The sequence below is a fragment of the Sinohyriopsis cumingii genome, chromosome 1, assembly GCF_028554795.1.
Source record: "Sinohyriopsis cumingii isolate HCF-2022 chromosome 1, ASM2855479v2, whole genome shotgun sequence".
Taxonomy (NCBI): Eukaryota; Metazoa; Mollusca; class Bivalvia; order Unionida; family Unionidae; genus Sinohyriopsis; species Sinohyriopsis cumingii.
In genome coordinates this window covers 101392523-101680880 of record NC_142961.1, presented here as the reverse complement: position 1 = coordinate 101680880, position 288358 = coordinate 101392523, and the positions used below count along the sequence as shown (strand labels likewise).

Below are 288358 nucleotides of genomic sequence, written 5' to 3'. Positions count from 1 at the left end.
TAAAAAATTGTTTTCAATAGAGCTCTGACATAATGGATCAGGAAGAGATATAAACAAATATTGAACACACAAGTGTTTTAGTGGCATCAACTGAAAGTATTTGCAAATTGAGCTGATGCATCTCTGGGCTGATTCCATCTGCAATAAAATCTATGCTAGGCTGATGCCAGCATGATTGTGTATCCTGGGCTGATCCCAGCTCTAGTAAAATCTGTGCTAGGCTGATCCCAGCATTCAAGTGTACTCTGGGCTGATCCCAGCTTAGGTAAACTATGTGCTAGGTTGATCCCAGCATGGTAGTGTATTATGGGCTGATCCCATCTTAACTAAATATATGTTAGGCTGATAGTTTATGAGTGTCCAATTGGGGGAAAAATGCTAGGCTGATCCCAGCTCAATATGAAAGACTGATTCCCAATCGGTGTTAGGCTGATCCCAGCATGACAGTGTATTCTAGGTTGAGGGCTGAAGCCAGCTCAACTTGAATTGGTGCTAGGCTGATTCCAGCTCAGTGTGAAAGACAAATTTCCAATCAGTGCTAGGCTTATAACAGCATGACAGTATATTATGGGCTGAGGGCTGAAGCCAGCTCAACTAGAATTGGTGCCAGGCTGATCCCAGCTGAGTGTGAAAAACTGATTCCCAATTGGTACTAGCTGATCCCAGCATTACAGTGTATTCTGGGTTGAGTGCTGAAGCCAGCTCAACTAGAATTGGTGTTAGGCTGATCCTAGCTCAATTTGAAAGACTAATTCCTAATGGGTGCTAGGCTAATCCCAGCATTACAGTGTATTCTGGGTTGAGGGCTGAAGCCAGCTCAACTAAAATTGGTGCCATGCTGATCCCAACTCAGTGTGAAAGACTTATTTTCGATCGGTGCTAGGCTGATCCCAGCATTACTGTATTATGGGCTGATCCCAGCTCAAGTAAAATTTGTGCTAGGCTGATCCCAGTTTTCAAGTATAGTCTGGGCTGATCCCATCTTTAAGCAAAGCAATGGTAGGCTGATCATTTACATTATTAGTATAGCATATGAATGTCCAATTGGGGAACAATATTCCAACCCATGGCAGGCCCATGTGCATGAATAGCATAAAGACACAACCCAACGATGTATCCATTGCTCGGTCATGATGGGGGTGGTGGCGGGCCAGCAAAAATCCCTAAGAAAAGTTTGATGCAGAGACTCAAAATCCATTGTATGAACCTTGAAAAGCCAGTGATATGAACCCTACGTTCATTGTCTGTACATTTTCAAAACCAGAGAACTGACTGATCATCTGGTGTTATATGTGATGCAATGTTACGTAAGATTATGTAATGTAGTTGGCTCTTTGAATTCAGCTGGCAAAAGCCCCATGAAGACAGTTAGTAAGAGGCTAATAACAAACTCTTGCATAATTCACTGTCTGCCTCTCAATTTCAAGGTACATGTACAACACCTGTATCCTAGTGTTAGCCACTGACTATGCCTTATCATCTGACATACATCACCTTACCACACCACCAATTCCTCCCTTAATGTCATTATCTGAGAAACCCCATTATTAAACCAGCAACATGTACCTAAAATAACTTGAGATCATCAAGTTGTGCATAAACTAAAATCTAATAAATTATCATTTTTAAAAAATGTACTTATCTGTGCTTGTCAGAAAAATCAAATTCTGTAATGGTCCCGCAGATTTCTGATTCTCGATGTAACACTGAATACATGGAGAATGAAAATTGTTGTAATTATCCAGCTTGAATATTTTCTTTCAATAGTAATTTATACAATATTTACTTGAATTATAAAATATACTCTTACTATGCACTTATTCATGCTTGTCAGAAAAATCTACAAGTAATGAAACTTCTCTTGTGAACAATTGCTTACGAATACAATGCACTTAATTTTATCTCATAGCTTTGAAAAGAACTGCCAAATGTTATCTGTCTAAGATTGTTTCAGAAACATTTAGATATTTTGAGCCACATGAGATCATTTATAATGAAATAAAGTTTCACCCTTCGTACATGATTATAAATTTCTCAGTTAACTACAAATTGTATAAGTCCAAAACAGAGTGACCAAGGTAGTTTACATATTTTAATTGTTTAAAATACCAGCTATGCAATGTCTTTCCAATACAAGAAACTTGGTGGCAAAATAATGTTCCCCATGAAAACTTAAATATAAAAATGAGGATGGGATACAAGCAGTGATGAAACAAAATAGAATCATGGCCCTCTATGTACTTGTCATAAAATCAGTTTAATATTATCAGCAATTTTTGTGAATGTAATTTGTACTTGAAAATTGATTTAACACAAAACAGAATATTAAAGTAAATTTTAGTACAATGTTGTACAAGGAACATGAGAAGTTCATACTGTTTCATTGGATTCTTCAATGTTTATCAATCCTCGATAGCTTTCAGTTTATCAATACAGAGATATAATGATGTAATTATAGTTGACTTACAAATTTTGAGAAGGATTTAAAGCTGTATAAGTTAATAATTTGTTCCACTGTATCCTAAAACAAGTCAGTCTACACCACAAAGCTTGATTTATGCCTTCAAGTTTTGGATTGTATTCTGGGTAATTTCATTTATGTCATCAAGATACAGTTCTTTTTACAGTTTTTGAACAGTCTGTAAGCGATAGTTTTGTTTGCATTGTTCCAATTTTCACTGCATTCTACTTTTCTTATGAGTAAAATAAAAAGAGTGGCCACTAAGACCATAATTCAGTATTTAACATTTGCCACATTGTCTAGCAGGTTGGTATAAATGTGGTCAGTTAGAGTGCTAATATTTATGTTACCATTTTAGGTTCATTTGCAAGCTAGTCAATGTCTAATGATTCAATTAGTTCCACCTACTATCTGTTCCTTAACTGAGTATTACTACACCTAGTATATATGTATGTGTCCTTCTCCTGTGCAAGAACATTCATGATTTAGTTGTTGAATGATTGATGTCAATACTTTTCCCTGCCATTATTAGATTGAACAATTTCCAGACAGAATTAGTCTTACTACTGTTTTTTACTTGGCCGTTCTGATTTTCTGGGTTTTGTAATGTTCTATGTCTTCATATTTTATGTGATACGCATTTATACACAACTACCATGAAAAGGTGAGTTTATATATCAAGATCATCATCAGCATCATCAGGCATTTATGCAACAATTCCATGGAGAATTACCAAGATCCTTTAAGACTTTTGATCTAATCAGAAGGTCAAAATAATTAATGCTTAAAGGATTTAAGAGTAACTTATTTCTCAGCTTTCAAACCAAGCTTGATTCTAATGAGGACAAGGAAATCATGACTTAAGCCTACCCAAAGAATATGCATGCTTGACACACTTTTGTACAGATGCAATTTGTTAGAGTTTTAGCTTGATCAGTGTCTAGTCTTGGTTTTTGTACTGGTTGAATGCCAGCAAATTGCATGAAGTTCAGCCAGTTCTGATTTTCTTGATGAATGCTCAACTTAGATGGCACTGATCGAAGTGGAGCATTTACCACCAATGATAAAATGTACAATTCAAATGCAGTTACTCACTTTCAATACTTAAAAAAGCTTCTTTGGTAAGAGTAAGCAAATTATCATATATTTCTAAAAGTATAACATTTTAATAGTAAACATCATCTTAAATTATGGTATAATAATTAAATATTTAAAACAAAGAAAAAAAGACCAATTTTTTCAAATTCATCACCCCGGTTGTTGAATGATACTTATAATCCTTAAATAGTCTGGAAATGCACATCGTTTTGCATGCACCTAAGGATAATATGAGAAGTTTAAAAATCCTAGAGTTGTGTCTGGACATAGATGATACTTGCAGATATTAATTGCTGTAATATTGATATAGAGACTTTGCACACAACGTGCTGTAGACACACTGATACACAAACTTGTGAGTAAAAACGAGTGTAATAGACTCAATAATACACACACTTTGGAAGCAAAACAAGTATTATAAACTCCGTGATATATTAATCTATAATTATCAAAAGATATTGAAACTGCCTTGATATAAATAAATATTAGTATATTCCATGCTGACTATGCCAGTAGTCTAAGTATAGACCATGCTACAGTTCTATGTAATGCCTTGAAGGTAGCAAACTCTTTTATTAGTAAATGGTAGATAAATGTCTGATTTAATAATTCATGTCATGACTGACTGAGCATTACATCAATTATGGTGAAAGAGTCTGACAAAAATCACAATTGGCAAGTCAAGCTAGAAGAAATTAACATTCATAGTATAGTCAACAGTGATACTGATTCACTAATCTATGTTACTTTGGATTATAACATTTAGTATTGCACTTAGCTTTGCACACATACTAGCTCATGGAAAGCATGATGAACTAAACTAAATATATTTGAAATACCAAATCCCTGTTTGCATGACACTATACTCTCTGTATACCCTTCTCGATGAGTATTATGGTGGTATGTACAGGTATTTAAACTAATATGTGTAATATAATTGCATAGATTAGCCAAAAATATGCTTAAGAGAGCGTGAAAAATGTAACTGTAAAGATGATTAATATACTGGATGAAGATTTACCACCCAAACTATTATTGATAACTTAACCAATTCCTAAGGTTGTACCTATAACAAGTAATACCTGTAATTGATTACCCGAAGTTGTACCTACAAAAAGTAATACTTGTAACTGATTACCTAAGGTTGTACCTATAACCAGTAATTCTTGTAACTGATTACCTAAGGTTGTACCTATGGAAAGTAATACTTGTAACTGATTCAAATGTGAATAATCTAACAACCAAATTATCAAAGAGATAGAAATGTGAAATACCGGTAGTGGTAACAACAATAGTAGTTAAAATACTAGTTATAAACCCATTAACTTGGTTAATATTCCTATCTTTAATCATGATTATGTTGAGATGATTGTAGTACTAACTATGGTAGCCTGAATAAACCAATATGTCATGTTATCATCATAGTACTATGATAGCCTGAACAAGACACTATATCATCATGTTATCATGATACTAAGTATGGTATGCTATTATCATGATAGTAACTATGGTAGCCTGAATGAACCACTGTGTCATGTTATTATCATGGTACTAACAAAGGTAGCCTGAATGAATGACTATATCATGTTATCATCTTGGTACTAAATATGGTAGCCTGAATGTACCATTTCAACATATTAGGTATGGTAGGCTGATTGAACCATTTTGTGATGTCATCATCATGATCCTATTTTAGCCTAAATGAACCACTGTGTCATATTGGTATGATCCTGATAATCATCGGTATGTATCAACCAAATCAGGATTAGAGATAGGATTGCTAGTAAGGATATGGATTTAGAATTACCACTTTTACCACTATCACTTTTATCTCTATAATGGCATATACTCTTTTGTCTGCTCGTATAGTGTGCCATAGTTTCTTTCTCAAAACATATACATTTTATGTTTTGGTAACTGATACTTTGGCAGATAAAGTAGATCTTTTGGTAGATAAAGTAGATACTTTGTTTGTTACTTGTGTGCGCACGTTCATATTTGTGTGCAACATTACTATTTTTATTTTTAGTCATGACTCAGAATAACCCCTCAGTATGTGAATTTAATAAAGAATAATAGAGATGACACATTTGGGTATTACATTATTTTTGTTTGTTTTTCTGGTATTCATTGGTATTATTAAGTCTTTCTTGGAACCAATGAATGTTGACCTCTGTTGTGAAAACTCTATCACCAACACCTAAGTTTTGCACACAGCTAAACTGTTTGGAAAGTTATGGAAAATCATTTTGCCATTGTTTTTCCAAGATGGTTACTTTCTATAATTTTCCTACATGTGTATATGCCTTGGACAACATCGATAGTTACATATATGTATGTAATAAGCATGTTTAAGAACGTCCTTGATACATAGGGTTTTAGAAGTCAGGTTAGGGTCCTTGATCAGTATTTTGGATCATATGTTTGTTTTGCACATACCGATTGACAGGGGATATCTCAATCTTGTAATTAACGGCTATAAAGGAAAATCTGTCGGAAAATCCTTTCCAGTCTACCTCGTGTAATTGTTCGTCACTATAAATATGTTATAGCTGCTTCTTGATTAAATATTTATAAGAACAGATGGTGGGTTTATTTGAATCATGCAACTTTAATATAATCTGCCTACTGTTGCCTATTATTTTATTTGACATGGGATCTCAAATTAAAAAGAAAACATGAGTTTCAGCAGATCTTTACAGCCTTTAGCAGTATTGTTCATAAGATTTATGCATTTTGTTGTGTCATGTATTATATTTAATGATGTCGCTCATGATTATACATGACCTTTTAGGTGCCAAGGCACAGAAGAAGACATTAAGTGATGACCAAGATGAATCCAAGCAACTTCTGTCAAAAAAGCGAAGTAAGAACATGTTCCGTACATTTCTTTCCACTTGAGCTTTTGTATTAATATTCTTTCACAACCAAATGCATGCCATTTTCTGAGATGAGTAGTGTCAGACTCACTCGGCCTTCTTGTTAAACTTTCTTATATGTTGAGGGTCCTAGTTATCCCTGAGTTCATCTGTATGTCTGTCTCATATCTGCAGCAAAGCTTGCACCTTGTTCAAGGTAGTTCATCCAGTTTTCTAGTCTGTCTTGGGTGCATTATAAATCATACCTCAACTCCTGTCTTTAAAATTATGCACATATACTTGATACAGTTACAGTTTAGTTGAGGATTGTTGAGTCCCATCACACGTACAAGTTTAAAACCAGACCGTATCCTATCAGTGGAAGGTTTTATAAATTTGGAAAAATAAATTGTTAGCAATTATTGTTTTATTCATAATGGACCAAAGGCAGACCAGGGTACATTTCTCCTTTTAAATAATTAGAATTTATTTCCAGTCTGTATTTATTATCAAATATTGAAACAAATTGTAGCATCCAGATGTATATATGTTGAGATTCGTCATCATCAATCCCTTAACCCAAGTTGTCATTTGAGCACCACAGATGACTTCACAACCAATTCTCCCCATCTCTCCCTGTTCTCTAGTGCCCTTTGGGAACCTCCAAATCCCATGCCTTTCCACTCCTTAATGTTGTCTTCCCACCTCTTTTTTTGTCTGCCTCTACTTCTGTACGTTTTCACTGTGCCTTGCAAGATTGTTTTAGCCAGTCCAGATGATCTTGAGAACTCCGCCCAAGCCCGGGTGTAAAAGGAGGAGGGTTAGGCATAGGGCTAGCAACCCGACCCTGTAAAACCCAACTTGGTACAAAAATGCCAAGAGAAAAAAAAACAGAATCTGAAAGCCTGAGGGAGTAAGGGTCTTCTTCTGGAAGATGTATGATGCTATGTGCTGAAGACCGTGAGCTTGCGGAAGCCATAAAGCAGACCACCCTTCTATCAAACATGACAAAAATCACAAATGGTCAGTCAAGCTAGAAGAAATTAACATCCATGTTATAGTAAACATGATACTGATTCACTAATCTATGTTACTTTGGATTATAACATTTAGTATTGCACTTAGCATTGCACTCATACTAGCTCATGGAAAGCATGATGAACTAAACTAAATATACTTGAAATATCAAATCCCTGTTTACATGACACCATACTCTCTGTATACCCTTCTCTATGAGTATTATGGAGGTATGTACAGGTATTAAATGTAATATGTGTAATATAATTGCATAGATTAGCCAAAAATATGCTTAAGAGAGCATGAAAAATGTAACTGTAAAGATGATTAATATACTGGATGAAGATTTACCACCCAAAACTATTAGTGATAACTTAATCAATACCTAAGGTTGTACCTATAACAAGTAATACCTGTAACTGATTACCTGAAGTTGTACCTACAAAAAGTAATACTTGTAACTGATTACTTAGGGTTGTACCAATAGAAAGTAATATTGTAACTGATTACCTAAGGTTGTACCTATAACCAGTAATACTTGTAACTGATTACCTAAGGTTGTACCTATATAAAGTAATACTTGTAACTGATTCAAATGTGAATAATCTAACAACTAAATTATCAAAGAGTATAGAAATCTTCATTGCCGGTAGTGGTAACAACAATAATGGTAACAATACTAGTTATAAGCCCATTATCATGTTTAAGAACGTCCTTGATACATAGGGTTTTAGAAGTCAGGTTAGGGTCCTTGATCAGCATTTTGGATCATATGTTTGTTTTGCACATACCGATTGACAGAGTATATCTCAAACTTGTAATTAACGGCTATAATGGAAAATCTATCGGAAAATCCTTTCAAGTCTACCTCATGTAATTATTAGTCACAATAAATATGTTATAGCTCTTCTTGGTTAAATATTTATAAGAACAGATGGTGGGTTTATTTGAATCATGCAACTTTGGTATCATCTGCCTACTTTTGCCTATTATTTTATTTGACATAGGATCTCGAAATAAAAAGAAAAGATGAGTTTCAGGAGATCTTTACTTCCTTTAGCATTATTGTTCATAAGGTTTATGCTTTTTCTTGTGTCCTGTATTATATTTTATCATGTTGCTCATGATTATATATGACCTTTCAGGTACCAAGGCACAGAAGAAGAGATTAAGTGATGACCAAGATGAATCCAAGCAATTCCTGTCAAAAAAGCAAGGTAAGAACATGTTCCATACTATTCTTTCCACTTGAGCTTTTGAGCTTTTGTATTAATTGTCTTTCACAACCAAATGCATGCCATTTTCTGAGATGAGTAGTGTCAGACCCACTTCGCATTCTTGTCAAACTTTCTTATATGTTTAGGGAGCTAGTTATCCTTGAGTTCATATGTATGTCTGTCTCATATCTGCAGCAAAGCTCACAACTTGTTCAAGGTATTTCATCCAGTTTTCTAGTTTGCCTTGGGTCCATTATAAATCATACCTCAACTCCTGTCTTTAAACTTATGCACATATGCTTGGCACAGTTACAGTTGAGTTGAGGATTGTTGAGTCCTGTCACACCTACAAATTTAAAACCAGACCGTATCCTATCAGTGGAAGGTTTTATAAATTTGGAAAAATAAATTGTTAGCAATTATTGTGTTATTCCTAATGGACCAAAGGCAGACTAGAGTACATTTCTGCTTCAAATAATTAGAATTTATTTTCAGTCTGTATTTATTATTACATATTGAAGCAAATTGTATCATCCAGATGTATATATGTTGAGAGTCATCATCATCAATCCCTTAACCAAGAGGTCGTTGGGGCACCACAGTTGACCTTATAACCAATTCTTCCCATCTTTCCCTGTTCTCTAGTGCCCTTTGGGAATCTCCAAATCCCATGCCTGTCCACTTTTTAATGTTGTCTTCCCACCTCTTTTTTTTGTCTGCCTCTACTTCCGCACCTTCGCACTGTGCCTTGCAAGATTGTTTTGCCATTACAGATGATGTTGAGACATGACCATACCACTTCACTTTGTGCTTTTATACAGTGGTCAAGTGTATTTCATAGGCTCCTATGGTTCCTTGGATCCTGATGAGGACTTCGTCGTTGGTTACATGGTCAATGTATGAGATGCCCAAGATCTTGCGGTAGCGTCTCATTTCGAAGGTTTGAATCCTTCTTTGTAGATCTGATGTGAGCGTCCATGTTTCACAAGCATACAGAAAGATTAATATGACAATCGAGCACATCAGCCTTATCTTGGAACCAAAAGCAATGTTGGTATCTTTCCATATTAGTCTCACCCATGTTATTGCTGCTGTTGTCTGGGCAATCTTGCAAAGTAGTTCTGGAGCCCTCATCTGTGATTATTGATCCGAAGTACTTGAAGCTCGTGACTCTTTCCAGCTTCTTTCCACGGACCCTTATTTCTGCACTGATGCCATTGGTTTTGTTTGTCATCAGTTGTTTTTCTTTCGGTGCTAATCTCCATACTGTATGCATGGAAGTTGTGTCAAGGCGCTCAACCAAGTCAGCCAGTTCTTTTTCATCCCCTGCTAAACCATTAATATCATCTGCAAAGTGAAGGATGGTCATTGTTCTTCCTCTGATGCTGACAGTGCCCTTGTGGTAATGGAAGGAAGTATTTAATGTGAGTATTGCACCATAACATACTAGTGTAAGTTATATGCAAATTGAGAATATGGAGAATTGTAGGAGTCTTTACATAAGCAATGGACCAAGCGAATATCCCATCTCTAGATTTCTGTTGTAAGGATAAGTGTCTTTATTTTTCATAATTGTATTAGAATCATGAAACTCAAGATTCTTTTTTGTCATTTTGCTCACAGCAGTTTGGGCCTAATGTTTAGAAATACCTTTTCCTTCATAACTTGTAAACATACCTATATACTTTTCTGATACATAATATTGTTTATAATAGTAATGGATATTGTTATAGGTAAACATTATCAACATTAATATTGTTTGTGATAGTAATGGGTATTGCTATAGGTAAACATTATCAACATTAATGTTGTTTATAATAGTAATGGATATTGTTATAGGTAAACATTATCAACATTAATATTGTTTGTAATAGTAATGGATATTGTTATAGGTAAACATTATCAACATTAATATTGTTTATAATAGTAATGGATATTGCTATAGCTAAACATCATCAACATTAATGTTGTTTATAATAGTAATGGATATTGCTATAGGTAAACATCATCAACATTAATATTGTTTATAATAGTAATGGATATTGCTATAGACAAACATTATCAACATTAATATTGTTTTTGATAGTAATGGATATTGCTATAGGTATACATCATCAACATATAAACATTTGACTTAATTTTAATTTCTCTTGATGTATTTGATTAATCAATGCAGATCTAGTTCCTTGCCAAATTGCCTGTTAAATTGCCATTTTCCATATTATTTTCTGAAATAGATATGACTATCTATTTGTTTAACAATTTGTAATATTTATATAATGTAACACATTTTAAAACATGTCTGCATGTTGTATACACACGTCTTTAACTGTTTCCTGTAATATATATTTCAGGAACAGCAAGCACTAGTAGTGTCACGGCAGAACCATCTGTAAGTAAATTACAAAATATGATCTAAATGTTATTTTTAATGAAATCCCTTGTTATGACAAGTGAGCTTAGATCCCAGTTATTAGTTTATCGAAATGGTATTTGTGGAGCTGTTGTTCTCTGAATGAACATAGTAGTTATATTTTATACCCATGAGAGTCAGTATGCATTAGATACAGACTCTGAACTTAGCAGTCCTACTTTGTACTCAATCAGTATTCATTAGATACACACTCTGAACTTAGCAGTCCTACTTTGTACCCAAGAATCAGTATTCCTTAAAGACACACTCTGAAAATAGAATTTCCATTCTGTATCTATGAATCTGTGTGTTCTTTAGAGTGGACCTCAGAATTTTAAATATGAAAACTTAATTATACACGGATGACATGAAAATAATAAATTGCAGAATTTGAATAATTTTCAGTATGTAAAGAGGTTTTAAATGGACTTTGTGTCACATCTTAATTTAAGATGAATGACGCAGGACACATAAATACCTGACAGCCTATTATGCTGAAATGAAAATATTTTGCTTTCTCTGAATTTAATGTTGTTCCACTTCAAAGCTGGTGGCAGAGCCTTAACTGTGTTCATTCAAGATGATTTCCTCTGTCAATCATCCATTGAAAACAGTTTTGTTTGAACAGTATTTATTCACCAGAACATATTCATATAGAGTTTATAACATTATAATATTATGGAATTCAGTGCAGTTGCAAGAAGCATACATACAGGGTGGTTAAATTAATATTTTGTTTGTAAGATCATTGAAAAAAGTCCTAGAAGTTTGTGTAGCATTTTTGCACCATTCATATATTTATAAAATATTTTATGAGTTTGTAAAATATAAATATATGATATAACTGGTCAGTTTATAAAACAATATAATAATGAAATCAGAAAACTGAAAATCAGAAAGGAGGATAATGATAATAATAATTACAATGTATATATAAAAAATTTTAAGGTAGCTGAAAAGTCTTAAAGGATAGAGAATTATATCATAAAAATATTTATTTCATAACTACTTTAGTGTTTAAGTGAATAGATATTGTTCCACATTACAAATCTTTCATAACACCTCTTGAGTACAGAAATGACATTGTCATGTCATCAAAGACATAGAAGTTTATGAGTCTAGGGCATCAACATATGCTTTAAAGTCATTCTGAGTCCAAGACATCCACATTTACTTGATAGTTATTTAATGTCAGAGTCATCTAAACATACTTCAAAGTCATTTAGAATTTAATGAATCCAAGCGTACTTAAAGGTCATTTAGAGTCAAAGGAATCAAAATGTACTTCAAAGTCATTTAGAGGCCAAGGAATCCAAACGTACTTAAAAGACATGGCATAGGAATATACTTCAATGTCAGTTGAATCCACAGTTTATCAGTATATGTATCTATATGTACTTGAAAGTATTGTAGAATCCAAGGGATCTAAATGTCATTTAGAGTCTAAGGCATACAGATGTACTTCAGAATCATTTAGACTCCATTAGACATTCAAATGTACCTCAAAGTAATTTAGAGTCCATAACATCCAAATGTACTTAAAAGCCATTTAGAGTCCAAGGCATCCAAATGTACCTCAAAGTCATTAAGAGTCCATAACATCTAAATGTACGTCAAAGCCATTTAGAGTCCAATGCATCCAAATGTACTTAAAGTCATTTAGAGTCCATTAAGCATTCAAATGTACCTCAAAGTAATTTAGAGTCGATAACATCCAAATGTAATTCAAAGCCATTTAAAGTCCATGGCATCTAAATATACTTCAGTCATTTAAAGTCCAAAGCATCAAAATGTATTTCAAAGTCATTTAGAGTCTATAACATCAAAGGTCCTTCAAAGTCATTTAATGTCAGGTCCATGATATTCAGATTTACCACTAAGTCATTTCAATCATTTGGCTATTTTGAGATTTGATTAACTCGGTCAGTTTTTAATCGTGTGGCATATATAATCGCACATTTTTGCATATTTAATTCAGCTAAACTAGATAAACCTTGTATGACTTCAATCATCTGCTTAACAATACTTGATATTATTCAAACAATTTAATGATTTCATTTAAAATAACATTTAGCTAAGATTTGCTTAATATGGTATTTTATGAATTCACTACAGATGTATTATAAAGATTGTCTTTAAAAGTATATGAAAGACATTATGACATCTCAGAGTTCTCCTAAGCAGTTAGGTTGTATATATTTCGGGGGCCCCGAGTGGTCAAGTGGTCTAAAGCGCTCTCCGTTACGGATCACTGCCATCTCACCTCTGTCTGCGTGAGTTCGAGTCTAGGATTCGGCCAATGTGGGTATGTAAGAAAGCCTGCCAGTAGCTTCTCATGGGTTGGTGGTTCTTTCCAGGGTTTTTCCCGGGTTCTTCCTCCACCATTAATACTGACCACCATGTATAGCCTATCATGTACTGAAAAATGGTGTTAAACCCCACAACAACAAAAAAATGTATATATTTCACAGTAAACACCTGCAGTAATACTTGTTAAAATTTAATGTAACTAGTATATAGACTGACTGGAAACGTAGTAACTGTTCCAATGCATGCTTTGTCCAAGTGTTTTCCTCATTTAGTGATTGACATTACCACCCATGTCACTTCATAGAACAACAAAGTATCCTGAGTATCCTTCAAATTAAGCTGAGATAACCAGTTACATGTGTTAGCTGAAACAGGTGAAATATGTATTGCCATGATATTGTTCTGATATGCTGTTATAAGTTGTCTGTAGCGTGTGGAATAGGTGTTGTCACGAGTGGATACTGACATGTTATTATAAGATGTCCACAGCATGTGAAATAGGTATTGTCACAAGAGTATACTGACATGTTATTAGTTGTTCACAGCATGTGGAATAGGCGTTGTCACAAGAGTATACTGATATGCTATTATAAGTTGTCCACAGCATGTGGAATAGGTGTTGTCAAGAGAGCATACTGACATATTACTATAATTTGTCCACAGCATGTGAAATAGGTGTTGTCACACGAGTATACTGACATGGTATTATATGTTTTTCACAGCATGTGGAATAGGCGTTGTCACAATAGTATACTGACATGTTATTATAAGTTCTTCACAGCAGATAAAGTATGTTTTAACTTCATACTATTACATTTATCTATATTGTATGAATAACAGTTGGTCCATGACGGTAGATTAAAAACAAGATATTAAGATATGCATAGGTTGTTTACTTGGATCTGAGTTACAGAAAATGAACATGTGTACAGTTGGAAGTACTTTTCTGATCCGATGGTTGAAGTGTTACAAGCTATGTCAGGTAGGGGATGTAATGTGGCATGAGAAGATGCATTATGTCACATCTTGTGGGGATGAATTACAAAATAGAATCATAATATAATCTAGTAAACATCTTGTTTGCAACTTGCAATGACAAAAGTCAGGTACACAATATAAATTCAGTACACATGTCATTGTACTGGCATGGGATTTTAAGTTGTTCACAGCAAGGGAAATGGGTGTTCTGATGATGATATATTGGCACAAAATTATGAATTGCATTGTTTTGTGTAGATTTAATATATGCAAGAAACAAACTGAAAAATTACAAACGTCAACCCATGTGTTTAAAAGTTATTAAGTAATAAATGTAACTATTCATAATATTGTTCAAGTCATATGCATGGCATTTTGATCTGTAAAATGCTGAAATCTCTTAAATTGGCACCCCTTACATTTAAATACGCTAGCATTTGCTTGATACATGTGGTCCTTAATTTCAAACAGGTTGAGAAATGTGCTTAAGTTTGAACAAAGATGGTAGTTATACTTGTAGAAAAGGGACTAATGCTTGTTAATAATATTAAATAGCTCGTTTTGTCACAGTACTCTTTTAATGAATCTTTGAATGTTAAGTCATGTTGTTTAATATAACCATTTAAGAGTGTAAAGGAGAAATGAAGGTGTTGTTTTAACATCAAGTAAGATAAAGTGATAGAAAGAATTTGCATGGGTGGGTGTGAAGCAGACACAAATTATAGGGAACATCTACATCCTGTTGGCCAAACTTAAACGAACATATCCAGAAACATGTTTAATGTATCTTTGAAGTTTCTGAGATGGCTTTCATTTTATATTTAATTCATTTTATAAAGTAAGTTATTATAATAGTGGTTATTGCATACTTATAGCCTGGAAAGCATGTTATAGTGGACGTAGGATACTTACAGACTGAAAAGCATGTTATAGTGGATGTAGGATACATACAGACTGGAAAGAATGTTATAGTGGATGTAGGATACTTACAGGCTGAAAAGCATGTTATAAAGGATGTAGGATACATACAGTCTGGAAAGCATGTTATAGTGGATCTAGGATACATACAGACTGAAAAGCATGTTATAGTGGATGTAGGATACTTACAGACTGAAAAGCATGTTAGAGTGGATGTAGGATACTTACAGACTGAAAAGATTGTTATACTGGATGTAGGATACTTACAGACTGAAAAGCTTGTTATACTGGATGTAGGATACTTACAGACTGGAAAGCTTGTTATAGTGGATGTAGGATACATACAGACTGAAAGCATGTTATAGCGGATGTAGGATACATACAGACTGAAATCTTGTCATAGTTGATGTAGGATACTTACAGACTGGAAAGCTTGTTATAGTGGATGTAGGATACATACAGACTGGAAGCAAGTTATAGCTGATGTAGGATACATACAGACTGAAAGCATGTTATAGTTGATGCAGGATGCCTACAGTTTGGAAAGCTTGTTATAGTGGATGTAGGATACATGCAGACTGAAAGCATGTTATAGTGGATGTAGGATAATTACAGACTGGAAAGCTTGTTATAGTAGATGCAAGATACATACAGAGTGAAAGCATGTTATAGTTGATGTAGGATGCTTACAGTTTGGAAACCTTGTTATAGTGGATGTTGGATACTAACAGACTGGAAAGCTTGTTATAGTGGATGTAGGATACTTACAGACTGGAAAGCATGTTATAGTTGATGTAGGATCCTTACAGTTTGGAAAGCATGTTATAGTGGATGTAGGATACTTACAGATTGGAAAGCATGTTATAGTGGATGTAGGATAATTACAGACTGGAAAGCTTGTTATAGTAGATGTAGAATAATTACAGACTGGAAAGCTTGTTATAGTGGATGTACGATACATAGAGACTGAAAGCATGTTATAGTGGATGTAGGATACTAACGGAATGGAAAGCATGTTATAGTTGATGTAGGATCCTTACAGTTTGGAAAGCATGTTATAGTGGATGTAGGATACTTACAGATTGGAAAGCATGTTATAGTGGATGTAGGATACTAACAGAATGGAAAGCATGTTACAGTGGATGTAGGATAATTACAGACTGGAAAGCTTGTTATAGTAGATGTAGAATACTTACAGACTGGAAAGCTTGTTATAGTGGATGTAGGATAATTACAGACTGGAAAGCTTGTTATAGTGGATGTAGGATAATTACAGACTGGAAAGCTTGTTATAGTGGAAGAAGGATATTTACAGACTGGAAAGCATGTTATAGTGGATGTAGGCTATATACAGACTGAAAGCATGTTATAGTTGATGTAGGATGCTTACAGTTTGGAAAGCTTGTTATAGTGGATGTTGGATACTTACAGACTGGAAAGCTTGTTATAGTGGATGTATGTTACTCAGACTGGAAAGCATGTTATAGTGGATGTAGGATACATACAGACTGAAAAGTGTGTTATAGTGGATGTACGATACTTACTGAGTGGAAAGCTTGTTACAGTGGATGCAGAATACTTACAGATCGTAAAGCTTGTCATAGTGGATATAGGATAATTACAGACTGTAAAGCTTGTTACAGTGGATGAAGGATACTCACAAATTGGAAAGCTTGTTATAGTGGATGTAGGATACTTACAGATTGGAAAATTTGTTATACTGGATGTAGGATACTTACAAACTGGAAAGCATGTTATAGTGGATGTAGGATACATACAAACTGGAAAGCATGTTATAGTGGATGTTGGATACTTACAGATTGGAAAGCTTGTTACAGTAGATGTAGGATACTTACAGTTTGGAAAGCATGTTATAGTGGAAGTAGGATACTGACAGTTTGAAAAGCATTTTATAGTAAACGTAGGATACTTACAGAATGGAAAGCTTGTTATAGTGGATGTAGGATACTTACAGATTAGAAAGCTTGTTATAGAGGATGTAGGATACTTACAGATTGGAAAGCTTGTTGTAGAGGATGTAGGATACTTACAGACTGGAAAGCTTGTTATAGTGGATGTAGGATACTTACAGACTGGAATACTTGTTATAGTGGATGTAGGATACTTACAGATTGGAAAGATTGTTATAGTGGATGTAGGATACAGACTGGAAAGCTTGTTATATTGGATGTATGATACTTACAGACTAGAAAGCTTGTTATATTGGATGTAGGATATTTACGGATTGGAAAACTTGTTGTAGAGGATGTAGGATACTTACAGACTGGAAAGCTTGTTATAGTGGATGCAGGACATTTACAGACAGGAAAGATTGTTATGGTGGATGTATGATACTCAGACTGGAAAGCTTGTTATAGTAGATGCAAAATATTCACAGATTGGAAAGCTTGTTATAGTGGATGTATGATATTTACAGACTGGAAAGCTTGTGATAGTGGATGTAGGATATTTACAGACCGGAAAGCTTGTGATAGTGTATGTAGGATAGTTCCAGATTGGAAAGCATATTATAGTGGATGTAGGATATTTACAGGCTGGAAAGCACATAATAGTGAATGTAGGATACTCAGACTGGAAAGCTTGTCATAGTGGATGTAGGATATTTACAGATTGGAAAGCATGTTATAGTGGATGTAGGATATTTACAGACTGGAAAGCTTGTTATAGGGATGTAGGATACTTACAGACTGGAAAGCTTCTTATAATGGATGTAGGATATTTAGAGACTGGAAAGGTTGTTATAGTGGATGTATGATACTCAGACTGGAAAGCTTGCTATAGTGGATGTAGGATACTTACAGTTTGAAAAGCACGTTGTAGTGAATGTATGATACTTACAGTTTGGAAAGCTTGTTATAGTGGATGTAGGATACTTACAGTTTGGAAAGCTTGTTATAGAGGATGTAGAATAATTAGAGTTTGGAAAGCATGTTATATAGTGGATGTAGGATACATACAGACTGGAAAGCATGTTATAGTGGATGTAGGATACTTACAGTTTGGAAACCATGTTATAGTTGATGTAGGATACATACAGACTGGAAAGCAGTTTATAGTGGATGTAGGATACTTACAGACTGGAAAGCTTGTGATAGTAATGTAGAATACCTACAGTTCGGAATGCATGTTACAGTCAATGTAGGATATTTACAGGTTGGAAAGCATCTTATAGTGGAAATATGATACTTACAGTTTGGAGAGCTTGTTATAGTGGATGTAGGATACTTACAGTTTGGAAAGCATGTTACAGTGGAAGTAGGAAAGTTACAGCTTGGAAAGCATTTTATAGTACATGTAGTATACTTACAGATTTGAAAGCTTGTTATTGTGGATGTAGGATACTTACAGACTGGAATGTTTGTATAGTGGTTGTAAGATACATACAGACTGGAAAGTATGTTATAGTGGATGTAGAATACTTACAAACTGGAAAGCATGTTATAGTGGATGTAGGATACATAGAAACTGGAAAGCATGTTATAGTGGATACAGGATACTTACAGATTGGAAAGTATGTTATAGTGAATGTCGGATATTTACAGTTTGGAAAGCTTGTTATAGTGGATGTAGGATACTTACAGTTTGGAAAACCTGTTATAGTAGATGTAGAATTCATACAGATTGGAAAGCTTGTTAGATTTAATGTAGGATACTTATAGTTTGGAAAGCGTGTTATGGTGGAAGTAGGATACTTACAGTTTGGAAAATATTTTATAATGCATGTAGGATACTTACGGACTGGAAAGCTTGTTATAGTGGATGTAGAATACTTAAAGACTGGAAAGCTTGTCATAGTGAGCGTAGGATAATTACAGACGGGAAAGCTTGTTATAGTGGATGTAGGACACTTACACTTTGGAAAGCTTGTTATTGTGGATATAGAATAGTTAGAGTTTGGAAAGCATGTTATAGTGGACGTAAGATACATACAGACTGGAAAGTATGTTATAGTTAATGTAGTATGCTTACAGTTTGGAACTGATGTTATAGTGGATGTAGGATACATACAGACTGGAAAGAATGTTATAGTGGATTTAGGATATTTACAGACTGGAAAGGCTGTTATTGTGGATGTAGAATACTAATAGATTGGAAAGCTTATTATTGTGGATCTAGGATAATTACAGACTGGAAAGCTTGTTATAGTGGATGTAGGATACTTACAGACAGGAAGGCTTGTTATAATGGATGTTAGATACTTACAGTTTGGAAAGCATGTTATAGTGGATGTAGGATACTTACAGAATGGAAAGCGTGTTATAGTGGATGTCGGATACTTGCAGACTGGAAAGCTTGTGATAGTGGATGTAGGATACTCAGACTGGAAAGCTTGTTATAGTGGATGTAGTATACTTACAGTTTGGAAAGCTTGTTATAGTGGATGTAGGATACTTACATTTTGGAAAGCTTGTTATAGCGAATGTAGGATACTTACAGGTTTGAACGTTTTTTATAGTGAATGTAGGATACTTACAGTTTGGAAAGCTTTTTATAGTGGATGTAGGATACTTACAGTTTGGAAAGCTTGTTATAGTGGATGTGGGACATTTACGGTTTGGAAAGCATGTTATAGTGGAATTAGGTTACTTACAGTTTGGAAAGCATTTTAGTGTACATGTAGGATACTTACAGACTGGAATGCTTGTATACTGGATGTAAGATGCATACATGCTGGAAAGCATTTTATAGAGGATGTAGAATACTTACAAAGTGGAAAGCATGTTATAGTGGATCTAGGATACACATAAACTTGAAAGCATGTTATAGTGGATGTAGGATACTTACAGATTGGAAAGTATGTTAAAGTGAATGTAGGATACTTACATTCTGGAAAGCTTGTTATAGTGGATGTAGGATACTTACAGACTGGAAACTTGTTATAGTGGATGTATGACTCTGACTGGAAAGGTTGTTATAGTGAATGTATGATACTTACACTTTGGAAACCTTGTTATAGTGGATGTAGAATACTTAGAGTTTGGAAAGCATGTTATGGTGGATGTAGGATACATACAGACTGGAAAGCATGTTAAAGTGGATTTAGAATAATTACAGTTTGGAAAGAATGTTATAGTGGATGTAGGATACATACAGATTGGAAAGCATGTTATAATGGATCTCGGATACATAGAAACTGGAAAGCATGTTATAGTGGATACAGGATACTTACAGATTGGGAAGCATGTTCTAGTGAATGTCGGATACTTACAGTTTGGAAAGCTTGTTATAGTGGATGTAGGATACATACAGATTGGAAAGCATGTTATAGTTGATTTAGGATAATTACAGTTTCTAAAGCATGTTGAGGTGGATGTAGAATACATACAGACTGGAAAGCATGTTATAATGGATGTACAATACTTACAGATTGGAAATCTTGTTATAGTGGATGTAGGATACTTACAGTTAGGAAAGCTTGTTATAGTGGATGTAGGATTCTTACATATTGGAAAGCTGGTTATAGTGGATGCTGGATACTAACAGTGTGGAAAGTATGTCATGATGGAAGTAGGATACTCATAGTTTGGAGAGCATTTTATTGTACATGTAGGATACTTACTGACTGGAAAGCTTGTTATAGTGGATGTTGGATACTTACAGATTGCAAAGCTTGTCATAGTGGATGTATGATACTCAGACTGGAAAGGTTTTCATAGTGAATACAATTTTCAAAGCTTGTTACAGTGGATGTAGAAAACTTAGAATTTGGAAAGCATGTTATAGTGGATGTAGGAAACATACAGACTGGAAAGCATGTTATATTGGATTTAGGATAATTACAGTTTGGAAAGCATGTTATAATGGATGTAGGATACTTGCACACTAGCAAGCTTGTTATTATGGATGTAGAATACTTACAGATTGGAAAGCTAGTTATAGTGGATGGACGATAATTACAGACTGGAAAGCTTGTTATAGTGGATATAGGACACTTACAGACAGGAAAGCTTGTTATAGTGGATGTAGGATACTTACAGACTGGAAAGCATGTTATAGTGGATGTAGGATACTTACAGTTTGGAAAGCATGTTATATTAGATGTAGAATACATACAGACTGGAAAGCTGGTCATATTGGATGTAGGATACTTTCAGTTTGGAAAGCATGTTATAGTTGATGTAAGATACTCAGACTGGAAAGCTTGTTATAGTCTATGTAGGATACTTACAGACTGGAAAGTTTGTATAGTGGATGATTGATACATACAGACTGGAAAGTATGTTATAGTGGATGTAGAATACTTGCAAAGTGTAAAGCATGTTATAGTGGATGTAAGATACATACAAACTGTAGGATACTTACAGTCTGGAAAGCCTGTTATAGTGGATGTAGGATACTTAGAGATTGGAAAGCATGATTTAGTAGATGTAGGATACTTACAGACTGGAAGGCATGATATAGTACATGTAGGATACTTACAGACTGGAAAGCATGATATAGTACGTGTAGGATACTTACAGACTGGAAAGCATGATATAGTAGATGTGGGATACTTACAGAGTAGAAAGCATGTTATAGTGGATGTAGGATATTTACAGATTGGACAGCATGTCATATTGGATGTAGGATACTTACAGTTTGGAAAGCTTGTTATAGTGGATCTAGGATACTTGCAGACTGGAAAGCTTGTTATAATGGATGTCGGATACTTATAAACTGCACAGCATGTTATAGTGGATGTATGAGACTCAGACTGGAAAGCTTGTTAAGTGGATGTAGGATACTTACAGTTTGGAAAGCATGTTATAGTGAATGTAGGATACTTACAGTTTGGAAAGCTAGTTATAGTCGATGTAGGATACTTACAGACTGGAAAGCTTGTTATAGTCGATGTAGGATACTTTCAGACTGGAAAGCTTGTTATAGTGGATGTAGGGTACTCAGATTGGGAAACTTCTTATAGTGCATATAGGACACTCACAGTTTTGAAAGCATGTTATAGTGAAAGTAGGATACTTACACTTTGGAAAGCTTTTTGTAGTGGATGTAGAATAATTACAGTTTGGAAAGCATGTTATAGTGGATGTAGGATACATGCAGACTGGAAAGCTTGTTATTGTGGATGTAGGATACTTACAGACTGGAAAGCATGTTATAGTGGATGTAGGATACATACAGTTGGAATGGATGTTATAGTGAATGTAGGATACTTACAGTCTGGAAAGCATGTTATAGTGGATGTAGGATACTTATAGTTTATAAAGCTTGTTATAGTTGATGTAGGATACTAACGGTTTGGAAAGCAAGCTATAGTGAATGTAGGATACTTAAAGTTTGGAAAGCTTGTTATAGTGGATGTAGGATACATACAGAATGGAAAGCATGATATAGTGAATGTAGGATGCTTACAGTTTGGAAAGCTTTTTATAGTGGATGTAGGATATTTCGAGATTGGAAAGCTTGTTACAGTGGAAGTAGGATACTTACAGTTTGGAAAGCTTGTCATAGTGGATGTAGGACTTTTACAGATTGGAAAGCTTGTTTTAGTGGATGTAGGATACTTACAGACTGGAAAGCTTGTTATAGATGATGTAGGATACTTACTGACTCGAAAGCTTGTTATAGTGGATGTAGGATCCGCAGACTGGAAACATGTTATAGTGGATGTAGGATACTTACAGACCGGAAAGTATGTTATAGTCGATGTAGGATACATACAGACTGGAAAGTATGTTATAGTGGATGTAGAATACTTACAAACTGGAAAGCATGTTATAGTGGATGTAGGATATTTACATATTGGAAAGCATGTGATAGTGAATGTAGGATACTTACAGTTTTGAATGCTTGTTATTGTGGTTGTAGGATTCTTACAGTTTGGAAATCTTGTTATAGTGGATGTAGGATACTTACAGACTGGAAAGCTTGTTATAGTGGGTGTAGAATACTTACAGATTGGAAAGATTGTTATAGTAGATATAGGATACTTACAGACTGGAAAGCTTGTTGTAGTGGATGTGTGATACTCAGACTGTAAAGCTTGTTATAGTGGATGTAGAATACTCTGACTGGAAACCTTGTTATAATGGATGTTGGATACTTTCAGTTTGGAAAGCATGTTATAGTGAATGTTGGATACTTACAGTTTGGAAAGCTTGTTATAGTGGAAATAGAATCCTTACAGTTTGGAAAGCATGTTATAGTGGATGTAAGATACATACAGACTGTAAAGCATGTTATAGTGGATGTAGGATAGTTACAAACTGGAAAGCATGTTATAGTGGATGTAGGATACTTACAGATTGGAAAGAATGTTATAGTGAATGTAGGATACTTACAATTTGGAAAGCTTGTTATAGTGGACGTAGGATACTTACAGTTTTGAAAGGTTGTTATAGTGGATGCAGGATACTTACAAATTTTAAAGCTTGTTATAGTGGATGGAGGATACTACCAGTTTGGAAAGCATGCTATGGTGAATGTAAGATACTTTAAATTTGGAAAGCTTGTTATAGTGGATGTAGGATATGTACAGATTGGAAAGCATGTTATAGTGAATGTAGGATACTTTAAATTTGGAAACCTTGTTATAGTGGATGTAGAACACTTAGAGTTTGGAAAGCATGTTATGGTGGATGTAGGATACATACAGACTGGAAAGCATGTTAAAGTGGATTTAGAATAATTACAGTTTGGAAAGAATGTTATAGTGGATGTAGGATACATACAGATTGGAAAGCATGTTATAATGGATCTCGGATACATAGAAACTGGAAAGCATGTTATAGTGGATACAGGATACTTACAGATTGGGAAGCATGTTCTAGTGAATGTCGGATACTTACAGTTTGGAAAGCTTGTTATAGTGGATGTAGGATACATACAGATTGGAAAGCATGTTATAGTTGATTTAGGATAATTACAGTTTCTAAAGCATGTTGAGGTGGATGTAGGATACATACAAACTGGAAAGCATGTTATAATGGATGTACAATACTTACAGATTGGAAATCTTGTTATAGTGGATGTAGGATACTTACTGACTGGAAAGCTTGTTATAGTGGATGTAGGATACTTACAGATTGCAAAGCTTGTCATAGTGGATGTATGATACTCAGACTGGAAAGGTTTTCATAGTGAATACAATTTTCAAAGCTTGTTACAGTGGATGTAGAAAACTTAGAGTTTGGAAAGCATGTTATAGTGGATGTAGGAAACATACAGACTGGAAAGCATGTTATATTGGATTTAGGATAATTACAGTTTGGAAAGCATGTTATAATGGATGTAGGATACTTGAGCACTAGCAAGCTTGTTATTATGGATGTAGAATACTTACAGATTGGAAAGCTAGTTATAGTGGATGGAAGATAATTACAGACTGGAAAGCTTGTTATAGTGGATATAGGACACTTACAGACAGGAAAGCTTGTTATAGTGGATGTAGGATACTTACAGACTGGAAAGCATGTTATAGTGGATGTAGGATACTTACAGTTTGGAAAGCATGTTATATTAGATGTAGAATACATACAGACTGGAAAGCTGGTCATATTGGATGTAGGATACTTTCAGTTTGGAAAGCATGTTATAGTGGATGTAAGATACTCAGACTGGAAAGCTTGTTATAATGGATGTCGGATACTTATAAACTGCACAGCATGTTATAGTGGATGTATGAGACTCAGACTGGAAAGCTTGTTAAGTGGATGTAGGATACTTACAGTTTGGAAAGCATGTTATAGTGAATGTAGGATACTTACAGTTTGGAAAGCTAGTTATAGTCGATGTAGGATACTTACAGACTGGAAAGCTTGTTATAGTCGATGTAGGATAGTTTCAGACTGGAAAGCTTGTTATAGTGGATGTAGGATACTCAGATTGGGAAACTTCTTATAGTGCATGTAGGACACTCACAGTTTTGAAAGCATGTTATAGTGAAAGTAGGATACTTACAGTTTGGAAAGCTTTTTATAGTGGATGTAGAATAATTCCAGTTTGGAAAGCATGTTATAGTGGATGTAGGATACATGCAGACTGGAAAGCTTGTTATTGTGGATGTAGGATACTTACAGACTGGAAAGCATGTTATAGTGGATGTAGGATACATACAGTTGGAATGGATGTTATAGTGAATGTAGGATACTTACAGTCTGGAAAGCATGTTATAGTGGATGTAGGATACTTATAGTTTATAAAGCTTGTTATAGTTCATGTAGGATACTAACGGTTTGGAAAGCAAGCTATAGTGAATGTAGGATACTTAAAGTTTGGAAAGCTTGTTATAGTGGATGTAGGATACATACAGAATGGAAAGCATGATATAGTGAATGTAGGATGCTTACAGTTTGGAAAGCTTTTTATAGTGGATGTAGGATATTTCGAGATTGGAAAGCTTGTTACAGTGGAAGTAGGATACTTACAGTTTGGAAAGCTTGTCATAGTGGATGTAGGACTTTTACAGATTGGAAAGCTTGTTTTAGTGGATGTAGGATACTTACAGACTGGAAAGCTTGTTATAGATGATGTAGGATACTTACTGACTCGAAAGCTTGTTATAGTGGATGTAGGATCCGCAGACTGGAAACATGTTATAGTGGATGTAGGATACTTACAGACCGGAAAGTATGTTATAGTCGATGTAGGATACATACAGACTGGAAAGTATGTTATAGTGGATGTAGAATACTTACAAACTGGAAAGCATGTTATAGTGGATGTAGGATATTTACATATTGGAAAGCATGTGATAGTGAATGTAGGATACTTACAGTTTTGAATGCTTGTTATTGTGGTTGTAGGATTCTTACAGTTTGGAAATCTTGTTATAGTGGATGTAGGATACTTACAGACTGGAAAGCTTGTTATAGTGGATGTAGAATACTTACAGATTGGAAAGATTGTTATAGTAGATATAGGATACTTACAGACTGGAAAGCTTGTTGTAGTGGATGTGTGATACTCAGACTGTAAAGCTTGTTATAGTGGATGTAGAATACTCTGACTGGAAACCTTGTTATAATGGATGTTGGATACTTTCAGTTTGGAAAGCATGTTATAGTGAATGTTGGATACTTACAGTTTGGAAAGCTTGTTATAGTGGAAATAGAATCCTTACAGTTTGGAAAGCATGTTATAGTGGATGTAAGATACATACAGACTGTAAAGCATGTTATAGTGGATGTAGGATAGTTACAAACTGGAAAGCATGTTATAGTGGATGTAGGATACTTACAGATTGGAAAGAATGTTATAGTGAATGTAGGATACTTACAATTTGGAAAGCTTGTTATAGTGGACGTAGGATACTTACAGTTTTGAAAGGTTGTTATAGTGGATGCAGGATACTTACAAATTTTAAAGCTTGTTATAGTGGATGGAGGATACTACCAGTTTGGAAAGCATGCTATGGTGAATGTAAGATACTTTAAATTTGGAAAGCTTGTTATAGTGGATGTAGGATATGTACAGATTGGAAAGCATGTTATAGTGAATGTAGGATACTTTAAATTTGGAAACCTTGTTATAGTGGATGTAGAATACTTAGAGTTTGGAAAGCATGTTATGGTGGATGTAGGATACATACAGACTGGAAAGCATGTTAAAGTGGATTTAGAATAATTACAGTTTGGAAAGAATGTTATAGTGGATGTAGGATACATACAGATTGGAAAGCATGTTATAATGGATCTCGGATACATAGAAACTGGAAAGCATGTTATAGTGGATACAGGATACTTACAGATTGGGAAGCATGTTCTAGTGAATGTCGGATACTTACAGTTTGGAAAGCTTGTTATAGTGGATGTAGGATACATACAGATTGGAAAGCATGTTATAGTTGATTTAGGATAATTACAGTTTCTAAAGCATGTTGAGGTGGATGTAGGATACATACAAACTGGAAAGCATGTTATAATGGATGTACAATACTTACAGATTGGAAATCTTGTTATAGTGGATGTAGGATAATTACTGACTGGAAAGCTTGTTATAGTGGATGTAGGATACTTACAGATTGCAAAGCTTGTCATAGTGGATGTATGATACTCAGACTGGAAAGGTTTTCATAGTGAATACAATTTTCAAAGCTTGTTACAGTGGATGTAGAAAACTTAGAGTTTGGAAAGCATGTTATAGTGGATGTAGGAAACATACAGACTGGAAAGCATGTTATATTGGATTTAGGATAATTACAGTTTGGAAAGCATGTTATAATGGATGTAGGATACTTGAGCACTAGCAAGCTTGTTATTATGGATGTAGAATACTTACAGATTGGAAAGCTAGTTATAGTGGATGGAAGATAATTACAGACAGGAAAGCTTGTTATAGTGGATGTAGGATACTTACAGACTGGAAAGCATGTTATAGTGGATGTAGGATACTTACAGTTTGGAAAGCATGTTATATTAGATGTAGAATACATACAGACTGGAAAGCTGGTCATATTGGATGTAGGATACTTTCAGTTTGGAAAGCATGTTATAGTGGATGTAAGATACTCAGACTGGAAAGCTTGTTATAATGGATGTCGGATACTTATAAACTGCACAGCATGTTATAGTGGATGTATGAGACTCAGACTGGAAAGCTTGTTAAGTGGATGTAGGATACTTACAGTTTGGAAAGCATGTTATAGTGAATGTAGGATACTTACAGTTTGGAAAGCTAGTTATAGTCGATGTAGGATACTTACAGACTGGAAAGCTTGTTATAGTCGATGTAGGATACTTTCAGACTGGAAAGCTTGTTATAGTGGATGTAGGATACTCAGATTGGGAAACTTCTTATAGTGCATGTAGGACACTCACAGTTTTGAAAGCATGTTATAGTGAAAGTAGGATACTTACAGTTTGGAAAGCTTTTTATAGTGGATGTAGAATAATTCCAGTTTGGAAAGCATGTTATAGTGGATGTAGGATACATGCAGACTGGAAAGCTTGTTATTGTGGATGTAGGATACTTACAGACTGGAAAGCATGTTATAGTGGATGTAGGATACATACAGTTGGAATGGATGTTATAGTGAATGTAGGATACTTACAGTCTGGAAAGCATGTTATAGTGGATGTAGGATACTTATAGTTTATAAAGCTTGTTATAGTTGATGTAGGATACTATCAGTTTGGAAAGCAAGCTATAGTGAATGTAGGATACTTAAAGTTTGGAAAGCTTGTTATAGTGGTTGTAGGATACATACAGAATGGAAAGCATGATATAGTGAATGTAGGATGCTTACAGTTTGGAAAGCTTTTTGTAGTGGATGAAGGATATTTCGAGATTGGAAAGCTTGTTATAGTGGAGGTAGGATACTTACAGTTTGGAAAGCTTGTCATAGTGGATGTAGGACTTTTACAGATTGGAAAGCTTGTTTTAGTGGATGTAGAATACTTACAGACTGGAAAGCTTGTTATAGATGATGTAGGATACTTACTGACTCGAAAGCTTGTTATAGTGGATGTAGGATCCGCAGACTGGAAACATGTTATAGTGGATGTAGAATACTTACGGACCGGAAAGCATGTTATAGTCGATGTAGGATACATACAGACTGGAAAGTATGTTATAGTGGATGTAGAATACTTACAAACTGGAAAGCATGTTATAGTGGATGTAGGATATTTACATATTGGAAAGCATGTTATAGTGAATGTAGGATACTTACAGTTTTGAATGCTTGTTATTGTGGATGTAGGATTCTTACAGTTTGGAAATCTTGTTATAGTGGATGTAGGATACTTACAGACTGGAAAGCTTGTTATAGTGGATGTAGAATACTTACAGATTGGAAAGATTGTTATAGTAGATATAGGATACTTACAGACTGGAAAGCTTGTTGTAGTGGATGTGTGATACTCAGACTGTAAAGCTTGTTATAGTGGATGTAGAATACTCTGACTGGAAACCTTGTTATAATGGATGTTGGATACTTTCAGTTTGGAAAGCATGTTATAGTGAATGTTGGATACTTACAGTTTGGAAAGCTTGTTATAGTGGAAATAGAATCCTTACAGTTTGGAAAGCATGTTATAGTGGATGTAAGATACATACAGACTGTAAAGCATGTTATAGTGGATGTAGGATAGTTACAAACTGGAAAGCATGTTATAGTGGATGTAGGATACATACAGATTGGAAAGAATGTTATAGTGAATGTAGGATACTTACAATTTGCAAAGCTTATTATAGTGGATGTAGGATACTTACAGTTTTGAAAGGTTGTTATAGTGGATGCAGGATACTTACAAATTTTAAAGCTTGTTATAGTGGATGTAGGATACTACCAGTTTGGAAAGCATGCTATGGTGAATGTAAGATACTTTAAATTTGGAAAGCTTGTTATAGTGGATGTAGGATATGTACAGATTGGAAAGCATGTTATAGTGAATGTAGGATACTTTAAATTTGGAAAGCTTGTTATAGTGGATGCAGGATACGTACAGTTTGGAAAGCTTTTTATAGTGGATGTAGGATAGTTACAGATTGGAAGGCTTGTTATAGTGGAAGTAGGATACTTACAGTTTGGAAAGCATTTTATAGTACATGTAGGAAACTCACAGACTGAAAAGCTTGTTATAGTGGATGTAGGATACTTACAGATTGGAAAGCTTGTTACAGTGGATGTATGATACTTACAGACTGGAAAGCTTGTTATTGTGGATGTAGGATACTTACAGACTGGAAAGCTTTTTATAGTGAATGTAGGATACTTACAGTTTGGAAAGCATTTTATAGTACATGTAGGAAACTTACAGACTGGAAAGTTTGTTATAGTGGATGTAGGATACTTTCAGACTGGAAAGCTTGTTATAGTGGATGTAGAATACTTACAGACTGGAAAGCTTTTTATTGTGGATGTAGAATACTTACAGACTGGAAAGCTAATGTTATAGTGGATGTAGCATACTTACAGACTGGAAAGCTTGTTATAGTGGATGTAGGATACTTACAGACTGGAAAGCATGATATAGTACATGTAGGATACATGCTGACCGGAAAGCATGTTATAGTGGATGTAGGATACATACAGACTAGAAAGCATGTTGTATTGGATGTAGGATGCATACATACTGGAAATCAATTTATAGTTGATGTAGCATAATTACAGACTGGAAAGTATGTATAGTGGATATAAGATACATGCAGACTGGAAAGCATGTTATAGTGGATATAGGATACATACAGACTGGAAAGTATATTATAGTGGATGTAGAATACTTACAAACTGGAAAGCATGTTATAGTGGATGTAGGATACATACAAAGTGGAAAGCTTGTTATAGTGGATGTAGGATAATTACGGATTTGAAATAATTTATTTTGTTCATGTAGGATGCTGACAAATGTAATAGATGTTGAAGTATGTCTTATAGTGGATGTAGGATACATACAAATTGGAAAGTATGTTACATTGGATGTAGGATACATACAAAGTGGAAAGTTTGTTATAGTGGATGTAGGATACTTACGGATTTGAAATAAATTTTGTTCATGTAGGATGCTGACAAATGTAATAGATGTTGAAGTATGTCTTATAGTGGATGTAGGATACATACAGATTGGAAAGTATGTTACATTGGATGTAGGATACATACAGACTGGAAAGTATGTTACAGTGGATGTAGGATACATAGAGACTGGAAATTATGTTGCATTGGATGTAGGATATTTACAGACTGGAAAGTATGTTACAGTGGATGTAGGATACATAGAGACTGGAAAGTATGTTGCATTGGATGTAGGATACTTACAGTCTGGAAAGTATGTTACAGTGGATGTAGGATACATACAGACTGGAAAGTATGTTATAGTGAATGTAGGACAAATACAGACTGGAAAGAATGTTATCATGGATGTAATATATCAACAAACATGAAAGCATTTTATTGATGTAGGATACTTACAGACTGGAAAGCATGTAATAAGGTATATTAGGTTATTGACAGAATGGAAACTTAAGTATGTTATAGTGAATTTTGGATACTTGTAGAATGGAAAGTATGTTGTAGTGAACGAAGGATACTTACAAGCTGGAAAAGGCTTGCATCAGTTTCATACATAAATGTTTGTTGATAAAAAGATTTTGCATCACACAACATGCAATAAAATTGTTATAGAAAGTGCCTCCTGTTTATAATAAAATGATCATTTGATTAGGTGGGAAATATTGAAAGTTTCATTTTTTTATATAAGGCAATACATATTTTTCTGCACATAAAGACAACCTTGCCATAATGTCAGCATACTGTATGAACCCCCTTTTACACAGCCTTATGGGAATCATTCTATACTGTACACTGAAGAAGTAGAACACATTTGCAAGGTAAGTTATGATAATAATTGAAAAACCTTTCACACATGTTTTCTTTACAAGTTCATGTTTGACTGGAAATAAATATTCCACCTTTAAAAATTATTTAATGATCGAACTTTCAGTTCCCCAAAGTAAAAAGGGTATGTTTATGCAATATGAAAATAACATTTAAATTTGGAGTTAACATTACAAACATTCGATACAACCCAAGAAAAATTTAAAATATGTATATAATTATGTTTAGTTAAAAGTATTTCCAATTTTGTTTTCTTCACTCACTGTCTTTATATTTTTTCAGATTGATGCAAAAGCAAAACACAATGAGCTTTGTGTTAAATTAGATGGACTTATAACAAAAGACTCATTGAAGAGCATAAAAAGAATGGCAAGAACATACCTTGACCCAAATCCTCTGGAAAAAGTAGACAGTATGGATGACTTGTTGTCTGTTCTTGAAGAAAAAGGGCTAATTGGTGTGGAAAACTATGACGTATTAATAAAGATAATGACAGGGGCTAATGTAAGAATAGGCATTGATGAAATCTACAAGACGGCCAGAGATATCAAAGACATTATGGAAAGCAGCAATCAAAAATAGAGTGAAATGCCAAATTGGAATGCTCATACTTGAAACCAGGACAGCATACATCCTAGTCCATTATATTCCAGGTAGTGTATTTTGTTGTATAATGTGCACAGGATGGGGTGTATAATTTGGTCATTTTGCATTAATGTAACTTTTCTTACAATAGTGAAGACTGACCCCATACATATATATTATCCAACTGTAAAGAGGGACCCAACGCATATGTGTTATACAACAATAAAAATTGACTCCATGCATACATGTTGTACAATAGTAAAGACTGACTGATTGCATACATGTTATACAACAGTAAAGACTGACCCAATGCATACATATTATACAAAAGTAAAGACTGACCCAATGCTTACATATTATACAACAGTAAAGAGAGACCCAACGCATATGTGTTATACAACAATAAAAATTGACTCCATGCATACTTTTGTACAACAGTAAAGAAAGACCCAATGCATACATATTATACAACAGTAAAGACTGACCCAATGCATACATATTATACAACAGTAAAGACTAGCCCAATGCATACATGTTATACAACAGTAAAGACTGACCCAATTCATACATGTTATAGAACAGTAAAGACTGACCCAATGCATACATATTATACAACAGTAAAGACTGACCCAATGCATACATATTATACAACAGTAAAGACTGACCCAATGCATGCATGTTATACAACAGTAAAGACTGACCCAATGCACACATATTATACAACAGTAAAGACTAGCCCAATGCATACATGTTATACAACAGTAAAGATTGACCCAATTCATACATGTTATAGAACAGTAAAGACTGACTCAATGCATACATATTATACAACAGTAAAGACTGACCCAATTCATACATGTTATACAACAGTAAAGACTGACCCAATGCATACATATTATACAACAGTAAAGACTGACCTAATGCATACATATTATACAACAGTAAAGACTGACCCAATGCATGCATGTTATACAACAGTAAAGACTGACCTAATGTATACATATTATACAACAGTAAAGACTGACCCAATTCATACATATTATACAACAGTAAAGACTGACCCAATGCATACATATTATACAACAGTAAAGACTGACCCAATGCATACATGTTATACAACAGTAAAGACTGACCCAATGCATACATGTTATACAACACTAAAAATTGACTCCATGCATACATGCTACATGTTATACACCATAGTAAAGATTGATCCAATGCATACATGCTATACAACAGTTAAGACTTTTTCCATGCGTACATAGTATACAACAGTAAAGAGTGACTCTAAACATACATATTATACAACAGTAAAGACTAGCTCCATTCATACATGTTATACAGCATATTTGCTTTTATAAATTAAAAGATCAGTGTTAATAACATTACCAAATTAGAGCAGGTGGGATTAATATTAAATATATACAACAAATATTTGGTTTATATACGTGGGTCTTTCGCACGGTTCATTTGATTTCAGTAAAATTGCTAAGTGACAGTTTACCAAGCTAATGTACAGTAGGGCTTTCGTAAAGTCGATCGATTTATTGTACCATTGACCAATGGCAATAGATTAACTAATTTAGCCACAAATTCCTTGCCATGGAACAAATAGCTTTAAAACCAATGTTTAATATCAGTAATACCATACCTGTTGCTATTACTTGGTGGAAGCTATCCCAACTGTATGATGAGAATTCATTCTTCTGTTAGCTTGAACCAGAAGATTGCTGAATCCTGGATCACCCTTGGGGCACCACACACATGTATGTTTTATGGTTCCTACAACATGTTAATGACAAGTCAGTAAATTTATCAAGATAACAATAAAACAATAACACTTAAGCAGCAGGGAAGTTCTACAGACCAGACGGTTCCAGCAAAATAAAGCCTCCTATGAGAACTTTCTCCGTAGAAGCCTCAGAATGCAGAAATAAACCTTCCTACGAAAAATAATTTGCGTAAATTCGACCCAGAGTGCAATTTTTGTGTGCAAAATCAATGATTCTGGACAAGGAAAAAATACGATTTTTAGGGGGGGGGGGGGGGAAAGATCGGGTGTCGAGTGTGCACGCAAGGAAAAGGCTGCAGATCCTAATCTTACCTCGCATTAAAACAATATAATTGAAAATAAGATGAGTCGGAAAATTAGTAGAGTTGGAGAACCGCATTCTGCTAGATTAGCGCGAGAAGAGTTAGCGGCAGTAAGAAAGCTCATCCCGACAAAACAATTATTTAAGAAAAAAGTTCGTGAGTTCGATGATTCTCAACACCATATTGGTGAGGTATCGTCGAAATGGCTGAGTCCAGTCACTGGAGCAATCGAAGAGTTCGCATATGGTAAACAAAAGAAAGATAAAGAACTTAGAGATCTTGGGTTTATTCCTATGGTGAGAGACATCGAGCAACATACTCGAGTTGTTCCAGGTCGACTTGAGCAAATTCATCAAGAACAAACACAAACGCGTCAAGAACAAGCACAAGCGCGAGTGCGAGCACAAACACAAAAGCTACAAGGACAAATACAACAAGCACGAACAAAAGCACAAATACAAGCACAAACACGAGCGTTGCGAGAACAATTGCAGCAAGAACAAGCACAATTGCCTCAAGAACAACCAGAGCAAGAAGAAGAAGAAGAAGAAGAGGAAAGCAGTAGAGAACCTCGGGAAGTAATAAAAGATAAATTTACTGATGATGGTTGGACAACAATGGAAAAGCAATTTAAATTATCTGGCAATGATCTTATTGAACTTGGCGCATTTGCTGAAGATTCATTTAATGTTAGGCACAAGTTTTTAACGAAGGATGGATTAGATAAAATTAAAACGCGAGATTCTTGGATCAGAAATCTATACCGAGCTAGATTTAATTTACCCAGGATACCTAAGGGCGACGCGTTTTTTAATGAATTTCGTAAATCGGCGCGGGATAGATTCACGTATAATATGAGTCAACCTCGGAGGGTGGAAGAAAAACCTGAATCTTCGAAACCAAAGAAAATACCCCAAATAAAATCCTCTGATACATCTCAGGTACTTTCTCCAACAAATAAAGGAACCAATATCTCAGGAACTTTTCCTCGCATACATTTCGACGAAAGTTCCTCCGATTTTTTCAACAAGGGCGAGGATATTTTAATCGATATTGCCAGATTTGGCTTCGATGATAGAGGCAAATACCTGAAATCGGGACGCGTTGATAAATTTACTAAAGAAAATTGGGCTCCCGCGGTATATTTTGCTTCAAAGAAAAAATCCGTCAATCTTGATGACCCGGGTTACCAAGATTTTATCAAAAAAATAATACAAAAAGGGGAAGAAGAAAAAGAAAAAGAAAAAGAAGAACCAGAAGAAGAAGGTGATCTGTTAGATTGGGATAGTAGTCCAACACCAAAGACAGGAAGCGGATATACCATTTGCCCTGACAGCGTTGTCAACGACGTATCTCGCCTTGAGGTATTAATCGGAGGAAAACGAGCCGGAAATAACTCCCGTGAAATAATCAACGAAGCCTCAGATATTTGTCAGCAATTATTCCGCGGTGGCCTCATCAATTCTCACATTTATAAGGAGTTCGTCGATGAACTCATCGATTAAAACAATACAATTGAAATAACATGATTGTTCACAAACATCAACGCAGACCTAAGCAGGTCCGCATAGTAAACTCTCGATTGCCCGTATATAAATATATCCACGGCAATGGATTCGGCGATATCATTGGAAGTCTCGTTACGCGAATAATACCTAAAATCGGACCCGCGATCAAGCAATTCGGGTTAAAAGCAATAGGAAAGATCGGCGAGACTGCCATTTCTGGTATCGGTAATTTGGCTAGCAAAGGCTTCAACGTTGTCAAAAATAAAATATTAAATTTGACACGTAAAAAACAACCCGTCAAATTACCTAGCACCAGAGAAATGCCACCCGAGATCAGCAAAGCCATAAACGACGCGGCAAATAAAAAAATAAATGATCTAGCGCAGGAAGTTGCTAAGACAAATATAGCGCAGGAAGTTGCTAAGACAAATCTAGCAAATGAAATTGCTAACACAAATCTTGTAAATACAAGTTTTATTTCAGGCAGTGGTCTTCGTTTTAGATGATATTCTTAATAATAAATGTTCGCACAAGTGTCAAATGAAGTGTTCGACATGGACGAGCCTGTAGGTAGAGACACATCAGTGCGAGATTTCCAGTATTTCTCGTACGATGTAGTTGAGCCAAATTCGAGAAATCGCAAGGAAATTCAAGTCCACGATACAACAAGATATTTTCTTCCATCTGAGGCGTATATCGAATTTGTTGGAAAAGTTATTAGGACAAATGATACCAATTATGGTGCAGATTTTAAAGTTGGATTTGTCAATAACGGCATTATGGCATTATTCAAGAGCGCCACTTACATGATCGATGGAAGAGAGATTGAATCAGTCACGAACAACGTTGATATAGCAACGACGATCATAGGCCTAGCCAGATACTCGGATGATTTTACCAGATCGGCCGGCCCTAGTATGATGTTCGCCAAAGATAACTCCAACAACGCTGATCATGTCCGGTATAATATCGCTGTACCAAATGATCCAGCTGGTAATCCAGCCACCCAGATGGCGTTAATAACTGGCGTCAATGACGATTACAATCTCGGATTTGCCACGCGGAAAGTTATGCTGGTTGGTCCAAGTTTAAGATTCTCCTGTGCAATTCCGTTATCTCACATTTTTGGATTTTGCAGACATTTTAGAAAAGTTATTTACGGAGCAAAACACACGATAACTTTTGTTCGAGACGCCAATGATGACAGAGCCATCTGGCGAGAAGCTGGTGCAGCCGCTGATGTCGGTAAAGTTGTCCTTGAAAAAATTACCTTGTGGATGCCAGCAATAATTCCATCGATGATCGTGGAAGAAAAATTATTATCATTCATGAATCAAGGTGGAAAATCCGTCATGTCTTGGTTGACAACGATGACAGACTCCACCGATGATGTTAATATTAACGGAATATTTACCTGGTGAATTGCGTCACAACAGGGCGCTTCGGCACCTAGGCACATCTTTGTTGCCCTTCAATCTACGGATAGATACGATCAAACTCACAGTCATATGATATTCGATCGACTCGAGGCAACAAACGTTTCACTGAGAATAAACGGCCAACAAGAACCATCCGAGGAAATAGCCATCGATTTTGGAACTTACTCTACGGCACGCGCATATCATCGATTGCTAAGTTTCATGGGTCGCGATCAAAATATCGATACCGGATTGCAAATATCACAGCTGGATTTTAATACTCTCTATCCCATCTATTATTTTTCCTTGGAACATCTCGATTTGGTAAAACAATCAGTTGTCGATATTCATTTCAAGGCCAGAATTAACACTGGCGGAAATAATGCAAGAGCAGTTGCGGTTATTCTCAGCGATAGAACAATGATCTTGGAGGGAATCAGCGGCAGAATGAGAGTCATCGATGCTCCTGTAGAGAACATGTGACAAATTCCAAATTTAGATTAAGCGATTATTAATATGCCATACGAGCACGTCAGTGTAACTCTGACCCCGGGTCAGATGAAAAAGCTCCAATCAGCGATATCAAAGCGATGCGGTATGAAATTAACCCTGAAAAACGATCAAATTCACGGTGGGCCTAACAAACTATCGCTGAGCAAAAGTCAACGTGAACGTTTCTCCAAGGCCAAATTAGCGAATACTGGTGTTCATGTGAGCCTTTCCATAGGCGCCATCAGAGACATGGTCAAAACAGGTGGATTTCTTCCTTTCTTATTGCCTCTAGCGAAACTAGCTCTTCCGGCGATTGGAAAGGCACTAGGATTAGGCGCGCTCGGAGGTGTTGGTTCTGAATTAGGCTCCACAATAATGCGAAAAATTACCGGAGGAAGATATCGTAAAAAAAAGGGATCCGGCCTTTATCTAAGACGACCCCCGTACGGATCCGGCCTAAGTCGAGCCTACCAGCCTCAAATTTAGATCTAATCAGCGAAGTAAAGAAAAAAAAAATAAAGTTTTTCAGAGGCGTATTTATGCGAGATCAACTACCAGAAAAACCAAACCCTACCGAGACAGGAATAATAAATCTTGATTCAAATACCGGTCCTGGCACACACTGGGTCGCCTACGCGATTAATCCTCGCGAAGTCGTTTATTTTGACTCGTATGGATTAGCGCCACCGAAAGAATTTATCAGTTACGTGTCAAAACTGAAACTTCCGGTTTGGTATTCGACGCTTCCTACGCAGACATTAGCGGATCCACCGATATGCGGCCCTGAATCAATTAACGTCCTCGATGCAATTTCAAAATCATCCGGTCCGTATCATAAAATTGTATTTGAATATGCCATAGATAAATATCATGGTTGATATTTACGGTAGATTTATCTACAGGAAGGAAAAAGCAGAAGTGACTGACGTCGATCTATCAAAGTTCGCAACCAAGAGCGATATTAACAATCTTCTATCGCTGTCAGAGGTGGACCCTGGCGAAGTTGCTGTTTTTCAAAATACCGAAGGAAGATTACAAACCAGCAACGTCAAAATAACTGATATAATCAAGCGAGACGAATACCGCGATCACATTAGTCAGTTTACTCGCCAATCGGAGATGGTATTAAAATCTATTGCTGATATCGCCGATATTATAGCGAAGTTACCCCTGAAGGCCAATATCGCGGATGTGGAAAAATCCGACAAAGAGTTATCAGCAACGTTGCTTCTAAAGGCCGATAAAGCATTACACGACGATCTTCAGGACAGAATGACAAAAAGACTTAACAGGCTAAATAACGACCTTAAAAAACTCGACGATGCCTTAGCTAAATTTAGCAAAAAATTTGACGAGGACATAAAAACATCCAGCGATACTTCCTCCGCCGCAAACGAACTAGCAAAGAAAAAAGCCGATCAATCATCGCATGACGATCTCAGCGAGAGAATAAGAAAAATCAACGAGGATATCACTGAAATTCTCGCCGATATTACCAAAATAAATACCGCGATGGGTCAGAAAAGCGATAAAACATCAATCGACGATCTCAGCGAGAAAATAAAAAAAATCAACGAGGAAATTACTAATATTCTTGCCGAAATTAACAAAGTAAATATCTCGATGGGTCAGAAAACATCAATCGACGATCTCAACAAAAAAATCAGCGAGGAAATTAATAAACTCAGCGATCTTGTTATTCCCGAATTTACCAAGGGGTTTAACGCGATGCGTGAATCGACAGATGAGAAAATAAAAAAAATCAACGATGAAATTAACATGGTACGTGAATTAGCGCGTCAAAAGGTCGATACATCAGTGTACGACAGAGCTATTGACCAAAAGATCGATAGATTCGTTTACGCCACTGATATACCAAAATTGAGCTCGGATCTTCTCGACGCAACTACAAAAATTAGCGATATTAACACAAAAATATCGTCAATGAATCTTGAAAGATTTGCGCGTATTTATACACCAATGGAATTAATGACAGAAGATACTAGTTATTTTATGCCACTTGTGGTACAAACAAAGGGAGCCACATGGACGCCCTTTGGAAATCTTGATACTTTTGTCGCGCCGTTTGATGGCGTATATCGAGTACAATATATTTCCAAGATAAAATTTAAGGTAACAACCAGATTTCATGAAATTCATGAATATTATCCTGGATTTTTTATTATTTCCATGGAGAAAAATGCCAGGGAAATATTTACAATAGAACCACCAGATAGAACCACGACAGAACCAACACCTTATCATGCAATTTTCGAATATTTATCACATTGAATCCAATTAGTCAGGTAAATTAACTAATAAATGACTGCATCGGATTACCGTTACAATCAGGCGCGTTCATGGCAGGATTCGCTAAAAAAACTCCTCGACGAGTATCAGGTAAAAATAAAGAAATATCAACGCAGATTAATTGCCATCGATGTTGCCGTGTACGCGGTATTTGCGATAGTTGCCGGTGCAGGAATAATTTTATCCGCGGTAACAACAATCGCGCCGATCGCAGCAACGATAATAATCTCATCGACAACGACAATCGCTGGTGTTCTCAATATCATCGCGAAAAAGATATCATCATGCACGAGTGAGAAATTATCATTGTACAAGAACAAACTATCCAAGGTCAACAGCGCGTATTCGAAATTATCATCGTTGCTTTCGGAGAGTCTCAACGATGGCGTTATCTCCGATCTAGAATTTTCTTCGATGATCAGTATTTACTCGGAGATTGAACAAATGAATATTAATAATGTCCGAGCTAGCCCAGATCGTGACAAACACGACACCGCCGACAACAACACTAATATCGTTAAGCTCAACCAAGCCAGAATTTAGCATTAACTTTCCAACGCCAATCAGCGTCAAGGAGATTGCGTTAACACAACTGCGTGTCTACAATAGCTGGCCTAATATCAGATCGAAATCATTCGGCAGATTATTATCAAACAATTCACTTGTTTTTGCCAACAAAAACAAACCCGATGGAACACCTGATTGGATCGTCGTTGGCATACCAACAGGCAGTTACGAAATTGATCAGCTAGATAAGGAATTTACCAGTAGAATATCAAATATAACCGGTGATGCTACTCCGGGAATAAAGATATCTGCACACGAACCAACGCTGTCATCGATGATAGAAGTGAAATCGCCGTACATGGTAGATATTTACCAATCATCGATTAGGACAATACTAGGTTGGCCCGAAATTCCACCTCTGGCAAAACCAAAAAAATCAGATTTTATTATTCCAGGTTGGTACGAGGAAGCTCCTCCAGAACTACCGGAACCAAAAAAAGAAGATTTTACCACCGACGAAGGATGGTATGGAGATATCAAACACAAGCCTCTGATCGATAGCGCCATCAACCTCATGAATAACCACAAATTTAACCTGGTAATATTCGCTTTTACTTTTATTAACGAAAGAATTCTCTCGTGGTTGCCTCTTCCTAAAATTCCCCCCGGTGTGAAAATCTTCGACGCTACCTACATTAACAGGATAATAGCCCCCATAGACGGTATCTTGGTAAGAAGAACCATCGACGAATTTATTCAAGAACATACAATACAATTAAATTTATTGCGGGAATCCTTTCATGAATGCATCCTAAATAAATCAGGCTCATGTAGCGAAATTATCAAACGCGTGAAGATTTTAAATCAACTTGCGAATGATATTGAATATTATCATGGTATGTTTATTCAGGCGATAGTCGACGATATATCAATTGCCGATTATGTTCTTCCTATTAGCAAATTCGAGTTGATCAAAAATTCAGGAGAAAAACAAAAATTCATGAGAGTATTTGGATTAACCGAGGAAACGCTACTAAATTTCAAATTTCCCAATTCTGATGCTGATGAAATGAGAAAAATCGTCACTGATACCATCGATGAGTTATTTCCGAAATTACATGCCGCGTGGACTAAAAAAATACGATCAGAATCGATTCTCAAACACAATAATGATCCTACCGGGCAAGGGCGGCATATCTCGCCAGGTATCGTTAATATAACGGAAGTTATCGCGATTTATCTTCACGCGGATGTTGTCGAGGGCAGCTACAACGTGGATTCGTCTGTGTCAAATCAAGCACAGCAGGGATTTATCTTGTATTCGTTTTCCCCTAGCGCATCTCCGGGTTTTTTGATAATAAAAGAGCCAGTAAATCCGTTTTATCTGCGATGTCATAATCGGTTGTTGTCGAGGATAAATTTCAAACTAACGGATCAAAATGGACATTTGCTTGATATACGCGGAGAAACACTGAGTATCACTCTCCTGGTAAAATCGTGAGAGTCTCTGACTCTTGAATCTGTACACGGGGAAAAATAAGCCAAAAAAATAAATAAAATCCAGGGAAATTTTCAAAATTAATATATTTCTTAATTTTGATGGGGTAAATACCCGTCAAATTGAGTAATTTATATAATTTCGTAAATCCGTTGGGGTAAATACCCGTCAAATTGAGTAATTTATATAATTTTATGTTTTTGATGGGGTAAATACCCGTCAAAATTAAGAAAATTGCACAATTTCAATAAATAAATTATTTCGGTAAATAATAAAAAAAATTAATAAAAATCAGAAAAATTAAGAAATTTGCGTAATTTTATGTTTTTTATGGGGTAAATACCCGTCAAATCGAGTAATTTATATAATTTCGTGAATCTGCTGGGGTAAATACCCGTCAAATTGTGCAATTTATATAATTTCGTGAATCTGCTGGGGTAAATACCCGTCAAAATTAAGAAAATTGCATAATTTCAGTAAAATAATAAAAATTAGAATCGGAGATTCTTGAAATTTTTTTTTTTTTTTGTGGCAAGAATCTTAAGAATCTTTGACTTTTTCATCGACCAGCTTTTTTAGCTGCCTGACACGCGAGCTGGTAATTTTTCTCGACTCATACTCGTCTGATAAAATCAACCTAGCTTTTTCTACCAGCGTCAATAATTTAACAAAATCCTCGATTTGATCATCGCTGACAGTCGCAAGTGATTGATACATGGCAATTTGGATCTTTTTTATTAATTTGTACTCTGACGGCAGCGTGTATTTATATTCGAGTTTTCCCTGAACAATCGTCTCGAATTCGGATCGAATTTTATTCGCGTCCAACTCTGATGGAAGATTTATTTTTTTTCTCAGTTCATCGATGGCTTCGATGATGTTATTTATATTCTGTTCGTCCATATAATAAATCCTGTAATATTCAATTATTCTTCAAAATCTTCACTTTCCGAATCAAATATTATTGGGATATAGGAAAATTCGATCCACGCATCAAAATTATATGAAAACGTCGCGTTGATTATTCTTTCTGCCGCACGATGCACCGATGCTGGATTAATATTATAATATTTCGTAGCGGCTGTTATCGACTCAAATATAAGCTCGTCGCCTGTTTTTCGATTTACCGATTTGACTGCCTTAGCTGGTCGCCGTATGCCACCGGTATTACCAAATCTTGAATTTTCACTCGGAGTCACTGCTCGGAGATTGAAAGGTTCGTTGTTAAGTTTATTTCCGTCAATGTGGTCGATAACAAGCCCATCTCTAATAGGTCCATGAAAACATTCGAACACAAATCTGTGACAGAAATAACCTTCATGTCTTTGTTTTTTATTTTCTCTGATGGTAAATAATAAATAACCTGAATTACAAACATGACCAACACGATTCTTCGTTTTGATATGCCTAACGATACCATCCGATGATGACTCGTACTTGGTAATTGTTGGATGAGATCTGAACTCGTGTGTGATTGTTGCTGGAGGAATCATTGATTTCAAGTTCATTATATAATAATTATATGTCTAAATCATAATTTGCCTTGAATCGATTAATATAATCCTCTTCGCATGTTATCACCGACGAGGATCTCTTTTCGTAATATCTCCGTAATTCTCGATAATTTTTCCCTCCACAGGATAAACATAATCGGGTCTTTCCTCGAGTGCCAACTTGGCAAACTAAACACCGCTGTGGTCCCTTACTGCCACGTCGAATTGCATATATGTGAGCACCACAATAATCACCTCTGCAGGATTTGTCGCATGATTTTGTTGATCCGATTGTTATCCACGAACATTTATTCATTATAATTTAAACATTTGTCTAAAATATAATCATGGATGCATTTGATCTTGATGAGGCAGAATATATCATTCCTGAGGTTGATCGTGCCAAAAAAGAATTTTTCGATGATGGGGGGGTTCATGTTTGGTCGACATGGAAAACTAACTCTGTTGATGCTACGATGAATCCGGAACGGGCCAAGAAGATAATCGAGCATATAAAATCCGAACATAAAGAAGAACGATTTATCTTTGGAATAAAATTTATCGCACAAATGCCGGACGATACTTGGATTATTCGCGATAAACGAGATCCCGTGCGTGGCGGTAAGAAAAACGTCGTTCTTGATAAAAACTCTAAGCATGGATTGTTATTGGGAATCGACGGTCCTTATTATGCTAGGGCGTATCCATCTAGTGCAGTTGTTTATGGAATTTATCGGCTGAATAATAATCCTGATGCGAAAAATCTACCTGCGATGAAAAAATCCGTCGGAGACTCTACGATGATAAATTGCGTGGCCGAGCGTGTTATCGAACACATGAAAAACGCACGACGTGGATCTGGTCTGACCCAGTTGAGGTTGAATAAAATTAACGCATGGGCAAAGACTGTCGCTGATGGTGCATCGATTGACGATGTGGCTGTATTGAGTAAGAAACTTAAATTTCCTATCACGGTAAAAACACTATCGGGAGAGATATTATACTCGTCGCCGTACAGATCTCGAGGAGTACCAATCGAGATTGTTGATCATAATTCACATGCGTGGTCGCAGTCGGTAATGATATTTCCGCGAGATCGTGCCGTTAAATTTTATCCTGTTGACGGTGCAAAGGACAATTCTGATGCTATGTTCAGATATATCAAAATATTAGCCGCGTCTGATCCAATATCAGTTTGGTTATTCTCGAGCGAAGAAAAATATGATCAGTTTATCCTGCCACGCGGAGATATTTACCGTGATGAAAAATTACACGAATCGATGAGAAATATCGCGGTGAAATATTCGTCAAATCCTGATCAGTTATTAACGAACTGTTTTACGGTTCCGTCTGTTGCCGCTCACGCTGCCAGAGAAAGAAATTCGTGGAAACCTACAAGGAATGAATTTCTCACTGATATTCAACTTAGCTGTATCGAATACGGCCATGGCGGATTGTGGAATACCAAGTATTATTTCGAAGATATGATCTCCGTTGATATGAGCGCGTGCTATCCTGGAAGTTTCCTTGGATATGGCGATTGTGCAGATTATTTTGCTAAATTTGGCCATCCTACCAGCGAGATGACGAGAGTTGCGATTAACGGACCATTGCCTGATTTTGTCATGACAGGATTTGCTCACGTAACTTCGTTCGAACTTGCTGAAAATTTACATAAGATTTGCTATATTTGGTTTGGTCGTCATTTATCTCAGCAAAGATGGGTCCCTACGGTATTGTTGAGATATATGCTGGATTCGTCGATGTTAGTGTCGTTGACAGTGAGCGAGGCGATTATATCATACAGGAAACAAACCGAGGTGTGGTTACCGACGGATTGTGAAAATGCGAAAGATATCGGAAGAAAAATAATTGGCAAATTTACTCAAGGAGGATCAGTTGATCATAAACACCGACACGCTAGGTTATTTATCAATGATGCCGAGATGGACTTTATTATCGCCGATACGGTATCGCGTGGAATATTCTGCAATAGAGAAAATATTATCATTGATGGAGAAAAGTTAGGTACCGTGATTAGCTATCTCGATGGAGAATCAGCGCAATATACGCATTTGAGGTCGTCGATGCTTGCTTATGTTAGTATAAATTTGCTATCGATGATAAATAAATTTTCTGATATCGCGGTAAGGGTAGCGACGGATTCGTTTTATATCGATAAAAAATACCAATATAGATTGGAAAATTTAATCACTGATGGTTCTTGGGGAACTTGGAGAATAAAAAACGAAGATATCCTAGATTATTGTGAGGACGCTGATGTCGAAGATTGCGATAAATTTCATCGAGATAAATGCGAGGAAATATCGACGGCTGCATCTGCGTTTGATCCGATTTCACGAAGTAAATTCGTCTACATGAACGGTCCCGGCGGTAGCGGTAAAACAACGAGAGCGATAAAATTATTTTCAAATTCCGATATGGTCGTGTTGACTCCAACTCACAGATTAGCGCGAGAAATAAGACAACGCGGCGTTGATTCTTGCACATATCATAGTTATTTCAAATACAGCGGTGGATTATGGGATTCGGCTCGCATGGGAAACAAATATATCAACAAGATAATTATATTTGATGAAATTTGCACGGTAAATTTAATCACGCTAAAATCATTCCTGGCCTGGCTGGAAGGAAAAAATACCGCCGTGATAATGTGCGGCGATCATGGCCAGCCTGATCCTATTGATGGCGAATCTCCTCATGAGTGGCTCAGGGATTTCGTTGATTATTATGAAGAAATCGACGCTGATTATAGATCTGATGATAGTTTACTAACCGAATTTAAGAAAATAATTCGATTACAACCGAATAAGTTTCAATGTGACGTGATGAGAAGAATAATCGACGAAACTCCGATAGATATTTTTCTAAATTTGTGGCGTCCAGATCATTTGATTGTTGCTAGTAGGAAAATTGTTCGTGATGCTATTCAGGAAATGTTATTCAAACTTCATTGTGAGAAATTTCCAACATTGCAGGTACCGTTGTGTTACAGGCCCGCTGATACCAGGAAACAAAATATTAATGTTACTTTGCCATGCGGAGAGGAAAAGATATTAGTTTTGAATGATATTATTCTTGTTGATATTAATCTTGTCAATGACGCGATAAACGCAGAAAGATCGCCATGGAAACTTGGATACGCAACAACGATACATTCATCGCAGGGATTGACCGTGCATGGCCAAGTTTGGATCGTCGATGATAGAATATCCTGGTCAAATTTAGTTTATCTAGCCGTGTCTCGAGTAAGAAAATTATCTCAGTTAGGTAGAATTCGAGTAAATCACATTAATGACGCTGGCGGTAGTTGAGTATCTTTCGGTATTATTTGTAATTCTTCTTTGGTAAATCCGCGTTGTGGTGCTAGCGAATCTAGAAAATAAATTGCTGGTCTTCCTGATGATCTTGTTACGGCTGATATTTTATGTGTCGTAACGCTCCAAGTTGGATCGGTTGCTCTTTTTCTTCCCCCCTCGGCTTCTCCTTCCTTATATAAATATCTAACCATGACGCTACCTAACACAGGTGGAATAGTAGAATTTCGCTTTAGTGGTATATTTGTTTTTGTGATTGCAATTGCGGGTTTCATTGATATTGTTCGTGTTACTTCGTTATTTAGTGCGTTAATCACGTGAGGCAATCTTGTTGCCCAATCGTGAGATCGTTTATCTTGGATAAATTCGCGCGCGTATTGATATCCAAATAATCGTTCCGCTAGTGTTTTATTGAATCTTTCAACGATAGCCTGATTACGATGAACACCAACTATGCCACGTCGGATTTTAACATTATTCTTCTTCATCAATGAAGTAACCGCACCAAGGAATTCTCGTCCTGGATCAATCTGGAGAAGCTTCGGCCATGTCAATGGAGATCGTGAGTAAATTTTCTCAAATGCCTTTGAAATTTCTGTTGCTGTTTTATTCGATAGTGGTTCCGCTTCTTTGTATCTGCTAGCAATATCAACAACCGTTAATACGTACTTGTATGTAACTCCGTCAACGGTATCGTGAGGAAGAAACATTAAATCAGCCTGATGAACTTCGTTGGGTACGCTGACAGAGAAACTCGCGTACGGTATTTTTTTAGGAGGAGGAAGATACAATTGCCAGACTGCCTGTTTCGATAACCACGATTCAGCAACGGATCGTTTTACTTTTGCGGCTTTGGCGAGTTTGGCAATTGCTGATTTTCCTCGCCAAAATCCTCGCGGAGAATAATATATCTGCTCCATTATAATCTACCAGCGCCGAATACTAATTTACCTTTCATTCCTAATTTCACCGCTAAAGCCGCCGCATGCTCCGCGAGACTTTTATTGGGAATCTCGTTTATTGCGTGAATTAGCTTCACATCAGCGAGATGCCGTTGTTGTAAATCAGCGTTACGATACGCAAGATCGTGATAGTAGCATGCTTTATCGATAGCATTTACTGGTTCCTCGCCGGGATTTGGTTGGCTATACTCATTTAGTCTGATATCGAGTCTTGTTCCGGGTCCGCAGTAATTGTATTTTGGCAGATGTTTCTCTCCGGGATATTTTGCCCAGGGAGTTCCGGGTAATTTTGATAAGAGGGATGCAATGTCTCCTCCGATTCTTCTACTTTTTTTTTTACAAATCTAAACTTGCGAGTCTTGCAAACTACGCATTCGCCTTTGATTGCGTTCCTGTTGTTGCGTGTGACGATTTCGATTGGATTTAGCGTAGCAGTACGAGTGCGACACTTAACACAATATAGATCCATGTATTCTAGTAACATGAATGTAATTGATTTTTCGGCCACGAAGAAACGTGAGCAAATAAAACACACCGCGGCGTTACCAAATTCGATAAGAATGATAATCATTGGCCCGTCGGGATCTGGAAAGACGCAATTGTTGTTAAATTTGATTATGCGATGGCTGAAATGGGATAAATTGTATTTGGTTGCACCATCTGTTGATGATCAACGATGTTATCAGGTATTAAAAGAATTTAGCGATAATACCGACGAAGGCACGATAGAATTTATCACAGACATTAATGAAGCTCCATCAGTGGAAAATTTAGACGGCGATGTTAATAATCTCGTCGTTTTCGATGATGTGATGCTGGATAAGCAAACTAATCCGGCTAGGATATTCTCGCGTGGCAGACACAAGAACACCGATGTTATTTACGTAACACAGAGATATACACAGATTCCGAAAGTTATTAGAGACAATTGTAATATTTTATCGGTATTTAATGGCGTTGACACTCACACGCTGAGAAATATTCATCAGACCTGGTGCAACGGCGATATGGACATAAACAAATTCAAAAATTTCTTCAGCCACGCCCAGGCAACACCGCATGGTTTCATCACGATTAATCTTCATGATCCGCGTAGTAGATATCGAATCGGTCTTGATCAAATTTATTCATAAAATTGCAGCCTTTTCCTTGCGTGCACACTCGACACCCGATCTTTTTCCCACCCCCCACCCCCTAAAAATCGTATTTTTTCCTTGTCCAGAATCATTGATTTTGCACACAAAAATTGCACTCTGGGTCGAATTTACGCAAATTATTTTTCGTAGGAAGGTTTATTTCTGCATTCTGAGGCTTCTACGGAGAAAGTTCTCGTAGGAGGCTTTATTTTGCTGGAACCGTCTGGTCTGTAGAACTTCCCTGCTGCTCACTTATAATTTGAAGTGGATGATATTTACTTAATGGCATGATGAGAGAATGTGATAATTTGTAATATGTATTGATGGCTTAAAAACATGTTGACCCAAATATTTGTTCATGTTGAATGAAGCATGGTTTGTTGATATCCCAAACCATTCTTTATGAAAGATGTCTTATAAATTCACTGTCCATTTATATTATAAATGCACAAGACTCAAGACTGCAAGCATTTTTGTTCATGTCCAGCAGAAAGAACAAGTTAGGCATGGCAAGGTCTGACTGAAACATACTCCTGTCATATCAAACTAGTTCTTTTCATGTTTTAGAAAATAACATGAATGAGGATTTATATTGATTACATATCCTCTTTGTTACACTTTCTGAATGGCTTTAGCTTTACTGTATGAATAAAATTCGAAACAAACTCAGACTTGTACTGCATCTAAAAATATATATGCACGGGTGTCAATGAAGGCACCTGGGTAGATTGAATCAGTGTTCATGATATGGAAATCTTGAATGTTCCAGTGAATGCAGGAATCTTACAGACTAGAAATTATGTTATACTCGCTGTAGCCTTTAAGGTAGTACCACAACTTGGGGAATCCGTTATTATAGTGGATGTAGGATAGTACCGAAACTTGGAAAGTCCATTATAGTGGATGTAGGATGCTTAAAGACTGGAAATTATGTTATAGTTGATGTAAGATACTTACTGACAGGAAAGTGTGTTGTAGTGGATGTAGGAATAGGGATACTTACAGACTGTAAATCATGTTATAGTGGATGAAAGATAATTACAGACTATTAAAAATAAGTAATGAACTCTGATATAGTGGATGTAGGGTCCTGACAGACTGGAAAGAATGATATAGTGAATGTAGAATACATGCACACTGGGATATGTGTTATAGTGGATGTAGGATACTTACAGACTGGAAATCATGTTATAGTGGATGTAGGATACTTACAGACTGGAAACATCTTATAGTGCAAGTAGAATATGTACAGACTGGAAAGCATATTATAGTGAATGTAGAACATGTACAGACTTAAAAGCATGATATGGTGAATGTAGAATACATAGAGACTGGAAAGTATATTATAGTGGATGTAGGATTGGTACAGACTGGAAAGTGTTTTATGCTTGATATAGGATACTTACAGACATTTAAATATATGCAACAAACTATGTATGATAGGGTACATGTACTAAGAGACTGAAACTATGTTATAGTGGATGTTGGATACTTACAAACTGGAAAGCATGATATAGTAGATGTTGGATACAAACAGACTAGAAAGTATACTATAGTGGATATATGATACTTACAGACTCGAAATCATCATATAGTGGATGTAGGGAACCTACAGACTGGAAAGTATGTTATATTGGATTTTGGATACATAGAGACTGGAAATTGTTTTATAGAGAATGTATGATACCTTAAGACCAAGAAGCATGTCATAGTCGATGTATGATTATAATTAGACTGTAAAAGATGAGTAATAAACTCTTTGTGATAGTATTTACAAAACCAGCGTTAGAAAACTGGTCATGGCGGAACTATATAATTTGATGGATATTGAAAGAAAATTGGTAATTTGGAAATCAATATTCCATTGAAAATAAAAGTTTGCATTGATGATTATTGGAGAAGGTTTTGTTTATAAAAATCACATTAATCTCACACATGAAAAGAGGTTTCATAACAAGGTTTTTGAATCACAGCAAAATCCAAACAAATTTGCTATAGCAAGTGTCACCTTGATGTAATTATATAATGATCTGATTATACATTTTCCTGCCGATAAAGACAACTTGACAATAAAGTGTACCTTGATGTAATTATATAATAACCTGATTATACATTTTCCTGCGGGACCCCGAGTGGTCTAAAGCGCTCACCATTCCGGATCACTGCCATCTCACCTCTATCTGCGTGGGTTCGAGTCCAAGGCACAGCCTGCGTGGGTACGTGGGAAAGCCTGCCAGTAGCTTCTCGTGGGTCGGGGTTCTTCCCTGGGTTTTCCAGGGTTCATCCTCCACCAGTTATACTGGCCGCCATGTATAGCCTATCTTGTGCTGAAAAATGTCGTTAAACCCTAGAAAAACAACAAAACAACAAAAAACATTTTCCTGCAGATAAGGTCTTTCATGCTCCATATGCAGGTGTAATGTATTTAAAAGGTACAAAATGAGAATCATAGCAAATAACTTGTGCATGCATATATCTCCTTTATGTTTTCATATTTGACTGAAAATATATTTTCACACCTTTTAAAAATTGTTTTAAAACCACGCATTTGCTTTCCTTATGCAAAATGAACATATTTGCACACCATAAAACTGAAAAGTAAGCGTGGAGGCAAGATTTTGTAAAAGTAAAGAAGAATTGTAAAATAATATAATTTTGTTTAATGATGTTCCTTTGAATTTATTTCCAGTATTGCTTGTTTCACTCAAACACATTCTTTAAAGATTATGAATTCAATTGTGCTTTCTGATCAAGGCAAAAACAGAACACAATGAACTGTGTGTTAAATACGATGGATGTGTAACAAAAGACTCATTGAGGAGCATACAGTGAATGGCAAACTCATACCTTGACTCAAATCCTCTTGACAGTCTTGAGGGCATGGATGATTTGTTGTATGCTCAAGAAAAAATAGGACTAATTAGTGTGGGACACTGTGATATCTTAATAAAGATAATGACAGGTGCAAATGTATGAATAGGATAGATGAAATACACAAAACTACCAAATATATCAAAGACATCTTGGAAAGCAGAATTTCAAGACCAGGACAGCATCCATTCTAGGCAGGAGAAGAGTGAAATATCCAATCTGAATACTTACACTTGAAACCAGGACAGCATCCATTCTAGTCAGGAGAAGAGTGAAATGAACTATTGAATACTCACACTTGAAACCAGGACAGCATCCATTATAGTCAGGAGAAGAGGGAAATATCCAATCTGAATACTCACACTTGAAACCAGGACAGCATCCATTCTAATCAGGAGAAGAGTGAAATTTCCAATCTGAATACTCACACTTGAAACCAGGACAGCATCCATTCTAGTCAGGAGAAGAGTGAAATTTCCAATCTGAATACTTACACTTGAAACTAGGACAGCATCCATTATAATCAGGAGAAGGGTGAAATTTCCAATCTGAATACTGACACTTGAAACCAGGACAGCATCCATTCTAGTCAGGAGAAGAGTGAAATTTCCAATCTGAATACTTACATTTGAAACCCAGACAGCATTCATTCTAATCAGGAGAAAAATGAAATTTCCAATCCCAATACTCACACTTGAAACCTGCACAGCATTCATTCTAGTCAGGAGAAGAGTGAAATGTCCAATCTGAATACTTACACTTGAAACCAAGACAGCATCCATTCTAGTCAGGAGAAGAGTGAAATGTCCTATTGAATACTCACACTTGAAACCAGGACAGCATCCATTATAGTCAGGAGAAGAGTGGAATTTCCAGTCTGAATACTCACACTTGAAACCAGGACAGCATCCATTCTAATCAGGACAAGAGTGATATTTCCAATCTGAATACTTACACTTGAAACCAGGACAGCATCCATTCTAATCAGGAGAAGAGTGAAATGTCTAATTGGAATACTCACACTTGAAACCAGGACAGCATCCATTCCAATCAGGAGAAGAGTGAAATTTCCAATCTGAATACTCATACTTGAAACCAGGCATGCATTCATTTTAGTCAGGAGAAAAATGAAATTTCCAATCTGAATATTCACACTTAAAACCAGGACAGCATCCATTCTACTCAGCAGAAAAATGAAATTTCCAATCTGAATACTTACACTTGAAACTAGGACAGCATCCACTCTGGTCAGGAGAAGAGTGAAGTTTCCAATCTGAATATTTACACTTGAAACCACGACAGCATCCATTCTGGTCAGTAGAAGAGTGAACTGTCCTATCTGAATATTCACACTTGAAACCAGAACAGCATTCATTCTACTCAGGAGAAGAGTGAAATTTCCAATCTGAATTCTGACACTTGAAACCAGGACAGCATCAATTCTAGTCAGGGGAAGAGTGAAATGTCCAATCTGAATACTTACACTTGAAACCAGTACAGCATCCATTCTAATCAGGAGAAGAGTGAAATTTCCAATCTGAATACTGACACTTGAAACCAGGACAGCATTCATTCTAGTCAGGAGAAGAGTGAAATTTCCAATCTGAATACTCACACTTGAAACCAGGACAGCATGCATTCTAGTCAGTAGAAGAGTGAACTGTCCTATCTGAATACTGACACTTGAAACCAGAACAGCATTCATTCTACTCAGGAGAAGAGTGAAATTTCCAATCTGAATTCTGACACTTGAAACCAGGACAGCATCAATTCTAGTCAGGGGAAGAGTGAAATGTCCAATCTGAATACTTACACTTGAAACCAGTACAGCATCCATTCTAATCAGGAGAAGAGTGAAATTTCCAATCTGAATACTGACACTTGAAACCAGGACAGCATTCATTCTAGTCAGGAGAAGAGTGAAATTTCCAATCTGAATACTTACACTTGAAACCAGGGCAGCATTCATTCTAATCAGGAGAAGAGTGAAATGTCCTATTGAATATTTACACTTGAAACCAGGACAGCATCCATTCTAGTCAGGAGAAGAGTGAAATTTCCAATCTGAATATTCACACTTGAAACCAGAACAGCATCCATTCTAGTCAGGAGAAGAGTGCAATTTCCAATCTGAATACTCACACTTGAAACCAGAACAGCATCCATTATAGTCAGGAGAAGAGTGAAATGTCCAATCTGAATACTTACACTTGAAACCAGGACAGCGTTCATTCTAGAGAGGAGAAAAATGAAATTTCCAGTCTGAATATTCACACTTAAAACCAGGACAGCATCCATTCTAGTCAGGAGAAAAATGAAATTTCCAATCTGAATATTCACACTTAAAACCAGGACAGCATCCATTCTAGTCAGGAGAAAAATGAAATTTCCAATCTGAATACTCACACTTGAAACCAGCACAGCATCCATTCTAGTCAGGAGAAGAGTGAAATTTCCAATCTGAATACTTACACTTGAAACCAGACAGCATCCACTCTAGTCAGGAGAAACATGAAATTTCCAAACTGAATACTTACACTTGATACTAGGACAGCATCCATTCTGGTCAGGAGAAGAGTGAAATTTCCAATCTGAATATTCACACTTGAAACCAGGACAGCATCCAATCTGGTCAGGAGAAGAGTGAAATGTCCTATCTGAATATTCACACTTGAAACCAGAACAGCATTCATTCTACTCAGGAGAAGAGTGAAATTTCCAATCTGAATTCTAACACTTGAAACCAGGACAGCATCAATTCTAGTCAGGAGAAGAGTGAAATTTCCAATCTGAATACTTACACTTGAGTCCAGTACAGCATCCATTCTGATCAGGAGAAGAGTGAAATTTCCAATCTGAATATTCACACTTGAAACCAGGACAGCATCCATTCTAGTCAGGAGAAGAGTGAAATGTCCAGTCTGAATACATACACTTGAAACCAGGACAGCATTTATTGTAGTCAGGAGAAGGGTGAAATTTCCAATCTGAATACTTACACTTGAAATCCAGACAGCATTCATTTTAGTCAGGAGAAAAATGAAATTTCCAATCTGAATACTCACACTTGAAACCTTGACAGCATTCATTCTAGTCAGGAGAAGAGTGAAATGTCCTATTGAATAATTACACTTGAAACCAGAACAGCATTCATTCTAATCAAGAGAAGAGTGAAATGTCCAATCTGAATACTCACACTTGAAACCAGGACAGCATCCATTTTAGTTCATCCTAATCCAGGTAGTGCATGTTCTTGTATAAAGTGTACTCATGCAGCTCAAGACGCTGATCAAGGCCTGTGTTGTTCTCTTGCTGTAGTATATATTTATATGTGCTGTCACATGCGATAGTGACAACTCAAGGTATGTATATTCCCTTACTGTAATATTTGCTATTATGCATTGCAACTCAAGGTCTGTGAGTTTTAGTTAACTGCAATAGAGACCTAGATTTGCTTGCATTTGTTGCTCTTTCATTTCGAGTTCTATGCTGTTCCAGACCTGCCAACTCTTACGATTTTGCGTAAGTCTTACGAAAATTACCTTTAAAATACGGACTTAGGTCATAAAATCAAAAACTACGGAAAAATGATTATAAAATCCAGAAAATTTGTTCATCCATGTTTGATTTGGATCCTGAGTTCATATTAGAAATAGTGAAATTGCTTGGGGAACCATACTAACTTTACTTCAGATGTTGTCTGTATGATCCAACTGTTGATTCTAGAATTTAAAAAAAAAATGGTGTCCAGCAAGCGATGCATGTTTAAAACGAAAGGGAAAATAAGCCTCTTGAAAAGCATTAATAATCAACACGGGAAAAATAAAAATGGATATTCAGATTCTTGTGAATAAAAGCTGGAAGGGACACCACTATGTTTGTTGGACATCACTTGCCAACTTGAGTATGACTGGTGGCGGGAAATATGATTGCCATTGTCATGTGAAATGGAAAATGTATTTCCAGGATGTACTTCAAGTTGAGAGACAGCAACAAGCCATTGAGCTGCATAGGGTTGGGAACTAACATTTGTGCACTATACTAGTGGTAAATAAAGTTTACCCGTATTTTACAAACTTTTCAGTTGAACATAATGTTTATCTTCACTGCTCATTCCGAATACCGAACTTTTTATTTTTTTATTATGTTTTCCAGCTTTACAGTTAACACTTTATGATATTTTGTTACACCTTACTGAAAACTGGTCGAACTTACAGAAAAAAAATAACTGCTTTACTGAGACAGACTCGTCAGGTGTGGCAGGTCTGACTGTTCAATTACTGTTGTGTACACATAGGTCTCCAGTCACATATTGTACTGGCTACTGGCAGATCATGGTCTATGCAGTTCATGTACTGCAGTGTAGACCTTGATCTATAGTGACTTCACATTTTGTTCTGGCAGATCAAGGAATATATATATGATGTTCATGTATTGCAGTCCACATGGAGATAATTAGTCACAATTTGTACTGGTTGAACATGATCTATGTGGTTTGTGTACTGCAGCATAGACTTTGATCTATAGTCACATTCTGTTATGGCAGATCAAGTTATACGTCTATGATGTTCATGTATTGCAATGTACACCTAGATCTGTAAACACATATTGTAATGGTAGATCAAGGTCTATGAGGCTCATGTACTGTAGCATAGACTTTGATCTGTCGTCACATTTTATTATGTCAGATCAAGGTATACATGTTTGATGTTCATGTAGTGCTGTGTAGACTTTCATCTGTAATCATATTTTTACTGGCTGATCAATGTATACATGTATGATGTTTATATAATTTAGTGTAGACCATGATCTGTACTGGCAGGTCTAGGTCTGTGCTTTTCATGTATTGCAGTGCAGACCGTGATCTGTGTTCACATTTGGTATTAGCAAATCAAGCTCTATGCTATTCAATTACTGCTTTATAGACTTTCTTATTGGTTTTTACACCATTCACTTGATTTCAAGATTATTGACAAATGACTCAATACTTTACTAGGCAGGACTTCAACAGAATTCACTTGATTTTAATACTAATGACTTTTACTACTTTACCAAGCTTCTCTACAATATGGATTTTGACAAATCTGACTAGATTTCAATAATTTTAATTAGTGACAATAGATCAGTTTTTCAGGTTCACAGCCACACATATACACACACAACACCATCTAGTGGCCTAAAGAGCCGTAAAATCTATGTCTGATTTTGGATCCCCAAACACCACGTAATGGCCTAAATAGCTGTAAAAGTTCTGATTAGACCCCCAACACCATGTAATGTTCTAAATGGCTATGGATTGTTTTCAGGGACTTCAAGATTGTGTACGCAAGTACCAACCATGCAATGCGCATGCAATTGTGCCACCATTTTGAGTCCTAACAAACTTTTGTCAACATTAGACATCACGTATAGTCAAGATAAATATCTGGTTTAATTGTAGATGAGGATATTTACTTCATCGAAATGATACACAGATTATACTTGAAATAAGTGCCCCCCCATAGTACAAAAGACAGAATAAAACTGGAAGTTCCCTGGCTTATTATTTGTCTAAATATGTGTTTTAATCATGGTAACGGATTTGCCATACCTCTGTGCATGTGTATGCAATATGCACAATGATGTAACATATAATTGTAATTAATATGCATGTAAATGGCCATCACAAAGATTGGTTAGTACAGAACACTATTTGGAGCAACAAATTAGTATTCTCATAAATATTAATACTTTACAATGTATTATTCCCATGAATATTAATACTTTACAATGTATTATTCCCATGAATATTAATACTTTACAATGTATTATTCCCATAAATATTAATACTTTACAATGTATTATTCCCATAAATATTAATACTTTACAATGTATTATTCCCATAAATATTAATACTTTACAATGTATTATTCCCATAAATATTAATACTTTACAATTTATTATTCCCATAAATATTAATACTTTACAATGTATTATTCCCATAAATATTAATACTTTACAATGTATTATTCCCATGAATATTAATACTTTACAATATATTATTCCCATAAATATTAATACTTTACAATTTATTATTCCCATAAATATAACTACTTTAAAACATAAATAGTTTGTAGTTACTGTTTTTCTTAGGGTGGGTGGTACTGACGGTGATACTTGCACAGGGCAGCATTTGATCATATGCAAATTTGCAACAGCCTTGTGCATATCTATATAACATGTAACTGTATGTTCTATATACATGTATTTAATATGCAATTGTGTCCAATATGTATTTATTATGCATATCTTTGCATCATGTACATGTATGAAGTATACAGATGAGGGTAACTTATGTATTTTCTAAAGACCATACTCACTTTAAAATGGTATTCATTAACTATTTCAGTTTGCAAAGGCTTTTTGAGGAGGAGTGATCAGAAATAAAGAACATTTACCATCTGATAAAACTGAGGTATTTATTATAGTCCAAGAGGTGATACACACTCATTTAATAATTATTGTACATTATGAATTCATATACCTTCTAATAACAGTGTTCCCCATCAGCTGTCGCTATGCATTATTTACATAATCCACGCTTAACATTTGGGGTAGGGTATGGGAGACCGCCCCTCAGTAGAAATTGTCTGGCATCATCTCTGATTGACAGCAGGCAGACTTCCCGATTCAGCTTTTGAAATTTGGCTATAAAACTTGAGAATAATTGGATTTTACTCAAAGCTAATCAAGTGTTGTTATTTGTATTATTATGTTTAAAACTTTAGCATTAAAGGTTTATATGATAGTTTTGTACATTACATCAGCACTACAGTGGCTATGTGGTGCCAAGTAAAAGTAAAATTTGATAAATATCTGCCTGATTATTGTCTCAGTGATATCTATATCAATGGTTAATTACCGTTATTTGCCTGATGGTTGTCTCAGTCTTATCAGTATCAGTTGTTAATTACCAGTTATTTGCCTTATCCTTATCTCAGTGGTATCAGTATCTATTGTTGATTACCAGTTAATTTCCTTATGCTTATCTCAGTGGTATCAGTATCTATTGTTAATTACCAGTCATTTTCCAGAAGGTTGTCTCAGTGGTATCAATCAGTGTGATTCTTAATACAGATATAGCATACATAGAACATTTGTGTTAAGTTTTTGTTAGAAGTACCTGATTGTCTGCTGTACTCTTGAGCATATATAGATCCTAATTTCAAAGAATAACTCTACAATTTTGCCATAAAGCACAAAAGAGTGTGACAGCTAAATCCTGTACAATAACTGCAGATGTATATATAAATTCAAAAGCTAATTACGGCGTGTAAATATTAATCTTGTTCATCTCCAAGATGTTCAAGAGGAACCTAGCACATTATTAGAAGACTAATGCTTTTCCCAATATAACAATGACATAAATCTGTAAAATAAGTACATACTAATTCATATAGTGTTGTCTCCCTTCATCCTTACTACATACCTGTCCTTGACAATAGTTTTGGCATTTAGTCTACATTACCCACAACCTCATGATGGCATTAGTCACATGTCAGCTTTCAGGACCATATGTTGTCATTCCCCATATTAGGTGTACTAAGATAAATTGACATTGTATATAACATATGTCAGCTTTCAAGACCATATGTTGACATACCTTATATTAGGTGTACTAAGATAAATTGACATTGTATATAACATATGTCAGCTTTCAAGATCATAGGTTGCCATATCCCATATTAGGTATATTAAGATAAATTGACATTGTATATAATGTATGTTAGATTCAAGACCATACATTGACATACCCCATATTAGGTCTACTAAGATAAATTGACATTGCATGTAACAGATGTTAGATTTCAAGACCACAAGTTTACATATCCCACATGGTGTAGTAAAATGAATATACATTGTCAAATGGAGCCTAATATGCTAACAGTGTAGTAAGTGCTAATGGAATTACGCTATAATTTCAAAGTTTTTGTACTTACATTCAAGCAACAAGTCTGGGAAAAACCTAAATTGTTCAAAACTGTTAACTTACGAATCATTTCCTTTTGTAATGCATCAGTGTTGGCAGGATAGCAAACATTGTGAGATGAGTAGAATTTGTGAAAATATGGCTGTTATCTACAGGTTTGAACAAAGTATAAAGAAAATTTCTCCTACGTCATTTAAGGTGTGGATTTTAGATGTACACATACATTTATTTTAACCCTGATCAGTTTTCTTGGCATTGATTTTATTATAGGTCAAGTAGAGAAGTGGAAGTGTTGTGGTCTAATATGTACGTGTTATGTGCATGTGTATATACCTTGGATTACTGCATTAATTGTCAAGCTGGAGTGATGTGAATCAATAGATATGTGTCCATATGTATATACCTTGGATAACTGTATTGATTGACAAGCTAGAGTGATGTGATTTAATAGCTCTGTGTCCATGTGTATGTACATTGGATTACTGTGTTGATGGACAATCTAGAGTGATGTGATTCAATAGATCTGTGTCCATAGGTATATCCCTTTGATTACTGTGTTGATGGACAAGCTAGAGTGATGTGATTCAAAGGCTCTGTGTCCATATTTATGTACATTGGATTACTGTGTTGATGGACAGTCTAGAGTGATGTGATTCAATAGATCTGTGTCCATAGGTATATACCTTGGATTACTGTGTTGATGGACAAGCTAGAGTGATGTGATCCAGTATGTCAATGTCCATGATTGTATTGATGGATAATCTGAAGTTATGTTATCTACCATGTCTGTGTTATATGTATGTGTATGTACTTTTGATACCTTGTATTAATGACAAAGAATGTGGTGCAGTGATTCGGTCTGTCCATTACTTGTCCTGTTTCTCATGATGACCTCAGTTCTCCATTACAATTACTTTCACCAGACTCTACATGTAATTTGTTCTTAATGGAAGAAACAAGGCAGTTGATCTTGAGGTCAAAAGGTCCCAAATCAAGTCACTCGGACAAAATTAAGGATATCTCACTTCTTGACTTTCTGCTTCACAAAAGTTTATGGATGACTTGCGTGATGTTTATTTGAGAAAACCTACTGAATCTGATGGGTAGAAGGTCATACATTTAATTTAGAGGGGTCATTGGTCTTGTTCAATGACTCACAGCCAGATGATGCAGATCAAAATCCTACAAGTCATTTTGGTATTTTTCATCAGCAAAGGGCTTTATTTCCATTGCCCCAGCAATTCCTACACATAAAAAGGGCTAAGAGCAGTTTGAGTGTGTTTGTTGCAATGTTCCATTCACTGTAAAGCACCTTATGGTAGACTCCTTTTGTCTCCAACCTACATGTGATCATTATTACAATGTTCAACACATGACGAAACTTCTTGATAAAGTAAGTGTGACATGTGTTTAAATTTCTTGAAGGAAGTGATCAGGTATTCTAAGATATAGTGTGTGTGCAATCCTATTTATTTTAAGCATTTAGAACCAACATTTGTACTGTTAATTACTCTTACATATATATATATATATATTGTATTATCCAGTTACTGTTAATATACATCATTTATATCCCCTGTTGATCTGGAACCTTCAACTATTATCACCATACCATTGTTTTGTTGTGTTTTTTTTACCTCAATTGCTTGTTGGTAAGATATCTTTCTGATGCATACTGTTTTATCATTAAATCTTCTTGTGGTGCTATTTGGCCTTACAGTCCTGCTGTGCCATAAAATCCACAATCAACCAACCAGATACAACATATCAGATGACATTCCTTTGTGATACATCACCTTGATAATGTACAGATAAACCCATGGTGTCCACCTAGGTAATATATTAACCAGAATGACCATAAATGCAGTGGCTCAGTGGTTGGCATGCTGGACTTACAATTGAATGGATGAGGGTGCAGCCCTACTATTGGATCAGGCCGTAATCAAATGGATAAGGGTCCAGGCCTACTATTGAAACAGGCCTGGTCAGTTACTTTGGTGTGTCATTGTGAAAAATGCTTTCTTACAATTGCCTCAGTGCAAAAAAACCTACTGGGGCTCATCTAAAAAATACAAACAATACTTATTGACTTGTGTTTGTCTACGTGGAGGTGTGGGTGTGAAGACTTTACAATTTTCTGATGTATGGAACTGCAGTAAACATGTTTTTTGCATGGATTGGTGGAGTAGGTGTGTGGATTGTACAGTTTGCGCATGAATGGAACTGCAGTATAGAAATGTGTTTGCATGGATTAGATGGACTAATTGACTCTAACATTAAATAGGTGATTAGGTGGATAGATAAGTAGGTGGGTGGGTATACAGGCACATGATGTAAAATGTACTGTCCTCTCATCTTTCTTGTTTTGTTTAGGTGGGAAGCAAACACGACCTGGACAGTTCCAGATAATGATGTGGTTGACAATATTCCTCAACATTGGTTAGATGGACGTAATCGGCTGCCTATCAGTTTGGATACGCGTACAATTCAACCACAGATTATATAGACTGCATACAGTAAATATACATATACCGGTGGAAACGGCTGTGTACTTTTCATTTAATAGACTGCATACAGTATATATATATATATATATATATATATATATATATATATATATACAAGCACCTGGTGGAAACGGCTGTGTACTTTTCATTTAATACACTGCAAACAAAACATATGCATACACCCGGTGGAAACGACTATGTACTTTTCATTTATTGGACTGCATACAGTATATATACAAACACCTGGTGGAAACGGCTGTGTAATTTTACATTTACTAACTGCAAACAAAACATATGCATACACCCGGTGGAAACAGATGGTTACCTTTCATTTATTAGACTGCATACAGTAAATATACATACACCCGGTGGAAACAGCTGTGTACTTTTCATTTATTAGACTGCATGCAGTAAATATACATACTCCCAGTGGAAACAGCTGTTTACTTTTCATTTATTAGACTGCATACATTATATATACATACACCCGGTGGAAACAGCTGTTTACTTTTCATTTATTAGACTGCATGCAGTATATATACATAACACTCGGTGGAAACAGCTGTGTAATTTTCATTTAATATACTGCATACAGTATATATACATATACCTGGTGGAAACAGCTGTTTACTTTTCATTTAATAGACTGTATACTGTATATATACATATGCCTGGTGGAAATGGCTGTGTACTTTTCATTTAATAGACTGCATACAGTATATATACATATATCTGGTGGAAACGGTTATGTAGTTTTTATCTAATAGACTACACACAGTACTGGTAGATATACATACACCTGGTGGAAACGGTTGTGTATTTAGTGACATTTGTTTTGCAATTAGTATTTCGCATTACTATTTATCAGTATAATGTATGATACATATTCAAGACAGTATGCACCAGTATTTCTCATTAATTTTCAACATTATAATGTATGTTATATATTTCAAGGCATTACGAAGCCAGTATTTCTCATTACTATTCAATTTTATAATGTATATTATATATTTCAAGGAAGTATGTAACAATTACTTACAAAATGACGTGAATCAATATTTTAATTATTGTTTGTGCTTTATATTGATAGCATGTAAGAAATGTTTGAACAGTTTTGTTTTACCATATCATGATGTATTCATATCAAGTAATTTCTAGATTTCAAACAAATTCTCCACAATATTACATATTAGGATCATGCAAGTTCTATTTACACATCATTACTTTAAAAAGAAGAAAAGATCAACATGTGCTGCATAACCCATTTCTGCAGCTGTCTTAGTTGCCTTTATAGGCAATTATATTAATGGGAAAATGTAATTATATCGATGGGAAAATGGCAAATACATTACTGGTAGTGGGAAAATGGCAATCAGTGTAAAATCGCAATTATTTTTTAGTCAAGTAAGGGGACTTCTGTTAATTGAAGAAATTATATTAGTAGAGAAATGGTTCAGATAAATATATGAAAAAATTAATTTTCTGGAAACAATGATTTGATATATGGTGGCAAGATAAGTAAATAAATACATTATGAATGGAATTCTGGTAAGAATTGATATATGAGACTACTTTTTACTTACTGCCATGTTTACTAGCATCTTAGTAATTTAAAACTGGATAACAGGTAGCAAGTTAAACATATCTGCAGGTATAGAGTGTAAATGGATAACAGCTAGCAAATTAAACATGTCAGCAGCTATAGGGTTTAAATGATACCAGCTGGTAAATTAAAAATGTCAGCAGGTATAAATAGATAACATTCCAGCATGTATTGAGTTACAGCTGGCAAGTTACAAATGTCAGTAAACCACTCCTAGTGGCCTAGTGGTTAGAGCCCTGGCCGAGTCATACCAAATACATACAAATGTGGTACTAACAGTTGCCTCGCTTGGCGCTCATCATTAAGAGGTTAGTGTTAGGACTGGTTGGCCTGGTGTCAGGTTAATATGACTGGGTGGTACATCATGCTACATGTCTGCGGCATGATGCCCCATTGCTAGACATCACTATAAACTGCCACACTGCAGACATCATAGCGATGACTTAAACATTGTTAAAGCTACATTAAAAATCCAAATCACACACACACACACACACATAAATGTCAGTAAGTATAGAGTTTGGTGGATGATACTGTTAGGGATGGAATGATACATATAGTTATTGTTAAAGTAAGCATCTGTTCATCAACATGAGTATAGTATGTTCTCTTTAGCATTGTGGATAGTTGTTTCCTGTCAGTCACATATAAGCAATAATCGAGGTTTGAAAGTCAAGTTAATAATGCAGTGTCGACACTGGCAAATTGGGACTTTTCATTTTTAGCTTGACATTTTACCTTCTATTATTGGTTAATATGGTATTAATGCTATTATTCCTTGTTGATTTTTTAATCTGAACATGTGTGCAGAGTTCGAACCATGATTAGCAGAATGTTGTCTTTTGACAGCTCATTGATTTATACTTTAATTTATGTTTAAGCAAGGGCTAAAGTTGTACTCACCTGCCTTTAAGCATATAATGCTACGATAATGTACATCTCTTAACCTTTTTTCCACATGATACATTCAGTTCTACAGCACATAACGCTACCAAACGTTGCGGATACCTTACACTTTGGAATAAGGACAACAACATTTCATGACCAAACATGAGAGTAATCAGGATTGAAGAAAAACCAAATGACATCTGGATTTTGTATTGGGGTCAGGAACGAGATACTGACTTTGAGGTCGAAGGTTATAGTTAATGAAACTATAAAAAAGATTGGTTTCTGCACAGCGGCATTTACAGACTAAATGTATCACTGATCCAGACCAAACTTTGTGAATAAAATGCAGTTATAATAAGAAAGAAGTGTGTTGATTTTATGGTCATGAGGTCATTCATCACGGTCATTTTGGACAAAGAAAAAAGGGTTATGCACAATCATTTAAGTTCTCCATCATGTACCTTCACCACAGTTTGTGGAAGACTTCCATGTTGTGTAAGAAAAGAATTTATTGAGTTTTGGATCAAATTATTGGTGGTCAAGATTACTGTGGCGGATGGAAAAATATTTGTGCATAACAACTTCAGTTCTAGGGCAAATCCCTTAACCAAAAGTGTGTGGCTGGCTTTGATTTAGGGCACAGGAGAGACTATTAACCTGGTAGTCAAATGATGAAAGTACAAGGTCATTTTCTTATCTCAGAGGAAATTGGATTTTACAGAATAATTTTTTGAAGGTGTGAATAGCTTGCACATTGGTTAATAACAAGGCAGCTTAGTGATCAGGGATCATAGTCATTTCAGGCATAATAAAAAGGTAATGTTTCTGCACAGTACCTTTAGTTTGATACTGCATACATTGACTGAGAATCTAGGTCACTGAGATCCAGTTGTCAATAACCTCCAAAGTCTACCAAGTCTGATCAGCATAAAAGACGATTAAACACGAGGCTGGCATATAAAATGCCATTCACGATACTGTACTTTTCTCCCAATATATTCTTCAGAAAAGGGTAGGTTTATATTGTGTGCTCCATGCCTTGTGTATATAGATATTGCCAAATGTTAACCATACTTGCTGAAAGTGTGACAGTCATAATATTTGGTTTACAATAACTTATATGATTAATAACAGTGAATATATATATATATATATATATATATATATATATATATATATATTATTCTGTAACAAATCCCTTTAGGAGAACATAGTTATATGTGCATTTGAATTGAATAAGTAAAAGTGATTATATCAGTGTGAATTAACAACATGGAAATAGCAAATTTGAAAATGCTGGGATGTATAATATACCTTAGTTAGACTTGCTGATTTTGAAAAATTTATATAGGAATTCATGTATCAACATATTTCATTTTGTATGTAATATGATAAACTCTTTTCATATGCCACTATACCTTGTGTATTCTATGAACACTTGTCATGTATCACCATACCTTGTGTATTCTATGAACAATTGTCATATATCACCATACCTTGTGTATTCTATGAACACATGTCTTATATCACCATACCTTGTGTATTCTATGAACACTTGTCATATATCACCATACCTTGTGTATTCTATGAACACATGTCTTATATCACCATACCTTGTGTATTCTATGAACACTTGTCATATATCACCATACCTTGTGTATTATATGAACACAGGTCTTATATCACCATACCTTGTATATTATATGGACACTTGTCGTATATCACCATACCTTGTGTATTCTATGAACACTTGTCATATATCACAATGATATCTGTGGATTATTATATAATTTTGAATTAAATTGAATATGTCCATGTCACCATGATTTATATCGATTACTACATCATTCTGAATTACATTGAATACATCCATATCATTAAAATCAGAAGTGACGAAAGGTAAATGTGAAATTTAGCTCGTTGGTTTTCTTCTTGGATAGACAGCTGTGGATGGACAGTTATTAGTGTTTCCTTGGATAGGGAGCTGTGGATGGACATTTATTGGTGTCTCTCTGGATAGACAGCTGTGAATAACTGTTATCAGTGTCTCCTTGGATAAATAGCTGTGAATGAACTGTTATTAGTGTCTACTTGGGTAGACATATGTGAATAAACTGTTATTAGTGTCTTCTTTGGATAGACAGCCATGGATGGACAGTTATTAGTGTCCCCATGGATATACAGCTGTGAATGAACTGTTATTAGTTCCTCCTTGGATAGACATCCGTGGATGGACAGTTATTCCTGTCTCCTTTGATAGACAGCTGTGAATGAACTGTTATTATTGTCTCCTTGGATAGACAGCTGTGAATGAACTATGTCTCCTTTGGATAGACAGCCATGGATGGACAGTTATTAGTGTCCCCTTGGATAGACAGCTGCAGATGGACTATTATTAGTGTCTCCTTGGACGGACAGCTGTGGATGGACTCTTTTAAGTGTTTTTCATTGATGGATATACACCCAATGATCATTTGCTTATTGTTTGTTTCCGCAATAACAATTTTGCTCCGTGACAAATTATCTAATTTAAGTTTTATCAAACTATATTTTTATGCCTCCAAATATCCCAAGAGAGGAATATAATATGTTGCCAAGGTCCATGCACATATCCATGCATTGTTTACATCATAAATCACAAATCCCATAAAATGGGCATGTAGTTTTACCCATGTTCATATACACATCCATACATTGTGTATAACAAAATGCCACAAAAAAGAAAGATGCATATAGTTTTGCTGGTGTTGTAAACATGCACACACACACACACACACACACACACATATATATATATATATACATCGCATACTCCATGAAGTGGGCATATAATTGGGTCCATGTTCATGCATACATCTGTACATTTGAAAATCGTAAATTACATACACAATGCAATTACCATAAATTAAATGATGCAAGATGCATATAGTTTTATCCATGTTCATACGCACATACATACATTGTATATAACATAAATTACATATCCTGTGGAAGGTGCATATAGTTTCCCCTTTTTCATAGGCAGATACATTCATTTGGTACATATTAAAATGCATATCCAGCGCAAGGTGCATGTAATTGTGCCCATGTTCATACACACACCCATATGCAGAGTACATCATGAATCTTTGATTACATATCCCATGGAAGATGCATATATTTTCCTCATTTTCACAAGCAGATAGATATATTTGGTACATCATAAATTGCATATCCAATGCAAGGTGCATGTAATTGTGCCCATGTTCATACTCATATCCATATGCAGTGTTCATCATGAATATTTGATCACATATCCCATGCAAGGGTCATATAGTTTTTCCCATGCTCATGCATACATACATGCATCTTGTACATCAGAAATGACATATCCAATGCAAGATCTATATACTTTGGCCCATACACATTCATACATAATATACGATATGAATTCGTTTTGATTCAGTAATTGTTTTCAAGACACATTTGGTCTGTACCATATATGTTATGAAGTTTAACATGGGAATTAGTTACTACATGTTCAAAGCTTAACACAGGCATTATCTAGTTAAAGCTAACTTTTAAAGTTCAATGGGTCATTATCAAGGCAATGTTCAACGTCAAGTGGAGAACTGTACCCTGTCCACATTAGAAGTTCATCAGTGCAGTTTGAGCCAATGATTTTTGAATGAAGCCATATAGTCCGGGGCATTTGTCATACTGTTGAGGATTGAACTAGCATTAGCTGCCGTTGTTAAACATGAAACAATTAAAAAAATTCCTTTACGCATTTAAAGTTACAGTGGTGAAAATTATATATATATATATATATATATATATATATATATATATATATATATATATATATATAGCGATGAAGACACTGGACTTGTTGCAATGATTTAAAACATTCCTCTATCAGATATTACTGTAATGAAGATAATGAATTCATGCTGTGAGTTGAAACATTCCTCTAAAATCATTAAAACTTACAGCGATGTAGATAATGTAGTCATATAAAAAGATACACCTAGGATACTCAGACACTAATGTAGTCATATAAAAAGATATACATAGGATACTCAGACGCTAATATAGTCATATAAAATGATACACCTAGGATGCTCAGACACTAATGTAGTCATATAAAAAGATACACATAGGATACTCAGACACTAATGCAGTCATATAAAAAGACAAACATAGGCTACTCAGACACTAATTAAGTCATATAAAAAGATACACATAGGATATTTAGACACTAATGTAGTCATATAAAAAGATACACATAGGATACTCAGACACTAATGTAGTCATATCAAAAGATACACATAGGATACTCAGACACTAATGTAGTCATGTAAAAAGATACACAGGATACTCAGACATTCGACAGTGGAGTATCAGTAGTTCAGATGGTAAAGAGTCGGATTCTTAATCTGAAGGTTTCAGGTCGGATATATGCCCTTACCAATCTTGGTTGGTTGCCTCTGTATGTTTTTAAAAATGGCACTTGGCTCTCATTCGTTGGGCATGAAACAGTCAATGCCATGCTTATTCATGATACACTAAATAGTATGCTAAAGCATGATACAATCATTTGCATGCTTAGGAATGGTACAATCAATGTTACACTCTGGCATGATGCAATCAATGATGTGGTTATGCATGCTGCATTAAATTTTATTATTAGGTATGATACAGTCAATGCTATAGTCCAGCATGATGAAATAATTTCTACATTTCAGCATGTTGCAATAAGTACAATGCTAGGCATTATATAATGAATGCTATGCTCAGGCATGATACAGTCAACGATATGGATAGTCAATGCTATGCTTAGGCATGATATAGTTAATGCTATGCTTAGGCATGATACAGTCAATCCTATGTTTCAGCATGATAGTCAATGCTATGCTCAGGCAAGACAGAGTCAATGCTGTTCAGGCATATTACAGTCAATGCTATGCTTAGGCACGATGCAGTCAGTGCTATGCTAAAGCATGATACAGTTTATGCTATGCTAAGGCATGATACAGTTAATGTTATGATTCAGTATGATATATTGATTGTTAAGTTTAGGCTTGATAAAATCAGTGAACTGCTTAGGCGTGATGCAGTCAGTGCTCTGCTAAAGCATAATACAGTGTATGCTACGCTAAGGCATGGTAAGTTGATGTTATGATGCAGTATACTATAATCAGTGTTAAGCCTGGGCTTGATAAAACCAGTGATATGCTAAGGCATGATACAATCAATGATATGCCTATGCATGATACAATTAATGATATGATTAGGCATGATACAGTCATTGTTATCCTTGGACATGATGCAATCAAGGGCATGTTTAGGCATGATACAATCAATGATATGCTTAGGCATTATACAGCAAATGCTATGCTCAGGCATGAGAGTCAGTGCTATGCCCCGGCGTGATGCAATCAATGCTGTGCTTAGACATGATACAATTAATGATTTGCTTAGGCATGAATTAGTCAATGCTATACTCAGGCATGATACAATCAATGACATGATTACACATGATACTGTCAATGATATGATTCAGCATGATACAATTAATGCTATACTTGGGCATGATACAATCAACGTTATGCTTGGGCATGATACATTAAATGCTATGCTTTAGTATGATACAATCTATTAGGTATAACCTCAGTCTTTAATGGCATGATACAGACAAAAAGTTAAACCAATCGGTTATATTGAACCTCAGTCTATAATTCAGAAGTACTGAAGTAGAGTTTGAAGTACAGTCTAAAATTCGTTCCTAAATCCAACACATAAATTATCTTGCACATGTTACTTTAGAACGCTTTTGACATCAAATGCCTGTGAGACCACTGTACATTCATGCCAATCATGGATTTAACCACACCACAATGAACATATCCAGTGAGTTGTACCAGTGACCATAAAATCATTACAAATTTATCACGGTATTTCACAGATTGGGAAAGGAATTTGTATGTATTTACTATGACATATCACAGTTACAGTTTACTGGTATTACTGATGCAAGCAGTAGTTGAAGTTTAAGTAATAGCTATATTTGTAGTCGTAGTGTTGTTAGTTTAAGACGAATTTAGTATCAATAGTTATTCCAATTTGTAGTGGTAGTTAAGACGAAGTTAGTATTAGTAGTTGTGGTAGAAGTCGTAGTGGTAGTTTAAGACGAAGTTTGTATCAGTAGTTATATTATCTTAGTGATAGTTTAAGACGAAGTTTGTATCAGTAGTTATATTATCGTAGTGGTAATTTAAGACGAAGTTTGTATCAGTAGTTATATTATCGTAGTGGTAGTTTAAGACGAAGTTTGTATCAGTAGTTATATTATCGTAGTGGTAGTTTAAGACGATGTTAGAGCCAGTAGTTACGGTACTAGTACTTTAAAACGAAGTTAGTATCAGTAGTTGTATGAGTCGTAGTGATAGTTTAAGACGACGATAGTATCAGTAGTTATAGTAGAAGTGCTGTTAGATTTATAACAGCAGGTATAATAGTGATAGTCTTAATAGAAGATGAAGAATTCACATGGTATCAACATACAGTAGTGGTATTAGTAGTTGTAGTTTATTTAGAACTACTAGCAATGGTGTAGGTACAAAAACAGTCTTAGAGCTTTCAGGTAGAGAATGGTCGACAAATGTAATTTTTATATGACATTTTTTGAAGCGTTAAATTATTTCTGTTTGTCACAACCATCATCTTATCTACCTTATCGTGTGCTAAACATAATCATTTGAACAAGATGCGTGTCTTCCAGGTTAACAGTTTCAGCTTACACTAAACTTCCTCCATCAATGAAGTCTGGTTGAAATAGATCAGCTTTGCAAATGTTAGGCCTTTGCTAACTGCTGGGGGTTCGCAGTTTGTAACTTTTTATTTATGTTTTTTATTATATTTACGCCAACAATATTTCCTCTGTGGAAGCGAGACAAATATTCATTGATGAGAGTACACAGTGTTCAAGAAAATGAACTTTTAAGAAGCTTGTAGAAATCATAAAAATAGCTGTTATCTGTACATGATTTTAATTCTAAAGACAGGTTTTGGTATTTTTTCTCATCTTTATACATTTTGTTGTTGTTTTATTTTATTTTTTGTTTAAGAAGTACATTCATATAGCACAGCTCTGTTAACTAATATGTTGTATATGTAATCCATTCTAATTGAACGCTGTGCATCTCTGTTTAACAGACCTAAAGTTAACTGCCAAATATTTCCGCAGCACATATTACTATACTATACTGTTAAACACCAAGGAATTTACTCAATTTGTCAGAAATCATAAATGCTGCCGTACATTATTTATTCAAGGGTAAAGATGTTATCAAACCATTAAGTAAGATATATGTGTTGTTTATCATTTGACTTGAACCTACGCGGAATGATGAGAAGTGTCTGTGATTCAAACCCAAGGCCCCAATAATTTAAATATGATGTACGTGTTGATTATCCTGAGATTCGAACCCACGCTGACAGATATGAAATGTCAGTGTTCCATATTCTGGGCCTTATTAATTTTAATAATATGCACGTGTTGAACAACCTGAAACTAGAACCCGCGTGGACAGAGGCGATGTGTCAGTGATCCAAAACCCAGGGTCCCATTAATTTACATAAGATGTGATTGTTGAATATCCTGAGACTGGAACCCACGCTTCCACATGTGAAGTGACAGTGATCCATATTCAGGGCCCCATTAATTTAAATAAGATACACGTGTTGAATAACCTGAAACTCGAACCCCTGCGGACAGAGGCGATGTGTCAGTGATCCAGACCCAGGGTCCCATTAATTTAAATAAGATTGCTTGTTGAATATCCTGAGACTGGAACCCACGCTGACACATGTGAAGTGTCAGTGATCTGTATTTAGGGCCCCATTAATTTAAATAGGATACACGTGTTGAATATCCTGAGACTGGAAACCACGCTGACACACGTGAAGTGTCAGTGATCCGTATTCAGGGCCCAATTAATTTAAATAGGATACACATGTTGAATATCCTGAGACTGGATCCCACGCTGCACACGTGAAGTGTCAGTAATCCAGACCCAGGGCCCCATTAATTTAAATAAAATGTGTCCATATCAATACGTTATGGAATTTGCAAAACAGCATAAACTTTAGTACGCATTACAACCATAAGAATCGTGTTTGGAAGGAAGGAATAATTTTACTTTTATAAAGTTCGACCGACGTTTTAACTAAATTAATAGTTATCCAAATACTTGTATAGGATGTTTCTCTACAGACGTGTAATTTTAATTTACGGTTCTGGAGGAATGCATGCTGCACGTATATCGGAAGTATACCAATGTTTATTTACGTAACAATCATTGTTGTTCCAGTGAGAAACTAAACTTACGAATTGGTTATTTTGTTATTGTTTTAGCTCGTGTCTAATCTTTTGCAGATTATTGCGATATGTCATACCTGCTAGTGTTCGACCATCCGTTTATACGTCACAGTTTTCCTTGCAGCCTGATATATATGTACTCTGAAGGAGAGTGATCGTGTTTGGTAGTATGTTTTATGAAGATATGTAAATGATCACGAAGCATTTCAGAATCCATACGTATATACTGGGTAAGGACAGAGAGGGGTCAAAAGCTAATACTTGCGTAAGTAATAATGGGAACGTTTCCAAACTTGAAACATATTGCAGATATTGTGATCACTTCCATTTGTAGCCAAAGTTTCATAAATACTACCCGTAATCTGCACACACGATAAGAAATAGTGGTTTGTATTTATGAAGTAGTAATGAAGATGAAAATTCCTCAAGTGTAAATGGGGGGGGGGGGGGCAGCAACAAGCAGCAAACCAGTGATTCTCTGTATAAGCACAAGAAAGTGTTTTTATTACACTAAAAGGAAATTTAAAAGACACATGCTAAATAACAGAAAACAATTAAATTAGAAGTCTTGTGAATGCCAACCCCGTGTTTTTGCCAACCCCGTGTTTACTAATCCCATTGCAGATAACTGATTCATTTTGTTTAACATTGACAATCCAAAATCTGCTTGTTTCATTCTGATCTCAAGCGTAAAGCATCCACGTAATCTGGTATTAGGTCTATCATGTTGAACTAATGTTATCGTTTCGGTCACAGTGACCTAAATATTGAACTGTTTATCCCTGAACTCTAATGTTTTCTTACTAATCTCAAGTGAAAGTCATCCACAAAATTTTGTACCAAAAATATGGAGAACTATAGTTAATGTGAGGAAATTATATACGTCTTAATGTCACAATGACCATAATCCTTGACCGATTGAGCAAATATCAGAACTTTTGTCCAGCAACACAAGTGCAAGCAGCCTATAAACTTTAATTGCCTAGATGGCGTAAAATTAGAATAATTGCTCTGAAACATATTTTTAGTGAGTGGGGATAAATGCTAGTTAGCTTTGCTACAAGCATGTGTCATGGCATGGCGATAGTCTTCTCCAGTTATATAGAATTTAAAGACTCAGTAAAAATGAGGGATACAAGAGGAAATATAATCGATTTTAATGTGGAAGTTGACAGTCTACAAATGACACTTAGTAACAACAAACTTATTAATTGTTACACCCGAGTGAAATGTTTTCATTATGTTTCCATGCAATTCATATCACTCTCATCTGTATAAACCGGAATTTAATTTAAGACTGTAAACACCCGAAAGCAAGGAACATGACGACAGCCTGCTGAAACAAGAATTGCATTTTAAGAGAATGGTAACCCAGCAATTAAAGAGTATACTTCGATTTACTAAAAACAAGAAGCACATCCCCCCAAAAATGGCACATATAAATGTATTCTGATAACTGAAAAAAGTTTAATTTCATTTCGTGGTAAAAATATGCATTGAAAACAAGGCCATAGTTCAGACAATATCACCGTAATGCCTTTCATATTACAAAATCTGAAAACGGATCAAATGTATAGAAAAGCAATAAATCAGAGACAAAAAGAGTATATAATAGGTACAATAAATCAAAGGAAATAAGTTCCCTGTACGCTACTACTGCTTTATCGCGCTAGAAGTGTTTTCTAAATTAGGTACAACATCAAATGCATTGGAAGTGTATTCTAAATTAGGTACAACATCAAATGCATTGGAAGTGTATTCTAAATTAGATACAGCATCAAATGCATTGCAAGTGTATTCTAAATTAGGTCCAATATATAACGCGTTAAAATCATGTTTCGAAATAGGTGCAACAACTAACGTGTTAGAATTTTATTCTAAATTAAAAGCAACGAAATATACATCTCCGGTGTTAATACCTATATTTGCATTCAAATTCCCGTTAATAAGACAACACTCCAGCCAGAAGAGGGCAATGGCTGCTATGTGTTTGCAAATGATCTGCAGTGACTGGCTGATTTTATTTACGGCAGCAGTACGCCGCATGCGAAAGTGAGGCGAGTATTTCCCATCGATTAGAGTATGCAATTTATTTGAGAATTTGTGAAGGAGCTTGTAAACCTTTTGTACTTATCCTTTACTTATCGGTATATGATTTTATAAACAGAAGATATATTTTTGTTTGTCATTTGTTTACGATAAAAGCTTCCATATTACTGGAGACGTGTTAATTTCTATGAGCCAAGGTATGAATTGAATATGATTTTTTTATTTGATAGATACAGTCAGATCATGGTATGATATTGTGGAGACAGGATTAAGTTATGTCATAGAGTCCGGGTTATATATTACAAGGACATTTGATATTGAGGCTGTTTAGAACCTGTGGACATGAAGACAGAAGTCCATTGTATCTTGATAAGAGAAATGTGCTCAATCTTCTTATGCATGCAGATGGCAGTGAAAGTGACTACTGCCAACACATATAAGCCATCCAAGTACAGTGATGACTTTCTTTTGAGATATGTATACATATGGTTGTAACATGGTTTTTACCATTGATTTCCTGTATGGGTATGTATACACTGATATTAGTTCCAACATGGTTTTCACTGTCAACTTCCTTTCTGAGTGTCAATACTATTGGTTACAACATGGCTTTAACTGTTGAATTCCTTTCTGGGTTACTGGCACCAACCTGACCTTTTGCTATATACATCCTTTCTGGGTATGCATCCTACTTGTTCCATCATGCTTTTCACTGTCGGCTTCCTTTGTCAGAATTTATACAATTGGTCCCAACATGTTTTTTACCCGTAACTACCTTTCTGTGCATTTATAATACTAGTACAAATCTGTTTTCGCTATTGACGAACTTTCTGGGTATGGATACTATTTGTTCGAAAATAGTTTTCACTGTTGACTGCCTTTCTTGGTAATTATACTGTTTATTCCAAAATGGTTTTCACCATGACTTCCATTCATAGTATGCATGCATTTATTTTTATTCCAATATATTTAGCTGTTGAAGTCCTTTGTAGTTGGTATGTATACTTTAGGTTCCAGCATGGTTTAAACTGTTTAAATCTTTTCTGACTATTTATAATATTGGTTCTGTCATGGTTTTCATAATTAACTTCCTTTCTGAGCATGTATACTCTTGGTTCCTGCAAAGTTTTCACTGTCGATCTCCTTTCTGGATATGTTTAATATTGTAATTGTGTTCCAGCATAGGTTTGAAGGTTGCCTTCCTTATGCATGCATTCTCTTGGTTCGTTCATGGTTTACACTGCTGACTTCCTTTCCGTTTATGACTACTTTCATATCGGTTCCAACATTGTTTTCAATGTTGACTTCCTTTCTTGTGTATATATACAGTGATATTAGTTCCAACACGGTTTCCACTGTTGGCATCAATTCACGGTATATTTACTATTGGTTCCAACATATTTTTCACTGCTGACTTACTTTTTGGGTATGTATACATCGATATTAGCCCATCGTCAAGGTCAATGTTATTTGTTATATGTTGGATTCGAGGTTATTTTAACCCTTTGAAGAATATTGCATACAGTAATCTCTTTTGTTAAATTTAACAGTTTCTTTGCCATATCACCACATGGCATGCATTGTTCTCTTTCTTAATATTGTGCCACATCGTGATAATAGCATTGCTTGTAACCGTAAGCATGTATGTGTCTGTCCATGCATCAAGTTTTCAAGTTAGGTCAATGTTTTCTATGTAAGGGACAAAACATGAAATTACTTAAATTCAAATGTCGTTGGACTATGCCTGTAATATCAGGTATCTGAACTGGTTTGCAAGGAATTAGACACATAAATGACCAACCAGGTGCCCATTGAGGGTCTGTTATGAGCCCAAGTCAGGGAGAAATGAAGAGATCAGTTAATCCTTCTTTTATTGAACCTTTTATGGAATGATATTAGATTACATATACTGCGAGGGATATTTATTAATAATATTTTTAAATAAAACTGCACGGATTTAGAGGCTATTTGATTTCATGTATTTGAAGGATATTGGATTACATGCATTTAAAGAAATTGGATTACGTGTAATTAGAGGATATTTCCTGATGATATAAAAGGGACATGATTATGAGTATCTTCCAAGTTTAGTTTTGATCATGTGTTACTGTAACCATCCAAGCTGTGAACAGTTTCAGTGCATTTGCTGCCTGCTTCATAACTTAAAATCAGTTTCTACAGGATAAACCTGTGTACACCTATGCTTCAATTTGATGGCTTGACATATACACAAGTCAAGGTCATATCTTCAAGGTCAAGATAACTTATACATTGTCACACTCTTTAGCGCTCTTACTTTTATGTCCTTTGTGACAGAACCACTTTATCCTGTCTGTAAGTGTGCCTGTAATATATACAGAAATATTAAGATCATAGAGTTCGTCGTGCATGGTATGTTACCATGTTACATCGTGATGACAGAATCAATGTTCCCGGATGAATTATATGACCTAGATCTGGTAAGTACAAGATAGCAATTCATCAAATTTACTTCTGTCAGTAAATACAAGAGTTCTTCCTACCACTTTCTGTACTCATGTCACCCATCCCATTGTAATCTTACACCTACAGCATCGTATCATGATATATCTTGTATTAATTTATCATATGAACATTTTGATCGCAAATGAAAGACGATATGAGAATAGAATTGCAATGTCCCACATTATCATACCTTCTTTGGAAGAACGCGTGTGTGTTTGTGTTTATATATATATATATATATATATATATATATATATATATATATATATATATATATATATATATATATAACATAGCATATGCCTTATTAGTCTAATATTGTAAGATGTACCATATCAGACTTAAACTAGTATTTTTGTGCAACAAAATCTCTCTACCACGTGAAACAAACCACATCATCTGATGAAGAGCTCACCCGTTCTGTATGTGCTGCATCTTCTGTGGATGTTTTTGATGTCTCATGTCTTCTATGGTCTTCTTGCATTCTCTTTGGCCCATCAACCGAATGCTAATGGGAACAATACAAATCGTGTGTGTAGAGTATCAACCTTTACAGCTGAAACATTGTCAGAAGCTGCTTAGCTCATCAGTGACTATGTTTTCCAGGATAATAAACCTGTGTAACACAAATAGAAACTAATGTGAATTTGGATCACATGTTTATATTCATAAAGGGCAGTTTGTAAATAATTTTAATTTGAGCGTTTTTTTTTTGTAATGACCCTTATCTAAGTCTGATGATTGGGAAAGAAAATGCACCATATGGGAACTACAAACATCGCAAGGTTACGCTGTGATTCCCACGAGATGACCATCTGTCTCAATATTCTGCTGATATTCTAGTTCAAGGTTCAGGTAAATATAAAAATATTTATTCAGGGGGAACGTGTTTCATTGCGTAATTGCTTATCATTGAGCTATTTGTCTGTGTTCGTCTGGGAACATGCGGTGACTGGATACACTGTTATAAGCATCAACATTTGGATAAGGGTGAGGAATAGGTGTAGATATAAATAAATGAATTTAATCATTAGAGTACAATTGGTTCAGTGTATCAGCATACATCATTGTAACCACGGCAGGGGGAAGGATAAATGGACAAAGTTAGATAAGGGGATAACTTTGTACATACATGATATATTCCCCATGAAGCTTTATTATGTTTAACTCATGAGCATGCATCCTGTTGTACATGCATATAGACACGTGAATCTTGGTGAGGGAATGACTCTTGATAAGTATTTCACAAGTATCACAAATGTTGTGTTTATTGTTTTGGTGGTTTAACTCCATTTTCAGCGCATGTACATACATGACAACCAGAATGACTGGTGGAGGAGAAACACGGGAAAAGATCAGTAACTAGCATACTAATTTAACCATATGTTCCTGTTTTATTGAATCTGATTAAATTTTACATTTGAAAATTATTTATCAGGTCCTGATCATGTAATTTAAGTTTCAATTTGTTACAAAAGTCTTGTCTTTGTCTTGTTTATGTACCTTTATACATATAGCCACCAGGCTGGCACTGAGGGTACACATATAGCCACCAGGCTGGCACTGATGTTACACATATAGCCACCAGGCTGGCACTGAGGTTACACATATAGCCACCAGGCTGGCATTGAGGGTACAGCTCATGATTGAAATTGTTGTCACTCATTAAGACCGTTATTGTGAGCAACTTTACAAACCGTTTAAAATTGCTTAAACATTGTCATTTCTTCCCCGTAATCCTTTAACTCGTATAATATACCTATGGACAGCGAACATTGCTTGTGCATTTTGTAATTAATACGTTTTGCACACTAAACTTAGATCTCTCAAATATAATATTCATAATTGGTGAAGAAGAACACTATTTAAAAGCATGTTCTTGCAAAAATTGTCATACCATTCCAATACTGCCACCAATCTTATACTGGGGTGTGTTTTTTGTTGTATGATATATATGTTTGCACACCAGAATGTGACCATTGTGACCTATTTTCAGTGTTTATAGGAAAAATTCTGACTTCAAACCTTCTTTAGCTATACTAATACACATTTAATTCTAAATTACCATACAGTTTTCACAGGCTTTGCTAATCACGACATAATCTGAAATTTAGGAATCAAGATACTGCATTATACTGGTTTTTGGATAAAGACATACTCTACAACATAATCACGAAATACAACATGATCCCACATTGAATGGTTCTTTTCAAATTTGTTTAGTTGCACATTAAATGTTTTTATACACATGCATAATGGGCCAGGATCAAACGCAATGCTTGCGTACAATGATCATTGGACCTGGTTCAAATACGGTGCTAACATACACATGACCATTGTACAAGGTTCACACATACAATGCCAGTATACATGTGATCATCGCTCAACGTTCACATGCAATGCTAGTATACACGTGAACAGTGGACCAGGTTCACATACAGTGCTAGTATACACATAATCATTCACAATGCCTCCTTATTCTGTTAGTAAAATGTGTATTATACCACAGCAACCGGAGAACATGTTTACAAAGAGGCATCAACAAACTTGTCAATTGGCATGGAACATCATAGCAGTGTATCGTTTCATACGCAGTGTCCTAAGTAGATGAAATCTTATGACAGTCGACCAGTTCTAAGTAATATAAATACATCGGTTCTTTCTCTGCTTGCACACACGTGTTTACAGTTGAAAGTTTTAATACTGTAATTTACATATTTGTGTATACTCACTGGTGTTATTGACCTTCACCATGACTCAATTTTGTAAGTGTTAAGCCAAGGTTTTGTCACATTGCGTTAATATCCTATATATTGTACATAACTGAACACCTCTAGCTTACCACAGTTCATGTCATTATTTAAATAATCTCCTCTAAACAAAGTTATTATTATTATTATTATTATTACACATTGCTCATATAATTTATAAACTTGCGTGTGAAACATTTGTAAATTTCAATAAAGTATTTGATGATTTACAATTCGTATCGTTATTTTAAGAAACAAATATAAAATCATCGTTAGAAACATTGTAAAATGATATACATTTAAATGGATCATAATGGCTGGGGTAGAAATGTTATCCACCCAGTAGGCCGGAAAAATTAAATATCAATGCGGAGTAACCAAATGAATACCCAAACTCCAGCTGGACAGCTAGCTTCAAGTGTAAGGGTTTCAAGTTAGTTTAGTCGCTAGGATGTAAAATACATGCAATAATTTGTCTACATGAAATATACATTGAGAAAAGGAACTTTGGCCTTTATTTTCATTAACGTTTCATGAAATCCAACTCTAAACTTACTAAGATTTAGTAATTGAGCTTAACAATTGGAACTGACTGGAGGATTTTTAATTGGACAAGGAAGTATTTTGCAAGGAAGCCATATTTGTATTATGCCCTTCATAATGCAATATATATATATATATATATATATATATATATATATATATATATATATATATATATATATATATATATATATATATATACATATATGTTGCGATGTCAGTCATTCCATATGTCATAATTTGGTTTATATTGTACAACATTTACAGTTACCATGGATGGCTTGTATTTGGGGTAAGGAAGAACCCTATCAGTTTCGAGGTCAAATGTGAAGGGATAAGGACATTGTCACTGACAAAGAAAAACGACTTCTTCAAACTAACTCTCCTTCTTCACCATTTATTATTACCCACTTTTTGTGGATAGCTTGTGGTAAGGAAGAGTCCTATCAAAAGTGTGCTAAACAATTCGAAGGACATTGTTTCTTTGTGCAAAGGACGAAAATTGGTTTTCAAATTATGACATTTCCTTATGACATATCCCAAAAGAACAATGTGTATAGCTGCGTGTAAGGTAATGAGAGGGACTGTTGATGTTGGGATCAAATGACCTTAGGTCAAGGTCACTGAATGAAGGAAGAAGAACGTTGTTTGCAGTTTAATTAGTTCGACAACACAGACCTTACCCAAACTGTGTTGCTAGCTTTAACATAGGATAAGGAAAATGCCTATCTATTTTAATGCAGAGGGTATGCAGACTCTGACTGAAATAAACACTGTTTCTAACCAATGCAGTTGCAAATAAGTAAACCAAGATGAAAGGAATATTATTAATGATCAATATTTGCTTAAATAATGATGCGTTTGATTATCATGTTAAAGTAAATGCATGTGATTTAGAAATAATATATTTCAGCATTTTGGAAATCAAAACAATTATATTGATATCATATGTCCTTTGATAATGCATGATAATGGATGGATGATATTATAGTTTTATAAAGACAGTTATTCTTGTTATATAAAGGCAGTATGACTTGGTATATAAAGCGTTATTTTCGTGTTAGATGAAAGGTCTTATTTCTGTTATATAAAGGTTGTTATCGTTATATAATACACCTTGTGTTGTTCTATCAAGGATAATATTGTTATATAATACGGCTAGTATTGTTTTATCAAGGTTACTATTGTTATATAAAGGACGTTATTTTATATAATACAGCTAGTGTTGTTCTATTAAGGCTTATATTTTTATATAAAGGAATTTATTGTTATATAATACAGCTAGTGTTGCTCTATCAAGGCTAATATTGTTATATAAAGGACGTTATTGTTATATAATACAGCTAGTGTTGCTCTATCAAGGCTACTATTGTTATATAAAGGACGTTATTGTTGTATAATACAGCTAGTGTTGCTCTATCAAGGCTAATATTGTTATATAAAGGACGTTATTGTTATGCTATAAATGATCTTATTGTTCATATTTAAAGGCAGCATTCGTTGCCGAATTCATTCACACATAACACATAGTCATCAAGCATTTTTATAGCTATGTACACATATATCCAGTTGTTACCATCTTCATTCACCATCGAAGTAGCCTTTACCCTAATCATATCATTCGTTGATCTCGATTTCTGGACATATATTACAAACTTGCAGGATTTAGGCAAACCACTCATCCCTGACTGCATATAAATTGGATGTGCCAAGACAACGTTTACTGGGACAAGTAAATGCATATTCACACATGTGGGCATGATCCTACCATGCATTGCTTAACACCAAGCATGCATCAATTATAGATAACGTTATATATTGCCTGTTTCTTGTTCGTCCAGAATATGTTGCAAATGAAACCCGTTTTGTTTTAACACGGGACAGATACACCGGATTCAACATTTACATTAAAATGAAACAAAGTCGTCAAAATTTATTTTTGGAGTGCTGTGAGTGGGTTTAAAAGTCCTTCAATCCAGTAGAAATAGAAAATGTTTGTATACTAAATGGAGAAATATAAGTTGAACGCCCCGCCCTCACTTTATTAACTATATTTACATTCATAGTGACACTATTCGGTAATATATACATACATCATTTTAATGTGTAGAGTGTTTACATGTTACCAAGCAATAACACCGCTTAATGATTCAGATCTATGCTAAGTTTAGAGCCAGAACATTGCGTGATTCTGTTGTTGTCAGATCAGGTAATATTAATAGGGCTGGTAAGACTGTTAAGTTTCATTCATACATTGTGATCTTTGCTTTGACGTGATAATGTGTAAAACGAGTAAAGCTTACCAGGTGTGAAAATAACAATGATCTCAGGCAAATGAAAGTCTCAGAATGTTACTTTTTCTGATTCTTGAAATACCCACTTATATAAAAGTATATGACAGCCCATTAAAACCCATGACATACAGTCTACCTTAGCTGTAACTGTTAATGCTTAATCCTTAATACATGTGAAACTGAAATATATCAAGCTACAAATATTGTATTTTATTATACTTTTATATTATATAAGGAATCCATGTATTAGAAAGCTTCTAAACTTGGTATCTTCCCTCTGAGCATAATGCATGTAGCTCTACACATCAGAAGATCTTAAAGAATGGTATGTTGAACGTCATATGTGTCCATCAGATGTCACAAATTTACCATCACTTTTTTAAACTTCTTGGAGAATTGTCTCGAAACTTTATAGAAACATTCATCCCATCTAAACGAACGTGGTGCTGCTCACAGTACAAATCTTTAAAACCTTGTGATTGGTACTCCTCCTGAATTATTGGTCATAGCAACATGGAGTTTAATAAAAGACCTCTTATGATCTATATGTGGTTCTCAGTTAAAATGGCTAATATATGATGTCCAATTTTACAACCACAGTGGCCATCTTGAACAGCTTGGTATCGCTATTCCTCTTGATTGGATGGTAATATCAACATTTGGATTTAACTAAAATATTTATCATGATGTCTATTCCCTCCTAAATAACAATGGCGTCGATCCGACATACAATGTGATGCTGTCAGGATGGTCATATCAGTATTGGGTATTGACACAAAAATCTCTTAAGATGTCTAGTAGTGAATACAATTGATGTCAATATGATATATAATATGGCCGACATTGCAACCATCTTCAACATCTTGTAATCACAATTCTACTGATCAGGAAGCCATGTTTGTGTTTGGATTTCACCACAAGACTTAGTACAATGACAAGTTGCAATTAAATGAAAAAGGTGCCGATATAACGTCCAGTGTTACCTATACAGTATTAACCTTGTTTCTCAGACCTGCCAACCCTGAAGAGTCCGTCTCAGTAAGGCAGCTGATTGTTTTCCTTAAGATTGACCAGTTTTAAGTAAGGTGTAACAAAATATCAATAACTGATGTTGTAAAGTTGGAAAACGTAATTAAAAGTTCGACGCATCGACGGTTAACATTATGTTCAACTGAACAGTTTGTAAAGCATGCATAGACTTTATTTACCACTAGTACAGTTGCACAAACTCTAGTTGCAAACCCTACGCAGGTCAATGGCTTGTTGCTATTTCTCAACTTGACAAAATTCTTGGAAATTCTGTTCCATTTCACAAGACGACGGAAATCATATATCCCGCTACGAGACATACTCAAATTGGCATGTGATGTCCAATAAACGTAATTGTGTCCTTTCCAGCTTTTATTCACAAGAATCTAAATACTCAATTTTATTCTTCTGTGTTGATTATTAACACTTATATAGAAGCTTATTTTCCCTTTTGTCTTAAACATGCATCTCTTTCTGGATGCCATTTTTAAAAATTCTATTATCAACAGTTTGATGATGCAGAAGTTTCGCATGAATAAATAACTGCTGTTTAAAGCGTATGGGGTGCCGCTGTAAATTTAGTCTAGTTTCCTAACTAATTCTAAGATGAAACCCGGATCCAAATAAAACACGGATGAACCAGTTATCCGAATTGTTCGGCAACCATTTCCCCCGTAGTTTTTGCTAGTATGCCGTAAATCCATATTTTGGTGAAGGTTTTCACTTCCACGCGTCGTATGGGATACTTGGCGGTCGTTCTGCTCAACGTCTGACTGATGTCTTTTCCCACTTTAGGTAACACTTCCACACGGCGTACGTAGAGTCTGGCTTCTTGGATTTTGGTTTTGTAATCGTCAGCACCAGCCATTAAATGGAAAGCGCTACTGCTACGATTCAGTCTCAGGCGGACATCCACTCCGTTTAGCAAATATTTCTCTTGCAACCAAATGTCCAAATGCAAACGATCCATCAGTTCTAAACTCTGTCCATCTTTGATTTTGTTTCTTCGTTCTACAAATCCCTCATTGTATTCTTTCTTTTTATTAGTTGTATCAGTTTCTAATGTTTCAAACTGGCCTGCTTCGTCAGCTTCCCATACCACACAGGCATTGAGATGAGTGTTCTTGGCGTCTATTCCGTACGTCAAGAGATTTTCCAGGTAGGCACGATAAGGGTAAGTATCCATGCTGCTACTGACTAGTTTGTTATTCAAGTACAAGTCCACTCCACTGAACAAGGAATGCATGAAAATGTTGACGGGAGCTACTGCTTCAGTGTCTATATCACCTCCTGTCTTATCTAGAACTTTGACTTTCAGGTACAAGTAACTGTTATAAAGATCGATGTAATCTTCGGGCTGTCCTTTGATTTCAAACTCGATGGGAGCGGAATCGGAGACGGGATGAAATTCCACCCATTGGGATTCTTGCATGGTCATCATGGTGGGGGGCATGGCAAACAGATCCAGTTCCGACTTGGAACAGGCGCAAGACTCTCGGTGCATCATTTTTGTCTCTTTCTCAATAATCGAAAACGTCTAAGTCTCGAACGGTTCTTCTTTTCTTGGCCTTTCTAGCTTTAGAAGTGTGAAGTCTGGTGAAAGGGTGTTTTCTTCGTCGTCTCTTTCTGCCTTGTCCTTGCTGAATGCCTGACTCGGTAGCGTGCAGGGCATTTATAGGTGTTTCTCGTCGGCCCAAAAGGTCTTTGCCCGTTTGCAGCAAGACAATTTTGCCTGCCCTCATGAAGGCTTCTTTATGGTTTTGTTTGTCGATGATGACATTTTGGAGAAATTCTTTGCCTTTTCAAGGCGTACAATCCGCGTGTCACCATCGGTTTCAACACCGGGGCCACCGAACGAAAGGCCGATTTCAGCATATCTCCTAAACCGTGTCGTCGCTGTCGAGCAACCCCTCGGTACACTGGATACATGACTTACGAGGCGTGAGAGAACCGTTTTCGAAAATGGAGTTTCACCGTGACTTTTCCTTTGGTGAATGGAATATTTTGTCCCAGATCTCCTTTTATAGCAATGTTGACCGTGTCCAAATACGACTTACTGACAGGCAAATAGTGAGGATGTACAAATTCGCGGTGAACGTGGTAAGTGTTTCCACCTTCCTCGTCACTGGACGTGGTACTATCCACTTTGAAAGGAATGACACGCAGTAACGGTACGGAGGTGTGTCCCACCACGTTATATTCCACCACATCGGAGTACACAAACATCAAATTCACTCCTTGGTTCAGTTCTACAGGGAATCGAAAAAACTTGTAAAATTCCATATTGCTGTTGATCTTCGGTTTAAAATTTGGAGCCATTTTTGTGTCTCCACCTAAAATATCAAACAAGTCACGATTAAAACTGATGGACAACGTTTGGGTATCCTGAAATGTCATCAGTAAGCGACGAGCCACTTTATGGTACTCCAGGGTGACACTTTTCTTGATTCTGTTCAGGGCTTTGCCAAAGGCTAACTCGAACCTGGAAGCAATGGTGTCCACCAAATGTTGGCCACTAAAATAAAACCCTGACTTAATTTTCAAGGTGTAGATACTGAAGAGTGGATTGTTGGCTGGTTTTACGTCGCCTGAAAACCCGATGTCATTCATGGTTTCTTGCAATTGTTGGTTCAGGATTTCGACCTCAAAAGTGTTTTGCTTTTCGGTGATGTTTTGGATTTGTGTAGGGTGAATCATTTCCACTAAAGCCACTTCCCAATCGGCTTCGTGATCTAACTGGATGGCCTGAGGTAATTTGACCGATTAACAGCACAACATGTTGTTGGGAAACACCTCCATGGAACTGTCACTGGGTAAGGTTAAGTAAAATTGGTTTTGGTGACTCATAATTCCAGAGTTCTGTGGCTGTCCAAGGGGTTACTGGACGTCAGAGGCGTGTCTCCGCTCAAAATGGGGTTCTGGTTGTTATTGGAGTGGTGACTGGCACTGGCACTGGACACAAGGTTCCCGTTCGAGGAGAATTTCAGGGAGGGATTGGGAAGCAGGTAACCGATGCAACTGCTCAATAAAATGGTCCACAATTGTTTGTCTCCTTGTTGCAAACTCAGATTGGCAATAGCTGCCCCGATGACACAATACACCACGAAGATTTGGCAGAAAAAGACGATTTGCGTTTTAGGCACACGTTCTCCACACCACACCCACAAGGGTTGTTTTTGTAAATCTTGCACAGAAGAACTGGGTGAAGGAGTGGTCGACGTAGCTGCGTCTGTGTGAAAGGGCATGATGGTCACTTCTTTTTATAGTAGATGACTTGGGAAGCGTCGATCCAAGAATCAAAACTGGGTGGATATCCTTTCCAACGTACTTTGACTTCTTTGACACGTCGTTTGCCCACTTTACGGGTTCTGCGTTTGAGAATGCTTTCGATGTCGTACACGTCGTCTTCTTTTTTGGTCACACGTTGTAACTCGGGCAAATAAAACGTTCCTTTGAGCACTTCTCCGTTCATGTCTTCCAATTTATAGACGGCAGGATGACGGCCATGCACTCGTCCAGTGACACGAAACAATTCGGTCGTCCAGTTAGGTAAGTAACCTTTGTCGAAAGTGCGTTTGGTTTTGCCAATTTTCACCCAGTCTCCTACGGCCAACTCTCCACTTTTCTTGGGGACAGCCCTCGTCGGGGACGTACCAAACAGGCGCTCAAACACCAGCACTTCGTTGTCGGGAGTCACTTCTTGCGTGGCACGTCCGATGCTTCGATGGTAAGATTGGTTGTACGCTTGCACCAGGTGCGGTAAGATGTTGATGTACTTCAGAGTGTGGTGATGCGTAAAATATTTCCACATGCGTTCTTTCAAAGCGCGTTGAAAACGTTCCACGATGCTGGCTTTGGTTTCGGGATTCTCGGTGGTAAAAAAATGAATGTCACGTTTCTTTAATTCTTTTTGGAAAGCTTGGTTCAGAAATTCGGTGTCTTTGTCCGTTTGCCATCGAAGAGGGTGACGACCGCTTTGTTTCAACACCCGTTGCAGGGCTCGCACTAACTCGCTGCTCGATTTGGAAGTCAAGCGCACGACCCAGGCAAATTTGGAAAAGACGTCGATGACACAAAACAAATATTTGTAGCCACGATTGTAGCTGGCCAAATGAGAGACATCGGCTAAATCGGCTTGCCATTGATGATCGATGCCTTCCACTCGGGTGCGACTTCTGGCAAACTTGCGTCGAATGGGTTTGTGTAAAGTGTAGGTAGCTTGTTCTTGTAACCATCGTTGCACTTGAGGTAAACGGAGACTTTTCAGTCGCGTTTTGACAGCACGATACAATTTTTGAACTCCTGCGTAACCTGCAGGATGGGAGGGATCGTAGTAAATGCTGGCTAAGACTTTTTCCATTTTTTGTGTTGGTTGGTGTGTTAATAAGTCACCCACTCTTTGGTGATGCTACTTTGGGTGGGTCGAAAGGGTGGTTTAGAAACTGATTTACGTGTCCGATGGGCTACGGGAGTAGAAGTCGAAGGTAGTGGTGGTGGAGGTGGCAATGGAATGGTCTTGGTTTTCTTTTCTTTTTTCACTTCTGGTTTCCCTTCTTTCTTTTTCACTTCTGTCGAAGGAGGAGTGGACATCATCTTTTTAACCCAAGCTTTCATTTCTTCTCGTTGGGGTGTGGGGGACGGGGTCAACAAGGATGCTGCAATCTTACTCGAAATGGGAGCTGCTGACGGTGTTTGAAACACTTCTCGCATCTCTTCTTCCTCAGGTCTTCGTGGGGTAGCATCTCTGGTGACCCCTGGGGATGGTAGTAGTGGTGGTGGTGGTAGTGATGATGGAGCTGGACTTTTCATCAAGGTCTTAAAATCTTTCAAAGTGGGTAGAGCTGTTTCGTCTAAAGCTTTCTGGTGAAAGAGTTGCAGTCGTTGCAAGAGTTGACCGTACTTTTGCGATTTTTCTGTTTCGGACAAATCTTGGCGATCCATCAAGGACTGCAGTTTGTGTTGTAACTGGCACATCTTGCTCAAATTGGGATTGGGAGGTAAATGCGGGGAGCTTTGTTCTTGCCAACGATGGTATTCCATCCATCGTTTGTAAGGTACTAAAGCTAGTTTTCGTCCTTCCATGGGGTTGTCAGGGGTCGATTCTGAGATCTCGGGACGTCCGAGGACCTTTTTATCTTGCTCCCACCAGTCCTCCCAACATGGTTCCCAAGACTCCTTTCAGTATGGGACCTAACAAGAGGGGTAAAATGCCTCCATGTTGGACCAACATCTTCTTTTTTTGACGAATGGGAATTTTCTTTTGAACCATTTGGCGAAGAACGTGACGATGTTTGCCTAAGCATTGTTTCTGGTGTTTGGACAAAGGGATCGTGCCTTTCAAGACGTTCAAACAGCATTCGCACACGGTATCGATGACCTCTTTGGAGGCCGATTGAATGAGTTTTTTTCGTAGAGGTGGAGAAGCTTTGGACAGGACAGATAACATGTCCCCATGTTTGACTAAACGTGGTGGTAGTCCTTTCCTTTTCTTTCCTTGAGGTTTTCTGGAGGGTGACATCTTTGAGTCTTCAGGAGCACCAAAAAAGCACTGATACCCCCGACTTGGTCACAGGTCTTTTTTATACTGGAACGCGTCGCCATTGATTGTCTTTACGTCGTATCAGTTTGAGGACAGGCATGACACGTCGTACAGGGGTACGCAACGGACTAAATCGAGCCAGTTCTTGCTTGGACAAATCCAGTAAACTTTGTAACATACCCGATCTTTCTTGAACTTTGATTTTGGGAGAAGGTACTTTGTGAGCAGCAGCCACTGCCGCTAAATTGGAGGGTCCTGCCACTGGGGAAGTTCTTTTTGGGGTCATTAACGGAGAAGTTCTTGGTGTGATCAACGTCTCCAAGTACTCTTCAGTTCTTGGTGTCATCAACGGAGAAGTGGATGAACGTGAGGCTGCCGGAGACACAGTCACTGTCGTGGCCGGTCGTGGTTTGCGAGTGTAAAGTTGCGTCCTGGCCGAAGTGCCTCTCTTGCGACTAGTTTTCTTCTGTGGACTTTTCTTTTTCTGAGGACTTTTTCTCTGTTTCTTTTTCTGGGGGCTTCTTTTCTTTTTCCGGGGTGATGTCTGGTCAGAGGAGGGTCCCGCCACTGGAGAAGTTCTCCTTGGGGACCTGGTCTTTTTCTTTTTCTTCTTGGGGCTTCGTTGGACTTTTTTCTTGGGGAGAAGTTTGGGGGCATTAGGATCCCATCTTAAGAGAGAGCGAATGATGACCCCTCCTAGAGTACCGCTCCCTCCAGGTTTCAAAATGATTTGTTTTTTGGTTTGAGTGTCGATGCGGGGATCGGCCAGTTGGACCAAAGCGACTTTGTTTCGATCGAAAAAGCGTTTGGTTTGATGAGGAATCTGAATGATTCCTTGGAGTAATTGACGTGCCGTCACCGTGAACCATCGTAAGACTTCTTTGAGACTAGCTTCTAAGACACGAGCTCGTATTTGTGGATTTTTTTTCTCGACTGATGCCATACAAGGCACGAATCAATTTGACGGGAAGATGCGACTGAAGGGACGTCATGTTGACGTTGTGTGAGACAGATGAAAAAGGGTCTGAGGTTTTTATAGATTTTTTATGTGGAGTGAAATTAAGTCGAGGACGGAGACGTGTACAGGACAGGCCCTCCGTCCTGGCACCAGTGGTGAAACAAATGGATACGAAATCGCAAATCCTCGGGGGTTGTAGGTTTGAAATCGACGAGTAAATAGGCGTGTGGAGTTTGAGTGTCATCGTCGTACGCCTGAGTCAGCCTAGGCGTTCCTAACTGTTTGGCTAAGACTTGCACTTGCGATTTATCTCGAGGGCTTTTAAACAAGACCACGAAATGCGCATTGAGACTGATGGTGCGATGGGCTTTAATTTGTTGAAACAAATTTTGGGTGATGTAAACGACACTGGCATTACGGTGATGTCCTTTGCGCGTGAACCACAGTTTAATTTCTTCTTCGTCTTCTCCGAACATGTCGTCGAAAATGACCAAATGGGTTTGACGGGAGTCAGAGACGATGCCGTCGTCTTCTTTAGGAATGCCTTCCACAAACACGATGGAATCGCCTTGACTTTCTCGCAAGAGGCTGTACGCCGATTGCCACTCTTTGTAACACCACACGATCCGCTGTGGTGGCCGATCGATCAAATGATGTTTATGTTCGATCAAACGTTTGACGAATTCGGTTTTGCCTGAACCGCTAGGTCCAGCAATGAGCATGTTAAAGGGATGGCGAAGATACAAAGCCTCCCAACTGGCACGATCTAAGTGTTCGTCGATGACTTTGACAGTAGAGGAAGAGGGAGCAGAGACAGCAGAGGTAGCCATAGTGTTAGGAATGTCACTTGTGACACGAAAACAAACAAAACGAGAGTTTATATACTTTTTTCAAAACACGTTTATTGAATGTTTCAAACATGAATACGAAAGACAAAAATACATAAAAGCCAAAGGCTTAAGTACAAGGATAAAAGGCACATGATAACCATTAACGTGGAATAAAAACAAGTGTCTGTACAACATGTTTTGGGTAATGTTCTAACCAGTTCTATAGTAGGGGGTAAGGTCACACAAGTGTCCTCCCGAAAGGGTCTTTCAGGTCTGTCCACGACAGTTCTGTCCTGGGTGACGGGTTCTTCTGGCACCGTCACTAACACGGGTTGAAAAGTAACTTTTTTCCTTGAACAACTCTCGTGCATACTGGGCCACTTCTTGGGTCCAAGCCTCAAAATCCCATTCTTTCCAGGCACGGACATCTGTCCAATGGGGATGTAAGTCACAAGCTACACACACATCGTCATACACGTCTTCGGTAGCTAAAAGTTGACGAATCTTTTTTTCCTGTTGAGGTCGAGAAGTATCCAGATGAAAACGCAAGGCTTTGAGCAAAAGGAGTTTTTCGTGACCATTTAAGGCCATGGGGGATGTGGTAAGTACTGATCGTAATGAGTCCACAAAGAATCGGCTGGTAAATGAAATCCCAGAAAACAAGTCACTAAGACACACACCACTTGTCGACCCAAATTGAATGGATACAGTTCTTGTAATAATCGATGGTAATGATCCACGGTTTGAATATGGTCATTGAGTTCCTTCCACGGAATCTGTTCAATGACATGTGACATAAGTCGTGGCATGGCAGCCTGTTTTTATATTCTCTTTTTTTCGGATGCAATCCACGTACTTTCTAGCCAGAGATCTTCGTTCTCCAGTAGGGAATTTAAATGTTACATACTGTAACCGAAACATATGAGTTCGTTTAGAAGTTTCGTCTTCCGCTAAGCAGATTCCACATAACAAATGTTGGTAATCCTTTAACTCGTCTTCCTCAATGCGTTGCACTAGGTGAATCTCGAAGTAACCAAAATTATGAACATGTACATCATTGGCGACCTCAAAGTTTTGAACAATGTCTGACCATTGAAACAATTTCTGACGAATCAGTTTTCTTATACCATTCAGGTACCAGTGGTTAAAGATCTGGTGACGTAACGGATGCAATTGTTCTTTACGTTTGACTTGTATTTTCACCAGCTCTCGGTAAATCCTTTCTCTCAACTCCTCAGGCAAAGCCAACATGTTCTCTTGTAAAGTATCCATAAGTATATACACTGTTTTTGGAATCCTTGGGTGGTGGCCAATAGCCTCGTTTACCTTTGTGCCTGATGTAATATCCACTCATAATCAGTCTTCTTATACTTTGGAACAGAGCATAATTTAACAACGGTTCAATAACTTTGCGTTTGCGTTTCACTTGTATTTTGATCAGTTCTCGGTAAATGCGTTCTCTCAACTCCACAGGCAAAGCACGAATGTTCTCTAGCAAAGTATCCATGAATAGGTCATACTAAATCCTCTTTTGTCTGACACAAGAAATGTATCGTTTGCACAGACATGGTTTTACTTCAGTATCGAATTTAAATCGTTTAGTTTCTAATTTACACATTACAATTCGTTCAGAAGTTTCCTCTTTCACTAAGTTGACATTGTGAACAAGATGTTGGTAATTAGTTAACTCTTCCTCTGGAATTCGATGCAGTACGATTACAATGTAGTAGATAGAATCATCCAGAGCAAACCAATCCTTTTTAAAACTAGGGGATCGTTGATCAATGTCTGTCCAATGGAACACTTTCAACTGAATCAGTCCTTGTATAGCATTCAGGTACCAGTGGTTCAAACACCGGTGACGTAACGGATGCAATTGTTCTTTACGTTTCACTTGTATTTTGACCAGCTCTCGGTAAATGCGTTCTCTCAACTCCACAGGCAAAGCACGAATGTTCTCGTGTAAAATATTCATGAACAGATAATTATGGTAAGTTACTTCAATGTCTCGGTCCCACTAAGGGTAAGTAATGACAATTCGGTGACCATCGAGCATGTTCTACGTGGCCGAATCTTGCGGTTCCCAGTGGTGAAGTGACACACCGCAACTGAAGCACCTGACTTTATCTCCTTCACCCAAGTAGAAAAATCCGGCTCTGGCTAATTCTTCGGGGGTCGGTCCTCCCAGATACTTAGGCCATTTTCCTTTGAACGATTGAAGACGATTTTCAAAGTCTCAGTATTTCGACAAACGCACAGGAAACGAATATTCGTCTTTCACAGGTTCGTTTCGATGAGGGTTGGGTGACATGAACAGGAGTTTGCTCAGGGCTGGATGACATCCGTAGGGGGGTAGACGTGAAGGTGAACATTCCCATTTAAAACGAAACCCAGTAAAATGTCCAAGAGGACGAGCGGCATCACTTTCGCATGCCTCAGGTTTGACACGTACAGCATCAATTTCCATGATAGGGGTAGTGACACTAAAGTTCCCATGATGCTTTACGGCATCGCTAAGGTCACAACGTACAGCATCGTACCCATCGCAAGGCTCACAATCGCATTCCACTTCAGAAGTCCCACACTTGAATTGTGCCTTTCTAAACAACTTGTTTTGTGTTTCTCTGAAAGTATTCATCTTGTTCGCTCGGTCTTGGTAGTCACAATGAACTATCGATCTTGCCTAGGGTTCCTTTTTATATACAGACCAATACCGACGTGTCCATACGGTAAGGTAAAATGATTGGGAAGTCGAACTCGCTTCTGGTACACGATTTGATAGACTTTTTCCAAGGGTCGACTGACGATGTGGTGAGTGGGTAAACGTACAATCTTGTTCGGTTGATAGGTGGTCACTTTAAAGTTTGCATCCTCTCCCGATTGCAAGGCTTCTTTCAATACCCCAAAGTTGACCACACGACTGGTACGATAATTCAGAGTCAGTTCTTTCACTTTGCACGTCGTGTGCACTTCTCTTGTTTGTCCCGGTATTCGTAGCCGTAATTTTTGGGACTGCCACTGACGAAACTTAGAATCTTGTCGTCGGGATGGTCGTCTGTCCAGGCTCCTAAACGGTCTCCTTCGATGTCAGGGTGCTGTTGACTCGGGTGATGGATGTAAATGCAACTGTCCGTATCAAAGTACAGGACGCGTTCCCCTAACATTTCTAAAGTTCGTACAATTTTAAGCGAGCATGAGCTGTCACGTAAGCTGCAATGATGACATTTCCAAAAGGGTCGTCTTGTACAAAGTCCAGATCTTCTTCGTAATTGACCAAGATCAAATCCTCTCGAACGACGTCCACGTGTTTCATGTATTTGGTTTTGTCGTGAATCATCTGGAAGTAGCGGGAAGGTTCTGTCAAATATTCCGTCTTGGGTAAACACGGTCGTTGTGCCATTTTACCTCACAAGCAATTTAACATCACTTTGGCAAACGATCGCCTGCCTTCGTTTTTCTCGATGTGGTCTAAAGAGATGCCTTCTTGTTCATAGTATTTCGCTTTGAATTGTATTTGGTCTTCGGGAGTGTGACACCAGGACGGATAGCCGATGGCTTCTTGCTTCAGTTTCAAAAAGGCATCCACGTAGTCGGCGAAAATGCCTTTCTGACTGGGGTCACCCTTGTGGCATTGTTGTGTCTTGGGAAAGTGGCAAATTTCGTACACTTCTAACAGTTGGTATCCCATGTCCAGAGCTTTGAACAATTCTACGCTGACCCAGGTTCCCGTCAAGGCACGTTCTTCCTGGGTGTGCTGACAAGGTTGCTCTTGGTTGCACTTTTCGGCACAAGTACGAAAGAATGGAAACATCAATTTGCCTTGGCAATGGTGAGGTAAGACGGGATGGTATAGGTTCGTGGGAGGCAAAACTTTATACTTGATCAAGCCTTCGTATTGTCGAATGTTTTTCAGGTCGATGTGTTCCGTTAACAATTGCGGGTGCCCTACAGGAAAGCGACAATATTTGCACACGTAGGGATACAGCGAACACACGTCCAAGTATTTGATTTCTTCTCCTTTCTCTTCGTTGGCTTGGTACAGCAAACAGGTGGCATTGGTCTTCCTCCGTACAAACTATCCCTCGGGTTCAGCGGGTCCATGAACTGGTAACTTTCCACGAGGCGTTTAAACTCAGGATCGGTTTTCATACGGTGATCGTACTCGTGTTCCCACATTTCCTCCACTTGGTATCCTTCCTGTTCCAACTTTAGGCGCCGCTGACAAGTGTCCTGGTACAAGTCTTCCATGGTTCGTTGTAAAAACTGATTTTTAGTGCTACGATCAGGGTAACAGACGGGACATCCGTGAAATAAGCAACCGTTAAACTCGTACACGATCTTTGGGTTTTCTAAGTCCCAGCCATCTACCGAATACGTTCCGATGGTATTTTCACCCCCTCCGTTGCGGGCATGCTGAATCCACTTGTTTTCCTTGTCGCACAAGTAATGTAACCAACGTAGGGCTTTGACCGAACATTGACGTTTGACATAGTGGGTCGTTTGAGGGCTGATGACAGCTACGGTGTTTTCAGGCATGAATCGTTGTCGATACACTAAGGAACACGCTTTGGCAATGGTGAAAGCTTCTTTCAAAGGATCGACCCCTCCGTGTTCCATGAACAGTTCTCGAAATTTTCCACAGCAACGTCGTAAAATATCCACGTCGGAACGACAATACTTTAGCATTTCTTCCTGAAAGTCGAAAGGGTCGGAGGCGTGAGCCTGGTACCAAGCGTAGAAAGCTTCTCGTTGTTCGGTACGCATGTTGTCGGGGTCGTAATAGTGAGCCTCAGGTAAATGGGGTAGAACGGCGTGTTGATTGGCTTCCGTATTGAAAAAGTGTGGAAAGTACCCTTTAGCCATTTCTGTCATTCCAAACGTTTTAGGCATTCGACTCAAAGGCATGGCCAAATAGCTCATCGAATCTTTAAACTGTACTTGTCCCACTTGCATGAAAATGATTTTGGCTCCGTTCAAAGTCACTTTAGGACGTTCGGTGCCATGTTCCGTATAGCATCTGAGAAGAAACTGTCCATCGTATCCGGAGAAATTGTGAGCCATCACCCTGGCATGACGATGACAATCTCCGTAACGTTTGATGTCCTCTTGGCTCCACGTCTTGTCGATGGGGTCTAAAACCCATTGGGCAAAATCGGCTAACGTGTTCGGTCCCCGAAAGATTTTTTCACGCCCTCCGGGAATCTTGCTACAGTGAGGGCAATGACTGAAGATAGGTTCTTGAATGCACTTCTTGCACGCTCGATGAGCCACGCAGAAATTAGGAATGTGAATACCGGTCTCTTGCATGCATTCGAAATCGAAAAAGATGAAATTGCCTTTCTTCTTGTGACCGTCCTCTTTCTTTGGTGGAGGTTGGTACTTTTGCACGTAGCATTGGTGTTCCAAGTCCACGATGTGGTGACAAATGTGACATTTTTTCTTTCCTCGACATACGTGTGCCTTGGCAGTATTGGTACATATGCCTTGTCCACACGTAGGGCACAATCTCAGGAGTTGACAAGCACATTTCTGCTGTGAACCTTGCGTTTTCAGATGTTGTTGGTAACAGGTAGGGCTGACAAACGTGCGCAGAGAAGTTGAACAAGACACTGGTCCTTCGCTCAGACAGGGTGAAGAGGCCAAACATCCTGAACATTTCAATCCACAATGCTTGTGTTGCTCTCGATTATTATAACCATAGTCACATTTATCACAGTAATAACCGTATCCCAGGAATGCAGTGATACTGGTAATGGTATCAAAATGGTCATCGTGATAATAGACATGAATGTATTTTCCGTCCTTAAAGTCTTGGCCTCGAAACAACAGAGGTCCGCGCACTTCTTGAGGGTGCACTTTCAAGGTGTATCGTGGAGCTAGGGCATCTTGCAATTTTGCATCTCAGGAATGCCACAGGGTGTGTCTTTGGACAGTCCGGCTTGTTGCAACAGGAGTTCTGCTTCATTTCGTTGTTCGGCTCGGTCGGATCGTTGAATAGTTTTCCAGGTTCTTTTCCATTCTACCGTGTCGTTCTTGTTGGTATAGGTTCGTCCCACCACGATGGCACGGGCTAAACACATCTGGTCTTGAGGGTTGTGAATGTGAACGAGGCTACGCTTAATGCTGCGAAGCTCGTTCACCAATAACATCTTCTTGCGTCCGGTCCCTTGAGTAGGAGAGACGTGGGTCATGTCCAGTGTGGCTTTACCATCGGTGATGTCAAACTGATCATTAGATTATTGCACGTGTTGAATCTTGTCCATGACTTTGGAAGCGGTCAATTCTGCAGGGGTGCTAAACTCGATCCAAACAGGGGATTTCAAACCGTCGTGTTGTATGGAAAGTCTCAAGCGATCGTCTTCTTTGGGTTGACATTGCCGCTTGAGTGCGGTGAGCAAAGAATCCCACACCCCAGTGATGAACACTTCTGCTTTCTCTAACGGTACTTCAGCCTTGAAATCTTTAAACTTCACCGTGTATTTGTAAGCCGTGGTTCTAAATTTTCTAGAGGAGCGCTTTTCCGTCTCTCGAATGGAATAGTATTTTTCAGGGTTGACTAAGGGTGGCGAACTTGGTTTAGAGGGTTCAAATTCTGGTTCACTCATGTCCTCTTCAAAATCACTGGCATGAATTTGTGCCAAGACTTCAGCTCTGGTACGAGGCGATAGATCACGTTTCTGCCTCTTACTTTCTTCTTCTTTCTTCTCGAATGAATAGGATCGTTTCATCTTGAGTGCAAAACGTCAAATGACTCAAGTTTAAACACCATAGACTAATTTATAGTCATGGCAGACCAGCGTATATAAAAGGGTGTGTGTCTTGTCCTTTCACTATTCATTTCACTCTCAAACCGAGCACAACGATGGAAGAGACTACCCAGATGGAACGTTTCATCAGAGCTTTGCGAGGGGTCATTAGAAAATTCTCTGCAGACCAGCCGACGGACTACTCTCTTTCCGTTCGAGATAAAAGTCAAGATACTTGCTATATCTGTCAGAAGAAAGGGCATTGGTCTTCAGAGTGTCCAGACCGTGAAAAAAGAAAAAAAACAGGGGCTAAAAAAGACAAAAGTCAAGATACCTGTTATTATTGTCAAGAAAAAGGACATTGGTCTCCAGATTGCCCAAAAAAGAAACAAGAGGAGTCAGAAGAAATGCGGGATTCTTCAGAAGAAGAGAGGGATTCTTCAGAGGAAGAAGAGGAAGAAAGAAGACAATTCTATTTACAAGAGGCAAAGAAAAAGAAACAGGAGAAGAAAAGAAGAAGGGAGGAAAGTGAAGAGGAAGAAGAAGAAAAGACGGTGAAGAAATTTAAAAAACAGAGAGAGTAAACAAGGAGACAAAAGAAGTTAATGAACTTTTTAAAGTGTTCTGTTGTGAATTGTGAATTGCATTGTAACTATGGATAAAAAAATAAATTGATTACATAAGGTAAGTGTCTTTGAGTTTTGATTTTAAAATAAGAAGCTACACTCACGCACTCATACACAGACACGTACTATAGGGGTAAAATGGGTTGACTCTTTTTTGAGTTATTGGCAATTGAAATTGTATTTCTTTTCGAGAGACGTGGGTGGCCCTGAAAAGGGCCTTTTTTGGTGTAGGGGTGAGTTTAAGCAATCAACTTTAACTGTCTTAAGCCTTTGCCACGGCCAAGGCCTACTTCTGGACTGCGTAATGTTGATGATGATTGGGTTGAAATCACTAAGGGTGGTACGGTAGGCTTAGTCACAGGGTTGGAGTGTTTAGCTTGGGAAGGTCGTATTCTCTTCGGTCGTAATAAAGAAGTCTGATACATTTGTTTCAGACTTCTTAACTCAGCTAAAATGTCCAACAGTACCGTGACCGTTTGATTTTCACCCTCTTGTTTCTTTGCTGCTACTTGTTGTTGTTGTTGTTGTTTTTTTCTTACCTCTTCTTCTTGCTGCTGTTGCTGTAGGAGAAAAGCTTGTTCCGCTTCCTTTTTGTCGTTGTATAAATTTCTCCAATTCTTCTTTCTGTCTCTGTCTAAAATTCTCCACTTGCGGTAATGAAGAAGGTAACGAAGGTTCCGGAACAAATTCTTGCGAGGTAAGAAAATCCACAAAATCCCAATTTACCTCTTCTGAAAGTAAGTCCGGGTTCCCTTGGGTGGTCTCCGCTGCTGGTGCACCCCAATGAATCGTTTTCTGAGTTTCCGTCATGTTGAATCACTGTCGCATAGATTGACTGCACACTGGCGCTAGCGAATCTATATAGACCACGTGACGTCACAAACTGCTGTCTTCGGATTGGATGCGGGCTGACTGAATTTTGTAACGCGTGTTCGGATTGGTGAATGAACTCAATCCGTTTCAATCCTTCCTCTACCTATAAATAAGCGCAGTTCACTGCATTGATTCACCTGTTCTCGTCGCTTCAAGATGTTGACCACAGTCGAATCATCCACCTTTGTGTCTTCAATGATGTTTAGGACGGACATGCTCATGTATGTCCGGTCCAAGTGGACCGTTGTCGACAAGTCAGACACCAGTCTGTGGATACGAAGAGTGTACGTAGAAAGACAAGGTTGCCTCAAGAGGACACTGATTTATGGCCCTCGAGTAAGACGCAGCTTGAGGACAAAAAGATGCCGCAGATGCCCTTTATGTTAAGGGCATATTAACATAAACCCAAAGGCCCTTTTCAGGGCCACCCACATTTCTCGAAAAGAGAATGACTTTCGATTGCCTACCCCTTTTTTTAATTTGTTTTTTTAAAAAAATTTTAAAATAAAAAATCCCATGTTCAATTTCCCTTGACGCTATACAGTCCCACCCTGTTTAAATTCCTTTGTCGCTCAACAGTCCCACGATTTTTCTCCATGTTCATTTCCCTTGTCGCTCAACAGTCCCACGATTTTTCTCCATGTTAATTTCCCTTGTCGCTATATGTTCCCACGATTTTTCTCCATGTTAAATTTCCCTTGTCGCTATATGTTCCCAGGGGGGTCTGTAATGCTAATTTCCATTGTCGCCCTAGTATCCCTATTTACTACTGATATCATCTCAGCACTGCCTACATATTAGAAGTCAAGGCTTGAACAAAGTCCTATATCAAGTCAGCACTGCCTACATATTAGAAGTCAAGGCTTGAACAAAGTCCGATATCATCTCAGCACTGCCTACATATTAGAAGTCAAGGCTTGAACAAAGTCCGATATCATCTCAGCACTGCCTACATATTAAAAGTCAAGGCTTGAACAAAGTCCTATATCAATAAAACACTGCCTACATATTAGAAGTCAAGGTTTGAACAAAGTCCGATATCGTCCCAGCACTGCCTACATATTAGAAGTCAATTTAACTAGTGTAATGAAACTTTTCTCCACTTTACTTGTGCTTCCCTTGATATCATTAAGCAGGTTACACCTTTGCACACATTTATCTATTCAAGCAAGTGAATGATGAAATCTATTTGCATACATCTAGCATATCCATGTTATTACCTATCAGATAGAACGTATAATTGATAACAAATGGCATTCATGTGTGATGTGTATATTAATCACTAAAAAGCTCGTGTACATAATTATCACTGAACAAAATATAACTATTTAATTGTTTACCACAAACGTCATTATAATATTAAAAATAATATCAGAATTATTTGGCTCATTCATGTCTACAATTATCAAAATTTACATATCTTTAGATGTGCATTTCCTAGTTTACAGATATGCATATCAATATGTATACATCCGTCTAAACATAAATTTATTTAAATTTCGGTTGTACTTTATTTCATTTTATTGCAATTTAATTTTGCATTATAGTTTGGCCAAAAATGATATATCTTACGTTCTCGAGAGAGGAACATTTCATTACGTAGTTACATCCCTGGCCTTAATATTGTTCATTACAATCCTGCCCGCCTCAACTCCAAAATGTATCAACACAATATATGTAATGCTAGTCAAATTAAGGTCCCATAAATACGTCAGAAGTTTCTGTCAGTTTAGGTATAGACTGAACTTGTTGGCCGTAAGACAACAATTTGTTTGTTTAGAAATGGCATCGCCTCGTGACATGGTGTTTATATGTGCTTAAATGCTTCAACATAGATAATAGAACAATCAGTTACAAAGAATACATGTATCACAACATAAACACTACTTTCTGCAACTGAACTAGTGAATTATATAATAATACATTAATGTTCTTATCTTGCCGGTTTAAATAGCAGATATTTAATCGTCTCAGGCGCAAATGTTATTCTGCCGGTGCATGAAGTTACAAATTTATATTGTTATTTTCATTCATTTATTTCTTTTTAAAAGAAAATTAAATAAAACTAAGAAAAAATATTTCTTCCCCCACATAGATTCAAGTTAAAACACAACATTGATACAACATTGTAAAAGCGTTACATAGTATCTTTTTTAAAAATATCACTGCTTGTTGTACATGTTGTGATACAAAAAAATACGTGCCATTTTGTTTTGGATCAGAAGACTTTTAAAAATATCTTAATGTGTAATGTTGTAGCAACGTTGCCTGAACCTTTTTTCTCAATGTAACGAGGTCACAACCTTACAGCCAGGATGTGAAAACATTGTGTGTAAGATGGGGCTTCACTAATCGTGATGTTTCTGCCTCATTAGCACTAATCTACCTCAATCATAAAAATGTTTTGAAAGGATTTTCATGGATTTAAATATAGTGTATACATTTCAATGAGACATATAAGCAAAATAGTGACAGACCATACAGCTTGAAAATTGCCATTATACGAGTCTGCAAAGACTTTTATAAAACAAAATAATACGCATGTCATGAATAGGGATATGAACGTTAGATCAAGTTTGTTTGACACTGTGCATACACATATACTCAGTTACTTGTATGTTCCTGGTATCTCTCAGTTTTTTTTTTATTTCTCTTTTTTCTCAGACATTTCTTTTGCTTTTTTCTGATCAACACATATTTACAATCCAGGGGTCGTCTAGCCAATTCGCTTTATATTGTGGAACAGCTATGATCAGCGATCATCGGCTAGCAAAATATTGACCAGACAGAATCTAAACTATGAAGTCAATATAATCTGTATGGCCATAATGATGGTGACTTATGACTTATCGTATTATCCGTCTTGAAAATTCCTGTCGAAGACTTGTTCCTGATTATGCGTGATAACTCAGACCCATATACCATGAGTCCATAAATTTAATACAAGTAGATTATTTGTATAAAAGTCAGGAACTATTGCTTGTGTGCTGGACATTTTATCATAATTATAATCTCCTCAGTTTGGTCTTTATTATTGATGCCATTCTTCAGTAGTGAAATTGATGTTTTGATGCCTGTTTGTGGAGTTTTAATATATTTCCGAATACACATAACGATATGGTTAATATAATACTTAGTTCCCGTACGGAATCGTCCATTCTGAGACTCGAACATAGAGCTGTAAAGAGGCTGAAATCATAGGATTCATATTCGCGGTTACATTTATCTTTAGATAAAACTTGATTGGTTTCTTGTTCGGCAGTATATCAGCTTATCTATCCATATATACACTTGGCTTTGATAAGTATATGTAGCTCAAACTTCTCTCATCAGTCACGTGATGGTTCTGAAGACTGCAGAACAGACGTTCAATTGGTCCGTACTGTAAGTTTGAATTTATTTTTAAGGCAATGTGTAGACTCTTCGTTATTAACTCTTTAAATTATACTTGAGTCTAGAAATAAACATCACGCGTGTGTGTGTGTGTGTGTGTGTGTGCGTGTGTGTGTGTGTGTGTGTGTGTGTGATTATAGAGTTTTGCAGTAAATCACACATGAACATAATCCTGGCTGTATAGAGTTGAACATGTTTAGGATTCTCAAAAATGCCGCCAAGTATAGCTAGAGGCAATCATGTTTAAAACTCTTCAAACAAAAACTAAATGTTTTTACCTAGAATCTTTAGACAAGACCAAGACCTTCTCAGATGGAACATCTTCATGGAACACAACCCAGATTAAAACGGTTAATAGCTCCTTTTTACATATGCCGGGTGACTCAATGCATAGTCGCAAAAAAGAAAGTATTCCAACTGAAACAGCTGAGCAAAACTGAACGAAATCTGTGAAATAGTAAAGGCTAATCGAATGCTTTTGTGAAATGAGATAACTCCTGACAGAGCAGAGCAATAGACAAGTTTTAACTTTTAGCTGATGAAAACAGTAAATATAACTAATTTCAACATTCATAGAATGACTTATTTTTTATTTGGTTCAATACCAAAAAGAGTTGATCTGTATAGCATACCTCTTCATTCCATGAGCAAATTACTTATATCCTGATAATTCTAGAACATATTACTTATTTTGTTAACAAATGTGCTGTCCGGTTCATTAATGTCCCTACGATTATCACTATCTATTTTTCAATATCTGCTCAGAATAGTATGCATTACAGCCAGTCAATCATTACAACGGATTATGTACATTAATGCATTCGACGGTATTTATGTTTTATTAAAGTGTTTTTCATTTGTTTTACATTCCTTGCGTACGTTGGTTTTGTCAAAGACCTTCATTTACGATTACAAGTATGACATCATATTTCACTTAATTTTCTACTTCACGCTATCATAGTCTGATACGACCTTATATGCTTGAGATGGTTGCGATGAAGTATATACAACCTTGTAATAATCAAAGAAGGGTTCAGCTGGTATATTCTTCTTCTTCGATTGTCCATCGTGTCCGTTGATGACGATAGTTATGTTTCCACTGTGTCTACACATGCGGCTCCTGAGTCCAAATCTAGACGCACACCATATGCTACAGGTTGGGAATGGGAAGTCTCTAGATGTGTTGATATGGGATGCTGCGAAGTATCGTTTATCTCTCATGGATGTGAGACATTGGTGGCGATCATCCTCCACTAATTCAACAGCCTTTGTGATGAGAGTGAGCCATGCAAAGCATTTTTGGCCGAGTCTACCAGCTCGCTGAGTTGGATTCCGCACCATATCAGGTTACCTTTTCCTAGGCGCCCTCGTTTCCGCTTTCCATGCTTGAGCTCACCATAGAAGAGTTGTCTTCAGTATTCTAGTCTTTTCCATCCGAATGACGTGGCCAGACCATCTGAGCTGGGTCGTACCTCAGTGCTAGGAACTCAGGCCCTTTTGAGGACTTCTAAGTTTGACAACTTGTCTTGCCATTGGATGAGCATGTTTCACCGTAGTGAGTTCATTTGGAATTGCTCTGGCTGATTCACATGCCTGCAATATACAGTCCAGGTTTCACAGCCATAGAGCACGGAGATGATGTCGACACCTTTATTGACCTTTATCTTGGTGGGCATCTAAATGTCATTTTGCTGCAGGACTCTGACGCGAAGTCTTCCTTGGGCTTGGCTTGATTTCCGGATACTGGCTTTAATTTCATTGTCCATTGACCCGTTTGAAGACACTGTGCTTCCCAGGTATGTAAAGCTCCATACTTGCTTCAGCTGTCTCCCCTCAATCTTGATGGTGGGTTGTGGTGGGTTAGTGTAAGGAGCTAGATGAAGGAGTACCTCTGTTTTTATCCAGGCTTATTGTGAGACCAAACAAACTGGATGCCTCATAAAACTAATTCACAATGGTATGTAGGTGGTTTCCTTGTGTGCCATATGTGCACTGTCCTCTGCAAATAGAGCGTCATAAGTATTCTGTCCAGTACCGTTCTTCTTGCAGAGAACCGAAGCATGTCAAACATGGATCCATCAAGGCGATACTTGATGTACACTCCAAATGTGTAGGTCTTTCTTTGCATAGAATATGACTTGGGCGAAGAAGAAGAGCACACAGCCCTGCTCCACTCTGTTCGAGTATTTTTGGTGTCCAATGTCGTCCCGCTTTGGGTATAAACACCAGTAGCACCAAGAGACCCCCACCACAACACAAATGCATGTATTGCAGCAATAGCAAAACTAGACACCACTCCCAACACAGTAACTATATTGCAGCAGTAACAACAAATAAACACCACACCCAACAAAAGTGCATTATTAAAGCAGCAGTAATACTGGACACCACCCTCAACAATGCACGCATTATGGCAGCTAGAAAGACAATAATTATTATAGGCTGCCGCTCCAGTAGTAGATGCATTTCCTTAAAATATAGAAGCTGCATGTATATCAACAGTCGTAGTTGTACTAGTAATATCAGTAGTGTAGTAGTAGTGGTAGTAATAGTGGTAGTAGTAGTTCTTGTTTTTGTAAAGTAGTAGTAGCAGATGAAGCAGTATTTGTAGTAATAGTAGTAGTAGTATTAGCTGCAGAAGTGGTAGTGGAGTTGGTGGCTCTGAATGAAGAATGTATCATACGGCAGGTAATCAACACTTATTTTATTCTTATTTTGTCTTCTGCAAATCCTGCACGATAACAACTCAAACATTTTAAACGGTTAGGCCCTACTCAAAACGACATTTGTAAATACTGACTTGGAAATTAATCATAGTCTCTGATAACAACCCAAATATTTTAGTTGTCGGACCACTCTACTCAAAATGACACACGATTTGGAAACTAATCATAGTGTCTGATAAGGCTCTAAACGCGCACGTACCTAGGTACGTAGAGAGCCCTCGTCTACCTGGGAAATTCAATGTGGTCTCAATGAAGCAATAAATGGGCAGACCGGACTCATATACCTTGAAACATTTGCTCATCTATTTGCAACTTAATTATCGAATCTTTACAAATAGGCTGGACCTAAAGCAGTGAACTGCTACTGGATGATACTCATAGAAATGTACCATGGCATATGATATGTACAATAGTACGATAATTCTATTATACCTTCAGCAGTTTGTCCTACTTAGTCGTATCCCACTTAGTCGCCTGTGTCATTGGTGCAGATACTACTGCTTTGCCTAAAGGATATACATTATAAGGTTGAACAGAAACAAAGAATTTTGTTTGAAAGGTAAGACTCGTAATTATTCGCATATATTTTAATTATGTTGTTATGTACCTAGTGGATTTATTAAACATTGTCTGGAAAATTTGACATTTATTGAAATGTTTTCATGTGTCTGAGTGATTACGTTGATTTTGAAACGCAGTCGAATTAAAAATATATTTGATCTTTTTCAATGTGTTACAACACCATTTCCAGCATAATTTGATAATATGTATATTGAAGGTCACATACCAAGCATAAATTAAAACCACAACAATGTTAAGTGACCACTTAATAAAATTCAATTAAAAATTGTCCGTATTTTAAAGAGGTCATACAACATGACCCTTACATCAACCCCAGCCACGATTGGAGTTCATCCCTTGTCAGCGGCCTTTTATTCTTTACCTAGAAAAACAAACGTGGCATAAAAGTAGCTTTACCTTTCAAAAGGTAACGTGTTGCAACTGGACTTGCTCCTATATATTCTACGCAAATTATAACGTGATGCATTCCACATGTAACGACTTGTAGAGTGTTGTCCAAATGCCACCTGTTATAAATGTGACGCGAAACGTTTCTTAAAGTTTTATCTAGACTCGCGATTAATAGTAGTACATTGAATTCTGATCTCTATCCACACATCATTCAATATAAGACATATACTAACGCAAGGATAAATTAACATAGGGAGCTGGGTGAGACATTGTGATCAGAGTCACATAAAGTGATATGTTCACATGTCATAATATCAAAAATATGAAACTGCACATACTACTGGCAAAGTGTAACGACTATGCAATAAATAGTGATAAAGAAATATATCGTTCCTGTTTTAGATCGGTTTCTGAGAATCCATCTGTGATCAGATTTTACAGTTGTCTTGTTCAAATTATTTTAAATATTCATTGGGATTACTAAAGAGCTCATTTACAGTTGTATTCTAACATTATTTTGGATTTGTTGAACTGATCTAAAGATATGGATTGCATCACAATATTATAGCATGACATTAATTGATTAACATTCTACATTTCTGCCCCTTTGGTAGTATTATTTGAATTTAATTCACAGTAGTGTGTCTTGTGATATTTGCCTCTTTATTCAAAGGAAATAAATTTTCTTGTTGAGTTTTACTCAAACTGTTGATTTCAGGTTTTAATTCTCAAATTTGAAACAGTTTGATTTCTTGATCACATTGACACAGAATAAAAGTTGAAGTCATTAATGCGACATGTACTTAATTATGTATTTATTTTGTATTCATTTATTTATGTATTTATTTATTTGTTGGTTTGTAAAATTTTAATCTACATTATGCGAAGAGATATATCTTTTATAACAATTACAGCACGTGATAAAAGGAAACTTTACATCACCTGAATAGACGTAAGGCAATGTTTCACTCATGAAGTGGACACATTTCATCATGTCATACTGTTACGCATGGCCTTGTCATTGGTGTAAATAATATATATATATATATATATATATATATATATATATATATATATATATATATATATATATATATATATATGCTCAAATAACTTGTATATCCTGTGAAATATATTTCAAACGGCGCGTTAAAACCTGACTACGACGTATCGATATGACTAATAAATCACACACTCACAAACACACACACGCACGCACACACACACACTCACTAAGTTCTCATTACATTTAAGTTCTCGTTACATTTAAAAGATATTAACCGTAACAAGTCATAACTGCAAACAAAACAATGGAGTCAGGTGTCCGTAACTACTTTGTTAGACTTAACATTCCCGACTGGCCGCCAAGCGCTGGTAGGTGTAGCGATGAAATATAAAATTGTATAGTAAACCGTCAGTGAGCAGATGCACCTCCTTAGATACGATGGTGCAGAGTGATACGTGGACTCAGATCACAAGTATGTTTCCAATATAATCCAAATCCTACTGAATCAGATGTTTCTCTAAAATATCGTCAAAGATGGAATCACGGTGAAGTTCTTGATATATAATCCGGACTAGAAACAATGCCTAATTACTGTCGTTAAAATAGGCACAGACCAAACAAATACCACACGATGATGCTCATGTTCAAGAGAAGAAAAAAATATTTCTTTTAAATCAATACCAGGAAATCTAGCTCGTGCATCACCAAAACTAGAGAGAAATTTTTGAGAAAAAAATAGACTGAGACTACATTCGTGGGTACTGACCCAAATGTAATAATCGTGACCCGAGTCAATATGTTTTGATTCAAAGCGAGTCAAAGATGGTGACTTTAACCCTGATTTTGGAACATCACCGCGAATACATGATAAAAATATACCTTATTATTGTGTTATATAATAAAACACAAACGAAATCTTGCATTGCTAAGTATATTATTCTGATATTGCTGAATTCGATTTTTCCGACAATTTTGTGATTGCCTCTTTGATTGTTTTATTTTGTTTGTTATTTTTAACTTTAAGACCTTCGGATTGCTCATTTCGCTTCGTTGTTTTTACATTGAAATCATGGGATTGCTTTTGTTTTCTGGCCACTTCCCGTGATTTATTTTGACTAAAATATAACTTGATTGGCGGTTTGTCGGCCAATTTATCGGTTTATATGCATCTATAAATACCCTTACATTTGAACAAAACCACGTACACCAGTGACGTGATGGTTCTGAAGAGTACACAATTGTCTTTGCAATCAGTGGGTCTTATAAGTTTGACTAAATTATTTTTTTAAAACAAATTGTATGCTGCTACGTTGCCAACACTTAAAATGACACTAAGCATAGACATAAGTAGATGAAGTGTGTGTGCGTAAGAGAGAGAGAGAGGGAGAGAGAGAGAGATACCCATATTCCGAGATAAATTACGGTATAAATGACGGCATTTTGGATCGTCATGAGCTTAACAAAATGAGATGTGATACTGTACCTTGTTGCACAAACCTTTTGTTAGGGATGGACGGCTACCCATCACTCTTTGCCAAACTTGACAAAATGGGACAAAATGGGAGTGGAGAAAACCCCACCAAGTAAAACTGACTTGCCCGGATAATTCCTTGCCAGGTACTGAACACGGAACCCGGCAAAATGTCACTATCCAACCATCCCAAATGTGTTATATATGTGTCGTCTTTTCAAATCAGAACATGAAATAAAACAGCATACCAACAGCAGCAATCAACAATAATAATATTAAAGAAAATGATTTATTATAATTAAGACTATCGCAATGACGTTGATAATAGTAGTTGCAACAATGATCACACACACACACACATATAAATAAATATATATATATATATATATATATATATATATATATATATATATATATATATATATATATATATATATATAAAAGCGAATGTAGTTTTAGTCACGAGAGTGTATTCACAAGGCTTTGTAAATGTATGTGGTGTGCAAATTTGCATACCCTTATTTTTGTCTACTTGTTTGCTTATTCTAAGTTTCTTGTGGAGATAAAGTAATTGCATGTCCGTTACTCCAAAACACCAATTGTCCCGCAGTATTTATACTTCCTACTTCATTCTCACAAATCATGCGAAACATGTTTGGCGCCTCTTATGTTGATATAACGTAGTGTACTGTAGTGTACGAAACCGAAGCACGTCTGACGTCTCAAATGTATTATAAGTGTAAGAAACTGAAACATTATTAAACCTTATTTACAAGAGATTATTTACTCGAACATCGTTTTGTAGACTGTTCTTTATTAGACCTTATTTGGAAGACATATATTACTCCAGCACCGTGTGTGCGTGTGTGTGTGTGTGTGTGTGACATATCTCAACCACACGATTTATTTAGGATAACAGAGAAGGAGTTTGATTTTGTGATCATGCAATCAAAAGGCAAGGTCACTGATTGAAAATAATTTTATCACAGACGATGAGCGAAACATTGTTGATGGCTTCCATCTCGGGTAAGGAGAATCTAGGTGATTGCTGAGTCGAAATGGACAAGGTCAGTAACACCCTGGCTTCAAGAACCAAAATAGTTTCTGAACACAAAATATCAGTTTGACCAGTCCTAACACTAACTTCGTAATGCTGAGCGCCAAACGAGGAAGCTGTTAGTACCAGTTTTGTAAGTCTTTGGCATGACTCGGCCGGCGATTGAACCCACGACCTCTCGCAACCGAGGCGGACGCTCTAACCAATAGGCCACCGGAGCGGTGCAACAATCAGAGTTATCTTTTTAGCTAACTCGAACCGTGGTAGCGGGTGGTGCTAGCTATACATTTTGATACGATTACATTCAGGAACAATGTGTTTGTTCAGAACTGCTTTCAGCGGCACAAACGAGACTCATCACGATTAGTAAGCTATATTAGATGGCTTTCGAAGATGCACTAATTAACACAATTGAGTTCGAGTATGTGTTTGCTGAAACAGGTAATCACTGAAAGATCCAAGCACAGATAGATGGGGTAGCGGATTTATACATTTTTAAAGTTGAATAAAATCTCTGCTATAGTAGTATGATAGACTGTATTGTTGGATACTGAGGTAAAAACAATAATTTCATTGGCTACTTCTTTGGCTATTTGTTGATCACTTGTTTTTCCACTGCATTATAGTGAATTTCCAAAATTGGAATTTGATGAGACCCTTATGATAGTTAGCAAAAATCGTGAGGAAAGAGGCCGTGATGTTGAAAGAAATAAAAATATAAAACAGCAATTATCACACTACTTGTTGTGACAGCTAATACACGTCTTCAGGTAGTTTTCTTCAGCATCCGCACGGTCAACAGTTATGGTGTTACCCCTGGAGGTGCTTCTAACGAGAAAGTCTAGAACACTCGCGGATATCTAAGCCAAATCATTCGGTTATTCTGCTGCTGAAACATAACAATTTAAGTCTGAGATAACACGCCACAACAATAGGAAATCGATGGTCATAAACATTCATGGACTAGCAGTATCACGTCTTCCATAGCACCAAAATACTAGTCATAAACATTACAGTACAGTGGTCCATCTATCAATGCTTCTATTTGATATTCTTGTACTATTTTCTCTTACTAGTCTACGCTCTTAAAAATGTAACAGAAAAGAGTGAAGACAACAAGCTTTGTAAAATTTAACAAATAATTTATTTTCCTAAACTACTAAGTGAAAATTAAGAAAAGGAACTTACGGTATTGTGAATTAAGTCCAAAAATAATCCAAGAATTAAAACAAAACACAAGTCCTATCAATGAAAAGTTCTAAGTGAATAAGAGTTCAAATCCCGATGGAATCCAATCTGGAAGGCGATGACGTCCGTAATAGTCAGCGTTGTACTGATGTATCGACAGTTTCTGGTTGAATCTCAGCAAATATTATTCCTCTTTTTGACATCCGTATCGTTTCCAAGGAATGTCTTTTGTTCAAAAATTATCAGAGCACTTCTCTATTTCCAGGGAAAAGAATCACTTGCATTTCAATAATTTGAATATTTTTTTTTGAAACCTAGCCCAAACTGGACATAACATAAAACAACTTGACGTCTCAAATGTTAAGGCACGTCTGCTAGAAGTCTTACCATAACATTTGCTATATGGATGGGTGTCAAGAGTTTATTCTTCTGGAAGAAATAGAAACTTGTTAGCAATAAATACATGATTCGTATCACGTACACCAGGTATGACTATGACGAAACTTAACGATACTGACTCTGAGAAAGAATAAAAGTAATTAAAACAATTCTTTACCAAAACTGTCACTGATTGTAAACAAGGTCAGAAAAAAAGATATTCTGTATCATTTATTAATTGTTTACGTCTAAAACATAATATAGAAAATCATTCAAAACGTTACTCTATTCTGAACAATATCAAATCCAATAAAAAAATTGCATTACAGTAGCATGTAATGAATAACAAATTAAAGCTAACAGACAAATAATTAAATAAAATATTCATAACAGATCCGTCTTTAGAGATTCATCCAATAAACACTGATCTTCGGAAACGGAGTTTTCAATCAATGCACGATGAAAAGGTACATTAAACTACTCCCGATGATGCTTTTTGCAATGTATTCTTCATCATCTTCTTCTTCTTCTTCTTCTTCTTCTTATTATTATTATTATTATTATTATTATTATTATTATTATTATTACTATTGTGAAACTACGTTGCGAACAATAGATTCCAGAGGCAGGGCAGAAATTGGTTAAATGAAAACAATTCGATCATTTATTGTTATGATAAAATGTAAACCAGATATGAAAATTGCACATTCTGGCTGTTTGTTTAAATAATTTTCCTGGGTTGCATTAGATGCAAAAGTAAACGAAAAGAAGTGATTTTTACTGAAACTTAATAAGCTCGAACAAAAATCATGCGTGATAATCGTAGTTTCATCAGGTTGATATAGATACTCTACATGTCAACAAATTAACAATAGTCAAAAGGTGGGTATGTTGACCAACACTGTACCCGCCATATGCTGTTTTGTTCAGACGACCGACATCTAGGACATAGATGACTATGGTTGGCCATTTCTGGAAAATATATGACTTAATGAAAAAATCTTTAATTTGCATAGGGAAATAAAACAACTGTATGCGTACTTTATACGGTCCACACGATGTTTGAAATGCTGACGAAGTCTTACGTTTCCATCCATACAGCATCAATATCAGAGTTAGAAGATCTTAGGCCTCAAGTATTGGTGTATATTGGAATTTTATGGAATCCAAACGCTAATAGACCCACCTAGTATGATAATTGTGCGGCTTATTCACAAAATGTGTCTGAAAGGTAACAAAATCAAAGAAGTGTTAAAAACATAAGACCATATTTCAGAAATTGAAAAATACCGCTGAAATCATTAATTTTGGTTAAAAATCATTGGAATACGATCTCTTTGTTTGCGTTGTTTGAAAAGGAAGACTTAACAGCCAGTTTGCAATTTTTGCATTTGATATGCCTTTGATACAATTAGGTCATAGGCTAAACAATGGCTTTAGAGAAGAAAGACATCGAGGCAACACAACTAGTGTAACGTAATAATATGCACTGATTCGTGTCTCCGCCTAATGACGTTGATAACCAAATGTTGCAGAAACTTTACTTATATTCGAAGGAATGCGTACACTGAATTTACTATAACTATTGTACTGTATCTTCTACTTTGTGCACTCGATCAGTAGAGTACCATCACATAAAACCCAACTGTTGTTGTTGCAGTAAGTTACTCATAGGTGTATACGTGCTAAAATTAAAAATATACTTCTTTTTCTAATATTATGGACACTCTCTTGAACATACTAACATGCCTGTTATTGTTTACATCTGCATTACGATTCATTTTGTAATGATTTTTACATGTAGATAATCTCAGTTCATCAAACGCAAATCCACTGTGTATAGACATGTTCACAATATATTTAATTGGAATTGTTGAAATACTAGTAATATATTTTTTAAGCCATGCAAGGATTATTATGTAAAAGGCATGGATTATCGATTTAGACTACGCTGGTCTTTTTAAACAGAATATTCACTTTCAGGTTGATGTTGGAGTGTGTTATTATGAATATTTCTTATCAAGCGAAAATATCTGAATCAATCGTAAATGTATTTAAAGTTGTGGAAAATAACAAAGAGTAGAATAGATTAAAATCTTAAATGATCTAAGCTGTCATTGACTTGAAATATGTTGGACGTTTGCTACATGGTTTCTAAACTAGTAGAGGATTTGAAAGGGGTTCCAACTCGTATGTAAAAGTTTAATCTTTGCGTTAGTTCCTTGTATCAAATTATATTCTGTCTATCTACATAAACATGAAAAAGAAGTGTAGGAAGGTGTTTGTCATTTTTGTTAAAATAAGGTCTCTTTGTGTTAGTTTTGCTGTCGTGACCATTGTTATAATTGGTATGAGCTTATGGTCTCTTTGTGTTAGTTTTCCTGTCGTCACCATTGTTATTATTTGTATCTGTTTATGTATTGATGTATGAACTCAGGTCCATAAATAATGTTATAGTCAGCAAATGTTACGTTTTGATATTGTTGTTCAGATCTTGTGCGTGTATCTGGATACCAGAATTATGGATTTGGCATTCAAAGGTCTGCAGTGATTGCTTATATTGATCCCATATTGCATCAAGTGGCGTAATGAACGTGATAAGTCAAAAAGAGTGAATTCGAAAGATTCGAGACCAGAAAGCAACACACAAGTGATCAGACAAGAACTCGTTACTGAAGACATGCAGCAACACGATACTGGAAAAGTTGCAGAGCAACCATGCTAACATTTTTACTTATGTGTTTATTGTTTTGTATGTTAAACTGGCATCCCACCTGCGGGCGTTGCGTCTGATATTATTGACTAATCACAATTTCTAATGTAAACGACGTAGCAAATAACATTAAAATGTAGAACCGAATATGTGTCATATTTATAGTCCCGTCCTGCATGCAACAACTGGACTAATAAGCTAAGTAGCGAAAAATATGGGTTAACATGAGCAAAAAACCGATAAACATTTCTTATTGCAACAACTCAAAAAAGAGCGAAAATCATTAAGTTTAATAAAATTGAAGAAATAATTCATTTTTTAGAAATTAATGTGACAAGTTTAAAAGAACTTAGAGTGTTTTGCATTAAGTTCCAAATCTCAAAAAGTAATAACAAGTTTTATCACAAGTCCAAAAGTACAGAACGGTCCGAATAAATTCCAGGGGTAATGCGAATGAATTTTACTCTTGAATGTGTCAATGTAAAAACGGTATGGAATTTAAAATACCTTTGAAATGATTGAAATCGTAAGCTCAATGTACTGGTGTACCTTTTAATATGGCTTTTAATTTATCAAAAGCCACCTGACATGTCTCAGACCAATTAAAATCAATTTTCTTTATCCACAAATTAACCTGACTTCATCAATTATGGAAGAATTGAGAGCAAACGTGTTGAAAATATCATTTTCTAGCTAAACATCGCATCATTTACTCATTACTGGTAGGCATATTTTTGACATCTTGAATCAGAAATGCACCATCTGCTACAACACCTGTATCAATAGACATTTGTTCTGATTGGCTGAAATCAGGAACTGACAGAACTGGTACATCTTTAAGTAAGTATGGCTTTTACTTTATCAATAGCCTCCTGCTGTTTGTCAGACGAATGAAATCTGGATATTGTGCTCAACAAATCGATAAGGTTTTCAACAGTTATTTAAATAATTTAAGATTTAGCTCCGAAAATATTCGACTATACCCAAAAATCTTTATTTATTCTTTAATGATGATTTGATCTGAAAATACAAAAGTCGCTTTAACCCTAATACCTACAGGTGTAACTTATCCGCGTCCCACAGTGAGTCAGCATGACAAAAACAAAGCAATTCTGGGCTAAATTAATTGTCACAGTTTCATTACTGAGTTGTTCAAGGCATTTCAGAATGCATTCCAGATGACTTTTCCATGTATCGTTGTAGATGACGTTATCGACAGATGTAAGTTTCACATTTGCCGAGACCAGATGGTGCCACGATCCTTAAGCACTGGAATGTTGAAGAGAATATTTTATAATAAATGCTATCACTATAATAATAAAAGCCACCTCAAGTTGTAAATTTCGACCTTTATTTTGTTCATGTGTGGAATTTCAAAACGTTTAATTCGGTAACGTATTTTGCTTTTCCACTTTTGTTAATGTAACTATCGATTGTTGGCAATATGTATAAAGATGTTCAGTCACACTGTTCATATCTTTATTGTTATTACAAATGCGGAAAGTATTATATTTTCGGCACAAGAAAACATGGTGAACTCCAGTTACTTTTTATTCTCTTCAAGTGAATCGTAGGGCGGCAAATACTGAATTTCTGTTTTCAAACATTCCTTTTTGAGAGCATTAATCGTGGGAGAATGTAATTTCAGAGGTGTGCTATCGACAATTTCAAAATCTTGGTAGATTTTCTTTGTTCTTGTCGGACAATACTGAAATAACAGCTGTTTTAACTCACTCTTCTTGTGATTATAGCTATGACAGTGTCTAGTTCAGACTGTTCAATATTTCAGAATTCTAAAGTTTGGTTAAACTAAAGACACTTCAGTCCAATTGCATTCCAACGATTAAATCCTCACTGCACGGTACAGGTAGAGCTGGACTGATTCAGCGTTTAACAAGACCATCATTATCAATATAATCCTTTAACGTATGTATATGGCAATTATTTTTCTGTTTACGTCCCCCATGAATGTTGCTATTGGATCAAAAGATGCAGGTGTGGGAAAATGGGAAATCCTGAGTTAAATGAGCCCATATGTTTAATATTAGCAAGGTGATGTAGAGACACAAATCATTATTAGCACACAATGTAACAATGCTGAAAATTGTCGACCTCAACATGGGTGAAATTAAAACATTGTTCGAGTTAACATTGATCGTTATAAAAGAATAAGTCCATAAGTTTCACATTTGGGAGGCGATATAGGTACACAGATATTTATAGGGACAGAACCATTAATAATGATATAATACTTTATGGGAACAAAATGTTTATGAAAACAAACGGGAATGGTAATGTGCAAATTAAAATGTCTGCAATCCAATATCTCACATATTATATATATTTTTCCAAATACTAACGTTAATATTCTTCACTCACTTGGTATTACAATCCAGCACATAATATATTCAAACCAGCACCTGTTTGTTTTATTAATCTCGAAACACACTGTTTACCATTACAATCTAACACCCATTGTTCATTCACAATGTAAACACACACCTCTTAATAAAACACCCTATTTTGATGACTATCCAAGCACACAGCATATGCATTACAGTACCCAATTTTGATTGCTATCCACAACATATAAAGGTCTACTCTAATTCATCATGGGATTCTCTATCCACCATCCATCATTCCATGCATACACTCCAAACTGCTTAATGTAGTGTCCATACAACAACAATCAGAATAAAATTGTAAGTTTAAAAGACGGAGATGAAATCAAAGAAACAAACTATTCATCACATCATCTATATACTGCAACTCCTCATACACACAATCAAAAACTCCTTGTTCTGACACAGAATTTAAAAAAGGTGAAGAAATCTCACCATCTTACACACTACCTATACCATCCAACCCCAAATACAAATATCCAATACGTATTGTTTTACCTTAGCGTTTAAACGAAGGAAAAAGAGATGAACTTCAACAAACATAATAACCATTACGTCATCTTTATCGTAAAACATCCAAAACATCCAATACACGCAAACTAAAATGCCTTGCCTAGTATTGCCACAACTACAATCAGACCAAACAGGATCGGCGTAAACTAAAGAGATGAAATTACATTAATATATTATCACACACCTTCTACACTATCCAACACACTAAACACACTACTCAAAATATCTGTATGGAAAGATAAAATTATACCGAAACGAGAGAAAGTAAGATATATATATATATATATATATATATATATAGAGAGAGAGAGAGAGAGAGAGAGAGAGAGAGAGAGAGAGGGAGAGAGAGAGAGAGAGAGAGGGGATAGAGAAAAATGAGAGAAAAATAACATGACTTTGAAGTGGAAAGATACAAATTAACTGTGCTGACTGAGCATACCGGATGTTAGAAGAATAAACAAATGATATCATGCTAATTTTTATTTTTGAAGGCATTATAGAACACGGAGAAAGTAAACTTGTGCTATATTTTCATGAGTTTCTAAAGTTGACGACACATTCTATGTAAGAAACGTTCATTGGCAATTATGTATTTTGTTAATCAGGTTCATAAAAGGGCAGTATTATATTTATTGTCGACTGACTGCTTTATACCCACTACTAAATGTAAGAGATGTCATGTTCTTGCAGCACACGCTTTGATGTTACAATGCTGAAAAGTTCTCTACGTCATGGACGAAAAACCAGCATAAGGAAAGCCAAGTTCTATAGTAGTATTAATCAACAGATTAAAAACAGGTCAAACATTGCTAATTTTTGTCTCCGAAATGCATGTATTGGCTCCACAATAATGGAGCGAAAAAGGGTGGGTTGTACTCAAGCTATCCTTAAAGTGTAACGCATATCATTGTTTTAAGTGTGCTTTATCTTGTTCTGCAGAAAATGATAGATATAATGCATGAAATATTGCTCTTGATACATTCCAGCATCAACAACGATTACTCACATACAGTGCTAACATACTTAACATCCGCAATCACAACTAAGCTAAAAATGTATATTAACACATTGAAGAAAAACCTTTCTAATTTTATTAAATGTACACGTATTTGAAATAAAAACAATTCTAAAGTAACAATTTACTTCGTTTGATTAATGTGTAGCTTGTTTGTTTCTTTTTAATCGGAAATATATGCCATCATGATGTCTAGAAACTAATGGGTGTGTGTTTATGCAAACAGATAGATAATAGACACTAAGAGAGAAATAAAATAATTCATTCCTACTTTTAAAAGTATCAAAGTACCTACATTTGTATGGTATATTTTCCCTACGAATTTCAATACTAAATATTTTACAAAAATCACGCACATGAAAAAAATCTAACTTTTTGCAAAGTATCACAAAAGTGAATTGGAGACATAGTCTACAAAATCCTCATTTAGAAAATTTATATGTAAAGTTTTCACAAAGCATTAAAACCTTCCCTGATTTAGTTTGGTATTTGACCGACACAATTTCCATAGATCAGACATTGTACGATTGTATGAGAGTTATTTTTATTTCTTGTAGCAACTAGTGATCTGACGCAGAAGAAAAACACGTCTGACCTTCTCACTGTGCGAATAGCAACTGAGGTGCATTCGAAGCTAAGGCAATACAAATATTTGTTAGCCAATGAAGTAATTTACAATGAGTGATGAAGAGCTTTCCTCCAAGGCAATGTACTTTATGTAGTCTCCACATTTTTCACAACCTCTAATCATTTTTCCGGCCTTTCAGTCTCATTTCCTTATGATGACGATGGATGATGACGACGGTACTTCCTGAATTTCGTTCTCCTCTGTACCGCGTTGCTCTATCCGTTTCTAACAGTGGCCTAAATGTAAAATTCAAGTTTGGTTCTAAGTATAGTCCTTTTCATTTATCAGTTTTAAGTATCTTTGGGATAGTTAGTCACTTCTTGCCTGCAAGCATCGAAACCATTTTTTTCCAGTCATGTAAACTTTGTAAATATTTGCGTGCCCCACAATCTGTCGTATCATGTATACGAAACTGATTGTAATATGCACATATAAAGTCGTAGAAGCAAAACATGATGGTTTTGTACATGCTGTTTTTATAGCTCACAACGAATCAACTGGTAAATTAAATCCGAGAAAAGTAGTCACTAACACACTTGCAACATATCGTCTCAAATATAAAGGAAACAACTTTTAGAAAAGGTTATGGTAATCCTCCAAAGTCTGAATACTGTCGTTGACTAGCTTACACGGAATCTGTTGCAACATTATTGATAACGGTTGTAGTATAGGAACACGCATGATACCCAAATTTCGCTTTTTCTTGATCATACACTCTTGGAAGAGTCATGACCCAACTAACACGAGAAAAGATATTGAGTTTGAGTCTAATTTGTATCTTGACAAACTCTTTTTAATTGTAGCTCTACATGTGTTCTTCTATACTAGCCATTTACAGGAATGTATTTCTTTTGGAGTAAATATTGATACTTTACCAATCAGTATCGTGTGGTAATCGTGATACTTAGAACACGAGTTTAACGTAACCCTCCAATTTTTTTTTTATGTCCCTGGAATTATGTATAACACTAACTTTATAAGCGGAGGTCATGTTATCCAATTTTGTTTGATATGTTGGTGCTTGAATAATTGTCCATTTAAAATTTTCAAAATGATGAAGACCCTTATAGCCTGGAAGTTACAGTAGTTAAAACTTTGTGTCGTAAACGATGCAATCGTTATTTGCGTTTCACTTCTAGTTTAACGAACTCTTCGTAAGTCCATTCTTTTAATGAAATACACAAACACTTGCAAGAAAGAATCTGGTGGCAAAGGATATAACAGAAAAATTTTTAAGTCTTATTTTACCGCCCATCACACGTCGCAAAAGCTTTGTCTTGTGGCAAAACGTCGTGCAAAAGTATTTTATATTACGCTATATTTTCCAACGTTTCTTGTATTGTCTTCCTTGGAAAAATGGGTGCCACTGCCACAATGTAATAAAAGGTCTTGGTATCCAAATGTTTGAAGGACGGATGCAATTGTTGATCAGTGTGTAACCACTTTAATATTTTCAAAGTAATCAGCGTTTTATACTACTCTGATAATAGCATTTGAAGCATCTCTGTCATAAAGGATGTAGTTGTTCTTTGACTTTCAATTGTTCTTGGCAAACTCTGTCAATGCATTATCTTAGCTCCAAACACAAAGAAGCAATGTATTCTTCCTGACTATCCATAGAGATAAGTAGCTGGTCTTGGAAGTCTTCCATTCATCTCCCTGGATGTTGTTGGGTATCTGAAACTTTATAAATGCATTGATCCATACGGATCGAGAGAATGCAAATGAAACACTACTCATCCCCGTTCGAACCCAGATCCAAAATTAATCAATCATATTCTAGCCAAAACGTTGTGACTATGTATTTTCCTATCCTTAGGTAATTTTGTTTTAAAATGTTTTCAATGGACAGGCACAATTGCAAGTGTAAAGTAAGAATACAGGAAACTTGTATTGGTTGAACTTGCATTTCGTAGTGGATCCCTCTCCCAATTCACAATCCTTCCTTGATGACTGTCGTCATGGAACCATTTTTATTCTGGAGGTCGGCGTGTCTATATATAATGGTGTTCCAATCTGGAATGCCGAACACACGTTTCTGTACACAGTTTGATAGATGTTTTAGTAGTTTTGTAACCTTACAAACTTATGTCCAAGGTGCCGGTCAGTCCATGTACCTAGATAGTCTACATGGAGGTTTGGGCGACTGTTGTCAATGTAGATACAACCGTCCGTGTCAATGTGCATGAAATTATTCCCTAAAATTGATAAGACTTAGTGCAATTAAAAGAGAGAATTGTCCGTCCCGTAAGCTGCATTGACACATTTCCAAACTCGTCGAGTGTTGCAAATTCTTGATCTTTTCCGTAATTGTCTAAGATCTAATCCTCGTGAAAGGCTTTGGCATACTTCGTCGTTTTCCTTCGACGTCATCCAGTTCAAAGTATAAGCATGGAACTGCCAAATACACAATCGTGAGTTAGCTGTGACATTGAGCTAAGTTTCCCCACAAGGGAATGAGCTTGCTTCGTTCCCTTCCGCTTGGTCTATCTAAAGAGATACCTTCGGTGGGCCAGTGATGTTATATGAGTATCACGTAATGGTCGGAAGACTGAAATCAGGAATAATAGCCGCTGGCGTCCTGTTTTAGTTTGAGAAGTTAGTTGACGTATTTCGAGAAAATTTCTTTATGTCAGTGACCGTCCTTTTGCTAGAGTTCTCTGTTAGGAAAATGCTTACTTTATAGAGGTGTAACAAGCGGCATACAAGAACAAGAACATGACACAATTTAATACTGCCCCACATTTATGTCAAAGCGAGTACTTCCTTGGTGTGATGACAAGTTTGGTCAGAGTTACAAGACTTTGGCACAGGTACGACAGAAACTAAACGTCAGTTTTCCTTAGCACTGGCGTGGCAAGACGAGATGGTACAAGTCAGATGGTGACAAGACTTTGCATCGATCAGGCCTTCCACGTCAAAGTGACAGTGAAAGTTTCAGGGTTTACTGCAAAAAATCGCAATATTTGCGCATCGAGTGAAAATGGAACACACATAGATATATTTTATTTCATCTCCCTGAGATTAGTCTACGATGTACAACAAGTCTGTGACATTCTTTTGCCTTCCATGCAAACTGTCGCGTGGATCCGGGAGTTCAACGTCCATAACGTTTTAACATTTGGCAATTCTTTTAAAGTCGAGATCGGTCTTGAATCTTCAATGGAACTAATGCTCTCACATTTCTACCGCGCGGTATCCTTGTTCTTCTAACTTCAAGCGTCGTTGGTAGGTTTCGCCCCGTTACTGGCATATTTGATCCATTTCTCTTCCCTTTCGCACAAGTAATGCAACCAAAGCATAGCTATGGCGGAGTATCAACGGCTGATAAAGTTGTATGTCTGAGCGGGTATGAAGGTTAGTGTAATTGATGTGCTACACTAATCAGCACGCATTTGCAAAGGTAGAGGATTCATTCCTAGCATCGATATATAAATGCTCCAGAAATAATTCTTAAAATTACCCACAGCACCATCATAAAATATCAGCGTCTAATCGCAACACTTTAACATTTCTTCCTGAAAATCAAAGGTGTTGGAAGCGGGTGACTGGTACCAAGCGTACAAGGCCTCTCGTCATTCCGTGTATTTTGTCGGGATCGTAATAGTGATCGTCAGGCAAATGTTGGGGATAGAGTATTGATTGGATTTGTATACATCCACAAATACAACAATCAATGGGAAAAAGACTTGAAATGCCAAGAAGAACAAACTTAGTGGATTTCATCTTTGGTGATTATGAATGTATGCAAATGACCAGCATCCACGTTCCTAAGTTATGTTTTGTTCATCGGGCTCGCTAGAAGTGTATCCAAGAACCTACTGTTTTTTTTTTTTTTTTGTTCATTTTTCTCATTGTAGCAAGATTTCAGGATTACTTGACTAAATCTTTGGAGAACTCAGAACTCTTACCGATTTTGCCTAATGCACCTCAGACCCTATCAACGACACTTGGAGCAAAGAGAACACCCAACGTTACGGAGACTTCCAGCGCTATGTTAAGGTGATGGCTTACAATTACTCAGAATACGATGGTCAATTTACATTACGTATATTTTCACGAAGAGCATTTTCATGCCATTACCAGTATCACTTGATTTATTGGATAAACTTTGTATTGTGAGAAATGTGACCAAGGGTTTGTGCAGTCGGGACAAACATTCATTGCGTCGAGAGATACCGGGGTTGTTTAGCATCAAAAGTGCAATTCCTAAGAAAACAAACGAATTTAATTTTCAGCTTACAAGCGACCATTTGTCCGTCATACGTACTATGATCAACATAAAGTAAAGTCCCTGTCAATTATTGCGACTGTGGTCCTCATGTGAATATCACATTTGAATCAACGCGCTTTTGTGACCAAATTGTAGACCTTGAACATGGAACGTGGATGCTGGTCATTTGCATACATTCATAATCACCAAAGATGAAATCCACTAAGTTTGTTCTTCTTGGCATTTCAAGTCTTTTTCCCATTGATTGTTGTATTTGTGACCTATAATATCATTAAGAAATAGCCTGTTTGTTCATCTTTATTAGTATTACCCCTGTGTATATTGTTGTTCTGTCTCCCGATATGAATAGAGTAGATTTTCAGCTGAATTTCAATCTGTATAATATAATATTAGAAGCACTATTATTATAACAAATCACGGCTATACAAAGTGTATTATACTGTCCGTGAGGTTTACAGGTAGGATTATGGCTTGCTTGCAAGTCACAATCCTACCTAGTAAAACCCTCAATGATGATAACTAGTCTTATTCAAACCACTTTACTTGTGTTAATTGTCAAAGTTATTGTAATATTTTTTTTCAAGTATTATATAAATAAAAATTTCCTAATCAATGGTATATTACACAATAAGATTGGATGATAAATTACTATAAAAAGCAGCTTATTTATAATTACATTTATGCATTTCCAATCTAAAACAATAAATCTCATAATTCTTAAAAATCAGCTGATTTTTATAAATAAGATATGTGGTCATATGTTTTGGATACAGATAGAAACGTCTGTGTAATCATGGTTAATTAAAATGTCAAATGAAAAAGTTTAAATTTTACACTGTCTCGATAAGTACAGGTAAAGGATGTTTCTCCTCCATTACCTGTCTAATTTGGGTGGCTTTTACCTGGAACATGTTTATATAATAACACGGCACAATATCCGTGAGTATATATGATATAGTTTACGGTTACTATGTCCAAATCCGTCCTTTATAAGCCAGCAAGGCATTTTTCTCCATCTGCAATTTAATAACCAGGGTGGATACATTGTAATTAATTGAGATCTCTGTAGCTACAAATTCACATTGTAATTGTTTTGATTGCGACGACGTTAGCCAACAACGCTAACATAACTATTGATGTTTATTTATGTCCAACGTCATACTGGCATTGTTCCTAGTTTGTTCTCTGTTGGGGTGGGAAGCATTTACATGTCCAACGTCGTACGGGCATAGTCCACAATGTGTTCTCTGTAATGCAGGGGGTCATTTCAATCGTAGTGGAAATTTTGCCTTTCATGAGTCCAGCGTAGTGTTAGCATAGTTCTCAAATGCTCTCTGTAGGGAAGTATTTTAAATCCTATTTTAAATTATATCGCTCATTTGTCCAATGTAAGAAGAAACTAACAAAAGAAAAAATAACAATAAAATCAGCATCCATTGTACCATTCACCAGGTTTCCTTTTGTTTCAAATGGTGTTTAGCTCAACAAAATAGACAATAGGCCATAGATTAATTACAAAATATGTCAAATGTTGGATACATAAAAAATGAGTTTATGATCTGCATGCAAATCTTATCACCCCCACCTCCTTTAGCTTTAGAAGTACTGTAGTGAGGTAAAGTACAAGGTGGTGTTTAATGCACTTTATGGCGAAGTGTATACTGCTATGACTCTGTCCGTCTGTCATGTTCATCTGTCCATTCACTTTATGGTGGGGAGTATACTGATATTACTGTCCGTCTGTCATGTACATCTGTCAATTCACTTTATGGCGGAGTGTATGACTGTCCGTCTGTCATGTACATCTGTCAATTCAATTTATGGCGGAGTGTATGGCTGTCCGTCTGTCCATTCACTTTATGGTGGAGTGTACACTGCTATGACTATGTCCGTCTGTCATGTCCATCTGCCCATTCACTTTATGGCGGAGTGTATACTGCCATGACTCTGCCATGTCCATCTGTCCACCCACCTTAGGGGGCCCGAGTGGTCGAGAAGCATAAAACGCTCACCATTCCGGACCATTTCCATCTCACTTCTGTCTACGTGGGTTGAAGATCAAGGATCGACTTACGTGGGTAAGTGGGAAAGCCTGCCAGTAGCTTATCATGAGTCGGTGGTTCTTCCCTGGGTTTTCCAGGGTTCTTCCTCCGCCATGCATAGCCTATACTGTGCTGAAATAGGGCATTAAACCCTAGAATTAAAACCATCCACCTTATGGCGGAGTGTATACTGGTATGACTATATCCGTCTGTCATGTATATCTGTCCATTCACTTTATGGCGGAGCGTATGCTGCTATGACTATGTCCGTCTCTCATGTCCATGTGTCAATTCACCTTATGGCGGAGTGTATGCTTATATGGCTGCCCGTATGTCATGTCCATCAGTCCATTCACCTTTTCATTTATGTACGATAGGTTTAGGTTTCCGTCATCTGCTGTTACTAGACTTTGTAGATGACTTGCACTTGTGGCAAGGAAGAACCTATTTTTGGATCAAAATATAAAATAACCTGGTCCTCAGGCTAAGAAAGATAAAATAGCATGGTCCCCTAGACTAAGAGAAGTAAAATGACTTCTGTACACTAAGATTACTTTTACAACACATACCCTGACTAAACTCCATGTATACCTTAAAGAGATAACATGGAGAGATAACTTTTGATCTCGTAGTCAGTAGGCCAAAGATTTAAGTTACTATCGCTGAAAGAAGGAAAATGGCCTCTGTACAATAAAGTTAGTTCTTTATCACATACCTAGACAAACTGTATGTATGCCTTGCACATAGTTATGAAATAAATATATAGATTTGGGGATCAAATAATGAAGGGGCAAGGTCACTGTGACAATAGAAAAATGGTTTATGTACAAAATATTCAGTACTTGACCACGCATATTGACCAAAGTTTTAAATGACTTACAAGGTGAGCAAGATATAAGGTCATCGAATTGGTGGTGAATGGTCAGTGGTCAAGATCACATCGAAGGGAAAAAAGAAAAAAATTGTTTTTGCATAATAACTTTACTTATGGGGGTTTATACACAATATATGAAAGAAGCCTGTTGACATTGTTGTCGAAGGGTCAATGGTCACGTTGCTGTGACTCAACCACGAATTCTTTTTGCGAAATACCTTTTGTGCTTGAATCAGTTTGTTGACCTAACTGGTTTGTACTGAAGGTAATAAAAATTCATGAATTATGGGCTCTAGAGGTCAAAGGTCAAGTCTAATGTGAAAATACTGCTTTCTGTCCACTATCTTAAATTCAAAATCGTATACATCGACCAGTCATTGAAACCCATTAGTCAAGTAATCCCCGAATCAACCATGTCATACAAGTGCCTATCTAGACGACTATCATACATGGAGCGTGCCTATCACGTGGCGCTCTTGGTCTTCTTGTTATCATATTCAAGACGTGACGAAAATCTGTGTTGAACCTTTCGGTGGTGAATATTAAGTGGTATGTGCACATGTAGTTATTTGTAAAGTCCTATGTATTCGGGTGGTTTGTTGAACTGTGCTTAGCGTCTTATTTTATATAAATATTAAAAGAACACAAAAAGCATGCTAGAATATTTTTACGTGTTTTCATGGCATTTGAACTGGGAAAGCATGATCTTTCGACATAACACACCGTGTATTATTTTGCGGTTATACTTTGTCTCATCCACATGCTTCCCAAGACATCCTATCAGAAAAACACTTGATATCTGGTAAACATGTGATCTAACTTGAAATAGTGTTCTCTCCTTCTGAGTCGGTAGAGTGTAGATCCTAACAACGTGACTAGACAGCTATACCAAAAACAGGTGTATTAATTATTTATTGTAATTTCTGTGTAAGTTTCAAAACTTATTTATGTTAGTTTATACTATGTAAATAATATCGTCCACATCCAATTTGGAAATTAGACAATTTCAATGAACATTTCATGAATGTACTTAAGACAAATACACGGTAAATAGGTACTTATTTTTACACTGAAGTCTAATGTGCACTTTGAAGTTTTATCTTTTTGTATAAGAATACAAAAACTGAATGAATCTACAAAACGAAAGAGAAGAGAAGGACTACGCTAATGGTCTTTAAATTAAGCGTTTGCTTGCGTGTGCGCGCACTGGCGTGCGCGTGTGCGCGTAGGTGGGTGTGATAAACAATCCATTGCCCATTTGCACAGAGCAACCAAAATCAAAGCTGTGGAAGAATTGATTCGACATCCATGCCCGGCCTAACAATAGGGGTGTCGTATGTTAAAGGTTTCAAGAAATTAAATTTGTCAATATGTAAAATCAACAATTCAGCTTCTTATTCTTTCTTTTACTTGTCTCATTGTTACCCTAAATACCTGTCTCTTTGTTACCCTAAATACCTGTCTCGTTGTTACCCTAACTACTTGTCTCATTGTTACAATAAATACTTGTCTCATTGTTACCCTAAATACTTGTTGAATGGCTGAAAGTGTGTTTTAAATGGCACATGAGGTCTGGTGTTCTAGAAGGATTTAGCTAATTGATATAGTGACATCATTCTCCTCGTAATTGCCCGACAGAAGAAAAAAAAAACGCACAATAAAACGCCATTATCACCCTGTTGCAGAAGAGTACAAAATATATAGCCTCATTGTTTTTCTCACGCTCTTGTACTAAATATGCCTAATTTACGTATTATTGTTATTTCAAAATCTTGAATATAACTGTTCTATTGTCTGATTAACATTTTTCATTAAATGTTCATTAAAAAAAAAGAAGAACACGTGTTTTCCAATTGTATTTTATATTAGGATCTACGTATATTAGTGAACGCACAGATATTAGATGTCGATCATTACAGAATTAAAATTTTATTTGCAGTATTAATCTTTGACTAAATCATATTTGTACCTTGGAATGAAGCATTCCTAGTAGGTGGTCCTAGTATTTTTAATCTAACTGACAGTATGTAAAGCCTTCCTAGTAGGTGGTCAAACTGACAGTATGTAAAGCATTCCTGGTAAGGGGTCAAAATAACAGTATGTAAAGCAAACTACCTCATGTATACATCTTAGTATCAGAACAATGAATATGCCAATGTGACAATACAGCCGGCATAAACTAGATCATGTCACAAGCTTCATTATGTAGCTTTTATTAAAATAGTGATGAGATATGAGATATCAAGTGCGTATATTGAAGACTTATTTATTAAGACAATACTGTCGTCCCCATTCATAACATATACTTGGCGATGATATTGTTCACATCTGAATTCCTGCATACAGAAGTTTTATGCCTAGTCAATGTTATAGTCAGTGCCGGTTTAAACCCTGTTTAGGCCCTTAGGCAGTCGAAATCTTGGGGCCCCCCTCACAAATTATCTCCTAATACGTTTTATCTATATTATGTTGATCGTTGTCGCGGGGCCCCTAGGCCAATGTCTGCTCTACCTATTTGGTAATCGGCTACTGGTTATAGTCATGTCGGAGATTACCGAATTCAGGAGCCCATATGTATAAATAGCATACGTTATATCTTTTTCTGAGTAATTTTTGAATTCACTAAACACAGACATATACGTACACACACACACACACACGCATACACACACACTGTTACTGCTGCTGCTTTGCATTTAAATCGTTGGTCTGCGAGACCCTTTAATTTGTAAGGATTGTGCACTGATTAAGTTTTCTGATTATCCCTTTATTAGTAATGCCGCCCAAGCATACCTGGGAAGAAAGGGCGCCAACATGGCCGACACCAGTCCTGCCGCCGGTAGAGAAATGAACCCTAGGGATTTCGCATCCTCCACTCCACAAATCCAAGTTCTTGTCCTTCCTCCGTCCATCTATCCTCTATTTTGCCTTACAGCTGTTGTACGTGTTATGTCGATTCTATGCCTAGTTATTTATTTATATGGGCGCACAAAATGCAATGGTTACATTTCCAGATAAAATAATTGAATTGGGAATTTTCCTAAAAGGTTGTTTGTTTCGTTTCTTGTACTTAGCCTACTTATTGTTTTAAAGAAAGATATCAATGAGGTTGGCGTATGATGGCCATAAGATTATTGTGTTATTGATTTGGTTTTCGCGTCGCCTTTAGATGATGTCACCAACAACATGACAGTCCGGATTGTTATTCACGTCCACAGAGTTTTCGCTTAAAGAGGACTTTCTTGAGTCAGAATAACAGCTGTATTTGATAATTATGTTACGTTTGCTATATTTTTCTGATGGGGGTAGGTGAAGTGCTATATTTTGCATGTGTCTGCTATACTATGTGCTATAGATGTGCATGTCATTTTTCTGTGTTTATGATATGTGTGCTTTACTCTGTGTGTGTGTCTGTGTGTGTGTGTGTGTGTGTGTGTGTGTGTGTGTGTATACTATGTCATTTTATTTGGGTCTTCTGTTCTATGAGTCTTTTTATGTGTGTACCAAAAATGTAATGTCCTTTTTTTGGGCCTTCTACTAAAAGTGCCATTTGTGCTATAGATGTGCATGTCCTTTTTTCGGGCCTTGTACTATGAGGTCTATACCGTGTGTGCTATAGATATGTATGTCTTTTTTCTTGGTCTTATCCTATGAGTTCTATAATGTGACCGCTACATATATTATTCTATGTGTCAATGTGTGTGGGTGGGGTGGGGGTACTTTCCTTGTTTTATTTTTGGTTTGTAAGTCGATTTTGTTTTATTTGGGTTGGCAATTTCTTTCTGTTTTAGTCCACGGGTAGAATATAGGGCCCTTCCTTTACGTCGTAATTCCAGATGAATTCGTATTCTTTAATTGTTGTATTATCCCTTCTTTTCTGGTGTTTTTCTTTTTACTCCTTCCTTTCTAGCGTCTTCCTTATTCTCTGTCCAACGGTGTCTTGTCTTTTCCTTCTTATGTCCTGATCTTCTTTATTTCTGGTCTTCGTGCACCGTGTTTGTCCCTTTTTCCTGCACTGTTGTTGCCTATGTTGTACATTATTCCTAATTGTTCAGACAAGTGTCCATTACAATCTAAAACCAGTTTACATTATTCCTAGTTGTATAGACAAGAGTCCATATTGACATACTTATTGAAAACTTATCTTGCTGCGCCTTGATGTAATTAATTCGTCATTCATGCCATTTATGAATTAAAATTTTCTCTGGCTAGTTTGACGAGGAGCCGAAATAAACCAACGTAGCCCTCGTCTGATGATTTTTTATTTTTATTTTTGACGTCATGGTTTCGCAAATTTAAACGAAACAAAATTAGTGGACCATTACTAGCATACATAGAATATTAACCAATGTTGTTCTTGCTGGGATGGTTTTTACAACACTTAAAAAATGTTAGATGCCATAGAAATGGAAGCCATGTTCACTTCACAAGAAGATGTAGCCCACCCGGCCTATCAGAATGAATGCTATATCTCTATAGGATAACACCATCAACATTATAACGATATGACGCTGTGCGCGTGTACTAGACAGTGGATATTTTTAATTTTCAACTGGACCTAAATGCCTTCTAAATTGAATTGCCGTGTTATTCTATCCATTTGGATATACCACGACAACAACAACAACAACAACAACAATAATAATAATAACAATAATAATAAAATATCCAGGTATGTAGGTAGATTGGTCTACTTATAAATAAGCGGGCGAGTGTGCAAATAATATAGTAGTGGTATGCGCATTTCATCATGAATAAAATGGTAGTAGCAGTAGCAGTGGCAGAAGTAATAGTAGCAGCAGCAATAATCGTTGCAGCAGTAGTAGTAGTAGCAGCAGTAGTAGCAGTAGCACCATTAGTAGTTGCAATAGTAATGGTAGCATTAATAATTGTAGCAGTAGTAGCGTTAGTGGCAGTATTATTAGCAGCAGTAGTAGTAGTAACAGTGGTAGTTGTAGCAGCAGGTAGTTGCAGAAGTAGTAGAGTAGTACTAGCTGCAGTAGTAGTAGCAGCAGTAGTAAAAAAAAAACAATGATATCAAATTATGCAAGAATACCAACACACTATATGTCTGTCCAATGTATAACTAAACTCATAATGGAAACTGACAGGGCATGGCTAACCTGGGAGATTACTATGTCTGTCCCCTGTATAACTGACCTCACCAGGGAAGTTGATAGGGCATGGCTAACTTGGAAGTTTAATGTATGTCTGCCCCATGTTTCATTGTCTTCAGCATAGAAACTGACAGGGCATGGTTAACTTGGGAGATTATTATGTCTGCCGCATGTATAATTGACCTCAGCATGGAAACTGATAGGGCATGGCAACCTTGGGAGGTTAATATATGGCTATCCCATGTTTAATTGTCCTCAGCATGGAAACTGATAGGGCACAGCTAATTTGGAAGGTTAATATATGTCAGCCCCATGTATAATTGACATCACCATGGAAACTGATAGGTCATGGCAACCTTGGGAGGTTAATATATGTCTGTCCCATGTCCAATTGTCCTCAGCATGGAAACTGATAGGTTATAGCTAAATTGGGAGGCTAATATGTCTGTCTCATGTTTAATTGACCTCAGTGTGGAAACTGATAGGGCATGGTAACCTTGTGAGGTAATACATGCCTGTCCCATACATAATTGACCTCCGCATGGAAACTGATAGGTCATGGCTACCTTGGCAGGTTAATATATGTATGTCCCATACTTAACTGACCTCAGTGTGGAAACTAATAGGACATGGCTAACTTGGGAGATTACTGACCAATGGTTATCAATGATCTAGACCTTTTGTCAAGGGATGTAGTCTTGACTTAACGTTTCTGCACAGAAGCAATTATGTTAGTCCTATAATATGGATGACCTTTGATCTCTAAGCCATAGAATAGATTGAGTGCATTATTACCCTTCGAACTAGTCATCCTCAAAGTCTGGTCAAGTGGTGTGCTCTAGAATCCACAAGGTCTGGTCAAGAGATGTGCTCTAGAATCCACAAAGTTTGGTCAAGGGATATGTTATAGAATACACCATGTAAGGTCAAGGGATGTGTTCTAGAATACACAAAGTCTGGTCAAGGGATGTGCTCTAGAATCTACAAAGTCTGATCAAGGGATGTGCTCTAGAATCTACAAAGTCTGGTCATGTGATGTGCTCTAGAATAAAAGATATTATTCAAATTCTAGTTTTATTTGAGGTACATTAAGAATTTAAAAATGAACAAATTATGCAAATTAAGTATACATAACACTTGAGTATACGTTCTGCCATACTTGCAGCCTGTGCCATGCTCAAATCTAAGTTATATACAGTAATCACCTTTTCAGTTACTCTTTTCCATGCTGCAATCTTGGTTATTGCATACATGTCATCTACTCTGTTCCATTCTGTAATCTAGGTTATGTCATATTTGTCATCTGCTCATTTCCACTATGTAGTCCTGGTTATGTCATATCTGTCATCTACCCTGTTCCACTCTGTAATCTAGGTTATGTCATACCTGTCATCAACTCTGTTCCACTCTGTAATCTAGGTTATGTCATACCTGTCATCTACTCTGTTCCACTCTGTAATCTAGACAGAAACATTACGTTAGTGCTTTCTGAGTTAACATGAAACATTATCAGTGGTGAATGTACACCAGCCAAACATCCATTGTGACCATACCATAAGTGGTGAATGTCCATGAGCCAAACATCCATTGTGACCATATTATCAGTGGTGAATGTACATGAGCCAAACATCCATTGTGACCATGCTATCAGTGGTGAATATACATGAGCCAAACAGCCACTGTGACCATATTATCAATGGTGAATCTGCATGAGCATAAGATTAGCTGACTGTTGTTGTGATGTATTTGATTGACAGATGCTTCAAATACATTGTCTAAATAGTTTTGTGACTTTTTACAATGATACTTACATTTTTATCGTGAAGACACGGAGTATGTAATATCATCAAGAATTTGAAGAGGAAGAAATGGTAAGAATTCTATACTACCTGCATTCAGTAATTTGTATTATCACTTAGTGTATCACATACATAAACTTTCTATTGTGAGTTTCTATTTGAGATACTTATATATATATATATATATATATATATATATATATATATATATATATATATATATATATATATATATATATATATATATATATGGAATTGTAGAAATATAATAGCCTTATACCACGGTCATTTGCAAAAGTTTATAGAATTAATGTATCAATCCAGTTTAAGTTCATTGACAGTTCAATAATAATAAGTTAAGTTCAATCTCCAAAATCCACAAAATCAAGAAACCCAGAGTTCATGTCGCTTTAATTCTCATGTTGGTCATTTATTTGTCTAATTGCAGCAAGAAGTAATTAAGGCATAACATTGTCTATGTCGGTAAATTAGAAGTGTATCATCATTAGATAGTAGTACTTTTTTGCCTAATGTATATTATAAGTAGCATAGATCGAGACTATGGTAATTAGCATATATGTTTGTAAATGATCATGGAAGTGTATAAATCATACATTGGATCATAACTGACACCAGCCTTGTGTAAATAGCATTCAGGCAACAAATTGAAGCAATTGATATATGGTCATATGTGTTTGTAGTTTATATTTCTATCCATCTCTCATATCACTGATCAATCATACTTGTAATCTTTTATCTTCCAATACATAAAATCTAGTACCAAAATTCTAACTTTATATTTTATTATCTAGTTTGACAGAATGGTTGACATTAGATAGTTAAATAATTTCATTCTTCAACAGGTTTCCATCTGTATACCATCACTCGAGTCTCTACCTTTCAATACAATCGAAGATGGAACTTTCATAGCCATAGATGATCTTGTAAAGTTCCTTAAATCTAACCATTCGATTCATGACAAGAAAAAAATTGTGAAGAAAGAAAATATTGTACAAGAATTACAGCGACATGATACTGGGATAATCCAGAGAGAAGAAAAGAATTTGGTTTCTTTGTCGTCTTTCTTTCGATATATGTTCCATCACTATGATGACTTCCAGGTTTGCAAAGTGGTATGTGATGAACTCTTAGAAAAACAAACACAATCTATATCTTCAAACAAATGGAATAAATCAACATGGAACCTTTATCAACAACTAACGTCTGTTGAAATTTTAAGTTTGAGTCTGTATGAAGAAACAATTAATAAGCTACAACTTGAAAGGCTGAAGATTCCATCTTTAATTATTGATTATAAAACACAGTTCACCGACAGCGAATGGAATAAAATTCAATTGTTCGAATGGCATTATAGTTCCTTTTGTAAGAAAGAAGCATCAGACTATGAAGATGAGCAGGAAAGTAAATGGGAATTCTTTAGATTATGTAAAGAGTTGGCAGAAAAAGGACAAGAACTCAATCAATTGTGCTTGAAGGTATGTCGAAAGTTTGCTGCTGATGCAATAAATGGAATTACTATCCATCTTGAAAGTATCCATCGACCTGAGAAAATGGAAACCGACACAGAAAATGCTCTTAGAGACATACCTGCTCCTCAGTTTCAAAATATTATTTGTTTTCAGTGCACAAATGTGTGTGCGCATAAAGCAGGAGTACACATTGGTATCGAATTGCAGGAATTGCAACATAATGTTGAAATGTATGATGATATGTCTCTGATAGTTCGTGCCTCTCTGAAGAAAAGTCACAATGTTTATGTGCCTGTCATACTCTTCTTTCCCAAAGGCTGCATTCCGCCTGGTGAGTGTTTTCTTGCCTGGTGAGTGTCACTTTCATCTTGTCTGGATGACCAAGATCTCCCAGAGGAATATAGAATTCTTGACTCCTTTTGCTTTCAATGTTTTAAAGAGGAGAAACATTGGCTTGCTGATCCCTTAGATATGAACCACTTTCAAATAATGCGAGAATGGCGCTTGCACGTTCCTTTACCATTCCAGTGTTTATTAGAACAAACACTACTGAACAAAGACAGCCTCAGGCGTCGATCATCAGATGATTTCTACACATCAAAACTATCCTCTTTATATTGCCAATTCGATTCATCACTGAACATACTTAACAGAAATTACAGTGGTCTCATACAAGATATTGTCACAGATGAGTTGTTTTTCAACTACTATAACATCACATCTGTTTTTTCCATCACATCAGCTACCAATATGAGTCAAAGTCTACGAAATGGAGACAGACGTCTTAAGAAAGCTGCAGATCCAGAACTTTGTCACTTTAAAACGTATCTGAAACCATATCCACTTTGCTATATAAAAGCAAGTGATGTCTCATCTTCTGAACATTTGGTTTGTCTCAGAGACTGCCATCTTATATTTTTCATGGACAATCTGGTCCAGCTCACCATGAAAACTGACCCACAACCTGGTGAAAGGAGAATAAATCAACTATGCACCCTGCCCATTACAATCAAAGGCATTCCAAAAGATTCAAACGATGTATTAACATGGCATCTTCCACTGTGTGAAGAAAAAGAAGATTGTGCATGCAAGGAAGCACCACCGCTGGAAAAAGAAGATCTAGAATGGGTTCTACTAAAGATGACCTCTGATGAAGAGTGTGCTTTTGAACGTTTTCAGCAGCAAGCCAAATGGGGCCTGAAATACATATGGACAAGACTTACATCATTACAGCCCTTCACAAACATTCTAGGCAAAGCGGCTTCGATGGAAAATTCAGAATTTCAGGAAGAAAACATGGATCTAGATGAAAGCTTTTCATCCTTGGCCATTCATGATTTGGAGAAAATGGATAAAATTAGTAATAATGATAGAACTGAAAACTTCCCACTAAACATCTCCAGTGAAGATATAGAGAGCATTAATGGAGCCATTACCTCCATTACATCCATTGACAGTAATGGGGATACAGTCGAGGATATGAAAAACATCCAGGATGATCCAAATGTATCTTGTGATTTGTTACCATATATTGATGTCAGTGATATAGATGAGGAGGATGTACATCCAATGTATAAAGATAAAATGAATAAAAAAAGAGGAAAATAAGACGAAGAGGAGGAGGAAGAATATTCAAATATTAGGATAAAAGTTGGTGCTAATAAAGATATTCTCCAAGATGTTCAAGCCCTCCTTGAAGAAATACAGATACCATTTATGACAAACAAAGATGAAACTGTTGTCTGCAGTACTGAGAGTAGCATACTAAAGTATCAGGATCTAAAGAACACACCATCACCGCCACTATTATGCCGCCATCCTCCACCCTCCAGTGGTAGAGATGACGACATAACCACATTGAAAGTGGTTCTCGATGATGTTTTGGAGAAGGCTGAACTGAGTGAAACAAATGATAAGGTTCTGTTTGCACCTGACTACAAGATTGCCAGAAATCATTTTAAGCTTATAGATGGGAACAAAAAGTATGCAACATTTCTTCCAGAATTTCCAGTACTGCACTTGAGAAAGTCTAAAATCATGAATTTAATATCAGCTTATGAAACATCAGGCCTCATTCATATACTGAAATATATGAGAGATGATGATATTGAAAAAGACTGCAGTAAATTGATAAGTATCGAGAACATCGAGACAGCCACGCGAAATGGTTGGCGATTGTCAGCAGCTTTGCATATCTCGGTTATCATCACGTTTATCAACTCGCTACCACATTCACATGCAGAGGAGCTGGTAAAAAATTTGTATGATCAGGAGTTATCCGTCAGCCAGCTTGAATTGAGATGGGGACAAATGTTGAAAGAATTCATTAAGAAAACATCCACTGAGAATAAAACATTTTCCCTGCATATTGATATAATGAGGCATTGTGACGAAATTGTGGCCATCGCCGTTGCTGAAAGACTAAGAGGAAAAGATGGATACAACTTACTACTGGCCGGTGTGAAGTCTTCACTTCCGTTCTCATTCTTAAATGGAGCTTCCAGTTATGCTGGATTTTGCACACGGCTTTTGATAGAACATTACAAATCAAGTCACTTTCACAGACAAATGAAACATGCTCTATTCAGTACCTCTCACAATGGTAGTATTGTCAGGTTTGGATTAGACACTGCTCGAGAGATTGACCACAGAGATGCAAAGAAATGTATTCGACCAGGGGCCACACTAAGCAATGTAATGATAAGGATGTCCACAGTAGACGAGCAGAGACAAGTCCATAAAGTAATCCAGTCTGTCATCTCAGGAGAGGATGCTTCAAAGATTAAGCAAGATGAGAAAAAAGATGAAGAGATAGCATCCAAAATTTCAGAAAGGTACATGGGAAAAAAAGCCAGTGATAATGACTTGGGCCATATTGCAAGAACAGTTGGTCTGATACATCGAAGAAAGGGAATGTCATCAAGTTTTGATCCCATTCTAAGAAATGTATATCACAATGAGAATCCAGAGGTTCAGCAAGAGATGTTAGATTCAACCACAGAAGAGATAGGAACATTCATGATTGACAGATATGCAGCAAGAGAGTGTCTTTTGGGTATGACACTTAGTGATTGTCCTTACACTGAATTGATAAACGGACCCAAACATCTCATTAACAGAATAAAAAGATCAAAAGGGTCAGCAATCAAGAGGACTAAAGGCGTACCAAAAAATACATCATGTAAGAGCATAAGCCAGATGGGACAAAGTCATCCACAAATAAATCAGCTGGTGTGAAAAGAGCTCTTCTCGAATTGATAAAGAAAATATCTGATACCAGAGCTACAAGTGAGCAAAAGGACGATTTGCCAGACTTAGATGAGTTCATCCTGACAGATTTCAAAGCTGTTCCACCGACCATAAAGGAACAAACGAAAGCTTCAGTTGTAGAATTTGCCGGTGTGAAGTTCAAGACATCAGCTTCGACTGGAGACCAGTACTTAGAGTACGTATCAAAGGCAATTCTTCACAAGCTGATAGGACACCTTCCAAATTTACGTCACATTGTTATATGTGAGGAAAAATATTCCTTCATACCAGACACACTAAAAGCGCATACAAGAAAAATGCGGGATTCTAAAGGAAAAATATCTATCTTACATTTGAAGGAATAAAAAGAGGTGATCAGTGATGATACATTTCACAAGCCCTCTGTTGTGGGAACAACGATCGGCAAGAAACTTGTAAGTTCCTATTGAGGCAATCACATTGATCAGCTTCTTCTTAAGCAAAATATTATACTGGCTATAGACAGTGAAGCTCTGCTGACAGCATGTCATTGCCAAGAGGTCCCCTGCACATGTTGTCCTTTCACAACACCACTGAGAGTTCGATTTACTTCCGAATCAGGAATTGTTGGTATGGAGAAGCTGTCTAACATCAGGCAGAGAAAGGGAGAAGCAGAAATGGCTCAACTTGATTGGATGAAGGAGCTTGATGCTGAGTTGTCTGATGGAGATTCTGTTGTCAACTTTGTATCATCAGCTGATATCGACACAGTCCTAATTCACCTATTTCGTATCAGTCTCCACTGGAAAAGAAACCAAACTGGAACCTTTACACGCCCTGTTTATGTTTGGCTACAGAAACAAAAGCCTGAGCTGTACATTTCCAAAATCATAGAAAGTATTGAAAGATACTTCAATAAGAAGTATTCGGCGGCTCTGATTGCCATCATTTTGTGCATGGGAGGAAATGACATTTTGCCACGACATTATGGAATTTCACACGAAAAGATTTTAATGAAAGCCATTGACAATCAAGGTCTTGAGCTTTTCAAACTCTTTCACATGGAAATCCATGAGACAGATGAGTCAATTTCATCCATAATGCTAAATATTGATGCATACATTTCCTTTTTAAAGGATTTGTACTGTCCAAAGATCTACAATGCAGCTGCATTGTCCTTTGAAGAAGTAAGGCAAATGACAATCAAAATGCCTGGGAAAGAATTCCGACATCCACAAACATGGATGCCCCCGGAAAGTGCCCCGAGGAATTTAGGAAGCCTTATTCAAGTTCAGATAGATTATTTATTGACTATATGGTGTCACGAGGCCGCTTTGCCAGATCTTCTTCGATACTGTTGTATTTCCATGTGTCCAGACGGTGAAGTTTATTACAGTTTTGGAGATGATGTTCATGTATCTGACAAAGAACAATTATTATCAATACCAGAGGAGCTACTTCAGGAGAAAATTAATTGTGCGAAACAAACTAGAGTACGAACATCAAAGAAACGTGCCTTGCATGATACACCATGCAAACAGAATCCGAGAAAACGACAGCCTCTAATGTCAACTCCAAGGTAAGCATACAAACATTTTTAACTCAACAAATTTCTTTTTTCTCTCTTTCTCTTTCTTTTTGGGTTCTCTATGAACAAGCTGTGCAGTTGAATTTGAATTGTAATTAAGCACACCACACATGCATACATGTACATTGCCGTTATACACAGTTTAAATTATTCTATTTGATCATAAAATGCTTCAGTAAGGTTTATCAGATAGCTATTCATAAAATAAACAAAATTATTTTTAGACCATTTTAAATGTATGGCTACTTCTCATAGATTTCTGCTTCTCATTTTTCCTGGCAACATCTTTGAAAGAAAAACTGTTAACTTAGCCGCTAAATATGGGGAAAATTTGTACTGGACTGTTTTGGTCAAACGTCACATATCAAATGGCTAATTGTAGATCAATTTACATTTTATCAACATCAGTATTTTCCTCAGTAGATACATTCTTCTTGGGACAAAAAAATTGCATGCATCTATGTGTTAATTATCATTATTAAACTGATTTATATACCTTACCGTGGTGCATCTATATATACAGTTTTGAGGAACCCATAAATCGCATTCCATCCAGATCTATTTTTGAATCTAAGTTTCATTGTTTACCATACAGCAGTGTACTTGGATGAATTTGTGTTCTTTTCCAGAAAGATGAAGTTTTCCTAGCGATCAGCAACCAGACGTTGTAAAACACAACAAATAATGTACTACAGGACTTAGAAAGGAATGATGAAAATATTGAATGGCCATTAAAGTCCAATGCAATTCAGATAGGATAACGACTCATACCTTAAAAGGGAATTCATATAAAATGGAAATAACACACAATGTGGACAGTATACCCCATAGGGCAGCATTTTGAACAGTTGTAAATACTATGCTCAAATAATTCTAGGATCTTGTAATAAGCATGGATAGACGCATAGTTGATATCGTACCATAGATGTTACCTCTGATGTGTTCTGGTTCGGATGTATGAAATGTTTATGTAAACTTTGACAATACTTTTAATTTACATATCATCATTTGGAAAATAAATATCAGATTCGTTCATTGGACTTTATTAATTTACAGTGCAGTCTGCAATAGATGTTAAACATATTTTGTATAAAAGTGTTACAGTAGAAGAGTCATATGTAAAAATGGGGCATAGCAAATGATTTTTTCATAAGTTCATGTGTTTACCATCTTAGAATTTCTAAAAGTAGTATGTGATATTTTTTTTTTAAATGCACATTCATTGAAATTAAAAAAGCAGGTGCATTATTCTTTGAGACCGACAAATTACAATGTGGGATGTAACAACATTTATATGGACTATTCATAAAACCATATAGAATGTTTTTATGTGGCTGGAAGAAAAAAATCATATGAAGTAATAAGCCTTTATAGTACAGTAATGAAATGCATATAAAACGACACTCATTATATTGTCCAAACACTTGCTTCAATTGCAATATTTGGAGGTTCTGTGAACTAATAACCGGGTTCATACAGTAGTTTACACCAGCCTGGAAGAACTCATCAGGCTCACACAGGCATGGGCTTGGGATGTTAATAGCTGAGGGCCATTCAGCTGGGGTGTCATATTACCTTGGATAGAAACTATCCAAATTTTTGGGGCATGTCCTATGAGTACATAGTCCAACTTTGATTTAATACATATTTTAAGGGAAATAGAACAAATTTGAAAGGCATAAGATATTTATCAGATTCAATGCAAGATGTATGTCTGTCTTCCATGTCAAAGAGTTCATATGAATAATTAGAAAGACCTAAGACATTTACCAGATTCACTGCCGTCCATGCGAAAGAGTTCATTGGAACAATTAGAAAGACCGAAGACATTTACCCGATTTACTGCCTTCCATACCAAAGAGTTCATTGGAACAATTAGAAAGACCAAAGACAAATAACATATTTACTGCCGTCCATGACAAACAGTTCACAGGAACAATTAGAAAGACCTAAGACATTTAACAGATTTACTGCCTTCCATGCCAAAGAGTTCACAGGAACAATTAGAAAGACCAAATACAAATAACATATTTACTGCCGTCCATGACAAACAGTTCACAGGAACAATTAGAAAGACCTAATACATTTAACAGATTTACTGCCTTCCATGCCAAAGAGTTCACAGGAACAATTAGAAAGAAAAAGACAAATAGATTTCCTGCTTTCCATGCCAAAGAGTTCACAGGAACAATTAGAAGGAAAAAGACAAATAACAGATTTACTGCCGTCCATGCCACAGAGTTCATTGGAACAATTAGAAAGACCTAAGACAAATACCAGATTTACTGCCATCCATGCAAAAGAGTTCATTGGAACAATTAGAAAGACCAAAGACAAATACCAGGTTTACTGCCTTCCATGCCAAAGAGTTCATAGGAACAATTAGAAAGACCTAAGACATTTACCAGGTTTATTGCCTTTCATGTCAAGGAGTTCATATAAACAATTTGAGAGACCTAAGACAAATACCAGATTTAGTGCCTTGCATGCCAAAGAGTTCACAGGAACAATTGGAAAGACGAATTTAAGACAAATAACAGATTTACTGCCGTCCAAGCCAAAGAGTTCACAGAAATAATTAGAAAGACCAAAGACAAATAACAGATGTATTGCCTTCCATGCCAAAGAGTTCATAGGAACAATTAGAAAGACCTATGACATTTACCAGATTTACTGCCTTCAATGCCAAAGAGTTCATTGGAACAATAAGAAAAACCATAGACATTTACCAGATTTACAGCCTTCCATGCCAAAGAGTTCATACAAACAATTAGAAAGACCAAAGACAAATAACAAATTTACTGCCTTCCATGCCAAAGAGCTCACAGGAACAATTAGAAAGACCAAACACAAATAACAGATTTACTGCCGTCCATGCCAAAGAGTGCATTGGAACAATTATAAAGACCTAAGACATTTACCAGATTTACTGCCGTTCAAACAAAAGAGTTCATTGGAATAATATAAAGAAATAGGTATTTATCAGATTCTAGCAAGGTTTTTTGTCTGTCTTCCATGTCAAAGAGTTCATTGAAACAATTAGAAATACCTAAGACATTTACCAGATTTACTGCCTTCAGTGTCAAAACGTTCATTGGAACAAGTAGAAAGACCTAAGACGAATACCAGATTTACTGCAAGATATCTTTTTGCAACCAGTGCCAACATTTGTCTAGTATGAACCAAAGCAGAGATGGAGAGAGTTAAATGGTGATTTTCATATGGTGTCCAATCTACAATGTGCTGCAAATTTTATAAAAAAAAGTACAATGTTATATAAAGTTAATAAAATATATATACAATCATTGTGATAATTCTATTCCGAAAGCAAATAAGACAATGCTTACAGATTCTTTAATAATATGTTACCATGGCTACTGAAGAAATATCTATCAGCCAATGTGTTACGAGGCTACTGAAGAGATATCTGTTAAGATCATGTGTTACCAGGTTATTGAAAAAATATCCATTAAGCCCATATATTACCAGGCTACTGAAGAGATATATATTAAGCCCATTATGTTACCATGGCTTCTGAAGATATATGTATTAAGCCAACCTGTTACCATAGATATATATATATATATATATATATATATATATATATATATATATATATATATATATATATATATATATATATATAGAGAGAGAGAGAGAGAGAGAGAGAGAGAGAGAGAGAGAGAGAGAGAGAGATTTAACGCCCATATTTATTTGTGTGCTCAAGGCATAACACTAAGAATTAGTGGAAAAAATATTTATCCCTTACAAATGTTCTGTATGCAGCATATGGATGACTGATTACAAATGTTCTGTATGTAGTTTACAGATGACTGATTACAAATGTTCTGTATGTAGTTTACAGATGACTGATTACAAATGTTCTGTATGTAGCATATGGATGACTGATTACAAATGTTCTGTATGTGTGATATCAATGACTGATTACAAATATTCTGTATGTAGGATGTGGATGACTGATTACAAATATTACTGAAAATATGACTGAATAAAGTATACAAGATTTTTATGTGGAAAAAGCATGAAATAAGGATGATGAATAAGGATAATAAGGCTGACATATTCAAGTTCATCATGTGGAATAAGGGTGACAGAGTCAAGTATATAAGTTATTCATGTGGGATAAGGGTGACATAATCAAGTATACAAAAGCTATATGTGGAATAAGGGTGACATATTCAAGTATACAAGTTCTATATGTGGAATAAGGATGAGAGATTCAAGTATACAAGTTCTATATATGGAATAAGGCTGACATATTCAAGTATACAAGTTTTATATGTAGATAAGGACGACAGGTTCAAGTATACAAGTTCTATTTGTGGAATAAGGATGACATATTTAAGTATACCAGTTAAGTTCTTTACACGGGGTAATGATGACAGATAGAGATATTACAAAGCTCTATATAAGATGTATAACAGGTTGCATTACAAGTATTTTGCATGTAGAAAAAGGATTGCACTCTGAATACTGTGAAAGTGCAGACAACATAGCTGTCTGACTTTCCATCCTTATATCAAACTCTGTGAATACTGTGACAGTGCAGATAACACAGATGTCTGACTTCATTCCTTATATCAAACTCTCTGAATACCATGACAGTGCAGACAACACAAATATCTGAGGCAATACACAACAAGTTACAAAGAAAAAATCCAAAACTAGCTGCATGTTTCAGACAAATTCAAAAACTCAAAAACTAACTAAATGTTCTAGGCAAATTCAAATGTTCTGGACAAGTCAAACAATCCAAACCTAGCAACATATTGGAGTCAAATTAAAACAATCCAAATCTAGCTACATATTCCAGACAAATTCAAACAATCCAAAGCTAGCTACATGTTCCAGACAAATTCAAACAGTGCAAACCTAGCTAAATGTTCCAGACAAATTCAAACAATCCAAACCTAGTCACAACAAACAAACAAATTCAAGCAATCCAAACCACAAAAAATGAAACAAACTGACGAATTGAAACAATCCAAAAGCTAGCTACATGCTGGAGACAAATTCAAACAATTTAAGACTAGCTACATGTTGGAGACAAATTCAAACAATGCAAAAATTAGCTAAATGTTCTAAACAAATTTCAGAGAAATGCACACTGTAACAGCAATATATAGAATAATGGCCATGCAAATTCTATTCTAAGGCAAACTTGGAATAGTGTAATATAAATATACCAAGGTCATAAAACAGCAAAAAATACATAGTCACAAACACTTGTAACAGTGTTATATATATATATATATATATATATATATACCAGTATCATAGGTCCGAAAATATATATACCACACTCCATACGAACCTAAAGTATTATTATACTGTTTTAAGGTAGAAAACAATTACATTTTACCCTTCATAAGGACAGAAAGAAAGAGAACCAACAGAAAAAACTGTTTCCATCCATCTTATCACAATAACCAGTCTCAGGATGGACCTACTGCAACTATACTGTCTCCTGCCTAACTTATTACCATAACCAGTCTCTGGATGAACCTGCTGCAACTATACTGTCTCACCCTGACTTATCACAATAACCAGTCTGTGGATGGACCTACTGCAGCCATACTGTCTCCTACCAAACTTATCACAATAACCAGTCTGTGGATGGACCTACTACAACCATGCTGTCTCACCCAGACTTATCACAATAACCAGTCTGTGGAGGGACCCACTGCAACTATGCTGTCTCAGCCAGACTTATCACAATAACCAGTCTCTGGATGGACCTACTGTAACCATGCTGTCTCACCCAGTCTGTGGATGGATCTCCTGCAAATATACTGTCTCTTACCAAACTTACAATAATATCTGGTTTCTGGAGGGATCTCCTGCAGTCATACTGTCTCTTGTCAAACTTGTCACAATATGGAGTCTATGCATGGATATCATACTGTTTCATACCATACTTTACATTCCTATATGGCTTCTGGATGGATCCTGCAGCCACATCAAGTACAACTTCCAAATATATTTTAAAGTGCTTGTAAAACTGCCAAAATATTTTAATAAATATGCTATATGTTGCTAATGTGGATGATATTCAACTGTTAATATTATACTTCCAGGTATCTATCTATCTATCTATCTATCTATCTATCTATCTATCTATATATATATATATATATATATATATATATATATATATATATATATATATATATATATATATATATATATAAATAACTATGACTAAAATGACATATGGTCAAATACATGTCTTTATTATTCTTTAACCTTTGAGATCAAAATATATAAAAATCAGTATACCTTATGTTCCATTTTCTGGACTTCCAGTCAAACTGACAAGCCATCCTCCACCTCACCACAGACAAAGACTTCAAGGTTTATGTACTAACCTTCAGAGAGACTTCTACACCATAATTGACTGAAAGACTACTACACCACAGCTGACTGGCAAGCCTGAAAAATAAAGTTTGTTTCTAGTACACTAATGAATATCCTTTACAAACCTCACATCTGATGCTAGGTACAGTTGCTCAGGAGAAAAAAAATTGAAAAAGTTTTAATCATTAATGACTGCAGTTTGATACAAAGAAGTTGATTGGTTCAGTCGGTTCAGTGATAATACAGGTGAAGTTGGATGGCATTTGGGACAAACTAACAGACTCAATTAGTGCAGTGAAACTTTAAGTGTAGTTCATTGGTATTTGTGAGATGCTGATTGGTTCAATTAGTGCAGTGATACTTTAAGTGTAGTTCATTTGTATTTGGAACATGCTGATTGGTTCAATTAGTGCCGTAATACTTTAAGTGTATTAATTGGCTATTGGGACAACTTAAGTTATTACACCACTTCAAAGGGTGTGTCCATGGTTATCAGTGAAAGTTAATAAGTTTAGTTAATTGTCATTATGGACATTTGTACCAACTACACTTGTTCATAACAGTCTCAATGACTTTCAATAAGATAATTATTGTATAGATCTACAATGTGTGTTTAACTTTCGTCTATGATTTTAAAATGTAATGGTCATTGATAAACAACATATTACATAACTAACTTTTGTCCATGAATGTAGACTATACCTTAAACTACTGATCATATGTAAATAACATTTGTTGCTTGGATTTGAGTTCAGGACCTTGGTTAACATTTGTTGCTTGGATTTGAGTTCAGGACCTTGGTTTTTCCCTGGGGAATTCTATCATCTACCAGATTTTTTTCTCATGATGTTTACTTGAATTTAGGAATGGCTTTCTTTACCAGTATGGCATTTTTGGAAATGAAAATGTTATGAATCTGATTATGAAGTGACCCAAATCCTGGACATTTCATTGTCGGATAGGTCAAATGACAGTCTGCATATAAGGCACTGTTTGGGCAATTATATATTCCTACCTTAAAATCAGTCTGTGGAGTTATTTACTGTTGTCATCATATATACTTATATGAGGTGTTATGGTAGACTAAAGAACATTACTATCATTATGACTATATGGTCTTAAAATAAGTAATATAATTATATGAGGTATTATGGTACACTAAATGGCATTTCTGTATTATATGAGGTGTTATGGTACACTAAAAGGCATTTCTGTATTATATGAGGTGTCATGGTAGACTAAAGGGCATTACTGTATTATATGAGTTATTATGGTACACTAAAAGGCATTTCTGTATTATACGAGGTGTTATGGTGGACTAAAGGGCATTACTGTATTATATGAGGTGTTATGGTACACTAAAAGGCATTACTGTATTATATGAGGTGTTATGGTAGATTAAATGGCATTGCTGTATATTATGAGGTGTTATGGTACACCAAAGGGCATTACTGTATTATATGAGGTGTTAATGGTACACTAAAGGGCATTACTGTATTATATGCAGTGTTATGGTACACTAAAGGGCATTACTGTATTATATGAGGTGTTATGGTAGGGCATTACTGTATATTATGAGGTGTTATGGTAGACTAAAGGGCATTACTGTATTATATGAGGCATTATGGTACACTAAAAGGCATTACTGTATTATATGATTTGTTATGGTAGACTAAAGGGCATTACTGTACTATATAAGGTGTTATGGTAGATTAAATGGCATTACTGTATATTATGAGGTGTTATGGTACACCAAAGGGCATTACTGTATTATATGCAGTGTTATGGTACACTAAAGGGCATTACTGTATTATATGAGGTGTTATGGTAGGGCATTACTGTATTATATGAGGTGTTATGGTAGACTAAAGGACATTACTATTATTATGACTCTATGGTCTTAAAATAAGTAATATAAAAGAGTGAGAAGCAACAAGCTTTGTAAACTTCAACAAATAATGTATTCCCATATAATACAAATTGAAAAAATGTTGAAAGAACTTACAGTATTGTGAAATAAATTCCAATTAATCCTAAAATTTCCAATATGAGTAATAATGACTAAAGGTTTAAATAAAATTCAGTGGTATTCCAATATTTTGGTTTCCGGCTGAGATAAACATGTTGTTTACAAAATGAAAATCAATGATTTAGATCATGTACAAAATGAACTTGATGGGCAAGGTAAAGTCCAAAATACAGTTATCCATAGCATATAATGAATAAAGAAATCTAACAAACAATCCAAATAAAGTTAACACTATCTTAATTATAATTAGAAGGTATGTTACAAAAATTATAATATAAAATGCAGTAGAGAAACTAGTAGACCCAGCATTTCCTGGGGAATATCCAATGTTCTAGACTCAGATTGAGATGCACAAGCTGTTTGCAAAACAACACCAATGATTCAGGTCAGGTAAAATACAAACTTGATTTTGGATAGGGTCAAGTCCACAATGCAATTATCCATAGCATACAATAAGTAAAAAGCTAACAAACAGTGCAAATTAAATATACATAACACTATACAAGGTATGCATATAAATCAGCATGCATGTAAATGGTATCATAATGATATTATAAGGATGTTATTGGAAAGCCAATATTTTAACAATAATACTATAACACTTCATGTAAAATATACAAGTATATTATATTAATGTAAATTGACCTCTCTATACTAAATTTTTAATCAGAAAATATAAATTGGGGGAGAGGAATAGCTTAGGTTTTATGGGCCAGCCATTATATATGTATATTGTAACATGTTTTTTTTTTTAAAAATAACATATTAACATTTGTTTAAAAAAAACAAACAACTTATGATCATAAGTACTGTATGACTCATTGTTGAATTAATTGTTTTATTGATGTTTACAGCTGGTAAAATAGCTCTAGCAAGCTAGTGTTTCTTATTATGTAATGGAGTTCCAACTTTAAACAAAATATGTCTCTGTCTGCACACTATGATGTCATCTCACTTATGTGCATTGGTTGTGCATTCCTGTGATGACATCTCACACAGCCACTGGCTGTACACTCTTGTGATGTCATCTCACATAACCATTGGCTGTACACTCTTGTGATGTCATCTCACATAGCCATTGGCTCCACACAATGTTATGTCATCTCACATAACCACTGGATGTGGACTCTTGTGACATCATCTCACATAGCCATTGAATGTGCATTCTTGTGACATCATCTTACAGCCATTGATTGTACACTCTTGTGATGTCATCTCACATAGCCATTGGCTGTACACAATGTGATGTCATCTCACATAACCACTGGCTGTACACTCTTGTGACATTGTCTCACATAGCCATTAGATGTGCATTCTTGTGACATCATCTCACAGGCAATGGCTATACACTCTTGTGATGTCCTTTAACTTAGCTATTGGTTGTACACTCTTGTCATGTCATCTCACATAGCCAATGGCTGTACACTCGTGTGATGTCATTTAAATTAGCCATTGGCTGTACACTCTTGTGACATCATCTCATGCAGCTATTGGCTGTACACTCTTGTGACGTCATTTAACTTAGCCATTTTATGTTCACTCTTGTAACATCATCTCACATAGCCATTCGCTATACACTCTTTTGATGAAAACACCATGTAATAGTATACAGAGTTTCACGAGTGATGAAACATGACTCTAAAAGAAGCATGTTTTAACCATATGTGCATATCTTTCACCATACACTGTAAAGGGAGATAACACATGACTTTAAAATAAGTATGTTTTAACCATGATATGTACAGTTTTCATCATGCATTGTAAAGGGAGATAACACATGACTCTAAAAGAAGTGTTTTAACCATGATATGTGCAGTTTTCACCATGCATTGTAAAGGGAGATGACACATAAATCTAAAAGAAATATTTATTGAGCAAGATAGGTGGCACTCTACAGCTGCATATTTTGCACAGGGTTAGAATTTTACAGAAAAAGAATTTCCCCAGGTGTCTTTACTGGTTATATTGACTATTTTAAAAAGATGTGTATATTCGGTATTATTTAAAGAACCTATAATTCCCTTTATTTTGGTGTATGGTTGACGGCTGTAATATGGGTTATAGAGTATACAGCTTGGCCTTACTCCAGATGTGCACCTTTTAAAAAAGTGCTTGCTCCACTTGGTAATTTTCACTTCCTGGGCTTCAGAGGAAAATTGTAAAAAAAAAATTAGCCAATAGCTTTTGTTATATTTTATATATTTGGTAATTCATCCATTAATCTTTCAGAACTTGGTATTGTGTAGTTGGGCAAAATTAATTTTCCCTATTTTAATAGGTGCTAAAGATAGGGTATATTTGACTTATTCAAACCACACGACACACAACACATATATGGATGATGATAGCTTTGTGTGTGTGTGTGTGTGTGTGTGTGTGTGTGTGTGTGTGTGTGTGATTAGGATTTTTAATGTAGCTTTAACAATTTTTCAGTCATATCACTACGATGTCTAAAGCATGGCAGTTAATAGTGATGTCTAGCATGGGGGCATCATGCCGCAGACATGTAGCATGATGTCCCACCCAGTCACATTATTCTGACACCAGGCTGATCAGTCCTAACACTAACCTCTTAATGCTGAACACCTAGCAAGGCAGCTGTTAGTACCATTTTTGTAAGTCTTTGGTATGACTCAGTCAGTGTTCGAACCCATGACCTCCCACTTCCGAGGCGGATGCTCTAACCACTAGGCCACCAAAGCGTTTTATAACTTTGTGAGAAGTGGATCAAATAAAACAGAATTGCACCAACAAAAGAAGTTATGTACCATGGATGCAGCTTTCAACATTTTTACATGTCACAAAATGAACAGTATGTGCACTTTTATGCAGATTTGAGCATCTCGGAGAACCCTGACAAATATATGCATACTTAATTTCATCTGTCAACCAAGAGTAATGTTTGCTTGATCATGCTGACAATGTGTTCCTCTAAAGATAGACACACGACAGATATAGAACCATGTCATAAGTCACACAGATATGGAAGCAATGCCACAAGCACACACATACGGTGAACCATGTCACAAGCACACAGACAGTGAACCATGCCATAAGCACAGACAGTTGAACCATGCCATAAGCACACACAGAACCATGCCATAAGCATGCAGTGACAGTTGAACCATGACATATGCACACACATACACTGAACCATGCCATAAGCACAAACTAACAGTGAACCATGTGATAAGCACACATATATTGAACCATGCCATAAGCACAAACACTGAACTATGCCACAAGCACAGACAAAAGAACCATGCCAAAAGCACAGTCACTGAACCAGGCCACAAGCACAAACAGACACTGAACCATGCCACAAGCACAGACACTGAACCATGCCAAAAGCAGACACATACACTGAACTATGTTACAAGCACACACAGCACTGAACCCTGCCATAAGCACAGAAATTGAACCATGCCACAAGCACATATAGACACTGAACCATGCCATAAGCAGACACTGAACCATGCCACAAGCACACACACACAACCATGCCACAAGCACACATAGATACTGAACCATTCCATAAGCACACACATTGAACCATGTCATTAGCACACACAGCCATTGAACCATGTCATAAGCACACACACACAACCATGCCACAAGCGCACACAGACACTGAACCATGTCATTAGCACACACACTGAACCCTGTCATAAGCACACACGGACAATGAAGCATGCCATAAGTACACACAGACATGGAACTACAGAGTCTTTCAGTATCCTAGTTATCTCCCTCTAGTATTATATACTACATCCAGTAGGTGACTAAGCCACTGGATAAGAAGATAACTGCTATCGTCACTAATGAATCTGCATTTGCTAAGTGTTTGATATGCAGTTATGTTATTGCTAATGTATCTATCTTGGCTAAGTGTTTAGTATGTAGTTATGTTATGTTAACAATTATACAGTGCTGAGTGATTTCTAACCCCCATCACATTATACAATTACTATGGGGGAAAGACTGGGGAATAAAGAAAAGATCTCTGTGCGTGTGTGTTTGTGTGTGTCTATATATATACATATATACATATATGCATATATATATATATATATATATATATATATATATATATATATATATATATATATATATATATATATATATATATATATATATATATATATATATATATATATATATATATATTAATTATACTATATACAAAAGCTCCAGTCTTGTCACTATTAAAAAATAATTCCTTGACCGAGACTGGATAACCATCACAACCCATCATTTTACACATCTATTATACCTTAAATTTTAATTCTTTTCTTGTATGTAAATAAAAAGTGAATAAATAAAAAGTAAAATAAAAAATTAAAATATATAAATTGGCCAGTCCTAACACAAACACAATATATAATGTTTAAAACAGTATATCATATACATATAAAACACACAGGACATTAGACTGATCCTTGGCCAAGATCATTAAAATGTATGGACCATGATATAGAAACCAAGTGCAAGACAGTCTCTGAGGAGGGAAGTATATATCATAAAAAAACATATTGGGAAGGAAAACAAAGTGACCAGCTACAGTGACATTGTGATTATGACCCACCATAAAATAACAAAATGAAAATATCAAAGAGCATCCCCTGAACCAAAATAATACATTTTTCTTCCAAAAATTCTTTTTGATTTTTTGTTTCACATAAAAACAGACACATACACTATGGGGGACACAGAAATACATAAAAGCCTTTCAAATATTTGGATGGCTGTGGCGGGGGGGGGGGAACACTTCAAAGGCCAGTAGCTTAACATAGCTAAAGAATGAGAAGTTCCCACAATTAAAACAGTATACAGTTCATCATTTGTAAAATAACTTTGATGAATGATCTAGTTATTCTAGAACATGATCAATGGATTATAGAGCATTCTGCCTAAAATACCCAATGAAAAAATGGAAAACAAAGGCAATGGAAATAAAATCAGCAACGGAAATGATATCTGTTTGCTTCATAATTTTTTCATTGAAAAAACAATTAAAAGAAGTTTTTAAATATCAGATATATATATATATATATATATATATATATATATATATATATATCAGTATGAATTGCACAATAGAAAATAAAATTAAAAAATGTGACACTACTAATTGTATTAAACATGCGCATTTGACAAAATACGCAATCATTGTATGCAAATGGAAATGATCACTCATGAAATAATATTCACTGCCAATTTCGTTTCTAGCACAAATCTTTAGCACAGTGGGAACAAACGCAGTGCAATTTATTTAGGCCATATCGTTTCGGAAGATGGCGTGCATACTGACCCAGATAAATTTTCGTCTGTTCAAGAGTGTCCGCAACCAAAGACTCCTAAGCAAGTTCGCAGCTTCTTAGGTTTATGATCTAATTACAGACGGTTTGTGAAGAACTTTGCTGATACTGCTAGAGCTTTTAATAAGTTGTGTGAAAAAGTGTCAAGTTTGCTTGGAAGGAGGAGTGCCAGGCATCATTTGATGCTTTGAAACTAACCCTAACCACTACTCCAATCATTGCTTTTCTACAACCTGGGCTTCGCTTTATTTTAGACACTGATGCTAGTAAATATGCAGTTGGAGCTGTACTTTCCCCAAGAGCAAGATGGACATGAGAGGGCGATTGCTTACAGGAGCAAAGTCTTGAATAAGCATGAAGTTTCATACTGTGTGATAAGAAAGGAGTTGCTTGCTGTACTCTCTGCACTTAGGAAGTGTCATCATTATCTCTGTGGGCAAGAGGTCATCATACGCACTAATAATTCTGCAGTCAGTTGGATACAAAATCTGAAATGTCCAACAGGGCATGTTGCAAGATGGCTGCAATAACTGGGCACTTACAATATTCACGTCACTCATAGAGCTGGTAAGAAACACTCTAATGCTGATGTATTGTCCCGAAATACTTACGCTGTTTGCCGGCGGCAACAAGAATCTGACGAAATCTGTGATGATGTTTTTGAACTCTCAAATTACAAAACTGAGTCACCAACACTGTCTCAGATATCCGTTGCTCCCTCCGACATTGCTCAGGTATCTCCGAACAAAATCAGAACAAAAGTGTGGATGTGAATTCTTTCCCTGTACAAGAGAACGATTTAGACTTCCTGAGGGTCATAACTCGAGCTTGAAAGGCACATAAGGAACCTGGTCCAAAGCCTACTCAATGTGTTATGGTGGCATGGTCCAGCGAAGAAATACGTCAAGACCAGTTGCAGGATACCAATATTGCCCCTATCATGGTACCAGCTGAATAAGATTCTGGCAGACCTAAGTGGTTAAATATCTCAGACAGTCCAGCAGAGCTGAAGACGTTATAGCGCATTTGGGACAGGTTAGACCTGAAGGAAGGCATGTTGTACCGAAAATGGATAAGTGAAGATGGCAAGACCACCCATTACCAGCTGGTTGTCCAGACAAAAATGAGGGCAGATGTAATCAAGTAGTTTCACGACGTTCAATCGGCTGGCCATCTGGGTGCAGATAAGACACTTGAGAAAATTACACATAGCTTTTACTGGCCAAATATGAGAAGGGAGATAGAAAGCTACTGCACAACCTGTGATAGCTGTGTAACAAGGAAAATACCGAAGATATCGCACAGAGCACCACTAGGCCAATATTTGGATGGCGAGCCAATGGAGCGAGTAGCAATGGATCTTTTGGGTCCATTACCTAAGATTAAAAATGATACCGATATATCCTTGTCATGTGTGACCTGTTTACAAAATAGACAGAAGCTTATCCATTGCTTGATCAGGAAGCTCAACCTATTGCAAAAGCCTCTGTTGACTTCTTTGTTAGTAGATTTGGCACCCCACTTCAAGTACACTCTGACCAGGGTACTAACTTCCAGTCAAAGATTTTTCAAGAAATGTGTGTTCTTCTTCACATCATGAGGACGAGGACAACCAACATGCATCTTCAAGCAAATGGAACTGTTGAAAGATTCAATCGGACCTTCACATCTATGCTTACAATGTATTGTGAAAAGAAACTACACAGTTGGGATGAGTATCTCCAACAATTAATGATAGCCTATATGTCATCCGTTAATGCCAGCACTGGATGTACACCAAACATGATGACATGGGGAAGAAAAATTACATTACCTAAGAAGGCAGTAATAGACACTCCGACGGAGTTCAACAACCTGGACACAACTGAAATTGGAAGTGCAGATTATGTAAAAAATCTTCAGTCGAGGTTGAAGGAATCACACAACATCGCCCGTACCCATCTTAAAGTCGGTACCCAATATCAGAAGAAATACTATGATCTAAAGGCAAATAAGAGATTATTTGAAGTTGTACAGGCAGTTTGGTTGCACAATCCAATAAGAAAAGTAGGAATCTATCATAAGTTCATTACAAAATGGAAAGGACCTTATCTGATCTCAAAGACGCTTGATGACCTAACTTATTTAGTTAACAAATCGAAGAAACAGCAAAATCTTATTACGTTGCATTATAGAAGAAAGAAGATACCGGTTTTGTTCTACCCACAGAAGTAGACATATCACAAATTGAGTAACATAAACCGTGTGCGTGATAAAATTATTTCAGTTTTCTCGACGGTTATGAAGAGACGAGAGTGGCATATTGAGAAGGCTGCTAAAGAAATTACCAGGGTAGGAGACGATTACATGATAGTGGACGGCTTCGTGCTGGCAGGGGGATATTTAAATAGTTTGACTCTGATGAGTCAATGCTGGAAGGTAGCTACCAATGATTGTTCGGTTTGGGCTAGGTTTGGCCAACCTGTGCTCCAAATCATTGGATCCCTGTCCTCCCTGGTTGTAAATAAGTACAACAACAGGAACCTGCGTGGTGAAGTGTCAAATTACGTGAGTTAATGTTGTAATGAGGTCCTACCGATGGAATACGCTGGGCCGCAATACAACCGAGCTGATGCAGAAAAGAACATGATAACTTTTCGCATGGAAAACGTACAGTGTTAAGCGTTCTGCTATTCAAATTAGAAACTGTGTGTTTGTGTGTGGGGGGAAGCAACAGCGTTTTAATAGCAATAATGTTTCGCGGCAGATAGACACAAGTTCTGTTACCAGAGAAAAACAAACATGTGTTTCTTGTTATCTTACATATATTGCGGTCTTCTTTCTCCATATGATGATAGAGATCTGAGAATGCAGAGCATTGAACTGTTATTGCTAGCATGTTGCTGGACCTTGTCAGTTAATAAAATGGTTTGAAAATTTCAGAATGTTCTCTAAAGCAGTTGCAAAATGTTGGTTGTGTCCAGCGGAATTCGAACGGAGGTGGGAATTGAAGACTCATCTCGCTGCTGCCCCACTTCCCCATTCAAGCCTACTCGTTGTCTGCGTCTGGTTCACAGATGATGAAAAAGGTGCTTCGCAGGATGGTGGACTTGAAGCAGCATGTCATGCAGTTACATGTAGTTACATACTAAAGTTGCAGATGATGTATCTTCGGACTTCACCCGAGCGACTACAACCAGATTGTTGGTGCTTCCCCCATGGAAAGCAGTGTAGCTGTTCAAGCTAGAGTAAGGCTATTAATTTGGGTGGGAACGTGCTAAAATACCTCCCTCTTCAGGACTGACTGGCAGAGACGATGGGAAGTTCTCTACAGCACTGGAGCTAGGCGACCCCTTGGAACCTCTTCCTTAACTATTCGTAAGGAACACAAACATAATGCATATATTGTATCAGGACATAGTTCAGTTGAGAATGCGTTTGTAACAGATTATCAAGATGATATCGATGGCATGATGGCGCCTCCCTACTCACCATCGAGGCCCAAAATTAAAAGGGAACATACTATTCATCATGTCAAGAGAGATGCTTCAAATGCAGTGGTGGAGGTCTTTGACAAAATCATTCAAGTTTGGTATAAGGTTGTCATCCGATGCCAGGAAAAAGGGATGCATGTAGCCTGGTGGGAAAAATGAAGGCGGTCACTTCGGGCAGTTGTCATTTATTCCCAGAGGTAGGCGGAATTCAAGAAATGTCAGAAGATATAACGCATGAACTCATCAGTGTCGTTGGGGTCTCCAAGGGGAGTTTAAGTAACCATATCAAGATTCATGCCACCAACCTTCGGACTAGGTTGTAAGAGACGAGAATCATCTGAAATATGTGCAAAGTCAGCAAAGAAGGCACAGGCCACAAAACCAATTGAAGATTCTTCGTCCGCTAATCAACCAGCCGCAAAAAAGTCAGGTCCTGTTAGTTGCGGCCGTACCTGCGATTTCAGCAACACCAGCTCACCAGTCACCTGAACCAAGAAGCTGTACACCTCTGCGTGACAACAACTTAGATATGTTTATCAAGAGGGATAAACCAGTCAGGCTAGGCAAACCCTATACGGCATCATCTCCGCCAGTATCGGCATACAAAACAGTGGCAGCCAACCTACAGGAATGGGGTTGTATGCCCTTATTACCACCAGCCAGACGGGAGCGGCACGAGGATACAGTCATCCAGATACCAACTGGATCAATTACGTCGCCTTAGCCACCCAAGGATTGGAGGAGAATGAATCCAGATCAGAAGTTACTCCAGTTGGTGTACGCCTCTATGCTTTGGAGAATTCCATTTACAAGCAATTACAAACTTCTCTATATAGATGCGTCTTACTGGACAAATTTAATATGTTGGCCGTCCCTGGTACGGCGGTCCCAATAATGACAGAGGAACAACTGATTTACAGGAAGGCAAGTTATTATAATTATGAGACTTTAAAATCCATTGCTATTGGGAATTTATCTATAGAAGACTGAAAAATAGGGGAAATGTTGGAAATGTATAAAGCAGCAGCTGAAAGGAAAGATATAACTACTGACTTCTTAATTAAATTAACCCTGAAGGCCGGAGTCAGCCATCGACTCGAGAATTAGCCCACAGACATCAACAGTAAATATAGTATGTGACCCGGAGTTTCACCAGTTAAGGTGGGGAGGGTGTAATGCCTAACTCAGCACATCATAATATTAGGCGCTATTAAAAACTACATTCCTTCTCCAATAGTAATACTAATAATAATAATGTATGAAAAAGAACAACATGAAACAAAGTCGGAAAAACATGAGCCAGTTCACTACTTTGTAATACCTTAATAGTATTGTGAATGCAGTTTTGCATGAACATTGTCCAATTAATGTTTGAAGATTATTTGATGATTAAACGTTGAGATATGAGATGATGTTTGTATATGTCACTGGAAACATTTACCACGTGTGAATGCTTCTTCCGTTCCCCAACGCATGCCACCCACCGACCATTGTTTAGATAGCCATCTGCATCTCTTATAAATGTGTACTCTATGTTTTCTACTAAATGTGGGTATAAAACCTTGCTCTGGTCCTCGTACTGTGTCACGCTATTGTCATGAGTATTAATGAAGTCGTCAAGAAATTCATTTAAAGACATCAACAGTTCTACATGCCCTGGGATATCAACATTAAGTTGAAGTTCGCATAATAGCAGTTATTGTGCCATATTCATTTTCATGGTGGACCATGCGTGTGTAGTGCTAGAATTTCACATAAATGGTTTATGAAATGAATTATCTTACCTTCCTTGATTTTGGAATATCAAAGCCAGAAATAGGATGCTTGACCATAAATTAGAGATTTCAACCATCCGGTGGAGTTTTATTGCCGAAACAGGGGAAATGCAGGATAGTGTTGGAATCAATGTGCCCAGCCAAATAATCACATTTATATTGTCAGACTTTTGTTGAACAATAAGTTAGAAATAATGTTACTGTTCATTATTGTAAGTTATTGATTTTGTAGAATTTGTTATTTTACTTTAATGTGCGCACTAGCATGCATTTGATAGGGACTATTTCAAACTGTATGACGACTCACTGCATCATCAGTACGTTGTACTCGCATCGAAATTCACTTGTCCGTTTCGTTCAGTTTTATTTAATCATAGGCATGAATATATAAATAAGATTAAAAGTAAAAACGCACACGACGGACATTGAGAGGACAACTTCTGTCTAAATTGTGTGTGCGGAGGGATTTTGCCAAGCAGTTTGAACAGTTAACGCGGTTACCGCCAATGCTAACCCTGAGAAGGACAAACATTGATTGGCTAACTAAGATCATCTGACGTGAGTAGTACTCTATAAATACGAGTGCAGACAGTGCACTGGCAGATAGCTGTCAGAGCGGCAAAGTATGAACATCTAAGTAGAAAAGAAGTTCGTCAAACCATCACATATATTTTTAAACAACCGATATTAACTTTGGCACTTTAAAATCCTAAAACTGAATCAAATTGTTAATTGTTATGAGGAGTTTTAAATAGATTTAATACACGATTGTCAGTGAATTTAAATGCTGTATAATTATTATATAATTCCTTATAAAGCCGCTGCTATCTCCCACCACATTGCTCAAGTACACTAGTACCTAATTTTTTTTTTACTGAGATCACTCTACCTTGTCAGAATATATCACAGTCAATCCAATATTTAGCTGTTAATATACACAGGAGTTTAATAATATAATTAATTTCACCATAATATGGTGTATTATAAAATTGTCTTTTGACATTTAGACAACTAAGTCTTATCTATATTATCAAAAGCCGATAGAAGTGTGACGAACACTGTGTTTGTGTAAAGTCACTATGCCATATTGAGAAGCATGTTCCATCTCACATTTATTATTTATAAAAAGCATTTTCAATCTTGAACTCTGGTCTTTTCGATATATATCACACGGGTTGTTACAATATATAAAACCGATTATATGCGGACTAATCCCCTTGAATGAGACATAACTTTCCCAGGATAAAATTTTAAGTTTGCACTAATCGTCCTCCACTGATAAGACTAACATCTGGGTTATGACGTAGTTCGTTGCTGTGCATTGGAACACATTTTTGTAGTAATAAGTTGTTTTGTTTATAACAACCAGGCCTTGTCTGTTGAAACGAGACAAGTAACTTTCAACGAAATCAGCACTCCAATGACATCGAAAAGGTTACTTTGAAGGAATTTATATAACTTTTGTAAGTATCAGTTCTCTGTATATATTTACGAACATACTTTAGGTATAGTCACCAGTCATGTAATCTATGTACACTGTTGTGTATATTTTTTTAATTGATTTTATCTGAGGAATGAAATGAAAACGACATTGCATTGCTATGTAGAACCAGGGAATATTATGTTCTGTTACCTGGATTGAGTATCAAAAGGGCATCCTTCGTTTGAAGAACAAAAATATCGCGGTTATTAGGGGAATCCGTGACGGCTCAAGTGTTAGCGCGATGGATATGTCATCCGTATTTGTGTGTCTCTAAATAGCCTAGCATGCGTTGGGGTACAGTTCTACGCCAATGAATTCCATTTAATTCCAGCAGTCAGTAAACGGTGCTACTGGACGTTATTTTCCGAATGAATAAGATGTTTTTAAATTTTAACTAAATCTTGTTTGTTGGTATCTTGACGCCCATCTATAAAAATGAATTTTTGAATATCATTATATAACTTGACTTGTTGGTTACTGTAAGCTTAACTGTAAAATATCACTTTTGAATAACATTATTGAGCTTGTTTATCTTTTGAAGCTCAAGTGTAAAAAAACAAACTCTGAATAGTATTATGAACTTAACATAATATTGTAGGGCTTTAAGCAGTATTAAATACCATAAGACTGTTTATTTGCCAAAAAAAATGTTTCTTGCATGCAGATCTTTTCAATTTAGTCGTGCTTCTTCTTGACGCAAAAGTACGCAAATTGTCATAATATCCATTCCATTTTAAGCACTGTACTTGGAAGGATTAAAGTAATTTAGACAAAGTAGATTTAAATTTTGACATTATATACAGTTCTCCAAATACTTTTCTGATATACTGGCCTCCACAAGAGTACGCATTTGCATGTAATGACCTGGAGAAATGAATATTACATGTATATAAAAAGAATATTTATGCTAATTGCCCGAAACCCTTTGATTTTCTAATAAGACACTAAATGCAGCAATTGATTCTTTCCTTTGTCTCCAATGATAATATTTATGTATGTGTTACGATACGACTCGTATGTATGTCCACCCGTGCGTCGCTTTTAGCTTTCCTTATTTGTGAACTGTGCCTATTTTAATCGAGAGTAATTATATTGGACATACATGCGAGTCGTATCGTAACAAATACATATTGGATGTTTTATGAGGATGAGTTAATGATCACGGTTTTAGCTCCTTCATGCAGCCACACGGGGAAGGATGGATTGTGGGGATGGGGTGAAAAAGCTCATAATTTTGCAAGTAATATTGGAACGTGAAAATAAGTAAACAACTGCAGATATTTGTGATGGTTCTATTTCTAGAATATAATTCTTTATGTCTAAACTCTTATGTTTGATACACATTATGCGATATATTGGTGTTTTTGCATAAAGTAGCCATTAAAAGTAATAATCCATAGTTGAACATATTTCCAAAGCAATCACAAGGTTGATGATACTCAGATGAAATCAGAGCATGCTAATTTCGATATAGTAAATATTAATATAAACATTTTATGCAACCAAAATAGCAAATTAACAAAATATATTTTCTAAAGAATGTAGTCGTGAGGTCAAACTGCTGCATCGGCTGATCCGATCACTTCGTCAAGTTTCAACTCTTATATCAGTTAATCGGATCTCTTTGTCGAGTCTGACCTCCTACATCGGTTAATAAGGTCTCTTTGTCGATACACCTGTTAATCAGAACTCTTCGTCGAGTCTCGCCTGCTATATGTATTGATCAGATCTAATCGATGAGTCTCGAAACTGAACTGAACTAGACAGCAGGTAAACATTTCCAAATGTACAACAACTCCGGATTGTGAATGTTATGAGTCTTTTAATCACAAATGCAATTGCACTGGCCGTGGATGAGCTACTCGTTTGGAAATGAAATCAGCGATTTGCATGAATAAATCGAGACAATGATTATTATTTTATGTTCAACGTTACTTCAGTTCCAGGAAAGTTGACGGATTTATATGGGCCTAACAGACTGCATGGCTGAAACTCATAGTGATTTGGTTTTCAATTTAGGAAGCAAATCACCCATACTTACCTAGAGATCAAGTTCACTGTTTCTACCAAAACTTTTTACTCCTTTGCCATTAACGGGGCATCAATGTTTTTTATCTTTGCTCTACCTGAAACGAAATAACCGCATTCATTTTAAATGTTCATTAATCATTTTCAAATCAGAGTTTCTTCCATTGTATAAGAAAGTGCAACGACACTCTTATCGGATTTCTTAATGTATACACACCCAGGACTACGTCAATAGAAATATATCTTGTGAAGGGAAAATATGTAAATAAAAATGACTAAACTTACGTCGGGATTTTAAAACTATTTAGTCATTCTGATTTAATAGCAAACATTAAGCCATTATCAGACTACATCTATTTCATATGATGTATATGTTGTTAGCTGAAAGTCCAAATTCATTTATATTTTGCAGAACAGGCGTCAGATAGCTACAGATATATGGATGATCTCAAACCAAAACCAGACCAGGGCAATCCAACGATCATTTATATCCGATTTTTTTTATTAATTATTGTGTTGTTTGTTTCTTTTATTGTAGTTTTTGTTCTTGCATGAAATCTCTTTCTCTGAGTCCAACTACCACAAGTTTGATGGAAAGGAGTGAGAAACGCGGAGATTTAAGCCAAATGATCCGTGATTACCTCTATGAATATATTTTGCCTCTCATTTTATCCACAACGACAAATATTACCATATACCTTTGTTGATTGTTTCAGTGTGGGTTTACTTTTGGTGGAGGAAGAAAACCCAGGGAAGAACCGTCCAGCCATTCGAAGCTACAGACAAGCTTTCTCATCTTTCTCATAGATTCATGCTGGCCATGCTAAGATTCGAGTTCACGCACACAGATGTCAGATGAGAGTGATTTGTAAAGGTAAGCGCCTTAGATCACTCAACCATAGTGGGTCCCTAACCATGCAGACTTACTTCCTTGTGTAGAAGTGTACACTTTGTCCCTATCCTTGCAGGTGTATTTCCTTGTGTAGAAATGTCCATGGTGTTCTTGCAGACACACTTCCTTGTATAGAACTGTACATGGTGTCCATATCCCTGCAGACGTACATCCTTTGTAGAACTGGACATTGAGTCATTATCCTTTTAGACGTATTTCCTTGTGTAGAACTTACATTGAGTCCCTATCCTTTTAGACGTATTTCCTTGTGTAGAACTGTACATAGAGTCCCTATCCTTTTAGACGTATTTCCTTGTGTAGAACTGTACATTGAGTCCCTATCCTTTTAGACGTATTTCCTTGTGTAGAACTGTACATTGAGTCCCTATCCTTTTAGACGTATTTCCTTGTGTAGAACTGTACATTGAGTCCCTATCCTTTTAGACGTATTTCCTTGTGTAGAACTGTACATTGAGTCCCTATCCTTTTAGACGTATTTCCTTGTGTAGAACTGTACATGGATTCTTTATCCTTGCAGTTGATATTACTTACAATCGTAAACTGGGAGTTTCGAATATTGTTTAATAGTGTTGGCTGATAAGATTAATTATGATATATTTTTAACACGGCTTCTAAGTTCGGTTTATCAACTAGAATATTGCTGTTTCTTCTGTTCCTGTTGTTATATCTCCCGTAATTTCCATACAGCACGCACACGCACTGTTTACCTCAAGGTCTAATCTTTTGAATAATGTACGACTGGGTTGAGTCTCACAGATATATTTCATCACTTTTGTCCAAAACATTTCTATACATGCCTGGTATTAAAGCGGGTATCGTGAGTACATATACTTATTGATCTCCTAGACCTAGTTTCCTTGGTCACGAAGCAGTGTCATCTCAAACTTGAGAGGGCATGAAGGCTTGCTGAAGATAACAATATAGATAGCTTTAGTTTAATTGTTTTTTTTTATATATTTAGGTTTCCAAAATAAGATTCACAATCATTTATTATAATATAAATTAAATTTCTAGAACTTTCTATTGAGGAATAGATGAAAACTCTTCAATATTACTCTGTCGGAAATGGTACAGGCTATGTGGCTCAACAGTAATTGATACAACATTTACAGATATAGTTCTGACAGGAATTATTTAATTTGTATATTCACCAAATTGCAAATGTGGATCAATATATAGAAAATTGTTAAATAATTTGTAAGTGAATATCACGACAATGAAATACAAAATGCAATTTGGTTTTGTATCCCTTGAAAACGAAAACATCAGAAATTATTCTTGGATACAACCATGCTAACAGAAGATTGAAAGTATTACATCAGCCCATTCCTGAAAGGTTTTTAGGAAGCTCAAGCACTCAAGCCCAAGATTTATTATAACTTTGATTAAAATGAAGTTAAACTAATAGAACGTTCTTGATCCTCTAACATGGGTTCCTGTTTTAGCTTGTTGAGTCCCACCAGCATCTGAGTTTGTTTTGGGTTTATTCTTGAGTCTCTTGCATAAAATGTTTCTGACTTATAATAAGCGTCCAACAGTACGATATGTATGCATACGTACCGTAACATAATGCGTCATTGCTGTTAGTCATTGTGGCACATATAATTTCGGATCTGCCAGCTGTATGCTGCAGAGTTATTTATAGGTCGATTTTAGTGCAACTATCATGAATCCATGAAGTTACAGGCATTGATGTATGATTTAGAATGGAACACTAATATTCCCTGTTTTCTAAGTTTGTGTTATATACTTTGACTTTGTGTTATTATTAAAATTATACAAATGTTGAATCTTGAAACTGAATATGGTTTGGATTGTATGTAGGAACATTCCTGACCGTCATATTTGCAATTTTGTCTAATTTATGCGTTCGTTATAAATGTCAACTCTTCCGTGTTTTTATTATGAGACCCGTTATTAGAGTGCTAATGTAATTGTATGTCGTTTAAAAGGTTAAATTCATGTATCCTTAACTGTATAACTAAAATTTCATCTTACATCTTAAATTTCACACTTAATATTATTTCTAGAAAGAGTCAAATTGGTTTTTCTTGGAGTTCATTGATGCCATTGTGTGCCAAGGTAAATCGGTTTAAGAGGAAAATCATCCTTTACGCCTGAGTTAATTATGTTGCATATGTATGCGTCCACATCTACCTGGAAATGTGTGCCTGTTATGCCATGATATCTGTGCATGTAATATTAATTTTGTAGTCTAGTTGGAAATCATTATCTATTATCATTAACAACAAAAGAGCAGAGTAATCCTCGCTTACAGAAAATGCCAATTTCCCTTTTAATCATATTTTGTATTCAAGAAGCGTCACAAACAATCGGCTGACATTTGTTAGCTTAGTTTAATGTCATGTATTAATAATAGCCGAGCTTCAAATGCCGCGTAGTACCTTGATTATCAACCTGTGAGAACTGAGTCGATGTGACAAATGTTTAACCTTGATTATCTACATGTGTAAACTGAGCCGATGTGACACAGCATATTACCTTGATTATCGATCTGTGTCAACAGAGTCGATGTGACGTAGAATAATACGTTGATTGTCTACCTTAGTTGATGTGACACAGCATATTGGCTTGATTATTTGCCCTTTATAAACTTGTTCGATGTAACAACCAATGTACCAGTTTATATCTACGTATCTTATTCTATTACTGTTGTATCCATCCATGTATGTACGTCTCTCATTAGCACTAATGTACCTCAGTCATAGAAAGCTTCCAGAGATCATTATTTCTGGATTTAAAAAGATTGTATGCATTTCAATAAGAAACAGATACACTGTAGTTTTAAAATTGCAATTATGCTTAATCCTGCCAACATTGCTCCAGAGTAATAATATGTATTTATTCGCTATGTCTCTCTACGAATCACGAGAACTTCTTCGTCTAAATATTATAATAGATTTTGTAATTAACAATCATTGCTACAAGCCATTAGTTTTATGTCATTGACTACTCATCTAAACCATCCGAACGGTCTTAAATAGGAGATAATTGTGTTATTGTTTGTCTTGCTGACTTGTTTAAATTCAGTATGTTGTTTTAATAGTTCTAGATACTTCTGACCAGGTACTTAACGTCTAAACCATGTCTTTGTAAAATTTAAACAATTGCATAAGCAAATCATTTAATTTAAAAGGTGTGATTGTATTTATATTTGTAATTAAATACCTTACCTCATGATCCTGGGTCAATATCTCAGTTTTGTTGTCATAGTTTATATATGTTTATTATTACACACACGTCCTGAATTACGTTATTTAGCAACTGTATAAATCCTGCATACAAATAGTGTTTGTTATTACAAAATTATTTATTTAATTAGATGCACATTATATCTTTGTAAAACAGTAGATACAGACATCGGTAAACATTATTGGGTATTTTCGCGTTGTTTTTAATGCACACTTCTGTTCCATTCCTGGAAGAAGATTTAGTTAAAAATATTTGTTCAAATCAAAGAAAATGTATATGTTGATATATGCGTTATCACAGCAACTTACATTTAATTGTCTCTTTAAATATAGCTAAGGTATACATGTTATCCCAACCATCTTTTCATGTCTATATACAGAGTGTCTGACTTACGATTGAAGAGGGCTTTTTCGAATCCCACAATCGGATCTTCCCGGATAATATCCTATGTTTATCTGCAAGGTACACGATCAGACTTAAAGCTGGCTTTAGTTAGGTAAATGTTTTAATGCGATACATGTTGCTTTGTACTGGGAAAATTATTTGCAGTGACGGGTCGTTTTAACAACAACGAGACTTTGTCTGGGGAAAAGAGGTAGGAAGATGACATGGCCCTTACTTCGGGAAGATTACTTTTAAAGAAATTACAAAATTTTATAAGTTAAAGTTCTCCATATAAACGTTTAAATCTTAGCACAATCTATTGTGTCCTGATTGCTGTTGCATGATAGTAACACCAACTTCTGAAGGCAAAAACATACTTGCTGCTCAACAAGTTGCTAAATAATTAGCCTAGACATGGCAAAGTAATTATTTATAAGCTCTATTCTAGCCAAGATAAATACAACACATTTAGCGAATTTGACCAATCCGTGAGAGGATCTAAGTCTGCTGAATAAAACAAGACAGTTAACAAACTCTTCAGTACTTGACTAAATGGGCTGTTCTATTGTATTTGCTGCCTACAATAAACGCGGCGACCATTGCCACGAGAAAGATTCTGCTAAATATAAGTAGTTTTATCACGAAGCCTGGTGGTACCAAAACTATACATTTATAGCAATTTATTGAAATGCAACAGATATTCTTGACTGTATATAACTGCCGTTGACGAATTTAATTTACGAGACTGAATGTACAAGTTAGCTAATATTTATAAACATATATAGTATAGTCACATATTGAGAGAGGAGGGGCGCCAATATGATGTTATGAGAAAGTATGTGCCGGAGCAGCACCAACTACCCGTTTGAATTCTTGAAGCAAACATTGGTAAGCAAGAATTTCAATCTAAAGCAGCAGAAAAAATAATTATACATGTCATAAAATATAGAAAAAAGCCGCAGTGACAAACGTATTAGAGTACTTCGCAATTAGGCGACGGATCATTGTTAGCAAAGACTGTGCCTACCGCAGGGGAATATAATAAGTATTCGGCGATAAAGGCGAACACCTAGAGACGTAGTACAATACAAAAAGATGGGTTAGATGAGATGTACATGAAAGATATATTTAAGCTGGAAGAGAAGAGGTAGTTAATTTAACAGGATGCTACGTGGTCAAAGAAGTGATCAAGCAAGTATCCAGTCAAGTGAACTGAAACATAAAAGATGGAGGCCATTGTTTATTACGTTTTGTTTTACTAGACTTTTATATTTTAAAAATCCGCTACCTCACAGTTTCTTATTTACGCTTGGAGTTGTCGTTGATATTTTATTTATGTGAACGCCGTCTCGCCGAAGCGATGTTATTTATTCAAACCTCGAAACCCACCTAATACTATTTGCTAATTGTGTTGCGACAATTTTTTGTCGCTGCAAGCAATTCTGTGTATATAATTATTTGATGAATGTAGTCGCATCGAATTGAATTGTCATCAGCGCGAGGGACACCATTTATTAACAATCTAGCCCAAACAATAATTCTGACTGATTTGCTTAAAATAGGAACTGTGGTCGCTATTCATGTTGCATCATGACCAATATTTGTAGCCACTGCAAACCCAAAAATAACATCCAGAGCCAAACACGCATATCAATTTATTTCACGATCGGCGCTGTTCTCTTGGAGGTTTCATCTTGAAGTTACATTTTTCGCTTACAATATTATTTTCACGTCTGTAACATTGACTTCATGTAATTAGTAATGTAATCGAGTTAGTGTGATTAATAATGCAATTGCGTAATATAATTGCTTGACAGATTGACCTTGATCAGGTGTAACACGTCAACGCATTTCTAATCAATTAGACCGTTTTAAATGCAGAACTGTCATACAATCATAGCAATTATCTCCTTGGAGGTATTTAAAAATGTGCTTTCGGTTGAAGAGTGGTATAACGCCATGTTCATTTACGAACATGATGATTACAGGACTACATGATATTTCCCGTCATCTAAAAGGCATTACCCCAAATAAGTGCCTACTTGCTGAATAACATTCGAGATCGTTTTCTTCAGAATCAGCCAATGTTTTGTAAAATATTTGTTGTTGAACGTAACAGCGGTGGATGCAGCAGCCAAATTCACTTTTCGCTGTAGCAACAATCTCTGAGTATTTCCACACCTGATGGTGCCGTCAAAGATTTGACGTTTTCACGTGCTAATGCTAAAATATCACGTTAATGATATTGACATGTCAGGGTTGTCCCATCTATCAAGTTCAATTTTGTGTTTAACAATAATATATTTTAATGTATACAAAGGTCTGGTACAACCGTTTCCACGAAAATATACAGTATGTTTGATGAAATCACCATCAACATTATCATCCTCTGTCGATTAATCTAACACGTTTCCGAGAAACTCAGCAACCTCGTCACTGCAGTCTGAATCCATTACCTATATGTAATAAGTCTAATCTTAAACACAAATGTTAAACACGTGTTGAAATGCTTCAAAATGGAATTCATTTTTGAGGACTGATTATATTTGATGCTCTCTCTCTGTGAAATGGGTCGAAATCAATTTCATCATTTTACAAGCATATCACATCAGAAAAAAAATTCTAATATCACTGAGGTGTTATTACATTTCGCTGCATTAAACTTATCGAGTTGTTCCCAAGTCATCGACACGGTAACATTATCCGGTAATTTTGTTTGAGAAAGATTTAATGGACCCAGCAATAATTGTATGTGTTTTTTATTTTATTTTCACGAGCTGATATTTGCTAGTTCAGGCATTCATCTAGCGATTATAGATTATCAATTAAATTCGTAACAGGTTCAATATTTCTATATCAAGTACTATATCAATATTCCAAAGGCGCTTTGAAGACCCCTCATTCAGCACAAGCTCCCAACGAGAAAGGATATAATTTCCACAATACATTTGCACCCATTATCACCACGTGCATGAAAATACACATCGACATCGGATTACATCATCAGCTCTAGATGTTCCAATAAAAAGAAATAAGTCTGCAACGAAGTAATGAAATCATGGTGGAAAATGTTTGCAAACCAGTATCATCGTTATGATGCCAGTCCTTTGAGACCATATATTATGATATGCACGTGCAATGTGGCGTATGAATAGGTATGTAAACTTAGGGCCTGATGACCAGATCGCATAAACAATAACAGACACGAAGGTGATGGGAATACCGTAAGTATCCAAATTTTAATATTTCTGATAACGTTTTACTAGTAGCGGCACCTGCACCACGCAAAATTGCATCGTTGGTGTTCTTCGTAAGGCTTAATGTGAATGTGTGTTTTAAATAGCCATGGTGCGTTTAACTCTAGGGTCCGTTTTTTTTTCTGCACCTGCTAGAGCAGACACCTGTTCCAGTGATTATGTTTATGCTGCTTATTTAATATCCTTAGAATGTTCCACAATTTCCCTTGTTGATTTAATCAGAGGTACAAATGTATGTTCAAAACCAGCAGTGAGACCTTATCGTGCAGGGTGTAGCCACCCCGACTGCAAAGCATTTTGACACTTGTACTACCTGCTATAATACTGGTGTTCACGAGCATCTGTATGACGTCGGTTTTCATGCTATTATATGATTTCAATTTCTGAAGGCGGAGCTTTCTCATTCGACATTGTATAATGGTTGAATTGTGTTGTAAGACACGTTTGTATGAAACTCTTTCAAGCGTCACACGTTCGTGTCAAGACCCGCACCATATTTTATTGGACCAATTGTAACATCAATAGTAAGAAAACTATACATTTCTTGCTGGTCTTGGAAAACATATAACGAAATTTATTCATAGTTTGTGTGGCGGCACACCAATTACAATGAATGTTTGAGAGACCGTACGCGCCAATACCACCATCATCAACATGTTACAGTTGTCTCTGATTACCTTAGGCAATCGTGCGTATTGTTAAATTAAATAAACCAATTTGGTATTTTTGTGTCAACCGCGTGAAAATATGTATACTTGATTATTTTAAAGCACCACATCATCATGTGCTACATGATTATTTTCATTTGCATCTACCTCATCAGTGGTAGGTGCTCCATTAAACCGTCCAAAGACGTTCCATTCCTGGAAATGTGGAAAAGAAGTTTAACGCAGTAGTTATGCCATCTCTTTTCGGCGTTTCCTTAAACTATATTAAAACATTACAACATGTTTGATCATCAGCCGACTGTGCAAGCACGTACAGACAATCAAACGACGTGAGTCATATCAAAATTAGAATCAACAACAATTGAGTGCTGATGATTACGTGGTACCGATGACTGGTCTGGGCTACGTGTTCGTGGAAAAGTAAACAACAGAAAGGTCTTTGATTTGTTCAAGTCAGAGCTTATGAGATCTTTGATTTTCCTTTTTCTAATTCCATGGAATAGCATATTAAGTTATAAAAGTGTTATATAATTCAATCAGGGATTCATGTTGTGTGCGATTGCGGAGCTTTTCATTGTTGTAGAGCAAACAAGTGTATATTTATTGGACCTTCTAGTTCAATTGGGAAAAGCTCTGGATGCAAACAAATATTTGCAAAAGTCGATGATGATGATGATGTCTCCGCTACATTGACAAGTTTACCAGGAACAATATGGAGTAAATATTCTGGTGGAAACATATAAAGTTCCTTCCATAACCTAGATACAATGAATTATGGCCTGGAACACCACTTGGTTGTAAAATCATTCAAATTCTGGTGAAGCATCAATAAATCGTGACTTTGATTATCAATCTTCAATACATATCCGTGTACGTCAATGTTCCGACGTAGATCTGTTGTGTGACTTAACTGTGGCTCATCAAACATATGTTGTTTTTTTTGTGGCATAAACGACATTCCACAAAGCAATATACGCTATACATGGCGGGCAGTAGAACTGCTGAGGGAAGAGACCGGGAAAACTCTGCTGAGAATAGCAAGCAGCTTTTGGGTGGTGGGCAGGTATATTGTATTGATATAAACAAAACAAACATGAATATAAAATGACGAACATTATCGACAATATACTATAGTCTTCATTGGTATTGGAATATGAAACCTCTTTGGAAAAGTTAGCAAGACCGGCAAAGATAACTCATGGATAACTCGAGCATGGTTGATAGTTATTACTAAACAAGCCGGAGATCGTATAGCAGCCCTATAAAGGGAGACAAGGCCGAGTGGATATAGTCCACGGAAAGAAAAGTCTCCCGGCACAACATTTTGTATGAGGGCAATTGCAAGTGGTTCCATCAAGTACAAAATTACAACCAAAAGTTAGTTTTTACACGTAATTAAATCACTTTGTGATTCACAATGTCCACCAATGCACTAGTGGATGTCAGTGTACGTCACTCGTAAGGTGAGGCGATTATGACCCACCAACCACTGCCAAAGCTTCTAGCGATAACGGATAATCGTTATGAGCGGGATTAAGTTGCTCAGATTAAGTTGCTCAGATTATTGTAGATCAACTTCAAAGAGGTAACTATTGTTAATGTTGCCATTGTATTGAGTTGGGTAAATGAGCAGTTGTTCGGCGCTATATACATGCTTAGAAAGATCTTACCTTAGTACTTACTTTGCCGATTATCCAACCGGGCCAATTGTCATTGCATAATGCAATACAGATCCTGAACCAGTCCCATCTGTCAGCAATAATAATAGTAATGTGGATATGTTCGCTTTGTTCATGTGGGGATAGTGCGAATGGATTAAAGCCTGTATCCCAAGTAAACACATAGCACCGATACCGGTTACAATGGAGCACGTTTATGCAATGTAGCTTAGTAACCTGCACACATGTTTCACTAGTGTAACTATTTTCATGTGTGCTAGGGGATCTATTCAGCGTTAAATATCAAATAAAGTTATGTTTTTCTGCTCATAAGCTTAACCAAGAATGCGTCGTTTCCGTTTTAAGATAATTCATAAGTTAATTACTTTGTCAGTATATTCCGGCCTGCGAACCTATATAACCTCTTTTGAGCCGTTTTCATAAATCTGTATGGTGTATTCAAGGCGGTAATGATTTAAGTGTTCCTTCCACGTTTTTAATCCACAATTCACATTCCCTTGATAAATTAATCTCATTATTAGAGACCTCCACAATCTTTCAAACTATTACAAGTGTCGTCTGTCCATATATATATATATATATATATATATATATATATATATATATATATATATATATATATATATTAACATTAATTCTGCCTACCATTATCAAGCATTCTCCTGTAGAATCCAGGGATATCACTTTCCGTTATGTTAGGTGTATATTAATAATTCTCTCCATGCATCTATCAGCCTAACTATCTGTCAATCTATCTATCTATCTATCTGTCTGTCTTTCTGTCTGTCTGTATATCTATTTATCTGTCTGTCTATCTATATATCTATTTATCTATCACTATATCTATCTATCTACCTATCTATCTATCTACCTATCTATCTATCTATCGATCTATCTATCTATCTATCTATCTATCTATCTATCTATGTAACTATATATATATTTACGTATATATATATATATATATCTGTATATATATATATATATATATATATATATATATATATACATATCTATATATCTATCTATCTACCTACCTACCTACCTATCTATCTATCTATCTATCTATCTACCTACCTACCTACCTACCTACCTATCTACTTATCTATCTATCTATCTATCTATCTATCTATCTATCTATCTATCTATCTATCTATCTATCTCTCTCTCTCTATCTATCTATCTATCTATCTATCTATCTATCTATCTATCTACCTACCTACCTACCTATCTATCTATCTATCTATCTATCTACCTACCTACCTACCTACCTACCTATCTACTTATCTATCTATCTATCTATCTATCTATCTATCTATCTATCTATCTATCTATCTATCTCTCTCTCTCTCTATCTATCTATCTATCTATCTATCTATCTATCTACCTACCTACCTACCTACCTATCTATCTATCTATCTATCTATCTACCTACCTACCTACCTACCTACCTATCTACTTATCTATCTATCTATCTATCTATCTATCTATCTATCTATCTATCTATCTATCTCTCTCTCTATCTATCTATCTATCTATCTATCTATCTATCTATCTATCTACTTATCGCTTCTAATGTTTCAGTGCAGCATATTCTGTAGTAAAATTGCAATCAATCATTCAGGCCTGACTGAAGGTTTTACTATGATGATCATTATCATACCATGTAGTGTCTATCGAAATTGTGTCATAGTCGTCTTGCTGGTTACTGAGGTTGCTGTCTCTGTCTTATATGACTTTTGCCACTTGCTTGACCACTTGCTTGACCACTTGCTTGACCACTTGTTTGAGCACTTGTTTGAGCACTTGTTACACCACTTCACTGTAGTCTATTAATAAGACTAGCTTTTATGCTACAATTAAGAATAGTTCTGAGGATAGAGGCTTTGCAATAGAAAATTAACACAAATATAAAACTGTTAGTATCAAGCTACTAACTGTTTGATTTTATTGCATCGATAGCTGGCAAATGCATTTCACATGTAGAAGTGCAGAATGTGCATCTGGAAATATGCGAAAACATGTTATTCCAAGTTCTGCTTCAGTCTTGTTAGTTGAATTTAATTTGGAAATCTCACCACCCGATTTTGTCACTGTGAAGTTGATTGTTCTAAATAATCATGTCGCACTGCGATCCGCGATTATCAAATGTTGATTTCAAATTCTCACAACCACATGAAGACACTGACATCACTCTTTGAAGATGATTCTTCTAAATAGTCATGTCATGGTGCAATGTGTGCATCTTATCGAGTCGTCACTATCAAGTCTTGACGTGTTAGGCATTCAAAATATGTATTTTAGTATGTGTGCAAATCAAAATCAATTTCAATGTTATATAGATTTTCATGCATTTGGTCTATTATTTTGTTAGTTAATCAACTTATTGCGTTGGCATGAGTTGCAGAAGAATTGTAATGTGCTCTGCCGCTTATTTTACTTCATATGCGAAGTTCATAATAAGATATATAAAGTTATATGTTCATTGGTGATCACCTATATATTGTATATAGAATAAACGTTGCTGTGGAAATTCATTGAGACTTAGATTATTCCTTTTTGGCATTGTGTTGATTTATTCATGTAGTAGGTTCATTGTCTTAATATTATCGCCATACTACTCTTGTTTCCTTTACACAATCTTCGCATCTCAGATATCATATATTTCGTTTTTCAATTTCGTCTATCATCTTTTCCTGTTACACATATCCGTATTAGTGCTCCCTATTCTCTAAAACATTTATTATGTGGTAATTCTTTGTCAATTTAAGTTTAAAATTTGTATATGGTAAAAAATACTGTCCTAGGCAACTGCATAGTTGATTGAATATTGTGAAAATCGTCGCCATGCCTTCTAGGAATGAAATGTAGCAGAAGCTTAAACATTTTGATGTGTGTAAATGTCATTACTGGTTATTGTTTCATAATTTTGCAGGTCAACTTGTCGTCTGCAATGTGTCTTTTTCCAGCTTTGTTTATATGCAGTTGCATTCAAAACGGATAGTTTATAATGTTATTTAAATTTATACCTTGCTGGAGTATTGCATCATTGTTGCAACCTATTATTCGTCTTTTGTGTATCATTTAGCTGTATAAATATTTTAATTAATGACCCACAATGTCCTACATCTCACCATGTGATCAGTACAAATGTCGCATAACGTGCACTTTATTGTTTCTATTTCTGTGTGACATTAAGAATAGTGCAATTTTTTACACAGATAATGCATGCTGCTGTGTAATACAGGGATATATATATATATATATATATATATATATATATATATATATATATATATATATATATATATATATATATATATATATATATATATAATGTGCTTCTATTGTCTCGACGGAGCGGCTGTGCATACAGCAGCCCGTTTCAGACAGGCGTTATTGCCACATCATTTATTTAATCGAATCTAGTTTCTTACTTGTTCCAAACTGCTAAACAATTCAGCATAGATTTTCCATTTAACACGTACACACATTATGCCTTTCATTCTCTAAACTTACGTCTCTTCTACCTATGTTCTCTTTGTTCGTGAAACATGTTATCCGTGTCCTCTCCATTAAAATCTCTAACGTTTTAAACAGCATTATCACCTAAAATTACTTCTCTGATTCAATAAGAAATTTAGTCCTCTGTAAAAATGTTTTAAATTATGAGATTTGTCTGTTTCGTGAAATTTTGAATTTAGGAGACCCATATACACCATTTGTCAGATAACATAAATAATCCATACTTAAGATTTTTTTTCTTCCTTTTATATTTATATTCTTGGATTTCAACTGTGTCCGCCTGCCAGGATTTTGTATTTGGATGACACACTCGCATCTTGACAACGTAAACAATATACATTTAAGTACACAATATCACATCCGAATAGTTGGTTACTTGGTTCGACTTGAGTTCGGACTGAACGAAGTTTTTTTTGTTCTTCAAAGTCATGAGCACTTTCAAGCTTCTTAATACATTTAGCTTTTGAGCATGTCATACTTCATCTAAGAAGTCGATATCTTTTCACACTAAGCGACCATTTGTATTAAAGACGTGTGCTATGGGTTGGCAAATTGCATATGTCTGTATGTGTATGTGGCAACACTGATCAAAAGAGATTATATGGAGGGCAGGTGTCTTAGACCTCCACTAAAATTAAATTCAGTGACTCTTCCAGGACATTCACTGACCTCGAAGCAAATCGCCAGTACCACAAATATTTAATGTAAAGGTGAATACAAAAAGAACAAACGCTGACAAAAGGGAGACCATAAATAACAATATCGTCAATGAACTGATATTGTCATTATACATGAAGCCGTCAGACGAAATCAAATCTAAAAACGAGTTCAGAAGCAGAAAATGATTTTCAATAAGTTTTAAGGACTTTGAAATTAAAATGCCAATTTTCAAGGATTTGAAGGCTTCGAATATAAAATCCAAAATGTAGTCATGTTATGTCTTTCAAGGTAGCTTATAAACTGGAGAGAGAGACAGGGAGACATATATACAGACACACAGGCAGACAGACAGGCAGTCAGATAGGGACATATAGTCATAAAGAGAGAGAGAGTTGACCATGGATTCTATCGCATTATCTTTGGCGCTAGCAGGGTGTTAAAACATACATGATTTGCCTTCAGATATTTTATAGCATTTGCCATGTAGATGCAAACAATATCAAACAACAGAGAAAGTGGAACAATGTGCATCTGACCTTAGAGACATGATTAGAGGCTTCGGGAGAGGTCACAATACAAGGATTCGACTGGACGGTTTTACGCTAGTGGACAATCTACTTCTGTATTGTGAGCTACTTTTTTAGTTTAGAGATCTACGAATATGCAAATATCAAGATGGAACTATTTTCCCACAGTTGTTTAATAATACTAATACTAATAATAATAATAATAATAATAATAATTTATTTCATAAGCTCTTTACGGAACAAACTTATAATTGAAATTAAAACTGAAGCATCTGTTTTTACAAGCAAGCTGATTTCTCTACAATACTGTATAAATTAGCTAGAAGTTATGTACACGACATGGGCACGTCTAAAATTTTAGTCTTTATATTTTGCAGCCCAATCATCTTGGAAAAATTATGTTATGTTGACACTTCACTTTACATGGTGTCGTAATTCCTGAATAATTGAGGAAATGGCCGCAGGAGGAGAGGAAGAAAATATCTGCAGACTGGTCAATGTTGGGTATTTGGAACTAGGTAATCTTCATAACCGATTTGCTCAAAAACGAAAAATGAATATATGCATATTCTTTGTTCTACTCTTTGTTCTTTTTATTACTTTCGTTCCTATTCTTGTTATTCTTCGTCTTCTTCGTCTTCGTCTTTTTCTTCCCTTAAACGTGTCAATAGTGGGAATGTTTATGCCATCATTAATTTGCAGAACGTCTGCGAATTTATCATAATTTTACCTAAGTCAGACATGATTAACGGAATATGGCAGCAAATATATTATGAGCACTGAAAGTTTGAACTATTCATTAGAACCAAAATATGTAGCAGATGGTATGTTGGAGCAGTGTTCTAGCGTTATCAAAATGAATGGAAAGCACATTATAAATGACTAAGAATAAACACGGAATACTAATTAATACTAAAACTACAAAATACTTTTCAAAACTCAGTTTTTAGTTCTTTGATTTTGCAAGTGGCTGAACTGAATACGTTTCTATTTAATGTGTACCCATGTAGAATGACAAATATTGCACTTCGCTTTAGATCATTGAGTAATTGAGTATATAGTGTGTACAAATGAATGATTGTTGTTATTGTTGTCATAGGGTTTAACGCCATTTTCAGCACAAGATAGGCTATACATGGCGGTCAGTGTTAATGCCAGAAAACCCCGGAAAGAACCACCGACCCACGAGAAGCTACCGGCAAGCTTTCTCACATATCCACATTGGCCGAGCGCGAGACTCGAACCTTCGCAGACAGAGGTGTGATGGCAGTGATCCGTGATGGAGAGCGTTTAGACCACTCGGCCACTGAATGAAGCCACATATATAATTCTCATTGCAACAAATAAATGTCCTACTGTATGCACAGTATAGCTTTCACATGCATTCCGGGAAAGATAACAAGAGAGTAAAATCTTCCACACGTTAGGAAAATAATACGTTTTGTCAATATATATATATATATATATATATATATATATATATATATATATATATATATATATATATATATATATATATATATATATATATATATATATATTGCATTTACTGATAGTGGCAGTTAAAACAACAAGAAATATGATTTACAAGTGCACATAAGGAGAAAATCTATGTATAACAGGGCTTTGTTGCCGACGGGGTAATTATATGAGGTGCCGTTTATTATATATATGCTATTATATAATAGTATAATTCAGCCAATAACCAGTTACCATTGCCTCACTTGATACTCTCCAAAGGAAGTCAGAAAACCGTTCTTGAAAATGAAGATGGCTGAAGTAATACAGAAATGCATTGGAAAAAAAGAAATAACGTTAATTCAGATACATCTAGCTCTTTTGCCACATACGACTGTACGTGTGTATAACAACAACTTTAAAAAAGGGAAAATAGTAGGTACAACTTTTAAGAAGAGCAAAACAATAAAATGGCAATAATAACTATAATGATTATGTTGGTTACATTTATGAGAGGAGACTATTATCTTTGGTCAGCAACAATGGTTTTAGCGTTTCAATAGATATATATAAGTTGTTTTGTAGTTTAAGGTAACTATTCATGCTTAATTTTGATTTACTTGTATTACTTTCTATTGTTCCATAGCCAACTTTGATCCCGACTTCAGTGGTATTGTTGTGTCGGGAAACAATATAATGGTAGCAGATATTAATCGGTGTAATATTCAGGTCTACTCAAACCATGATGGAAATTTACTGGTTGCATCACAGAAACTGGAGTCACAACCCTGTGGTCTCTGTCTTGTCAATGACATGGAATTATGTGTGCTTTTGAATAACAGTACGATGGAAATCATGTTGGTACGATGTGCACGTGACACATGTAGCATAACACGGGTGAGGATATTTCATATAAAACCAGTTTTTCACGAATTGAATGGAGTGGTGAATATGACGAATAAGGTTCTTGTCTTTGGTGAGAAAGCGGGCACGCTTTGCTTCTGTATTGTGTCCCTTAATGACGGACATACTGAACATATACACGAGATTTGTAAAGGGTACCAACAATATAGAGGATACAGTTATAGTCACGTGACCATAAAAGATAATATGATTTATATGTCCCGTTATGATGGTTCAGACTCTCCTGATACTGGTGTGTATGCATATGATATTCAGAATCCAACTCAACATAAATTTGTTTACAAACATAATGATCTCAAGAATCCCAGTGGTATAACTGTGGACAGAAGGGGGTTTATTTTTGTGTGTAACGACCATCAAGTATTACCTCCCTGCATTCATCATCTTACATCCACGTGTAAACTAGTGACCATATACAGTGACGGAATACCATGGAATCCCAAGGACATATTCTGGGACCAGAAAAGTGGACATCTCTATATCACAAGCAGGATGAGCAAAAAGATCACTCGATGCGAACCTTTGTATTTGGACCATCAAGGTAATCCATATTTATTATTTAATTGACATAATCTTTTACATTGCAGGACAAATGAAGATGCAGTTTTCATTTATTAACAATTCGCAAGGACATATATTCACTTGTTAATAACGGAATGAGACATTAAGATAACGTTTGTTATATAGGGGAGCATTTCCTAATCTTAAATAAAGTTTTACAAAATGTGTGTTATTACAAATATTAATACTTGTATAGTTTTATATAAACCTTGCTGTCAAATTATCTGGTCATTAGACAACACCGTATCACGTCATCACGAAAAGTACTCATGGGCACAGTCGACTGTGTCAAGAATAGATTACCAGTACAGGATAGTACACATTTTCTATCTATCGCTGCGCTTTCTTTGTAACATCATTCAGTCTAACTTAGACCGGATAATACATAAGAGCTGGCTTTGTCTAAAGGTATTCATCCGCTGTAACAATGACCTTGCCCTATGCATTCTTGGGATGCTTCACTGATGATTTTACAAGGAATGTGTTGGACCAGCATACGGAATAAACCCGTAATGTAAAGCATTTGACATCACAGTCTAATACATTGACAAATACAGCCGATGCAGTCAATACAAGACGTCTACATGATTAGCAAGGCCTGTCCTCTAGTAGAAATGACAGTCGAGAATTCAGTTTAATACCACACAACATGCATTAGGGTTGTAGAGTGACACGCAGGCGAAACAATTCGAAAGAAATATAGATGAGCGAGCGGAGAACTCATTCTTCAAACTTTTTGAGGAATCAGACGCTTTTCTTTAATAGTTTCATTGAACCAATAATTACTTAGTTAGAAATTCAGTTCTGTGTTAAATAATGAAATATACATATTGATTTGTAAAAACAATTTAAGTTGTTAACATAAATATTTTAATTTGGCTGCATACTGCTGATACGTGATCTACGAGTTACTTGTCTGGGAAAGGTGTTTTTAAATAAAAATGTTCCATCGCCAGATTTCATCTGTTAGAAACCGAATACAGAATATGGGGAGGAAGTATAAATGTTATAAGCTAAATCAAATCAAACAATGTAAAGTCAATCGTTATTGACTGCCCCAATTAAAATATATTATTGCATGTTTGTTCTATAGCAGTATCGTGAAGCCAGAACAGCCATATAAAGTATAATGATGTATCATCTAGAAGACGTTATATGCATGTACTGCTTGAAAAGGTCCTATTTAAGTAAAGTATGTTCGGAATTCGGAATTCTGTGGTAAAGGGATTTAAAGCCTTATTTGTGCATATGTGCACGTGCATTTATGGTCTACTTTTATATCATAAGCATGTAATAATTTTTATTAAATCTGTACCATAACAATCGATTTATGAGTTTCAGTATCATGGTGGTTCTTTTTAAAATTATTTTTATCGCAACTGTCAAAGAAATTAATTAAAAATGTATGAATTTCCGGAAAATTAATTTAAACCAAGGTTTCTATTAATTAATGCTTGTTTTCAGAACACACACTATATTGTGTTCCTTTGTGTAATTTTATTACACAATGCTGCGATTGTACAATTATATAATATCATAATTTTGAACAAGAAACGACATTCATAGATTATTCTTTATTAATCGGATAACTAAATATGCAACAAGTAATAAAATAGAGCGGAATAGACATTTAAAAATTAAAGAATGTGTGCAGAATTGATAAATGAATCTAGTTTCTAACGTTCATTCTAATTTCAATAGTATCTAATATTATGATCTCATAACTGTTATTCATACCGTGGTTTATAAAATAAGTGTACTATAAATGGACCTGCAATAAGAGATTTTCATGTGGTATAATAAGAACCTGATGCAACTCTCAAACATATTCCAACCCAACCATATGTTTCATTGGTAACATACGTTCCTCGCAAATAATTCAGCATAAGAACAATTAAATAAACTTTGTTGTACTATAGAGATGCATTATGGATTTGGTACAGTAGCACAGCTAGCAGCTAGTCGGACTCGTAATCAGTTATCATAACCGCCCAGGCCAGCAGGGTATACCGGCTGCCTCGGTGTCCCTAGGAGAAGTAAGAGAAGGAAAGTTACCTCCCTCGGCAAGACAGTACCTTGTTTAAGTTATATATATATATATATATATATATATATATATATATATATATATATATATATATATATATATATATATATGAAGATATATCAATATCGGGCAACAATGCTAGAGGCAGATATATAGATAGATGGGTAAGTATATAGATAGATAGTTACAACGCGTTTCAAAAAGCTTAATATACTTAATATACTTAATCGTACATTAGTTGTTCTCAAACGTTTCTGTCCATGCACGAATAAGCAAGCATGTCAACAAAGAAACGTTTACTTCTGTAGAAATCACGCGCTTGCTGACATTTTTGCGTCCTTTATTCTCTTTATCACCATGATTGGTTCAGTATTTGCAGTTTGATGTTTCTTTAACTTGTATGCATTATATGTGTGTATGTGCAAATCATTGTTGGTGTAACTGGCACAATAGATTTGCATACAAGCCCTACTGGATTGGAAACTTATTATAAGCTGCTTCGCAACATTGATTAGACAATCTGACTATCGGAATCTTTGATTTCTTCACTCTAAGGGTGACTCTGTATCATTCATATACATACTTTGATTTTGCTCCTGATTTGCAGATACATGGCCGTTTAAGATTAACGTATAATAAAGAAAACATGAACTGAAATATTTACTACTAGGCATCACACTCATAAGCAAATGAGCTGTCACTGAGATAACACTAAGAACTAGATATAAAATCATGAACTGCAATGCCGTATATACAATTTTCAAAACAGTTTATATTCTTTATAGATTTACCATACTTTATATTAGTCCCATCAATTGATCCCAACCAATTAATAATTATCTGTGATTTCTTATCAATACACTTATATCATTACTTGGCATTTTTTTGTCCTGTATATGTTTTATGCTTATTTGCTACCTTATGTAGTGTTTATACTAGAATAAGTAAGTCAGTCAAATATTGAAAATTTGTGACTATATCTCCAGTTACAATAAACGTCTCAATTTGACTCATAAACAGCATAAATTTGTAATAAAATGTATATATGCTAAATAATTTATTGATTTAATTTCCGTGATGAACATGGCAAATGCTTGAGAAGTTATATCGTATCAATGTTTTAGCAAGGTTGAAATTATAAAGGCAACGCAAGCATAGTTTTGGCTTCATTTGAAACCAAGTGGTAAATGCTAGCATTGCGATCTTCCAGTGATCTTCCAATGAACTCTCAACCCAATAAGATGGTCAAACAAAGTTGAAGTGGTGCAATGCCTTACTTGTCCTATGTGGGAAAGTGCAAGCAAGTAACTGTTATTTAATTACATGTTTTCACAGCGCTAGGACAGTATTGCATTTAAGCTATAACCTACGTAAAAAATGGTGGATGGATAAATGCCAATGAATATATGCATATTCATTGCACAAAATGGCATGGAAAGTGAAAGATCTAGACAGATCTAAAAAATTTGTGTGCAATTAAATGACCACATCAATTATCTTTTTCAGTATTTATCATATTATATTATACATTTTAATAACTTCTTTCAAACTGGATTAACAATTATTAGAAGAGAACGTGTACACGTAATGCTCTTACAGTTCTATAGACATGACATGTACAGAGGTCAAACGTGTTGGATCAGAATCAATCATTATGAATGCATAATCAATTCCTGAAGGTGCCCTTTAAAAACGGAGATTTCCGATCCATCCGGTCTGTTATAATTCAATAGACTATAAATAATACGAAAGAAGGTCTTAGACAATTACGATCTATAGTTATCAATGAGTTGATCTTGCGTCGTATTGACTAAAATTATGACCCGTCTAGAAGCAATATTTATTAGGTTATTTTGAACAATCTTGTCTTACTCTTATGTTAATAAGCTCTTGGATGAGCTTGACTGAACCCAGGATGCACACAGTTAATGAAGCGACCTCGCGTCTGATTTACTGGGCCTGTTATCACGGTGTAGCTCATATTTCCGAACAGCTTTGATCAAACTGTAACTTCAGTCTTGTGAAGATTATGCATGATTTGGATAAGAGAAAGAGTGACACATCTTCATGCAGTGATCTTGCAGAAGTCGACTTAGTACAGATTTCGGCATTGGCCAGCGGGCTATAGAATATATGGTAAACATTTAAACCTGTGTATTATATACATGATATTGTTTATATTATATGTTCCTCTTGAAAACACACGAGCCACCGACCGTTACGTCAGTGGATAAATTGACTCATGCCTTCCTACTAAATGATTGAATTTGTAACCAGTTTAGAGACACAACATTTAATTTTAAGTAAACCGATTTTTATTGTCAAAACATCAAGTTAAATTTGCTAGAAACAAATTAAAAGTAGTAATTCTGGTTAGACTTAATGCTCAAACTGTGTACAAAGAAAATATTTTTTTATAGCTGAAAATACGTTTTTCTCTAAATTAAGTCAAGTGAAGTTTCCGTGATTTTGACCTGAGAATCGCACATATGGCTTTTTGAGTTTTTGCTTTGAAACAGTACATGAAGCAGTTTTATATAATTAGAACGCAAATGCTCGCCTTTCAATTAAACAATTAATACAAATGTTGAAACACAGTATACTATAAGGGTTAAAATGAATTTTAGGAACTTACAATTAGTCATTTGTAATTTATTTTTGAAGATCGGGCTAAACATAATTTTATTATAGAAAGAATCAAGGGTGCAAGTATAAACATTATACATTAATTAGGCATCTGAATGTCTCTACACAATTAAACTTTTTCTTCTAAATCTGTGTTTGCTTCAATAGGAATATTTTAATGCATCAATAAATTACGTGCAACTATTGTCTTCATTTATTTGCCCTTGGTTTAATTGCTCTCGTCCCCATTAGGCAATTCATATGGGATATGGGGACAGGGATTGGACCGTCACCCGCAGTATCTACGCTACATATTAATCATGTTGGAGACAGGCAGTCTGCATATGCGAATCTAAATCCCCATTCCATATTTTCCTTTTAATTCTAAAGGGTTGTTAACATAGCTTTTCAAGGAAGCGAACGATCCTTCCCATTTATTTTGCCATTGATGTACATGCATTGACCTTACAATAGTACCGACCCTCTTGTCGCGGACCCAGATCGTCTGCTTGTGCGAAGTAATAGAGAAAGGAGCGGAGCCAGTTTTCGTTCCTGCCAGACTTCTTTTTAATCACTAACCACTCCCCATATGACCATTCATGCGGCCGCGGGGCTCTTTGCCTCTGAGATTAGGTCCCAATCGCGTGGGTAGAGAGGACAAGAAAAATATCTCTAGTTTGCAGAAAGCATCTGGGTCTACATCAAGCCGATTTGACATCACGTGATGTTTACATCCACATCATGGGGCCTTCAAGAGGTCTTGACAGAGGGTCGGTCGGTACTAATCTTCTTGCTCTCTTCCATTCGGCTATGACTAGGGACCTCTCGCAAATACTTCAAAAAGGTTAGGAATTTATAGTTAGTTACCCGTCCTCCCGCCAAGCAGAAATCACTGGTCTAGGCAGCAATACAATACATTATCCCGCTGTGTCTTTTCATTTTCCCATCTGACCCTTTGAAATCCTGGAGATGATGTTAGATAATGTTAGGCTGCTCGTCACTATACCCTTACTTTACACTCTTTTTAGGCAGCCTCCTTCAACCGTTTAAAGGAGGAATATTTGTGTTGATCTGCACTGCAATGCTTACTGGTGGCGGTGGCCAGAGCATCCATATATGCACTGTGTTTGGCGAGGGCGCTAGGAACATTACTCTGGACACTTTGAATGCCTTACTGGACTGCAGTATTATCATCTTGGACTGCTTTATGGAAGTAGAAATGTTATTCGGAATCCTTGCTATCTGCGTGGTTTTCATCATATATGGAACTAGCAGAATCGGTTCCTTGCATTCATTCATAGCCCGAAGTCACCAGCCAGAACGAACTCCCGTCCTGAATCTCATTGGGTCCGTTTTCTAAATTATACATGGGATACACAATTAACTGTCCATGAATAATTCTCATTAAAAATGTCCTTGAGACACATCTTTATCAAGACAATACAGTTAGAAAAACCTAGGGAGGAAGCTAGCATCAGCTTCCAGAGATCCTTTGAGTTCCCGTCTAGCCATCTATTCAGAGAAATTGTTTGACATTAAGGACGATTCGTGGGTCCATTTCATTCAAGCGAAGGTTTACCCGCCCAATTTCCGGAAACAACATATTTCGAGGACCCCCTCTCTGTCATCTTTTTCACTGGTCAAGACTAGACCAATTAATAACAGAGGTGCTCAACTATGGAACGAAGTGCGTGGTAGTGTGGGATTGTCTGGAATCCATACATGGTATAACCTTTAAATCGCTTTCTATTTTAAATGCATTTCTTCAGCATCAACAATTCTGGACAGATATTCCCGTTAGCAACGTCATACGGACTCGTGATTTGGTAGATTACATCAACCTTCAGGACGCGTATCTTTATATTACAATCAAATAACAATTTTTTCACCTCGTTGGAAATACACGTTTTCCAAATGTTGAACCGGGTCATTCAGCATAGCCTCTATCCTAATGACTTTTACTATAGTTGAGGGAATAATTACCCCACAATATAAGGTTCAGGATATCCCCATCCTCCAGTATTCAAGCCACTGGATCTTGCACGGGATCTATCCTGCTGAGAGTCAATTCGCCTTTCCCCAGATGGGGTAGATCTTCATGGTGTCTAGACCATAGTCCAGATTTCCCTCAATATAGACAACGTGGAAATGATGGCCGTATAAATATCACGATATGAGTGCGTCAACCACATAGGGAGCTATTGCATAATTTTTTGCTAAGGTAGCGTACCTCAGGCGACTAGGAGGTAAATATGCTCCAAATGCATATATTATTTGAACTGCCTTCGTCGGACAGACTAATAGCGGAATACCCTACATGTTGTGCATATTCCGGGAAAGAAACATATTGTGGCAGACAGTCTGTCCATGTGAAGAAAGGTAGCGTCTGCTCGGTCATGCCTCCTACTCATCAGAAAGATCCTACAATGCTTCACAAAATCATTGTTCCTGCTAAAATCACCAACGTAGTTCAATGATGTGTTAGACCTGCTTTTAAACGGAACGAGTACATTGCATCACAGTAGGGATCTGCTGTCGCAACACATGTTTTTTTTTATTCACATCAACTCATTCTACACCTTCGCTTTTGGATTACATCAAGCGATAAATTCATCAGGACACGTTCCAGTCAAAGTTCCAATTATATCGCCCACATACAAATTTGGTCTTGTTTCAAGTTATTCGACGCAAGGTGGAGAATATTCCATGGTATATGCAGTAGGACACAGCTTATTAATGAAGTTGCGGAGGTGCTCCAATTCCTGTTCGAAGAGAGAAAGATTATGTGCGTGTGCGTGAGTATGAGTATGTGTGTGATTGTGCATTTGCGTGGGGTGGTCCTTACTACTAGGGCTACTGGAACCTTGTCTTAGACACTTATGTTCTCTAATGGTTCTGCACTTGGCGTTGATCTTATTAGATTTTATCAAACATTAGAAGCTGAAATGCCTGTATTGTGCTCACCAATGTATAGATGAGATTACTTATCAACCTTTAAGAGAAGCTATATTTGGTAAACATGACTTACAACTGTCTTTTTGTACTTCATAGTAGCAGCCAAGACAATAAGAGAGCTTCACATTTCGGTCTATATAAAAAGTTGTTATGGACTCAACGGTAATAATGAGTTCTTTTCTCCATTTAGTCATCAAAGCTTACTTGCAAAAGCACAACCTCATTCTTTCGTTCCACTTTTTATTATCATATCCAGTCTCATATTTTGCCAGTGCTGGGGATCATTAACATATATCTTGCTTCGTCGAAAGGGAGAGGAATTTGTAGGAAGAGGCAGAGTTGAAAATGACTATTACTGCTCATGGGCCATTGACATGGACATTCAGATTGTGTCTGTGTTGTTTCTTTTGTAGATCTTCTAGAACGTTCTATCTGACGGTGTAACGAATTTTCAAATGTGGATAAGAGTAATTCCGTTTAAGGAAATACGAGCAATGCAATATTATCAGGTTAGAGTTTCTCTACTAAAATTATCTCCCATTAAAAAGCATAATTAATAAAAAGGAGAAACAGTTCAAAGATTGCACTAAGTAAGTTAATAAAAATAAATAAAAATGCATACATCTAATAAGGATAATGTCCATGGTGATAGATGTATTTATACATGTTTCCTAATATGCTGCCACATTACAAATTCTTAATTATGTGGAAGCATGTGTTTGATATGTTATGTAAATAAAGTTTGAATGATATTAGTTTTGCCAGAAACATATTTGACACACATTCCTGGGTCACGAGAAGACAATTGTAAATGATATGTCAAAGTATTGATTAAATGGAAGAACACAGATTTGCATCTGGTTATTATTACCTTTACAGTTTACGGTATATCGTCTCTCACTCTATCTCTCTATGCGTTCAGTCGCATACAATTATACGATATCAACAAATATTATGTACATCCTACACTCCTTAGTTATATTAACATGTACAGGATAATACAATGTAGTTTCATTTTCTTTTCAGGAGATGTCGTTGGTAGACAGGCATAGTCTTTGTTAGCCTGATTGACAAAATTAAAACAAAACAGACATCTTAACCATAAACATCCTGCTATTGCCAACACTGTTATTTACTTACACTCTATATTCTTATCAATCATTCTTTACTCTTTTACCTCTGCATTATATTCTAACTTTTAAGTTCAAACCATTGACCATCTTATAGATGGTTGGGCTGATATTTTTCAAGGACAACGACAGCTTTCTGCACAGCTCACCATTGCCATTGGCAAGTTGATTTTATTAAAATTTGTTCAAGATTGTATTTAGATTGAATGGGCGGAACCTTTCCATAGTATATGGACACCTTGATTGCAAATTTAGCAATTATGTTGTCCTGGCAAAGAAACAATTGAAAAATGCCATTTGATTGTTTATAAGTTGGCCGGTGTGTTTACATTTGGACCAGCTATATTTAGACAATATAACTGACATTACAATATGTCTGCGTTGATTATGGCTATATGCTAATTGTGCTGGTAATAACGAATGTGACATGATAATATATTACTACTCTCGTCTGCCTATTTACTCATTCATCTATCAATCACTCCTTAGTTAAGGTTGCATGTAAGGGATAATACAATGTAATTTCATTTTCGTTTCAGAAGAAGTCGTTGGTAGATCATTATTAAGTAGGTTCAAACATTTTTTGCGCATTAAGAAAAATCCCAACAAGAATAGTCAAGGTATGTTTACGAATATTTTCCTTTGCTATCCATTTTTGTTAACACATGCCTGAAGCCTTAGTGATCTTATGTCATGACCCTCTACCAATTGCTCATTTTCCTCTGTCAGTTACTAATCAGTCAATGCAGTTTTGGTGAACACTGCAGAGGCTACTCTAACGTGCGAGCTCAAGATAACATGAAATATTGACGTATTTTATAGACGTATTAGTCCGTTTGAACAAAATAAAAAACGCTCAACAGTTTCTGTCTAAACTGTATGAACCAAGTACGAATACCTTGATTATACACATGTCATAGGTTATGATATCCAATTGTGTTGGCTGGGAGACTGTAGTATTCTCAGACTTATAAGACAGTGTTTAACTATGTTTAGCAGATATGGTCATCACGTAAAGAAATGGCAACATATAATAACAAAAACACGTTGTTTAGAGATATTTGTTCATATAATGATATTAGGCAGAGTACAGCCCATGCGATTTTTTTCTCTGAGTATCGCAATGGATTAGATGATCGATGGGAGGATTAGTAAACGTTTATCAGCCATCTCTCTGAAAGATTTTACGGAGTATTTAGCTTGATGGGAAAAATTAATAAAATTTAAGCGTCACCAACTCACTAAAAATGAAAACTATGATATCCCCCAACACATCCTATTAGCCCACCTTTTTTAATGGATGAATTGTTCCAGTAACGCGCCATTTAAACATGTTGCCGGCCAAAATTGTAAGTTTGCAATAGCTTTATAAAACTAAATAGACTTATACTCCAAGTGCATAATATAGTGTATCTTATTATAATTTTTGTGTTTCTTTAATTTATTGTTTGAACTTGTTTAAAACATGACAATACAACATGTAAACATTTCTGCCCTATGGTTACAGTTTGTCAGTAGGTTTAAGACAGATTGTTTTGTGTATATTACAACACTGAACAATTTTCATACCAAACTGTGCAATCAGAATGTCTCCGCATATTTTTCTGAGACAAATATATACATCTAACATATGTTGGCGCAGTATTTTACAGAAAACTGCACATTTTTTCTTTGGAAATATAATTGCAATAATAAAATCCGACTGAAAATAACATTGACATACAAAATGTGATTATAAAAAAATAGTGCTATGCATTCGCAACTCCTGTTTAAATCCTTGTTTAGTAAATATTCGAGATAATCCGAATGGCAGCTAACAACATACATTCAAACTACGATCGGTAGGATTGATACCCAAATTAAAGGTGCTAAATCGTAATGTTTTAAAGAGAGCGTTCTGGAATAATCTGCGTTTCTGAAGTCTGCTTATGCCATCAAAAGTGAAAAATGTGTTTAGATGTGAAGAATGATTCATTTGATTCGCTCAGCGGATATGGCTGGGTCTAAACCACTATAGCTCATACTTACTGCTGAAAACATAAGACAAACGAAGAAACATCATATGCAGTACGTAGTAACGCGGACTTGAGAACCTTACAGTTAGAACCTTAGAACCACTAAGTTAAGTAGTTCATAAACATAATTTGCTGGTTATGGGCAAGCCAACATCACATTTGTTCAACTCTGATTAAACCACAGAATAACTGAATGGGAAATAGCAAACAAGAGATGAAATGATTAGTGTCTGGTACATAAGGATTGGGTACATGTTGACTCAAAACGACGAAATTACAATAGCAAAATCTCGATTTAATAATTAATGAAAAGTCAGCAAAAGATACAACTACCAAATCCACAAATAACTGTGAGAGAATTTGTTGCAGGGTCGGACTGGATCAAATAAATTTATCATGCGCTATGTAGTCTTTGCAAAAGGAACTTTTTATATTTTATCATATAAGCAACGTCAACACCGGGGGACTATTCATCCAGACAGCCACAATTTGTCTCATTATTACAGTAAAACCTGAATTACCCCAATTAAAAAAGATAAAATTATGTAAGGCTCGGACATTTATTGTTAGAACAGATCATGATATTTGAATGAAAGAGCATGCACTATCAAAGCATTAAAAGTCAGAGGAGTATCGAAAGGTAACTGTTCAATCAGTTAAATGAAACTCCTTGAGACACATTGGAATGAGAAATCAGAAGAAGCAGGTATCTGGAGTTCTATTCAGTAGTCTAATATGTTCATAACTTTGCTAACAAACACTAGGGTCTTATTCTTACTTGTCAATAAATATTGATATTTGAAATAAAATTCAGTCACAATTTTATAAATAAATCACACTCAGAGTGGTAATTGAGTTCATGACCCATTACATTATTATGTCATATGTACCATTTTATGTTTTCATACAGAATGTTAGATACATACAACTACAGATTAAACAGATACATATATGTATGTATGTATGTATGTATGTATGTATGTATGTATGCATGCATGGATGGATGGATGGATGGATGGATGGATGTAGGTAGGTAGGTAGTTAAAAGAAAATTATTTAAAAATGCTAATGTGCATCTATTGTAAGCTGCGTGCAAAGAAAGCTAGAAAACGTAAATTTCATAATCTCAGACTGGCTGTTACAGACACAGGCACATTTGACTGGAAAATAATAGATATAATATCTAATTTTAAAAGCTGAGATGATTTAGTTTTCTGTGTAGGGGATCACGCAGTTCCTGAGGATCTGGTAAAAGATGGAAAACAAGAGCCTGCAAGTGATGATTTAGTTTTATGTGTTGAAGCTCACACAGTTCCTAAAGGTCTGGTTAATGATGAAACAGAACAGTCTGTCTTTGAGGAGGTCTCAACTGAGACGGAGCAAGGAGTTGTAAGTTCTCGTTATCATAGACCAGATGCAGTTTTTCATACACCATAATCTCTAAGTTCTATATTTGAAATGGTGTCACGATGAGGATATTAAACATTATAATATCAAAAGTAGGCTGCAACTTAAACGAAGAGTAAAGTGTTGCTGTTGTAACTATTTTGTGAGAATATTTGTCTACAGCACACAAATACATGTAGGAACAAGTATATGCTCAGGAAAATGAAAATTGCCACATTAGTGCAATGACATGCCTCGTACCCATACTGTACCGAGCATTCCTTAAATAGTGAAATTAGTTTTGTTACACAGTATTGGGCTTATATATATCTAATATGGATGAAGAGTAAATGGTTAGCTTGACTTTGTATTCCTTCAAACCTGTCCAAACAGTCAGCTTGATACAGTAGTCAACTGGTCATATCACAATTCCCGATGATAATTTTATTTTCAATTAAAAGATATGTATATAACGATCACCCTAATTAACAATACTTTCTTCGTGCCGTCAGCGGCCATTGGAGTATGTGAACAAAGACTGCAAATTCAACTTTTGTTTGCTAAAGAAGGTAATACTTTGTCTACCGAATAGCACATTAATCGACCTGTACATGTTTCTTGAATCACTTCTACTCACTCTACTCCAGTGACACTGTCAATTTAGATACAAAATTCGCACTATTTAGAAAGGAACGAATTAATTCGATTTCATAAAGGTAGAGAGTAATGCAATCTTTACAAAACTTGCCAGTACAGACAGATACACGTGCGGCTTACGTGTTAGTAACGAAATACCCACATTGACCTAATTATGATTAACCGTCATAATATTAATAACAGTAGTGTTGCTATTCGGTAGAGCGTCATATTTTTTTGTTGATAATCACGTTTTAAAAATTAACCGGCAGACAGAAGATGCATGAGAAGAAGCCCACATTTTATTTTACCACGTTTGGCCGCTATTGACAGGTTTAAATACACACACACACACACACACACACACACACACACACACACACACACACATATATATATATATATATATATATATATATATATATATATATATATATATATATATATATATATATATATATATATATATATGTTTATACGGCAATTCTTTAATACATCCACACCATATAATTTGTATTCTACACGACAAGAGGAATTCTCTCAATTCCCATTGAAACACCGTGATATTAATATTTCAATAACCTTACCTTTCTAAACGCTGATTATTAAACCGATATTTGTCAGCATATTTCTATATATTGTGCACGTTTCTGTGTCGATTAAACCGTTCTCGGTCCATATGCTCGAGAAATATAGGTTTTCGGTTCCACAAAAGTCAATTGGAAAACAAAAGTTTCAAAAGTAGCACTGAATGATCTTTGTGGGATAAAGAATCATGAGAGGTCAGCAACATTCATCTCGATGGCAAAGGTCTCATTGATCAGATATGAGGCATTCTGTTTCAAAACCCAAGTGAGAAATATCACACTGGTGATCAGAATTAATCCATATTTGGTAAGCTGTCTCAAACTTTAAATTGTTAGGGAGCATCATGTTCACTTTTTGTTTTATTGTTACTACTGTAGGAATTATATCTTCATGAAAAGTGATCAAGTCTTTAATATTAAAGGATTAACACCAAGGTAAGACTTTTGTATTTTGATTACGTCTCCATATTTAGATGGTATATATTCATATATTTGGAACAGAGTGCATGTTTATTGCAGACTTCTTAACAAACCCAATGAAATGTACCCCACTCTCAGCACAAACGTTGCAGCTTGCTAGCACAATCCTAGCTGTTGAGATGCTTGCATATATCTAGCTGTCATGAATGATTGCGTATATCTTCCTTTCCAGAATGATTGTATATCTCTAGCTGTTGGGATTGCATACAATCAAGCTGTTACGATAATTGGATATCTCTATCTGTTAAGACACTTGCATTTTTCTAGCGATTAAGAATGTTATTTTAAAGAGCTTGATCGTATTTTTTTTAATATAATTCTGCGAAGTTGAATTTGGTCGCTGTGATCTACTATTCTGTCACAAATAACTTTTTTGTTTTACAGGTTGAGCTTCGTGTAAAGGATCATTCCAACTTACAGAGATCAAGATATAGGCATGCTATCTACATAGAAAAGTCTCAGTCGCTCATTGAAAAGGTATGTCTAAATTATTTGATTAATCCACTTGTTTGTGAAAGAAAGAGAGAAACATATTGAGCACATGTGTAAACCAATATTGCAAGTGAGAGTTATTAAGGTCGCTAGATTTACAATATCAGGTCACTGATATTTGATTTCGCAAAATACAAAATATGATATAATGAGCAATTGTTGCCCACATATTTCATCTAATGCATGATCATGATGATTATGTAACAAGGAAGTGTGCGTCATGTGATGGAAATACCAATGAACTGATTAACCACATTAAATGGCATATTCTTTGATCAATGGGATATAATGAGCATCTTTAGATGAACGCTGACTCACAACATCTAATTTGAATTAAAATGTTTGTTCAATAGACATGTATAAATGAATTTACCTATTTCTAAATCATTACTATTCAATCAGTCACCGATATTTATAATAAATTTTATATGAAAAATATGCTTTTATAAATAACAATCAATGTATCGTTTAAAGTAATAAAGCGCATAAATTAATGTTTTCTTTATTATTCATATTGATAGCGTGAAACTAAAATCGTAAATAATACCAAACAAAAAATTGGACTATGCAGCATTCTGTAGAACCAAATGCAACTCAATCATTATACCAGCAGTGTTGTATTTGTAATGTCATTGGGCTAAAATGGACGTTAGTTAAATTTGTCATTTGAAAGTTGGTACACCAGTAAATTTAAAAACAAGCAATAACATGTCAATGGTCATAGTTCCTCGTTAACCCACTCCATCCCCAATCCCATCCCTCATTAGAGCACGTTTTTGTTACCCAATGTATTTCTGTAGCAGTTGAGGTTACAAATGGAACCACTTCAAGTCTAAATAATTAGTATTTAAATACCAGGGCTATGCTATATGCACACATTTACTTTCACATAACCTGTACAAGCATAACAATCCTAATCTATGTGAGAAAGTCTACGTTATATATGTAACTCGGGATAATACACCTACACAACGTTAGCAGCCCTTCAATCTTTGGGGTCTATTGTGCCCTAATATAGCATGATAAGCTTTATTACAGTTTAAGACCGACACTTATGCAAAATCTTTTGTTTACTTTGTTCCAGTTAGCGCCACATTCAAACTACAGGACAACACTACGTCAATTGCGTCATACTCTGTCATTACGGTTGACTATAGAGGCATACGTGGCAAATACGTTCGTGCTTATTTAGGGCAAATATTTAAACCCAAACAGTTGTTTTAGCAGCCGGTATCAAATATTTACCGCTATTTTGTTCTCTTTTATTGCGCGTACACACATATTTCATTCCAAGCCAATTAGTATCAGCGATCCTGATACTTAAGTGGTCCAGTAGTTGTATTAGTCGCATCATTCCCTGAGTTTCATCGGGTTGAGGAAAACGCTGTTTACACGCCTTCCTCCACGGAAAGGCATACTGGGAGGGGCTGCCCTGTTCCACCTTGAGATATGACAGAGGACAATATTGTGATCTTTATCTATGTGGACGCACACACCTTCTGCATTAAAACCATGTTCAAAGTCCCCCACCCTCCTTTATCATATCTGTATTATACCCTCGTGTAGGACTAGGTGCATTGGAAAGGTTGCCTGGACGTAGTTTACCGCCTTCTTCTTCCGGACTTGTTTCCGATGCCTCATATTGAGAAATCTCTTCAGTCTGTAGAAGGTGCCGAAGCCAACATCTCTGGGGAATGGCTTCAACGCTTCAGTAACTAATACAAGATTTCGGACCTTTATGAACATATTGTCATTGCAATCACTTCTCATGCCAATATTTTCACCACTTCCTGCTTCGGTTAATTGGTAATCATTCTGTCGACGAGGACACGAAAATTCAGTCGAACGTGAATAGTCTCCCAAGATAGAACGGTGGGCTGAGATTTTCTTTTCCACAGACTTTATATTGGAGACTGTCAGCAAAAGCGGTGGTTTGTCGCCTTCTTCTCTTCTTCTGCCTCTTTTTTTATTATTATTATTTTGTTTTTTATTTACATCCAGAACAACGTAAGACCAAGATTTGTTTGAGTGTTTTCTTATGGGTGTTTCACTAAGTAGAATTGCGTACATTTGCTTGTAAATGTCCCTTACACTTGCGTCTAACTTCAAGGCAACTCCCAGGCAGATGTAAGTACACAGCTTTGTCGTAAGTATATATGGAACTCGAGTTACAGTGAATGTTCTGTTGGGGTGCTCCCTGCGATGTCAATACGTAGCATATATTGGGCCTTCCTCGGATTGGGAGTCTGTGTGGGTTGGTTGTGTGTTGTGTGTGTGTGTGAGTGGGTGGGTGCAACGACGCATGGTGTTACAACCTTGAGACAGGCGCCGCAACCCACCACACTAAACCAAAACGATTACTCTAAGCATGCAACAATTTAACTTGAGCTTCCTTTCCAAAATAACAAAAACTAGTTGGTTTTAAGAAAAGCTAGATTTCTAAACATTTAGATCTGCTGTCCATGATTTTTGCCGCTCTAGACGTCTGCGTTGGGTGCCTAATTGGAAATATTTGCCAAGCAGGAAAATGTAATTTTGAGAGTAAATTAAAGAAATCTAGAGATCAGGATCAAGAGAGACGGGTAGACATTGTCGAGCTACTATCCCATATATATATATATATATATATATATATATATATATATATATATATATATATATATATATATATATATATATGCCTTGCTTTCCAGCTACGTTGATAGCTCCAGTGGCCCAGTGGTCAGTGCGTCCACCACGGATGCGAGAGGTCGTGAGTTCGATCCTCGGCCGAGTCATACCAAAGACTTACAAAATTGGTACTAACAGATACCTCGCTTGGCGCTCAGCATTAAGAGATTAGTGTTAGGATTAGTCGGCCTGGTGTCAGGATAATGTGACTGGATATGACATCATGCTGCATGTATGCGGCATGATGCTCCAGTGCTAGTCATCACTATAAGCTGTCAGGCTGCAGACATCGTAGCGATATGACTGAAAAATTGTTAAAGCTACGTTAAATTCACACACACATTCCTGCTACATCGCTATTTATTTATATCAGCATGGGTATCTAGCGTTTCTAATTGTCAGTCTCTTTCCTCTTTCATATACATGAATGTACCTGATGGCCTTACGATATTCTTTCCAATCATATGGGGCATCTAGCTTCCAAACCTATCTGATATCCAGGCAATACACAGAATAGAGATTTTTCTTTTTCCACAACTAGTTGATCGATTCTCCCGGTATATGAGAACATATATTATCGTAATTATTAATATTTGAGTGGGCAAATATCTGCGTAAATTTGGATATGGTTATTTTAATGTTCTGTTTCAAAAATATATATCAATTAAAATTTTATGGATTTATTTACTTTGACAAAACTTCATTTTCCACAGGAACATGGTGGGAAAAACATGTTGAAAAACCCAGAGGGTGTTAGATCCATTCAGTTTGGCTCATTCTTTGATTTATTTATTTTTGCCTACTGATTGGGAGTAATGCGATATGCAGTGTGACATTTTTTCATCCTAACTGTCGAGCTTTAAAAATGCTTTGAAGGAAAGGGTGATGGAGATATCTGGAGTAGTTCTTCCTGTTCTACACGGGACTTGGAAAAAAGTTCTTTCTTCGCTGCTCCTTACATTTAAGCAAATACACTTATTCACCTACCTCGTGAGACCGAAATAATGTTATGTGGCCCTTAACAAAATCAATGATTGAAATCACTGTTCAGTAGCACAGTGGATGAAATACCTATCTTAATATCAACGCTTCCGGACTCTGGCATACCGTCACACGGTGGCATTTCTTTGTCTTAAAATTTGACGAAATTTCATTAATAGTAGCGATTTAGTATCGCAATTATTACACATTTTCTGGTTTCTGATCATGATAATACATATCGTTGCACCTACGAATGTGTTCTTGCTGTTTGCTGATATTTTCATAAAGCGCGTGAAAAAACATACCTACTCTAGCTCTGTTTCTGAGAATAATTTTATACGATATATACATGGAATGTCACGGAGCATGTCATGGTGTCCCACTCTCTGACTCGTGGTCTCCATAAAAGGACTTAAGAAGCAACTGTGCACTTACACAAGTCTGGGACTAGGCGTAAAATTACGCAAAAGGGCAATGGAAATTTAAGAAAAAATTGTTCCACTCTCAAAGTAAAAGCCCGTAAGACGAATGTCTTACGTTAGGACTTTAGGAAATATTAGACGTACGTTCTTTTCTGAAAACGTGCACCGTTTGCTCAAGTGCACCACGATCTTTGCGCTCTGGGAAGTCACAAGTAAAGATATTACTTAGTGCATGGTTACACCTCTCTGATAATCTATTGTAGGATTTGGACTATAGGCAGGCGTCGTCGTGGCAATCAAATTTGCCTGCCGATCGCTTTTAAGCGGCTTCCTTCAATCTCTAGAAGGAACGATGTTTGCTGACGAAGGAGGAATGTAATACTAGATTTGCTTTTTCCTTCGCCCATACTAATGTCATAAGCCTTCTGCCACTGAGGACAAATTAGTTATCGAAACTCTGGAGAGTCTCTTTTAGGTAGTATCTCTCCCAGATCTTCTGTTGCTCGACAATAGTCCGGTAGCTTTCACCAAAGCTATTTAGCAGACAATAGTTTCTCATGCAGCAAGGGTGGATCTACCCTTTTGCTATGTCTAACCCGCTGGATGTCGACTGCAGCTATCATGTCATCATCAGCATTCCTGCTGTCCTGGCCCCTTAAGCGATTTCTTTCCATTGAACACACATGAGCTTACGGACCTTATTAGCGGTTCTATCAGCTCAGAGGCATTGAAGCGTATTCATGTGAAACTATTGTAGGCCTTCCAGCTTAAGACTGATACTCTCATAACAATAGCTCGCATACCAATCCCTTTTCGCAGTTCTCCCTCTGTCTCCCGAAGAGAAAGGTATTGTCTCCAGCCGCAACTCAGCATTTGCTGGAGGCTATAGCAAAAAAATCACATCATGCGTTATCCATGCCGATCACGCTCATCTTCCTATAATGAGTGTACTTTAGTCAAAACCCTAGCTCTACCATGACCCTTTATCCGCCTGCAGTGATTTAGAGACTGAGGGTTTATGTTAATGCCAACCATTCCTGACTTCCAGTATGGAATACACTCCACTCATCAATAAGTTTTCTTATGTTGATTGGATGGATTAGTATATTGATAAATCCCGAATTTGTAATTCAGGATGAAGTCAGAATGAGTTCGTCTAGAACAATCCCGATCAGTAGGGCTCAAACTATGGTCAAATGCTCTCAGTGTGCATCATTTATGAGAAAGGTCTCAAACCAACTGTGCTGAGTGCATATATGCTAATGAATGCTTTAAATTGTAATTGGTTTATAAATGGCAAACAAAAAAGTTGTTTTTAATGATAAAATGTTTGATAGACCATGTTTATCCAATCTTAGTAAGTCAGACAGTGTCTCAGCTAGGATGTGATAGTGCTGCATTCCAAAATTACCACAATCATATAAAAATCAATCTTTATAAACATAAAATTATATCACATGTAATCCAGTTACTCAACTTCTAAAAGTAAATATCTCGGATGATCATTGCAATTGTATTTGAGTAAAGTGAAGTGTAGTTGTCCATAGGTGCTTGTGATCTAAGAGATGTATGTGAGCAAACATGAAAATATATTCAAATCAGCGTTCTTCATATGTAAATTATTATGCATTGTCACACTAAAATTGTATTGTTTGTCATCTAGGTAGATACAGGACGTTCAAGATTGGAGATAGAAGCGTCTCCGTCTGTACAGGTTCCTAAGGATTCTGAAGATGATAAAAGAGGTAACGGTAGCTACATGATATTGCTAAATATGTCTGTGGATTTAATATCTACACCATAACTTTTTTTGATAATAAATTGAGAATATTACATGTTTTCCTATAAATAGTCGGTACATTAACAGAACAATGTTAATCATTGATATGTACGACAGACAAAATAAAATTACATTACAAAATGGCAACCAAGTTCAGATTTGAATGTACGCACTGAAACATATCGCCATCGCATGCGGTTGCATACAAATAAACTAAAGAAAATAAGGATAAGAATCGTTACATCAGAGTTTATACCAAATCAAGCATTAACATAATGCCATCTTTTCCAAAAGAAGGAACAGCTTATCAATGTCGCTAGCTGAGAGAAAAATCTAGTTTATTTTGATAAGGCTGAGAACAAAACGAAAATACATGGGCTTTATTCATTTACTGAAAATGAAAGAAAAAGAAAAGATGAAATATTTTGCAAAATCAATGCTACATTTATTTGCAAAGCATTGTACATGGAGGGAACATTTAGACTCAAGTGTCCGAAACACATTCTTGAAAGGTATCGTAACCTGAGGATTACAGGTTAAAATTTAAATGGATAGGTTCAATACATGTTGAGTTGGTTAATGATCAGTGGTTCTTACCTCATTTATTTCTGCAATAAATATTTACATTAATGACGGTAATACAAAACAGCTTCTATCGGATTGCCTACCTTACAGGGACTCAAACAACTACGCACCATCTAGACAACCCATACTTCTATTATTTAAGTTTTTGATATACGAAGAGAACAATAGCCATATCTGCACTACGTACAAACCAGTGTTAAACTTCGATCAGCGAAAGTTGTCTTACCTTCATAATACATATTTTGGCATTGAACCTATATGTTTCTTTTAGATGAGTGTGTGTACTCACCAATCATTTAGTTTAGTTTTGCCGATGTTTAGGTTTTGCAGGATTTAGTGGTTTTTTGAACACAATATGGCAAACGGTGTTTAAGGTAATTACATACCCATTTACTGTTCTGGTGCTGGGTTAATCATAATATATCCAATCCTGATTATGTTGATAAGCATAAATATTCATCTTTAGGATTATAATTCCTCAACAATTATAACATATTAAGAAGAAGAAATCCCTTCGAGTTACCCATCCCATTTGTGTATGCACGTATGTACCATTATCCGGTCTTTGGAGTTATGAATTTCGGGTCTTGACTGAAAGTAGCCTCACATATATTGTGAGAAAGAAATTCCTTCCTCTTCCTCATATTTGTTAGACGCTATACCCCTATGGGAAAATAATATCTCTTTGGAACAAGAATGTCATGCAATTTCCACCATTATAATATTTCTTAAACCCCAGGCATTCCAGATGATTGATCGATGTCATCAATGCCGGTGAAGGATCGAAGGTAACAAAACCAGTATACATTGCAACCCACACGAAACTCTTCTTCTCATCCAACCCGGTTACGGAGGAGCACTTCCCTCTTAATATTGATGTATCAATACATGTGAGAGCCGAATGGAACATTCCATTAAATTTCGAGAAGAGATTTTATTCTAAAATATGTTTTGTTGGCCTGTCCATCAGATCGTTGTCAACAGACCGACCATAGCCCAGTGACCGGTTTGCAACATTCGAACACCGTTCACCTGTCAACATACTTATATTTACTTATATTTTCGATGTAAGACGGAGATTGTGTAGATATCATCAACTCCATGACTGTTTCTATACAAATGGTTAATCCGGAGGGAATAAGGACAGGACCCTATTAGGTGTGTGTGTATATATATATATATATATATATATATATATATATATATGTGTGTGTGTGTGTGTGTGTGTGTGTGTGTGTGTGTGCGATCGGTGTCCTACCTTTCGTATATTCTCTTATAAACCTAAAGATAATTAGGAAAAATAATTTCCGGGAAGTGACATATTCTTGTCCCCTCATTGCACCTTGTATATCCCTCACTGGCCTCCAAAACAGGGTATATGATACAGGTCATATATTTATTTAGCCTATTGCGGCAGAAACCAATAAAATGGACTGGGGTCTTGAAGGGATGAGCACAATGATATCGCTCTAGGAACAAAAGTCAGAGTTTTGTTATATATATAGAATGGTAGATTGAACCTCTACCTCCTTTAATGTCATATTCGTAGCACTCATTCCTGTTTGTGACGCATTTTGATGATCTTTTCTTCAAGTTTCATTTTTGTGTACATCAAGACACTGATATATCCTCTTACCAAGTCGTGCAATCGAAATTCGAAACTCCAATGTCAGTCCTTGTTTATTAGATAGCAGATATGGTCCGAATGGGAGCTATCGAAATGCATGAAAGGTATAATTGTTTGCATTTACGTTGATGTTGCGAAGATCAGGTAGTGTTGTGCTTTTAGCAGAGCATTCCATAGTAATTTTCTTTTCCGATGTCTGCATATTTCTCATCCTTCAAAATGTCCAATTATTCAAATCGGTCAGACTAATGTTTATCTGATTCTTTCATAAAATGAAAGGAAGCTCATTTGTAATTTGCAGTCTCGCAGTCTTTAGAACGTTAAGATTAAGTAGTTCATAAACAAAATTTGCTTGATCCAGGCACATCAACGCAGATATTTTAAATCTTGTTTAATTCTCAAAGAGAGAGAGAGAGAGAGAGAGAGAGAGAGAGAGAGCAAACAAGATACGAAATGATTACAGTAGGGGCCTATGAGCAAATTTTGTTTATTTGTTTCTAAGCGCATGACGTTTATTCTGCACACCCTCCCCCGTTTTTATTTATTTAAATCTTTAGTTGGGTATATTGGGAAATCATCCATAATGTTTTTTTTTATTATAACGTTTTCATCTTGTTTCTGTTTGCTTCGGAAATTGTGAAATACTATTTGATTCTGTACATATGTTAAATTACGTTAGGGAATTTTAAGCTTCTAATTTACAAACATTTAATGCCGAACTTGTTTCTGAGGCAATTTAGCTTTAAGATGGAAAAAATCCCACCATTATTAGAGAATTATCATATAATTTTGCAGAGGGGTAGCCAAACAATTATGAGGGTTAGAGGAAAGGAAGAAAGAAAATAATATCCACCTAAATGGCTTTCTATAAATTTTACTTACTGGCGTAAGTGTGAACATGTGGGGAATAAATTTATGGAAATTAAACAATCCTTGTTAAGTGAAATATTGTAAGGTTAATTCTAACTGATGTTAAATTGATTTTGTGTTACATGCAGTTGGGATTGGGACCAGTAGTCTCAAATCATGCTGATCAAGACAGTCGAGCTGTTTGAAGGCAGGGGCTCGTAAAAAAAAACGGTTAGACCCCAGCCCTTAATTAATTGACGGAAACTCCTAATTTTCTTTGTAAAGAGCCCCTGTGTTTGAGGACACATGCTTACACACGCATGGTCAATCGGTGAAGTATTAGGCCATGGTGATAAGGAAAATTATTTATATTTAGAATATGCACAGGATAACAGCGCTTGAGCCCACTGATGTCAGCCAGCAGTGCTTGAGCCTACTGATGTCAGCCAGATTAGAAATTTTTCATTGTAGCATGCAATTTGTATTTTTCGACTACTTTTTCTGTTTTTAAAAATAAATGTTTTTATTTAATGAAACCTGTGGTGGGGTAGATAGAGATATATACTGAAGTCATCATATTTTGTAACTGTATCAACCTAGATGCAAGCGTATTTTTTTTAAAAATCTCCCATCCCCCTAACCAGCTAACCATTGTATGATTTTGCAGTGGGGTGGCAAAATGTTACGAACTAAAAGGAAGGAAGAAAATAATATCCACCCCATCCACATTTAAATATTTTATTTACTGATGTATTAAGTTTGAAACTAAGGAGTAATTGTATGAAAATAAAATAAATATAATGAAATATTGTCAAATTAAATCTGACTGCTGTTGGTGTTTATTGCATGTAATTGAAGCTTAGCCCAGTAGCCTCAAATTTTGTTGAGCAAAACATTCAATCTATTTCAAGACACCCCCTCCTCACATGGTCATTCTGAGATGCTCTCAGTAGTTTGCAGGTTGATCAAGAAAGAATAGTCTTATTTAAAGTTTCTCGATATACTTTAGGACAGTAGCGCCAATGATGTATTACGAAAATTGAATGGTTCCCAGACATATAGACATATTTTACTGTAATCTTTAGTTGTACAGAATTTAATAAATACCTAATTCAAATTCATTGCTGTGGTGGCATTGCTTATTATGCTAATTAGCTGGGAAAAGTTTTTTTTCCTCTAGGAAGTCATACCGCTTCAGAAGTCCCAATAAGCGATGAAATAAAACAACCTGTCATTGAGGAGACAGCCATACATATGGGACAGGGAAATGTAAGTACTTCATACATGCATTTCATATAGTTTACCACACTGTGTACTGGTAGCTCACTTCTAATATGATACGTATCACAAAAAGAGCTTGTGAATTGCGATATGGATTGATGATACACCTTTAATGATATTCAAGCATTTTTACTTTGAAAGTAAGGGGTATTCTACAGTAGAACAGAAAAGTTATGGGGAGAGGTAAATGCCCTCACTATTTTAAAGTTGGGGAGATATTTTACAAATATCACAGGTTGTAAATGAAGGCAGATGGGCCTGGCTAATAATGGTATTGCTTTTATTTCATTTGGTCAATGTTTTTACAGTGAATTTTGTTATAACAGTCTACTTGTACATTTAAACATCAGAAACATTTTTGGGATGGGCCCATTTGCCATCATCTGACACTATCCTTAAACTTCGGAGGGAATTGCCATGAAACTTTGCTGACACATTCATGACAAAATATATTTGATCTTAAATGGAAATGTTGCCATTTGGACATCCAATGTTGCAACCACAATGGCAATCTTGAAGTTCTAAATGGATATCAGCATGGAAATTTCTCTAACACACTTGCAATGTCAATTTGAAATCAAAATTTCATCCAATATACATATTACCATCTTGGCAGTCATGGTCTAACTCTATTTGGTTCTCCTTCTATGCAGAGAGCCATAACAACTAGTCAAAGTTTCCTTGATCTTTCCCACCACATCTTTGAGTTTTGTTATATATGTTTGGTTATGCGTCAGAATGCATTGCCCATCAAAATAAACTACATTGGGGTAGATGCTTGCTAATAAGCCTGGTAAAATTAAGTGGTTTTACATTCATCCCCTTTTGTAAGAATCAATTACAAGATAATTTATCTTGTGAAAAATATCAACTAAAAACATGTATTATATCTTTAATATGTTGATAGACGAGATGAAACTAGTGTTGACATAATTTGACCTAGTACTCTCTAGGTTTCATTGCTGATCAAATGAAACTAGCAGTCTATACGTCTTTGACATCAGAGGTTCAATTTTCATGCGATACTAACAAAAGCCCCCTTCCTAATAATGTTTAACAAAATACCGAAAATATTTAATAAAAGTCATTTTTTTGAACAACAATAAGATGACACATTATTTTCAAACTTTATTCCAAGAACAACCACAAACCTACCGCTGTCACATCAAGGTAGAAATCCAAATTCATCATACAGTGAGAACATTTCAAAATTTAGTCACGTAATACTTAAGTAGAAAAGATATCCAGCATGGCCATCTTAGTATAATCTTGACAATCTGCTCATTACCTATTCTAAGTGATAACGGACTCATTGTGATCTCTAGTTGGTGTTAAACAAAACTGTGTTTATCTGACTCAGAATATGTTGGCCATTTTGAAAATCTTGTCATCGGTATCTCTAATAGAAAGTAAAATCAAGATGCGGTTTTCCGCAAAATGCTTCATTTGATGTATTGTTGGTCCTAATGAAAATGGTGCTAATCTATCATTCATTATGGCCTCATTACAGGTACTGTGAAATATCATTATTGTTGCTTCTGATCCTAAATATAATATTAAATTGATATAGTGTTTTCAAGAGGTGACTTGCGATGTGTAGTTGGTCCAAAGAAAACTTGTGCTCTTCCGGCTCCAATGAAGCTATTATGAAATCGTTTTCTTGCTACTCATCCTAAACATGATGTTTTATTGATATAAGGTTTTCAAGAGAAGACGTCTTATCATTTGTAGTTAGTGCAACATGAAAACTATGTCAATATGACATCCAATATGGCTGACATTTTAAATATGTTGCCACTGAAAGGTATGTCAACTTCCAAGTTTTAGCAGAAGATTTAATTTATGGTATGTCCAATATGAACGGACATTCAGTATAAGCATATAATATTTTGGTAAACTTTGTTTAAATTATTTACAGTTTAAAGCTCTCGAGTCATATCAGTGAACAAAAAATGTAATGCTATGGCTTTATTTCATTTATATAATATTTCTTTATTGGTCGTATAAACTGAAGTGCTCTAGATTTTACTTGGTTTTGAGAAATAAACAAAGTATTTTCATGTTGAGACTTCCTGAAGTGTTCTGAGGTGCTAAAAAAAAAATTGTACTAATAATACTGTAGTTATTCATAATAATCTTATTTAGCTATGTATGACTATTTTAAATTACTACAGGGTTATTGCAAGTTCTCAAACATAATGACTGTAACATCTAAATATGTTTCTGGAAATTTAAGAGCCTTGCTGGCATGGACATATTTTCATAGACAGACCTAGCTTTTTGCAAAATTCTTAACCATGAGTATGTATTCTACTCAAGTTTTGATCAGATCTAATTTGGAAACTCAACAAAAACATTACGAATAATTAGATTTTAAAAACAATTGTCCATGAATTTGGTGGCCATAAAAGCTTTGAGACAGAAAAAATCTGAGTCGAGTAGACGAATACATACTCACATACTCTATAGGTGTATATATAACTTGTGTAATATATTGACTTGTTTGTTTGATACATATGGCCTTATCTTATTTAATAACCACATACATGAATTAACGTCATGATATATGACTTGAAATATATTCATTCCATTGCAATTTGACCACTGTCATGAGAATTTTATATAGCATATCCATTTGCAGATAAATGTCATTGGACGTAAGATTCATAACTCCTTTCTTGTTGTTTCTTGAAGCTGTTTAAACGCTGTAATGAACATACATATCACAAGACATTATAGTTTTTACTCAGCCTAATTGCTATACAAAGACAAACATATAAAGTACTCATGACATTTAAGACAACATGGCATAGTTTGGACAAATATTTTGGAAAGAAATAGTGCAAAATCTTTCTTTATATACTTTTCTAAAGAGTGCGACTTGATTTTTGCTCCCCAGTATGATTCACTCGTTGATATGTAAAACATTCATTTTGTTTCATTGAAAAATAAGTGCATGTTTTATGTTGAATACATAATTGTGTTTAGTTAGCGAATCAGAAAATGTATACTTAAAATTGGGTTTCATTTGCAACAGATTCATGTTTGAACGACTTAGTTTGCATAAAAAATAAACACCATACTAATTATATGCAATTTACAGAATCCTTGATTTATTTTTTCTTAAGCACCTTTTGGCTTTAAATCACCCTCTGTTTCATGCTAACCTGTTTTGTAACATAGCTGCATGGTGAGTGGTGTCTGTTCCATTTCCTATATAATCCATTAGCCAGGAAACCTGTGGCCCCGGGGGTTGGGTAAATTATGGAACAGATTGCATGGTATACAGCAAATTCAATAAAAAATATGAGAAATACGGTTATCTCTCTTTGCTAGTCACTGTACATATTTTGTTTATCATGTTCTTGCTTAGTAAAATGCATATACTGATATCCAATACATATCTATTAGCCCAGACTCTTATGCTGCACGTTTCCACTGGGTATACATGCAGGTGACAGATATTCCCAAGAATAGAAGTACCAGTGATAGAAATATGTAGCAGAATTGGGTTTAAATACAACGTAATCGTGTAATTTAGTAATTCATTTCATTGGTACTGTATTTGCATCAGCTTAATTGAAAATCAGCATTATTGTAATGGCCTTCGGTATTGTGTGTACACATGACTAACAAGATTGTGGATGTATGTATTTGTAAATGTGGTGCAATCAAGTGAATGCCATGTGTATAAATACCTTGAAATTAGTTGAATAACTAAGAAAAGTATAAATTAATCACAATAATAGATGTAAATGTGTAATTAAACAATATTCTAAAGAATTAATATATTTTAAGCTTCCATCTTATTTAATTATACTGGTACAATGGTGACTATCACCGTAAAACACAAAATACAACTTTGGTTAATAATTAGTCTCAATTACAACAGTTAAAAAATATAATTATGGATTTGAAAATGAAAATTTCTGATCATTAAACGTTTCATATGGGCAGTTAATCTTTGCTCTACGAAAATTAAAGCTCTATGTTTTTAATGTTAGAGAAATCGTTTACATTACCCTTTATCTAAAACAGACAATAATCAAACCAGTTTTATTTAGTACAAATTGATAAGCTAAGAAAATTTAGTACATGTAACTGAAAGTTTGATCTCTAACCTTAAATGGGGATGGTTACCTAAGGCAACATTTTGCCATAATCACAATTCCACCAAGCTTTTAGTTTAAATGCCCTTCCAAATTTCATAAGGCGGACAGAATTCTACAGAATTCATACAGAATTCTGTGGCAGACCACCGTGCAAAATCTTAACCCCACTATGGAATATATTCAAGAAAATAAGAATATTCTATGAACATAATACTTTTTACAGTAACTTAAAATATATTCATTAGACAAACATTACATCACATGGAACACAGATGCTTTGTAGAAAAATATATAAACAGACTCTTCTACAAAACTTATATAAAAAACTAGAAATAACCTGAAAGTGAACCTTAGTGAGGTCACAACACGTGGTCTAACACCGCAGTAGTCTAAGAAGCAACAGCAAGGAAAACAATTGCCAACCGCAGGCACAAAACAATAAACAGTAAGAAAATTAGATAACAGATACAGGTACTTAAAACATTAGAGCTGGTTGGATTCATTTCCGATGACTTTCATTCCTGATTTTTCTGAAAAATGTGCTCATCACACATTGGTGCCTCTTCCCCCATGTAACACTGTTGTAAGCATGCTAAAATCCTCACAATATTTTGTACATGTAATTCTAATTTAAGGTCACGATTTGTGTAATTGCTCAATTATAAATCAATCTCATAAGCAAAAATAAAATGTCTTGTTTACTGGAAAAACAAATTAAAACATTGAGACAAAATATATATTTGTCTTAACTGCTAGGCGTAAGGCTAATAATATAGGAATTAACATAGAATACAGAATAAGGCTGTTTTAGATAATACAACTGTGCAAATGATTTATATGGGATGCCTCCGCCCTGTTTATAACACGGGTATATGCATGCTAAATCCTTTCAATCATGTGTATTTGGTCAATTAAAAGTCAATTACAAAAGCTAAAATATTTTTTTTTTTAAAATTCCAAACGAGTTTTAAAACTTGAGAGAATGTACATATTTATCTTAACTACCACATGTTAGGCTAATAATATAGGAATTAAAATAGAATAAGCAATAAATCTAAATTTTGGACAATACAACTGTGTAAATGATTTTAATTAGTCTACTGTGAGTTTCAGACTTGGGTTCAATTACAATTCAACTGAAGTAATTGTAATTGAACATCAATACTTTGTAATTGTAATTGAACAGTCATAACTTTGAATAATTATAAGACTGCAATTGACATATTCAAGCACATTATAATTGTAATTGTAACCGACGAACGTAATTGAACCCATGTCTGATGCGTAGACACCTACTATAGTCCAGCTGTTAGTAAGTGGACCCCACTAAACAGATGCAGCTACATTCTTTTTTAAGTAAAATTATATGCTTATAATAACTACCAGTTTGGGCATATTACGCTCTTGACACGAGTTTAATATTGCTAAATTGCAGGGTGAAATTACAGTTTATTTTAACCAAATACAGATGCAACTTCATTGTACTCTTCTAGTCCACATGACATGTACCACAAGACATTGTTGCACAGAGTTAAGTAAATATTGCAATTTTGGTAGCTACTGTATGTTACTGTTGTACCAAAACGTTCTGATACATAACCACACTGAGGCCTTTCTGAGAGGTTTGCATAAAGTGTTAGCCAAAAATACATGTACAAAAGCATATTTAAACTAGGTTTTGTAATTTAGCCAAGTCTGAAAAATGACTGAAATCTTGTACACAGGAAAATGGAGTCAAATATCAGAGTGAATCACTGCTTGAAGTCACTGCAACAAACATATGACATCAAAGCTGAGTTGAAAGCATTCTAAATTGTGATGTAATTTCCTAAATGCATTGCATCCATGTGCACAACAGAGAAACCAAAAGATGTAGACCACTTAGTCCCTACTAGATAACCAATATGGCTTAGTGGCCATTTTGAATTATTTCTACTCTTCACGAACGGATGGATATTATTGACTTGGGATTTTCGCTTGGAGACTTCTTATGATATTTGTTTATTTCTAAATCGAAACTGTACTCTCTAATATGGCTGTGTGGACAGCCATCTTGAATATATTGCTGCCCATTGACATGTGTTTACACCTAGAGTTATTATATGTATGTGTTTCTAAATAAAACTGGTGCAATTCTTAAATTCGGTGCCACTTCAGGTATAAGTTGTTGCAGTATGTCTATTTTATTATAACCTCTCTGATTTGGAAAATAGGATTTTAAGACTTTCCAGAAATGTGAGGTAGAAAAAGGATTCGATTGACTGTACAGTCTGGCATCATCTCATATTTATTTTGTCATTATAAACACAAAAATAGAATTCCAAACTTAAAATAATAATAATAATAATAATAATAATAATAATAATAATAATAATAATAATGTTAGTTAGAGAAGGCAACTCAGTTACATAACTACTCTACCTTGAGGTATGTTAGCTTATATGTATAATTACTTACTAGGTATTTATCCACTGTTCCAACAGTTTCATGAATTCCTATTTCATAAAATCAATTGTCCATTTGTAAATAGTTAATAATGTGAGATATATAATATTTATAGATAATATGTTTAAAGTCCAAATATCTAAACTCAAAATTCACAGGCAAAGTTCATTTGCTTTTGTGGTGAGAAATTATAATGTAGGTTCTAAAATGTAAATGATTATCAAATTTTGTACATGAAATTTCCTTTGCAGGTTTATAGTTATGCAGCCTCGTTGTATGTGGGGACTCCACACATCTCCATCCCATCACTTAGAGATTTAAGGGATGCCCCTCATGTTTTCTAAACTTAAAGGGCTTTATGTTTGTCTATCCCTATCTGTTTTTGATGATTGGATATTTTATCTATAAAATGTAAACAATTTGGAAAACATTATTTTTAATTGAGGTTTGTCTGTGTTTTATGTTTGTCACATTTGCTAAGCCTATATATAAAGTCATGTGTTTTATGTCTACACATTGGCGCAGAGAGCGAATCTATTATCGACACAGGTAATAGAGCATACCAACTGGACAAAGGCTTGTCATGTCACACCTACATGTTAAAGGTTCGTCCAGAGATCAAGGGAAGCCCATGTATGAACAGGACGTGTTTTCATCCGTCCCCACGTGGACAGACAGTGAGAAGGACATTGTCTGCTACATTTGATTGGATCGGGTCATATCGACATCAAGTTTGAATTGAGACAGAGGTGGTGATTACAATCTAGATCCGAAATATAATTTCATAACTTGCAAGGAAAAGGTTAGTAGTCGCCTGGGAAGATTGCTACCAAATAGAGTTACTCCGGGAAGCCACTCGTAATCTGATGGTAAAACTTACAAGTATATTCTAAGGAAAAGCAACGCTTCGAAACACAAGCTTTCAGGGGACAGAACTTCTGGTTCAGTTGAATCTCGAGTCTCCAAGAGGGGAGACGGAAGTGAGATTAGCCGAACAGTAATAGAGTCGACAAAAGTCTAGTCGGTGGAGAGAAGGTGGACAGAATGTGGAGGAGGAAGAAACGGAGTATAGAGAAGTATAGGAGGAGGAGTATATAGCAGTCATGGAGGAGGAGGAGAATAAGACGTCGAGGAGGAGGAGAAGAAGGAATTTGGAGGAAGTTGGGCGGACGTAGAGAAATAATTGAGAGGATAGGAGAGAAGAATACACAGATGAGTAGAATACAAGGACAGGTGGAAATCTATCTCACACTAATCAAGTGATGATACAGGCTGTTAAAGGGTCGAGGGGAGGGAGTGTACTTAGGAAATTTGAATCATTTGACTATTGAATTGTATTTAGTTGTTATTATTGAATTTCACCCTTTTTTGTATATTTAACCATTTAACTGTCATCATTGCTGAGTGGGGGTTCGGAGGTTTACATCTGTCATTCACTAATTTAACTTCCAACCAAAAACAAACCTAAGTGGGACTTATATAACATTTTTAATAAAATATCGGGAGCAGTCCCCTCCAACCATAACAATCCCCACAATGTTATTTCCCTTAATATCTTTTGTTATTGGCTAATCCAACATAGGTTTCTGGTTCCATATTCTATTCCCTTCACGTGTGATTGTGTTGGACTGGGTTCCTTGCCTTTTCCTTCTTCAGGTCATTAAGTGTCCTTGTGCCCTTAGGTTTGATAGGTTTTGTTACTTTGTTCCCAGTGATGTGGTGCTTGTGGTGTTGCATTTGTTGTATGTTCTTCACTACTCTGTTCTTATAGGGGATGGAGGTGTGTAAGTCAAATTTTGACATAGGCTTTCCTATACAGAGATTTTTGTAAATAAACCAAAAATGTGTATGTTGCATAGTGCTAACGCGTGTATGCAATGTTATTATTTAAATGTTTAATATTATTATTATTTTTCAATTTCTTTATTTGTTCATTCTTTTTATTCTATATACTATTTTTTTATTCATATTCTGAGATTAATTAAAGTGATTATTTTATGGACATGAATGAAAACATGGTTCAAGAGTTATATCTTTCAGGCGTTTTGACGTGAAATGGATTGAAAACATTGTTTAGATATGATGGAAAACTTGGTTCGCTTTTTTATATCTTGCGTTTGTCGATTGGAATAAAACTTACTGCCAAGCATTGGTGACTGAAAATATAGTAACGTTAATGCTGGTGTATATTCTGAGCAGTCTGAAGAAAGGCTGAACATGTTTCTTGCACTGACTTGATTGAAAACAAATGATAGTAGAGAGAAATATGTATACTTCGTTAGAAATAAATAGATTAAGACTGCTCAGTGTATAAGTAAGATTTTAAAATAGCCACATTAAACGTTTAGACCTAATGAGACCAAAATTGTTTTGGTATGGACTTGAATGAAACACGGTGGTAGTAAAATTATGGTCGTACTACACATTAAGCCATTAAACACACTTCTTAAATATATATATATCTATATATATATATATATATATATATATATATATATATATATATATATATATATATATATATATATATATATATATATTTAACTGTCCTTCCTCTGGCTTGACGTACTTGTCTTTGTTTTTGTTGAATTGAAGTACAAATTGATTTCCTGACCTACCAATGTTTTTCTCATTTTTGATTTAAAAATTTGATTTGGGTAATTTGTATAGTATTGTGTGTTTTATTTAGATAGGGCAGCCAGGTAAATACACCTACCTGATAGTTAGATAGATAAAACTGCCCCTTAACCCACGCATTAATTAGTTTTCTGTATTTTGATTAAGTTAAGTTGCAAATTGTTTTCTTGATTTACACATTTGCATTCTGCCATGGTCATTATATATTTCCTTCTTGTATCCATGCCTTCCTATATCTATCTCTCTGTCTATCTATCTATCTATCTATCTATATATATATATATATATATATATATATATATATATATATATATATATATATATATATATATATATATCTACTTTTTCTATTTGCAATAGATGTTTATATCATTAATAGTTGCTGTAGGTGTTCGTCTTTCCTTGTTTAAATGTCTGGGCTAGGAAAACTGTTTATTTGTGCTGTCTTCTATTTCACATTGGATTACAACACTCAGTTTATTACCCTTCTGGTTCTTACTCAGTGGTCACGTGGATTCTTTATCTCAGTACATTCCTTCTGAAAGTTATTTCCCCATGCATCAGGTAGGCATCTTAATAGTATTGCTAGAATGTTTTGTGGTTTTTATTTGGCTAAGATTGTTCCATACTAGATTCAGATCGTTATTTAAGAGCTTCGATTCTACCAATTTTGTTTGTATGAATTGGCATATATTTTCATATTATGGTATTTTCCATATTTTAGGATCTAACTACTATTATATTAGAATTTGCTTTGTTTAAAAAGGCATTTTGTTTTTACCGTTGAAAGGTGGGTTATGTAAAAAGATATTTAAAGACATGTTACTTCTTTTCACAGATCTTGTTATCTTATTATTTTTTTTAAAAAACTTGGTCATATGAATATATAGACTGACTCAATATTTGTTCTTGTTAAGTAAAGTCCTTTTTAGATGATTGGATTCCTGTCCTGTATACAACTTATTATTTTTTCTATATGAGATAGTTGATTAATATGAAAATCTTAAGTTCATATGTACCATATTTCTCCCTGAAGTTTTTTATTAAATACAGTTTTGAAAATTCATTTATATGTGTTATGCTATTCCTAATGCACTTACGTGTTTTTTTTTTTTTTTTTGTTTTTTTTTTTTTTTCTTGTTCTGGTGGAAGTCCAAGGTGATTTCTTTTCTCTTTACCTCCTGCTAATATTTCTGTCCTAGAATGTTGTATTTGTGATTCAGCTGTTTTACCAAACTGATTGAATTCCTTCTTTGCTTCTGAATATGAGGGTGCGTCTTGTATAAACTAGTGCAGTAATCTGACTTATATTATTTTCACTTCATGCTGGGGATTTGAATTCCATTGTAATCATTTCTTGTTAAAAGGCTTATACGTAATCAGTGGTCTTATCACATTCAGTAATGCAGATAGCACTCATCCCTGTTACTTCACTGATTATAAGGCTTATACGTAATCAGTGGTGTTATCACATACAGTAACGCAGACAGTACTCATCCCTATTACTTCACTCATTATAAAGATTTTATAAAGATTATACGTTGTCAGTAGTCCTATCACATACAGTAATGCAGACAGCACTCATCCCTGTTACTTCACTCATTATAAAGATTATACGTAGTCAGTAGTCTTATCACATACAGTAATGCAGACAGCACTCATCCCTGTTACTTCACTGATTATAAGGCTTATACGTAGTCAATAGTCCTATCACATACAGTAATGCAGACTGCACTCATCCCTGTTACTTCATTCATTATAAGGCTTATACATAGTCAGTAGTACTATCAAATACAGTAATGCAGATAACACTCATTCCTGTTACTTCACTCATTTTCCTGAAATTATGGACCCTGCTCTACAACCTTTACTCAGCTGATCCCATTTTTTCAAGCCTGACATTTTGTACATCCTCAATGCTGCTGAGTGTTACCATATCAACTGCTAAGTCTTCTTAGGCTGGTTGCTAAGCTGACTACATAAACTGATAGTAAAAACATGTTTTGTTATTACAATAATTCTTTATGTCACTAATTATTGCTGGAGTTCAGTGAAATAAAACCCAGCTTACAGGTTGTACAGTTTATGTTATCTCTACATTTTTCTCTTGATGTATTCTTACATCCCACCAAATAAGAAATCGGACCTATAAACTGTTTTGAATCCCACAAAATAAATCTAATATTTACATATGAAAGTTAGAAGCCCCAATATGTACTTCTGCTATTTCTTTGCTTTATGACTAAAACTGTATTGCATTTGATTGAGGTCCACTGTATCCACTTCCATATTGTTTTTTTAATAATCATCTGCAACCTTTTGTACATGTTACTTCTTTTAACCTCCTAGTTGTTTCTTACGAGTTACACAGAACATCTGTGCGGAATCCACGTTATTAAATAATATAATATTATGGACAATTGTCTTGTCTTTCCAGGCAACACACCAGCTTCTGCATTTGCTTACATTTCATGTCTCCCTGGCTTTCTAAACCAGTTATGTACAATGTTCTGGCATTTATGTTCTATTTGCATGGGCTGTGCCATATAGAAGAGTCCATCCTGATGCAAATTTTCAAATGCCTGGGGACTTGAAAAGAAAATGTCTATACAGATAACCCGAAATTCATGGGGGTAGCCAGCTTAGGGATTGGAACTTTTCCAGACTTTTGTACCAAATATTGTGAATTTCCCGGCAGGTATTGCTTGAACAATTGTCTTCCTTTATAAGCAATCTTGCCTTCATCAATTGTCTAATCTTTTGAGCGTCATACTTTTCCATGTATTACTCAAGGATTTTGACATATAAAGGTCATGTCTGGCAAATTGTGTCATGTCCTGCTTATCTCTAGGTGGATTGAGATTTGAGTCAATGACATGAAAATGCGTGTCCTTTTTTAAAGTCTCTTTTGTCATGATTGATTGTATTCCTGAGACTCCAAAATATGTGAATGCCATCCAGGTAATAGAGTATTTGAGTATCTGCATTACATTCATGACATGCTGCTGGTATTAGTTTCGGTCTTCCATTTTCTCAGGATAACTGTTTGTCTATTTAACAATCTTTCCCACCCGACATTCAGTGGAAAAAAACTTTATTTTTTTTTCTCTCACTGCTTAGTGGTCCAAGCTCAATAGTTGAATCAACATCATAATCAAAATTGTTGCTCACGAACACGGCGATGTCATCAGTCAATTGTGGAAGTGGGCCGAAAGTTGATCAGTGCAAGTTTCTTGCTTACAAAGTTCAGTGTTTATAACACACACACACACACACACACACACACACACACACACACACACAAATAAAAGCATACACACACGAACGCACACACACACAATTTGTTCCAATATCATCTTTTTTGTTCCAGTATTTTCGTTTGTTACCATACATCAAAATATAAAATGATTATAATAACCATCGTCAGTGTAAAATTAATTGAGATTAATTGAAATAAGTTATAACTAGTTATAGCAACAAGTATAATTTGCTTTTAGTCTTGGTTCCGGTATTATTTATATTTTAACGGCATTTTCGTTTGTTCTGCTTGATCCGGTAAATACTCGGACACCTTTCCTGCGTGCCACATTTTGAAAACTTATTACGTTTAAAACGCAAAGCAAAATATTGAGTAAAGAGGTCTCTTACTGGTTATGATATCTAAAATTCAGTTCTTTTGAGCCAATCAGTGTTTAGTTAACATAGCGCTAATGTGGTAGTCATCTAGAATTCCGGGTAGTTTTTGAATATTCGCTCAGTAGTAAAGGCACATTATATCAACACTGCATGTAAGCGGCAGGGGGGTTGAAGAGATATTTACAGGTGACATATATATATATATATATATATATATATATATATATATATATATATATATATATATATATATATATATATATATATATATATATATATATATATATATATTGTTCAGATTGATCATATATAGAAATTAATCAGCCAATTCGAAACGATCATGCTGTTGGTGACCTCGTGAGTTGCTGAAACACTCAATACTGTGATTGAAATCACCAATATTCATACAGAAATGACAACCTTACTTGTATATATGGATGCATCTTTGACCGCATGAGCAGGTAATTTTATTTGACACTCTTGCATTGATGTACAAAATATGTAAAAGGTGAATGATCATTTACATTTACCAGGGGTCATCTCAAAATGGCTCTGCACGACTACAACATGTGGAAGTGAAATCAGCTGATCGGAGGACAGGTAGAGGCATGATATGCATTACCAGTAAAATGGAGAACATGTATTTCATTATTTAAAATGGCAAATGCCAACTCTGTACGTATTATAACATGGGTTTATAAAAGGCACATTTCGTCATGAATATATATTTTTTAAAATTAATTATGTGATAACACGTTGTGTTGTTATGAAAAAATGTATGTGGTTCTTGAACAGACATTTACCTAGTGCTGCTATTTTTGTGATTATATTATGAGTTCCGATAAGAAGAAACTACTCTTTATATCTCATACCCTGGGTTTTTTAAAAGCCATTTTGCCAATCCAGTGTTTATATTTAAAAAGATTAATGTCATAAGAATTAAAAGCATATTAAAGCATAATGAAACTTAGCTATTTCTGCACATAATAAAGTAATACGAGATGACGCAAATAAAGGTTAAAGTTATGCATCTAAGGTCTCACTGGACAATTTATCAGGTGAATTTTCATTCAACAATGACCTACTGCTGACAAAAGAGAATAATTGTACACTGAAGATACAATAAAAACAAACTAATGATTTTTGTAAAATGCATGCATGTGTATTCTGACTGCGGCAGTCAGGCAAATTACTTCTACAACTGTTGGCTTTTTTTACTGAAGTAACACTGCCACCAACTGCTCGTTTTACGTTCATTTTTAACAGCAAATAGCTATTTACTGCGAAATAAAATTGCACAATATTTCTTTGACACTTAATTGAAAAGACAGACGGTGATTAGTATTAGCACAACTTTCATTTTCTGTATGTATATCTGAAATAATCGTCAAAGAACTATTGCCTAATAACAAGAGCAATCAGATCAACGACAATACTAAATAAAAATATAAGGAATTTATTAGATAATGACAACTATGTAATAATACTAATATCAATATAAAAATAATACTATAATAAGATAAACAGTCTTGTGTTAGAACGGGACATGGGATTAATCTGAAGTAATTTTATCACTTATATTTTATTTCAGATTGTTACTTTTTTCAACAGCAAGCTCACGTCGAGAACCTGTGTATCATCTATGGTACAGTGTACATGCAATTAGAGAACTGTGCCAGATTTCAGATGTAAATGAGTTACCTAAATTGAATCCAGTTTTGAAATATACAGAAGGAAATACCGAGAAATAATGAATTTGTCAATTACAGTAGAGTAATGCTTTTTGTAGTTAAATGCCATTTATATAACGAAAAGTGATATTATTGGTGCTGACTGTGATTATATCACAGAGCATTGTTCTTTTGTGCATTACGTTGTGCCATAGTTTACCAGTGATTTCTTCTGTTTGATATTTAGGTTGATGAAGGTCAGTCAAGTGTAGAGACAGAAATATCTCCATCTGAAACAGCCCCTGATGACTCTAAAGATGAGACACAAGGTAACAGCGATGACAAGAAATTGTTACATGTATAAGATTCATTCAGTTTAGGTTCATCACCAATATTATGTGTAATATATTGAGAATTGTAGAAGTGTGCCTCAATTATGTACATTTATGTGACATTCTCATTTACGAAAAAAATGATAGTGGGAATTCAGTGGTTTATTTACATGACAGCCGTCATTTCATTATGCATCTTTGCAAATTTGTATTCTAGTTTATATTTCAATGTACATACTGTACATTTCTTGATGAGATAAATTAATGGGAGACAAATGAGATAACCACAAGGGTGGTGCCTCTTGTAATGCCCCAGTGGTGATATCACGTTTGTAACTACATGTGGTTTGTTTTTGCATTTAGAAAGAATACTTTCTCTTGCGCATGTTCTTCAGACCAGCATTGCAGTACTTATATATTTTATTATTTCCTATTATCCCTCCTTCTCTCCCCTTTCTCTTCCCATCGGATGGTTGAATGGAGCTTAAAATGTGTCGAGACTGTTGACCTTCGAAGGGCACACATTTATGTGATTAATATAAAGGTGTCACCAATAATGCAACCTCAGATAATAAAAAACAGGCTTCACTTTTATAATTTTTAGTATTTCACATAAACCATTCAGATTGTCAGTGATTGAGCATACATGACCTGTTGCTATTTGATATTCTCTCTCACGCACATAACTGCTAATCTCTATGATAAATGGTGCACTTTTTTAAGACAAACTCTTGATTACTTATATCAAAAAAATTGGTTAATGATTTGTTCCTGTCATCACAGTCATAATCATATCTGAAATTAATGGAGAAATCTGCCATTGATTAGTGGAAAATGCAATCCAAGAATTAAGTGACAGTCACAATCGGGCTGCAGTCTCTCTTACGCAAATAGACTGCAAGCCTGCCAACACAACACGATTTACATCGAAGTGCAGCAATAAATAAATATTGCAGACAAAATCTTTAATGTCAACTAACAATCATTATAATCTACAGCTTAATGATGTAACACAGATCTGAAGCCTGTCGGAGTGTTCTGTCATGGCGCCACAGTACCCCCACCCTCAGAAGACAATCATATTTATCGCATAAAATCAATAAATCAATTGAGAAATACACAAATTGAAAATATCATATGCTTATGTCACGTATTTAAGCTCCATTAATAAGTAATATGTAATCTGAAATACCTCCAAACAGCACGATATACAACTTCTAGTGTAAGAAAAAGCACTGCTTCTACTGAGAATAATTCTCCAAAACAAAGACTATATCGTCTTCTAAAACGCAACAGGGGTTCACGTGGATCATATTCCAGAACCCCGTAGAAATTAGGTACTTGTCGAAGATCACGTACACACAGTGTGGCCCTGACGAAAACCAATAATTGTACTCTTAAAAAAAAGTAACAGAAGAAAGAGTAAAAACAATAAGCTTTGAAAAAAATAATTTATTTCCCTTTACAGTTCTGTAAAAATGAAGAAAAAAGATATGAACTTACGGTTTTAAGAATCAAGTCCAAAGATAATACAAGGAAAATCCACGAATAAAGTTTTTGAAGTCCAAATAATAAAAAAATGTTCTTCTGATTTCATGTTCGAACTCCGACGAAGAATCCAAGATGGAAGACGATGACGTATCCTGTAATCTGTAATATTGAAGTCTATATCTCCTTATAGAAACAAGAATCATCTCTCCGGCTTTTGGAAATTTGAATAAATTTGAATAAAAACTTTCCTTATTCAACAATTTCACGTTAGCACACGTATCTTCAAGGAACAATAATCCTTTTGAATCCAAATAATTTGAAATAACTCCAATCCAAGTAATTTGAAATAACTCCAAACAGCACAGAATACAACTTCTAGTGTAAGAAAAAGCACTGCTTTTAATGAGAATAATTCTCCCAAACAAAGAATATATCGTCTTCTAAAACGCAATATGAGTTCGCGTGATCATGTTCCAGAACTCCGTAGAAATGATGTACTTGTCAAAGATCACGTACACCCAGTGTGGTACTGACGAAAACCAATAATTTTACTCTAAGACGTTTTAAAAATAAATATCTTAAAAAGATAGTCACATCATGACCTCGACAACAGCCAATTATATTCAAATAAAAATAGAACTTTTTTACGTGCATGCTACTAATTTTGAATCAAGGCCAGGATCTAGATCAACACCTGGTTGTCTACAAAACGAACAATCAAGGTCAAAGTATATTGTGCAGTTTGACCACAGCTGACCAGAATATGAAAATAGGGCACGACCAGGGGGAAATTAGGCACGTCACAGGGAGAAACGACGCGTCTTTTTGCGAATTGCACGCATAAAGGACCAGGGAGATCGATCAATATTTATTAAAAGCAAGGCTTTAAAAATGCCACGAAAAACCTCCTGATTTTAGGTCCCAGTCTCCTATTTTATTCAGTCTCTCTCCTTTGCTTTTGAAAAGTTCATAGTTTACCTTGCTCCGCGTTTACAAAATTACGGTAATTGTACTAATACAATGGAAGAAAAGGCAATTACTCATCAATGTATTGGTATAGGTGCTGGTCGAAATTCCCTAGTAACACAAGCCAGTTTCAGGGTTTTAATGATTAAATGGCCTGCTTTGCTGTCGCAAAATAAAAGACACATTCATTGACTATCAACAAAAGAGACGCCAAAATATCAAGCTTCCCGTTGTGTGGAAAGTTATAATGTTTGTTCAGCCAAACACAAAACTAAAATCGATTGATATTGATCTTAGTTGATCTATATGATAATTTTAGCCTTTATTATTGCCACTCTTCCTGAACATGTAAATTATGCTGGCTATGTGCCTTGTACAATTAAACGTGCGTACCTTTTTTAAAAAAGTATTACCTCAATTTGTAGGATTACTTTTATCATTGAAAATGAGTAACTTTTGAACACGTGATTCAATGTAAATGAAACAGTTATTAAGCACTAGCTTAACTGTTATCTAAAAAAAATGCAATTTGGTCGAAACAATGAATAAAGCAAAATCTGCATCTAATATGCTTGGGAATAAATATGGATTTAAGTTTCGCTATGCACTCTTTGCACTATGTATGTACTGTACATTACAATTCAGCCTGGTCTCCCGTGTAAACTCAACCGGATCTCAAATTATTAAGTTTCTATTTGTCTTTATTTAATTTCATGTTCGAGAAATCAGAAAATATGCATGTTCAAAATAATAATAAAATCGATCATAGTGCTTTATAACAGTTTATTAAATGTCATGGAAAAAATATTACTGTTTTGTGATCTCTAGATTTAAAGCTATTACAGTATTCAGCAAAGATCTAAAAACTCAAATTTAGACACTGGCCCGCGGATAAGCGACACCCCCCTTCCTTCTAGGCCTTTAATATTTCTTAAATTATTCGGCTTATTCGCGAGTATATATGGTGCTCATCGGCATAAGCATGAAAATACCAAGTCCATCGATTTGAACATCAGCTCAAGGGATGTTTAAATGAGCATGTCTAACTTATTTAACATGCCTAAAAAAACTAACTCATTTAGGGTACTGGCCTATGCTTGCTGAAAAGTGTATTCTCCCTATCATATATATGCATATGACGTGCCCTTCAGAGTGTTAAATCTCATAATGGGATCTCAGCACAGAACAATGTTTATACAGGTAAGGAAAATATTCACTTCAGAAGCTCTTTTCTGAAAAATCCTTAAGCCGACATTTTTAAAAGATTTTGATTTTAATAGAGCTCCATCAGAGTGAAGTGGGAAAATTATACACATTTAAATGTTAGGTAAATATTGAACTATGACCATTTCCTCCTCCAATCCATTCACGTTTACTCTATTATTTATTTTAATGTGGTTACCGCTCCCGTGGCCTAATGGTTAGAGCGTCCGTCTCGGATGCGGGAGGTCGTGGGTTCGATCCGCGGCCGATTTTTACTAAAGACTTACAAAAAAGGTACTAACAGCTCTCTCGCTTGGCGCTCAGCATTAAGAGGTTAGTGTTAGGACTGGTCGGCCTGGTGTCAGGATAATGTGACTGGGTGGGACACCATGCCCCAGTGCTAGACATCACCATAAACTGTTATATTGCAGACATCGTAGCGATATGACTAAACAATTGTTAAAGCTACGTTAAAAATCCAAATATCACATCACGTCACATCACTTACCTATTATTTTGGTGTCAAAGTAGGACCTTCCCTATTAGAAAAAATCCATGAAAACTCGCATTGATAATGCTAGAGGTTCTTTATGATGAGTTTGTTGTATGCATCTTTCTCACCCACTGGTTAAAAGGCAAGTAGAAGTATATTTTATCTTCATGTACCTAGTCTAGATATTTAAAAAGTGCACATACATGTATTTAATGCCACATCATAGTAAAAAATATTTTGTCGACTTCCTCCCTTCACAGCTTCGTACATCTGACAATTATTGTGCAATTAATCATAAATGCTGCTAACGATTATTGTTGTTTTCTTATACATTATCTCCCTTTCTTTTCTGTACTTTTTGGGCATCAAATTGAGGAATTGAGAAAGAAAGCGGTGAAAGATTGGCCCTCATGGTCATTTACTATCCCGGTATGGCCTTGTTAGGGGGTATAGATAAGGTGTACAATTATTGCTAGATAATTTTCAATGGTGGTTCTCAGCGATGATATGCCACATGATATTATTTTCAAAGGCAGGTTGGGAGGGGAGAGGGAGGGGAGAGAGATGAACAAGGTTTCTCCTTACTCATGCTTCTGTTAATCTTCAATTGGAACCATGTTATATTTTGTTATCTGGATCCAGCCACCTCCATTGTATCATCCTACCTTCATAAAGAAATTTTACACAAGACTATTTAGTTGTTATGCCTGTAAACAGTGATGAAGATAGTACAAAAACTGCAAAAATAAGGTTTCTACTCCTATACATTTCCGTTTACACAGTTCATAGGAACTGGGACCAGCAATATAGATGCATATAATTAGTCTCAACGTGTTGGATGTATACTTCGTTATATCGATCCATATGATTAACCTTAACCTGCTGGATGTATACTTCCATATATCAATCCATATCATAGTCTTAGCATGTTGGATGAATAATTCCATATATCGATCCATATGATTAGTTTTAACATGTTGGATGTATATTCCATATATCGATCCATATGATTAGTCTTAACATGTTGGATGTATACTTCCATATATCGATCCATATCATTAGTCTTAACATGTTGGATTTATACTTCAATATATCGATCCATATGATCAGTCTTAACACGTGTGATATATACTTCCATATATAAATCCATATTATTAGTCTCAACATGCTGGATGAATACTTCTATATATCAATCCATATGATAGTCTTAACATGTTGGATGTATACTTCCATATATAAATCCATATGATTAGTTTTAACATGTTGGATGTATACTTCCATATATCGATCCATATGATTAGTCTTAACATGTTGAACATATACTTCCATATATCGATCCATATCATTAGTCTTAGCATGTTGGATGAATACTTCCATATATCAATCCATATGATAGTCTTAACATGTTGGATGTATACTTCCATATATCGATCCATATTATTAGTCTTAACATGCTGGATGTATACTTACATATATCAATCCACATGATAGTCTTAGCATGTTGGATGTATACTTCCATATATCAATCCATATGATAGTCTTAACGTGTTGGATGTATGCTTCCATATATCGATCCATATCATTAGTCTTAACATGTTGGATGTATACTTACATATATCAATCCATATCATTAGTCTTAACATGTTGGATATATACTTCCATATATCAATCCATATTATTAGTCTTAAGATGTTGGATGTATACTTCCTTATATCTATCCATATAATTAATCTTAACATGTTGGATGTATACTTCCAGATATCGATCCATATGATTAGTTTTAACATGTTGAACATATACTTCCATATATCTATCCATATTATTAGTTTTAACATGTTGGATATATACTTCCATATATCAATCTATATGATAGTCTTAACATGTTGGATGTATAGTCCCATATATCTATCGATATGATTAATCTCAACATGTTGGATGTATATTTCTACATATCTATCCATATAATTTGTCTTAACATGCTGGATGTATACTTCCAGATATCGATCCATATTATTAGTTTTAACATGTTGAACATCTACTTCCATATATCTATCCATATTATTAGTTCTAACATGTTGGATGTATACTTCCATATATCAATCCATATGATAGTCTTAACATGCTGGATGTATACTTCCATATATCAATCCATATGATAGTCTTAACATGTAAGATGTATACTTCCATATGTCGATCCATATGGCTCTAATCATTGTCCTTGTCCCTTCACCAAGAGTTGCTCTTGATTCCTAAAAAACATTCGAAAAGTTTTCTTTTAGTTTCACAACATGAGTATTCTTCCTTTCTTCATCGCGGTGAATAATCAATGCAGTCAAGTCATACCTTGCTTTTATCAACATCTTGGTCCATCTACATATGGAAAGCTTAACGCAAAACAACTTGGTATCTTCATCCCAAACTCACTGAAAAAATCGTTCCTGTATTATTGAAGGCTTCAACCAACACACTGATGTTGTACCATCAAGAAAGGCATTTAATGATGATACACTACAAAAATATTTCGTTAGTATGATTTTAGGGTCATGTTATGAACAACCTTATTCCCTTATGTGCAGATCAATGTAAATGGGTATAATCGTATCCATTTCTCAAAAGTATATCTGTTTACACATACTGGCTGATCATCGGACATGATACCAGTAGCCGAATTTACACTAGACACCAGTCGCTTACCACCGGTCACTTTGCAGTGAACATACTGAGAAAGGGGATCAGAAGACAGATACAGGACGCAGTACCAAAGACTTCAAGAAACACATTGTCTGTGGTCATTTGCTATCAGCAGAGTTGATGTCACCTCTGCATGGATGTCACTTGAGACACCTCAAAAGTACAGTTTTGCAAGAACATAGCAAGAACCTTAGTTCTTAGGACTGCTTCCCTAGAATCAGAAATATTATTCAGTGGTCTAATACCTTCCATAGCTTTATCAGATCTTATTAACCATCAACATTGGTCTTTTGTTTTGATCCTGGCCTATAGTAACTATAAGCAAAGTTAAATTCAGGATGGGAATGATGATTGTTTTATAAATTATGTGTTGTTCAATATTATGCAAACCAAAACACAAATAAAAACGTCAAACAAAACGTTGTATTGACCGATTTACCCTATATTTTTCAATGGTATATAATCATGCAGATTTTCTGTATTTGTCTTAATCAGCAATAATAATAACCATGATAAGAACCTGTGTCCTAGAAGAATAATCTCAATGCTCTCACTGTAATGCATACTATGTATTCCTGATCTCAGTGATCTCACCGTGATGCATACTATGTATTCCGGAACTCAATTATCTCACTGTAATGCATACAATGTGTTCCTGAACTCAGTTTGTATGTTAATTCATAAAGATGGATAACTTGAGACAGACCATCGTCTAATCTAATAGTTTAACGTTATGTTACATAATTTGCTCACTGTAAAGTTAAAATAAATCCTAAAGCATCCAATATATAAAACAGTTATATCATATAGATCTGATAGTAAGAAAGAATGCAGTGTTATACTTCACATGCCTTTACAGCTGAAAAATGCTCACAGTAAGCAACATTTTCCTGACAAAACATTTAGTATGATAAGACAATGAAAATTTACTCCACGAGCACCTAGTGTATGAAAAAACTTCAGAGCCAAGGAACTTGAGGTAATTATGTTCTCATTCGCACGTTCAGCAATCGGTAAACTGAACTCTATGACTAAAAGTAAACCACATTTTCATTCATAAACAATGCATATTAATTATTTTAAATAGTTCCAAATGGTCACCATCGTTTAGCAGGTTTGAGGTGGTATTTCTGGATTTGTGTGCCTTTTCTCATGTGATACTTTATTCATCTGCATTGGTGGTTTCGTCATGGATTAGGATGCTCTATTTGAGTATTTCTTCATTTGATTATTATGGAGGGGAATGATGTTTATTTAGCCGTTTGGCCTACTTGTATTAGAACTGGGCTTTTTCCATGACGTCATCACGTTATATTCTTTAGTTGACCCGTTTAAACCATGATGGAGTCTCATTAAATGCATTAAATAAGAACTCCTAGCATTCAATACTACATTGTAAACTAGACATGAAAACATGGGACTACATTCGTCTTTATCTAAGCTTAAATGTCAGGCGATGAGCCAAATTGTGTGATCTAACACCCTCCGGTTACTCAAAGCAAAGAACTCCATAATGCACCGTGTTAACTACGCTACTCCTTTCAGATTTAAACGCACATCGTTCGAACAGGGGCAAACCTCACACACAATTGAACAAATATCAATCCATTTTGTTTTGCCTCTGCCGCATCCGCCTAGTCACAAAAACATATGACTGAATATCTCTTTCTGGAGCAGTTTCGTAACCTCCTGGAGTATGGAAATTTGATAGGTGGTGATTGTCATCCTCGAATTCAGTTAGCCAACCCACCAGTAAACATGTTCACATTTTAGACTGGATTCTTCGTGGACTAGCTGATACCATTCTACAGTCTTGTTTGATGACCCACGAACTTGATCCAATCACGTCTGCATCATATGGCATCTCATCATAACCCTCCATCTCTGTTTCTAAGAGAAACCTCCGTAAGATAAATAGAACACAACTAATGCATGACATTCAAAGAAACCTAATATCCTCACTTTGTTTCGTAATTTCATGTTGCTTGTTTTTGTAATCTTGTTGTATATGTTTTATTTGCTATCTAATATTGTCAGCGCTTAAAGCTTTTAATGCAGGGTCTCAAACTCGCTGCCTATGGGTCTCATGCGGCCTACCAAGCCGTAGCACTTGGCCCACAGAATGATTGGCGTCACAAGGTTGCCATGAGAGATGTAGCTGTCGAACACTCTTTGGGCCGTCACATTACTATTATTATGATTAGTAGTAGTATAAACATGAATAATTGTGTGACACTGTTTGTCAGACTAGTTTTGATTTTGTCTGTCTCAGATTGATTACTCAGGTAATGAAGGTCAGGACATCCACAACACCGGTTATTATGACAGCATGCACTGCTTTGACCTCAAATGTTTTGATTCAGCAAACCTTATCAAGCTGCTGAGAGACCCCCTAGGTGTCGCCCGATGGAAAATTCTACTGACACAAAATAATGGGTATCTTCTTCACATAGACCGCAGATTCCACACCTTCTCATCTGTAGCTGATATATCTGCCATACAGTCTATTTTGTACACAACCATCAACTACATTCGTGAAGCATGGAAATGATCTACCATGAATATAAAAGATATAAATTGGAAAATCTGTGTGATTCATGCACAAGGAACAATGTTATTCTTGGCTGCCCTACTATTTCTTTAGGCTCGGCTTCTGTTTCACACTTTGCATAGGTTATCCTGGTTATTTAAAATAGAACTTATATATCTTGGGTATTTTAAAATAACATTCAATTATTTGTGAAGTTAAATTATGTCTCCTATCTATAGTATGATTGGGTAAGTATTATTAACAAAATATACTTACTATGTATTTTTTCTTGCAGGTTAATGAAACTTTATTTTACAGATGGATTTAAACTGCTCACCCATTACCCTAAATTATGTCATTATCACTCTCATGTTGTTATTCAGGTTTTGCTTCCATTAATATTTATCAAGCTTTAATTTTGCCATGTAATGTTAATTTAATATTTTATATCAAAGCAATATGATTATTAATATAACCATATAAAGGGCACTTGTTAACAATATTCTTGTTACCTGACTGAAAACACTCTGGACTTATTTTACTGCAGTCTTTGGTTTGTAATTTTAATAAAAACTTCATTGAATTTCAATGTTGTAGTGGTTTTTCTAAATGATATTTTATTTGTTTCAGGAGACTATAAAGCTTCAGAGGTCCCAATTAGAAAACAACCGGTCATTGAGAGAATATCCACACAAAGTCAGATAGAACAGGACATTGTAAGTACTCATATTTGATTCATGTATCACATACAGTTTACCACAATGTGTGTCATTAGCTCATCTCCAGTGTGACACATATCACAATAAACAGCTTGTGACATGTGATCTACATAAGTAGTTATATGAAGCTCATACACTGGGTCAGAAATGTCCTTATCAGCTGGGAGCTGGGTGATTTACCTGGCTACATTTATGTTTCCCCCAGCTACATAAAAACAACCTGCATCCTCCTGCCCACAGTGGAAACTCACCCTCCAACTTTAAATCTAATTGAAGGCCCTGCCAACTGTAATTGTACCAAGAGAGCAGTATCTTTAAAACATGTGACCTCTGTGGGACAGGATTCTCTTTTTCTTACAGGAAATAGGGCTGAGGGTAGCCAATTGGTCCAATGCACTCGCCTTTACCAATTATTGCTATCTCATTTTTGTCTTGTATGAGTCTCAAGATCAGCCAGTGTGGCTATGTCAGAAAGCTGCCACTAGCTTTTTGGGTGGTTGGCTGGTACCATTGTTTTCCAGGGTTTTTCATCCACCACCAGTTATCCTGGGAATTATGTATAGCCTATGTGAGAAATAGCATTAAACCCTTAAACAAAAACAACTTAAATGAAGGCTTCTTTGACATTTATATGATAAGTGAAAATGTAAACAAATAGAAGCCTTTAGTAACTTATATGTGCTTTGCATGACTGTGATGTATCATCATCCAGTTTATTCAAGTGCATTAAACGCAATACACATTTATAAGAATACACATTTAAGTCTTTGTCAAATTAAATACAAAGCATGCAATACACATTTGTAAGATTGTACATTTATAGTATGTTTATGTCAAACTAAATATAAGGTATGCATGCACGTTTATATGGTGATTCATTGATAGTAAGTCTTTGTCAAACCAAATACAAGGCATGCAATACACATTTGTTCGATTACAGATTTACAGTAAGTCTTTGTTACAATTAAATATAAAGTATGCAGTACAAGTACAAGTTTAAGATTATGCATTTACGTGTACTTTTCTAAGATTATACATTTACAGTAAATCCTTGTCAAATTTAGTACAGGAATATTGCCTTTTTTTATATTATATCATATTACATATGTAGAAATATACAATAGTAAATAATGGATAACTGTCAAGATAGCAGAGGAGTCATAGCAGATGTAATCACAACGTTTATTCATGTCTTCAGCTCATTCAGGAGAGTGTTGGAGAAACTTTAAACCAGGCAAAAATTCAGATGTCAACAGAAAATCGGGATTTGTTTCTTAGATTTCAGCGTGAAATTGGCACAACTCGTCACTTCAGGTGAAAATAACTTTATTTTTTCCCTTTCTCTTCCTAAACAAAGACTTGAATTTTAAAGTGAGAATTAATTACTGGTATTTAGCTGCATAATAATTTCATATAAGTACAGGCATGCTGGATATGATTAATAGGCAGCAGGTTTTAATGGTTATTACTAATAGAATCTAAACTATTTGGGTAGGAATTTTAATTATGTGGCTACAAGGGTAATCTGACCACCCTGGTTCATTTTGGGGTTGATCCACTGCATGAAACAAAATGTTTGAATGAATCTGAGCTGCTCAAATAAGAAAACCACCATAAATCCTTCATATGTATTGATGCAAAAATAGGAAAATTCTACCACGGATCAGAATTTTGTGTCAAATCGTAGGCAGGCATTTTGATCCTGAAGCTGAAACTCTACTATCCTGCACAGAAGCACAATGAAGGATTTTTTTAACATATCGGATGGACAAAATGTCAGAATAGCGCGTTGTGAAAAATGATGTACCTTTCAAACAGAAAAATTCCAATTTGAAAACTACCTAATATGGAGTAAAGAAATTCCCATTGAAAAATTACTTTAACATAGAGGATACAAATTTATTATACACATAAAAATGATGGGAACAATTTAATGACGTTTGAAAAATGTCTAGCTTTCAAGCAAATCAGATATTTTATTGGATATGCCAAAGGCAATGCACAACATCTAGAGTGTGCAGATATCTTACAATACACCAGGATTGTTTACTGATATCTTACACAGCATCTGGAATGTGTACTGATATGTTACACAACATCTAGATTGTGTACTGATATCTTACACAACATCCAGGTTGTATTGTGTACTGATATCTTACACAACATCCAGATTGTGTACCGATATTTTACACAACATACAGGTTGTGTACTGATATCTTACACAACATCTAGATTGTGTACCGATATCTTGCACAACATCCAGATTGTGTATTGATATCTTACATAACATCCATATTGTGTACCGATATTTTACACAACATCCAGGTTGTGTACTGATATGTTACACAACATCCAGCTTGTGTACCGATATCTTACACAACATCTAGATTGTGTACTGATATCTTACACAAGATCCAGATTGCATACTGATATCTTACACAAGATCCAGATTGTGTATCGATATCATACACAACATCCAGATTGTGAACCGATATCTTACGCAACATCCAGCTTGTGTACCTCATACAGCATCTGTATCTGAATGTTCTAGATTTATTGGGGAAACATGAGCATGCACATATTGGTAGGCAAGGAAATATTTTCATAGTTTTGCATCATTATCATTTGTGTTCTATATCTTGCATGAAGCAATTGTTCAAAAGTAACATTACAAAAAACAACAACATGTATATCAATTAATCAAAACCATCTGGTAAACAAAGCTGTTTCAATGTACGTCTTGGCCTTTAGTTTAGCTGCAATCATTGTTATGTTGCAACAGCAGAAATACAAAGTGAGTACAGAAATACCTTTGCAGTCTTGGACTTTATTTTTCATTAACTTGGGCTCTTACAGGATAGCGTTGATGCCCATTGTTGCTATGCACAATGCCAATATTTTCTTGATTATGTAAGACATTTTGTTTATTTACGCATGTGAACACTTTTTAAGATCCCTGAAAAGCTTTCTTGTTGTCTGCAGACTAGTTGGTCCCAAAGCTTTGGTACCAAACTATGATGACACCATTACTGTCCCCTGATCCAACATGATCAGTGATTGCATGATTCAAGTTACACAAAACCCAAAATAGTTATGCGACTTACCATCAAAAACAGCTAAATTACAAACATGGAGCTATATAGTAAACGAATTGATGTTAACCTCAAATACAACTGATTTCGTTGCACATTAAATCAAGTTTTCATAACTAATGTACGAGATTCTTATCATAAAAGGTATGTTCACAAACAAATTTGTGTCAGATAAAACTAATCGCAATGGATTATGAGAACTGGAGCATTATTCATAATTTCATGCAGGCAACTTACACTTGAACTGAATTTCTTCAATTATAAAAATCGCTATCTTGAAACAGATTATATTCTATCTGGCAACGTGTCGTTATGTGACATAGGTCTGACTCTTCGTAAAATTTAGTAAACCTTCCCAGACATTCAGTACTTGAAACAATTATATCACATAAGAGAATAGTATTTATATTTCACGTACCTGAATGGATGACATTTGCTTCTGTGAAGTGTATAGGTTACTCACAAAATATGTATTGTGATAATACAATGAGACTTAGCACCCAGATTTGGCAAAACGTCACATCCAGAGCAATGGAAATATCAAAAGCAGTGTTTTGAAATAGCTAGGCTAGAAATAAAAATAAACCACCCTCATGTGATGCTATATATGGCAACAAACTCTGAGTAAAACTTTGATCATTTATATGATATCAATTAAACACAGTTATGTAATAAACCGCCGTGGTTCTGGCAGTGAAAATCATTTAGAAATAAGGAGTTTCAAATGCAAATTAAGTCTGATAGCCCATCCAGTGTAAGACATGACCTGGATGAACAGTTAGCTCTATCTAAGGATAGACATTCCCAGGAAAACCCCACAAAAACCCCAACCAGCTCAAAGCAAAGCGTGTGAGGTGATTCAGCCATTTCTGGACAGACTGTTTGTACCTATGAAATATCTAGAAGACTGTCAAAGATTTAGTTCTCTCTCTCTCTCTCATGTGCAGTGCAGTATGTATTGCAAATACATTCTGGAAAAAACAAACTGAGCATTCCTATTATGTATTAATTGTTCATGCACACCTAGCTGGCTGTTTGTATTGCCTTTTATCAGTTCAGGTTTATAATCTTTGTCGTTGGAGAAAAATGACAAAACCCCAGGTTTCCTGACGATTGATTTGAACAAAGTCAGGCCTTAGTAGGAGGCATTCCATGGTCACTCCCAATGGAAATAAACGAAAGATGAGAATGAGTACATTCATGATTAGGGTGTGAGAAGCACCCTTTCGGAAAGAGCAAGCGTGACCAAGGCACTTTCTCACAGAGCACTTGTGTGCACCTCTCCAGTTAAGGCAATTGCAACACCCTATCAGGGCCCTTAGCTCAATGAAATAAAAAAGACTGCACCACCCTGCTGGTGAGAGCAAGAGTCATTTGTTTTACACGTTTTCAGGTGGGGGAGAGTTAATTCTTGTGAGTTGCACTAAAATCAGACGATTCTTAGTCTTACAACAAACTGGAGCTGGATGTCAATCAAAATGACATTCAGAGCATGGGGAGTATAAAATCACCTTTACATGCAGTATAAAAAATGTATCTTAATTTTCAGCAAGGATCCACATACATGTATTGATGGCCAGGAGTCCCTCAAGACTACTGAAATCTTCTTTGAGCAGAGTCGTCCTGATATGATGGACCAATGGCTTGATTACAAAAATCAGGGAAAACTTACTCCTGAACTGATAGGTCTGTAGTCCAAATAATGTATAGGTCTAAATAAACTTTAGTATAAATCCAAATTAAGTCCAGTATCGAAGATGTTGATGTGCCTGTACTAGTCTGTATTGTGTTGCACCAATAGTTTTGAATTTACAATAAATCAGAGAGGACGTCTCTGTCCAGGAATTTTATTGTTAATGAACACTTTATTTCCAGAGACAATTCAACTGAACTGAACAATTTGAATAAAAACTTCCAAATCAAATAACCCAATGGTCACATCAGTAATGCAAATTGATTGCATTTGAACTAAAGCATGAATGAATAATCTTTCTACTGACAAGATTATGTACTCCTTTAATTGACCTGAAGTCATAATTAACATTTTCTGAAGACGAAAGATATTACAGCAGGTGAATTATCGTGAAATTTCAATAGCCTAGACCCATCTTGTATATCAGTTAGTTCCTGAGTCATGTATGTGTGTGCATCAATTGGTTTCTGATTAATGTATCTCTGTACATCACTTTGTTGCATCCAGGTCTGTATGTTTATCAATCAGTTCCTGACTCATTTAAGTCTGCACATCAGTTAGATCCTGAATTAAGTATGTTTGTGCATCAATATCTTTCCGCCTCAGGTCTGTCATACGTCACTTAGTTCTAATCAGGTATATATGTAAATAGTTCCCAATCAATGTCATACGTCACTTAGTTCCAGAATCATGTATTTATGTACATGAATTATTTCTCGAGTCATGCATTTATATACATAAATTAGTTCGAGTCATGAATGTCCGTGCATGAGTTAGTTCCTGAGTCAAGTCTTTACATCAATTAATTTTCAGGTCAAGTAGGTCTGTATATCAGTTAGTTCGTTAGTCAGTTATGTACATCAGTTAGTTTCTGAGTCTTATGTATAGAAGTTAGTGCATGAGTCACGTTTTTCTGTATCTTAGTTTGTTCCCTTATCATGTCTACCATAACATCACTTAGCCCTGGAGTCAAGTCTGCCTGTACTTTAATTAATTCCCACTCAGGTCTGTCTCTACTTTCATCAGTTCCTTGGTAATGCATGTCCGTACATCAATTAACCCCGAAAAGTGTCTTAGCAAGAGAAACTAAAAGATTGTATCCATATGTAGAGGATCGATCTGATAAATCATTCCTTTACATGTTATTAATAGCTATATTTCCAAACTTTATGCCTCAAACGATGGTTGTCACTTTCATAACTGTGGAAACTGAATGTTGAGTGACACTGAACACAACATCATAACAACTTTCAGAAAACCTCATTTGAAATAAAACCTCATTTGAAATTCGTGGAATGTTCAAGACTGTTTATATGTACTCTGTATAAACACTAAACATTTTATTGTCAATGTAAAGGTAATATTTTACATTTGGTTGCAGCTGTGTTTAAATGTCCAATCATATGTATTTTAATCTAATTGTTCTAATTTCTAAACTTGAATCATGTAAAGAGTACGACTATGATATCGGCAGTAAGCTGTCCTCTGTCCTAAACAGGAATCATAAAGTTTATATCTAGGAAAATGATTGTAACTGCCCTTTGTCCTAAACTGGAATCATATCAAGTTTATGTATCGGATAATACGGTAAACTATCCACTGTTCTAAACTGGAATCATATCAAGTTTATGTATCGGATAACACGGTAAACTACCCACTGTCCTAAACTGGAATCATATCAAGTTTATGTATCGGATAATGACGGTAAACTATCCACTGTTCTAAACTGGAATTATATCAAGTTTATGTCTAGGATAATGACTTTTACCTTCCTAAACTAGAATCATATCATGCCTATGTCTTGGATAATAACTGTAAAGTGTGCTTGGTCCAAAAATATAATCAGATGTTTATGTCTAGAATGATGATTGTAAACTGCTGACTGTCTAGGATAATGACTGTGGTCACTAGAAGAGAACTATCAGTGTGTAGGAGTCGAGATGCATAAACACTTGTGGAACACCTCCAATCCATACATGCTTTTGAGATTCATGCAAAAGCATGACACGGTACTTTTTTTATTCTGTTCAGCGTCATTGGTATTCATGCAATAATGACACAGTAATGTTTTCTTCTTCTGTTAGTGTAACGAATATTTAGTCGTATGTCCTCATTTCCTAATAAAGTCACACAAATACACCCGTCCCTCGCAAGGTGTCGAAATGGAGAGAAGAACAAAGATTTCCTCACATAACCGAAGGCTGTCCCGCTATGGATGCTTGTCACGCATGAGGTACGTTTTGAGATACATTAAATACGCCATGTCCTCATTTTAGTAAATTTAGTTACCTTCATGTATACTCTGTTAAATATTACTGTATTTCTTTCACGATTCTTTGATTAACATGCTTAATTCTTGTAAACTCAGCTGCATTCCAACTAGCGATGTCCTTTCACTAACACACTCTCCAGTGTGGAAGTATTTAAATTACGTCACGAGGCGGGATGCGTTGCACGTTTTCGTTGGTTGACCGAGTTTCCCTTAGCTACCGTATTTGCATATAAATAAGTCTGCATCGACATATGAGGGATGCTCCCACACATTTGAAACACCGACTTAAGCGATTTTAATAAAAGAAACGAAACCTTAAACAATGGTTATGGAGATGATTCAGGTGTCATTGAAGTTGGATTAAAACCAACCATAGCAATATTAGATGAACTATAAATTTATCCTGTTTGGAAATACATTTCCAAAGAAACATATTTCTCTCTATGGAGACATACTTCTAAATTCTTCTCTCCAATACTGAGTAACATTCCCAAAGAAAATATAATACATGAGATAATATATGTATGTGCAAAGAAGTAAAGTAAGGAAATTATTAACCTTACAAGCCACAAATATGAGATTTGTATAAATTGTGGAGTGATGTAAAGACTTGTAAACTTGTATTTTTTCTTATGCATTGGGTACATATCAATACCCATAAGTGGGTAAACCATATATATACACACATATAATATGATTGTCTGTACTATTTGATTCCAATATTTGTATAAAATAAATCTACTATATTTTACTTATCCTCACTTAGTTTTCTTTTGGTCAAGTGCTAGGTTGGGACGAACCTATTTCTTTTCTTCTATGAAAACGTTGACCTTATGTGGATCGGAATAGGTTACACTGGTCTCAGAAGTGGAATTAATTGGAAACATTTTCCTATTTCTTGGAAATTTTTCCCAGTGTCCAAACGAACACTTGATTTTATTTATTTTTTTTAAATCTAGTAAAAGCGAACAAGTGGAACAAAAAACAGAATTTTATTGAACAATTTTTATAACAATCATAAATAAAAATTGGATGATTCTGAAATTATTTTCCCAAGAGAAACAGATCAGTCTGAGTCCAATGCTGGAGACAGTCAGGAGGAAGAAACTATAGTTTTACACCAAGTTGATTCTCCATCTGAAAATATACAAAACATGGCTCTTAGTGGCATTCAAATAAACTTACTGAGCAGCTAGATCTCTTTAGACAAGAAAATATGAGACGTTTACTGGATTTGAAAATTTCATTGAAACAAGAAGTCAGTGAAACTGTAAGGGACCTTAGCAAAGCGTTTAGTTCTCGTAAAAACCATGTAAATACTTTGGAAAAACAAATTTCTATAGAAGCAACTGGAAGTATGTTTTCTGATGAGGATTACATAAATATTACTCACCTATCCAAAATAAAAATGAAAACCATATATAATTTTTTTTACAAAGCCCAACCCCTGACAGTGGAAACGGACAAGTTAAAATCAAGCCCCAGCAGTATAAATGACATGACGATTCTGAAGAGTATTTGTCTCAATTTTAATTATTATTTTTTTTTGCTGATCAATAACTGAAACTACCATGAAAAATCCTTATATCTGGCTGGAAGTATTATTGGTAGTGTTATGGGAGTTCTAATAGAATAAGAGAGGCAAGATTGTGATTCTTTGGTTTGGATACTAGCTATCAGATTTGGATCAGCTGAACAGTCGGGAAAATACAAAGCAAACTTGCAAACTAGAGTTAGGGGAAAAGATGAGTCCTTGCAGAACTTGCACACTCTGTTCGAAAGCTAACCCGGTTAGCCTATCTATCAGCTTACTCAGCCTTATTGAACACTTTGGCTATTGACTATTTCATTGACTGTATCCCATATTTAAAAATAAGGCTTCGTATAAGGGAACTTAGGCCCAAAACTATCAATGAAGCTGAAAGTCATTATATCCGTCTGGATGCAAACATACTTGCTGAAATATAAAGAGGATTCCCTCCAACAATCTGCATAGCATGAAAGCAGTGTAACGTTCTGTCAGACCCAGAACCAGGCAGTCCCTGATAAAAAGGAGGAAAATAACATTAAAAGCCTTGAGTCAATCAAAGCACTGAATAGTACGAGTAAACAGCTAGCGGAATGGTAATCCAAGTTACAATAAAACGAACCAACATAATTATAATGGAAGCCAAAGGTAAAACCGAAACAGAAATGGCAACCAAAGCTTCCAGGGTAGGGATAATACACAGACACAACCAGATACAGACATAAATAACCAGTCTCAGAGCATACAGATAGGGGAGAACTAGTTAGTACTAAATTCGAAGACCAGAAGTCAGCATAAATGAAAAAGGCCCACTGATATTATGATTTTCAATATAAATAACAGTAATCATGGATTCTTTGTTTGTACTAAAATACAAAATTATCAAGTACCTTTGCTTGTGGATACTGGTGCCAGTGGTTCAAGCATTAGCCATACATTTACAGAGAAATTAGGCTGTATTGAGAAACTTCAGATTGAACCTGTGAATTTAAATATGGTTCTGCAAGTGGAGATAGGAAACCTTTCCTAGGAAAATGCTGGTTTGTCCTTTCACTAGGCAGTCAAAAGCTTAGGCATGCGGTTCTCATAGCTAATATAGAACAGAATAGAATCCTTGGTCTAGACTTTATGACTAGACATTCTGTTCATATTCATTCCCTCCTAATAGTGACATTATTGTCCCTGGAAAACCTATTGACCCAGTTATTAAAGAAACAACTTCTTTAATGGAACCAACATCAAACGTCATGCAAAACTATGAAATATTGTTGTCTAAAACTATTGTCAATCCAACTTTGTGTACTGTACCCTTGCGGTTTCTAAACAGCATTGACAAGGGTTATAAAATTCACAAAAACACTGTAGTGGCCACAGTTGATATGTTTAAGTTGTATATTGAACAACAAGCTATTGTTGCTATTGTTAATGATGTAAAAGGTCATATAAACATGCCCAGGTGAAAGCATAGTACCTGAACATTTCATTGTTCCAGTCCTGTAACGAATTAAATGAGACTGAACGTGGAGTTCTGAAAGACCTGCTAATGCAATATCAGTACAATTTCTCCAGATCAACCAATGACATGGGTGCAACAATTCTTAGGCCTATGTTCGTATTATAGAAAGTTTGTCTATGGACTTGCTGATATAGCAAGACTTTTTACCCAAACTTCCTGAGCAAAGTCAAAGATTTATCTGGACTGAAGACTGTCAGGCTGCGTTTGACAAACTAAAAAGGACCTTGACAAGTTCTCCAATACTGGCATAACCAACAGCTGATGCATCTAATATAGGTCTGGGTCACAATTAAAAAATGGAGTAGACAATTTGATTTCCTATTACAGTAAAAATGAAAGGAAATTATGTGTGATCTTTGAGACCTATTAGCTATTGTAAGTTCAATAACACATTTTCACCCCTATTTTTATGGAAGATATTGTAAAGTTAGAACAGATCATGGTTTTCTAACCTGGTTGTTAAGCTTTAAAAATCCAGAAGGGCAGGTTGCTCGTTGGATTGAATTTCTGTCTTCCTATCAGTTCAAAATAGAGTATAGATAATGCAGACGCATTATCTCGCAGACCTTGTCTAAGTTTGGAATGTATTCACTGTACCCGAGCAGAAGGGAAATATGAAAATGCATATTGTGAAAAGTGACAATCAGAACAGTCAGATTCTTCCAAAAGCTACAGGTTACATACCAGCTCTAGGGATCCACATGCAAACACTAAGCATATTGGCTATTAAAATGTTGAAATGATAAATGAGAAAACAGACAATAACAATAACATCGATACAATAAATAAAAACACTGCGCAAAGATATAAAACATTGGTGTTATGTTTGTGACCAGTTTGCTTCCAGGAAACCACCTCATAAAAAGGAAAAGGACCTATGCAATCCTACAATTTTGGAGCCCCTATGGAAAGATGGGTAATTGATGTGCTTGGTCTTCACGGAAAGGTAATAAAGGAAATTTATATTTACTGGTGGTTGCCGACTATTTCACAAAATGAGTGTATGCTATACCCATTAGGAATCAAAAAGCACAACTGTTGCACATTCATTTGTTGAAAGAGTAGCAACCATTTTTGGCACTTCGATGCACTTGCATTATGACCAAGGTACTAGTTTTGAATGAGGTGTATTTCAGGAAGTTTGTAAAATATTTGGAATAGACAAACCCACACGACCCTCTACATACCTCAGTCTGATGGCAGGTTGGAAAAGGCAAATTAAACTATTGAATCCATGCTTTCAGCTTTTATTCCAAAGAATAAAAGACACTGGGATGAGCATGTTTACCTTCTCATGATGGCATATAGGTCGGCAGAACATACATCAACAGGTTTGGCCGAAACATACATTTACTAGTAGATCTTCTTCAGGATAGAGCTGAAACTGAAATGGAAAACATAAAAACTAATTATGTACTTGGATTAAGAAATAAATTAGAGACAATACATACATTTGCAAGGGAAGAGATTAAACTGTCTTCAGAACACATGCGAACAGATCATGACAAAAATATCCATCTAAATCCCTATGGAAAATAAGTGATTTTGTGTGGTTATATAATGCACATATAAAAGGCAGATGTAGAAAATTACACTGTCCATGGGAAGGTCCATATCTCTTAATACAAAAGATAAATGATATTATCTTTCGCATCCAGAAAACTCCAAAATCAACACCTAAAGTTCATCACAATTTTCTTAAACCTTACAGAGGATACAACACATCAATTTGTTGAATTAATTAAATAATTACTTACCATACATATAGATGTATTCTTTTTAAGCTCTGTCTTGTACATTTCACATTCTACTTCCAGATTACAAGGTTCATATGTACTATATATAGAGACCTGGAATTTGCCAAGTTCCACTATTGTGAAAGATACATCATCTGTGCACACTCTGGATCTGGATACAGGTGTAGCATATGCAAAGCTGTCAGCTCATGATATGACAGCAAACATCTATCATGCCCTGGACCCACGTGAACCTCATCAGGAGAGCAAATATGATGTATGGCCAGGAGGAAGAGAGGGAGTACAATGAATTTATCAGAAAACGTACACAGTATGTCCGATTTGTTGCAAAAGAACCTGCAACATCCGCAGAAAAATTGGAAGCCACTTGAAGGATCCCATGTGTCATAGAAAAACCGGATAAAGAAAACTTCCTGCCAATAGGAAACCATCAAAATAGATGGCACTAAGAAGTAATACCTTTACGCAGATCGACACAGCCAAACAGGCTTTATGATAAAAGAACAAAATTAGTGTTGACAACAGCCATCAATAAGGAGGAGTTTAATATGACCACAGTAATATCCTACTCCAAGCCCATCAACAACACTCGAACAATAACTGCCTTTGTTTCAGCTATACAGGTACCCAATCCAACGGCTGCTGCAGCATCAGATAGTAACCATCAAGCCCTAAGCTGTCGTCTATGGGAAATTCAGACCAAAGCCGATCAAATTATTCCTTCTATTTCATCTTCATCATCTTCCTCTTCCTTTTCCTTTTCCTCCTGCTCTTCATCCTCCTCTTCTTCATATGAAAGAATTGGACTCAACTGGTGCTGGTACACAAGCACAGATCACCCCTTCATTACCCACTGAACAAGAAACCACCAGGCTGGAAACCCCTGTAGAACAGGAATCATTTGGAGTGCAATCCTAATCCATCAAGTCTAACCAGGAGCAGTATAAGACGAAAATTGACATCGCTCATTACACCAAGTCTGCTTGTTCAGTCAAATCAAACTTACTTGACAGAGATGCCCTGTCAATAATATATTCTGAATATGAAGTGGAAGGACCCAAGGACCAAACTAAGACTTATGAACCTACCATCAAGTCCTTCGTCAGACTTATGGGTATGGCTGCATGCCAATCACATCGGATAATTATCAACGTGGGTGGGACTAAATTTGAAACATCCGCTCCAACCATTCAGTCAGATCCATCATCACTACTGAGCAAGATGATAACCAAGGAATCCCCTCTGCAACTCTATGAAGTTGACAAATTTTATACATATTTTATCGTCCGTGACCAAAGTCATTTTAGGACTATATTATGTATTATTCAGTAGTATGTATCAATATTTGTTTGTTATATAAAAATGAATAATTTGTGATTTTTCTATAATCATACTTTTTGGGATTAGTTTTATCACCAGCCATATTAATTAATGTAACGTATAATGTATTAACAAAAGTCTTGTTTATCTTCATGATGTCGTTGGGGTCTCCAATGACGGGATCTCGTGGTCTTAATACTCAATATGTTATTCAAGTTCCATTCGGGATAAATGATTTTCTCAGGAAGGGGGCAATGTAACGAATATTTAATCGTATGTCCTCATTTCCTAATAAAGTCAAGCAAATACATCCTTCGCTTGCGAGGTGTCGTGATGGAGAGAAGAACGAAGATTTCCTCACGTAACCGAAGGCTGTCACGCAATGGAAGCTTGCCACGCTTGAAATACGTATTGAAATACATTAACTATGCCATGTGTTGATTTTACTATATTTAATTATCTTGATGTATGCTATATTAAATATTAATGTATTTCTTTCATGATTCTTTGATTAACATGCTTAATTCTTATAACCTCAGCTGCATTCCAACTCGCGATGTCATTTCACTACCACACTCTCTAGAATGGAGGTATTGAAATTATGTCATTAGGCGGGATACGTTACACGTTTTCATTGGTTGATCTAGTTTCCATTAGCTACCGTATTTGTATAGAAGAATGTCTGCATCGACAGATGAGGACTGCAGCCACACATTGAAACACCGACTTACGTGGTTGTAATAAAATAAAAGAAACCGTAAACCATAGCAATGGAAATTCTTCAAGTATCATTGAAGTTGGATTAAAACTAATCATAAGAATATTAAATGAACTATAAATTTATCCTGTTTGGAAATACATTCCAAAGTAACGTATCCATGGAGACATAGGTCTAAAATCTTCTCTCCAATCCTGCGTAACATTCCCAAAGAAAATATAATACATGTGATAATATATGTATGTGCAAAGAAGTAAAGTAAGAAACTTATTAACCGTACAAGACACAGATATGATATGTTTTGTATTGTATAAATTGTGGAGTAATGTAAAGACTTGTAAACTTGTATTTTTCTCATGTACTGGGTACATGTCAATACCCATAGATTGGTAAACAATATATATACACACATATAATATGATTGTCTGTACTGTTTGATTCCAATGTTTGTATAAAATAAATCTAATATATTTTACTTTTCCTGTCAGTTTTCTTTTGGTCAAGTGCCAGGCTGGGATGAACTTCTTGTTTTTCTTCTATAAAAACGTTGAACTTTTGTGGATCAGAAAACGTTACATTAGCATCATTGATATTCATGCAATAATGACACAATAGTTTTTTCTTATTCTGATTAGCGTCATTGATATTCATGCAACAATGATACACTATTTATTTTCTTATTCTGGTTAATGTCATTGACATTTATTCAATAATGACACAATATTTATTCTTCTTATTATGGTTAGCATCTTTGGTATTCATGATAAAATGATGTATTAATATTCTCTTAATCTGGTTAGCGTCATTGATACTCACGCAAGAATGAAACAATATTTTCTTGTTTTTATTCTGGTCAGCGTCATTGATATTCATGTTAAAATGGTACTTTAATATTTTCTTATTCTGGTTAGCGTCATTGATATTTATGTTAAAATGGTACATTAATATTTTCTTATACTGGTTAGCGTCATTGATATTCATGTTAAAATGGTACATTAATATTTTCTTATTCTGGTTCGCGTCATTGATATTCATGCAACAATGATGCAGTAATTTTGTTCTTTTTTCTGGTTAGTATCATTGATATTCATTCAATAATGGCACAATATTTTTTTTGTTCCTATTCTGGTTATTTTCACTGATGCTCTTGCAAGAATCAAACAGTGTTTTGTTTTCTTATTCTGGTTAGTGTCATTGTTACTCATGCAAGAATGATTCTCTTATTTTGGCTAGAGACATTAGTAATCATGCATTAATGGCACAGTAATTCCCTTATTCTGGTTATAATCACAGCAAACGTATGAGCAACATAAATTTATGAGTGTTTAGAACAAAATTATAGTTATCTTGAGATTGAAATTAAAAGCAGTGATTTGGGAGACCTCAATAATAAATATTTTACAGTTTCTTGTTTAAATGATCTTTATAAAAGAATCACACATAGCTCTTGTTATCATATCGTTTTATGTAAACCTAATCCACACATTACTTTCTAGCTGTCATCTATTCGGAGGAGAGGAATCCAGAACTACATGTAAATAAAGATTACATCCTAAAGAACATGGAAGAATTAAACATCATTGTCAAGGCAAGGTCATTCAATGAAAATGGGCTGACGGTCAGTTAATACTAATATTCATTTTCCATATCTATCTAAATATTGACATTCTTTACGTCCATACAGATTTAATTAATTGTGATCAATATTTTCACATTTAGGTAAATATCTGCATTAGAAAAGAGTTTATTGTGGATGTTTTCTTCCAGGGTCATGACAGCATCATGTATGTATATGCCTTGGAAGAAAATAATTTTTTTATTTTGCAAGATTTTCATTTTGACCCATGTCTAGTGCCTCGTCGAAATTAAATGTATATCCGTACAGTACTATATCTGGTTGGTGTACGCCAATGTACATCCCATGTATAGTGCCAGTTCAATTCACTGGATATCTTGCATAAGGATATATAATTTAATTTTAAGTTTCTGTGCGCCATTATACATCCCATGTCTACATTTATTTAAAAAATATAATAACCTTTAAAAGTCTCTTATATACTGCTACAACAAATTAAATAAATTAGAAGAAATAAGACATTTCTTGTGAAGAAAATGCTGAAAAGGACCCAGTTACGTTTCTTGGACATCACGTGCCAGTTTGGGTGTCTCATGGATGGAGATATGATTGCCATCGTCATTTGAAATGGGTAAAAAAGTTCCAACAATTACATCAAGTTGAGAGATAACAACAGGTCATTGAGTTGCATAGGGTTTGGAACTAAAGTTTATGCCACTGTACTAGTGGTAAATAAAATTTGTAAATGGTACGGAAAAAATCAACTGCCGGACTCGTCCGGCTTGACAGGCATGAATCTAGCTACATGCCAATTATTACTTAGGAAAACCTTTAAAAGAATTCATCTTTAAGACAGATCATACAGGTACTCCGCATTTCAATAAATTTGATTTGATGCACCTGCATATGATGCGCTTTAAAGATTGTACAAATAATGCAGACATGTTTTAAATATGGCTGACATATCTAGTTGAAATGAAACAAATGTTTATTCCGGAGTGTTCAAATAATATTATAATGCACGGCTTTTGTAGGTTGAATTTCAATGGGCATAACTCTGCATTGAGTAAATATCTGATCATTATTCGGTTTAACTGAAAGCTAGAGTGATTACGTTCTTCTTGATGACAATGTAACTCATCATTTTTGAAGACCCAATTCTCCCGGAGAGTGCTGTCCGAAAACTACGGAAAAGTTCACCGTGGTACCCGTTCCGCCGTTTAACGGGTAAGAGCATCATAAATTTATGAGTGCCCGTTAGAACATGAAAGACATGCACAGCCCTAGTTACCCCACTGTCAATTTTTCACCAACCCGTATTGTTGTAGGGTGACGAAACGAACAGACTATTTAAATCATTTTGCTCATTGTTTACCAAACTTTATCCACTATTTCGCATTCTCTTTTTCGCATTTTACCAATTCGTACTTTCGCATTTTCACATTCGCACTTTACCAATACCCAAAGGAAGACAGCTGATAGTCTTACGACGGAGATAATTCGTTTTCCTGTTGTACTTCAAATTCTCTATATTAGATAGTGCTATAATAGTTTGTTTGATTTGTCAGTAGGATGAATTAATATTACAATGTCGTTTCACTTATTAATAAACTTCCAACAACTTACACAGAGTGTTTTGTTATTTATTACTCACGGCGAATGGCGGTGAAAGTCAACTTCCGTTTGAGAACTTAAATGCTAAACGAGATTTACACTTACGTAAGTAAGCAAAACATCACAATATCAAAATTTCAAATTAGAATAAAATAACGTTTTTTGAATGTTTTTCTGAAATACAAACTAAAAGATCAATGAACTAAGAAAGAATTCATCATAGCTAAATAATACCAGTCTGTCCTAGTGTACAAGTGCATGATAATTGTCCCCGCAAAATTTCCAGTTTTTGTTATATAAAAAAATACATATCGACCATATCTGGCGACAAAGATGTACGTTACCTGTTTACAAAATGTCCTGCCCTCGAAAAAGCACTTTTTAATGGAATTGACGTTCTAGGAATACAGATATATTTTCGTACAAGGGCAGTATTGTTTTGAAATGTGAAGCCGTTCACACAGCCCAGCGTGCGGTTACTCGGGTACCCGTTGACAGCCCTAACTGAATAGCTACCTTGGATGTCATTGTGAAAAATTGCTGGTTTTACTTTCAATTTCCCAGCTATGAAATCAAAATACCAGAAACAAACTAAACTTTCAAACAATGAAATTCAAATATCAAAAACCAATCTTCCGAAACATTAAAATCTCTGAAATATTAACATTTCAAAGATATTGAAACAAATTCAAGTCCTGAAAATATTCAAGTGAGGTTTCACTTCCGAGACGACTTTCTATTAATCTTCAAATATTCTCCGCTGAGCCATCCAATAACCATGGTACGTCTTGGGTTTCAACTTAAGTAAAACGACACGGTAAACCCATCGATCATTCAATTGTCCATAATTAAAAAGTTATTAAAATAGAATAGAAAATCAGACAAAGTGAAATATTGAACAACAACCTACAGTGTATAAATTCATAGAATATTAACCTAAATCGTACTATATATTTCACACTATTCCAAAAACTGCCCAGACGTATTCTGCATGAAGTTTCTGATATTTCTCTATTCTAAGATTTTAGCACCACTGACAAATCAGTTCTAAATAGAAATGTTTTACTTCGAAGGAATCAAACAAAAGAGGAATATCACTGAAGTCCTTGAAAGTTTCACATAAACCAATAGAAGTATATAAATATTCATAATTTTTAATACATTCACATGAGCCAATAGATACTGACTGTTTAAAGTAAAGATTCTCCACGCTGTTAAATCCCACAAATATTATAACTAAATCTCGATTTCTTCACAATGACGCTTACAACGCTGTCATAGGCTGAATAATGAAATGGTGCCTCATATAATCATCACATATGCATCGAATCAATAAACTATATATCCCTAAACGATTCTTCAAAATTCATAATTATTTCCTTGCTTAAAGTAAGCTCATCATGCTGATTATTTCAAGGCTTAACGTAAACTCACCATGCAGATTAGTTCCTGGATTAGAGTAAACTCACCCTGCTGATTATTTTCTGGGTTAAAGTAAATACACCATGATGATTATTTCCTGGGTTAAAGTAAATACACCCTGCTGACTGTTTCCTGTCTTAGAGTAAGCTCACCCTGCTGACTGTTTCCTGGCTTGCAGTAAGCTTACCCTGCTGACTGTTTCCTGGCTTGCAGTAACCTTACCCTGCTGACTGTTTCCTGGATTAGAGTAAGCTTACCATGCTGACTGTTTCCTGGATTAGAGTAAGCTTACCATGCTGACTGTTTCCTGGATTAGAGTAAGCTTACCATTCTGACTGTTTCCTGGATTAGAGTAAGCTTACCCTGCTGACTGTTTCCTGTCTTAAAGTAAGCTCACCCTGCTGACTGTTTCCTGGCTGAGAGTAAGCCTGTCATGATAATTATTTCCTAGCTAATTAATCGTAATGGCAATGATGAAAATATGAAACAGATAAAAACATTGCATTGTGGTAAGTTAGCAATTTTATTACAGGCCTTGGGCGATCCAGTGTCATAATATGCATGCAAAACAGATCACTGCTATCTTATCTTCGTGAGGTTTCGAATCTTGAGCTTGGCAATATGGGTACGTCAATTCATGCTAGTAGCTTATTGTGGGTCACTTATTATTCCCATGGCTTGCTCGGGTTCTTCTTTCACCAGTTATACGTTTTGCCATGCATATCCTACATGCACTGAGAATTAGCGTTAAAAACAAAATAACAACAACTAAAACAACTTCTTTATTACCATTTTTAATAAAACAATATTTTTCTCTATGATAGTGTGCAAATTACATGCAGCAACTACATTCGATAATGCAATCTCAAATAATCGTTATTCTATCTGAGTATCAGTTATTATTATTATTATTATTATTATTATTACAGCAACACTTGACTATTGTACAAACATGTGTTCATCAATATTACTAGATTAAATTGATCATGATAATAATATTGTATTGTAGACATTACACTAATCAGTCCATAAAATCACCAGATTGAATTAATAATAAAACTTTATTATAAACATCATAATAATCAGTCAATACAGGATATGCTATTGATAATGCATTCATGTGCAACTACTGACTAGACCTTTGGAACAAAATGTATAAAGCCTAGGCTTTAATTTAACACGAAAAAGAGATGTCATTATCATTTCTCTACACATGTTTGATGGCTATAGAAAATAAAATTAGATATTGTTGACAACAGCAAGTCTTTATGATGGTCAATTTTATGTTCAGACCAAATAAAGTAATGATGACAACAGCAAGCCTTTATTATCGTCAATTTTATATTCAGACCAAATATATGAATGGTGACAGCAGCTAATCTCTATTATCCTTCAGCACATGTTTGGGGCCATGAGTAAATACATTTTAATCATCTGACTAGACTGGATGTGCACATTGACTATGCTATATCTATTTTCAATTTAGTAATTCTGCTCGACTAACTTTAAATCATTTTAGAAATAGTTAAGTGGCGCAGCAACTATATATTTGTGTGGTTTACGTTCTCTTGTATAGTTGTATAATGTAAAGGCATTTTAGAATAAAGGTACTATCGTTTGGAAGGCATATTTAATAATAATGTTTTCGGTTCTGTTACTACTGTTTCTCTGTTACTATTCTCATAAATATCAGGTAACAAGGTTAACATTCAAGGGAAAGTTGTTAGAATTTAGAGGAATGTAGAGATCACACAGACACACAGACACACACACATACAGATATATATATATATATATATATATATATATATATATATATATATATATATATATATATATATATATATATATATATATATTATATTTTTAGGAGGAGAACTACTTCTTTACACCTTGTATGGTTGACAAGGAATCTCCAAGAGAGGTTATCGCTCCTGAACAAGATCCCCGTATGGTTAGCACATCAGTCTTGTGCTGGGTCATTACAGGAACGGGTATGCCACTTGCCATTATCTTCCAAAACCTTATTGCAGCCTGTTTAACTCGCTGGCCAGTTGCCAAGAAGAAGGAGGCATCCGAAAATCTAATTTTTCAAGATTGTACTGTTTTTAATCTTGACCCTATTCATAGATTGTTTTTGTACCGTGAGAACCATATTGTTTTTGCAAGGATAACAAGGATGGGGATTGATGACGTCAATGCAAAGATCTGCACCAGAGTTAGAAAGTTCATTACTCTGAATCTCTCTCAGATTATCTCACATCTGGACCCGGACTTAAAATATAGGCTGTGTGTTCAGAACGACGAGTCTGAAGTTGATAGGTTCCGTTTGTCACCACCATTTGAAATGTGGTTTGTCGATGAGGTAAATTGTTTTCAATATTACTGAATAGATGGGAAATATTATTATACTATTGTCTTCTCCTGGTGGCACTGTTCTCGTGTTTTCTGCTTGGGCATGAAAATGCCCGAGTCCAAGGCGAGATTACTCTTCCCAACTCGATAACACTTTATTAGTGGAAACATGTTCACTGGAGAAGGCAGTAATATATTTAGTTAGTTGCCTGCTATCACATAACACGACATGACGTTGGTATTTGGTTGTAGTTCCTTTTAATCAAGTTCAATGATTGTTCCTGGAAACAGATCCCAGAGTCTAGAGCAAGTGTAAAATATACTAAAATAAACAAAGAAATAAATTCTTTCAGTTAGCCATTGTGTACCAGAAATGTATTATATGATGTACTGAAAGACTAAAATCACATCATGAAGTTGGACTTCAAATACGATCTTAACACTGATTGCTGATTAAATCACAGGAAGGGTAAAAACCTACATAGTAGCATCCCTTTTTTCTAAAATGGGTTTCTTTTCATTAATGTCTTTGTTTATTTTCAGTTTTATTTGTAGTAACCTGGATTATGACTTAATTGTTTTATTTCATTTGTAAATAATAGGTTCCATCAATTATTTTAGTAAAGGAATGTGGGTACATTTATCATCCTTTTTGAATTATTTTAAGTCTATTCTGATTTCTGAATGTCAGTATCTTGCTCACTAAGCCATTATAGCAAGTAAATTGATGATATGGAGTTCATTTTCTTTTGTTGTTGTTGTCGTAGGGTTTAACGTCGTTTTTCAGCACAAGATAGGCTATATATGGCGGCCAGTATAACTGATGGAGGAAGAACCCTGGAAAAATCAGGGAAGAACCACCGACCCACGAGAAGCTACTGGCAGGCTTTCCCACGTACCCACGCTAGCCGAGCTTTGGACTCGAACCCACTCAGACAGAGGTGAGATAGCAGTGATCGGAATGGTGAGCCCTTTAGACCACTCGGCCACTCGGGGCCCCAAGACACTGGAGGCACTATGTCTGATATAATGTTGATCAAACTTGGAACATTGGTTTATGCCATAAAGTGCTTGCATGAATTCATGAACATGCAACATCTACATATTATTGAGGTAGTATTTGATAGTATTGGACAGTTTTAGATCCAGGTTGTAGAAAGGAATGTAGGTTCATAGCTTTAGATAACGAGTGAGATCACTTTGATGGATGTTCCAATTTTTATTTCAAATTTGATATGTTCCAGAATATTTATAAACATTAAAGCATGTTCAGCATAACAAGAATAAGGTCGAAAATGTAATTTACTGCAAGATATTGGGTTATCATTATAATATGGATGTCAGCACACCATTCACCCAACCACCTTTCATAAATCTATCTCAGATTCATTGGGAATCATAAATATCTGAGTCACATATTTAATTGATTCCCGAATGAATGTGAGATAGACTTATGAAGGGGGGTTCGGGTGGATGGTGTACTGAACAGTGAGTTTACACAGATACATACATTTTAAAAATCGGATTCTGCATTCGATCTTTGTTTAGTAAAGGCAGTGTTTTCTACAATTACTTATACGAATACCTGCTTTAAGTTTTCCATTTATATTGTGATTCTAATTTTGGAAAGAAATATCAAAAGTACAAAGAAACTCATTCCCCATATTTTATATGTCTAACTAGTGTCATTATTGATTCTATATTTCTTAGGGGCCCTAGGTGGCTGAGTGGTTTTTGGTACTTGTCTTTATTGATCACTGCCATCTCACCTCTCCCCACGTGTTCTTAGCAACGGCCAATGTGAGTATGTAAGAAGGCTAGCCGGTAGCTTCTAGTTGGTCGGTGGTTCTTGCTGAGGGTTTCCCTGGCGGTTTCTCAACAAAATATTCTGGCCGCAAAGTACAGGATATCATGTGCTTAAACGAAAATGTGTTATGCATACAATCCACTACTACATCCATGTATGAACAGATAGGTGAGCATGCTTTAATTTAGTTTTATTCCAACTTTAGCTACAAAAAAGGAGAGGAGGCAATTCAAATAAATAATCCTGATAATGTATATATAGGCTATTGAAGTATTGAAGATGGAAATCCCATTCTGATTTACACACATTTCAAAGTGAATCTCCTTACATTTTGTACAGTAAATCCTGCTGTCTTATTATATTTGAGCAAACAATACCAAACATTATCTTTACACTATTTACATTAGTGTGATTTCATTTACATTGCTGTTTTTACTTTACATGTAATCACTGATGGCATGGGTCTTGTAACAATGTTGACCTTCCTCACTCTTTAGGTACATGATGATGATGCACCCATAACACGTGAACACATGAACCATGCTCGACTCTGTGTTGCTCTTTTAACTGTTTGTGCAAATGCCATGAGAGACATCTTACTTACCAGAGTTCCTGCACCCCATGCAAACATCTACCAGGCAATCCTAGCGAACAAAACCAGATTGACCAGCAGGACACAGATAGGACCAAAACAATGGCAGAATGCTCTTCTTAACAATGATCAGATTAAGATGCTCTTCACAGATCCGAAGGGTCGTTTTACAGCTCCAATTGATCAGCTTGATATTTCGTTGTTATACACAATGATAAGAAACGTCAGTACGGTTATCCGTCCATCAAATGGATGGGGAGTTGATCCGCCAGATAACCCAAGGGACGACTCTCTAGGAGCTAATGTGGAGCGAATTCATTCATGTAGAAATCATATATGTGGTCATTCACCAAATGGACAAATTAGCCAAGAAGACTTTGAGGAATACTGGTTCAAGATTGAAGCTGTGCTTCATGACATTGAAACTGTAATTGGTCAAGAAGTCTACAGTCCAGAGTTAGAGAAGCAAAAGAGACAGGTGATCTCAGTCTATGAAGCCTGTTAACAACAGAAGAAAATCTATAAATGTGGCAACAGATAAATTAGTATGTAAACACAGTATCATAGAAGAATATGTATATAACTTGTCATGGCACACTTTCCGCTTTATCTGTTCATGTTATTAATAACACGCTTTTTAGGTATGTTGGTACTCGTTAGGAATATTTTGCAGTGGGTTATAAATATTTAGAGAGAATTGTGCCAGCCATTTTTGTAAATCAGGAGAGCTTTCCTGTTTCTTTGAAAGGGACTCCTTGATTTTTGTTCTTAATAGATTTATTACAGCTTTGATATATAAACCGAAACAGTAGTTTCCAAACCTGCTCTACTGCCTAATTAAAACTTTCTGTCAAAGTCTGTATGATGCCAGTTTTGTTTCTCACAAGAATGCAAATTGTGTACTGCGTACAGGTGCCAAACTTTGTGGATGGCATATACTTGGCTTCAGGAAGAGTTGTATCAATGTTGGCAATAAATGGTGTTATTGCGACTAAAAGAAGAAAATTATTTTCAGCAAACATAACTTTTCCATTTTGTACAGTTACTAAATTTTGTGGAAATCTTGAACTTCGGGTAAGAGAGAGCCTTGTGAAGTTCATATTGACTAGGTCAGATTCAAAGTCACTGTGATTAAAAAATAAAACTAGTTTTAACAAAATAACTTTCTTTGTGGAAGACATGCACTTGGAGCAAGAGAGGGTAAACAGGTCCTAGGTCACTGTGACTGAAAGACAACAGCTGGTTTCCACACAATCTGAGATTACCATAACTCTGGAGATAATGTGCATATTGAGTAAGAACGAAAACTTGTTTCAGATATTTAAAGGTGAAAGGTCAATATCACTGATTGAACTAGGAACAGTTTTGGCACAAAAAAATATTTCGCAGAATTGGACTTACCTTTTAGGAAGATTTGCACATCAGGTAATGCAGAAGCTTGTTGATTTGGAAGTCATGGGGTCATTGTCATTACCACTGTGAATAAAACTAGTTTTCACACTATAACAGTATTTTGTCACAGACTTGGATCGAAACGTGGTGGGTGCCATGTATTTGGTGTAAGAAACAGTTTGTAGGTTGACACTTAACTACTGATGAAAAAAAGAAAGAAAACCCCTCAAAAAGCACCAGTTATGAACAATAAGTATATTAAATATAACTGATTTATCATGTACTTTTTATGGTTATCTTACTAAAATGAAATACTAATTTTACCTCACTGAAAGCAACTGATGAAATTGTTAGGACAAAATCTTCATCGCAAGTGTTTATGCATTTTTGTCTTTATCTTTTCATACAGCAATAAATGTGTGGTTCTTCAGCATATATAAACATTAATTTATTTTCCATGTTCATTGATATACAGTTTTGTAATCTACGTTTCTTTGGTGTTCCTGGAAATGGGTATATTGTCATATGGTACTATGGTACATCTGCAAGTAAATTGAAAGTATATATGATGAAAGCTTTATATTAGAGGGAATATAGTATAGTTTAAAATGACTGTTTAAACATGTTATTGAAGTTTTGGTTTGAAAACTAGATATAACATGAGCAATTAGTTCGCGTATCATTTAACGTTATAGGCATTGCTTTAATTTTACACTTGTTATGTGCACCATGGCAAAGTTCGTGGGCTAAAATGATTTCAAAAATCAGTTTGTCTTTTCAGATTAAATGCTTGGAACACACAAGATTTTATAAGTGGAAACTATGACAAGATTTTATAAGTGGAAACTATGACAAGATTTTATAAGTGGAAACTATGACATGAACTGTTTACTTAGTACAGGTTTCAATTATCAGAGGTCCCTCTTCTCACAGACGACGAGTGGTTGACTGGATCCAATACAGGCTAACAGAATGCCCAATTCTATGCCAATAGTCACTAACTAAGGAATAGCATAATGACAAATGCCATGACAAACATCACTACTGTATGTGACCATGACTAAAGTCCAGCTTTGTACATAATCGCATGTCATTTTTATATGCGGTTATAATAATGACTCATCTCTGAGGTGTGTGAGCTCTACAAGATTAATTGAGAATGCATTACCTGACTATGGAGAAACACAAAATGTATATAGTGTTGATAATGGAGAAACACTAGAAATGTATAGTGTTGATAATGGAGAAACACTAGAAATGTATAGTGTTGATAATGGAGAAACTAGACATGTATAGCCTTGACAATGGAGAAACAAGAAATGTATAGTGTTTACTAATGATAAACAAACGAGTTATTGCGTTGACTATCATTTACTTACAGCTGTCATAATTCATACTCACCATCATATGTATGTGTCGGATGTTGACTATGGAGAAATAATACCAGTATATTGTTGACAGTGAATATATGCAAGACAATTATAGCATTGACAATGAAGAAACAATACCAGTATAGTGTTGGCAATGGAGAAATGCAAGACAATTATGGTGTTGACAGTTAAAAAACAATGCCAGTATAGTGTTGACAGTGGAGAAGTACAAGACAATTATAGTGTTGACAATAAAGAAATGCAAGACAAGTATATTGTTGACAATGGAGAAATTCAAGACGATTATAGTGTTGACAGTGGAGAAATACAATAAAATTAAAGTGACTATCGAGAAATACAAGATAATTATTGTCTTGATTATTGTGAAACACAAGACAATTACTGTGTATACTATGGAGAAATACAAGACAATTATATCATCGTCTATGCAGACATATAATATAATCAGTGTTGACTATGTGGAAAAGTTAGTGGCGGGAAAAAAGGACTATGGTGTTGACTATGGATATAGTTCTGGTTTTCTTTTTTTATGAAATAGTTAACAATGGTGGTGCACTGGTTGATATACTATGAAAGCTTACTTGTATAATATTTACTTATGTTTATTTAAAGATGTTATATGTTGTCAGATTTCTCAGCCTTTTAATTGACTGATATTTTAAACTTTTTTTGTGTAGATGTTTGCCTACCAGTGTAGCATCACAGTATGGCCGCTGTAATATCATTTGTTTCCCAAACACATTAAGTATTATGTTCATTCAACAGAAGACTGACTATTATAGGTCCAATAAACCAATGAAACATTCAAGAGGCCTTGAGTGACATTTGTATCAAGAACCATATATATGTTTACTTCCATATGATATAACTTGAATTATTTGTCATCCTACCCTGTTACTTTAATGTATGGATTGCTTTTACTTTTGATTAATTGAGAAAATAAATTATATATATATATATATATATATATATATATATATATATATATATATATATATATATGTCATTTATATCCTTATCAGTTATTTGCCTATCATTTATATACCTATCATTCTTGCATCTATTACAATATTACTACATCAGCAGCTACCTCATACCATCAAAATGTTTGCTGTTGAAGCACACGGCAATTTGTCTTACAAGTCTTTATTTCCAGAGAGTGGATCATCAATAATAGAATTATTCATCATTAAAACATACACGATACATTATCATTCATGAATTTTCAAGATAATGGATCATCAATGACAGAATTTATCCATTATTAAAATATATTCGATACATGATCATTTATGAATTTTACAGAGAATGGATACTAAATGACAGAATTATTCATCATGATAAATATACACAGCATATGATCATTTATGAGTTTTATAGAAGAGTGTATGCAGTGGCCTTATGATCAGTTATGTATCCAGTATGATTTGTCCATCATCCACTGGCACTTGGTTAGCTGCTACGACGTTTGTCACGTGTCATTTGTCTATCATTCGTTAGCACTTGAATGGTGAATTCTCCAAATGTACTGGAAGAAATGCTGTAACATATCCCAAACTCATACCAATATTTCATTGATTATATATGAAACTGGTATCCATTATCCATCATGACAGATGTCTCCAGATACTTGCTACTTTTTCTACTCCTGAACGGTTAGTTATATTGGCATTAGATTTTAACTTAATTACATTTTACAATGTTCATTTGGTTACAAATGTACCAACTGTACAGATTTGGCATAACATATGTCATTCGTGATGATCATGTTACATTTTGTTATCGCTTCTTCTGCTGAGGACATGCTTTTACTTTGACACTATGATGTCCAGATGATCCTAATACAAAATGTTCCGATTCGACACAAGATACGGCCGTCATGAAAATACGGATACCGTTAATCTCCCTGAAGAGATGGTCCTATTGACACGCTTATTTCCATTAAAAGACTTCTTGTGATGACTGGTTTCAAAATGAAAATCGTGCTGATTTGATATTGAACATGTCTTCTATATATTATTATTTCTCTCGAATTGCTTTTCCCTTTTGCTACATGGGATTTCTCAATGTATTTGGGAGGGGCAGTAATGATAGTTGTTTCATTTTAGCTATATGGGATTTCTAATGATATCGGGGAAGGGTGATAATTAATTTAATAGTGACTCGCTTTTTCCACTTTAGCTACGATGGATTTTTGAACATATTGGGGAGGGTGGAAGCGGCACTTTAGTTCATTAAAGACTATCATGCAGAGTTAAAGGGAGGTAACTATCTTCCCAGAAAACACAGAATCATTACATTTGATTTAATTTTATGGCCAAAAGACCATGGCAAGTGATTTAATGGTATGCAACTGAGTACATCATGGCTCAGTTCATTAACAAATCCTTGCCGTCACTCTGGAATCCAGATTTCTAAACATGGAATATAGTTTTATGTATTCAAACATCTTCTATCAGTCTGATAATGATCAACATCCATAAATATGAATGAGGTCTTTAATCAGTTTGATAACGAGCAAAATCCGTACACATAAATGAGGTGGTCATTAATCAGTTTGATACTTGGAGAGGTAATTGAAAAGACTTTAGTGTAAAAAAATTGATATTGAAGACATAATTAAAAGCAAATAAGAAATACATTATTTCCTCATATAAAGTGATTTCACTCAAATTATAAAATCATATACATAAACAATGAGGAAATGTTCAAATAGTAATAAATGAGTTTATACTTCTGTAACAAATATTCACTCAGTGATAAATGACAAATTTTCGCTCAGATTAGTGGTACATACATGTAAAAATTGGGACATGTATCTAGCGACATCCAATTCATCACCACAATATATTTTCAGTCCCATCGCTCTGTCGGATTGTCAAGGAAGCACCACAGATGGTCTGCCCCTCCTGGTCTGCCTGCGAATCCGTAGAACCTCTTGTTCCCTGTATATATGTTGGTCCCAAAGCTTTGATCCCTCACCAGGAGATAATGATTGTCTTCTTCCGGGCCAACATCACCACCGCCAACACTACCCTGGGTGGGTATATTCCAACCCAAATTAACACCAAGGCTAAAATGACACCTTCAGTACTGTGCAAAAACAAATATACAGCATAGCTCTATCATTCGGTCACTCCTTTCAGTCTTTCACCCTTGTTCACAGCTGAAACTATAACATCTGAATCCGCGTACTATCTGTGGCATGGACATTTACAACATAATGACATATGTAATGCAAATGGAGTGGATTATTTTGTAAACAAATTGTTATTGTGACCATTCTACAAGGTTTTCATAATATAAACAGGTTCATAAGTGAAAATGTGTCTGATGAGAATCTTACAGAAATTGAAATAACATTCTCTCTGCCATTATTACATGCAACATTAATGTGAATGCAGTCATTCCGTTCAGTTACATACTGCATACTAGAAGCTAGAAAACAGGCTATAATAAATCTAATAACATTGCAGTATACAACACAAATTGGAACTACCTAAAATACAGGATAGGTATGAGAATAAAACAAATATATCCTATAATACAAATAGAGAAATAACATTTACCAATTCACATACCTTTACAAGTAAACATATTGTGTCGTAAAGTGGACCGCTAACTGACAAATCTTTCCGTAATGTGATGTTTGACTCTACGATCAGTCTATATGTACACGGGTCTTGCTGCTATGAAAAGCTTGAGCGCTCAAGCTGTATGCTTTCCCATCGTAAGCACTTTGCTCTTTGCTCGTGCAGCATGGGGTGGGGTAAACCGAAATCACTACATTGAAATAACATATATATATATATATATATATATATATATATATATATATATATATATATATATATATATATATATATATATATATATATATATATATATATATATTCGGTGTATTGGTCTTGTGGTGTGAATTAGCCTTTAATATTTGTTATTTTATGTTTTTTCATTTTCTGTTTTTATGTTTTTCAGTACATCTATCAATCAATATTTCACATTTAGTTTCCAGAGCAAAATTCTCAAAACATTTGATATTGATACACATATTACACAAGTATTGTAGGTGCACCTTATGCGATTCATAATTCTTCATTTCCAATATTTAAATTTTCAACCATTCACTATTCTTATTTGGTATTCAGATCAAAACCATTAATCCGTCACTTACCAAAATCCTTTGTAAATACAAACTTCCTTTGTGTGAAATCTTAAGTGATTCACAGCAGATATTATGGAATGTCAACTGATATAAAAATATCTCATTTATTTTCCTTATCTTTGGAACCATAGTCTCCATTTTTTAGCAATATTATCAGCAACTGATATGACGTGCCTTTATAGACATGTACTCTTTACTTATATTTTTAGTCAATATACAACACTATTTTAAAAATACAGTGATCGATATTTTCACCTGACCTAATAGTTAATTGACAGTGATTTCTGAGGTCAAACTATGCATAGCATTAATGGAACTCTGTCACGGTATCGCTACAGAATATTTAATTTTCCATGTCGTCAGCTTGCTTCCGTTTCCACAATTAATTAAATGCCTACCATTTTTTCCATTTCATCAGACTACAGATCTCGTCATAATAACTAGTCAAGTTGCTATCCAGTTTATGTTAATTACATGGTAGAAGTATATTAGCATGATGTTTATATGTCATTATAAATGTCGGCATAATTTTCAGTGTTGACCAATTGAAAGAGAAGATTGTATTGGACCCACAATGGTTCATCGGTACCCTGAATTCCTTCGTCAATGCTGAGGTGTTCATTCTTAACAAAATACCTTGCCATCAGGAAAAATTGGTTTGAACTGAAAAAGAAAAGAAAATTACTCCATGTTAATTCAAGTCATAGCAAGTAGATTTACGCTAAGTCTGACAGATATATGGTGTACACAGGACGGTCAGTGCAAGTCATAATATGTTTGTCTGTCATTATGTCTGGCAGTTCTATGGTCTACATGTGACTGTCACTGCAACTCATAGCAAGTTGTCTACAACTGCATTTGACAAAGTACATCTATCAGTACAGGTGCTAAGGGATGTTCAATTAGAATATACATTGGACCTGCAGTTTTGAATTTGGTTACCAACCCTAAGATGTGTTATGGCCTTTCAGGACATATCGACACAATGTATTCTTTGTTAAAATCACCTACCAATATACGTTTTGGGAGAAGGTGTGGGGGAGTGCAACCTTCCACAAAAATGATATATATTCATTAAAAGTCATTGTTTGATTTTCATAAGTTTCAGCTACACAATATATGCTTGTATAATTACTCTGAGAACAATTTATTTCAACTTATATAAAGGTGTACACATTCATTTGTATAAATACATATGATCTTAAAAAACAATAAACCAGTCAGTGTCAGCTTGAACTTTCCGGTGAATCGTAAATATTACAGTTGTATTGAAATGTCTCTGATAATTAACCTCTCAACAATTAAATTAGTCGTTTATTTACTTTATTTATTTGTCCGATAAAACTTGATAGTAGTGGTGGCTTTGATTTGTTTTGATCACACATTTTTGAATGACATGAAGAAGTTCATAACAAAAATGAGGTGTGTCAGTATAAGTAGTGCTCAGTTATTCAACATTCAGGTATATTTATAAATTATTGTATCCAAAAATACAAAACAAAACGAAAATGTCTCTTGATGCTTTAATTGCACTGAATCAATAACCTGTGATTCTAAATTAATAAGATGAATGCGGTGTTATTATCATACCTTTGTTATTAAAACTACTGCCCTCGTTTACCTGTTTCAACATGTCAGGTGATAAAAATAATATAATTTAGCTGATGTCCCCTATTGAACCACAGAAATCAAATTCATAACCAAATAAATTAATGCCATTTGAATTTCGCCATTGGAATTAAACTTGAACCTTTTAAAATACATTGTTAGTAGAGAAGCATTCTGAAAGTAACAATGAGTCTTTACTCTTTGATAATCGCAACAAAAGTGTTACTTTATGCAAATGTCATGTGCTCTTTGATTGAGGTGTACCAAATGTTTAAACAGTAGAAGGCTGATACATTTTGGTTTTGTTATGCTATGCCAGAAAATCATGAAAACCCGTGCTTAATATTCATTTTAGTGAACAGTATAGAGACTTATAGAGGAAATAATCTTCATTTTATTGTATTCATATATATATATATATATATATATATATATATATATATATATATATATATATATATATATATATATACTTTTACGTGTGAAAAATATGTCCTTATATTTTCATTTATGAGCATACAAGATTTCCATCATATCATGTGACAAACAGTTTTGGGTGACCACAAAAACTGTATCTGGAACAACAAACACAAAGTATCTTGTGAGCTAGAACAAATAAATAGACACTGGCGTACGTTACAGAGCACCGAAATTCAACAGACGCTGATACTATTTCTCAGAAGATATCTCCCCTTCTGTCATAGACACCAACATTAAACCGGCAGCAATGCATTTTGATTCGAGCTCTTATTGTTTTCAGATAGGGTCAAATAGTTAATAAAATGAAAAAATATAAATTTAATGTGACAGATTAGGTCAACCACATCATACCACTTACGCAACGTATATTTATATAAGCCTATGAAAGTATTGTGAAGTTTCATAAAGGAGGGATATATTGTGCCGGAGAGAGTTTAATCGTGTAACATGAATTAAGTTTGGTATATAATAAACAGAAACGTTTATTTCCCTGCGTGAACACCACCGCTCCGGTGGCCTAGTGGTTAGAGCATCCACATCGAATGCGGGAGTCTTGGGTTCGATCCCCGGCCGAGTTATACCAAAGACTTAAAAAAATGGTACTAACAGCTGCATTTCTTGGCGCCCAGCATTAAAAGATTAGTGTTAGACTGGTCGGCATGGTGTCAGGATAATGTGACTGGGAAGGACATCGTGCTACATGTCTGCAGCATGACGCCCCAGTGCTAGACATCACTATAAACTGCCCCATTGCAGACATTCTAGCGATATGCCTGAAAAAAATGTTAAAGTTACGTTACAAATCCAAATCACACACACACACACACACACACACACACGTGAATACCATACATATTGTATTGTGTGGTATCAAACAGGTGATATTTTTGACGACTGGAGAAGTGATCTATATTTAACAGCAAAAAATATATGTGATTGTCTGACTGATATACCATTTCCTCTCAGCATGTTAACTGGAAATTTCATTGTAAGCTTGCTCTTTGTACTAAAGGCACCAATTGGTCCATTACCATGTCGCGGGATGCAAGACATATTTACTCGATATAACAGTACTGACACTTGTATTTGTGTCTGAAAAAAGCAATAAAATGTCGTCTAGGATATGACAGAAGGAGCAGCTATATTTTGAAACTTTTACAAAAGAATCTTTCAAACAGATGACAAGACACTTTACTCCTTTCTTGCAACGTAATTGGCCATGACCATGCTTGCTTAATATGCAAGTTAAATGCTTTAATTAAATGACTGCCCATGCATTGGCCAATCTTAAATGATGCATTGCACCTATTCAGAACTTATTTACTTGATTCGTTTCGTTATCAAACTTAATAAGCGGTACAAACAAATTGGAAGGTGTGTAAATAATACAGGTTGTCTGCTTTGAGTACGGCAAATAGGTTTCATTGTAGCTATAATAACGTTTGTGCCATTAGGTGTGTATCTGCTACTTGGTCCTATTGTCTTGTCAGTCATATACACATATACATGCTTAAAACCCATGTACCCCTCTGTGTGTACATGTCAAATGGAGGGTCCCTAACAAAACAAAGTTGAATCCAAATCGAACATAAGTAAATATGCCACTAGTGTATTCATTTCGTAAATTATTCAAGTGAATAAAACTGGAATATAAAGTAGTAATCATATATGTGTATATCATGGAAATTATGTACATAATGTTGTGTATATATACCAATGTACTGGTACATAAATTTATTTGATTTTTGTGATTTAGCGATGGGGTTCAGATGGTTCTAGAAGAGTTTAGCAACATCCCATTGGTTGGGCTAGATCGCATGAATATACATGTTTGTGGCAAAATGAGTAATAAGGTCCGTCACGTAGGGTATATTGTGAAATTTACTCATAATAGACAGGGTATATAAGGAAACTGAGCAATCGGATTTATTACTATTTTGGAATCATCCTCATTTCCTGTGCTAGTGTAAGTTTGCAGAAGTATCGTATGTTGTACTCGGATAGTATTCGAGAGGAAAAACATTTGTTTAAACTTTTCAGTGGAAAGAGATAGTACTCATATTTTTGGAATACAATATTCTTGAACTTGTGGATTATTCGAAGGTTCTAGACGATGCCATCTTAACGTCACAAATCTTGGCGGACCAGTACATTTTTATTTTTAAATCTTTTGCGAAACATTTCATTATTCGGCTTATTTTAGAAATTTGTCGGTATTGTTTTGGATTCACTTCATAACACAGTATGTTCCTTTCTTAATTCATTTTTTTAACTGCGATAATTAAATTATTTGTTACGTTGTACAAAACGTTTTGGTTTTGGTTATTTCTGTTACTTTTATTTAGTTTGTGACCATATAGTTGCAATAGCACGTTGTACTGTCCTAACTTTTCGAACTTGACACGCACATATACAAAATCGAAACATATGAAATTTACCTGCTACTATGGTATCATTTTATTTAAATTGTGTTGAGAAAATGAGATGGCAAGATACTAAGTAGAAAGTTGTAATAAGCATATACGTGTATAAAAACTACGACTGATCAAGTTTTTACTAAATACTTGCTTGGTTATGACTACTACCAATGAAAATGAGAACTGTTACTATAACTTACCTTTCTAAGAATCTGAAGCCCCGATGCTAAAAATAAACCGGCACATTTTGACTTTGATCACCTAAAGTTATTTATTTATTACGTATGCACAGTTTCATTTCTGTGGAGAAATGACTATACGATTGAGTGAATAATTATATATTACTCACCAACTAATTAGTTTCAAGATACGTTTCTTAATTATGTTCTTAAACTTCAACTGCCTTTCCATACATTGCCATTGATTACAATATTTCTTTTACACTATTAGAATAATTAAACATAAACAATGCAACTGAATCTATGAAACTAGCTAATTTATAGTGTCACATACGAGACTTCAAACAAACATACAGGAGAACTGCTAATGGCATTATAATAGTCACTGCTTAAATTCCGACTTTTAAAGATTCAACACTTAGATGTTTATTCTAATAAACTTTCAATAATCAATATAATATCGGAATTATCTCTGGAACTGAATGTTGAATGATTGCACATTTGAGTTAAAATTTCAAAATTCAAACTCCCTTGCGCAGGCATTCATACTTAATAATGAAACTAGTACAACCTTACTGAGTGCATACCATACCTAATCGTGGGACTATTACAGTGAGACTTGATGCATATCATACCATGCCTAATCATGGGACTATTCCAGTGCGACTTGATGCATACCAAGCCTAATCATGGGACTATTGCAGTGCGATTTGATGCATACCATGACTAATCGTGGGAATATTGCAGTGCGACTTGATGCATACCATACCTAATCGTAGGACTATTGCAGTGCGACTTGATGCGTACGATACCTAATCGTCGGACTATTGCAGTGCGACTTGATGCATACCATACCTAATCGTGGGACTATTGCAGTGACACTTGATGCATACCATGCTTAATCGTGGGACTATTGCAGTGCGACTTGATGCATACCATACCTAGTCATGGGACTATTGCAGTGCGACTTGATGCATACCATACCTAATCATGGGACTATTGCAGTGCGACTTGATGCATACCATACCTAATCATGGGACTATTGCAGTGCGACTTGATGCATACCATACCTAATCATGGGATTATTGCAGTGCGACTTGATGCATACCATACCTAATCATGGGACTATTGCAGTGCGACTTGATGCATACCATACCTAATCATGGGACTATTGCAGTGCAACTTGATGCATACCATATGTAATCATGCGACTATTGCAGTGCAACTTGATGCATACCAAGCCTAATCGTGGGACTATTGCAGTGCGACTTGATGCATACCGTGCCTAATCGTGGGACTATTGCAGTGCGACTTGATGCATACCTTGCCTAATCGTGGGACTATTCCAGTGCGACTTGATGCATACCATACCTAATCGTGGGACTATTGCAGTGCGACTTGATGCATACCATATCTAATCGTGGGACTATTGCAGTGCGACTTGATGCGTACGATACCTAATCGTGAAACAATTGCAGTGCGACTTGATGCGTACGATACCTAATCGTGGGACTATTGCAGTGCGACTTGATGCATACCATACCTAATCATGGGATTATTGTAGTGCGACTTGATGCATACCATACCTAATCATGGGCTTATTGCAGTGCGACTTGATGCATACCATACCTAATCATGGGACTATTGCAGTGCAACTTGATGCATACCATATGTAATCATGGGACTCTTATAGTGCGACTTGATGCATATAAAGGATAATCATAGGACTATTGCAGTGCAACTTGATGCATACCAAGCCTAATCGTGCGACTATTGCAGTGCGACTTGATGCATACCGCGCCTAATTGTGGGACTATTGCAGTGCAACTTGATGCATACCGTGCCTAATCGTGGGACTATTGCAGTGCGACTTGATGCATACCTTGCCTAATCGTGGGACTATTCTAGTGCGACTTGATGCATACCATACCTAATCGTGGGACGATTGCAAGGCGACTTGATGCATACCATACCTAATCGTGGGACTATTGCAGTGCGACTTGATGCGTACGATACCTAATCGTGAAACAATTGCAGTGCGACTTGATGCGTACGATACCTAATCGTGGGACTATTGCAGTGCGACTTGATGCATACCATACCTAATCATGGGATTATTGCAGTCCGACTTGATGCATACCATACCTAATCATGGGCTTATTGCAGTGCGACTTGATGCCATACCTAAACGTGGGACTATTGCAGTGCGATTTGATGCATACCATACCTAATCGTGGGACTATTGCAGTGCGACTTGATGCGTACGATACCTAATCATGGGACTATTGCAGTGCGCCTTGTTGCATACCATACCTAATCATGGGATTTTGCAGTGCAACTTGATGCATACCATATGTAATCATGGGACTATTGCAGTGCGACTTGATGCATACCAAGGATAATCATGGGACTTTTGCAGTGCGACTTGCTGCATACCATACTTAATCATGCGACTATTGCAGTGCGACTTGATGCATACCATACCTTGTCATGGGACTATTGCAGTGCTACTTGATGCATACCATAAATATTCGTGGGACTATTGCAGTGCAACTTGACGCATACCATACCTGATCATGGAACTATGCAGTGCTGCTTGATGCATATCATACCTAATCATGGGAATATTGCAGTGCGATTTGATGCATACCATACCTAATCGTGGGACTATTGCAGTGCGACTTGATGCATACGATACCTAATCATGGGACTATTGCAGTGCTACTTGACGCATACCATACCTATTCGTGGGACGATTGCAGTGCAACTTGATGCATACCATACCTGATCATGGGACTATTGCAGTGCTACTTGATGCATACCATACCTATTCATGGGACTATTGCAGCGCAACTTGATGCATAACATACCTAATCATGGGAATATTGCAGTGTGACTTGATGCATACCATACCTAATCATGGGACTATTACAGAGCGACTTGATGCATACCAAGCCTAATCATAGCACTATTGCAGTGCGACTTGATGCATAACAAGCCTAATCGTGGGACTATTGCAGTGCGACTTGATGCATACCATGCCTAATCGTGGGACTATTGCAGTGCGACTTGATGCGTACAATACCTAATCGTGCGACTATTGCTGTGCGACTTGATGCGTACGATACCTAATCGTGGGACTATTGCACTGCGACTTGATGCATACCATATCTAATCTTGGGACTATTGCAGTGCGACTTGACGCATACCATAACTAGTGATGGGACTATTGCAGTGCGACTTGATGCATACCATATCTATTCATGGGACTATTGCAGTGCGACTTGATGCATACCATACCTAATAATGGGACTATTGCAGTGGGACTTGATGCATACCATACCTAACCATGGGACTATTGCAGGGCGACTTGAGGCATACCATATATAATCATGGGACTATTGCAGTGCGACTGGATGCATACCATACCTAATCATGGGACTATTGCAGTGCGACTTGATGCATACCATACCTAATCATGGGACTATTGCAGTGCAATTTGATGCATACCATATCTAATCATGGGACTATTGCAGTGCGACTTGATTCATACCATACCTAATCATGGGACTATTGCAGTGCGACATGATGCATACCATACCTAATAATGGGACTATTGCAGTGCGACTTGATGCATACCATACCTAATCATGGGATTATTGCAGTGCGACTTGATGCATACCATACCTAATCATGGGACTATTGCAGTGCAACTTGATGCATGCCATATGTGATCATGCGACTATTGCAGTGCAACTTGATGCATACCAAGACTAATCGTGGGACTATTGCAGTGCGACTTGATGCATACCGTGCCTAATCGTGGGACTATTCCCGTGCGACTTGATGCATACCATACCTAATCGTGGGACTATTGCAGTGCGACTTGATGCATACCATACCTAATCGTGGGACTATTGCAATGCGACTTGATGCGTACGATACCTAATCGTGGGACAATTGCAGTGCGACTTGATGCGTACGATACCTAATCGTGGGACTATTGCAGTGCAACTTGATGCATACCATACCTAATCATGGGTCTATTGCAGTGCGACTTGATGCATAAAATACCTAATCATGGGACTATTGCAGTGCGACTTGATGCATACCATACCTAATCATGGGACTATTGCAGTGCAACTTGATGCATACCGTATGTAAAAATGGGACTATTGCAGTGCGACTTGATGCATACCAAGCCTAATCGTGGGACTATTGCAGTGCGACTTGATGCATACCAAACATAATCATGGGACTATTGCAGTGCGACTTGATGCATGCCAATCCTAATCGTGGGACTATTGCAGTGCGACTTGATGCATACCATACCTTATCATGGGACTACTGCAGTGCAACTTGATGCATAGCATATGTAATCATGGGACTATTCCAGTTCGACTTGATGCATACCAAGGATAATCATAGGACTATTGCAGTGCAACTTGATGCATACCAAGCCTTATCGTGCGACTATTGCATTGCGACTTGATGCATACCGTGCCTAATCGTGGGACTATTGCAGTGCGACTTGATGCATACCGTGCCTAATCGTGGGACTATTGCAGTGCGACTTCATGCATACCATACCTAATCGTGGGACTATTGCAGTGCGACTTGATGCATACCATACCTAATCGTGGGACTATTGCAGTACGACTTGATGCGTACGATACCTAATCGTGGGACAATTGCAGTGCGACTTGATGCGTACGATACCTAATCGTAGGACTATTGCAGTCCGACTTTATGCATACCACACCTAATCGTGGGACTATTGCAGTGCGACTTGATGCATACCATACCTAATCGTGGAACTCTTCCAGTGCGACTTGATGCATACCATACCTTATCATGCGACAATTGCAGTGCGAATTGATGCATACCATACCTAGTCAAGGGACTATAGCAGTGCGACTTGATGCATACCATACCTAATCATGGGACTAGTGCAGTGCGACTTGATGCATACCATACCTAATCATGGGACTATTGCAGTGCGACTTGATGCATACCATATCTAATCATGGGACTATTGCAGTGCAACTTGATGCATACCGTATGTAAAAATGGGACTATTGCAGTGCGACTTGATGCATACCAAGGATAATCATGGGACTATTGCAGTGCGACTTGATGCATACCAAGCCTAATCGTGGGACTATTGCAGTGCGACTTGATGCATACCAAACATAATCATGGGACTATTGCAGTGCGACTTGATGCATGCCAATCCTAATCGTGTGATTATTGCAGTGCGACTTGATGCATACCATACCTTATCATGGGACTACTGCAGTGCAACTTGATGCATACCATATGTAATCATGGGACTTTTCCAGTGCGACTTGATGCATACCAAGGATAATCATAGGACTATTGCAGTGCAACTTGACGCATAAGAAGCCTAATCGTGCGACTATTGCAGTGCGACTTGATGCATACCGTGCCTAATCGTGGGACTATTGCAGTGCGACTTGATGCATACCGTGCCTAATCGTGGGACTATTGCAGTGCGACTTGATGCATACCATACCTAATCGTGGGACTATTGCAGTGCGACTTGATGCATACCATACCTAATCGTGGGACTATTGCAGTGCGACTTGATGCGTACGATACCTAATCGTGGGACAATTGCAGTGCGACTTGATGCGTACGATACCTAATCGTGGGACTATTGCAGTCCGACTTTATGCATACCACACCTAATCGTGGGACTATTGCAGTGCGACTTGATGCATAAAATACCTAATCATGGGACTATTGCAGTGCGACTTGATGCATACCATACCTAATCATGGGACTATTGCAGTGCAACTTGATGCACACCATATGTAAAAATGGGACTATTGCAGTGCGACTTGATGCATACCAAGGATAATCATGGGACTATTGCAGTGCGACTTGATGCATACCAAACATAATCATGGGACTATTGCAGTGCGACTTGATGCATGCCAAGCCTAATCGTGGGACCATTGCAGTGCGTCTTGATGCATACCATACCTTATCATGGGACTACTGCAGTGCGACTTCATGCATAGCATACTTAGTCATGGGACTATTGCAGTGCGACTTGATGAATACCATACCGAGTCAGGGGACTATTGCAGTGCGACTTGATGCATACCAATCCTAATCATGGGACTATTGCAGTGCGATTTGATGCATACCATACCTAATCATGGGACTGTTGCAGTGCGACTTGATGCATACCATACTTAATCGCGGGACAATTGCAGTGCGACTTGATGCATACCATGCCTAATCGTGGGACTATTGAAGTGCGACTTGATGCATACCATATCTAATCTTGGGACTATTACAGTGCGACCTGATGCATACCATAACTAGTCATTGGACTATTGCAGTGCGACTTGATGCATACCATATCTATTCATGGGACTATTGCAGTGCGACTTGATGCATACCATACCTTATCATGGGACTATTGCAGTGCGACTTGATGCATACCATACCTTATCATGGGACTACTGCAGTGCGACTTGATGCATACCATATCTAATCATGGGACTATTGCAGTGCGATTTGATGCATACCATACCTAATCATGGGACTGTTGCAGTGCGACTTGATGCATACCATACTTAATCGTGGGACAATTGCAGTGCGACTTGATGCATACCATGCCTAATCGTGGGACTATTGAAGTGCGACTTGATGCATACCATACCTAAACGTGGGACTATTTCAGTGCGATTTGATGCATACCATACCTAATCGTGGGACTATTGCAGTGCGACTTGATGCGTACGATACCTAATCATGGGACTATTGCAGTGCGACTTGTTGCATACCATACCTAATCATGGGATTTTGCAGTGCAACTTGATGCATACCATATGTAATCATGGGACTATTGCAGTGCGACTTGATGCATACCAAGGATAATCATGGGACTTTTGCAGTGCGACTTGCTGCATACCATACTTAATCATGCGACTATTGCAGTGCGACTTGATGCATACCATACCTTGTCATGGGACTATTGCAGTGCTACTTGATGCATACCATAAATATTCGTGGGTCTATTGCAGTGCAACTTGATGCATACCATACCTGATCATGGGACTATGCAGTGCTGCTTGATGCATATCATACCTAATCATGGGAATATTGTAGTGCGATTTGATGCATACCATACCTAATCGTGGGACTATTGCAGTGCGACTTGATGCATACGATACCTAATCATGGGACTATTGCAGTGCTACTTGACGCATACCATACCTATTCGTGGGACGATTGCAGTGCAACTTGATGCATACCATACCTGATCATGGGACTATTGCAGTGCTACTTGATGCATACCATACCTATTCGTGGGACTATTGCAGCGCAACTTCATGCATAACATACCTAATCATGGGAATATTGCAGTGCGACTTGATGCATACCATACCTAATCATGGGACTATTACAGAGCGACTTGATGCATACCAAGCCTAATCATAGCACTATTGCAGTGCGACTTGATGCATAACAAGCCTAATCGTGGGACTATTGCAGTGCGACTTGATGCATACCATGCCTAATCGTGGGACTATTGCAGTGCGACTTGATGCGTACAATACCTAATCGTGCGACTATTGCTGTGCGACTTGAGGCGTACGATACCTAATCGTGGGACTATTGCACTGCGACTTGATGAATACCATATCTAATCTTCGGACTATTGCAGTGCGACTTGACGCATACCATAACTAGTCATGGGACTATTGCAGTGCTACTTGATGCATACCATAACTAGTCATGGGACTATTGCAGTGCGACTTGATGCATACCATACCTAATCATGGGACTATTGCAGTGGGACTTGATGCATACCATACCTATCCATGGGACTATTGCACGGCGACTTGATGCATACCATACCTAATCATGGGACTATTGCAGTGCGACTGGATGCATACCATACCTTATCATGGGACTATTGCAGTGCGACTTGATGCATACCATACCTAATCATGGGACTATTGCAGTGCAATTTGATGCATACCATATCTAATCATGGGACTATTGCAGTGCGACTTGATTCATACCATACCTAATCATGGGACTATTGCAGTGCGACTTGATGCATACCATACCTAGTCATGGGACTATTGCAGTGCGACTTGATGCATACCATACCTAATCATGGGATTATTGCAGTGCGACTTGATGCATACCATACCTAATCATGGGACTATTGCAGTGCAACTTGATGCATGCCATATGTAATCATGCGACTATTGCAGTGCAACTTGATGCATACCAAGACTAATCGTGGGACTATTGCAGTGCGACTTGATGCATACCGTGCCTAATCGTGGGACTATTCCCGTGCGACTTGATGCATACCATACCTAATCGTTGGACTATTGCAGTGCGACTTGATGCATACTATACCTAATCGTGGGACAATTTCAGTGCGACTTGATGCGTACGATACCTAATCGTGGGACTATTGCAGTGCAACTTGATGCATACCATACCTAATCATGGGACTATTGCAGTGCGACTTGATGCATAAAATACCTAATCATGGGACTATTGCAGTGCGACTTGATGCATACCATACCTAATCATGGGACTATTGCAGTGCAACTTGATGCATACCGTATGTAAATATGGGACTATTGCAGTGCGACTTGATGCATACCAAGCCTAATCGTGGGACTATTGCAGTGCGACTTGATGCATACCAAACATAATCATGGGACTATTGCAGTGCGACTTGATGCATGCCAATCCTAATCGTGGGACTATTGCAGTGCGACTTGATGCATACCATACCTTATCATGGGACTACTGCAGTGCAACTTGATGCATACCATATGTAATCATGGGACTATTCCAGTTCGACTTGATGCATACCAAGGATAATCATAGGACTATTGCAGTGCAACTTGATGCATACCAAGCCTAATCGTGCGACTATTGCAGTGCGACTTGATGCATACCGTGCCTAATCGTGGGACTATTGCAGTGCGACTTGATGCATACCGTGCCTAATCGTGGGACTATTGCAGTGCGACTTGATGCATACCATACCTAATCGTGGGACTATTGCAGTGCGACTTGATGCATACCATACCTAATCGTGGGACTATTGCAGTGCGACTTGATGCGTACGATACCTAATCGTGGGACAATTGCAGTGCGACTTGATGCGTACGATACCTAATCGTAGGACTATTGCAGTCCGACTTTATGCATACCACACCTAATCGTGGGACTGTTGCAGTGCGACTTGATGCATACCATACCTAATCGTGGAACTCTTCCAGTGCGACTTGATGCATACCATACCTTATCATGCGACAATTGCAGTGCGAATTGATGCATACCATACCTAGTCATGGGACTATAGCAGTGCGACTTGATGCATACCATACCTAATCATGGGACTAGTGCAGTGCGACTTGATGCATAAAATACCTAATCATGGGACTATTGCAGTGCGACTTGATGCATACCATACCTAATCATGGGACTATTGCAGTGCAACTTGATGCATACCATATGTAAAAATGGGACTATTGCAGTGCGACTTGATGAATACCAAGGATAATCATGGGACTATTGCAGTGCGACTTGATGCATAAAAAGCCTAATCGTGGGACTATTGCAGTGCGACTTGATGCATACCAAACATAATCATGGGACTATTGCAGTGCGACTTGATGCATGCCAAGCCTAATCGTGGGACTATTGCAGTGCGACTTGATGCATACCATACCTTATCATGGGACTACTGCAGTGCGACTTCATGCATAGCATACTTAGTCATGGGACTATTGCAGTGCGACTTGATGCATACCATAGCTAATCATGGGACTATTCCAGTGCGATTTGATGCATACCATACCTAATCATGGGACTGTTGCAGTGCGACTTGATTCATACCATACTTAATCGTGGGACAATTGCAGTGCGACTTGATGCATACCATGCCTAATCGTGGGACTATTGAAGTGCGACTTGATGCATACCAAACCTAAACGTGGGACTATTTCAGTGCGATTTGATGCATACCATACCTAATCGTGGGACTATTGCAGTGCGACTTGATGCGTACGATACCTAATCATGGGACTATTGCAGTGCTACTTGTTGCATACCATACATAATCATGGGATTTTGCAGTGCAACTTGATGCATACCATATGTAATCATGGGACTATTGCAGTGCGACTTGATGCATACCAAGGATAATCATGGGACTTTTGCAGTGCGACTTGCTGCATAATATACTTAATCATGGGACTATTGCAGTGCGACTTGATGCATACCATACCTTATCATGGGACTATTGCAGTTCGACTTGATGCATACAATGCCTAGTCATGGGACTATTGCAGTGGGACTTGATGCATACCATACCGAGTCATGAGACTATTGCAGTGCGACTTGATGCATACCATACTTAATCATGGGACTATTGCAGTGCTACTTGATGCATACCATAAATATTCGTGGGACTATTGCAGTGCAACTTGATGCATACCATACCTGATCATGGGACGATTGCAGTGCTGCTTGATGCATATCATACCTAATCATGGGAATGTTGCAGTGCGATTTGATGAATACCATACCTAATCGTGGGACTATTGCAGTGCGACTTGATGCATAAAATACCTAATCATAGGACTATTGCAGTGCTACTTGACGCATACCATATCTATTCGTGGGACGATTGCAGTGCAACTTGATGCATACCATACCTGATCATGGGACTATTGCAGTGCTACTTGATGCATACCATACCTATTCGTGGGACTATTGCAGCGCAACTTGATGCATAACATACCTAATCATGGGAATATTGCAGTGCGACTTAATGCATACCATACCTAATCATGGGACTATTACAGAGCCTCTTGATGCATACCAAGCCTAATCATGGGACTATTGCATTGCGACTTGATGCATGCCATGCCTAATCATGGGACTATTGCAGTGCGACGTGATGCATACCATTTCTATTCATGGGACTATTGCAGTGCGACTTGATGCATACCATACCTAATCATGGGACTATTGCAGTGGGACTTGATGCATACCATACCTAACCATGGGACTATTGCAGTGCGACTTGATGCATACCATACCTAATCATGGGACTATTGCAGTGCGACTTGATGCATACCATACCTAATCATGGGACTATTGCATTGCGACTTGATGCATGCCATGCCTAATCATGGGACTATTGCAGTGCAACTTGATGCATACCATATCTAACCATGGGACTATTGCAGTGCGACTTGATGCATACCATACAGAATCATGGGACTATTGCAGTGCGACTTGATGCATACCATACCTAATCATGGGAATATTGCAGTGCGACTTCATGCATACCATACCTAATCATGGGATTATTGCAGTGCGACTTGATGCATACCATACCTGATCATGGGACTATTGCAGTGCGACTTGATGCATACCATACCTAATCATGGGACTATTGCAGTGCAACTTGATGCATACCATATGTAATCATGCGACTATTGCAGTGCAACTTGATGCATACCAAGGCTAATCGTGGGACTATTGCAGTGCGACTTGATGCATACCGTGCGTAATCGTGGCACTATTCCCGTGCGACTTGATGCATACCATACCTAATCGTGGGACTATTGCAGTGCGACTTGATGCATAATATACCTAATCGTGGGACTATTGCAGTGCGACTTGATGCGTACGATACCTAATCGTGGGACAATTGCAGTGCGACTTGATGCGTACGATACCTAATCGTGGGACTATTGCAGTGCAACTTGATGCATACCATACCTAATCATGGGATTATTGCAGTGCGACTTGATGCATACCATACCTAATCATGGGACTATTGCAGTGCGACCTGATGCATACCATACCTAATCATGGGACTATTGCAGTGCAACTTGATGCATACCATATGTAATCATGGGACTATTGCAGTGCGACTTGATGCATACCAAGGATAATCATAGGACTATTGCAGTGCAACTTGATGCATACCAAGCCTAGTCGTGCGACCATTGCAGAGCGACTTGATGCATACCGTGCCTAATCGTGGGACTATTGCAGTGCGACTTGATGCATACCGTGCCTAATCGTGGGACTATTTCAGTGCGACTTCATGCATACCATACCTAATCGTGGGACTTTTGCAGTGCGACTTGATGCATGCCATACCTAATCGTGGGACTATTGCAGTGCGACTTGATGCGTACGATACCTAATCGTGGGACAATTGTAGTGCGACTTGATGCGTACGATACCTAATTGTGGGACTATTGCAGTCCGACTTCATGCATACCACTCCTAATCGTGTTACTTTTGCAGTGCGACTTGATGCATACCATACCTAATCGTGGAACTCTTCCAGTGCGACTTGATGCATAACATACCTTATCATGCTACAATTGCAGGGCGGCTTGATGCATACCATACCTAGTCATGGGACTATAGCAGTGCGACTTGATGCATACCATACCTAATCATGGGACTATTGCAGTGCGACTTGATGCATACCATACCTAATCATGGGACTATTGCATTGCGACTTGATGCATACCATGCCTAATCATGGGACTATTGCAGTGCAACTTGATGCATACCATATGCAACCATGGGACTATTGCAGTGCGACTTGATGCATACGAAGGATAATCATGGGACTATTGCAGTGCGACTTGATGCATACCAAGCCTAATAGGGGGACTATTGCAGTGCGACTTGATGCCTACCAAACATAATCATGGGACTATTGCAGTACGACTTGATGCATGCCAAGCCTAATCGTGGGACTATTGCAGTGCGACTTGATGCATACCATGCCTTATCATGGGACTACTGCAGTGCGACTTCATGCATAGCATACCTATTCATGGGACTATTGCAGTGCGACTTGATGCATACTATACCTAATCATGGGATTTTTGCAGTGCGACTTGATGCATAGCATACTTATTCATGGGACTATTGCAGTGCGACCTGATGCATACCATACCTATTCGTGGGACTATTGCAGTGCAACTTGATGCATACCATACCTGATCATGGGACCATTGCAGTGCAACTTGATGGATACCATACCTAATCATGGGAATATTGCAGTGCGATTTGATGCATACCATACCTAATCATGGGATTATTACAGAGCGACTTGATGCATACCAAGCCTAATCATGGGACTATTGCAGTGCGACTTGATGCATAACAAGCCTAATCGTGGGACTTTTTCAGTGCGACTTGATGCAAACCATGCCTAATCGTGGGACTATTGCAGGGCAACTTGATACATACCATACCTAATCATGGGACTATTGCAGTGCGACTTGATGCATACCATATCAAACCATGGGACTATTGCAGTGCGACTTGATGCATACCATACCTAATCATGGGACTATTGCAGTGGGACTTGATGCATACCATACTTAATCATGGGACTATTGCAGTGCTACTTGATGCATACCATACCTATTCGTGGGACTATTGCAGTGCAACTTGATGCATACCATACCTGATCATGGGACTATTGCAGTGCTGCTTGATGCATATCATACCTATTCATGGGACTATTGCAGTGCAACTTGATGCATACCATACCTATTCATGGGAATATTGCAGTGCGACTTGATGCGTACGATACCTAATCGTGGGACTATTGCACTGCGACTTGATGAATACCATACCTATTCGTGGGACTATTGCAGTGCAACTTGATTCATACTATACCTGATCATGGGACTATTGCAGTGCTACTTGATGCATACCATACCTATTCGTGGGACTATTGCAGTGCAACTTGATGCATACCATACCTGATCATGGGACTATTGCAGTGCGACTTGATGCATACCATATCAAATCATGGGACTATTGCAGTGCGACTTGATGCATACCATACCTAATCATAGGACTATTGCAGTGCGACTTGATGCATACCATACTTAATCATGGGACTATTGCAGTGCTACTTGATGCATACCATACCTATTCGTGGGACTATTGCAGTGCAACTTGATGCATACCATACCTGATCATGGGACTATTGCAGTGCTACTTGATGCATACCATACCTATTCGTGGGACTATTGCAGTGCAACTTGATGCATAACATACCTAATCATGGGAATATTGGAGTGCGACGTGATGCATACCATACCTAATCATGGGACTATTACAGAGCGACTTGATGCATACCAAGCCTAATCATAGGACTATTGCAGTACGACTTGATGCATAACAAACCTAATCGTGGGACTATTGCAGTGAGACTTGACGCAAACCATGCCTAATCGTGGGACTATTGCAGTGCGACTTGATGCGTACGATACCTAATCGTGGGACTATTGCAGTGCGACTTGATGCGTACGATGCCTAATCGTGGGACTATTGCACTGCGACTTGATGCATACCATATCTAATCGTGGGACTATTGCAGTGCGACTTGATGCATACCATACCTAATCATGGGACTGTTGCAGTGCGACTTGATGCATACCATAATTAATCATGGGACTATTGCAGTGCGACTTGGTGCATACCATACCTAATCATGGGACTATTGCAGTGCAACTTGATGCATGCCATATCTAATCATGGGACTATTGCAGTGCGACTTGATGCATACCATACCTTATCATGGGACTATTGCAGTGCGACTTGATGCATACCATACCTAATCATGGGACTATTGCAGTGCGACTTGATGCGTACCATACCTAATCATGGGACTGTTGCAGTGCGACTTGATGCATACCATTCCTAATCATGGGACTATTGCAGTGCAACTTGATGCATACCATACCTAATCATGGGACTATTGCAGTGCTACTTGATGCGTACCAAGCCTAATCATGGGACTATTGCAGTGCGACTTGATGCATACCAAGCCTAATCATGGGATTATTGCAGTGCGACTTAATGCATCCCATACCTAATCGTGGGACTATTGCAGTGCGACTTGATGCGTACGATACCTAATCATGGGACTATTGCAGTGCGACTTGATTCATACCATACCTAGTCATGGGACTATTGCAGTGCGACTTGATGCATGCCATACCTAATCATGGGACTATTGCAGTGCAACTTGATGCATACCATACCTAATCATGGGACTATTGCAGTGCGACTTGATGCACACCATAACTAGTCATGGGACTATTGCAGTGCGACTTGACGCATACCATATCTAATCATGGGACTATTGCAGTGCAACTTGATGCATACCATATCTAATCATGGGACTATTGCAGTGTGACTTGATGCATACCATACCTAATCATGGGACTGTTGCAGTGCGACTTGATGCATACCATACCTAATCATGGGACTGTTGCAGTGCGACTTGATGCATACCATAATTAATCATGGGACTATTGCAGTGCGACTTGATGCATACCATACCCAATCATGGGACTATTGCAGTGCAACTTGATGCATGCCATATATAATCATGGGACTATTGCAGTGCGACTTGATGCATACCATACCTTATCATGGGACTATTGCAGTGCGAGTTGATGCATACCATACCTAATCATGGGACTATTGCAGTGCGACTTGATGCGTACCATACCTAATCATGGGACTGTTGCAGTGCGACTTGATGCATACCATACCTAATCATGGGACTGTTGCAGTGCAACTTGATGCATATCATACCTAATCATGGGACTATTGCAGTGCGACTTGATGCGTACCAAGCCTAATCATGGGATTATTGCAGTGCGACTTGATGCATACCAAGCCTAATCATGGGACTATTGCAGTGCGACTTAATGCATCCCATACCTAATCGTGGGACTATTGCAGTGCGACTTGATGCGTACGATACCTAATCATGGGACTATTGCAGTGCGACTTGATTCATACCATACCTAGTCATGGGACTATTGCAGTGCGACTTGATGCATGCCATACCTAATCATGGGACTATTGCAGTGCAACTTGATGCATACCATACCTAATCATGGGAATATTGCAGTGCGACTTGATGCATACCATACCTAATCATGGGACTATTGCAGTGCGACTTGATTCATACCATGCCTCGTCGTGGGACTATTGCAGTGCAACTTGATGCATACCATACCTAATCGTGGGACTATTGCAGTGCAACTTGATGCATACCATACCTAATCATGGGACTATTGCATTGCAACTTGATGTAATCCATATCTAATCATGGGACTATTGCAGTGCGACTTGATGCATACCATACCTAATCATCTGACTGTTACAGTGCGACTTGATGCATACCATACCTGATCGTGAATATTGTACCATGTAACTTTGTGTATATCATACATAATCCTGGATCTAGTGCAGTTTGACTGATTGCAAATCATACCTAAGTATGGAACTAGTACAGTGTGACATCATGCTAATCATAACACTTGTCATGTTTGACATTGTGCATATTATACATGATATCTAGTGCCATGTGACGTAGTGTGTATCATACATAATCAATGAACTAGCATATAGCCCTTCAGCTTGGTGTTCAGCACAACTTATACAACTTCTGTGGTAAACTCCATAATTTTAAGACTTGTGCAGACATTTTAGTTCTTGATAGACATCTGTTGTACACAATTTGTCTTGCAGTACAAATGTCAAACGTGATTTAAACACATGACGTAAATGAATTCACGTAGAATTTATATTTATTTTATCTACACGCACATGTAATGATGAATTGAGTAATTTAGATGTTGTTAAGAAACGTATCCAACTTTCAGTTCTTATTGCTTTGAAGACAAATTGGTACACTTTGGTACTTGGCACCTAAGATGGTGACCTGTGAAATGATTAGTACCTAAGTTCATTATTTTGATACGATTATCGCATATATTAGTGATACGATTTGAACGTATGTTTGTGACTTGCAATATGTTTGACACTTGCATTGGTGACATGTGATGTGCTTGGCATCTATGACAGTGACTTGCGATGTGATTGGCTCCTACGTACGGTAACTTGTGAAATGATTGTCACCTTATAGATTTCATTTGCAAACACAAACACAAATTCGAGATATAAATCTTCACCAATAAATCAGTTAAAGTTTGTTTAATGATAAATCCCATTTCTACAGATAAATACATATGAACATGTTTCCAAAGGGCCAAAGTAACAGGTTTGATGAAACACAGGGGCAAGTCTATGCTCTCACACACCATGTAACACGGGAATAATTCTACGTTGCCATATAATTACTAAGACAGGGGTAAATCTAGGTTTTTATAAAACTTGTAACACAGGGATGCATTTAAGCTATTGTACACCATGTAGCGTAGGGGTAAGTCTAGGCCGTCATACACCATATGTGACTGGTTCTCTCCGCCTCTCTTCGAGCAAAAAATACATGCAGTTTTATAATGGTTACATGTACCTAATTTATGCTTACTAAATTTGTTTTGCTTTATATTTAGAATAAAACCAGCAATGAATCAAGGATTATGCAAATTTTATATGGTGTCTCTAAAAATGTAATCATGCAATCAAAATACTATTCCAATCTGTCTGTGCCGTATAGAAATAAAAAACTGAAATTTTTTAACAAATGTCAGATCAACCATGTAAACTTAAATAGGTAATACGGTTATAGTATCTCAGATCAACAATGCAAGATTAATTCGGCATGTGCCAATATAAAATGCCAGATCAGCCATTTAAGATTAAATGAGCATAAAATGACGTATCGCCTATATATGATTAAATGTGTTTGTAAGCATCTAAGGCTCAATATCACTATAATTAAATGGTAGAAATACAACCATATTATATCTGCGTTTGGTCTACATAAGTTAGGTTCTTAATTTCAAAGTCATTGTTACAACAACTGGTCCTAAAATGAAAATGATTTAGATAGTGTATTGTCATTTGTATTACTGTCTTCTCTGAATGGTAGTTCACGTCTAATTATTTCGTTTCCATATTAAAAATAGAACATGTATGCCAGAAATTATATCACATTCATAATGCTACATGGACGAGCGAGAAAACCACATAATTCTACAAGATAAAAGAGCACGTGTTACTTGCGATGGGAAACTTTAACATTAGAGCCAAGCCAAGGATATGTACTGAAGGCAGTGAAGAGTTAAAGGGCAATTTATTGAACAGTCTTTTCTTTTCGGAAAATAGTTATTGTTGAATTGTTTGGAAACTAGTAAATCTGAACGATAGGGGAGGGATTGGAAATATAATATAATATTATCTTTATATATATATATATATATATATATATATATATATATATATATATATATATATATATATATATATATCTATATATATATATATATATATATATATACTATTATTTAAGGTGGGTCGTGGGCAGTTTTGTCGTCCTCGGACTGGTATCGTGGGCAGATGAAAGCTTCGTGGGCAGATGGAAATCTGCCCATGAAGCACGTCGTCCTTTTCTGCACTCTTGCCACAAATATAAATAAAATAAATGCATATTTACGCTGCTGAATGTTAAATATTCGATAAATATTCATCTGCAAAATAAATAATTGCCTTTTTACCTATTTATTTCCATTTTTTCATTAATGAATTGAATTGAATAGCACAACTTGAGTTACCTCCCATTATGTACAAGCATTTCTTACATGGTAAAAATAGATTGACCCGGAAGTAGTATGTTTCAAATTTACTGCCCATGATGACAGGGGGTCGTTACAAAGAAAATCAAGGGATGGGGTTCTAACCTGTAACAATATAATATGTTAATATTGTTACAGGTTAGAACCCACATCTGTTGATTTTCTTTGTAACGAGCCGCTGTGCCCGTGATTATTATTGTGAGAGATCACAACTGCCCGGGAACCAGGATGTGGAGTGAATAATCTGCCAATGTCGCCAAAAAGCACCATACATAATTACATATATACTATTTATTATGATATCTAAGAAGTTTTCAATAATGCTAATTAGTAATGTACATGTACTGTTTAAGGTACAAAACTGTTTTGCATACTTCATAACTTATTTATCTAATAGTGCAAATAATAGGAGACAGAAGACAGTTAGAAAGAATTAATTTGTCAAAATAAGTTAAATATCAAGATTAGTTTAATGGACGTTTGAAAATTTAGTATTAAAGTAAAATTGCCTATTTTTGAGAGAAAAATCCTAATAGTAATACATGTACTTTATTTAAATTAACAGTAATGTAGAGGATGCTGATTTATTTATGAAATATACCATAAACGTGTGTTTCATGTTCATTACTCCAAAGTAAAATATCCAAGAACCACCTCAGAAAATCAATAATGACATATTCATGTAAAACACAAAACACAATTCTAAAAAAGTGTTGGAGATGCAGTTATCAGCTGTGAGTCACATAGCTAACACATGTTGAGTAGCAGACTGGATGTTTGGTATGGTAGGAATTGTATTTGCCTTGTCAGAATAGTTGGTAAAGATTGTAAGAGGACTTCCTGGTTGGAAAAAAGTGAATTTGAGAAATGTATTATTTTTTTCATCGTATGTGTCCTTGTTTCACTTCATTAATAATAATGATATGACTTTTGACAAATCTTTTAGTCTGCGTGACTCAATGCTGATATGTGTAAAACAAATGTCGATGCTGCGACAGATGTGTCCTCTGTAGAAATGGGTGTTTATTAAACTAGGTCAAAATTAGGTAGTGTAAAAATAGGAAGTGGAACAATACACAATATGGAAAACGCTCGCTTTGGAAGACATTGGGCGGACATACAGACACATCAAGATGTACTTAATAAGATTCATACACATATTATATACTGTTGTATAGCTGTCCTTGTATGCTTCAGATTTATACTATTAACATTGAAGTTTGTGGTACCGAGGCAAACGGCAATGGTAGATGCACGTATCAAGGATATAAAGATCGTTAAATTCACAACCGATACAGAGTCAAAAATACCAAAAATTTCATATTGCATTTCCTTACATTTCTACTATCACAGATCGATTTAGACTGATGCGAAACCTATCAATTTATATCAAATTTGTCAAAATCGGGGTTTATTTACTATTGTTATGAGTTATTCACCTGTATGGAAAACGATCGTATAGGAAGACATTAGGCGAAATGACAGACAAAGGAAGACATACTTAATAAGATACATACACATACTATTTACAGTTGTACGGCTTTAATTATATGCTTTAGCTATATAGCAATAGCATCGAAATATGTAGTACGATCGCAAAACGGCAATGGTAGATTCACGTAGCAAGGATATGAAGATCGGTAAAGTCGCACCCGATATTCAGTAAAAAGAGCAAAACCTTCTATTTTGCATTTTCACACATGTCTATTGGCACCGATCGATTTAGTATGATTAGAAACATATCAATTAAAATCAAATTTTTTATCTGATATCAAATGTGTCAAAACCTTGTTTTTGCGATTGTTATGACTTATTCGCCCATATGAAAAACTTTCGTATAGATCGGATCTAGGCGCACGGACAGACAAATAAAGACGTGCTTATTAAAATATATACACACATTTTATAATATTGTATAGTTTTAATTCTATACTTCAGATCTCTAATATTAGCATCGAAGTATGTGCTACAATCACAAAACGGGAAGGGTGTATTAAAGTAGCAAGGATATGAAGACCGGTAAAGTCGCACCCGATATTCCGTAAAAAGTGGAACTTTTTTATTTTGTATTTTCACACACGTCTATTGGCACAAATCGATGTAGGTAGATGAGAACCTATATATTAATATGAAATTTGTCAAAAGCTGTGTTTGTTTACTATTGGTATAAATTATTCACCTATATGGAAACCGTTCGGATAGGAAGGCATCGGGTGCACAAACAGACATATGAAACCGTACTTAATAATATACATACACATATTATTTAATGTTGTACATCTTTAGCTATATCATTCAAATCTATAGTATTAGTATCCAAGTATGTGATACTATGGCTAAACGGGAAGGGTAGATGCACATATCAAGGATATGAAGATCGGTAAAGTCGCAAGCCATAATGAGTCATAAATACCAACTTTTTTATTATTAATTTTCTCGACTTTTTTGGGGGACAGATCGATTTAAACTGATGAGAAACCTATACATTGATATTATATATGTCGAAATATATGGTTGTTTAAGATTGGTACAACTAATTTACCTATATGGAAAATGTTTGTTTTGGAAGGCATTTGGCGCACGGAAAGCCAAATGAAGACGTACTTAATAATATATGTAAACATGTTATATACTGTTGTTTAGCTTAAATTTTATGCTTCATCATCATCATCATCATCATCATCATCTTTATTTCCTTCCATGGAAGATTACATGATATAAGAATAAATCATCTGAATACAATCAATAAATATATAAAAAAAAAAAAAAAAAAAAAAAAAAAAAAAATATTCTATATTGGAATACAAATTCTTACACAATATCAATCAACAAAGTGTTCGTCAACTCATAAGTTGCAAGTTTCAGTACCTTATTTACAGAAGATAGCTGCACACTGCATGACAAAGTATGCTGCATACAGGACGAATAGCTTGGAGTTTTCTTTGTCGATTACTCCTGATGGTAACCTTTTACCTAAAAGATATTGTAGTTGCAGCTCATCTTCTGCATTAAATAACGTAATGTGCAGGCTCAGGGGAAATTTATCAGTAAGGAAATCCCAGAAAGAATTTCGAAAGTTCGACATATAAGGACAACTAACACAACAATGAAGTATCAAGTCTGTATAAACATTCCCACATCTAATACACATATCAAGCTGTGTTTGTGGAACAGCAGCCCATAGTTTAGCTACATATGTAAATACCTTAGTGTGTTGTCTAGTTTTAGCCCACTGCCACACTGAGGCAGGTCGTAAGTATTCGTGTATCGAAGAGAATCTATCAAAATCTGCTTGATTAGACATACGAACTCTCCAGAGGCTATTTTCAAGACCAACAATTTTTGACCTTACAATTTCTTTCCAATTATGTTTATCTGGAATTTCAGAATAATGTAAATAATCAGTTAGATACCCGAGCAAGTCAAACTTCTTTGAGGTATAATATAAATTTGAAATTAACCCGCAGCTTGACATGCATCCGCTCAGAATGAAGTGAAATAACGCAACGTTAAACACACGTTTAGTATGTACATTGTTAGGCATCAAACACAATCTGTGTAAAAACATCAATTTTCTTCTATCAATTTCGGACTGCGCTGATGTCCATCCTAGCATTCCCAGGGCAATGTCTGATCTTGTATGTATTGGAAAACCTTGTAAATGTTTGGCAAAATACCTCAGAGTTTTATCCAATAAAGCGAGGTCACTTTTTGAAATGTTACACCATAATTCACTTCCATAAAACATTGAAGGGAAAATTACCTTTTTAATTACATTGGCAGCAACCAAAGGATTTAAACCATTCGGTTTAATGCCAATACCAAACAGACCGTGAAAAGATTTTTTCCCTTTCTTGCATGCATCGAGTATTGCGTCATGCGACGTCAGCTTTGAGTTAATCCGGTGACCCAGGTGTGTTGCCGAATCGGTGACCGGCAAACATGACGGGCCAAGATACCATTTCATATTGATAAAATTCTTGTATTGGGGTCCGAAAATGATAATGTATGACTTTGTAACACTAAGCTCGAATCGCCACTTATTACTGTAGTCGTATGCTATATCTAACAGCTTTTGTAGATTGCTAGGATATATAGCCAAAAGTGAAATATCATCAGCTAGGGTTGGATTTCCCACAGCTAAGGATCCAATCTTTGCTCCAAATCCACTATTTTCTAACTGTAGCAGCAAGTCATTTATAAATATTGTGTACATCAAGGTTGACAAAACACCCCCTTGTCTCACTCCTTGGCCAATTGAGAACCAATCTGAAAATTGCCCATTTACAAGAACTTTACTCTGTAAATTTGTATACATGTTAAAAAATATCAAAAGGGATTTACCCGTAATTCCCAACGTGAATAATTTAAAAAGCAGTCCTTCGTGCCACACGGCATCAAATGCCTTTTTTGTATCAAGAAAAGCAGCAAAAACCCGTGAACCCATGTTTACATTATATTGTACTGATTGCAACAGCACAAAACTCGCTGTTGTGCAGCCTAAACCTTTTTGGTAACCATGTTGTTGTGAACTGGGTATACTAGAATTAGTATCTTTGAGCCAAGTTACCAAACGTTCATGAATAATTTTCTCAAAGGTTTTGTAGATAACAGGCAGTAAAGTAACAGGCCTGTAACTTTCGAGGGAGTTCTTTGATTTTCTGTTACCTTTGTACAGTGGTATTACTAACCCTTTTTTGCAATCTACAGGTATGTAAGATTGATCAATCATCCGAGTAAATAAAATTGTCATACACTCGATGAGGTAGTCGCTGCCATAGATCAAATGTTCATTGCAAATTTAATCATGGCCCGATGCTTTTGATTTCTTTAGACCTTTAATGATTTCTCTTACTTCATTTAAACTGATACTGGTCTGTAAGGCCTCGATATGGCTTACTTCGTGCTGTAGACCCCGATTTAATTCTCTCTCTATAAATTCATAAAAGTTTCCGTCAAAACTATGGTTTAAATTCGGCGTGTGAATGTCCTCATAGTATCTAGCAAAGCCATTTGCGATGGAATCATCATCACGGACACAAACTCCATCAGTTGATAGTTCCTGACAAAAATTTGTATTGTTCCCTCTCTTAATGTTGATCATTTTCCAAAAGTGTCTTACATCGCATTCATGTGCTTTTTCAATTTCTTCATACACCTCCCCCATATATTTTTCCACAGCCAGTTTTTGAACGTTTCTAAAGTCTCTCTTCTTATCTTTATATTCTCTGTAAGAATTAAATTGACTACCCCTCGGTCTTCCCTCATTTATCCAAGTATACCTAGCTTGTCTTTGAAGTTTATGTGCTTCTTTGAGTTCATTTGACCAATATGGCTTGGCATGATAATTGAATTTAGACTTTGGAAGCGCGATGTCGCTTGACTGCTGTATTGCATTAACAATGTGCTGGTAAAAGCTATCAACATTGTCCGAAATAGT

The 288358-nt window shown here is 36.1% G+C and overlaps 3 protein-coding genes and 3 long non-coding RNA genes across 7 annotated transcripts; 5 read left to right on the top strand and 1 right to left on the bottom strand.

Annotated features, from left to right (window-relative positions):
- The first annotated feature begins 6322 nt into the window (after positions 1 to 6322).
- LOC149807450 (uncharacterized) lies at positions 6323 to 32325 on the top strand. Its single transcript, XM_089956089.1, has 4 exons — positions 6323 to 6425; positions 8580 to 8651; positions 11006 to 11043; positions 31847 to 32325. Exons 1-4 carry the CDS (start codon positions 6323 to 6325, stop codon positions 32144 to 32146), a joined length of 513 nt encoding a protein of 170 aa, XP_089812215.1. The 3' UTR covers positions 32147 to 32325.
- A 25519-nt stretch (positions 32326 to 57844) lies between these two features.
- Positions 57845 to 66566, top strand: LOC149807449 (uncharacterized). The gene is made up of 2 exons (XR_016422652.1): positions 57845 to 58230; positions 62119 to 66566. It is a non-coding gene; the product is annotated as an uncharacterized LOC149807449 (long non-coding RNA).
- A 45382-nt stretch (positions 66567 to 111948) lies between these two features.
- Positions 111949 to 146049, bottom strand: LOC149807447 (uncharacterized). Its single transcript, XR_016415480.1, has 3 exons — positions 145964 to 146049; positions 113062 to 113244; positions 111949 to 112071 (listed from the first exon to the last, which is right to left on the bottom strand). It is a non-coding gene; the product is annotated as an uncharacterized LOC149807447 (long non-coding RNA).
- LOC149807448 (uncharacterized) lies at positions 138079 to 140696 on the top strand. The gene is made up of 2 exons (XM_089938870.1): positions 138079 to 139654; positions 140293 to 140696. The coding sequence occupies exons 1-2, from the start codon at positions 138708 to 138710 to the stop codon at positions 140309 to 140311; spliced, it is 966 nt and encodes a 321-aa protein (XP_089794996.1). The 5' UTR covers positions 138079 to 138707; the 3' UTR covers positions 140312 to 140696.
- Positions 146050 to 159990: 13941 nt separating the features above from the next.
- On the top strand, positions 159991 to 177484 carry LOC149807446 (uncharacterized). The gene is made up of 3 exons (XR_016415457.1): positions 159991 to 160099; positions 162864 to 163021; positions 177351 to 177484. It is a non-coding gene; the product is annotated as an uncharacterized LOC149807446 (long non-coding RNA).
- A 1621-nt stretch (positions 177485 to 179105) lies between these two features.
- On the top strand, positions 179106 to 256369 carry LOC149807445 (uncharacterized). Of its 2 annotated transcripts, XM_089966662.1 has the most exons (13): positions 179106 to 179896; positions 189213 to 189293; positions 191911 to 192077; positions 194162 to 194254; positions 200006 to 200087; positions 204364 to 204452; positions 219212 to 219293; positions 229301 to 229386; positions 230588 to 230703; positions 234031 to 234167; positions 244782 to 244903; positions 252557 to 253196; positions 254825 to 256369. In XM_089966662.1, the coding sequence occupies exons 1-12, from the start codon at positions 179128 to 179130 to the stop codon at positions 253154 to 253156; spliced, it is 2424 nt and encodes an 807-aa protein (XP_089822788.1). In that variant the 5' UTR covers positions 179106 to 179127; the 3' UTR covers positions 253157 to 253196; positions 254825 to 256369. The 2 variants fall into 2 exon arrangements, with proteins under 2 accessions (XP_089822788.1, XP_089822779.1); XM_089966653.1 differs by having other exon boundaries at positions 252557 to 256369.
- Positions 256370 to 288358: the final 31989 nt, after the last annotated feature.

Bases quoted from the DNA above. Each gene is read 5' to 3' on its own strand.
- LOC149807445 (XM_089966662.1), top strand. From the start codon at position 179,128: ATGGTAGCAGATATTAATCGGTGTAATATTCAGGTCTACTCAAACCAT. The intron at 204,453-219,211 runs GTAAGTACTTCA...TTTGATATTTAG, and splicing joins TACATATGGGACAGGGAAAT to GTTGATGAAGGTCAGTCAAG. The intron at 229,387-230,587 runs GTAAGTACTCAT...TCATGTCTTCAG, and splicing joins GTCAGATAGAACAGGACATT to CTCATTCAGGAGAGTGTTGG.
- LOC149807450 (XM_089956089.1), top strand. From the start codon at position 6,323: ATGTCGCTCATGATTATACATGACCTTTTAGGTGCCAAGGCACAGAAG. The intron at 6,426-8,579 runs GTAAGAACATGT...ATGACCTTTCAG, and splicing joins ACTTCTGTCAAAAAAGCGAA to GTACCAAGGCACAGAAGAAG. The intron at 11,044-31,846 runs GTAAGTAAATTA...ATATTTTTTCAG, and splicing joins GTGTCACGGCAGAACCATCT to ATTGATGCAAAAGCAAAACA.
- LOC149807448 (XM_089938870.1), top strand. From the start codon at position 138,708: ATGGAGAAGCTGTCTAACATCAGGCAGAGAAAGGGAGAAGCAGAAATG.